Source organism: Triturus cristatus, chromosome 7, assembly GCF_964204655.1.
Source record: "Triturus cristatus chromosome 7, aTriCri1.1, whole genome shotgun sequence".
Taxonomy (NCBI): domain Eukaryota; kingdom Metazoa; phylum Chordata; class Amphibia; order Caudata; family Salamandridae; genus Triturus; species Triturus cristatus.
The window spans coordinates 1568847704-1569096655 of NC_140590.1; the positions used below are offsets into that span (position 1 = coordinate 1568847704).

Sequence of the window (248952 nt, forward strand, 5' to 3'; positions counted from 1 at the left end):
AGGGGAGGCTATTTAGCCTTCCCCCACCCTCCTGGCGACCTCTTTGTTCGCCTAGGACGCCGCATGGCATCCTCTTTGCCCACAAAAGTGACGCGGTTAAGGATCCGCTTGGCGATCCTCCTGGAGTGGCGGGTACCCCAAGAGCGGCAAGCGGTGAGTGTGACGGCGGCCGTGGGGGGGGTTAACTCAGCTCCCGGTGCACGGGCCTGGGGCTTTCTGGCCCGGCGCCTGGTACGCCGCAGCCTGGTCCTGACCCTAGTTGCTCAGCGGGGCTCCCTTGCAGGCCTGGGGGCGTGGGTAATGGAGTAGGCGGGGGAGCAACCTTCGCTGTGCCTGGTCCCTCCCTGTACAGGGGCTGGGGTTTCAAATCCGGGCCAGGGGAGGCGGCCACATGAGACAGGGCAAGCCCTTGAACCGTTGCGGCAGGGGGGGGGGGGGTGTGGAGGGCCTCACGGGGCTCACCCCCCCCCTCACCACCGATTTGTAACCTCGGTTTTCGTTGGGATATCACCAGACCGGGATACTCACCTATCGCCTGCGTGTTCTGGTCTGATCTAAAGTAAATGCGGATTAAACCGCAGGGTGGCCACGCACCGAGGGCTGCTCTCCCACAGCATTGCCTGCTGTCGCCTATATTTCATGGGGAGGGGATGTGGTCCGTCGGCTGCGCTGCCGACTTGGGTGCAGGAAACCAGGGTTCGAGCCTCGAGATCGCGTCCACACCCTGTGATTCTGGGCAAATCACTTAATCTCCCCGTGCCCGAATATGTATGTAAATACGGTGCTCATGTACAGCGCTCCAATACCTTCGGGTCGAGTTTGTGCTGTGACTCTGGGCAAATCACTTAATCTCCCCGTGCCCGAATATGTATGTCAATGCGGTGCTCATGTACAGCGCTCCAATACCTTCGGGTCGAGTTCGCGCTGTGACTCTGGGCAAATCACTTAATCTCCCCGTGCCCGAATATGTATGTAAACACGGTGCTCATGTACAGCGCTCCAATACCTTCGGGTCGAGTTCGCGCTGTGACTCTGGGCAAATCACTTAATCTCCCCGTGCCGAATATGTATGTCAATGCGGTGCTCATGTACAGCGCTCCAATACCTTCGGGTCGAGTTCGCGCTATATAAAAGATAAAGCCCTTCTCCACTTTGCTGATGGCAGCTCACGCTCTTCCCAGCTCGGAGGTCGGCAGCTGTGGCCGTTAGGCCATACCCCCTTTGTCGATGCGGTGAGGGACGGTTGGGGGAAGGGGGTCACTTAAGTTCTCAACACCTAGACAGCAAACGCCGTATGATTACTGCTGCTATCTCGGGCGCCGGTTAAGGAGGTGAAATTTACCTCCCGCTGGGCAGCGGGTTTCATGGGAGCCCTTGTCCCCGCGCACCCGGGGTTCGCCTGCCGGTCAGGCACAGAGGGTTTTGCCCTCATGAGCCACCCCACTTCCCGGCACATATCTATTGCTAGCAGCAGCTCCAACTTCGGTCCGCTGTTGGTCGGGTGCTAATATGCAGCGCCTTGTGGGTTTAAAAGGGGCGGCCATCTTGTTGTATCCCCAGCGAGGGCAGGGGGCACTGGCAGCCGCTACGGGTCATGGTGTGGGGGCGCTGAAGTGATCACCGGGTGCTCGATTAAAGTCTCTGGGCCTCCTGGCTTGTGCGGAGGGGGCAGCTTGCTTGCCTCTGCTTTCCCGTAGTGCTGGGGCGCACCGGGCGCCCTACAAGGGTCCAGGGCTTACTGGTTTTATCCGGATGGGATAGGGTGCCCGCCTTAAACAGTGTGGGGAAGACAAAAAGGCTGGCAGAGTGCCAGCCGTCCAGGCTGTATAACCAGCGGAACTGGTTCGGAGCTGGTCTTCGCCTCCTCCATTCACGAGGGGGAAGGCGTTGGGCCCGATTATTCCCCCCCCCATTTCATCCTGCCCCCGGTCAGGAACCGTACAGTCTGGGGGCACGGGTCAGAGCGAGGGAGAGAGGATGGCATGAACCAGTGTGGCAATTGGTTTTCGGTCGCGTCCTCCTCGGCTGGCATTGTGGAGATCTAGCTCCGATGCCACATCTTTGCCTAGCAAGCGCGACTTTGGTGCAGGAAACCAGGGTTAGAGCCTCGAGGTCGCGTCCTGTGATTTTGGGAAAATCTCTTAATATCCCCGTGCCTGAAAATGTAATGTAAATACAGTCCTCATGTGCAGCCTTCTACTCTGGTGCAGGAAGCCAGGTTTCGAGCGTCGAGGTCGCGTCCTTGATCATGGGCAAATCACTTAATCTCCCCGTGCCTGAATAGGTAATGTGAAAACGGTACTTATGTACAGCGCTCCAATACCTTCGGGTCGACTCCGCGCGCCTTGCTGACTGAATGGCTAATCTAGAATGTGAGCTTCTAGTACACAAGACAGTCACTAGTTCTAGGCTTGCCCATGTTGCAAATGGTATGCCACCGGTTGGCACTGTGGCTATGTTGTACCATCACTAAGCCTGAAAGAAGTGGTATATGGAGGAGATATGATGGAATTAATTTCCGTTGTCGTGTGCTGCACTGTTTGACTAATATTAATCAATAGATGAGCATGTCTATTTAACAACAGTCCCACAGTATCGATGTCAGCACAGTTTACTGCACGTGTTTGAGCAGCTACGACATGAACCATGCTTCGCAGACGCCTTCACACATGCACACAATTTGTTAAAATTCGTTATAGGACCACTCAATGCAAATACAGTTAGGGGTACAGACCAAGTGGGAGTTCTTTCCAATTATGGGGTTGACTGTTGGAGCCATCGAGAGAATTCGAACTATATCGGCAGATTGCATCACAGGTCCAGCTGCCCTAACCTTTTGCTGAAATGTGCATGGGTAGGCTGTTATTGTTGTTGTTTTCTTGACATCCAAACCCCCCATTGCTTAAGGCCTCGCGCTCCCAATTGCATTAGTCCTCGGGCAGGGTGGACCATAGTGGGGATAGTCCTAACGTAGAACGGTCATTGGGCTATGTTAGGAAACAGTTAAACATGGAACGCTGCCTACAGTCTAAAAGAGGTTTGCTATAAGTCCGCAACTCTGCCCCTCCAACATGCTTATATTGGCCTTTATCTGAGCACGGTGTTAAGATGGGATTGACAGGTAAAGGAGCAATTTACAGCTGTGGGGCTACTGTTAGCCAGGCCTATCAGTAACGGTCACCATTGTCCAACTAGTCAGAGCTACGAATTGTATGGCCTAGAGACTACCGTACACGGGTATGTTTGTGTAATTACTGAAATCAATAGGTCTGCTGCATCTGCATGGTTTGGTTTTGCTCGCAAGAAAGTGCCAGTCATAGGCCTTTAACTGTCACTCATAGTTGCACAGATATGGTTAAAATCACACATAGCAAACTGAAACCTAGCCACCCAGGTGGGTGGCTAGCTCTTGGAGGGCAACACAACCGAGATACAATGGTGGTTTATTATCCAATGCAAATGGAAGCATTGATTAAGCCAATAGATGGTTGTAGCTTAGTGCCCCAATCGTATTACATACAGGGATGATTTGACATAGCGGCAAAAGACTAAGTGGTCACTATTTAGCGCCCACTAAGGCCAAAATCACAGCACAAAGTTTACCGGTGGAATTTGACCAAGTTGTTGCGGGTGCGCCGCACGCGAGCGAATTGCAAACTGGCGCTGGGGACAGTTTGCCACAAGTTGGTGCTGTCTGTATATTGTAGAGATGACCCAACAGGCATGGATCAATGCATTTGGCATTAAAATCACTGTTGCCAGCTGAACAAGCAATTCGTATAGTTTTGGAGGGCTTGGAACAGGCGCCAGTATCATGCCTGCGCGAGTATCAAGGTTGGTTGTGGTATTACTATGATGGACAGCACGGCAGGAGCAAGGTGTGGGCATTAGGAAGTGGCCGCCTGCCATGAGTCCTGGCATGTAGTCGCACAATTGTCAGGTGTTCCATAGAACTGCCTTGCAGCAGGAAGCGTGCGCGTATGCCAATTTCCAGTTTTGCGCAATTAGGTTCTCTAGGTACATTTTGCCGTGAATAGCTCTAGGTTGGAGATTGTGTGTCACTCTGCCTACAGTTGGCATTGCGGTACGTCTGCCATGGTGGTAACCGGACAGGGTATTTGTCCCTTGACTTTGAGGAGCGATTCATTCAATGCTTTTCTTCATAGAACTATTCTCACTGTTGTTATTTCAGTGTTTTGGAGGGTACCTCTGTCTCCAACCCGCCATTAGTTCATTGTTAATCCGATGACTTGCTGTCCACCGGTCCTTGTTCAAGGCCGCCTCATGGCGCCCGAGTTAAACATGGACCATGTAGGTTTCAATTGTTCAATACCAGTTCTGTCTGGGCAATCAACCCGATCGGGTCGCAAGTGATCACTCAGCTGGTCATTGTTTCCCAGAACCCCGCCCCAGCATCCGTGCAGGGCAGTGGGAACAAAAGGGGCCTCCAGAAAGGTACACCTCCTCTTCAGTTGTATGGGTTTCTGGGGTTTGCCGTGCAGACGGCCCATGCGCGGGCAAAATTTGCCGACAGCCTCGTTATCATTAGAGGGCCCCCATTCCCAAACTTGGTAGTGTAAGCGGAATCGACCGAACACTAGATTAACCGGAAATCCAAATATCACTGCATGTGAAGAGGGGTCTCGCGGTGAGGAGCAGGGGGCACTGCGTGACTAACTTCTGTCTAGGATGCGGCCGGGAATGTTAGAAGGCACAACATTGCGCAGTGCAGGCTGTAAGCACAGCGCTCTGTGGGGTGTCAGACAGAGAACATTAGCATGGGACTACCTACATGCCACGTTATTTAGTATAACGTTGGTCGCATGGCGACGCAGTGCCCACAGCATAGCCATGGGCGAGCTTGCTATTCACTGAAGGGAGACACCTAAGGCTTATTCAACACAGAAAGGTGACAGTCCCACCATTTCAGAATGGAAGCAATTTTGAAATGCTACGCGGCGAAGCCAGAATTGTGGCTTTGGTCATCTCCTACAACTAACAAGCCTTGTTAAGCCATTGGCACAGGGGTGTTGTAGGTGTAGTGCGGTCTTGTAATATACATTTGGAGGCCATGTGAGCAGCCGCAAAATACCACCCGGCAGCACACTGAGCTTGGCACCAAAATCAAGGGTTACGCCTTTATGAGGAACATCTGCTGGCACCATATAGAAACAGGTCCAGATGTACACGGGGGGGGGCATTCCCCTGCAACCAAAGGCAGGTTTCGGGTTGCTTCAATTAAGACATATCCACCTCAACATTCAGGATAGGGCCGGTATTTGCACCGAAGGTTCCTGCTGGTTCCCACAGACTTGTCTGCCCCCTGGGTTATCCTTCTATGGGTTAGAACTTGAGGGGGCATCTCCTGCCGTGGCGTCCCAAATAGGTCGATAGTCTACGCTGGGGTGGAGGTACCATGAAGGTCCTGACTACTACTGGGTTTCCCCCAAGCGATGGGATCAATCTAGGTGGGACCACAAAGTTTACAGTTCTTTGGAAGCATCCAGCAGTAGGGCAGTTAGCGACAGATAAAGTATCAGCGATTGGGTAACAGACACCAGCTCTCCAGCAACACCGTGCCCTGGGAGCACGCGCGCTGCGCAAACACAGAGCTCCAACCATAAGGGGGCCGAGTAGCAAAAAAAAGTAAATAGGTTTAATAGGCGGGCCTCTGGCCTTACAGCTGTGTGAAATCACTATCATTCAGAGGTAGGCCCAGGTGAGAATGGGGCATTTCTTAATGTCCGGAGGACCATTGCGGTTGGTGGTATCTCCCAGCGGAGCCACTGGCCGTGTACTGCAGTGGCAGGAAACTGGGAACCTGGGATACGGACACCTTTACCGTGCTTAGGGGATCCGGTTAGCCAACATATTGTGCTGCCGTCCCAATAACGGGGGTATCAGCGGGTCAAACACAAGGGGACATTATGTCAATAGAACATTTGTTACGCCCAGGGTGTAACTAAAACTCAACTTCAACGGAGCAGGAATTTGGCACCGCTGGGGATGCTCCGGGTTGGCGGTGGGCACCCCCCCCGGCCACCCTCCTACCTGGGAGCATGCTAGGAGGGGTGAAGTAGGACGTAGCCAATCCTTAATGCTTGAACCATACCACAGACAGTGCGCACTGTTAAGCCAGACAGATTCCCGAAGCTGGGATGCCTAGGGGGTTTCACCACAGAGGGATCTGAAGGGGCATAATTCCCATAAGGAATAAGGGATGCATGGCAAGGGAATGAGGGCCCCTTGCCCATGGTCACGCGCTGTCAGCTATGAACACTCCTGTGCGTCAGGATTTAGCGAATAAAGGGGACTGTCCAAAGGTTAAGTAAAACCCATCTCGCCATAATAGCCGAAGCAGGCAGGCGGGTGGGGTAGTGGTCACCTAGCAAGTGGGCTGCTGTCCCAGAGATGGGCACGCAGGTTCAGGCACACTCGGTGCTAGGAGGACGACAGCTAGGTGAGATCATCAAATTGATGGGGCTTCGTGAGCCAGGGTGCCGGCATCCACCCGCCCAGATTAGTGAAGCGGTGTAACTTTCCCGCATGGGGGTGAATAGTTCTTGGCACAACTTCACAGGCCCAACGGGTCCTTTGTTTTAGCAGACACTATCTGACCCAGGATAGCGTCTAGGGCTTTGGGATATAGATGGGGCCATCTATAACCAGCAGGGATGGTTCTCTTCCATCTAGTTGCAGGAAGCTCTAGACAGGAGAGGTTGCAGGTAGGACTATAGCGGTTTTGGTGGGGGCTCTGGCGGCGACGGTGGCCGCCTCCAGAGCTGTGGCGGAGTTACAGGGCGATCTGGAAGCAGGCCGGTACCAAGGGTACCTCTGCGCGGCACCATAGGGGGTGCCTGAGCCAAATCAGAGGAGCCTCAGGGGAGGGTCCCGGAAGCCGTGTCGGTGCCCCGCTAGTCCTGCGGGCGGTTGTGGGCCTGAACAACCGGGGGTTTGCTATGCGACACTCCGCCCCGAGAGGGGGGCGTGAGTAGAAGTTACCAACAGCACGTGATCCTGGAAAAGAATCACCTGGATGGCAGCAAAGGCGGGGTTTGCCCCAGCGCTGCCCGGCTCATCAGGCGGGCAGGCGGCCCAGTTGGTTGCCTGCCCTTGGATCGCCCGTAAGATAACCCACCCATTACATATTGGAATATGTAATAAACCTGCAGCAAAATTTACCCAACTCAACAGTCTGTGTGTGTGTTATTTGGGTATGCATTCTGGGGGAGGGGGGACTGAAGGGTGCCCATGGCGGTACTAGGTTGTCTACTGAAAAAAGTTTTGACCTAGTTAGGGGGCTCAGGAACAGTTGGAGTGTGACTACAGTAGATACAAGCATTTGCAATGACTTTGAGCTATTGGCGTTGTAAATGACAATGCCTTTTATTTATGTTTTGGTTTTCAAAACATAAATAAAAGCCATTGTCATTTACAATGCCAATAGCTTAAACTCACGTAAATGCGAGACCTATTACATTGCAAATACTTGTTTCCTATTTATTTACATGCTGCGGGTACCACGATTGCTGTAAAAAACTGGCTCTATATATACTGCACCAAAGTGAGGTACAGTGTGTATAAAGTCCAAGAGTCTACAGAGGTAGGCAAAGGTTAAAGTTAGATAGAACCTTACTCTCTAAAGTGGTAGCTTGGTCGAGCAGTAAGGCAGTATCAGAGGACAGTGTTAAGCATTTGATGTACACACTCAGTCAGCAAATGAATTCACACACTCAGAACTGAACTCTAGGCAAATTGTTTTTGTATAAAAAATATATTGTTTATTTTTAGAACCAAGCAAGCCTGGAACAGGTAAGCATTAAATACTTTTCAGTAATAAGTTACTGGATATAGAACTGTTTGAAAATGCAATAGGAATGGTACTTTGTTTGATTTACAGGGGAGCAGTAGTATGCAACACTTAGCAAATACAGTACATTGGAATGAATAGGCTTTTTCAATAAATTGCAGGTAAGTTACTTTTACGTTACTTTTCCTACTGAGAAAATGCGTTTTGGTTATTTGTGCGATTTTTAAAGAATATCCTTAGTTTTCAAAAGTCTACAAACTTTTTGGGAGAAAAAGTGTCAATGTTATCCTATGAGGAAAAGCAGGTTATCGGTTTCGAGGTAAGTACTCGGTCTTTGGAGTTGGGGTTCTGGAGTTAGACTCAGGGGTCTCCCAGGGTCAGTGATGCACTGTTATTGTACCCTCAGAGGCAGTAAGGCGGCCGGGTGCAGAGTATAGAGGCCCAATGTTATCCTATGGAGGATAGGGGGGCTCCGGTTGGTGGCTGCTGGCAAGCAGGCCACGGGGTTGTGGGAGCAAAGCTCCTAGGGTTTAGCTCAGGACAAGTTGGGGACCAAAGTAGCACCCTCAGCGGCACTAGGGCGGCCGGGTGCAGGGTGCTGTTTTGAGATCGGGTGCCCTGTTGATTTCAATGGAGATTCTCCGGGACAAAGAAACACTGCAGGCTCGGGGGCGAGGATCCACCAGGAGCCACCACCACATCGAGGGGTAAGTTGGGATGTTGAGGGTTGGTTAGGCACCGTTGGTTTGGCCACACAAGGCCGTGGGGCGTCGGGTGCAGGGGTGTCTTGGGACGTCGGATTTTCTTACCCGCTCGCGGTAGGGGGGGGGGGGGGTCCTCTGGATTGAGGCTGCAGGCGTCGTCAGGAGGCTTGAGGCAGGTCAGAGGTCGCCGGATCTCGGGTCAGGATCGCCGGGGGGACCTCCTCATGGTGTTTTTCCACTCGAGCTCAGGCCGGGTTCGGCTGGTGCAGAGTGGGCTGGATTCGCGGTTCCTGGCTGGCACCAGGAGCTGCAGTGTAAACACGTCCGGTGTTCACGGGAGAAACAGTCTGGAAAGTGAAGGCAGGCAGGTCCTCCGGGGTTTGTGAGGTTGCTGGCTGCTGAACACGCCAGGATTTCGCAGGAGCAGGTTCGAGGGGAGACCAGCCTGTAGGGCTGGGGCCAAGTCAGTGGGCATCGTCCTCTTGTTAGCTCTGCACAGCTCTTCGTCTTTCTTATCTTCTTTTCTTGATGTAGCTGGATCTGAGGAAGGAAGGTTCAGGATGCCCCTAAATACAAAATTTAGGGGCGTTACAGGTAGGTAAAGAGCAGGGACCAATCTGTCCCTTCCCTGGAGTGGGTACACCCCCTATTCTGCCACTCTCCAGTGCAATTGCATCAAAAGTAAAAAAATAGAAAAGCACTTAAAAAAAATAATCGTATTTTTGAAGCAATCGTGGCACCCATGCCGAGATTGTAACAAAAGTAATGAAAATGAAAGGAAAAAGGGGACGAAAAAATAAATAATAAAAAGCTGCGATCTCCGAACGGTGGTGGGGTGGGTAAAACCGGCAGAAAGGGGGCATGGCTTGCTGAATGTAGCAAAGCACGTCATGCCTGCAAGTAAGAAACTCAATAAAGAAAAGAGTGCTTACAGACTAAAATAAAGCATCCTGTGTAACAAACGAACTAAAGGGACCAGTCGCCATGGGAGGTTACTAATGAAGACAAGGCAGTACTGAGGCGGGACTAACAAACCTATTAACCAATCAGAAGCCTGCATTTACGAAGGACAAAGACACAAGCCAATGACAAACGTGGGCGGGGCTTCTACTCCATACTCCACTACAAGTCTCGCAGAGCATGTGCGCTGACTCTAGGCTCGACCTAAAAACAAGCAACAATATTCCACTAGACATATTTCCACACGCAACCACATATTTTTACACCACACAATTAGACTACACACATATTAAAAGCCACATACATTACACAACACAATCTCACCACCCAACACATATTTTTACACACCACAACTCCTCTATACACCAAATACATTTAAACCACACCACAAAATTAATAATTCAGCCTACTAAATTCAACGAAACAACACATAATTAAACTACACAACACTTCACAACACACAATACCTCTCCACAAAATTCTACTACATAAAACAAATTCACACTACACATAATTGCACTAGACACTCCATACCGTAACATATAATTACATTCTATACACTTCCACTCTGTGCCACAAATTTTCACACCACACAATTCAGCTCAAAACAATGCCATTCTACTCCACATACATTACACAATGCATACTTTCACCTCACAACACATTTTTCCACTGAACACAACATATTTCCACTACACACAACTCCACGCATCACTCTGCCACACAATACCAAATAACACTCCACATAAATCCACTCCATAACATATTACAATCAATATACTTTCTTTCAGTGCTACACATTTTCACACCACACAATTCAGCTCAACACAATTCCTTTCTACACCACATACATTCCACTAAACACAACATAATTCCACTACATATAACTACAATTGCCACTTTTTCTTTCACTGACTTTAACTACCTTTAGTTCCATCGTCCCATGCTTGCAAGCACGTTTTACCACACTTTCCAACTACACCACCTCCGTCTTTACCCCAGCTGATTGTTATTTTGAGAGCCTTACAATATCTCTCTAAGGCAGGGGGGTACCCTGTGTGTTTCACCCCAAAACTGTTTACGTTTCATTCATGAATACACATGCCACAAAAAAAGCTCACATTTCCAGAACAATTTTGTTCTAGTTTCTTACAGAAAAAAGTAGACGAACATTGTACCATCTGCTTGCAGATATTTTTAGGTCTCGCCTGGGCAGCGTACATCTTGCTCTGCAAGGCATGCGGTTTTCGATATGTGCGCTTTAATTCATGCCATCGCTGGCGATTCAGAGTGTCATTCGCAAAAGCTTGACTTTGTTTGGTATATGGCCTTTATTTGTCACACATTTTCAGCTCTCGCTCCTCCCCTAGAGCATTGGCCTATTACGTGTACCCTTTCTTTAAAGGCTTTTTACCTTGGTGGTAGCGCACCATTTTATTTTTGTGCAGACTGCAGCATTTTGCTAAACAAATTATTTTTTGGTCTCATTCCAAGTCCTCTACACAGTGCTGCAGCTGCTTCTCTGGTCCCAGTGGTAATTTCTCATTCTTAGTCCTCTAGACAGTACTGCTAGCTGCTTCTGTGGTCTCATTGGTAATCCACATTCTAAGTGCTCTAAACAGTGCTGCAGCTGCCTCTCTGGTCCCGTTGGCAATTCCCACATTTTAAGTCCTCTAGGCAGTGCTGCTTGCTGCTTATCTGGTCCATTCAGTAATTCCTCATTCTAAGTCCTATAGTAAGTGCTGCTACCTGCTTCTCTCGTCTCATCGGTAATTCCTCATTCTAAGTCCTCTATAGTTACAGTGCTGCAGTTGCTTCTCCAGTCCCAGTGGTAATTCCTCTAAGTCCTCTAGGCAGTGCTGCAACTGTGTCTCTCCACCCAGTGGTAATTCCTCATTCTCAGTTCTCTAGACTCCTCTAATAAAAAACAATGTCATATACTACGCCCGTAGCTCTACCCTTCACAAATGCATGACCGATTGCATTGCAAATGCTTGTTAATCAATAGTTCTTCACACGGGGTCCACCACACTCTTCATTGAATGTTTCAACATTTTTTTCGGATATCCACAATCTTTCAGCATACCAATTAGATTGTTTGCATGAAAAAAGTAATCAAATTCATTGGAAAACTTGCATCTGATATTTAAAATTGGCCAAGCGGCAAATTAGTACAGAGGTGTTGAGTGTGATGACTTGAATATTGTAGAACCGTATTTCTATCAGTTGGGTTAGAATGTAATGTAGTCCTCAGTTGTCCATTTGTTGCACTCACTTCAACGTCCAAAAATGTGATCTTAGAAGAATCATGGTGTAGACTAAACTTAATGTCAGGTGTCCTTTAATTTAGCAAACCGTGAAATTGATTGTGATTCTTCATGTCCTATCAAAACACAAAAAATTTCGATAAATCATACCCATTTGGAAATATGATGAGGTACAATATGGCTAGCTCCGGCGCACAGGGACAAACTATGGGCTGTCCTTTTGCTCCGGAGTTAGCCATGTTGTACATGGCTAAATTTGAAGAACATTTCATCCTTCAGAATAACCCTTTTCGGCATCATATTTCCAAATGGGTACAATTTATCAACGACTTTGGGGTCTTCAAACCACATAGTCTACTGAGCCCTCACCTACCAAACCCCTTTAACGTGCCGATAGTGGAGCTAGCAGCAGATGGCAGCCCCGAGTTTACACCCCGTTTGGAAGGGAAAACCGTCAGGAAAGCTTAGAAAGACTAGGTGTGCCCACCTTTGCCAACCACACCCTCAGGTGGAGGAGGCGAAGTTAGCACTCTTTTCAGTCACCTCCATCTTGGGAGATGAGGGGACTCCTCCAATCAGGGCTAGGACTATGCCCCCTCCCACAATAGGGTGGCATAATTGAGGGTGTAGTCACCCCTCAGTTAAAGATCACCATTAGCTCTACCTGCTACTCCCTTAAAACCCCCCCTAAGACCTTGAAAGCAGTTACCTGCGACCTAAGAGAAAGGTCAAAGAAGACGCAGTGCAGTGAAGCCTGAAGATGACTACTGACTTGGCCCCAGCCCTACCGGCCTGTCTCTAGCTTTCAAAAACCTGCAAAAAAGAGGACACCAGCAACTTCCAGAAAGCAGGAAGACTGCCTGGACATTGACAAAGACCAGAACTACCGAGAACAGCTACTCTGTCCCCAAGAAATAAACTCCAAGGACTCCAGATTCAGCCGGGACTGTGACTCCTGTCCACTCTGCACCCAACTTCTCCGGCCAATGTCCAGGTGGACCACTGATGCGGAACAGGCCCCCCAACGATCCTGACCTCAAGTTGAGCATTGGCTGACCCCTTCTGGACTCCACGACAACACCTGCAGCCTGAATCCAGAGACTCTCCTGACCACGACCAGCTCTGGTAAGAGTACTCGGACGTCTAAAGGTACCCCTGCACCCGAAGCCCCTGGGCCTTGGTGAGCTGTATCGATGGTGGCCCTACCTCTCTATTTACCTCTGCTCTCCCTTCTGCAACCTCCAGTTCGACACCTGCAGCCTGTTTGTTGAAAGCAAATTCTCCAATGAAAAGCATTGGGCGCCCGCCGCTGACATTGCACCTTGCGCCCGGCTTCCCCTGTGCCGCTGGTGGTGTATGAAGGTGCTGCTTTGTGGCCCCCCGTGCTTGACCTATCTCCCAAAGCTTGGCTCCTGCAACAGATTTACCTACCTGAAAGCAGTGTTGCTTCAAGCACCCCCAGTCTCCATTGAAACACATTGGGCTAAACACAGATTTTGACCTCAGCACCCGGCCGCTGGTGGTGCAGTTTTGGTACACACCTTTCCATTGTCCTTTGCTGACCTTTGGTCCTGAAGACTGGAACTGTAAGTTGCTGTAGGAAGCTGCCTCTGTATATACTATACCAAAAAGAGATAGAGTGTGCGCAGAGTTCAATGAATCCCCAAAGGTATGTCAGAGTTTAAGTAGATAATACCTTACTCTCAATTTAGTGGTAGCTGGGCTGAGCAGTTAGGCTTATCAGAGGGTATTGTGAATACTGTTGGTGTACATACTCATACAAGGCAGGAACACATACTGAAAGACTGACTGCAGGGACAATGTTTGTAAAAAAATATATATATATTATTTTAGTTGCTTGTATTTCTAGGAACCAAGTTGAACTCAGTTACAGGTAAGTAGACTGTTATGCAATACTTTCAAATTACTGACTGTAGATTTATATAGTATCAACAACACTGCATGAAATGCTTTTCAATACAGTAAGAGATGCTGTTTTCAGGATCACACGTAGTACAGTGATAGACTAATGCAATCCTATAGGAAAATGACAGGTGAGTAACTTACAGGTAAGTTTTCAAGTGCAGTTTCCGGGGGTTTGAGTCCACACTGGACAAGGGTCTGTCCAAGGTAGGTACTGCATCACCAGTGGATCTGGGGTGGCTGGGTGCAGAGGTCACTAGGCCCAATGTTAACCTACGGGGGCTCAGGGCACCTAAAAGAAGCACCGGTTACAGGTAAATACCTGTGGTTCAAGGACACAGGCCCTGGGGGTTAAGATCAGCACTGGTGGGACCACCAAACAGCACAGAGGTTGAACCACCAGCGTCACAGGGGTGGCCGGGTGAGGAGTGCAAAGAACGCGTCGGGAGCTCTGTTGAAGCCAATGGAGATCCTCGGTCGGGGAATAAGGCTGTAGGCTTGGTTCGGGAGGCTGACTGACGGAATCCCACGACTGGATAGGTCAATTGCATAGCAGGGGGTGCCGGGACACCGTTGGTTGTGCACACCAACGCAGGGTGGCTGCAGGTGCAGGGGTGTCTTTTGGCATCTGGTTTTCTCACCAGCTCCTTCTCGGGCAGAAGGGAAGGTCAATAGGTCACTGGATCCCAGGTCAGGACTGGTGGGGAGACTTCTTTGGGATGGTGGGCCACCTTGACTGGTGGGCATCAGGTGCAGAGTGTTCGAAGGTCACAAATCCGCCTGGATCCGGAGACCTTTGGAGTTCTTTACTGGACAAATTCGGTGTCCACAGGAGACAAGAGTCTTTGTCGGATACAGTACAAGTCCCCGGGGTTCTTGTAGGATGCTGGCTGCGGGCTACACCGGTTTCTTGGAGAAGGGTCACTGGGGGTGGAGGAAGGCCAGTAGGGCTGGAGCCAACTCAGTCGTCATCTTCTACTCCACTGCTGCGTGTCTCTTCGTTCCTTCGTTGTCTTAGGTTGTCAGAAACAAGGTTCAGGGGAGCCCTTAAATGCTAAATTTAAGGGTGTTACTGAGGTCGGGGGGCAGTAGTTAATGGCTACTGTCCCCTAGGGTGACTACACACTTTGGGGTACCCCCTCTCTCTGGGGAGAGGGGCACATCCCTGTTCCTATTGGGCCTAATTCTCCAATTCAAGATGGGAGAATTTTTAAGAGAGGAGTTTACCTCAGCTCCTGATGACCCTAGGGGTGTGCCAGGCTAAGGTGGACACTCCTACTCTGCTTACAAACATTTCCACCTTTCCAGCTGCCAAAAGTTGGGCTTGGACAGGGGGGGCTGCATCTCCACTAGTTGGAGCTGGCCAAGTCAGCACATCAGAAGGGGAGAGCCTTTGAGGCTCATGGCAATGTGTGGCTGTTCCTGACCCCTCGAGAGTACAAAGGGTCTCACCCATTGAAGTCAGAAACCAGTCATCCAATACACTAATGGTTGGTAGTTTTTTCTTAGAGGGCATCTCTAAGATGCCTTCTGAGTGCATTTTATAATACATCCAACACTGGCAACAGTGTGGATTTATGCTGAGAAGTTTGGTCCCAAACGTCCCAGTTTTCAGTAAAGCCATCATGGATCTGTGGGTTTCATAATGACAAACACCTAGCCCATGTACTCAATATGGCTGTGTCTGTGAATGGCACAGACACTGTACAGGCATATTGTTCACGTAGCTATGCCCTCACCTGTGGTATAGTGCACCCTGCCGTAGGACTGTGAGGCCTGCTAGAGGGGTGACTAACCAATGCCACAGGCATTGGTTAGTGGCCATGGTACACAGGGGTGTGTGCCATGTTGACTCTTAGGTTTTGCCTGCACCAAAACATGCAGCCTGGAATGGCAGGGTGTAGGTGAGGGGTCTCGAAGGGTGGCACAATATATGCTGCAGCCCTCGGAGGCCCTTACTGGTCACAAGGCCCTTGGTACCAGGGGTACCTTTTACAAGGGACTTTAATGTGGCCCAGAGGTGTGCCAATTGTGGGAACAAAGGTACAGTTTTGGGGAAAACACAGACCCTGGGAACCTGATTGGCAGGGACCTAGGGCTCACAGTCAAGTTGGCATCAGGTAGTTGACAAAACGTTAGGGGGTAAATATGCAAAAAGGGTCACTTTCCTACAGTCGACTATTTACCTGTATAACTGCATTATTATTTTCCTCAATAGGATAACATTGAACTGTTGCGAAATTGCACTGACTTTTGATAGTGAAAGATATTTTTTATTTAAACACGTACTTACCTTATTGCGAAGATCTGAGTCTTACAATAAAGCACAAACAAAGCTTATTTTTATAAAATTGGTGTGGATATCCTTTTTGAGTCATGTGTCAGTTATTGGTCGTGTGTGCAATAAATGTCTTATACTCCTCTGTGCTAGGCCTAAAGCTGCTCGACCACACTACCACTAATAGAGCATCTTGGATTTGCATTGAGCCCTGTATATCTGGACTCTGTGCACAGTATAACCACCTGGTGTTATACCATATACAGAGCCAGCTTCCTATAATTAAGCTTTAGTTTCACCTGTCCCATTCAAGCATTTATTTGAGTAGATATGTACGGACACACATGGTTTGGTATCCAATACCACATTATTAAAGATAGCACAAAAGATTATAGTGTTTTTATTCCCCCAAGAAGACACTTTTTTTGGTAGATAGTCACCTCATTATTAGGGGAAATGTAGTCCACTTTTGTCCCCGATTTTTCAGAATTTTGTTAGAAATGTGTAACAAATCATCACATCTTGTGTCAAGGAGCAAGTTTGGGTGGGGGGGGGTGCGTCGGGGAGGTCTTTGAAATTCCTAAACTATTCCTAAGACTGGTTATTTGCTTTAGTTAGTTTTGATAAGGAGGAGGAGGAGGGGGAGGATTTGATGGTCTATTGTAATTGTATTTATATAGCGCATACAACCACTGGCGAGGTGGCCAAGCGCTTTTTGACAGGGAGCACGCTACTACGGAAGTGGGGAATTAATATAGGGAAATATGAAATAAATTTGAGCGGTGGACATGTTAGTTTGATTGAAAAGGATAGTGGAGGGATAGAAGAGGGAAGGGTCCAGAAAGTGTTATTTTTTTATTTCGAGCTCATTGCAGTAGGAGGAGGTTTGGGATGAGTAAAGGGGAGGTGGAGGGGGATGAATCAGAGGGAAGGGATTAGAAAGGCTTGTTTGGGAGATCTGAAGAGGAATGGAATTATGCAAGGAGGGAAGAGCCTAGCGAAGGTTATTTTGGGGATCATAGTAGTAGAATGGGGGTATGGATGAGTCAGAGAGTGGAGTAGATTATATATTGAGAGAGGTATAGGGTAAGAAATAGGGTAGTACATTGAGGAGAGTACCTGGAAGGTTTATATGAATAAGGAAGTTTAAGTTTTATGTATGCTCCTGGAGTCTCCAGTGGACAATAAAGCGAGATAGTGATATCTTGCAGTTAATGGATTTTTGGCACTATGTAAGCAAGACATGACATCAGCCTAGCCACAGGGAACCTTATAGGGATGAGAAACAGGAGGAGCCCATCTTTGCAGAACCATTCTATCGGCAACAGTCCACTTTCTTGCAAATGTGTAGACCAAAATGCCCATGCTTCCTCTACACATAACACAGAGGAGGATGTAGGTGGGGCATTTTTTGCTCAGTTGTAATACAGGATTTGTTTCTCCTTTTCCATTTCTCTTAATTCTCTAGCGGGAAACCAAGTTTAAGATACTGAATGCCTTAAGAATACGACTGCCCTTTTATGTAAGAGTCAGACATAGTACCCAGATTTATTAATGGAGTGCAAAAGTAGCCATCTTTTAACTCTTAGCACACTGCTCTCCATGACCCAGATCTAGACTCTCTACAACAAAACAAGGCAGTAAACATAGGCATTCCCGCACCCTCCAAATTTCATCGCCACCTCGCCTTCACAATGGCTTCAAAACCACCGTAGCGATCTTTAATGTCTATAAAAGAAAACACTCCAAACACAGAAACATTCTGCAAAAGTCATTCCATGCAACCACAACCTCATGGATACAAGAGCTGCCCAAGAGGACCATTCTTTCATGTTGCTCTGCACCACGGCCTCTCACTTAATGATTGAAAGCATGTCAGTCTACCATGTGATGACTGATTGATCAGTTTCAGGTATTTTAAATAAATAAATATTAAAGCGTTTAAGTCATCACAGGTCCTATAAAGAATTGTCTGTATACTAGCAGCAACAAGCCAGCAGCAATAGGACCACACCAACCGGCTGCACCTCATGCACAACACTAAACTCTTCCCACACCCGACAAACTGCAAACACTCTTCAACCAGCAGGTGGTACGCCTCCAATCACAGTTTGATGCGATCTTGCCACACTAGCAGGGAAAAGTTGACAAATGATAGATAAAATACCATATTGCACAATATGCATATACACCCCCCTTTAAATAAAAAAATGAATTACTAAACAACGAAACCTAAAATATATGCATCCATCTCACTCTGGGAGACTCTGCAACAACAAAAAAGTGATGGGTAGAAATGCACGAGCCAACTATCCTTAAACACCGACGAATATGCTGGGTAGCATCCTATTACATCATCTTTCCATTCTACCACTGACCTGCTTCACTTAATCTCAGTAAGTCTCTCAAGATATAAAAATCACAGGAGTATTAGGGAGGAAGGAAATTATGAGGGACAATTCTTCAACCCACACTATCACTGGTCAGCTTGAGGCAGCCTCCTACAAAACTAGCATAAGCACTCCTTGTCACCTGACAACAACTCTTTTAAAGACTGGAAGGGATTGTAAGTGTCTACTTTTTCACTGTGCTGCTCAGAGGAGAGTTATTCCCATTCGCACTGCCTATAATAAGCCTAATTTACTCAATCGGCCATCATCTCAACTAGGAGTAGCTGTGAACTTCAGACTGTCTCCTAACAAGCTTGAAAGAAAAAGCAATCTAGTGGAAGGCTTTTTCTTTAAGACCCAACATTTTGACAGAATTTGACCAAAACATAATTGTTCTCATGCATCTTCGACTAAAGAAACTTTACATAACCTGGATGTTTCAAGAGCACTAGACTCTCCATAACTACTAATTATTTGCCCATCAGCTACAGTGGACATACCCCTAGCACCAGGAACATGTGGATAGTTATAAATTCATCAAAATGAATGGGAATTCAATTCCATGGAAACTCATTCAACAAGAGCAAATGTAGCCTTAATGGCATTTAGAAGAGATTTGACATTTACTGATATTTGGTGCACTACCACAGACAACTCTGCATTTTATAATCTCACTAAAGTGGTTCTATAAGGAGGAATTGTTACCATCCACGGTACCACGCCATATAATCAGAACTCACAAAAGGTAACCGGATGGTGTATCTACACTACTCATCAGATATTAACTGTGAAGATATGGGACAGATGCACACATGCGTTCAGGCGAGAACCCTCACTCACCCTACGGGGAGTGAGGGTTCTTGTCTCAACGCAATGCTGTATTTTAATAAGCACAACTCTTTAGATGCATTATCCAAAGGGCATGCTTCTTTGAACACAGCCATGCATGCCACTCCACATATTTGCTTATCCATCAGAATGTGTGCGCTCTCTCTATTCTGTTGCTGGTTCGCTTCAGAATCAAATTTGTAACCACCCTGAAAGGACGGTTGAAGAGCAGGAGGACTCATTTAAGAAAAATTACCTTCACCATGATTTTGGTACTATTAGCCTTGGACTCTCAGTCTCAACACATATCCAGCCTCCCAAGTTATACTTTAGTTATACATGTTAGAAAACATGGGTGCGGATAATGGACTACACAGGAGTAAGAGGCAGGGCATTTCTGCACTAATGTTTAACTGAGCTGGAATCCCACTAGACTTTTAAAATAGCTTTCATTTGGTCCTTCCTTAAGCTACATGAGACCACAGACCAATAGTAAAATGACTAAGAATATTGAAATCACTATGAAACAATGGGATAGCGTACCTGCCACAATGGATCCTTCTTCTCAGGGAATATTAGGAAGTATTTCTGTGACAGCTGCAAAGGTGGCAATGTTTGCAACTTCACATTGGTCCAAGAGTTCAGAAAGTGGATCAAGTGCTTACATGTGTAGAGGCCCAGACGATAAAATCCCATAATTTGACAGGTGGGTCATGAAGATGCTTATCGGATTTATAGGTGTACTTTACAGTTTTTTTGACAGGCCCTTAATTTTGGAATAATTATCAAAGTAGGTGTTTCCGCTCAGTGGTTCTGAGATTTTCTCTTAAACAATTTAATTGATCAAGCTGGCCATCTTAGATCTTTTTGATTTAAATATTGGGGACGCCAGCTTTTCTACACATTTATAGTTTTGATTATTGTTGTGTGGGATTAAAGTGGAGTGCTTGGAGTTGGCTGATATTGGCAAGAATAAAGATTTGAGGGTGGGTCTATCAGTTTGATTAAAGCTCCAGTTTGTTTTCCTACTTTTTAGTTCTTGCATAGACAGTGCATGCGCTGTCACTTTTAGATATTTTGTTTACTGTTAGTGGGCTTGGAGCCCTCCCATTACTTATCATTGGTGGACTTTAAAAGCCACTCTCAATTGCTTGCTTCCTGCTGGTCAGTTCTGCGGTCGGCACTTCCCTCTTCTTGCATGGGACTCTCCCCTAGAACATGGCCCAAGTACTTGTGTCCTTACACTGCTTGCACTTTTGGGACATTTCTTTCTTTTTTTTGAGCCACTCTACAGAGTGCATCTTTCCTAGCTGGCTCTTTCATTTGCTTGTTGTTTTAGGCTGTCCGGCTTGACTTAGTTTCTCCCGTGAGCATTCCTTGTTTACTGTATCGTCCCGAGTACTCGCTATCTGTAAACAGGCCATTAAATCTTGTTCTCATCTTGTCTCATTTGCTGTGTGTTCAATTGTCGAGCTTTATATTTCGAGGGAACTTGGTGTTTACTATTCTTTTGCGGACTTCAAAGTGAGAGAATTTATTTATCTGAGAGTTTTATATGGCGCTAGCTAGACCCGGAGGTATCAGAGCGCTTTACAACAGTAAATGTTCTCATCAAAGATAAGTCTATACAGTGCATCTGACTTAAAGCGCTTTACAACAGATATCGAGAGATCCACCTTCTCCTTTTTTCTTTTTTGTTAAGCACTCTTTGAGAGTGCTTGTCTTTTCTTACACTGTTGTGTGCTACTTGCCCTCACTTAAATCTCACCCTCATTGCTTCCCTACTCCTTGCGGTCCTTCAAATAAAATATTTGCTGACAGGTACTCTGCTACATGAAAAGTCCCTTTACGTTAAATAATTTTGTGTTCAAACAATAAGCTGGAATAATCATTTGCATGTCAGCTGCACACATGGCAACAAAACTCCTTGGTGTTTTGAGACAACAGCATGCATATGAGCATAGAAGACAAAACCGCATCTGCCTTACACAATCAATCAATCAATCAATCAATCATGGAATTTATAGCGCGCACTACTCACCCGGAAGGGTCTCAAGGCGCTTGGGGGAGGGGGTCTGCTACTGCTCGAACAGCCAGGTCTTGAGCTGTTTCCTGAAGGCGAAGTGGTCCTGGGTCAGCCGCAGGTGGACGGGCAGGGAGTTCCATGTCTTGGCCGCTAGGTAGGAGAAGGATCTTCCTCCGGCGGTGGCTCTCTGGATGCGAGGGACGACGGCGAGGGCGAGGTTTGCGGATCGTAGCTGTCGGGTGGGCGTGTAGAAAGTCAGGCGGTCGTTGAGGTACCTTGGGCCCAGGTCGTGGAGGGATTTGTGTGCGTGGGTGAGGAGTCTGAACGTGATCCTCTTGTTGACAGGGAGCCAGTGCAGGTCTCTCAGGTGGCTCGAGATGTGGCTGCGTCGGGGGGCGTCCAGGATGAGACGGGCGGAGGCGTTCTGGATACGCTGAAGTCTTTTCAGAAGCTTGGCTGTTGTGCCGGCGTAGAGGGTGTTTCCGTAGTCTAGTCTGCTGGTGACGAGGGCCTGGGTGACAGTCTTCCTGGTCTCGGTCGGGATCCATCTGAAGATCTTGCGGAGCATGCGGAGGTTGTGGAAGCAAGATGAGGAGACAGCGTTGACTTGTCTGGTCATCGATAGGGAGGAGTCCAGGATGACGCCCAGGTTGCGTGCGTGGTCCGTTGGCTTGGGTGCGGTGCCCAGGGCCGGGGGCCACCAGGAGTCGTCCCATGCGGAGGGCGACGGTCCCAGGATGAGGACTTCTGTCTTGTCCGTGTTCAACTTCAGGCGGCTGATGTTCATCCATTCGGCGACATCTTTCATCCCTTCGTGTAGGTCGGCTTTGGCGGTGTCGGGGTCTCTGGTGAGGGAGAGAATCAGCTGGGTGTCATCGGCGTAGGAAATGATGTTGAGGTTGTGTTGGCGTGCGATGGCAGCGAGGGGTTTCATGTAGATGTTGAAGAGAGTGGGGCTGAGCGACGATCCTTGCGGGACGCCGCAGATGACTTCGGTGGCCTCAGAGCGGAACGGAGGGAGGCGTACTCTCTGTGTTCTGCCGGAGAGGAATGAGATGATCCATTCCAGAGCAGTCCCCTGGATGCCGGTGTCATTGAGGCGTTGGACTAGGGTGCGGTGGCAGACAGTGTCAAATGCTGCGGAGAGGTCAAGGAGGATGAGTGCCGCTGTTTCACCTTTGTCGAGCAGGGCTCGGATGTCGTCGGTGGCTGCGATGAGGGCGGTCTCGGTACTGTGGTTGGCTCTGAATCCGGATTGCGATGGGTCGAGGGATCCGTTCGTCTCGAGGAAGGCGGCCAGCTGCTTGTTGACTACCTTCTCGATGACTTTGGCAGGGAATGGAAGGAGCGAGATTGGGCGGAAGTTCTTGAGGTCGGTCGGGTCCGCTGTTGGTTTTTTCAGTAGTGCGCTGAGCTCGGCGTGCTTCCAGCCGCTTTTTTATTTTTACCCATAAAACCTCATCTTTTACAATTCTCCTGTGCAACGTACACAAGTACATGATGAAAAAAAAATAATAGACTCCAAGTTCAGCTTTATTTCCGGAAAATGGAACATCTTTCCAACAATGTGAAGTGGACTCTGCAGTACAGCAACAGCAGGTGCCTGATTCAAATGTCTGGGGTGTCACCAGAGTCTAGTTCATCACATGCTTAAATATGACAGAAGGTGAAAATATGGCCCAGTCCGTACCATTAGACTGATGCGGAGTCAAATATTCATGCAGACCAGACCACCCGCAGTCTACCTGCTGCTTGGCGACACCCTCTTTCGCTACACTGCCACCTTGAGGTGTGACTCTCATGCACCCTTCCTTGGCACCACAGCCTATTCTTTGATACTGACCCCGATATTGATTAAGTTGTGGTATGTAGGTGTTGTTAAGCCAATTGATTCATACAATAAATCATAAGAAGCTTTTATAAGAGTATTGTAACATCACCACTAAAAGTCTTCTCTCGCAAACGATACCCAGCTCAGACTTACAGGGATACAGTCAAAAGGTGGAAAAAAGTTGGAAACACTTTAATAGGGAAGGACCTAGGAGTTGAAAATGTACAGGCAAAGCTATGACCAAATTATAACACAACTCCACATGGTGGGGACCACATTTATCACAATATCAGAGACCATTAATGAGAAGTAGCACAACAGCAGTAAATTGAAGCAGAATGTTATCATACATAACCATAATGCCAAATTGGCAATTAGCATTCCCATGTAGACTATACAATATTGGCAGAGGCTCTGCCTTCAATGCCATCACCCTTGATTTTCATTGGGGAAATTAACAACTTTGCAAGGCCTGCCTATTCTCTACACTTGGCTACTATACTTTTGAATGTTTCAGATCTTCTGCCCTTTTCATTGCAGCTATACTCCATTTCACTTTTATTCAAGAAAGCATTTTTTCTTACACTGATGGTGCTTTGTGCAACAAGGTTCCTCGAAACTTGAGAACACGTTGGAACTTCCACAAATATCCCATGTCATCAACAAACCACATTAAGGATGATTATACTTAAATCATATGACTGTTCCAAAAAGTGCCAAATGTGGTACGATTAGGCTGCCCAACATTTCTGGATATAAACTCCTATATAAAGCCTTCTACCCAGATTCTTGACTTCTATCACAGCTTTAGCATTGTACAAGGCAAATATTTATTTTTTGTGGGGAATGAATGATGAATTATCAAAGTGACCAACCTTCTCAACGCAAGGAGTAACATGGAGCTAAAACATCAACCTTTGTGCCCACACACTTTCATCCCTTAGCACTGGAGGCTAATGTCTGTAAGATGACTTCAGTCCAGGGAGGGCATAGCAATAATGGGGATCGCTCAAGCAAAGTCTATTTGGTTGTTCGAATTTTAGTTAAAAAGGACATATTCCAAAACAGTAAAGGCTTAGAAAAGAAAGCCACACACGTTCTTTTAATAGTGTCCATTAAATGTCCATAAAAAGAGTCCTCTCCAGTGAGGGAGAATGATTTGAGTGTCCACCATCTGGTTTCTCTGCAATATGCAGGACGTCTGTTTCTTCTTCCCAAGATGGAAGGTCTGAAGGTAGTCCATTTGCTTCTCATGATGCTCATTTCCTGCGGTACCTGGAAGACAGCATGGCACTGAGTGAAGTCCTTTACCAATTACATTTTTGCACATGACAGTTTCTTTCCTTCACCAAAATCGATCACTAAAAATGCAGGGATGAAATCCGCACTTCCACCCAAATACATGAAGTTTGTCTTCATTAACCTTACCAAAGCGTAATTTAGCCGGTCTATTTTCCAGTAGTATTGCTAGCTAACAGATACACGTCATATGCTGCTGTAGGAAATATGCAGGATACTGCTAAATAAGGGTGGTTTACCTCGACTTGGACTTGAAGCCGCCACCTTTCCTGTTCTGAGGAATTCCCAAGCGCTTCCGATCCTCAAAAGATGGACTGTGGGAGAAAAATATTTGCATGTGCTGATTAATGGACGGGTATAGACCAGAGTAAGCACAGCCTGTCCTTAGTATAGCCCACTGAGATCTGGCACCACTAGATCCAGGCAAGAGCAGGGCAGGTAAGCATGGGAAGCCAAAACAACAAGACCGCACTGGCAGCTACGTCAGTCTGAAGACTCCAAACAGTATGAAGAGGGACCTACAGAGCACTGACAGAGACAGCACAAATCCACTATAATAAAGAAAACGTGCCAATCTAACCAAGAAAAAGACTAGAGATAGAACTAAACACAATCAGCAAACGTGACATGTCTAGCTTTACTCAAACCTACAAACAGACTACGTTCTCACCAGAGTTAAAGCAAAAAGAAAAAGTTCCATGTTAAATTAAAAAATGCTATAATCCTGAAAGCGATTATCACAACCCCACCATTCAGAATCATTACCACAATTTTTGAAGCAATATTATCTGTGTAATCATTTCTAAACTAAAATACTGAACACATTCTCAATGACAAAAAATACCCTATGTTTGCTACTTACTATAAAATCCTCTTTACGCCTATTCGTCACACACTTCTGGCTACCGCCTTTGCTCCCTTTATCTATTCTAGGGTAAACTGTGGTGTATGTGCTCCATTCACACCCCCCCCCCCTCATTTCCTGTCACTCCGGTTCTCTACAAGTACAACTATTTTTACACAAAAAATAAAATATGTATGATAAGCATGTTTTCCTATTTTGTTTTTTATATTGCTTATTGTCCTGCATGTACTATATTTTGTATTCAATATTAAGATTAAACGGGTTAACAAACATACCTAATCATTGTTTTAGCATAATAAATCTAATTATGATTTCTGCTGCATTTTATCTATTTTTCCTTCAACCGCAAATCATATTTCCCCATCTTAAAATATTATCTGCCACTTTGTAAATAAGTGGTTACGTATTTTTTTATTTTTTGTGATTATTACTTAATTGGTAGAAAATTCGAGATTTTCTCTCAAAGCCAATAAAAAAGTATTCAAGATACCATGTTAGTATAAACTGAGCAAAATAGAACAGTTGATCACAAGATAATGGATCACAGACACGAATGTACATTTACACCAACCTGGAGATAAAAAACTGCAAGAAAGCGCACTTTCCTGTGACATGCCTAGCGGGGATGTACTCAGCAATAAGTTGAGCGCAAACAGCCATTTCTTTCACAGAATCAAAAATGTTTCCAACTTGCGCTTACCCTGCTCGATACTGCTTCAGAGCCTTGTTGCTGGTGTTTGTTAGTTCCTCGTCAAAAACAGAATTTTTTTTCTTTGACTTATTTATCTGCTTTGTGTCTAAAATATAAAGTAAACAGAAAGAAAAATGAATGAAATATTAAGAAATCAATCCAGTTTAAGTACACTGCGAAGATATTGACAAAAAAAAAAAGTGCGACTCAACCTTAGTCAGAACCCCAAGTAACTCACATTATGCATGGTTGAAAGTGCATGTGGAAATACAGACTGAAAAAATATATATTTAGCAAAAACATACTGCCTCAGAAGTATCTTCCTACAAAACGTCTGACAAGTGTATAATCGCATTATCAAATACTTACCTCCAAACACACTAGGCCTAGGGGGGGAGGGGGGCGGGGGGTTGGATAGCGGGCAGCTCAGAGTCATCTGAAAAGCCAGGCCTTGAGGCTTTTCTTGAATGCTTGCAGTGTGGTGATTCGTCTGATGCGGAGGGCAAGTTCGTTCCAGGTCTTGGCTGCGATGTAGGAGAAGGCTCTTTCTCCCTTTCTGGCTCTCCGGATACGAGTGATTACGGCCAGGGCGAGGTTTCTCTTGGGGGTGTGGAAGGAGATTCTTTCGTTGAGGTATTGGAGTCCGGTGTTATGAGGGATTTGTAGGCATGAGTGAGCAGCTTGAAGGTCACTCTCTTTTAGACGGGGAGCCAGTGGAGGTCTCCTAGGTGCTGGGTGATGTGGTTTTGTCATGGGATGTGGAGGAGGAGTCTGGCTGCTGCGTTATGGACGGTCTGGAGTTTGTGGAGTTGAGATTTGTTAATTCCGGCATAGAGTGCGTTCCCGTAGTCCAGTCTGCTGGTTATGAGTGCATGGGTGAAGGTCTTCTTGGCTACTGGGGGATCCACTTGAACGTCTAGCGAAGTATGCGGAGGGTGTTGAAGCACATGGAAGATACGGCGTTGATCTGTCGGTTCATGGTGAGGGAGGAGTCGAGTATGATGCCGAGGTTGCGGGCATGGTCCGTGGGTGTGGGAGGGTAGCTGAGGGCAAGTGGCCACCAGGTGTCATCCCACGCGGAGGAGGTGGATCTGAGGACTTCTGTCTTCTCTGAGTTGAGCTTCAGGCAGCTGCTGCTCATCCAGGATGCAACGTCCTTCATTCCTTTGTGGAAGCTGTGTCTGGTGATGGCTGGTTCCTTGGTGAGGGAGAGGATGAGCTGCATGTTGATACTATGCTGAGTCCGTGTTTTCTGACAATGGTTGTGAGTGGGGCCATTTAGATGTTGAAGAGCGTGGGTCTGAGTGAGGAACCTTGGGGTACTCCGCGTTTGATCTCTGTGGGTTCGGAGAGGAAGGACAGGAGTCTGATACTTTGAGTTCGGACAACGAAGAAGGAGCAGATCTAGTCTAGGGCAGTTCCCTGTATGCTGGTGTCGTGGAGTCTGGTGCCTAGTATACGGTGGGAGACGGTGTCGAAGGCTGCTGAGAGGTCCATTAGGAAGAGTGCTGCCGTGTGGCCTTGGTTGAGGAAAGTGCGGATGTCATCCGCAGCAGCGTGGAGGGCGGTCTCAGTGCTGCAGTTGCTGCGGAATCCGGATTGAGAAGTGTTGAGGATTCTATGAAGTTAGTGAGCTGGTTGTTGGCGATCTTCTCAGTAACTTTGGCAGCGAAGGGGAAGAGGGAGATGGGTCTGTAGTTCTTGTGGTCCGTCGGGTCTGCGAAGGGATTCTTGAGGAGGGGTTTGACTACTGCGTGTTTCCAGTGATCGGGGAAGGTGCCTGTTTCGAGGGAGCTGTTGATTATACGTCGTAGTTCAGGTGCTATGGTGGAGGCGCCTCTGTGGAAGATGAGCGGCGGGCAGGGGTTGGTAGCGGCTCTTGAGTGTATGCTCCTCATGATCTTTGTGGTGTCTTCTGTGGTGACAGGGGTCCAGGCAGTGATGGTTGACTGGGTGGCTTTGCTGGTGTTGTGTCTGTGCCTTGGTTCTGTTCGTCGAAGTTGTCGTAAAGAGTCCTGATCTTATGATGGAAGAAGGAGCTAAGTTTTGTTGCAGAGATCCACGGAGGGAGGGACATCCGAGGATTCGCTGGGGCGTTTGGCAAATTCTAGTAAGATGCTGAAGAGTTCCTTAGAGTTTCGGGAGTTGGAGCAGATTCGGCCCTGGATGAAGTTAGACTTCGTGGACCTGATGATTTGGTGGTGTTCCGTCATGGCCGTCTTGAAGCGGTGCATGCTTCCGAGGTTTTGCTGTTCCTCCATGCTTTCTCGAGTTTTCGGCACGTGCGCTTGGATTCTTGGAGGTCAGTGTTGAACCAGGTGGCTTTTGAGGTACGTTGTCTGTCAGAGTTCTGGAGGGGGGCGAGCGTGTTTGCGCAGTCGGTGAGCCATCTGTGGAGTTCGTTGGGTGCAGAGTTGGTGTCGGTCGTGGTGGGTGGAGGAGTGCGGCTGAGGGCGGAGTTGAGGTGCTCTTCAGTGATCTTGCTCCAGTTTCTGCGTGGTGTAGGTCTGTGTGCATCCGTTTCGAGGAGAAAAAGTGGTCGCAGTGGTGGTCCGCCCAGAGGGGTTGAGTGGTTTGGGTGAAGTGAATGTTGTTTCCTCCTGCGAAGATGGGGGTCGAGGGTGTGTCCTGCCTTGTGGGTGGGGGCAGTGACGAGATGCTTCAGTCCGATGTTGGCGACGTTGTACAGTAGGGTGGTGGAATTGGGGTCACTGAGGTTTTCGAGGTGGAAATTCAGGTCTCCTAGAGGTGCGTAGTCTGTGGAGGTGAGGGTGTGGGGTGCGATGAGGTCTGCGATGGTAATGGCAGATGGTGCGCGAGGTCCGGGAGGTCTGTAGGCGAGAGTCCGCGTAGTCTCGTTCTGGGGTTGATCTGGAAGTGGAGGTGTTCCATGGGGGTGCAAGGATTTGCTCGAGCTTGCCGTTGAGTCGGAGGGAGTCATTGTGTACGATGGCGAGTCCACCTGCAGGGTTGTTTGGGCGGTCTTTCCTCTGGATCTTGTACCCGTCTGGGATGGTGGTTGCGATGTCTGGTGCGGAGCTGGCGTTGGTCCAGGTCTCTGTGAGGAAGGGAACGTCGGGCCAGAGGGCGTTGAGGAGGTCTCAGATATCTACTGTGTGTCTGTGCAGGGAGCGTACGTTGAGGAGGATGCAGCTCAGGGGTTTGGGCTCGTTGGCATCCGTTGGGTTGGCGGTAGCAGTAAGGGTCTGAAGGTGGGTGAAGGTGTGGCAGCAGGAGAACTGGCCTTGGGTGGTGTTCGGCGCCGACAGCTGGCAGTTGTTGTTTCTTCCGGGGTTGAGTGCATGGAGGGTTGCTGAGTCATAGCAGTGGAGGGTCGGAGGACCAGGGTCCCTGGCAGCGGTTGGGTAGTGGATGGGCGCAGACGGGCTTGCCTTTGGCACGGCAGGCATTTAGAGGGGGTCGGGGGGAAGGAGAACAGCTGGGAGGCGGGAGCGGGAACAGGCGGGGGAGGGGCCGTGGGGGCAGCAGCAACAGGAAAGGGAACAGATGGGCAAAAGCACAAAAACGAGACAACAAGGCACTAGTGACAGAGGCACAAACAGCACAAAACAGTCAGTTAAGCACAGACTGACAAACAGGGCACAGACTGACCAAAGCAGGGAAAACAGTCAGAAAGGCTGGCCAAGTGGACCAGCAGAAGAGCAAGGCTCTCCCCACTGGACCACCAGGGATGAGGGGCAGGCAGGAGTCTGCGGGTGGAGGAGGGTCTCGAACACCTTACCTCGAGACAAGAAGGTGCTGGGGGCAGCGGCTCAATGACAGAGCTGCGCGAGGGCAGAGCAGTTTCCCTGACCAGAGTAAACTGCCATGTTTTGGAATATGTCATTAGAGACTATTATAGATGGATTTAGGAATTAAATACACCAGAATTTTTTTGTACTAAAATATTAAAGTAGAGTCGAGCTTTTGGCAGGCTATGTTTTGGCGGCTACGTTTCCCCAAAATATATTTTTGTACTACGGTTGGAATCAAACAAATCAATCTGTATCACCTTTCCTTACGCTCTTAGTGTCTGTATGAAAAGAATTATAGGTCTTTGCCGGATCATGCCTCCCACCCCACCCTCTTTTTCACTGGATGTATTAAGACAAAAAATTCCAGTACAGGACAAAATGTGAACAGGTTTGTCATAAAACCCTTCTCCTAGTGAAGTCACTTCCACCCAATACTCTTCTGTTCCATTAAGGTCTGAGCAGATCAGAGGCAGTTCACCTCTTCTACAGGGCTAGCTGACAGCATTGGCCAGATTGTCCATACCCACAACTTGGCAGGTGCCTAGAAGTGCCCCTTTTTGACATGGTCACCATTTTTAGGTCTCGCCTGGCAATAGCAGTGCATGCGCTGCTCTCGCCATGCGAGTGCCTTTTGCGATCGATTCTTCCAAAGCTTTACATGCACGCGTAGGGATGGACAAACATGGCTGCTCTCGCCATTCATCCAAAGCAAAACATGCACATGTACGTACGAACAGTGGACAATCCGACGCCATCTTGTGCCAATAGCTTTACATTGTCATGGCAACCAAGCTTCTAATCAGAAGCTTCATCACGCTGCCTTGTTTTACTACCACAGATCTCTTGAATGTGGAAGGGAAATAAAACACACTCCGCGAGGAAATGAGAAAGACGCAGCTGCTGGAGACATTTTATTGCTGAGCCTTGTTGGGTGAAGGATTTTAATGTAAATGTTGTAAGCTTGTAAAGCGCACAGCTGCCCACCAACGGGGGCGTCCCGGCGCTGTGGACCGCTGGGGAACCCGTCCTGGCTATCCCTGTGAGATGGTCCCTTTCTGGGTATCTCCAAGGTGAAACCAGGCATCCCCGGCGTCTGTGGGGGGCCGTTGTAGAGATGAGGCAAGCTTAATGCCCAGAGTTGCCGAGTGTGTTCCTGGTTAGAGTAGGTACAGAGGCGAGAATTATCAAGTCCATTTTGACCCTGGTCCACGACCCTGCCGCATCGGGAATTGAACCCTGGTCCATGGCCGATTCTCTGCTTACGGGTCTGCCGCCTCTACCTAGTGAGCCACACCTCTCCACAATGACTGCTGGCTACACGGGGGAGACTTCAGCATCAAAGAGACACTCACTCTCGCCACTCGCTCAAGCACTATGGATGCGCTGCCGCTGGTTTTTGGACTCGTCTGCCTCTTCACGTGTGGACACAGGGAGGCGGTGCAAGGAGGTAAGAGGCTAAAACTTCTGTTCCAGAGTTACATGGACTCTGTGCCACGATCTGTTTAGAATCTATGCGCCGGCCGGGTGCCGGTGCAGTGCTAACTGTGTTCAGCACCCTCGCTCCTCACTGAGAGGGAACCGAAAGAAAAGCACACACAGTTCAGTACACAGCACCCTCTTTCATCCAATCACAAACTGCATTTTGTCTTTTGAAGCAAAGGCGGTCTCTGGGCTGCGCTCGCCCGTCACATCTGGACTAAATCAAAGGTTTAAAAATACTGCAACGCCATCGCATTACATTATCCTCTCCCTTGATTTCTGTTCCTTTCTCCACTGCGCTCCTGCTCGTGTTTTGAAGCAGAAGGCTCCACACCATCCCCCTCCCAACCCCCACCCCTGTGAGAAGCACCAATCAGGCACATCCCCATGATTGGAATAGGGCTAAGAAACACAATTAATCCCATTTTCCCAGGAAATCTGTTTGTGATCAAAACGTGTATCTAGTGAGAGGAGGTGTTTGAGGTGATTGTTTGAGAGTGTTGTGCAGATCGGGAGTCTACTACATGGCTGTTTTGGAAGGTTTATTCTCTAATCTGAAGCCTGGAAGGGAGGCAATTGGGGATGTTATCAGAAAAGAAAGTATGTGTTCAAAGATGTTTGAGTTTCTTTGTATGTGTGTGCGTGTTTATTGCTGAACACGTCTCTTTCTGTGTGCTAGTGCCCGTTTATGTGAGCACGTTTGTTTCTGCCTATTCGGGTGTTGGTGTCGTATTTCAGTTTGTCATTTACGCTTTTTTGTGTGAACGTGTCTATATTGGCGGGTGCTTTTGTGTGGGTCTAATTCCAGGTGCAAGTTTGTGTGTATGCATCTCTTTAGGTCTCATATACAATATATAAGGGTGGGTGTTTCATAAGCATGTTTGCGTGGCAACTTATGTGGATCGGTTACTCTGCGAGCATGTGTGTTCTGTGTCCGTGTTTCTGTTTCTATGCTTCATTCTGTGTCTGTTTATGCTTGCCTGTTTCTCTGCGTTTTGTTGGCATGCTTGTTTGTGTGGGTTTTGCGCGTTAAGTGTTTTTACTTTCAGTGTGTGCTTCTATAGACCTATTCTTTTTATTTTTGTGTTTGTTTCCGCCTGTCTGTTTCTTTTTGTTCGGTGTGTTTCTGTGCCCGAGAGCTGCATCCCTTGGGAAAGTGAGCCCACGCATATACATTGTAAAAGATAAAATAAACACAGAGCAGCCGCAAACAGGCACGGCTTCCTGTTAAGTGGTGCGGGAATCTTTTCCATGTGGAACTGTTCAGGCGCTGCAAGGGCGCAGGAGAGTGGGTGGGCGGTGCTAAGATAATGGGGGCATAGGGGGCCACATAGAAACCGCTGAGGAGAAGCTGTCCGCTGGCGTTTCTAAAGGACTTTACTGCGACCCTTTACCCCAGAAGCAGCCTGCCCCTTCTCCAAACCAGGTAACACCCCTGGCGAAGGTCCACAACCGGTATTTCCAATGAGTACACTCCCAAGGCCACATCTGAGGGTGCACTGGGGGTGTCCATGGGGTGCTCCTGTCTAAGGGTGCTCAAGAGGTGCTATCGTCTACGGATGCGCGGTGGGGACACCTGCATATGAAGGGTTAGTTTGTGTCTCCTTATGGTGACCTCGGTGTGCCCATTCTAAATACCCGATGGGTGCATACTTGCCTATAAATAACTAATTGCTGCTTGTGTCATATTGGCAAATGCACAATTTGTTTTTTGGGATGCTCAGATACCACAAAGTCGTCTTCAAAATACATTACACGCCAAGGTGTTTGGTTCTTACTTACCCTCCATATTAAAAACAAGCATTGAAAATGCAACAGGTCTCGCCTTTGATTAAGTTAAATCCATTTGCTTTGCTAATGGTATTGTATAGCAAAGCAAATGGCTTTAACTTAATGAAAGGCGAAACCTATTGCATTTTTAATGCTCGTTTGCCTGGTATTTGTAGCAATTTTGACAGAAAGTGCACTGGGTTCCTGCTAAGCAGGTCTCCAGTGCCAGATCTCTTTCGCTAAACTGTGCGATTGTACCCCAATTGGAAATACTTTTAGCACCCTCTATAAGCCCCTAATAAATGGTACCACTGGTACCTAGGGCATGGGGTACTATAGCGGAGTCCCTAAGAGATGCAGCATGAATTGTGCCACCCTAAAGGACCTCTCAGCAAACTCATGCAGACTGTGTGTCTTGTTGCAGACACATTTTAAAACACGACATGGCACACAGTACTGTGTGCCATGCTTGCAGACACTGCATGAAGTATAGGTACGTCACCCCTACAGCAGGCCTTACAGCCCTAACGCAGAATGCACTATACTACGTGTGGACATTTCTACATAAGCAGATATGCACCTGTGCGTGTCAGTTCAATTACTGCCAGTACAAGTGACCAGGGAAGCCATTTAATTACATGTGCTGGACCGTGGTCAAAAACAAGTTCCCCAGCTACAGAATGTCTTCACTGAAATCAAAAATGTTTGCTATCAAACATATTGCATTAACAAACCCACACTGATTCCAGTGATGGATATATTAATACATGGACCCAGAGGGCACCTTAGAGGTGCCCTCTCTGAAAACCTAACAACTACTTGTGTGCTGGCTGACTGGTTCTCACAGGCCAGCCACCACAGATGAGTTTCTGACCCCAGGGGTGAGGGCCTATGCTCTCAGGAGGTCAGGAATAAGGCCTGCTCTGGCAAGAGCCACCCCAATCCAACAGGATGACATATAAATCTTCATTCCAAGGCAAGGAGCTTAAAAGAGGGCACCACCTTTGGTATGCTAATCTGGCTTCTCTCAGAGGTGAGGGGATGCTAACCCCCCTTACCAGGACCGATTTGGTGCTGGACAGGGCTGGCAGTTCCAGCCCGAACTGCCAGGCCAGGTCCCCCCTGAACCAGAAACAAGCATCCTGGGACCATGAACTCCAAAAGAACTGCGAGGACTCTAGACCACCACAAACCAGACACCGGAAAGCACCACTGCACTCTGGCCCAAGTTGAAGTGGGCCAACAGTGCCAGCGTGGTCCCCCGACGCTCCAGCGACAAAGCCCACCTTGGGTTTGCGACCTCTTTGTGCAGGCCCACTCTACAGCGAGCGTCTCTTGTGATGAAAACCAGACACCCCAGAACACCTCTGCACCTGGACAGAGGAGAGAGGACCAAAGGTGTCCCCATGTCCCAGCGCATCGTGAGATCTGAGCCCCCTTCTTAGCTCAGCCTGACTTGTCTCCCAGTTCCAGCGTGCAGCCTCTTTGCAACTGGACCATTCCCCATTAAAGTGAATGGTACACCTGAAGCTGTAACTACATCTCTGCACCCAGATGCCCCAGAGCCTCCCACAGTGACCTGTTGGTGTGGCATTGGACCTTGCCCCTTACTCACCTTAAGTGCAGAAGATTGGTCCTGTAAGTCGCCGTGAAGTGCCCGAATGCAGCACATGTTTTTCCCCTATAGGATAACATCGACACATGATGCTGAAAAGCACCTCTGCACCTGGTTGCTCCAGTGCTGCCTGAATTGACTGTATGTATGCATCAAATGTCTAACACTACTCTTTGATAAGCCTAATGCTGCTCGACCACACTACCCCCTAAGAGAGCACCTTGGGATTGCTAGAGCAAGCCCTGTCCACTAATAAGGGAAACCTGGACTCTTTGCACAGTACACCTCTTTTTGGTATACTATATAAAGAGCAAGCTTCCTACAGTGCCCTTCTAGACATGCGCTACCTTAAAATATTGTGTGATAGGTCAGGAGAAAAGGTAGGCTGTTCATTATGTCCACTGCAGTGGTGGCTTATGCATTAGGGTTTTCGTGTCTCACCCCTTCAACTTGCAAAACTTTAAAATGTACCTGCTCAGTCTTATGAAACAGTAATACAAGTATTTAGCTGTCTCTTCCTCACTATGAGCATGGTCATGCACATGCAACCAGGCTCTGACAGGCAGCCCACTGTGCATGTCTGGGCATACCGTTTTCCCACTCTTAGTTCCAAATCCAAAGGTTATGCAGCTGCAGTGCTCTCCTGCACTTTTTGTGGGGTCAACTCTTGTTTTCAATTTTTTGGGGACTCACATGCAGGTAATCTTGAACTCCAACACTGGGATCCAATGCCCAGTGTAAGTTCTCCGACCCCTAAAACATGTTTCAAATTGGCAGAAAACCTTATTGGCACATTTAACTTCCTGATGAGGCAATAATATATAGTGAGGAGGAACACCCATGGCATAGAAAGGTCGATGCCACTTGTTTGCTGCAGCACCTACTGTACCTTCCACTACAGTGGTAGTTGAAGTATCGCTTCAGGCCTACTCTGTTTAGCCAGACAGCAGAAGCTTGAACCCTGCTGCACAAACCGATCAAAATCACCGCGTTGACAGGTAGGATTATAAATATTAAATACGTCACTCCTAAGCCCATCTAGCTGCCCTAAAAGCAGGGTGAATAACAGGTAAGAGTGGAACATGTGTGACATTATATATAGCAAGAGACTAAACCCAAAACGACAGTCACTGGTCAGGCTGTAACAGGTACATACAAAAAGTCAAAGAATAAACTATACACTTTAATGTATAACTTTTGCCCTGTTCCAGCAACAGATTCAATTCAAATTACTATCTTATGTTCAATAAAAATCCAATCTAATGGCAAAGTCAGCATTTAATTAATATACTGGAAATGCAACTGTTAGAAAGTTATCTTTACCCTGCCTGAAGCTGCTGGAGGCTAATTTGCATTAGCTTCCAACAACTGCAGGCATGCTTTACCTGAATTATAGCTGAAAGAGGTGCGAAAACTGCTCCCAAAGCAGAGACGATATCCTAGGAGTGGGGAGGTAGTTTCCTCCCCTGATAGGAAGACAAGAAGCGCAGGGGTGAGGAGCTTAATTAACTTTAAACGTGGCATCACCAGGAAGAAAACAAGTTACTTACCTGTAACTACAGTTATCCAGTATTGGTATCTTTCATAGATTCACATGCCTGAATCATTCCCCGTCGCCGAGGCGGGAGTCCCCGGTAAATAAAAAAGTAGTGCCAAAATGCTAGTAGCAGTAGTAGGCCCAAAGAAAAGGCCCAAAGCCTGTATCTTAGCAGCCTATCTACCTCATTATGCAAAAAGAACCAAGAATTTGGTAACAACCAATCAGACACCAGCACCCTTCTAGAACCCTCTCAGCAGAGCCAGTTCTCCTCAGATTTTCGTAGCACAAGTGGGAAGTGAACGTCCCAAATTATATAGAACTGACTCTACGGGGAGGAGGGTGGGTGCATGTGAATCTATGAAAGATACCAATACTGGATAACTGTAGTTACAGGTAAGTAACTTGTTTTCTTATCCAGTATTGGGGTATCTTTCATAGATTCACATGCCTGAATCAGAATAGCGAGCAGTATACCAAGTATACAGTCGTTTGCGGATGGCGGGAGACTAGTGCTGATACTCCCTAATTGCATCCACAGCTTGTAACAAGAGGTATAAGAAAAGATCTTAAAATTCAAAATATGCCATCTATAAAGAGAAAAGCATGTTAACATGAAAGCAAATCATCAATGTAACACATTGCATTGTTATATTAAAGATATCAACATCTTACATATTAAAATATGAAAAAAGGGTACCTGAAGGTATCTCAAAGAAACAGATGTCGTAGTACAGCTTGCCCAACTGCTGCATCATCACGATGCGTAGATTGGAGGCAGTAATGTCTGGTAAACGTGTGGACATTTTTCCATGTCGCAGCACGGCAGATATTTTCTAGAGTCACACCAGCAAACAATGCTGTAGACGCTGCTACTGTCCTCGTGGAATGGGCCTTGGGTTTCCTCAACAGAGGCCTGTGAGCCTTGTCATGGCAGAAAAGTATTGTAGATGCTATCCATCTGGCAATGGTGGATTTTGTAACCGCCTTTCCCAGAGTAGTTTGGCCATAAGCCACGAATAATTGATCAGACTTTCTGAGGTTCTTTGTTTTCAGAAGATAGAATTTAAGACATCTCTTGATATCGAGAGAATGTAAGGCTCGTTCCACTGGGGTGGATGGATTAGGAAAGAAAGTCTTTAACGTCACTGGTTCATTAAGATGAAATTGTGAAGGCACCTTAGGTATAAACGTTGGATTAGTTCGGAGGTGCACGTAGTCTTGAGTGAAGCGTAGAAAAGGTTCCTTTACAGTAAACGCCTGAATCTCACTCACTCTTCGAGCTGATGTTAAAGCCAGAAGTAAAGCAACCTTCCATGTAAGGAATTTTAGGTCAGCCTTGTGGATAGGCTCGAATGGATGCTTCATTAACTGTAATAGGACTGTGTTGAGTTTCCATTCCGGTGGCGGAAGTCTGACCGGAGGAAACTCTCGGAATAGTCCTTTCATAAACTGTTTAATTAAAGAGGATGAACAAAGAGAAGGGCCATGAGCACCCCTTCTGAATCTTGAAAGTGCAGCTAAGTGGACCTTGACTGAAGGGAAAGAAAGCCCAGATCTTGCCAGGTGTAACAAGTAAGGAAGGATCTTTTCTGCAGGGTCATCCACCGGGTGCACCTGGTTTGCTTCACACCAGCAGCAAAACCGTTTCCATTTTAGACGGTATGTTTTTATCGTGCTCTGAGCTCGTGATTTTGTTAATATATCCCTACAGTCCTGAGGGATATCCAGGTCCTTAAACTCTAAGAAGTCAGGAGCCATGCGTGTAAATGTAGGGACTGAGGGTCCGGGTGGAGAACCTGACCCTTGTTCCTTGACAGCATTGTGGGCGTCGGGCGAAGACTGATCGGCTGGTCCTGTGATAGCAATAGGAGCTCCTGAAACCAGTATTGGCGTGGCCATCTGGGTGCAATCAAGATGAGACGACAGCCCTCCAACTTCATCTTGCGTATGACCCTCGGTATCAGGGGTATCGGGGGAAAAGCGTAAGCACAAATCCCTGACCATCGCATGGACAGGGCATTCCCCCTTGAGCCCTGTTGAGGGTATCTGCTGGCATAGAAGCGGCATTTCTTGTTCTCCTTCGTGGCGAACAAATCCAGCGGTGGTGTTCCCCAAGCTCTGAATATTCTGAGCACCTGAGCTTGCTCTAGCTCCCATTCGTGGCAATCTGATTGGGATCTGCTGAGCGTGTCCGCTAATGTATTGCAGAGACCTCTGACATGTTCTGCTCTGAGGGTTATGTTGTGGAGTGTGACCCATTCCCACAACTCCTGAGCTTCCGTGGACAAAGTTGCTGATCTTGTTCCTCCTTGTTTGTTCACGTAGAACATGCTGGTAGTATTGTCGGTTCGAATCAGAACCGAAGAACCTGCAATCCTTGGAAGGAAAGCTTGCAGAGACAGAAAAATTGCTCGCAATTCCAGACTGTTGATGTGTTTGTTTTTGTACTCTGGGGACCACTTCCCCTGTATCTGTAAATCTTGGAGATGACCTCCCCATCCTTCCATGGAAGCATCGGTAGTGAGGACAAAGTCTGGAATTTTCTGAATGAAAGTAAGTCCTTCTGATAAGTTGGGAACATGGGACCACCAACGTAGAGCGCTCTTCATGCCTGAAGTGACTCTGATGATGTCGTCGAAGGTGCCCTTCACCTGCTGCCACTGAAGGTGTAACTCCTCCTGCAAGGGTCGCATGCGGAGCCGCGCCAGAGGAACGAGGTGTATTGCAGAGGAGCACATCCCTAGCAGCGACGCGAACATCCGGACAGAAACTGACTTTCTTTTGGAAATTCGGATTGCTAAGTTTTGAAGACGAACCTGCCGTTCGTGAGACAAGAATGCCTTGCAGCGGACGGTATCTAACAGCGCGCCCAAAAAAGGAAGGATCTGCCTTGGTTGTAATTGAGATTTGCTCCTGTTGATCGTAAGCCCCAGAGAATGGAACAGACGAAGAGATGTTGTCACAGCAGTCTTGACTGATCTTTCCGAAGGACCCTTTATTAGCCAGTCGTCTAAATACGGAAAGACTTGGATTCCTTGGGAGCGCAACACTGCTGCCACTGGAGCTAGGCACTTCGTAAAGATCCTTGGGGCAGATTTTAACCCAAACGGGAGCACCTTGAACTGGTAATGGGCGCCAGCCACTGTGAAGCGAAGATACTTGCGATGCTTCGGATGTATTGGGATGTGAAAGTAAGCGTCTTCCATATCTAAGGAAGCTAGAAAATCTCCCTCGTTGAGGCAACCTAGAATTTCCGCCAGAGTGACCATGCGAAATCCCTGCTTCTTGAGGAATCTGTTCAGATTGCGAAGGTCTAAGATTGGGCGCCACTCCCCTGATTTCTTCTTGATGAGAAAAAAGCGGGAATAGAAACCTGTCCCCTTTTGAAGCGCAGGAACCTTCTCGATTGCGTTCTTGAGGAGCATTGTTAAAGCTTCCTTGAATAGTAAGTGAAGACGAGGGGGTCCCTTGGGTGGTTTGTTGGGTGGTTTGGTGACAAACTCTAAGGTATGACCGTTGTGAACCAGGTCCAGAACCCACTGGTCCGACGTAATTTCTTGCCACCTGGTCGCAAAAGTTGAAATTTTTGCACCCACAGGGAGGGGAAAAGGAGTGAAAGGCGCCCTGCAGAAATCATTGCTTCCGTGAGGTGTCTCTTCCCTGATTCTGCGATCTTTTTCGTCCGCCCTGACGAGAGAAACCAGATGTATTGGTCTGTCTGTAGGAAGACTGATATGATTGCCGATACTGAGGCTGGTACCTATTTTGTTGGGTATGATAACTTCCTCTGGAAGAAAATCCACGGCCCCTTGCTCCTCTGAAGGTACCTCTTTTGTATTGTAAGGAGCCCAACGATCTTGCAGTATCGGTATCCGTTTTAATTGCTTGGAGCGCATCATCTATGTGCTTTCCAAACAATGATTCGCCATCATAGGCCATGTCCAATATTTTTGTCTGGACCTCTGGTCTGAACGTGGTAGCTTTCAGCCAACCCTGGCGCCTAAGAACCGCAGCCCCAGCCAACTGGCGAAAGTTAGTATTCGCAATATCCAGTGCGCAGTCGATAGTCTCTGAGGCTGCACGCTCACCCTCCAACAAAATCTTTCGAGCGTCTTGCCTGTTATCCTCTGGGATGAGGTCGATAAAGCTTGCCATTTCTGACCACATCTGGCGGTCATAACGCCCAATTATCGCTAGGGAATTGGCTGCCCTGATGGAAGCAGCTGCCATAGTTGAAAATTTTTTCCCAATTAGATCCAGTCGGCGTCCTTCCCTATCCGGTGGTGTAGTGACCGGTGCTGCCGGATTCTTAGACTTTTGTTGGGCTGCCTGAGATATAACCGAGTCTGGACGCGGTTGACCAGTGAGACAAGAGGGACTGTCGGCTGGAGCACGGTATTTTTTGTCAATCCGTGGAAGCACCGCTGGTACTGATGCCGGGTTTTTCATGATTTTAACCCCTTCTTTCCAAATATAGTCAATGATAGGGATAGCTCTCGTAACCTTCCTTGACTCCTCCTTAAAATCATGCAGAAAACAGTCAGACTGCTCAATGGTAACCGGCAAGTTGAACCTGGTCGCAGCTCGCTGCATAAGGTTATGGAACCCCCCTATATCTTCTGGAGGCGAATCAGATGGTAGAGGGGTAGGTGGCGAAGGCATAGGGATTATATATGAATCCCAAGGGTCTGCTGGGTCTGGCAACTCGCCCTCTTCGTATTCCTCCTCCGAGGTTGTATCCTGATGCGGGTCCTGTGGAGGATCAGGCAGTTGAGGCATTGAGGCTGGACCCTCAGGCAGAGGCAATGGGTCCGGCTGCGGCGCAGTCTGTGGAACCTGTGGAACATTTGGCTGCGGTGGAAAACGCTGCTTATAATCTGCAAGCATGGCCTGTAGGTCTTGTATCAACGTAGGGGGCAGATGTGACATCTCATTCCTACGAGTTTGTGTGTAGCAGGGTCTATGGTGCGGAACGATTATGTCTTCCTGATAGTAATGCCCTTGATAATCCTCATCCTCATCGTCCTCCTGACATTTAATGTGCAGTTCCGAAGGGTGGCGAGCAACCCCAAAGGGCCCTTCGTCCTCGTCATCCACATAATCATCATCTTCAACATAAGTTTCCAGGAGATGCGAGGGAGTAAGCGGTGAAATGTCCTGCCTTTGAAAAGACTTTAGTTGAAAAGTCCTGGTGGAAACTGGAGTAGAAATCATCGTCGACGAGGTCGTCGTCGACGGGGCTGTGGTAGACGGGATCGTCGACGGGATCGTCGACGGTATCGTAGATGGTGCGCTCGTCGTCGACTGGCTCGTCGTCGACGGAGCCGTCGTCGACGGGCTTGACGTCGATGGTATCTTCGTCGACGAGCCCTTCGTCGACGGGCTCGACGTCGACGGGGTCTTCGTCGATGGAATCTTCGTCGACGAGCTCTTCGTCGACGGGCTCGACGTCGACGAGCTCTTCGTCGACGGGATCTTCGTCGACGATGGAATCTTCGTCGACGAGCTCTTCGTCGACGAGCTCGACGTCGACAGGCTTTTTAATGGCGGAATCGTCGACGGCGGTACTGCTGACTTCGTCGACGAGGACTTCGTCGACGACCCCTCGACGGTGGGCTTCTTTGAGAGGATAGTAACCTTCGTAGACATAATAGGTGAGGTAAGCGCCGTCGTCGTGAATGTTTGCGTCAATGAAGAAGCAGACGAGGTGACAGAAACTGAAGATTGAGAATAAGCCAAAGATTTTGAAAGGCTTTTACTCACAGTTTGCTTGACTGTAGATTCCTGAGGAGAGTGCGCATCAGAAGTAGAATGATGCGATTTCTGACGCTTCTTCCCATCGCTGGAAGAGCTGTCCTGCGATCTAGCTCTCTTGCTAGAAGTAGAGGCTTTGTCATCCTCCTCAGCCGAAGAGGATTTAAGCCACAAAAGCACTCTCGCCTCCCTATCCCTGAGAGTTTTTGTAGGGAAGGTGCGGCAAATCTTGCAATCTTTTGCCTCATGTTTAGGGTAGAGGCAGTAGATGCAGTCTACATGTTGATCATCAACATGGACTCTCTTCTTGGTGCAGGTCCTGCAGGACTTAAATAAAGCCTTCTTGTCTGACATGCTGAAGCAAGTTGAAAGAAAACTGAGAGGCACTAAGGGAAACTCCCTTCCACACGACGTGCGGTGAAAATCTGAGGAGAACTGGCTCTGCTGAGAGGGTTCTAGAAGGGTGCTGGTGTCTGATTGGTTGTTACCAAATTCTTGGTTCTTTTTGCATAATGAGGTAGATAGGCTGCTAAGATACAGGCTTTGGGCCTTTTCTTTGGGCCTACTACTGCTACTAGCATTTTGGCACTACTTTTTTATTTACCGGGGACTCCCGCCTCGGCGACGGGGAATGATTCAGGCATGTGAATCTATGAAAGATACCCCAATACTGGATAACCCTTTTACACTTTCTAGACCTGCAAATAATTCCCGAACAGCAGTTTCATGGCGTGAAATTGAATTTCAGATTCGTCCCCCTGAAATATTCCAGCATCTCTGAAAAAATGACCGAGTACCTTTCTATTTTCAAACACAAACTTTTTCAAGCAAAGACCTCAAAAGCTCCAGAGCCCTAGTGGGAACAACCGGAGTAGAGTATCCCACCAGAAATTCCACAGCAGAAGCTGCAATGTCAGATTTGTCCATGGGAAGAGAACAAAAAAAATGGCAGTGCAGCTTTAGATTAGGACTATAAAAAGTTTTCAAATGTTTTTACTTGCAGACTTTCATCACAACCAATCCATGTTGAGTATCCAATCAGGGCTCCATCATTGTCAGCCTCAAATCTTGCCTAGGTCCAGTCAACTGGCTCCATAAACTACTATTGGCATTTTGTGTTTTTTGGTGCTTTTTTCACTTAAATCTTTTTTTAAAAATCATCTCTCTGGTTCCTCTAATTGGATTTTTGTCGTTTTGGTCTTATTTTACCCATTAAAATGTTCTTTATTTTAAAATTGATTGTGGAATTTTATTGTGTTTTGTTTGACATTTTCTACTCTGTATGCACTGCTTAGCTACTTCACCCATTGCCTTTAATTTAAGGCTGCTGATATGTGTCACATTACCAGGGACTTAACACAGTTTTATTTTATTTAATTTGTTTGATATCTAGAATATGGTGGCATTGTCCTTCGAGTGGATATATACTTGCCCACCCCGAATAATAATCCACTTTCCTATACTGTAGTAAGCTGGCTCTGTATATGCTATACCAAAGTAAGGTATAGCGTGCACAGAGTCCATTGGATCCTCAGAGGTTTACAGGGGCTCAAGTAGATAATACCAAAAGCTCTATTTGTGGTAGTAAGGTCGATCAGTTAGGCTTATCAAAGGGCTGTGTTAAGCATTTGTTGTACACACTCACAGAAGAAATGGTTGCACACACTCAAAGACTGAATCCAAGGCCAATTGCTTTGTACAAAAATATTACTTTGTTACTTTTATTTCTAGAACCAAGAGAAACTCAGTTGTAGGTAAGTACCAATGCTATAATAGTAACACTTTTCAGGTACAGTAAATTGTGTTTGCAAAAACAGTAAAAATACTTTACAGTTACTCTGAAAATACTTTGTGATGTCAAATCAACAGTAATAGAACTTAGCAATTGTAACAGATCGAACTTTAGTGCAATAGGAAGCAATGCAATTCAATCCTATGGAAGGAAAATAGTTATGCACATTTATAGGTAAGTACTCGACTTACACATCCGGTCTTTAGGGGTTTAGACCAACACTGGGCAAGGGTCAGATCAAGGTAGGTACTGCACCACCAGCGGCACTGGGACTGCCAGGTACAGAGGTCACTGGACCCACTGTTAGTCAATTGAGACTAGCACCCACAAGAGGTGCTGGTTGCAGGTTAAGTACCCGCGATTTCAGGGCACAGGCCCAGGGGTTAGAGCAAGCACAGGGGGGCCACAAGGCAGCACCAACCATACACCACCAGTGGCACAGGGGCGGCTGGGTGCAAGGTGCAAATCAGCATCGGTGCCCAATGTAAGTAAAGGGGAATCTCTGTCACACAAAGACGCTGCAGGCTTGGACCAGGAGGCTGGACGAAGGTGACCAACTGCTGGGCAGGTAGGCTGAGGAGTTGATGGACGCCTGGGTATCGTCAGTTAAACTCCCCAAAGTCGGGGGGCTGAGGATGCAGGGGTGTCTTTTGGGGTTTCATTACCGGAGCCGATCGTGGCCAGGGGGACGCTCTGTGAATAGGCTGCAGGCATCTTTGTGGAGTCCAGGAGAGCTCAACCACTGATGGAGTCACGGTCTGTATAGCTGGGGAGACTTCACTGAACAGGGGAGTCACTCAGACTCGGGCTGTGGGCGTCGGATGCAGAATATTCAGGAGACGCGTATCCGGCTGGATCTGGAGTCCTTGTAGTTGGATGCTTCTGGACAGAGCCGCTGTCCTCTGGAGATCTGGTCTTTGTTAAAGAGTGGCAGTTTCTAAAAATCGCTGACTACAGAACAGGCGTGGTCTTCTTTGCAGATTCTTTCAGCTGGAGACAGGCCGATAGGGCTAGGGCCAAGTCAGTAGTCATCTTAAGTCTTTCTTGCACAGCGTCTTCATCCTTCTTTGTAGGTTACAGGAATCTGCGGCTCAAGGTTCTGGGGTGCCACTAAATACTGAATTAAGGGGTGTTACAAGTACTGGCAGATAGTAGCCAATGGGGAGAGGGCGTTCCCTAACCTGATTGGATAAAATTCTTTCATCCAACTTGGAGCATTTTCTAAGAAGGGGGTCACTTCAGCTCAGGACACCTTAGGGGTGGTCCTAGCTGAGAGGAGACACACCTCTCCAGTCCCGTCAACCTTGCCGCCAAAAGTGGGACTTGGTCAGGGAGGCAGGCATCTCCACTAGCTGGAGAGGCCCCTGGCACGCATTTAAAAGGACAGAAAGCCTTTGAGGCTCGTCGCCCTGATTGCTGTTCCTGCTTGGGGTAGGTGAGAATCATTTTCCCCCCAAGCAGGCTTAGCTACTGGCCCTCAAGAGCACAAGGGCTCCCACCTCGGGGTTTAGAAAGCCGTCTGTGTGTGGCAGGCTGGTGCAGACCATTCAGCTGCACGCTAGAGAGTTGGTTGTTTTTCCAGGGGGCATCTCTAAGATGCCCTCTGAGTGCATTTTACAATAAATCCAACACTGGCATCAGTGTGGGTTTGTGTTGAGAAGTTTGATACCAAATGTCTTCGTATTCAGTAAAGCCATCATGGAGATGTGGAGTTTGTAATGACAAACTCCAAGACTATGTACTCAATATGGCTTCACTGCATTTACAATGTCTTAAAATGGGCTTCAAGACTGTAGGGGCATATTGCTCATGCAGTTATGACCTCACCTGTGATAGGGCGCAACCCTGCCTTAGGGCTGAGCGGCCTGCTAGAGGGGTTTCATATCTATGCGACAGGCAGTGGTGGTGGGCATGGCACACAGATGTGTGCTATTTCGACTTTTAAGTTTTATCTACACCAAAACACAGTCTGCAACGGCAGTGTGTATGTGTTAGTTGAGGGGTCACTGAGGGTGGCACAATACATGCTGCAGCCCTTAGAGACCCTCTCTCGTCACAAGAATCTTGGTACCTGTGGCACCTTTTACAAGGGACTAACATATGGACCAGAGGTGTGCCAATTGTGGAAATAAAGGTATAGTTTTGAGAATGAGCAAAGGCACTGGAAACCTAATTGGCAGGGACCCAGTGCACATTCAGTCAAAGTGTATCAGATAGCAGGAAAAAGGGGGCAGGAACCATGCAAAAAAGGGTACTTTCCTACACCTATAGTTACTGACTGTAAGGGACAGTCAACAACCTTTCACATCTTTGGCACTACCAGAGCATCTGTAAAAATATTAAAATATATCATTATGAATCGCCTGGAAGGCTGGTTTTCTGAGAACATCACTTTGCTGCCCACATTCCCTTGTGATTCGCAATGTTGATATTGTGATTGGAAAATACATTTCAAACATCCAAGGACACTCTGGTACAATGCATTTATACCAGTTACCAGACAGAGCATAAATGACAAAGAGCAGACCTCTGTTTTAAAGAGCAACTTCCCAACAAGAGTTTTGTACGTAGCATTCTCTGTAAATGCTTCCTTTAGCGAAAGTACAATATTATAGCCTTGCACATTTACCTTTGGGATCATCCTCTGGCATGGCTCTTGCTCTCTTGGGCCTCCGATCACGTTTTGCCACTCGCTCTGAATACATTTGTGCTTTTATAATTTCAAACTGCGATCTTTCCTCCGGCTGGAGAAACAAAATCAGTGGTGAGTTCAATATGTTTGTCAGTTCCTCACACAGGGATGAAGAGTTAGGGGTGATCTTAGGGGTTGAGAAGACACAGCAGAAGCATTATATCAGAGAAAGCAATCCAGTGCAAAAATTATAGAAAGCAGTGCAAGGTTGAATATCAGAACAAGGTGCAAATATTGGTTAATGTTGTAAGAGACACTATCTATATGGAAAATAGAGGGGACAGTGGAAAACCAACCTAGAGAAAACTGGAGCGGGGACAAGGAAACACTCTGGGGCTTAAAAGTACTGGTTAGGAGTGAAAGCGGACAGCGGAAAAGTAAGAATGCATGCTATGTAGAAAAAAGTGAGAGGTGGAGGAAGTTGGCCCAAAGATGAAAATGAAAAAAAAAAAAAAAAAAAAAAAAAAATCAGTGAAGAAAGTACTGGAATTTTTGAGGGGTAACTAGAGGACTGCAACTCCACTGTTCAAGGACACTGATGGTTCCGTTGTTGGATAGGGGAAGGCACAGAAAAGTTTACTGAAGAGGATCCGTGAGAGATGTCAATAACTTATTCACCGTAATGACTTTTGTGTACTAGTTCATCAGTTTCAGCTTCCCTTACTAGGCAGGAGGCCCATGTAATGTGGGAAGCGAAAGGATTCACCTGCCTACGCAAATAAAGTAATCTGGAAGCCCGAACAAAGGTGTGGCAATGCCATTACTTGCCTCTTTTATACTCCTGTTGGCCATTCTCTATTCAGCTCCGTCTCCAATTGTTGAGCAGGCCTGAGAAAGGGGACAGCAGGGACGTCACCTGAGGGCAGTGGATTGATGTGACTAGGAACACAGAAGTCACTGTGGTGCGTAACTTGTAATTGTAGGTCATAAGCCCCCCTTCCCTTTTCACATGGGGAGGACCTCAAACATAATACGCATATAGTGGGTACTGGCAGAAAAGAAAACTGCTAAAACCTCAGTCAACCATGTTTTTTGGCATTCTTCGGCTGAAAAAAAAACTTTTGCCTCAGAGCTTGCATCAAACTAAATAGTATCAGCAAAAGGCGAGTGGAATTGTCAAAGTGGCTGCCTTGAAATAGTCCATGTTTTAAACATGCCTTAGTCCTAGCTGCATATGCAGTAATCCTTCCAGATGTAGGAAGGCCATTTCAGAATAATGAAGCAGATTACCGATGGGCAAGTGATGCTTTTGAAGTCTCCCTCCAGGGGTGAAGCCCATGATCTGTGGCAAAGACTCAATTAGAGGAGTAAAACCATTATTGAAGAGGAACTTCCAGACTATGGAACATGCCTTCATCAACAGAACTCCAACAGGCGCTTCAAGGACCACTTTTTAGGTTGCAGTCTACCAGACAGCAAATCTGTATGGTATGCGAAAGACATTTTGGGGAGATTCAGAAAGTTGACCTGGGAATGCAATCTGCCCAATGCTTACCATTAGCTTTCCAACTCACATTTCTTGCTTTCAATCAATCAATCAATCATGGGTTTGTTCAGAACGACTACTCACCTGTAAGGATCTCAAGGCGCGAGGGGAGGAGGGGAAGTGCAGGTTCCCGTCCATCACGGAGGAGGTCTATCGAAGAGCCATGTTTTGAGGTTTCTCGTGAAGATGGGGAGTGATGTCGTCTGTCAGTGGTGGAGCTGTAGGGCATTCCAGGCTCTGCGCGCGAGGAAGGAGAAGGAGCGGCCTCCCGATCTGGCCTTCCTGGCACGGGGGACCACGGCGTAGGAGAGCAGGGCTGATCATAGGGTCCTTTGGGGTGCGTGGAATTCGAGTCAGCTGTTCAGGTACGCCGGTCCAGTGTTAATGGGCTTTATGTGCGTGGGTGAGAGTCTTGAAGGTGATTCTAGCCTCAATGGGGAGCAAGTGTAGAGTGCTGGGAGATGTGGCAGTGTCTTGGCAGGTTGAGGACCAGTCTTGCGGCGGGGTTCTGGATGTTTTGTAGCTGGCGGGTGAGGTTTTTGTTTATTCCGGTGTAGAGTGCGTTGCGGTAGTCAAATCTGCTGGTGATGAGGGCGTGAGTGATGGTTTTTCTGTGTTCGAGGGGGATCCATTTGAAGGTCTTGCGTAGGAGGCGGAGGGTGAGTAAGCAGGAGGATGCGACAGAGTCGATCTGGCAGTCCATTTTGAGTTCGGAGTCCAGGATGATTCCGAGCTTGGGTCCGTGGGTGGGCTTCCGAGGGCGGGGGCCACCAGGTGTCGTTCTAGGCGTCGGGGTGTTGGCCCATAATGAGTACTTCTGTTTTGTCAGTGTTGAGTTGTAGGCAGCTACTTTTCATCCATTTGGCGACTGCTTCCATGCCTTCTTGAAAGTTGTGTTTGGCTGCGTTGTGTTCGTTGGAAAAGGAGAGGATGAACTGGGTATCGTCTGCATATGAAACAATGTTGAGTCTGTGGGTTCTGACCATGGAGGCGAGAGGAGCCATGTAGACGTTGAACAGCGTGGGGCTGAGGGAGTATCCCTGCGGGACTCCGCAGGTGGTTGATGTAGGGTCCGAGAGGAAAGGAGGGAGTCTGACCTGCTGCATTCTGCCAGAGAGGAAAGAGTGGATCCAGTCGAGGGCCTAGTCCCGGATCCCTGCGTCGTGAAGTCTGCGTGTTAGGGTGCGGTGAGAGACTGTGTCAAAGGCCGCTGAGAGGTCGAGGAGGATGGGGGCTCCTGTCTCTACTCTGTCCAGGAGGGAGCAGATGTTGTATGTTGCTTTCCATTTGCTTGCTTAGGCTCTGCAGGTTATTTGTCCCTCCCGGTGCCAAAACCTTATTTACCAGTATTCTTCCGAGAGCTCCCTTTCAGTAAACAGGCCTGTAATCTTATCCTTATCTCATAATATTTGCTGTGCATTCAAAAACAGAGGTCAAATGTCAAGCTATGTCTTCAAGTGAGCCTGGTCTTTACTTTGTTTTCGGCAGACTTCAAAGTAAAAGCTTTTATAGAAAAGAGGAATGCAGATTGCTCTTCTCATGGAGTAGGTGTGGAACAATTATTTTAATGCCTTTCCCATTAGATAAGAACGTGTAGTCCTGGGCAAATCGCTTTTATCCAGCATGTGGTTTATTTATTATTGTTAATGTTATTCTAGCAAGTCTCGAAGGTTGGTTTTAACAACATTCACTAAAAACAGATTGAGAAAAAACACCTCTGAAACAAAGGAAGCCGCCAGGGTCAAAAAACAGAATTTAGTCAAACAATGTTCTGTATTAGGGGAGTATTTATTTTATATTGATTTACATTTAGCAAAACAGAGCTATATAGCAACAAACAATTTTGCTTTTGAATTTAGTTTCATAAAATGTTGTTGTTAGAAATGGGATTTTTGGTAGGCTAGGGCGTGGGCCAAAGCCAGGCAAAAAACACCACTCTAGTCAGGATAAGGGAGTTACACTTCTGAAATAACCCCTGCTCACCCCCTTTGTAGCTTGGCATGAGCAGCCAGGCTGATCTTAGAGGCAGTGTGTAAAGCATATGCACATAACCAACAGTAATACAGTGTACACACTACAAAAGGACACCACACCAGTTTAGAAAAATATCCAATATTTTTATATAATTAAGACTAGACCAAAAACGATAAAAATTCACACTACTATACTTAAAAGTTCACAGTTTCAAAAGGAATATGCTACTTACCAGTATGCATCTGTTCTTGGCATGTAGAGCTGCAGAGTTGTACACTTAGCATAGATCGCCATCTGGTGTTGGGCCCGGATGTTTGCAGTTTGTTTTTCTTCTTGGACAGTCTTTGGAAGTCACGAGTTTGGTGACTCCTCCTTCGGTCCGTACTGCGCATGGGCTTCGGCTCCATCCTCAGATTGTTTTTCGCCAACAGGGAAATGATGGAGCGTAGTAATAACAGTGAGAAACCCATGTGTTGTATCTAAATAAGATGTACTGGAACGGATACAGGTAGCCGGGGAGGCGGGTGGGCGTGTACAACTCTGCAGCTCTACATGCCAAGAACAGATGCATACTGGTAAGTAGCATATTCCGTTCGAGGCATATGAGCTGCAGATTGTACACTTAGCATAGATTATATAGCAGTACCCAACCTTAGCGGCGACCACCGGTATCCGTTGCAGCTGTTTGAAAAAGTGTCTTTAGTACAGCCTGGCCCACCCTAGCTTGCTGCTTGGAATGCACATCTACACAGTAGTGTTTTGTGAAGGTGTGCGGTGTAGACCATGTGGCTGCTTTGCAGATGTCATCTAAGGGTATATTCCCTAGAAAAGCCATAGAAGCCCCTAACTTTCTTGTAGAGTGGGCTTTAGGAGGAACAGATAATGTTCTCTTTGCCTTTTGATAGCAAATTTGTATGCATTTTACAATCCACCTAGCTATCCCTGATTTAGAAATGGGGTTGCCTTTATGTGGTGGAGAGAAGGAAACGAACAACTGTTTAGTCTTCCTGAAGGGTTGCGTTCTTTGTATGTAGTATAGCAACGCCCTTTTCACATCAAGTGTGTGTAAGGCCCTTTCTGCAACAGATTGGGGTTGCGAAAAGAAGACAGGTAATTCCACTGATTGATTGAGGTGGAAGGGGGAAATGACTTTGGGCAGAAACTTCGGATTTGTGCGAAGTATGACCTTGCTGTGATGCATTTGTATGTAGGGTTCCTGTATGGTGAACGCTTGTATTTCACCAACCCTTCTAAGGGAAGTGATAGCTACAAGGAAAGCTGTTTTCCAGGTGAGAAACTGTAGCTCACATTTGTGCATTGGTTCGAAGGGCGGACCCATTAGTCGTGTAAGAACTAAATTTAGATTCCATACAGGGGAAGGTGGTGCCCTGGGAGGAATTACTCGTTTAAGGCCTTCCATGAAGGCTTTAATAGCGGGCACTCTGAAGAGTGATAAATGCTGTCTGTTTTGTAGATAAGCAGCGATCGCTGCTAGGTGTAGGCGTAAGGATGAATATGCCAGGTTACACCTGTGAAGATGGAGCAGATAGCATATGATGTGCTGTATGGATGCATCTAGAGGGTTGATTGTATTATTACGGCAGTAAATTACAAATCTTTTCCACTTTGCGGCATAGCATGCTCTAGTGGTAGGACGTCTGGCTTCCATGATGATGTTCATGCAATCAGGGGGAAGGTTAAGGTATCCGAATTCTAGGATTTCAGGAGCCAGATCGCCAGGTTGAGCTGAGCTGGGTCCGGGTGCCTGATTTCTCCATGGTTCTGGGTTAGGAGGCATGGGGATAGATGCAGTTTTTGATGTGGTACCACTGACAGTTGTAGTAGCGTGGTGTACCACGGCTGCCTGGCCCACGTCGGAGCTACCAGAATGAGTGTGAGGGAGTGCTGTTGTAGCTTCCTGACCACTAATGGAATTAGTGGGAGAGGTGGAAAGGCGTATGCAAATCTGCCTGACCAGTTCATCCATATCGCATTGCCCTTGGACAATGGGTGTGGGTATCTGGCGGCGAAGCTTGGGCATTTTTTGTTTTCGTGGGTGGCGAAGAGGTCTATCTGAGGATGCCCCCACTGTTGGAAGAATGGGTGAAGAACTTGTGGATGCAGTTCCCATTCGTGTAGTTGTTGCGTTTGTCTGCTGAGCAGATCTGCCATGGTGTTTTGTACGCCTGGAACGTGCTGTGCCAGGAGAAAGATGTTTTGAGGAATTGCCCATCTCCATATGCTCTGGGCTAAGCGGGAGAGCTGGGGAGAGTGTGTCCCCCCCCTGTTTTTGGATATAATACATTGCAGTCATATTGTCTGTGCGAATGAGGACTGCTTTGCCCGAAATCTGTTTTTGGAAAGATTTTAGGGCTAGAAAGATCGCCAAGAGCTCCAGATGGTTGATGTGGAGCGATTTTTGCTGTGGCGTCCATAGACCTTGCATGGTGAGGTGTAGAAGGTGCGCTCCCCAGCCGGAGAGCGATGCGTCCGCTGTTAGTCACCTGAGGAACCGGGTCCAGGAACGGCCGCCCTTTGGAAAGGTTTGTGGTGTTCCACCACTGCAGAGAGTGATGTGTGCGGCCGTCCACCAACACCAGATCCGTCAGCTGCCCCTGGGCCTGGTTCCACTGTTGTGCTAGGCACTCTTGAAGTGGACGCATGTGGAGTCTTGCATGGGGCACTATGAAGATGCAAGACGCCATCATTCCTATAAGCTTCATAAACACTCTTGCTGGAAGAGAGTGTTGAGGAAGGAATGTTTTGCGTAAGGCTTGAATGCTTGTGATTCTGGCTGAGTTTGGATAGGCAATACCTTTGGAGGTGTCTATAGTGGCCCCGAGATATTGCTTTGTGTGAGATGGTATGAGGTGGGACTTTTGGTAGTTCACCGTGAAGCCTAGCTGGTGGAGCAGTTGGATGGTGCTGTTTGTATGTTGCACACATTGGTTGTAGGACGCGGCTTTTATCAGCCAGTCGTCTAGGTAAGGGAAGACGTGAATATGTTGACGTCTGAGGTGTGCTGCTACTACTGCTAGGCATTTGGTAAACACCCGTGGTGCGGTGGTGACCCCGAAGGGGATAACCGTGAATTGGTAATGTTGCCCGTCCACCACGAACCTGAGGTATTTCCTGTGAGAGGGGTGTATTGGAATGTGAAAGTATGCGTCTTTCAGATCCAAGGTTGTGAGGAAGTCTCCCTGGCAGAGGAGTGGGAGGACTTGCTGTAGGGTGACCATGTGAAAATGGTCTGAATGTATGTAGGCATTTAGAGGCCGGAGGTCGAGAATGGGTCTGAGGGTCCCGTCTTTCTTTGGTATTAAGAAATATAGGGAGTAGACCCCTAGATTTTGTTGATTGACGGGGACCTGCTCTATAGCGTGTTTTTGGAGGAGTGAGAGTACCTCTTGTTTGAGCAGTGTGGAATGTTCTTGAGACATTGGACGGTGCCTTGGTGGGATATTGGGTGGGGTAGATGTTAGTTCGAGACAGTACCCTGACCGAATGATTTGGGTTACCCATTTGTCCGATGTTATGGACTCCCATGTGTGGATAAAGTCTTGTAGTCTGCCCCCGACCGGAGTGGGATGGTCTGGGGGGAGCGGAGGGGAGTCATTGTGCGGGTGGGGTGGCAGAACGGGTGTTGTTGGTTTTGCCCCTGCCCTTATTGTTGTTGCCTCTGTAACCGCCCCTTTGATTGCCCTTTGAAAAGGTATTTTGAGGAGGGGACTTGTAGGAGGTAGAGGCGTTATCGGTGGAGGAGCCTCTGCCTGTGCCACGAAAGGACGAGCGTCGAAAGGAACGTTTAGAGGCTTGTGTTTGGAGTGCCCCCATGGACTTTGCTGTGTCTGTGTCCTTTTTCATCTTTTCCAACGCTTCGTCTACCTTTGGCCCAAAGAGAGTTTGCTGGTCAAAGGGGTGATTGAGTATGGACGCCTGGACTTCAGGTTTGAACCCTGAGATCCTGAGCCAGGCATGGCGACGAAGCAGGACACTTGTATTTATGGCTCTAGAAGCAGTGTCGGCTGCATCGAGGGCACACTTAATGGAGGTGTTTGTAATTAGTTTACCCTCCTGTATTAGGTCATGAGCCTTGCGCTTGTGTTTTTCTGGAAGGTGCTGCATAAGATATTTGATATTTGTGGGGTATTTATAGAGCGCAGCGTTCGCTCCGAAGGGAGCATCTTGGCGCTAAAGATCCTATGAGAACCAGTCCAGGAGGATTAGATAGCTGCTTTGGAATATTTGTCTGGGAGAGTGAAAATCGAGGTTTTAAGAAGTTTTCTAAAAAGTTTTTCCTGGGTGAGTTGTCTGAGGGTTTTGGGCAGTTTGTTCCAGGCTTTGGTGGCAAGGAAACTGAGGGTTTTCCCACCTTTAGTTATCAAATTGTATTTGGAAGGAAGGATGAGATTGTCATGGGTAGAGCGAAGGTGTCGACTAGGGGTGTAGTGGGGAAAACGTCTGTTAAGGTATTTAGGGCCTGTTTTATTGTAGGCCCGGAAGGCTATGATCAAAATTTTAAAGAGAATTCTTTTGTGAAGAGGTAGCCAGTGAAGGGATCGAAGCGCTGCGGTGATGGAAGATCTGCGGGGTAGTCCAAGGACTAAACGCGCGGCTGTATGTAGTACGCTCTGTAGTTTCAGAATTGTGCTCTTTTTTGCCCCTGCGAGCAGGCCATTACAATAATCCAGGCGTGAGATTATGAGAGCCACTGTCACCGTTTTTCTGGCGTCGAGAGGGAGAAAGTCGAAGAACTTTCTGAGGGATTTGATCAATCCGATGCATGTGCCTGCGACAGTTCTGGCATGCTGATCAAAAGAGAGATCGGAGTCGAAGATTACGCCAAGATTCCTGGCTGATGACACTGTCAGAGGGGGAGCAACTGAATTGTCTGGCCACCAGAGTGCAGGGCAGAAGGAGATGTTTTTTCCGATCGGAAGGATCTCCGTTTTACTCGAGTTGCATTTTAGGTGGTTGTTGTCCATCCATCGGAAGACTTCGGTCAAGCAGTGTTTAAGGTTGAGTTCTGCTTCAGTAGAATTAGCCTCTAGTGGCACAATGAGTTGTGTATCATCGGCATACGAGGTGACAGGTATGCCGAATGATTCAATCAGGGTCAGAAGGGGGATAAGGTAGATGTTAAAGAGGAGGGGGCTCAGGATGGACCCCTGCGGGACACCAGAGAATACTGGCTTTTCTTTGGAGTGGAAGGGGCCCAGAGCGACAATTTGAGATCGGTCAGAGAGGAAGGATTGTATCCAAGATAGAGCGGAATCGGAGATGCCGATGTCCATGAGTCTACTGATAAGGATGGGGTGGGAGACAGTGTCAAACGCTGCCGTTAGGTCAAGAAGAATGAGAATGGAGTTTTTCCTCTGATCTTGTAAGGCTTTTATGGTGTCTGACAGTTCAATTAGCGCGGTTTCGGTCGAATGTTTAGGCCGAAAGCCCGATTGTTGGGGGTGAAGAATATTGTTATGGTCCAGGTAGCGTTTTAGCTCACTATGCACTAGTTGTTCCGATATTTTTCCCAAGGCCGGAAGCAGCGATATCGGGCGAAGGTTGGTAAGGTCTGTCGGGGGTTTGTTTGCCTTTTTCATCAGGGGTTTGACTATTCCCTTTTTCCAACGGCTGGGTGCTAGGCCTGTGCTGAACGATGTGTTGATTAGGTTGTTAATGGTCGGGTTGACCACGTCAATTAGTTGGTGAAGTATTTTGGGGGGGCAAGGATCAGACGGGGAGCCCGATTTGCAAGCCAGAATGGCTTCTCTAGTTTGGTCTAATGTAACCGGGGAGAAGCTGCTAAAAGGGTTGCCTTGAGGGTCCGGTGGGAGGGGCGCAGGTGGAGTAGCTGGGGGGGGAAAGTTGATTTGAATAGAGGCAATTTTGTCCTCGAAGTAGTCGGAGATTTGGTCGCAGAACTTCTGAGAAGGGGGAATTTCAGGCAAAAGTGCCTTGGGCTGCGTAAATGATTTTACTATCGCGAATAGTGCCTTTTGTTTTTGGCAGGAGTTTTTGATGGCGTTTACGTAGTAGTGTTTTTTGGCCGTTTTGATTTCAGAGAGATAGTTTTTCCTTGTAGCGATATATGAAAGACGATTTATCACCTCATATGTCTTTCGCCATTTACGTTCTGCCTTTTTGCATAACAAATGAGCATTGGCTAGCTCAGGTGTAAACCAAGGGGCATTTGTTTTGGTTTTACACCGGGAGGTGCGGGAGCGTAAAGGTGGGATTCTGGAAGTCATTTCCTGTGTAATCCAGTTGTGGAAGAGGTCGGCGTCGGTGTCGATGTTACCAGATAGAATGGGGGCTTGAGTTTGTATTGGGGGTTTAAGGATGAGGTTATCTTGGACCTTTTTCCAGTTGATGTGGTTGTTAGGGAAGGAATTAGCTTTACTGCAGGCTGACGGATTTGTACTCGTAATGTAGAAAGGGATTAGGGAGTGATCAGACCAGATCTGTGGCGAAGGGGGCGATATGAATAGTGAGGAAGAGTTAGTACAAACTCCATCAAGGGTGTGACCCAGGGAGTGAGTAGGTGAAGTAACAAGTTGCCTAAAATTGAACATATCAAGGGTTTGAGTGAAGTTAATAGTTTGTGCATCTGATTTTGATTCGAGATGTAGATTAAAATCCCCTAGGAGGGTGAAGGATGGGTATCTAAGTGAAAGTAGTCCTAAAGAATCGCACAAGGAGTCGAGGAACTCGGTGGCATTACCGGGTGGGCGGTAGATGAGTCCACCTGAGAAAGAAGTGTGTTCATTCAGTTTAATAGAGAAACCTAGACCTTCTGTCTTTTTTAAGGGCTCCAAGCTGAAGGTATGACAAGGGAGGGTGTCTTTGAGAATAATTGCAACACCTCCGCCTCGGCCCTTAACTCTATCTTGCCTGAAAAGCGAGTAGCCCTGAGGTAGGGCGACAGCAATGTCAGGGTTACTGTCTGCCGTCAGCCAAGTTTCCGTTATCATAAGGCAGTCAAAATTGGACTCCAAGATGAGGTCATGTATGTCTTGATTGTGCTTGCACATTGAGCGTGCGTTGATCAGACCTCCTTTGAAGGAGGGTTGGGAGGCCTGAGGGGATGGTGCCTTGACCGGAGAAAGGGCTGGGTGTTGATCAGTGGTCCAATGGCAGAACTTGCAGCTAAATGGGCCTGGCAACACACCTGGGTCAAGTATGCAAGGGCACTGCTTAGTGACCTGTAGTTGGCGGAGGTCGTAGGGCTGGTAAGAAATGTGGGGGGACGGACGGGCAGAGTTTCCTGCGCCTGTCGCGGTCTTGTCGCGGACGGGCGCAGACGGGCTTGTCTTTGGCGCGTCTTCGGCACGCAGACGGCGCTCCCGCTGCGCTCGTCCGCTGCGCTTCCTCCAGAGACACATATTATAGTGTGGGGAGGCGGGGGGGGGGGGCGTGGCCTCGTTGCACGCCGTGAATGGCGGCGGCCAGAGGGCGTTAGCGCAGAGTGAGAGGGGGCGATGCTAGCAATCAGCAGGCTCCCGGAGAATGCAATTGACACACAAAGTAAGTCTGTAAGATCAAAAGTTACTTTACAAATTGTTTAAAAACAGCTTAAAATAGGAGAGCAAGCTCCCGGCTTATCGCCTCAGGAGTGGGGATCTTTGTGGCAAAAGCGCTCGTATTCAGCGCTTATGTACTCGGCGAGGGGGCGTGGCCAGCGAGGGGGCGTGGCTAGCGAGGGGGCGTGGCCTCGTTGCACGCCGTGAATGGCGGCGGCCAGAGGGCGTTAGCTCAGAGTGAGAGGGGGCGATGCTAGCAATCAGCAGGCTCCCGGAGAATGCAATTGACACACAAAGTAAGTCTGTAAGATCAAAAGTTACTTTACAAATTGTTTAAAAACAGCTTAAAATAGGAGAGCAAGCTCCCGGCTTATCGCCTCAGGAGTGGGGATCTTTGTGGCAAAAGCGCTCGTATTCAGCGCTTATGTACTCGGCGAGGGGGCGTGGCCAGCGAGGGGGCGTGGCTAGCAAGGGGGCGTGGCCTCGTTGCACGCCGTGAATGGCGGCGGCCAGAGGGCGTTAGCTCAGAGTGAGAGGGGGCGATGCTAGCAATCAGCAGGCTCCCGGAGAATGCAATTGACACACAAAGTAAGTCTGTAAGATCAAAAGTTACTTTACAAATTGTTTAAAAACAGCTTAAAATAGGAGAGCAAGCTCCCGGCTTATCGCCTCAGGAGTGGGGATCTTTGTCATAGCCTCTAGTTCGTCATAGTGTGCTCTGTCATATCGCGCAAGCAGTGCTTGTGTGTTTGCAATGCGCCACATGTTTGCAGCTTGGGAGGCGGTGCGTTTACCAGACGCGTCCAGAAGTTTAGATTCCTTGTCTGGCGGTGGGGCTTCTCCTGAGGATTGGGAGTTAGCCCGCTTTCTAGCTGTGGAGACAACTAGGGAATCTAGGGGAGCAGGGCCCTTAATGTATGCAGGGTCTGTGGGTGCCGCTTTGTACTTCTTCTCTATTCTAGGGTTCAGTACTCTGGCCCTGACAGGGTCTTTGAACACCTCTGTAGCGTGCTTGGTGACACCCTTAAGCATGGGTAAAATAGAAGTGGATTTGTCTTGTATGTCAAATGTATCCAGTAGGAAGTCTTCTTCCACTGGTTCACTGTGCATGTCCACCCCATGGTAGTGTGCTGCTCTCTGCACTAAATGATGAAACCCTAAGGAGTCCTCTGGAGGAGACGGCCTGGATGGGTATAGGTCGTCCTGAGGTATGTCTGGTATATCAGGGTTATTGTAATCCTCCCATGGGTCTGGGGTCCCTGGTGGAGTGGGATCCATTGGGGCGTCCGCCGGGTAATTGTCCGGGTCCCCGTCATCCGGATCTGGGGATGGGGCCGGATCGTAGTGAGGTGGAGGTGGCGGAGACCTGGGAGGGGGAGGGGGTGGAGGTGGTGGAGGAGGTAGGGGAGGCGGTAGTGGGAAGGGCACTCTGAGGGGTGAAGTAGCAGAGTCCTTCCTTTTGGGTGGTGGAGGAGGAGCCGGAGTATCAAGGCGTCTTTTCTTGATAATTAAAGTCAATAGTCCAGTCTTTGGATCTTTGGACAGAGTCTTTTGTAGAGGGTCTGGTGTAAACAGAGCCAGTGGCGTCGAATCGTCCGTCGGCACCGGTGATTTCGGAGCCGAGGGCTTCGATGGTTTGTGTGCGCCATGCTTTTTTGGGGCCTCCTGTTTTTTCGGCGTCGAAGGAGTTTTCGGCGTCGGAGCGTCGGTGCCGACAGATTTATGTTTGTGTTTGGTCGGCACCGAGAGTCCAGGCTTCGGCACCGGTGGCTTCGGGGTCGAGCTGGATATTGCTTTCTTCGGTGCCGGATGCTGTTTTTCGGCACCGGGCGTCGGCTGGCTCGATCCCGAGCTGCCGTGAGACTTTGGATGCTTCGACACCGAGCCCGAAGGTGGGGTGATCGAAGCTTTGGTCTTGGTTTTGCCCAGGCCGGCAGGCGAGGGAGTAACCGGAGTCTCTTTGGTTTTGGGCGCGGGGGTGGGAGGGGGCACAGTACTCACGGCCCGCTGCGCCGGTGTGATGTCCTCCACGTCGGAGTCGTCGGCTTCGGACGCGCTGACGACGTCTTCTTCCTGCTCGGTGTGTGTTTGCCCCGAAGCTTCGGCGCCGTCTCCGAAGATGTCCGGTGGAGCTGCAGACGATGAGTGCGCCATGGTGCGTCGAGCTTTTCGATCCCGGATGGTTTTCTTCGATCGAAAAGACTTACAGGCGGGGCAGTCTCTGGCCTCGTGTTCTGGAGAGAGGCAAAGATTACACACCTGATGGAGGTCGGTGTGGGGAAATTTAGACCCACATTTTGGGCACTTTTTGAACGGAGTCCTTTCCATCGGCCGGGACCGGAGTCGAGGAGGGCCCGAAGGCCGGTGCCGATGTACGGGATGGAGAAAAGTGCCGCTTCGAGAGATGAAGATGATGATGAAGAAACTCGAAGATACGAGGATTTTCCGTCGAGGCTGGAACCGTAGAAGTTCGAAGCCGGAGCACGAAGTATCACATCCGAGCCCGATGGCGGAAAAAAACAATCTGAGGATGGAGCCGAAGCCCATGCGCAGTACGGACCGAAGGAGGAGTCACCAAACTCGTGACTTCCAAAGACTGTCCAAGAAGAAAAACAAACTGCAAACATCCGGGCCCAACACCAGATGGCGATCTATGCTAAGTGTACAATCTGCAGCTCATATGCCTCGAACATACAGTTTTGGCTGGTCCCGGGTCAGCTACGGTGTCAGGAAGACCTGCAAAGCAGTACCTGTTAGAAATGCAGGGCGTTCAGGTCCTTGAACTCACTCGCGTGGCGGGTGGAGCTCCTCTCTGGTGTAATTAGGAGCGCTGGCGCCGGCAGGCGTCGGGAGTTGTGGTGAGAGGTGCAGCAGTGCGATGCCTCCAGGTCACGGTGCGAGCAGTGGCTCGGTGGCGGCGTCAGATGACGTCGTCGGTAAGACCAGGGTCGCAGTGCGAGATGAAGGCGGTGCTCGTCACGGTGCTAGCAGGTGACGGTGCAAGCAGCGGCGTCATCGTTGCTGGAGCGCTGTTGTCGGCTGACGAACTGGAGTCAATGGCGCCGGCAGGCCAAGGCTGCGGTGCGGGATGAGGGCGGTGCGTCGTGTGACTCACAAGCGGGGCCCTCGAACCACGGTGCAAGCAGCGGCATCGATTTCGCCGGGAAGAGGCAGCGTCAGGCCGGCCAGTGCGTCCTCGTGAAGCAAGGCGGTGCAGATTGCGGTGGCAGCGTCAACAGGCGATGTCAGTGAGACCAGGGTCGCGGTGCGGAGTTGCGGTGGTGCCCTCTGCGGTGCCAAAGCTTTGGCGTGAAGCGAGGCGGTGCAAGCAGCGGCTCGGTGGCGGCGTCCACAGGCGTCGTCGGTGAAACCAGGGGTGCGGTGCGGCGCTGCCCTCTGTGGTGCCTTCAGGACACGGAGTAGGCAGTGGCATCGTAGACGTCGTCGAGTTGGTGTTCTTCGGGTTGCAGCACACAACACACAGTCCCCAGTGCTGCGGTTCGAAGAACTTGAAGTCTTTGCTGTTCCTGAGACTTCGTGAACAGGGGGCAAGCTCTACCTCAAGCCCTTGGAGAGACTCAGAAATTAGGTTGCTGAAAGTCCAGTCCAGGCCTTCCACTGCCCAAGACAGAAGAAGCCACTGCAGGTCAGCCCAGCAAAGCACCCAGCAAAGCAGTCCTTCCTTTTTGCAGCTTCTCTTCTTCTTGATCCAGATGAGTTCTAAAGTTCAGGGTCTGGGACCCAGTATTTATGTTAAAAAATCCTTTGATCTTTCAGGCAGAGGGTGTCCGTGCCCGGCCAGAACCAGTTGGGCCTTCTCTGGTGTGAATTCCTGGCAGGAGATGGAGACAGCATTTGTCAGAGGCAGACCAGGCCCTTTGAGGTGCAAGTAAATCTCCTCCCCCTTCCCCCATCGCAGCCCAGGTCTATTCCGCCCTTTCCTGACCTACTTAGACTATCTGGAGCCCCTCCGGCCCCCCAGCCTTCTGTCATCCAAAACCCAGACAGGCAATCCACATTCCAGCAGAGACACACGGGATGACTGAGCAAGAAAATACCCACTTTCTAAAAGTGATATTTTCAAATGCAGAATGTAAAAATCACCTTCACTAAAAGATTCTGAGTTCAGGCATACAAAATTGTATTTTCTTACCGAATTCCCTAGGCCAGTTATGTTTAGAAGATTTTATAAACAAACCTCCCATTCTATTGTATGGGGAACTGGTAGCCTTGCAATAGTGAAAAACGAAATTGGCTGTAATTCACTATTAGGACATGCCACACACACCAGGGCACGTCCTACCTTTCACATACATTGCACCCTGCCCACAGAGGTACCTTGGGCCTACCTGAGGGATGTCTGACATGTAAGAAAAGAGAAGGTTGGGGACTGGCAAGTGTGTGCATTGGCCAAGTCAACATGGCAGTTACAAACTGCGCGCAGACTCTGCAATGGCAGGTCTGAGGTACCTTTTCAGGGCTACTCACGTGGGTGGCATAATCAGTGCTGCAGGCCCACGAGTAGCATTTGATTCACAGGCCCAGGCACATTCAGTGCACTTTACTAGGGACTAACAAGTAAATCAAATATCCAAACATGGAAACACCAATCCATAGCACAATTTACACAGAGCACCTGCACTTTACCACTGATCAGCAATGCGACAAGTGCGCAGAAACGTTACGCCAGCAAAAACAGAGTCAAAACCGGGAGGACAGAAAGCAAAAAAGTCAGGGGAAACACGCCAAAAGATGCCAAGTCTAACAGTTGTACAGCGCAACTCAATGTAATTTCAGGCGCCCACAGAGGTAGGTTCTCAAATCATTTGTCATAGGTACTAGTGTACTACTGCTATTTCACGAACAAAGCCAGAACTGTGAGTAAACAAGTTTCAGAGAAGCACAAATGTTCTCAAATGGTAGCAGCCCTTGAGTTATTGGCAGACACTTTGTGTCTGAAGCTTTAGCACTGTGAGCTGTGAAATGCAAATGTCGTAAGACCTACGAGTGGCTGCCATTAGTCTGAAATCCAGACCATTCAGGCAGTAAAGTACCCTCATTTGTTGAGAAACTTCACTAGAGCAGAGGGACATTTTGTTTTAGAAGCCATCACTTGCTTTATAAGGAATCTAACACGTTGCTTCTCAAAACCTTATCAGATAGCAATGCAGTTATTACTAGCATGCAAACCCAATGAATGTGTGTTAATACCTAGCTGGTAATATTCAACTAGCATTCGCTTGAACACTATCAAAATCATTGTTGTGCTTTTTTTATAGCACAAACTGGACTATGTTATGTTAAGTGATTGTGATTTGCACAAAATCACAAGATGTTGAATTGAGGGATTCAAACCTGGTTACCCATGTTTCAAATTTAACAGCCATGCCATCAGGCCATATCTCCTCCCATATGTTCAGAAATGTATAAAACTTTAATATGAATTCAACTACAAATGAACATGCTATTCACAATATGTTTCGGAAAAAAACCAGATGTCTAAACACTATGAACTTAAGGTATTATATTAAACAAAAACTTTTCTACTCTTAATACCATGCAGAAATGCAGTTTTTAATTTTGTATGTTAAATGTCCATAATAATGCATTTCCTTTCTCAATGTCTAATAACAACTTAATACAATTACACACTAAAGTATGTACTACATTGGTCAGCATTCTTCAAAATCTTTTTCACATAAAGTATTGCAAGGTACGAACCATTGGCAAACTCAGCAGCTAGCACTGCACCTGTATATTAAAGGCAAGACTTCCTGGCTTTGCCAATGTTTGTCTTTGTTGTCACTACAGGATATAGCCTCAAAGGTCTTATGAGCCAACTGCAAAAGAGCATCATTCACATCTCAAAACGGACAAGGTCTCAAAACACGGGAAGCAAGTGGAGCAGATCATCAAAACAAAATCATAAAAAATGTAAGCCCGTTATAAAGCTTAACCCAGAGCAGTGGCAATCTCTTTTTCCAGCACCCATTAGCAGAAGTTACCCCCCCGTATGTCTCACAGTGGGATCTGTAGGGTCACTGCCGTACTTAGTTTGGACAGTGTGGGTGACCATAGGTCACAAACTCAAGTTCTAAGAAGCTCATTGAGGGAAGGTATGGATGGAGAATCTGACCTTTTGGTGTAGGTGGTGGGAAGGTGGGAGGCAACAAGTAGGATGGAAACCCGGCAATTTAATAAAATGAAATATGATGACCGACACTGGTTCAGGTACACTGGAGTGAGTTATGACCCAGTGTCACATATGAATCATTTTTGGAATCTTGTAAATGAAACTCATATCGGTCGCTCTCATTCATTGCTAGTGCAGAAGTAAAGCTTTGTCTTTGGGCAGCAATACTATCCCACTCTTGGTGAAGTCCTACCACATTCCCATCTTTACTCAGAAGCAAAGAAGTCTGAAGGAGTCTAATTACTGTAAAAGCTGTTAACTGCCTCCATGTAACAGGATGATTAGCGAAGGAGATGAGGAGTCCGCTCCTATTGGTAGGAGACGGATCATTCTGTCTGTCATCAGGCCCATGGCTTCAGTAAGCACCATGCTGTGGTCGACTTTGAAACAACATGCTATCTCCAGCAGTGTTAGAGTTTTCCAGAGGAAGATATTGCTCTTTATGCCTAGGTTTCTATTTGGCTTCTAAGTTACCTCCCATGGAATGATTAAGAGGATTTTTGCCTGCTTGACCACAAGCCCAATATCTCTCAGAATGATTCTGGAGCAAGGTATACTAGCTTCATTTTGTTTCTTTTAGTCTTACCTTGTGGATATGCACTCGACATAGAATGGTCACTCGCTACTGCTTTCTGTTTGACAGGGAAATATGAGACACATTAAAATCACTACATGTGTGTCTGATCGAAAAGGTCAGACAGAGTGAAGCACTGTGGTCTTTTAGCTGAAGCCTCTAAGAAATGATTGACAAGGACTCTTCAAACAAAACCCTCATTTTTAACAGGGAGCTCAGGGATCTTCTCTGATGGACCACGGGCCAGCCAAGAAGACTTAAGAAATACATGGAGTTCAAGAAAGACGTCTCCCCTAGAGCATTCTCTTTAGCGTCACAGAAAGCACTCTAAATTCTTATGACATCTCCATTTTGAATTTTATCTAATAATTCCCTTATATTTTCTTTTGGAACATATTTGCTCAAAGTTTGCATACACACAGGCACAAAGTGTAGTGAGCCAGTATCTGAAACACTGGCCTGCTGAGGAAAAGGACTATGTTCTGCTGAATGTTTTTGTCAGTATACTTTACATGCCTTTTCCTTATAATGGTTGTTGACACTGAGAAGTGTACACATTTACTATTATGAAGGACTTCAGGCTATAATGCACAACATTCACTATTCAGTGGCCAATGAATTTGACACAATGTAGTCACTCGAAGTCCTTAGAGGAGCACTGAACTTTATTTAGAATTGCACTGAACATGAACTTTTACAAAATCTGTTCAGTGCACAGGGTCCAAATATTTATCAACCGTGCCCTGGTTCTGTTCAAACATTAGACATCAAGGTTAGGCAGCATCTTCTCTGCTGAGGATCTGTGAGAGCACAGAAATAAGCCAGGAAGATCAATTTTGTTTGAATAAACTTCAGTCAACAACTTTGGCTGCGACTGGCAAGATGAGCACCTAATGCAGGAGGATGGATCAACTCACTAGTGCAAGACCCAGAGTGCGAATAATACAAGGACGGAGTGTTTGATCACTTGGTTACATGTATAGGTGCTTTATGAAAGGAGACAATGAATGCTTCAGGGAAGAGTAATTGACATCTTGGTAGAATGTACAAGTGACTTGTGAAAGGAGACAATTGATCCCTCACTGCAGTGGCTAACTGGAACTACCAAACAGAGAGTAGGATACAAAAGCACATCTACACCTTTAAAAAGAAAAAGAGTTGGTCTATACGGGCCTTGGTCTACTGAGGCACTAAATCATCCATGTTCTAAACCAAGCCATCCTTTTAAGCTGCTGCAGCCAAAATATGGAACCAGGACCTATGAACACTACCCTATCCCCGGATCATCAGGAAAAACCTAAAACTCTCCCTTCCCAAAAATACTTTAATGCCTTATCTTGACTGTCACTCATTTCAGATTTATCTGTGTTACTCTTCTTCCCATTTTCTCTTTTTCACTTAGATGCTACTTCTAAAGCCGCATCCACCAAATTGATGTTCTATGCCAAACATTAATGTATGTATATATTGTTTAACATCTTTTTGGTCTGCAGTGCAACATCTTTTTGGTCTGCTGTGCAATATAAAACAAATCAACAAAATAATAAATAATTATGTAAACTGACTATGACTAAGGCGAAATCAGAGAAACAGCTAAACAAACTATTTCTTAATGACATTCATTTCTTAAACCATGATATTTTCAGTTCAGAAATCTCATAATTCCAAGTTACTTCAAAATCCTGCGTACTGTGGTCGCTGTTTCAGGTTGGTAAGTCTGGTACTATCCATCTTTAGTGCAGAAGAAAAAAGACTAGGAGGTAAGACTGAACAGTACATATGTGGTCCAGGTGGAGAGGATGGGGTCATGCATACATCCAGTCTTTTTAAGCAGGTTGTTGTTTCAGGTTTCTTTCCCTACAGGACAGACATCCCATGCATAAAGGAAAGGAGGCTGAGAACAAAGGGTTACTTATACAAGTGATGAACTGAAAGGGGAATGAAGTGAATGAGCGAGCAAGTATTGATAAGAGAGCTAAGAGTGCAGAGGAAAGTGTGATTATCAGTAGGGTGATTAGTTGGGGCATGACAAGTAATACGAAGATAAAAAGTAGAAGGAGTTTCTGTGAAGGTCTTACCGTCATTTGTCCCTTCTTCTTGTTTTCCTCCATAAACGTCTTCCGTTTCTTCTTGCCCCTCAGAGCCAAGTCAAACTCTTGTAGCGCTTTAGAGACTGGGGAAAAGAAAGCAAGTTTAATAGAATTCAGGTGTAATAGAATTCAGGTATTGAATTAGCTGCAACTGTGCTTTATAATCCTTAGTCAAAAGCAGATGGTTTGATGATTCACTGCATGGACACATGGCTTTCATCAATCCCAACTACCTTGTCTGATTAAGTCCCTAGAACACAGTGGGGACATCTTACCCTATACCATCTAATGACCTTCTTGCAGTACAGAGGATACAAGTTTCAATTTTCTTTATATTATGTCACATGATCCTAGCTTCTATTGTGTTTTAGGGAAACACGTCCGTTATGGAGGACTAGACACACTTTGCGAGGAACACCCTAAAACACCTTTATCACAGAACTTTAATTTGCAGCCACCACTGCCAGTCAACCCATTTTTTCATACGAGGGCTGATACTCGGAGTACAAATCCATTCAGCAGAGCTAGGCTCTACTACTGAAAGAGTCATGTTAAAAGGTGGAGCGCCTTCAGTGGGCTTGAAGGTTGTCAAGGTCTGAGGTGGGTTTGGGGAGAGGGTGGAATATGGGAGAAACCCAGGTCTAATAAAAAGAACGTGACAAAATGTATCTTTTCTAAGCCAGCAGGGGATATGAGGAGTAGCACGAAGAAGGTAGCGGAAAGGGCATAGTAAAAGCAGAGAACCGGAAGGCAGCTGGCCATCTCCTCTAGGCAGAAAAGTCACAGTGAGCAGGGCAGCTGAGGAGAAAGATGAGGTTTAGATGCTCCAGTCTAGTATCACTCCACTGCATTCTTTGTCGACTCAAAGAAACGGTTGAGGAATATGCTGTGCTACCCTTGGACCACAAGTGATGCTTGGATGAAATGGAAATGATTTTGTAGGGGGCTTTGCTGGAAGCTGTGTCAACTGGAGAACTCTTTGGCACTGCAGAGGCCCATCTTTGCCAAGCAGAGTATTTCCCAAAATAAGGTGCTAGTAATAGATGGTAATGAGATTCATAGGATATATCTAGCGAATACAGAGAAACCCAAGTACCTCAGTAAGGAAACATAACCAAGCAGAGTAAGCTAGACCACCCTGTCTTTTCCGACCTGGTGATCTTGTTTAGGCTGCCAATGATAAGCATTTTTTGAAGGTTAATAACCACAACTCATTTATTATACAACTGTTTCAGCCTTCTACCATTCCTATGCAGCCCTTTGCCAGTTTCATGCTATTCTAATGCAAAATGATATCTCCCTTCAACTACATCCCACAGACCACTTAAGTCTCGGTTTATTTCAGCACACACACTATGCATCTCAATAACAATCTACTCGATGGATTGCAACTGATGTTCACTCCATACAACTCTAATTGATCTCCTCCCACTCCTCCAACAACCAACGGAGCTCATACTTTTATCCTTCTTCCGCTCTTCCTTTGTCTGGAACCAGCTCCTATCAGGACGAGGAGCAACTTCATCAATATCTGCTCCAGGTTGTAGCTTTCTTTGTGCAACAGAAATCTGCGGGGAAACCAGAAGTAGTAGTCAGTTCCAGCAGTGGGCAAATGATAGACTACTTCTGCCTGGAAATCCTTCCATCATCACTCAATAACAGTTTCTAAGATCAGGCCTCAACAGTTACTCTCACCTTTTGTTTGCCTTACTCTCGTTTTTTATGTTCTCATTTGATGTCCCCCAATTTATCTTTCCTCATAATCAACCCTTCTCTTGTATCCTACTTTGGTGTTCATAAAACACGCTCCATTTCTTGTTTACATGCTTGAAAAATTTGATATCTACTTTCACTGAAATATGTTATTTCTTTAGTCCTCTTCGATTTAACTAGCCCCTTACCAAAATCATTGGTTTCATCGTCTTGAGATTCTCTGGAACAGTTCAGTTAGTGTTTTTATAAATACTTTACTTTCCCGTTTGTCAGTGAATTATTTATTGTTAGAAAGTTTGTTTTGTGAATAAGTGCCATGTCCTAAGCAGGTGGTGCAAGAGTGAAGCATGTGCTGGAAGTGGGGAGATGTGTTGGTTTTCAATGAAAAGCATGGCTAGCAGCATGTGCAGGGGAAATCATGTTTAACATTTTTCAGTGTGTGTGTATTGGTCCATGAAGGAATTTATTGACGTGCTGCTGTGCAGGTACTGAACAGAGATCTGTGGATGGAGAGGACACTATAAACAAAACATTGACTGTGCTGGTGTTACAGTTGAGCCAGCCTCATCACCTGAGTCTCAGATTTCTGCATCTCCCGCTCCTCTTTCTCCAGCTGCATAACAGCATATATGTCCTTCTCCAACTTCTCAATCTTTTCTCTAAATTTTGAGATCACATCTGCATGGAAAATAAGGAAACAGATGATCAAGCTCTATCCTCAGGAACAAGTTACTCACTATTTGGTTCCATTCTACGAAATTGCTATCGTGCAAAAAGTCCAGAAGGGATTAAGAAATAAATCCAGCACTTCTACTCTGCTCCCTTTTCTCACAATGATTCAAGATGTCCTTTGGCTGATGGACCAGGCGGAAACATGACCCATAAAAGTGAAGTGCGATCAGTTGGCAAGGGTAGGTCAGGCTCTATCAAGCACACATCTTCACCAGCAGCACAGTAAATGCTGTTGTACACTTTATTATTTCAACATACTTGTCATAAAGGTTTCGCTAAAAATGACCATGCAACATGTACCGTACAACACTCACACTGCAATGGAAATGTCCAGGCTTTGAACACAGATCTAAAAACACTACCATAAAACTATTCACAGGGTTATTAAAAAACTACCAATACATATATACATATGAATTCTAAAAATAAACAATTTAATAAATTAAGTTTAAATTCATTTAAGTCACCCGTACTCGGGTGACAAAGGGTGCAAAGCTAGCTAAAACCATTGTAGGCTATCAGTTGTCATTCGCCCTCTGTGCTCTTTTCCCGATACCCCACATTTAGCCTAGAAACTGTGATCTGGCATCAGACTTTAAGATTCACACTGCTTCCTTATGGTTTTTAGTTCCCAACTGTTTGTAGATTGGACTCAGCCAGTTAGTTCTGGGTATCACATACATCGGGCAAGCAAACATTACATGGGCTCGGGATTCCTTGGGGGTTTTACAGCCAGGGCAACACCGTTTTGGCACTAAATCACTATTCCATTTGCCTGCAAAGTCATGCAATGGCAAGGTGTCAAATCTGAACTGGATATATAGTTTCCTATCCTTCAGTGTTTCCATGAAGTCTAGGTACCCCTCCAAGGACTAGTCTAATTTGTGGGTCATAAAATCTAGAGTGAGCTTCCCTCTTGATATGCACATTAGTATGGGGAAGATGGGATGGCTAGAGCAGAGGGGCTTGAAGAAAAAAGAAAAAGTTCTAGATGTTCCTAAGATGAGTAACATTCTCATTCTTACATTAAGCCCACTTTCCTTTCTCACAAGTGGTCACGATTCCGAGGCAAAAAAGATATTGGGAGTATGGTGCTGTGGAGCTCGTAATGACTCCCAGCACCATATACTCCTAATGGCATGACTGCACTTACAATGTCTAATAATGGACTTCGACACTGTAGGAGTACAGAGGTCATGCATCTGTACCCTCACCACTGGTATAGTGCACCCAGCTAGAGGGGTGGCTGACCAATGCCAGGGCAATGGGTTGTAGTCATGGCACACAGGGATGTGTACCATTTTGGCTCTTCACTTTGTTCTGCACCAACACAAGCAGCCTGCAAAAAAAAAAAAAAAAAAAAGGTGTGTGTGTGTGTGTATATATATATATATATATATATATATATATATATATATATATATATATATATATAACTTCACCAGGTTGCTCCTACTGACAGCCAGGGGACCCATGGAAGGTGGCACGCACGCCGGCGGAGCACGCCGGAAAATAAATCCAATTTCAGAAAGTTAATGTACGCGCGCTCTCAGTCAGCGGACCACAGGACACAAGAAAGGGCTCCAAGGGTGTATTATATTCCACGAGTCATTTACACTCTATTTGTCACTGAGCACTGTTAGTTTACGTGAGCAAGACTTCTGAGCAAGTCGAAACGCGTCGTAAATAAACACCCTTGGAGCCCTTTCTTGTGTCCTGTGGTCCGCTGACTGAGAGCGCGCGTACATTAACTTTCTGAAATTGGATATATATATATATATATATATATATATATATATATATATATATATATATATATATATATATATATATATATATATATATATATATATATTCACTGAAAAAACCATAGGTTTCACACATGTTATAGTTAGCGGAAATTTTACTGATAAAAAACCAGTGAAATTGCCCCGTTATAGTTAGTGCTGGCAACTATAACTCACGCGACCGCAATCCTCTGCTGATGCTAATACTGTATTTAGACACTTATTTGCCCATGTCTTCTTCCATACATTTTTAGCTATACATATATTACAAATATTTTTTTTTCATAAAGACACATATGTCATCAGCAGAAGATTGCGGTCGCGTGAGTTATAGTTGCCAGCACTAACTATAACGGGGCAATTTCACTGGTTTTTTATCAGTAAAATTTCCGCTAACTATAACATGTGTGAAACCTATGGTTTTTTCAGTGAATTTGCAAGGTTTTTTAAATGCTAATTCCTAACTATAACGTGTGTGAAACCTATGGTTTTTTCAGTGAATTTGTACGGTTTTTTAAATGCTAAGTTACTTTACGCCATTCGAGGCGTGCGCGCCCACTTAACGCAGTTCGTTCCGTGCACGGTTTTTATCAACTTTAATAAGCCCTGTACATTTGGTGGCCTTCGGCCACCAAAAGCACAGGGGGTGGGGTCAATGTGGATAGTGTTTTTTTTATTTCGATTTTATAATTTCATGTTGCCAAAATTTAGTTTTTTTTACCTATTAATAAGCCCTGTACATTTGGTGGCCTACGGCCACCAAAAGCACAGGGGGTGGGGTAAGTGTGGATAGTGTTTTTTTTATTTTTATTTTTTTACCGTACGCTTACGGTAAGCGTACGGTAAGCGTACTCGGCGAAATTGCCGAAAAAAAAATAAAACCGTTTTTGCTCTTGGGGGATGTTTGGGGACTCCCTCAACATGACTATGTGGGAGGGAGTTGTCAAAACAGCCCCGTAACATGTTTTTGGCCATCTTGTTTGATAAACAACACTCAGTGCGAGAGACAAAATGGCGGCCGCCGCTTCCTGGTTTCGGCCGATTCGAATGTTTACTAAGATCTAAGAGCCAATCAGAATCGCGCTCGCGCACGCCACCGTACGCTTACGGTAAGCGTACGGTAAGCGTACCGTAAGCGGGCTCAGATATATATATTGATTTAAAGGCTATTTTCTCAGAATCTACTGAACAGATTTACACCAAACCTACAAAAGGCACTTCCTTGACCTAGGGACTACCTCTCTGCCAAATTTCTAGTAATTCTGTTCAGCCGTTCGGGCTGTAGCTCGTTCTAAAGGTCCTATGGAAAAATGCATGGGAAAAACGCGTTTTGGGACCCCCCTTTTATCTCAGCCCCCGCTTGACGAATCCCCCCGAGACTTTCAGGGTAGGAGCGGAGCGTAGCGCCCCACCTATTTTGAGAAATTCGCGAGGATTCATCGACCGGCGCCAAAGTTATTCAAAATAGAATGTTGAGGTTTTCCTATGGAAAAGGGGTCCTAACTATAACTACCTACTGGCGACCGCCAGTATATATATATATATGATCAAGACCTTTCGGGGCTGAAAACGCATAATGGCTGTGTGTGTCACGTTGGTTGGTGGGGGAAGAGTGCGGTGATACCGAGACACTATGGGCTGCGAAAGTGTAAACATTTGTTTTTATGCATTTTTAATCATTTTTAACCTTCTAGTTACTACCTGTTGTGGAATTACTTTCTCCCGGCATAATACATAGGAGTTGCGGTGCCCGTCCGTGCGAGCGGTCCCGCTTCCTCCTCTCAGGTCAGTGATCTAGTTTCCCCACGCATTTTCTACTTAAACTCGCACGAGCGCGCCTAAGGCAAGCGCGTCTGCGCCCGTCCGTGCCAGGAACGCGCCAACGGCCAAAAGCCCTGGTGGGATGGGGCCTCTACGCTATGTGCGGTTGGCACTATTGGGTCTTCGGCCAGAGCAGTCCAGGGATTGTACCCGTTTCATTTTGGATGATGATGAGGATGAGGCACGAATGTTTTCCTGTTCCTACTGCCATTTCTCTACTGGCAGGTATGCCGGCAGAAGCGGAGGGGTGAAGGGCGGTGTACCCCCCCCAAGCTGGGCTTGGGAAGGGGGACGGCCCTTGGTCCTCTGCTGCCCCCTGTGATAGGGAGATGCAGGCCTCGGCCTCGGAGCCTGCGACGAGTTCAGTGAACAGCATTACGGGCATTCTTCTCAACGCTCGCTCAGTGGCCAAGCACAAGCATGAATTAGAATTGTTTCTAAGTATTCATTCCCCCGACATGGTCTTTATCACCGAAACGTGGACAGGTGCAGCTTCTAGTCCTGACTGGAATACTGCCCTCTGGCTATGCGTTATTTAGCCAGGATAGAATAGATAGTAGAGGTGGTGGCATAGCCATAATATATAGGGAAACACTGAAGGTTCAGGCTAGGGCTGTAGACAACCTACATGCGGAAGCAGTGCAATTCTGTATTAAACAAAAAGACGCAACTGTTTTCCAAGGTCTGCTGGTTTAGTGCCCACCAGGCCCTAGGGCCACCTTTCCACTGGCTCTTCAAATTCCTTCCGGAGTCTTGTACTGACGCTGAATTCTATTCCATTCTTGGTGATTTTAATTACCATTCGGAGCTAATAATAACACAGATACGTCCAGACTTTTAGACTGTCTGGCAGCTTTTGGTTTGCATCAATTGGTTTCGGTCCCCACTCATATTGGTGGTCACACCTTAGACAGCGTGTTCTCCAGCCATCCTGACCTATTATTCTGTAGGGCAGAACCCCTCCCCTGGACTGATCATAGAGCAGTGTTTTTCAAGGTTGGGGTTAAGTCAATGGCAGTGGGTGCTCCCCATAAATCTACTAATATCACGTTCAGGCGATGGAATAAGATTACCTGCACTGACCTTACGGCTGCTCTGGACCACTCTCCCCCTACTTTGAATAGCAACAACGAGCTGGCAGCAACTCAGTTCAATGACTGGGTTCTGGGAGCAATTAATCATGTTGCTCCCCTTCAGGCTGCCACACGTAATAGACGTCCACCAGGTGCCCCCTGGTATGGACCAGAGCTTAAAAAGTTGAAGGTAGAGTGTAGAAGGCGTGAGCGACAATGGAGAGTGGAATATAGTAGGGTTAGTAAGGCAGCATACAATGATGCCCTGAATAAATATAAGCAGTCCATTCTGAGCACAAAAAAAGCCTATTTTACTCGGAGAATTTCGGACGCTGGCAACTCTGCCTAAGAACTTTTTAAATCGGTGTCTTTTTTGGCCAAACCCCAGCAGGCCAATCTGTTCAGTCCCGACCAGGCTTTTTGTGATCAGCTGGCTGCCTTCTTCCAAAACAAGGTGCTGACAATCTATGATGACCTGGCCAATTCATCAAGTTCAATATCTGCGTCTTGTAAGCAGCCGATACCATGCACGGAGGATAATCTGGCGTGCAGTCTTACCTCCTTTGGTCCTTTGTCTAAAGAGGAAGTATTGGATCTGTTAAGATCTATAAAATCAGGCTCAACTACTGATCCCTGTCCTCCGCACATTATGCATCTGGCGGCTGAAAGGATTGTTCCCACCTTCACGCCCCTGATCAATCAGGTACTGGCCGCAGGGACCTATCGAGCTACCTGGAAGACGGCCAGTATTAAGCCTCTTCTTAAAAAAGCTTCTTTGGAGCCGTCAGAGTTTAAAAACTATCGACCTATTTCGGGCCTACCAATGATAGCTAAAGTTACGGGGAGGGTTATAAATTTAAGTCTGACTGACCACCTAGATAAACATGGCCTGCTTGATCGGTCCCAGCATGGCTTCCGGCCTAAACACTCCACTGAATCGGCCCTAATAACGGCAGCGGAGGCTATTCGGGCAGTAGTTGACGGAGGAGGGAGGGCAATTCTTGTCCTCCTTGACCTATCTGCCGCTTTCGATACCGTCAATCACGCGGTATTGGTACAGCGATTAAAAGAGGTAGGGATTACGGAGCGGGCCTTGGCCCTCCTCTCCTCGTTCTTGGTTGATAGAAAGCAAAGCCTAAATTGGGCGGGCCTACACTCAGGCAATTTTACCTTGCCGTGTGGCGTCCCACAAGGTTCTGCTCTCTCCCCGACCCTCTTTAATGTATATATCAGGCCTTGAGCAAGAGTAGTTAGGAAACATGGCTTTACTCTTGTGTCTTACGCTGATGATTCACAATTGGTGATATCAGTAACGGACAATCCTGAGTTAATAGCGGCCAAATTTCATGCATGTCTAACGGATGTGATAGAATGGATGCGCCAGAGCTTCCTAAAAATAAATACTGAGAAAGCAGAAGTCATGGAGTTTGGGAGGGGTCCTCCGTTGTGGAACACTCTGTGGTGGCCACCTGAGGCTGGGCAATGTCCCTTACCGGTCACTAAGGTGAGGAACTTAGGGGTGATTTTTGATGATAAGCTGAATATGTCAGCTCAGGGCAACAGTTTAACCTCCTCATGTTTTCTTCTGCTAAAAACACTACGTAAAATCTTTCCTTTCATCCCTCAGGCGTTGCAGAAGACGGTGATGGCCGCTCTCTTTATGTCCAGACTGGACTATTGTAATGCTATGTTCCTGGGTATTGATAAATACCAGGTTGGCAAGATCCAGTCACTGCAAAACATGGCGGTTCGTGTCATCTTGAATCTGCCTAGGGGACATCCCACTTCCAAGGGAAGAAGATCACTACACTGGCTCCCGGTCCAGCAGAGAATTGAGTTTAAGGCGCTCTGTCTGGTTCACCGGGCACGATATGGCGGGGGTGCAACTGACGGAAGGGATAGGTTTAGGCACTATACTCCCTCTCGTGATCTGCGTTCGGCCAGTCTTGGCCTCATCTGCACCCCCAGATTTAGACTAGCAAGATGGGGCGGTCGCTCATTTGCCAACTGTGCAATTAAACTATGGAACAAGCTACCAGTGGGTATGCGACTCCAACAGAATTTCGCATATTTCACGAAGACCCTGAAGTCTCAGCTGTTTAATATCCATTAGTAACTGTTCCTCCGTCACCGATCACACGCACTTTAGCGCCAAGACGCCGTCTGGCATTCGAGCGCTCTACAAGCTTCTTTATACTTTATACTTATACTTATACTTAGTGGAACAAAAATAAAATAATTATTCAGCGCAAATACCTTGGTCCGTTCTTGCGTCCAGACGGCGGGAGGAGAAAGGAGAATCGTTATATATATTATCTACTGGCGGTCGCCAGTAGATAGTTATAGTTAGGACCGTGTTTCCATAGGAAATCTCAAAATTCTATTTTGAATAACTTTGGCACCGGTTGACGAATCTTCGCGAAATTTTCTAAACTAATGGGGCGCTCTGCTCAGCTCCTACCCTGAAAGTCTCTGGGGGATTCGTCAAGCGGGGGCCAAGAAAAAAGGGGGGTCCCAAAACACGTTTTCCCCATGCATTTTCCCATAGGACCTTTAGTCGAAGGTACAGCCCGAACGGCTGAACAGAATTACTTGAAATTTGGCAGAGAGGTAGTCCTCAGGTCAGGGATGTGCCTTTTGCATATATGGAGTCAATCTGTTCAGTAGTTCCAGAGAAAATTGCAGTAAAAAGCACATACATATCTATAGCCGCGCACCGTGCGCGCACCCTAACGTGCGCGAGCGTAATTCTGATTGGTGGTTACATGTCAGTCAACGTTCGAATCGGTCGAAATCATGAAGTGTCGGCCGCCATTTTGTTTGTTATCAGTGCGAGAGTGGAAAAGGAAGGTGGCGAACGTGAAAAGGGGGCAGGGTAGAGAGTTCCTGACCCCCTAGCCTTTGTCAGGGGGTCCCTGAAGGACCCCGAAGGCAGAAAAAAACATTTAAAAATTGTTTTAAAAAAATTGCGGGGGTGCGCGCACCGTGCGCGCATGGTGAAAAACCATAAAAAAAATAATAATACATACATAACTTAGCATTTAAAAAACCGTACAAATTCACTGAAAAAAACATAGGTTTCACACATGTTATAGTTAGGTGGATATTTCACTCGTAAAAAACCAATGAAATTCCCCCGTTATAGTTACTTCAGATAACTATAACTCACGCAACCGCCACTCTATCACAAGGATGATGTCATCAGTGATGTCAAGAGTGATGCCACTGACCATGTCATGAGTGATGTAATATGTGACGTCATGAGCACAGGATTGCAGGCGCGCGAGTTATAGTTATCTGAAGTAACTATAACGGGGGAATTTCATTGGTTTTTTACGAGTGAAATATCCACATAACTATAACATGTGTGAAACCTATGTTTTTTTAAGTGAAATATATATATATATATATATATATATATATATATATATATATATATATATATCTCTCTCCTCTAAGAGTGGCACAACAAAGTGCTGCAGCCCTTAGAGGTCTTCCCTGGTCACAGTGCCCTGCGAACCCGTGGTACCATTTACCAGGGGCTGACAGGTGGCTAGAGATGCCAACTGGGTTCGTTTTGGGGAAAGAACACAGACCCTGGGAACCTGGTTGGCAGGGACCCAGGGCACATCAAGTCAAAGTGCATCAGTAGTCTGGCAAAAAGTGGGGGGGTTACTGCAACAGAAACCCACTTTCCTACAAAGGGGGATAAACATTTCTAAAGTGGCCAAAATGTGTGTGGAGTACCTTGTGTTCCCTTCTGGAGGTGGCCTCATCTGGCAGTCTGAGATGGACAGTTCCCATAAGGAGCAGGGTCAATACTGTTTTGCCTAAGGGAAGCCCCTCGCTAGAGGTACAGTGAACAAAAATTGAATTGGAATGCTACTCAGAATGACAGCAGTTTAAACCACATCTAACAATGGTCATATACACACACACATGAATCTTTTGTAATCAAATACACAAACAGATAAACAGATCATAATCTAACTTCATAAAACTAGAGCAGCAACCATCAAATAATCAATTAGCATCTTGCAAATATGATTGTATTTAGCCACAGCTCTATTTTACCAGTCACTGTTAGAAGAGAATGGCCCTTTTCAGATGTTTCTTTTCCAGATTCCTACCTTGTGGTAGAATTCTGGCCTTCACGGGAGCTTGAGCCTTCTTCACAATCTCCTTCAGCATTTTTCTTTCCTCTTCCCCCACCAGCGAGACTGAGCGGCCAGCTCGACCTGCTCGTGCTGTACGCCCGACGCGGTGCACATAGTGCTTCACAGTGTTTGGCATCGTGAAGTTAATCACCTGGAGGGAAGAGTCTGATAGGTTAAGTTTTGAATTTTCATGCAGAAATTGGGAAGTAAACAGTACACTCTTGATCTTCCTGTTTTTGGATCCATCTAAAAAAATTTACAACACTACGTAGGCTTCAACTTTATCTCAAGCTTCCTAAAGTATATGAGTACTGCTCTAGGATGTCTAGATTTGATCACGCAGCTCACGCTACAAATGTTTTGCAGTGCGCCAGCAATGCAAATATTAGGTGTTCCTTTTATCAAACTCAATGGTGATTACTTTACCCACTTTGTAAGAAGGAAAAGCGGAGTTTATTTTTTCTTTTACTGGCCATAGAAATAGGTTGCTTCATGCACTACAGAATAGAGGCAGGAATGATCAAAAACAGAATTGGCTGTGTGTAAAGGGAGCACAGCATCCTTTTACTGAAGTGCTGTCTATGTCTGTTGAATGAGGGAGGGCAATAGGCATCCGCTGTGCAACGTAATGAATCTGAAAAGATAGGCCACTGTTATTTCATTGTATTTTTCTTTTGACATCAGTAGCAGACTATTTATTTCCATCCTGCTTCCTTTTATTACTTTCACTTGTGTTTGGACTTTATTTATTTTATTAGAAAGCACATTTATGGTAGGCCTGGAGAAATTTAAATTACATCATGGTAATTTGCCTAAATTCAGGAACTTCGCGTTACTCTTGTTTTTTTTTTTAATAATCAAATTTATTGATTCTTGAAACACATCACAAATTTACATTGGCAGCAAAAACAAGCACGTTATGGAGATTATATACAGCCACACAAGATGAAACAGGGCCTTGGAAATCAAATTTCAGGGTATAATGACATCTATGGGTGACAAGAAGCATGAAACATACAACCCCTCTAGGATAGTCAGTGTGAGTTCCAGCTCCACCCCCGCCCAGAATGCCGACAGGACAGGACACTGCCAAACCATATGGTAGAAGTCTGCAGGGGCGTGGTTGCATCGCGTGCAGGTCGGGGAGGGCCGCAATCGGGCGCTGTAAAGACATGCGGGGGTGAGGTATGCGTATGTAAATAGTAGATTTGGATTAATGTCAACTTGGAGGAGGTCGTCAGTGTTTTGGGGGCCATGAGGGCGTCCCTCCAGTCCGCATCATCTAGGGGGCCCAGCCACCCCTTCCAGCGGGCACGCAGCGAGTCTAAGGATGCGGGACCATTATTCGCTAAGGAGCGATAGATCCGGGACACCCCCCCCCCCCTCTACCCAGGTTACCTTTCTTCACCTGAGTTTCTAGAGGACTAAATTCAGGGAGGGAGGTGGGAGATGGAATGTGCACTTGAAGGGCATGTCTAAGTTGTATATACTTATAAAATTGAGAAGAGTGGAGGGAGTAGCGCTGCTGCAAGTCCGCAAAGGTTCCAACCCAGACGTCCCCAAGGAGCGCGGTCCCAATGCTGTCCCATATGAAAGCCCCGAAGGGACGAGGCCTTCCGCTGCCACGCGCCACACCACAAGGGCGTCTGTCTGGTGAGTTTCCGGTCCCATTTCGTGTGGCGCAGCGCCGTGCGCCAGGCCAAGAGTTGTCCTGGTGACGGGGGGAGGTCCTGTGGTATGGGGGCCCCATACAAGTAGGCCTGGAGTTGCGGGAAGTCCATCGATCGAAGTTCCACCCGGTACGCCGGGTCGGACAGCCGCCCGCGAACCAATCGTGGATCACGTGGCCAGATAGTAAAGGTGGGGTTGGTGACTCCCATGCCCCCATCATAAGGGGGTATGCGGCAGCGTGCCAAAGACATTCGCGGTCTCCCGCCTCCCCATAAAAACCGGGTAAGGATACCATCAATCTCACGGAACCAGCTCCCCGGAAGGTGAAAGGCAACATTTTGTAGAATGTACAAAAAGCGGGGGAGAACCATCATTTTAAAGAGGGCACTCCTGCCAAGGGGGTTGCGAGGGAGGGATTGCCACCTCTTAAGGTCCGCCTTAGTCTTATTGACCATGGGCGTGATATTCAGGGTCCATTCGAGTTCTGAAAGCAGGGCGATCCAGACTCCCAGGTATTTGAAAGACAGCCTGCGCAGGGGAATATTCGTCTGCCAGTCGAAGCAGGCACGGGACGGATGGAGAGGCACCAGAGTGGACTTCGCCGGATTGAGCCGCAGGCCCTACACCCGTTCAAAGGCAGAGAGGACATCCAGGCAGAGCGGGCCGGAGTTCTCGGGGTCCGCCAGAAAAAGGAGGATGTCGTCGGCATAAAGGGCGATCTTGTCGACCTGAAAGGGGTCCCAAGCCCACCCGTGGATGCCGGAGTCTTGGCGTATGAGAGGGGCCAGGGGCTCCATTGCTAGCGCAAATAAGAGTGGTGAGAGTGGGCAGCCCTGAAGAGTGCCCCTCTGAATGAGGAATTTCTCCAAAAGCACCCCGTTAATTAAGACCCGCGCTGTAGGACTGGAATAAAGGACCCGGATGAGGCGCCAGAACGGAAGGCCAAACCCCATCACTTCCAACACATCCTCCAAATAGCTCCAATCAACCGTGTAAAACGCTTTCTCAAAATCAATGAGAAGCAAGGCCAGATACGGGGTGAGGCAGTGGCGATGTGCAAGGGCAAGGTGGAGGCGGCGTATACAGTGCCGAGTGCCCCGGGGGGGCATAAAACCATTCTGGTCTGGGTGAACCAAGACGTGCAAGTGGAGCCGGATACGCTGAGCCAAGACGGTGGCAAAGATTTTCACCTCGGTGTTCATGAGGGAAATGGGGCGGTAGTCCACACATGCAAGGGAGGGCGGCAGTGTCTTTGGGATGACTACAATAGCGGCCACATCCGATTTGCGTTACTCTTGTTACGCAAAATTCCACCATTATACCACTTTGCGTAATTACGCGCCATGTGCAGTAAAAATTTACTATGAACGTGCCATTCTTGGTTAAAATTTAAAGTGAACACACAAAAACAACAAAGCGAGTGGCTGTTGTTCATGGTGCGTTTAGTGTTAGCCCCTTTTTAAGAATGTGAAATGCGCTGTTGCATCAAAAATCGACACACAAAACACATTTTGAGCAAAGATGTAGCAAGAAATAATTCATTTGCATTTTGCCTAACCACATGCCACTTTGTGTAATATGACAGAATTTTGTGCAAAAATGTGAAGGAATTACATGAATTTCACACACTGATTATTTATGGTCATGTCGTATGGTGGCTTATTTTGTAGCTGAAGTGGCTTAATGGATAACAGATGGTTTGGCTGAATGAGAAATACTTTTGTTTTTGAAAAAAGAAGAGACCAGCTGGTGGAAACATAGCGGAGAGTGCATAGGCTCATACAAGTGAACTACAATGTTAAAAATGAGATGGCAATCGATAGAGAAGTGCACACAGAATGCATTTTGAATCACCCACTTGGCTACCCTGGATTTAGGTTTTGAAATATGAATGTGCTTAAGGAAAGTTACGCCTACTGGAATAGCTGTGGGAGAATTTGAGAGGATTGTTCTGCAAGGTTATGTCGCTACATCAAAAAATGCCAGAATTAATCAAAGAATATAGAAGCCGAGAATGCTTTCATGTCGGGTCCAAGTCATCCACCAGTGGGTAAAAGACTTTTACATCAAGATTATGAAAAGCTTATTGGGCCCTGGTGATGGCTTGGAACAGCATAGCAAGTGAACCCGTGGGGAAATGTGAAATGACCACATGGATTAACATACACTGGATACAAACAACCATCACGTCATTGTAAACTAAAGAGTGTAATTAACATACAGAGGTTTGATGGGATTCACAGACTATGATCAAATTGAGTACTTATTAGGAATTCCATTTCCGAAGAAAATGTGTTAAAGCACAACCAACAGGTATTTTTTTTTTTTTAACAATACGTTCTATTCACAGATCACACACAACCCATAAGCAATTGAGAATAATTTAAACCACTACGGAAATCACTCATCCTTTGATTGCGACTATGTTTTAGCTGGCCTAGCTTTAGGGGATTTGAAGAGGAGGGAAAATAGAAGCCAAATGGCGATAACAGCCTTGAAGCACAATATGGGGGTAATCAAAGACAGCACTACGACTTAGGCTGTGGGTTCAACCATTTGGTATTTATTCCGAATATTTCTATACTTCAAACGTAGAATAGCACGTTCAAACAGTAGAGAACTATGCAACCATGACAATGGATCATAGTAACAAATACAGGTGAGAAACGTTGCAGAAACAAGTCAAGTTAGCTTAATGAAGCAGTCATCCTTCGAAGAGAAATATTTAAAGAGATGGGATTAGACAAGGACAAGAGCCAATCTGTTGTGTAGAAGAAGCAAATTCTAGCTGTGAGGTACCAAGCAGGTACAAAAGGCTTGTTTACAAGACCTTTAAACTGTTTGGTGATTTGAAGGTGAATGATAAATCTGGTCCCAGTTCTTGAGCTCCACTGACTGGACAAAGATGCTGTTTACTGTGTCATGCTGTATCTGTTTTTTTCAAGTTCCTGCAATAAGTTTCAAATGCTCACCCACACCACAAAGCAAGTCAAGTATCCAAAGGTTATCCAATGAGTGCGAAAAATAATGGTTCTGTAGGAAGCTGGCTCTTTTATATAGTGGACTAAAAAGGAGGTATACTGTGTAAAGAGTCCAGGCAAACCTCAGTTGGTTTACAGAGGCACAAACCAGAACCTAAATGCTTTCTTTTGTGGTAGTATGGGCGAGCAGTTAGGCTTATCAGAGGGTAATGCTAAACATCTGTTGACACACACATAGGCAATAATGAGACACACACTCCAGAATAAATCTGAGAGCAATTTAGAAAGATAAGTCGTAGTTTTATATACATTTTGATATCAAGAACTTCGTTATCAAGTAAGTACTTCTTTAAATATCGATTTTAGCAGGTAAGTAAAACGTTCACCCTAAATGAGTCTTTACGCACAATGCTTTCCTATGGGAGAAAAGGCATGTATAGCATACAGTTATTCGGTTCCTGGGAATCTCCTTCAGGACTTAGGGCCGTAGGGGGCCAAGGCCCAAAGTACCAGCAGCAATTTCTTGTTGTGTGCCCTGGGGTGTCCAGTTGCAGAGGTTCTGGTCGGTAGCTCGGGGTGGGGATCGTGAAGGGGGGGTGGAGGAATCTGATCTGACCTTCAGGAGCACAGGGTCCTCTTTCTGGGTGCTACTGTGCCGGGCTGGCTGGGGAGCGGCAACACAGTAAACTGGACTTAGCGTTGGGGAGTAGCTCCTCTATTCCAAAGGAGAATGCTTTGCGAAGGCTGGAAGTCTCCCAGCGTTCTTGGAAGCTGGTCAGCTGCAGGACAAGTCGCTGGGTCGCAACTGTCTAGACTTATTATGGCAGGCAGGGTTTGGCGCCAAAAGTCCACAGCAGTCTTCAGTTCTCGCTTTTTCTTGCGGCTCTTGGTGTCCTTCTCTTTTTGATCCATCAAATTCAAGTTACTGGTGTGAGGGATGCCACTTAAATACTCAATTTAGGGGTGTTAAGGGGAGAGACAAGTAGTAGCCAATGGCCTACTTACTTTTAGGGTGTCTACACCCTTTAGACGACCACTTCCTGTGGGAAGTGGGCATAATCCTGACTCAGAGAGCCTAATTCCACCAAAATAAGGATGGTGGGATTCTAAAAGTAGTGTCCACATCAGGTAGACCACCTTAGGGTTAGTACTAGCCTGAGAGGGGGGCACACGCCTCCTAACCAGCTAATTTTCCTGCCGGTCCTGGGGCCAAATGGTCCTGGGGTAGGGGGTGGCATACCCCCTGTCTGGGGAAGCCTTGGAGGGTCATATCAAAGGCGGCAGAGGCCTTTAAAGCCTCCAGCCTTGATATGCTGATCACTTAGCCATCCTGCATGGAGGAGGTGACAACACTTCTGGCTGGAACAGACCTTGTTTCTGCCCTCAGAAAGCGTGGGCTTTCACCTGCAGGGGGTCAGAAACCTGTCTGTGGTTGCAGGCTGGTCTACACCAGTCAGCCAGTAAACTACTAGTTGGTAGGTTTTCATGGGGCACCTCTAAGGTGCCCTCTGAGTACTTGTATTAATAAATCCATCACTGGAATCAGGGCGAGTCTATTAATATGAGATGTTTGATATCAAACAGCTCTAGTTTCACTGAAACCATCATGTAGCTGAGAAACTCGTAAACACCGGTATCCAACACGTTCTTAAAATGGATTCCCTGTTCACTTGTAATATCCAAGAATCGACTTAGATATCACAAGGGTATATCTACTCAGGTAGATAGGTCCACACATGTAGTATAGTGCACCCTGCCTGAGGGCTGTAAAGAACTGCTGTAGGGGTGATGTACCTATACTACATGTAGTATGTAGGCATGGCACATGGGGATGTGCCATGTAGTGTCTTCACTTTTCTCTGCGCTATGGCATGCAGCCTGCAATTGTAGTTTGCATGATGGTGCTGAGGGGTCTCTTATGGTGGCCTGATACATGCTGTATCCCTTAGGGGTTCTCTTTAGCCTCCTTGCCCTAGGCATCAGGTGTACTGTAGGAAGCAGGCTCTTTATATGAGATATCAAAATGAGATATATTAATGTAAAGAGTCCAGGGGTTCCCGTATGAGTGGACAGGGAATTGCTATGGCAATCCCCAAGTGCTCTGCTTGGTGGTAGTGTGGTTGAGCAGCCGTAGGTTTATCTCAGAGGAGTGCAAGACATCTGAAAATATACACAATGATCAATAAATAAGACACACGAAGGAGATCCACAACAATGTATAAAAATAGTAAGCATCTTTATATATGTTTAGGCATCAGAAGAAAATCGTTTAGGTAAGTACGTTTTTAAATATGAATTCTTTTTAGTTAAAAAAATTCAACACATTGCAATTTCTGGAGGCTGCAATGTTATCCTATGGGAGGAAATGTCAATGCAGAATTATTCAGGTCTAGTACAGTGACTTACGGGACCCTTCTCCAGGAGTTAAGGTGTGTGGTGGGCAAGGTCCAAGGCAGCATCAGCAGAACACCACCAGCGGCACTAGGACAGCCGGGTGCCAGGTGCAAAACAGCGTCAGTGTCCAATGTTGGTCTATGGAGAAAGGATGCGATGAAAAGAGGCTGCAGGCTTTCGCGGAGAGGGCACTGGGCTCAACCAACGGGGGCGGGGTGGGAGCTCAGGCCTCACAATGCTCGGGACGAAGGGCCACCTTTGGTCCTCTTCTCCACAGCCAAGGGGAGACAGGTGCAGAGGTTTCTTTAGGCAACGAGCTTTCTCACAGGGAGCAGTCGCGGTAGACGGGGCCTGCGTGCAGAGGCTGCAGTTACATAGGCGAGTCCACGAGGGGTGTGGGAGGGCGGGTTTGATAAACAACCGAGGAGGCTGAATATATATTCCAAAAGTACGTTGTTTATTATCAGGAAGGGGTTTATCAATTTGTGCAGAGTGTATTTCCTCCTGTTCTTCTCCAGATGTACTTTGGGTTGACCTGGACGGGGATTCCGGGGTAGATGTTCCTGGCTCCTCCTTGGTCTTGACCGTGTCTACCCGGAGGCTCATAGAAGAGGGGAGAAAAGGGAGCCGTCAGGTACTCTGTTTAATCAAGTCTTTGGTCTCTACCAGTCACCACACCTGGGAGTGATTTAGAGGTCGAGTGTAAGGGAGTGCCTAGGGACAGCTTTCAACAAAAATAGTGATTTACAGGGGAAAACGGGTCTTAAAGATCCGAAGTTGGACACATGCTGAAAAGGGAAAAAGAAATTGAAAAATAGCGCTCACTGCCGATAGCAGTACATAGAAGTGCCACGTTTTGAGGAATGGAAAATGTTGTGCTACATACAAGAAGTTCTGAAACGAGGTTCTACAATTCGCTACCCGTGCCCTTCCCTAGATACACCTCCATCCTCCCGCTCACCCTCCCCCTTGTCCCCTGAGTTGCTAGGACTCACCGGCATGTGAAGTCACCAGTGGTACAACGGTACGTAAAAAAAAGACAATGCCCTGTTGTGAGAAAGTGGCTCTGTATATACTGTTCCTTAATAGGTACAGGGTGTACAGAGTCCACAGACCCCAAGGGTTTAACAGAGGTTAAAGTTAGATATAACCTTACTCTCCAAAGTGGTAGCCAGGTCGAGCAGTAAGGCAGTATCAGAGGACAGTGTAAAGCATTTGTTATACACACTCAGTCAGCAAATGGTCCCACACACTCAATAACTGAACTCTAGGCCAATGGTTTGTATATAAAAAATATATGCTTGTTTTATTTTAGAACCAACACTTGGAATTAAAATATACTTTCTCGACAGGAGAGGTTTCATAAAAATACTTTTGTATATGCAATAGACTTTTTAGTAAACAGTTACAATTAGTTGCAGTAGGCAACTCTATTTCTAAACACAACAATACATTGAGCTCAATGATAAATTCAAGTTATATGCAAGAGATTACTTTTTAGATTACTTTTGTAATTCCAGGACTGGATCCTAGATTCTTTCCTGGGTCAGTTCTCAGAATCGGTTGATGAAGGTCGACTTTGGTACTGTAATGATTTTTAACTAATATTTATCTATTTTAAAAGTTGACACTTAGAAAATATTTCAGAGCAAACAATCAAGGATTCCCTATGGAAGAAAATTCAGGTTATAGGTACAGTATGTTCTCGTTACTTTTGTAATCCAGTACTGGGTGCCTAGACTCAGTACTGGGACCTTTATCCAAAACAGGTAAGTAATTAAGTTTTCAGATATTATACGATTTTTGAAGAATATTTAAAGATTGTAGAAATCAACACTTAGAAGAAATTTCACAGAAAAACAGTCAATGGTTTCCTATGGAAGAAAAATGAGTTAAAGGTAAGTATAGTAGTGGGTACTTTTCAGAGTCAGTGCTGGGCACCAAGATCCAGCACTGGGAGCTCACCTAAGAGCAGGTGAGTAAATTTGTTTGTGTCACTCGGCTGATTTTTGGTGAATATTTGAAGATTTGAAAAGTCCACACTTAGAAGAAATTTCAGGAAAAAGCCAGTCAATGTTACCCTATGAGGAAAATGGAGTTTGCGGTTTAAGGGTAAGTACTCGACTGGCAGAGTTGAGGTTCTGAGCACAGACTCAGGGGTCTCTCAGGGTCAGGTAGGTACAATTGGTTCACCCTCAGCGACTCTAGGGCGGCCGGGTGCAGAGAGAGTTAGGCCCAATGTTATCCTATGAGGGATAGGGGGGCCTTGTTTGGTGGCTGCTGTCTGGCAAGCCACGCGGCTGTGGGAGCTGGGCTCCTGGTCACTTACTCAGGGCAAGTGGGGAAGTAGGAAAGTGTAGAGTTTTCACTGCCAGGGCCACTCGGGCGGCTGGGTGCAGAGGGCTTTTGAGCCTTCGGGCGCTCAATGGATTTCAATGGGAAATCTCCGGTTTGGAAAAAGACTGCAGGCTCGGGGACGAGGACTGTTCAGGTGCCACCACCACTTCGAGAGGTAAGTTGGGTAGTTGGAGGATAGGTAGGTAAACCGGGATTGGACACAGAGGGCCGTGGGGCGCCGGGGTGCCTTTTGGTGTCGGAAAATCTTACCCTCTGTTGATCGCGGTTGGGGTGGCACACTGTTCTGAGGCTGCAGGCTTCTTCAGGATTGTCGAGGGGGGTCCTTGGGTGCCGGACTCGGGGTCACAGTCGCCGTGGGGTCGTCCTCGTGGGTTTAGTTCACTCCGGCACCGGCCAGGCTTGGCTGGTGCAGAGTGGGCTGGGATCGCGGTTCCGGGCTGCTGCCAGGGGTGAAAGGTAGGTTCTGAGTAGAGCCTCTACTCATGGGAGTCCCAGGGGATCAGAGTTCAAAGGTAGCCAGGTCCTCCGGGGTTTCTGAGGTTGCTGGCTACAAGAGATGCCGGGTTTGGAGCAGGAGCAGGTTCGAGGTCGACAGGCCGGTAGGGCTGGGGCCAAAGCAGTTGGTGTCTCCCTCTCCTTCGCAGCTGCAGGGCAGGTCTTCTTTTCTTCTCGCTCTTCTTGTAATTTCGGAATCTGGAATCTAGGGAAGGAAGGTTCAGGGTGCCCCTAAATACTAGATTTAGGGGCGTTACAGGTGGGTGAAGGGCAGGGACCAATGGGTCCCCGTCCTGGGGTGGGTACACCTCCTATCCTGCCTCTCTCCTGTGGGAGGGGGGCAGTAGACTAGTCCTGATAGGGTAGGGCTCCCCATCTTCAAGATGGCGAGCGCCCGGAGATGTGCTTCACCTCGCCTCCCCCACCTGAGGGGTGGGGTTGGCACATCCCCTGTCCTTATTTGGGGTTTCCGGCCAAAGCTTCCCGCCAGAGTGGGGGTTGCAGGGGCCTGGGGAAGCTCACAGAGGCGGCATGCCTTTGAAGCTTCCCCCTGCCCATCCTGTGGGAGGAGATTTAGCACCTCGCCCAGGATGTGCATTGTTGCAGGACCAGGAGAGCAGGGGCTCTCCTACCCAGGGGTCCAGCAACATGTCTGCTGGGTGGCAGCCTAGGCAGCCTTTAGAGCAGACGTGGATTCGTAGGTTAGGTTTCAGTGGGCACCTCTAAGATGCCTTCTGGGGTGCTGGGTACATTAAATCCCACACTGGCATCAGTGTGGGTTTAATGTGCTGAGAAGTTTGATACCAAACTTCCCAGTCTTTAGTGTTGCCATTATGGTGCTGTGGAGCTCGTGTTTGACGAGCTCTCAGCACCATGTACTCTTAAATGGCAGCACTGCACTTACAGGGCTCAGGAATTGACCTGGGCACTGTAGGGGCACAGGGCTCCTGCTCCTGTGCCCACACCATTGGCATAAGGCACCCAGCTAGAGGGGTGACTGATGTATGCCATGGCAGTGTAGGTGATGGGCATGGCACACAGGGATGTGTGCCATGTCGATTTTGTTTTGGTTTTGCACCCAAACACTCAGCCTGCAAAGGCAGTGTGTGTGTGTGTAAGGGTACAGGGCCTCTAAGGGTGGCACAAGGTGTGCTGCAGCTCTTAGAGGTCTCCCTTGGTCACAAAGCCCTGGGTACTTAGGGTACCATTTACTAGGGCCTGACATGTGGCCAGGGTTTGCCAATTGGGGTTTGGTTTGTTTTAGGGAAGGAATATAGGCCCTGGGCACCTGATTGGCAGGAGTCCAGGGCACACTCAGTCAAAGTACATTCAGCAATTCAGCAAAAAGTGGGGGCATACCACGCAAGAAAGATGGCACTTTCTCACACCTGTATCACTCACTTAACTAACTCAAGAAAAGGCCTCATGCTAGGGAAAGAGATCATTTTAACACAACAACTGGGACTCCTTAATATATGGGAGGCTACAGACCTCACAGAAGTAGAGCAGCAAATGTCCACTCTGGGATACACACTAGAGAAACGCGCAATTGCAATGAAGTGGGGGATGGAAGAGAAACCATCGCCGAAGTATTGGGCTAAGGATTTAGGTAGATGCATGATAGCAGAAAAAGAGATGTTCAAATCCAGAGGTTGTCTTAGGAAATGGGATAAAAAATTGAGTAAATGGAACATGTACCGAGGGAAACTGTGTACCTCACCTACCAAGGAGATGGAGATGAAGAAAAATGCTGGAAATATTCTGGGAGCGAATGACTGATTTACTATTGATTCCTATTAAATGTACCTAGGCTGTAACTGTATCGAAATGTATTTTTTTAAAGAAAAGGCCTCATGCAGGTAGAATACTTTTATGCGCAATGTGGGAAACTATTTTATAAGGAGTATGTGGTACTGAATTGAGACAGGTCCAGTAGAGCCTCTGAGGGCAATTTAAAAACTGTCAAATTTCAGATCCTTGGGCACCCTTTGAATGAGCAATGCCCTCAGTACTGCAGTTCTCAGATTGACTTCAGGAGAGAATAAGCCATTAAATACATTGATGGAACTGACATTAACTGCAGAAGGAACCAACTTTATAAACCGAAATGTGGCCAAAATGTGGGTTCAGGTCTTATGTGGACATAGGTGAGTTATGCTTCTAAACACAGCGGCCCAGATTAATTCCCCTGTTCCCCACTTATATAGGAAATTTCACAGGTTCCGGAGAGTTTATTAGATTGTAGAGTATCAATTCACGTCACAGGCAGAGATCAGTCTGCCATCAATCAACAAAACTTCAGAGTAAACATAAGCTCAAAGAAAAAGCAAGTGGTTACGATGGTTGTAATTCCAACCCAAGTGTGAAATGTGACTCTTGTAGCAACTAACTGGTTTGGACAAAAGCTTATGTATGCTTGGGTATTAAATAGCTACAAAGATAGAGCGATCCAGAACTAGAAAATGTATCTACTGTGGAACTAGGAATACAGAAGAATGTCGGCATATGGCAGATACATCTCTGACTAGTCATTATTCTTAAAGGGTATTTCTTACTACTGCAAAATGCTGGATTGAAAGTTCAATATATTCTTTTCGGAATGAATACAAATTTAAAACATTTTCCAAAGGAAGTTGCAAGGGTATAAGGGCGGGGGATAATTATACATTAATCATAATAGACAAAGTTTTCCCATCAATAAAAAGAGAATGAAAAAGTGATTCACGGAAAAGGGATCACAAACTATTTATGTGATCATTGTAGCAGTTTTCTTTGGACTATCACAACAGTTGTGAAACAAGAGGGCTGAACGCAGGACTACAATTGAATGATGAGACAGAAGAACAAAATTTAAAATGTATACAGAAAAAGAGTTCCAGATGAATCCATCGTTGGGTACTCACCGTTTTGACCCCATGGATATCAAGACCACGAGCAGCAACATCTGTGGCCACCAAAATATCGATTTGCTCATCCTTGAAGCGCCTGCAATAGAGACCAAGATTTACGTTCAGAACCGTAAGGGGTTTATTCCTCAGCCTGATTGAGAAAACATGGAGACAGAGAGAAGGGTGGACAAAGTAGCCAATAACAAAATGACAAGCTCAGCATTGGAGATACTGCTTATGGTTTTGGTGGATGCATCGCCTTCTCAATCACTCTAGTCTTCATGATAGGAACGTCCCACATAGACTATTTGAACAGCAGGTATAATGAACTCCCAAAACGACAGCATTCAAGTCGAGAACTCCGCGGTACCTACAAGGTTTGGTTTGAGCGACCAAATTATGCCTGCCCAGAGAACACTGCATACGCTTCACAATGAAGAAATGATTAAAACAATTCAAGACTTCTAAGGCCTTGTCTCTTGGTGCAGCAAGGGTTTACTGTGAATTATTGTACATGATTGAGAGCAAGAACATTTCATTCTGTATATTTGAGACCATAATGTTTTTTGTGCTACCTGATAAGTACATGTGTTATAGTAGTCTCACCTCAAAGATTCTAGTCGTTGTGTCTGGGAGAGGTTCCCATGCAACTCGCCAACTTTCAGACCCATCAGCCCCAGAAGGATGTGCATGCGGTGAGCCTGTTTCTTTGTTTGTGTGAAAAGCATCACATGGTCGGGGAAAGTGCGAGTCAAAAGTGCTGCAACGGAAGAACAAAACATCTTTATGAGGCCACAGTTAAGTTTACTTACATCTGCAGAAGGCAATTGGAAGTAACTACGTTTCCAGCGTTTTGGCAGACTAGGTGTCTATCACATAACATAGCACAAGAGAACACGTAGAGTGCATGTAGAACAAGTTACTTACCTTTGGTAACGCCTTTTGTAGTAGAGGCTCTCCGCAGATTGCTCGCCTTGTAAATTTTCCCTGGTACCAGACTGGATCCGGAAACTTTCGTAGCAATTCCCTTGCGCATCAACAGATGGCATTGAGCGGCTCCGCAATGGACTTGACGTCAGGAACATTAAATCTGTGCTATGTTCTCTGCGGTGGCAAAAAGATTGAGCCAGGTTTCTCTGCATTGCTAGAAGATGCCCAGTGTCTCCAATGAATGTAACTGTCATTTGTGATCCGCAAGGAAATGTCGGTTCAGTTCGTCCACCCTGGCATTTAAAGATCATGCCAGGTGCTGGGAAGTCAGAGAAATGCCCTGAGTGTTCAGCCACCTACAGAGACATAATGACTCTTGGCACAGAACCCACGACCTCATGTTGCCCTGTTTGTTGCAATAACAAATAGCGGTCATGTTGTCCGTGAGAATCTGCACCCGATCCCCCTTGATGTTTGACAAATAAGCCTTCAGTGTCAAGCCAATCGCTTGCAACAACAACAAGTTGAAGTGGAAGCGGTTTCTGCCAAAGACCAGAGTCCTGTGATCTCCACCTCTCCTAGATTACCTCTCCAACCCATCCACAATGCATCAGTCACAACTGTTAGCTCTGGGTGGGGTAGGGAGATGGGTCTGCCGCCAGTCCAACAGCAGTCAAGCGGCCACCACTGCAGAGCTTTTACAGTGGCCTTCAACACCTGGATGGATCCCACTCAGACTTCAGATCTCACTACAGGGCCATCATGTGCCACCTGGTGGGGTCCATAAGAAGGATGCAGAAGGAAAAAAGCCTAAAAGCCTCCGTACCACTCTTAGTGAGACTCAGGTCAAGGGTTTAAACATTGGATTCATATCCCAAATGTTTAGAGGTAGAGGGATAGTTCAGAACAGTACAGAGTCCAAGATGGCTCTAATGAAGGGAAACCATTGTGAAGGAGTCAAGTGTGACTACGGCATGGGGATGGAATAGCACAATGATTATAACAAGTCAGATGTCGCCTGGAGAAGGCTTATGTCTGTTTGAGGCGAGCCCGCCGTCAGAAGCCAGTCATCGATGTATGGGAAGACTGGTATTTCCAACCTCCGCAGATGGCCGAAACCACCACCATCACCTTTGTGAACACCCAAGGTGTGCTGGTAAGGCCAAGATGAGCATGGGTAGCCCCTACTGATGCCTCGAAAGTGGTGCTGCTGTTGGGGGAGCTGCTGAACTGGAGCAGTTACGTCAACAAGCAGGAAGTGGCCTTACTCTCCTTAAACCTCTCAAGGGCAGGCTCCATCTTTGCTCCAAACAGCCTAGAGCCACCAAAGGGCATGTCTTTAAGAGACATCAGCTGAAAAGTCTGCAGGTGAATCGAGGCGCTACACCTAAATACCATGCTGGTGCCAACTGCCCAGACAAGATTTAATGGAATATTTTGCAACATCTTGTCCATCCAGAATCAGCCTTTGCATGTTTGAAGGGCGTTGTCTGAGACCATTGGCAAGATGTCCACCGCTTCGTCCCATAATGCATGTGAATATTTGCCCAGGAGGCATGTGGTATTCACTGACCTGAGGGCGAGGCTGGCCAAGGAGAACATCTGTTTTGCGAATGCTCCGTCCTTTATGATTCTCTGTGAGGCAGCCTGTAGGGAAAGGATTGGGGTTCAAAAGGATTCTAGATGCCCTGAGGACGAGTCTCTCTGGAATGGGATGTTGTGAGAGGAAGGCCTGGCCTCCCAGGGGCAGGCCTGTGCCATCTCACTACCTGCGGACTGACTCAAGGGCAAGAGCCTGGTTTTGACAAGGTGCCCATCAGAACGTCAGTTAAAAGATTGTTGGAGGGGAGCAGAGCCTACTGAGTGGATTGTGCAGGGCTAACTAAGAGTTGTCTTGACTTATTGTGTTGGCAGAACAAGGTCAAGTGTCTCAGCCATGCTTCACCACTTGCATTCTGGAGATCATCAAAAATAACGCCCACATCAACTAGTTTCTATCATTATCACTATCTTCAAAAGTGCCTTATTCATAATGTGGGGCATAGTCTGGTTCAGAGTAGGCATATTGTCTAGCTCTGGGTGGTGGAGCGTGAGTCTCAGAATCAGGCTATACAATCAGCTCCCCTTCTGGCATGAGTGATGTAAAGATTGGCAACGATAGGCAACCTGGTGGCGTTGGTTGTGGCGCCAAATGTGGAGTCAGGCAAGCCGTCAAATGTGGGACCGTAGATGGCATCAGTCCAGGATTCTGTAGATCCAAAGTTGAAGGCACGATCAGCCTCAAGGCAAGGTCAAGGGGTGCAGTCTGCATCAATGATGGACCCGCTGACGGTAGACAAAATGGAGGCACCCTCAGATCCGTGGGTCCCGAAGGCGCTAAAGAGGGATCAGTTATAGCACAAAAAATGTCCATGGCCCCCTTCAGCTGCTGGAGCTGTTGTGACGTCATTGTCCATTCGAGGTGGGACAGAAGCTGGACTTGCGTCGGATTCAGTTCAGAACGGTGAGGAATTACTTTATGGCCTAGAGGTACCTGGGGCATCTCAAGACTCTGAGTGGTGGGAGTGGCAGTATGAAGGAGACCCGTGTTTTGATTGTTTTTATGCTTCTTGTGGTACTTCCGTGACTTACTTTGATTTCGTGATCTCTATGATGACTGGTCACATGAACTGCCTTAGGAGCAGGAGCGCATCTGCGCCATCAACAGAGACCATTGCGCATTTGAACGCAATTTATTTTTTGACCCCTGAGGTTAGGCAAGGGCAAGTTTGACCTCACGGTCACGGATGGCCTTCCTGTTCACCTTTGTGCAGCACGGATACGCCAAGTCGTGTTTGTAGTCGAGGCACCATAAACAGACGTGGTGGGTATCCATCACCGACATCTGGCGGAGACAGTCATTGCACGTTTTAAACCATGTAGTTTTTTTTAGGGTGACAATGTCTGCAACTTTGAAAAAACATTGAGGGTAGACGCTGGTACAGGAATCAATAAGCTCCCGATCTGTTAGGCTCTGAAAGAAAGAAACCTACGTCACCGCGCAAGGTGGTGCAGATATTCTGGCCCCAATGTTATGTCTGGGGTGGGACTTGATGTGGATCTGCACAATGCCACCTGTTGACACACAAGGGAATTGCTATGAAAGTTTCTCATCTAGTCTGGCGCCTGTGGAAAGTCACAAGAGGAGGAATCGGAAGCTAGAAGGGGCAATTTATAAAAGAGTAACACAAAGAAAGACATTTTTGAACAAGCACTATATTTCCTCAGCCTATGTCAGTAATGTGATGAGTATAATGTTGTAGTTTGATCGCAGGGACTTCATGTAGAAGAGTTTAAAGCTATGTAGGTCGGAAGTAAGTTATTTATTACTTTTTAGGCTACTGCCAACAGCCACAGCATAATTGGCTTCTGGCAGGGCTTCATCCTCCCTCCAACTCCACTGCCAGGCTAGTCCTGGCACAGAGGCCCCAACAGTCTAAGCTGCATCCCTAAATCACAGCTTTCGCAAATGTACATCATCACCTCACTACATGATGCGCTTTCTTTACACACACCAAGCGACATTACAATTCTCTTTCCTTACACAGTAGACGGATGACAAACTAATATATCACTAAGAAATAAGAGAAACTCTCATCCATCTACTCTCTTTTACAACTAACCAAACATACATGGGTCATGTTCGTGCTGTATAAAACTCTGAATAAATACATACATAGAAGGACACCATACTCTCATTCAGTCACACACAAATGCAACTCAGCACTACACCAAGCTCAACAGCTATTTATACTAACTGGCCTAACTAATACGTCTAAGTGCCAGATGAAGGAAAACACCTAAATGAGCACCCAGTGCCTCACTCACTGAAAGCCCCCATTATGAGCAAACTGTAACACAAATTAAGTACAGTAACAAACCACTCCTACCACTTATCCATGTCGGCACACCTGACCAAATCCTTAAAACGCCACTTAACAAATATAGCCTGTGAAGCCACGAGCACATGCCCAGCAGTTCCTTTAATCGGTTTGCAATATCGACAGACTCCAGTACATAAAAGTTCAAACAGACACACACAAAACAAACACCAATGTGCTCAGTCTCCAGTAGCACACCTATCAAATCTTCGCATTTGTGCATACAGACAACTGGAGCCATAAAACATGTAGGTGAAACACCAACAAGCCACTCACAACCAGCAGTCACCCTTACTGCATGGAGCACAAGGATAAACAAATCATCCTAAATTGTGATTTCTAATAACTACATGCTAACAATAGAAAGGAGATCGAGAAATTGCAACCAGGGCATAAGAAAAGAAAGATATAAAAAAAAAATCATAAGAACAAAAGAGGCAAATTTGTGAAAGTAAACGTCTTTGTTCAAGCCAAGCACAGAGCAGCCACAGGAAAACAGGTACATACCAACTAGGTAATAATCTAAAGATCAAATAAGTGAATTGTACCCTGCATAGTCTAATAGATGATAATAATACCAACAAGGTCTGCGAGGACAGAAAGGGAAGACTGCTTCTACGGCTCCAGAGGAAAAAAGTCAGCCTCAGACTCAGGTTCTGAGTGGGAGGAGAAGGCTCATTTCTCCTACAGGAAAAGAAAAGAGGAGATTCGTCCTCTATCCACAGACACACAAGAGATCTAAGACTAATGGAAAGGACACTTCTGAGGAGAAAACATCTATGAAGAACCAGGCTGGCACTTCCACTTCTCTTCAAAGGTCTGGCTCAGCACTTCAGTCTGCTTCTCACACACCCTTCAAGGAGCCGTACTCACTAAAAGAACACCCATCGATGGTACCATCGAGGACTCTGCCGTCTACTGAGAAGACTTTGGTATCAGGAACACCGTTGACTATCAAAATGTCAACAGAGTCGTCAAGCAAGAATGTGACCCTGAATCCGTTGCTGACACGACCATCTCCGACCCCGAAGATTAGCGCGTCGGCTGCTCAGTCGACAAAGACCCTTCAAGCTGCGTCATTGGCGTTATCATCAGCCATGTTGTCGACATCGTTGAAAGATGGAAAAACCATTTTGATGCCGCCATCGAAGCCAGCACTTCAAGACTTTTAAAAAGTCTCTCTTTTGCCTCCAGCTCACCTCCTTGATTTGTTTATTCGGACCCGCCAACAGTCCTTCACAATTGAAGGTAAATGTCAAGAATCAGAGGAGGATGATGATGATGGGGATAACCCATCAGTTTATTTACAGGGTGACTACTCCTTCATGGATAGATATCCTCCGTTCCCTCAGGATGTGGACTCCTTCCAGGAGCATTATCCTTAAGAGGAACAGGGGGAAGAACACCACCAACTACAAGAACCCTCCATTAGTGTCCCTATATCCATAGCCACTGACTTGCGTCACATGATCTAACTATTATAAACTCTTCCAGGATGCCACCTCTGCTCAGTGGCCTCCACCTGAGGTTCCCATCTCTAGCACTGCTCCTCAGAGTAATTTAGGACGTCTTTAAGAGAAAATAATACTATCAGCTATTTCCATTCCTGATGATCCGAATGATAGTGATGATCAGCAGATGGAGATGGAGGGGGTGAGCTGCATGCAGATCCTGATGTTCCAGATGAATGGGTCAATTATGTTGCCGCAATGTCATCGTCTCCTACCCACCACGTGCTGATTCGCCACATGCAGATATTGGAGGTGTTCCCGATCTTTTAGAGCGAGCCTCAAAACTCTTCGACTTTCCTATGCCAGCCAAACAAGCTGAATGCTTTCTTTACGATTTTAAACTTGGCACACAGAGCACCACTCAAGCTATCCTCATTGTGGATTTCTTGAGGCAGGAGGGCCTCAAATTGATGAAAGCGCCAGCATCCATTACTGCAGTCGTACTAAAGCTCGACAGAAAATATATAAGGCCCCTGAAAACTCAGCATCATGCCTTATTGGTCATCCTTGACCAGATTCAGTCATTATGCAGGCTGCATAGAGAAGGGCTAAGAACCTCTTCTCCATGTACAGATCTGCCGGATAACGAAGGGCGCCGCCTTGATAATATTGGGAAGGGATTTTCTGCCCTGGCAACCCCTTCCATTAGAGCCTTCAATGCCTTGGCCATCCTAGGGAGATACGACTGGCAGATGTGGCCCGACATCTCAAAAAAAGAAGAAGGCTAAGGATATTCTTTCAGAAGGTGAAAAGGCTTCTTCTGAACTGATCGATATTGCTGTGGACATTTCGTCCACAGCCTTTAGACAGATGGCTGGAGCGGCCATGGGTGGCTGAAAGCTACTACTTTCCGTCTAGAAGTGCAGGCTAAGGTGTCCGATATTTCATTCGATGGAGAATGTCTTTTCGGAAAGCACATCAACGATGCACTCCAATCCAAGTCCGAAACCGGCACAGCCAAAACGATTGGTACTCTAGAGAGGCGAAGATTTCAACCCTTTAGAGGTCAGTACCTCTCTAGACCACAGTTCCAACAACAGTTCCAGCCATATCAAACCATGCTATTCGGGCCAGGCGTACAGTTTTAATATGATGGTGTCTTATTCAAGGGCATCAGGACACAGACATTCACCATCAGTCGAAAAGTCTCAGGATTCCAACAGGAGACAATGAGAAGTCGCAGGCCCCCCAGTCACTTCAGTCCCACCTTCTCCAAATTCTTCAAACAGTGAAAATCCATAACTTCCGACAAATGGGTGTTAGACATTTTCCAGCATGGTCACACCCTGGAATTTGTTCAGCAGCCTCCAAATTTACCTCCATGGAAGACATCTCATCATCATCTTCCAATTCTCAGAAAAGAAATACGACCGCTCCTCTTCAAACACGCAATAGAAGAGGTACCATTCCATCAGCACAATCTGGGATTCTACTCCCTCTTCTTCCTCATCAAGAAGAAAATAGGAAAATGGAGGCAGACACTGGCCCCAGGTTCTTGAACAAGTTCATCAAAAATCAACCATTCAGGATGCTTTTTCTCCAGGAGATCCTCCTGCTCATAGATACGGGAGACTATCTATCCTCCCTCGATCTACTAGGTGCATATTTCCACATTCCCATACGTCCCAAACATCGAATATTTCTCAATTTGGAGGTAGCAAGGTGCAAATATCAATTCAAGAAGGCACCATTCGGGTTGAAGTCAGCCCCCAGAGTCTTCACCAGGAGCATGGCCCCAGTTAAAGCTTTTCTATGGCGTTCTGTACCGGTACGATTGGTTAATCAAAGCTCCGTCCTTCCAAGCAAGCCAAGAAATCCAAGCAGGTCTGCCAGCAACTGTTTTAGTCTCTAGATCTCTGCTTCAAAAAGGAAAAATCATCTTTCATCCCCTCCAGGTCACTGGTTCTTCTAGGAACGATCTTCGACACAGCTCTCAAAGGCCTTTCCCACAGAAGAAAGGATTTCACGCCTCCAAAAGACAGTAGGTCAGCTGTCTTCAAGAAGGTCAGTTTCTGTAAGGATATACTAATCCATGCTAGGGAGGATGTCTTCCTGCAACCCGTTGATCCTCTATTGCCGCCTTCGCATAACGTCCCTGCAGGAGCAGCTCGTGGTGCAGCCTAATCAATTTCGGGAATCGTTCGACAACATAATTTCCATAACCTCAGAGATGATCTTGGCAATGTCCTGGTTGAAGGTCATGGACAACATCTCTCTGGGTTTCTTCTTCCTCCAGACAACACCACAGGTGGTGATGATTTTGGATGCCCACCTTCAGGATCTAGAGATTCAAAGTAAATGGTCCAAACAGGAAGCTTCGTACCACATAAATCTTTTGGAGTTAAAAGAGGAGTTTCTCGGCCCCCAAGCCTTCTTTCCCAAGGATTCAGGGATCTTCTTTCTAAAGCATGGATCTTAAATAGATTCACATTTTTGCTTAAGGGGTGATGATGCAAAATAGAAACGGGAGCAACAATTCCTAGCTGGAGAACAGAAGGTGAAAGGGGAAACACGATGTAGATAAATTTAAAAAAAGAAAAGAGTAAGAGAAATATAAAAAGGGGAAAGAAGAGTATGGGCTAGATAGGACGAAACTTGTGAGAATAACACTGTGTTATTCTTCCACAGTCACATTGTCTTTGAATCCTTCTCTAGAACACCATTACCAGACTAACATAACCTCCAATCCCCTCTCCCATGAAGACCGAGTAGTCTTACACTACAACACTCCGCTTCAATCCCAAATATTTGTCATATGACACATTCTTGTTCCTAGAGCCACCCCTAGCATACTCTCCATCTGACAGCAGATTTATCACTACTCCAAATGTCTTCAGGAATAACAAGAACGCACCTCCTATGAATCGAAGTCTACCATGCTGTTGCTATGGCCTTGTGAGTCACCACCCCGCCACCCTATTAACTTTTGGATTTTGTTTTGTCTCTATACCAACTTACAGCACTAAAAAGGATGATGTTCAAACATCCTACATGGTCCTTTTGGACTGCCCGTTTACACCACTTCAAGACGAGATGACATACACCATTTCTGACTGACATGGTTCAACAAATAAAATCCACAAAATACTAAAGTGCATGACTTACCTGACACAACAGCCTCTCTGTCTCCCTCCCTATTGGGACGGATCCGGATAAACTCTTGACGCAAAAACGGTGCAACATCCGTGTTACTGTTAACAAAAATACGTACTGGATTCTTCAGGGAAACAGAAGCCAAATCTTTTACCTGTCATATGAACAATCAAAGATCAGAGCTACATCAAAAGTTACTTATTAATGTATAGTCACAGATGAATAACAGTTCTGACATAAATGTGAACAAGAATACATCCTTTGCTGGCAAGTATGTCTTATTAGGGAATCATTCATTAGAGTTCAGATACAGGTCCTGGTCAAGGGTATGTCACATGCAAACTACAAGGCTACCAACAAGACCACAGTGAAGATTTTTTTTACATTGGAGGTAAATTATGAGCTTTAATTAAGGACATCAAAATCAAAGCCAGCAACAAGCCAGATATCAGGATACACGCATAACAGGTATAGATTGAACGTGTAAACCAGATTACAAAGGGTAAGAATAAAACAAGACTGACATTATGATCAACATGTCACTGCGATGTAAATTTCTCAATCAAAACCTAACTAATATTCATAAATACACATGGGTGCAGCATGCCAGAACATGTTAAGTGTTCACACTTTTTAAGACCAACTATTAACTTTTTAAGACCAACTATTAAAAGGATTTTAATACAATGAAAGCTGCAACTAGGTTAATGCCTTTCCTAAACAAGTATTTATAAAGCCAATAGGCTTCCCTATTTTAAAGCAGACAAGGAGCTAGTGGCTTTGCCAATGCTCATTGAGTTTGGAATTATTTGGCTGGCTGTGATTGCACAGGAGTGTGAACCCACGGTGCTTATTGGAATATTTTTTTCAAGGTTGAGAAAAACTTGTAAACAATTTTTCGAGACACTCTTCATATTAGTCATAATTAGCACGATAAAGGTATAAGAGAACTAACATTTAATTTTATGCACACAATATTAACAGTGTGTTGTACATTATTTGGGTTTATTAACCAGCTATGCTAACACACCAAATGTGGAATATTTGTTTTTGAGTTTAGAACAAAAGTTATTCAGGAAAAGCATCCAAGGTCACTGAAGCTGTGAGAGCCTGGGATTTCAGCCAATGTTTTTGAAACTAAAGTATACAATAAAGATACAGTGGGTGGAATGCTTGAATTAATCTCAGCCACTAGTAATCACTCTGGCCACATCCCAGTCCTTTGTTATTTTGCACACCATGCCACCTCAGCTTGGACCCAGCCATATATATGCAAATCAGTCTTGGCCCAGTCCAGCCTGAACTGCCAGGCCTGGTCCTCCGTGAACAGGAACACAAGCAACCCAGGACCGGTGTTGCCCTAGCTAGGGCTCCTCAGCCAGTATAACTTGGTTCCAGTGACACAATGTGCATGGGACCCACATCTTGGAAACCAGTCCCACTACGGGAGGTACACTAAAGTATAGACAAGCATTTGCAATGCAATCGGTCTCACCGTTAGGCCCTTATATGTATTTAGCTATGCAGCAAATTAGCCTGGGTGCTGAAACATCTACTGTTCTTTAACATGGAGGGAAAGTAAGGACCAAACTGCGTGACACGCCAGGTATGGGAACACATAGAGAGAAATATTGCCTTTCAGAGGAAAATGTTATAGTCCAAAGTCCTGTTTTTAATATAAAATCGAGGCCTTCGGTGGTATATTATTGTCTACGGGTGCTCGTGGAAGATCATTTCTATGGACTGGAATCTAGAGTATGCTAAAATGAGTCTGGTATTTTACTGACCTCTGCTGGTCGTTTTCTATCAAGAAAACGAAATAGAGGCAGTTGCCAGAAAAATAAAAAAAATAAAGTCACTCAACAGAAAGCAATTTTGGTATTTTACTGACCTCTAATGGTTGTTTTCTATCAAGACAGTTGAACAGAAAAAAGTCCCTAAGCAGAAGCAGACGGGTGATATCCAGAGCCCACAAAGAACATACACATATAGGTATATACTAAAGTATATACAAGAGGTCTCGAATGCTCGACCTAAAAAGCGTCCAAAGGCCTAGTAAACAATCACCCGGCAGGCTGACAGCAAGGACAGCCTCTCTACTTGCAGTGTCTAATTCCCAGTTCATTCTTTTCTTGAGCTCTGCTTTGCCAATTCCTTGGTTTTACCACTTTCACGTGCATGGGATGAGGCTGGATTTGTATTACATTTTCATGATTATTATTGAAGGTTCATGGCTGGAGGAGGAAAAGTTACTATTAATCCTAGCTCTCCATCAAGGTTTCCTTCAAAGAATTTATGGACACTCGCCTCTCTGGTATAGCCAGTGGAATGGAGACACTGTTGAAGTTTAAGAAAGCATTGGATGCACTAAGCTGTATTTGAACTGGCTTGCAACTATTACTACAATACATTCTGGGAACAAATGGAAGTTTAACTAACTTGATGAGGTTGAGTTGCTTACCTGTCTAGGTATTATATAATATTTAGAGAGAAACAAGCAGGAAAAGACCATTTAAAAATATTCTCAGTCTATAAAGTATTTTTAGATTCTCAATACAAGCACAGATATTCTGTGTTTATGAATTCAACAAAGATAGCCATTATGAAGACCTAGGATTTCCTGAACTCCATTTGGGAAATCACAAACATGGCACAGGACAATTACAAGAGGAGATGTGATGTACAAGTCTGAAATCAGGTGTACAAACGCCATTGTACCAGTTTGTACTCAGGGATACAAATCTCACAGATGGAGTACAAGTATTTAATGAGGCATATGGTGCCCGAATTACAGTACAAGCCTGTAATGAGGGGGTACTGTCTTACTTGTGAGGTTCAAGCTCCAATCAGGGATATGTACAGGCAAGGTACAAGCATGTCATCAGATGCACAGTGCCACAGTAAGGTACACATCACCGATTCAGTTTATGGTGACATATGTGATATGGTAGCCTGTGATTCAGAATGAATCCATCACCAAAGATATTAATCCTGTATCTGTTCCTGAATGTTACATTGCACACAATCTATGAGATTTTGATAGTTGCTTCCGTCGGCTCATCTTTCCTGCCTGGGTGTAGTTTGGAAAAGCCATAGTGCAAGAGAACAAGAAACAAGCACCAGCAGATTACCTCATCAGTCATGGTGGCTGAAAACAGCATGGTTTGGCGCTGGTGGGAACAGAGGCGTATAATTTCCTTCATCTGTTCTTCGAAGTACTCATCCAACATCCTGAAATGAAAGAACTAGATTTAGATGTATAAACCCCAGAGCGAGAGACAGCAGGCAAAAAATATAAATGGTAAAACGAGACAGGAGGCATAAAATATACATACAGATTAAAGGAAGGTAGCTATAGAAACCACAGACAGGGTAATGAAATTTTTTTTTCTCAACATAGTAACTCCTGTACTCATTACGTATGCCTATTTTAGTCGGGACTTCCTTTCCCTTAAAATATGTGTAACAGAGGAACATGCAGAGGAACATGTTTTAGTGCCAAGAACACAATCTAAGCTTGTGGATGGATACCCTTGTGCCCAGGCACTTCCTTTTAAGCGCCAGCTCAGCCTGCACCACTTCCTTTTCTCCAAAGATCTAAAAAGCAGAAACACGGAGCACAGAAGAAAGAAGATACACATAGCTTTATTAAAATAGCCTTTATTGAAAATGGCAACTATCCACCCAAGAAAAGATTGAGATTTGCTGCTGTCTAAGAGCACTGAAATATTTCCGATAGAAAAAGTTCAAAGAGAATCTAATGTTATTTGCTGGCAATGCTCTGTTCTTTTGACAGTCATTTGATTAGCTCAAGTAGTGAATAAGTTGTTTAAGACAGCTAGGGATCCAAGTTTTCCCAGGAAAAAAAATATTTCTTTCAGTGGACTTTGTGAAATTATGCAATGATTCTATTTTTTTAATGAAAATTATCAGATAGGTAATGCTTGGGGGGATGGAGCGGGGTATACATTTCTGTTTCATGCTTAGATGTTGACATAGAAAAGACAAGACAAGTACATGTCAATTAACAGCGTTTATTATTTTTGGTGGAGATTCAAAATTGGCGCGGTGTGCCACGACACTGGATCTTAAGAACAGCAATTGGGCCAAGGACCAGAGAAACTTTTGACACCAAGAGCAAAGTCTTACAGAACACGGGGAAGGAGGTCTAGACCATTTTGTACTCTATACTTTATAGCAACAATTGTCTTTGTGGCTATTAGAGCCATCAAGGCTAGTGAAGAGATCCATAAGCCCTGAAGAATGCCCCAGACCTGCTAGGCTATAATAAATAGGCAGAAACATGTTGGCAGATAGGAGACTGGTTTGAGCCATAATCCTGTGTATACCCGCTCGTTCTTGATTTTAGATATACCCAGGGTCCTCACCAATAAAGGTGAAATACAGAGGAACTCTGAGGTATTTTTAGATAGTCTGGATCCCGCCTTGTCCAGTAATTTTTATCTAAGAACTCCCTCCTTTCTTTAAGTCTACAAGGAGGTTGAGTTTGCCCTGGTGGCACTGACCTACCAGGGTGGGGAGAGGATGGCGATGATGAAGCATGATAATATTAATTATGTGAGGCTTCATAAAGGGCGACTTTCCTCATTAGCACGGCAGAAGTCCTGTGACAACCAAAAACTGTGGATTCAAGATGGTTGTTATACGATTACGAAACAACACATCTTCTGTCTTTCTCTTGTCTTTTCCGGTGCTACCGCATTCAATTTTGTGTTTTCATTGATACTCTGGAAGGACGTATGGTGGCCTACCCTCCACCTCTCTGTGTGTTAAGAAAATCCCTTCAAAGAAGGAAAATACTGGAAAAGTGAACTCCTGATACATCCTTGGCAAAGCCAACTCCCTCACCCCGCCCCAGGGTAAGCACTTAAGAGAATCACGCAGGTTGTCGTTTCAGACAGAGGCCAAACAGCTGGGTCCAGTTCAGGTTCAGCTGCCACTAGTCAGTCGGGCAATTGCAGGAAAAGGCCTCTTGTACCTTGTTGTGTCCATGTGGCTTTAACAGGAGGTCATTCTTAAACCAATTATTTGTCCAGAGTACAATAGGGAGAGTAGGTGCAGCTTTCTAAGCTCTTCTCAGACAGCAGGGTCAGTCCACTTTTGAGCTTCCACTGGTCCAGGAGTGTTCTGAAGTGGGAGCCTAAAGTTTCCACATTTATGCCTGGCACGAGCTAGAGGTGGCAATGGCTTCTGTGCATGCTCTAGCAAATAAGGCACACCTCAAAAAAGCATTAAAATGTTACTAGACAGACAGATAGTAACCTGAAAAATCTACTCAGCCCAACTGTAATGCGCTTGACCCATGAAATGGCTTCAAATTGTGTGATCCTAGGCAACTACTTTATTTTACATAGTCACCTTGTTCTTTATTCTCACATGAGAGCACCTTCATATATGTGACTTCAGCATACCTGCGACACAAAAACTCTTTTGTATGATTTAATAAACTAAACATTTTCTCCAAGCATATTAAGAATCTAGGCCATATATAACATATGCATTACCCCAGACTTGCCTCTTAGTTTGCAAGTAGCATTGTCATAATGGCGGGGGCAGGAACGTTTGTCAGTTCATGTTTAAAAACTCTCATTCTTAATAAATATATTACTAAAGCATGATGTGGCAGCACAATGTCATTTACAGACAGCACATTTTCTATTGAAAACGCTGAAAACATTTCCACCGACATGCAGCTTTAAAGATAAAACCTGGCAACCCTTCCTACTTTAGGCACATTCAAGATAGCAATTTTGTTCGGCCACACTATACCTGGACTCTGAAAGCTGGATGTGTGTGAGGGAGTGTACTGTGGTAATCTTAGTCTCCTCCCACACTTAACAACACATTACAGTTTAAAGCAGGCATGGCAACCCAAATAAATGCAGAAGCAGAAATCTGGTAGAACGAAGCAGGGCTTCCCAGCAACCAGACAGCAGATAAATAAATTGTTTTGCCATCCTGTTTCCCTTTGCAATGCGCTCCGAGTGTTATATGTAAACCTTCCAGATCTGTCAAGCTGCCCTGGACATTCAAGAAGGATTTGAGATTATAAGCTCAAACATGAGGCCCAATTTGCTTGGAGCACGCCTACCTGGGCGGACAGAGGAAGAGCCCTGCACAGGTGTTTTCAGGCTGCTATTTCTACCACTTCTCTGTCTTTCACTGTTCTGGGAGACAGCTCATTTCAAAGTTCTGACCAAAAAAGCACTTCAGTGTAAAACCCTTCACAGGGGATTTTCCCTCACAGCTATTAAGAAAGATTATTTTTGTTCTTTCAGTCATGCAAGTAAATATTTGAGAATGGATCACCAGAGGATACGTAGTCTACAGATACTCTGTGCGTAAATATGTCCTTATCCAAAATAGGCAAACTTGCCTTATGTGCACACTATAATTTTCACTTTAACCTAGGACCAAGTGCTGGTTTAATGGCTGCAAAGTTGTAGATTCTGTGAATTTTTATGTAATTTTTCTTCTGGTTGCTATGACTCCATGACTGGTAAGAATACAAGTTGCCTACAGTCTTGCCCTCTACTAGACTGGTTGATCCACTTCAACTTAGATTATACCACAGAACGCCCCCAAAAATATAAATAAATACAATGTTGCACACAAGGGAGAATTGATGACTTGATAGCAATCATTTTAGAAATCTTTTAAACCATTATGTGCAATGCCACACACAAAAAATTATTAATTTAGGTTTTTTGTGAAGAGTCTAACCACCATAATGTAGCCCCTGATAGGCATGAGGTGTAGGCACATGTAAAGAATGACAGGTTCCAGGATAGTGATAGCACATAACATAACTTGGGGTTCTGAGCCAAGTAATTCGGCAGGTGAACTTGAGGTGTGCGAAAGATGCCTGGCACTGAATACGACAAACAAGATCACAAAGATTTAAATAACAGAGCATTGAAAGCCAAGGGTGAAGAGGCATGCTGTCCAGTGTGACTGGCCAGTACTTTGAGAATCAGCTTTATACAAATGGCAAGGAACACAAAGTTAAGAATTTGCTAAAATTACCAGGTCTATCGTAAGTCTGAGAAAGTGGAGCCCTAAAAATGAAAGGCTTGATTGACTAGCCTCTTACATCTCGATATCAGGCAGTCAAAAGGCATCTGCTAGTAGACTAGTGTATTTTGAAAGGCATGTAAGGGTTGAACAGATTTATGAGATATTTTGGTAGTAGGCAGTAAAGTACTTTATGAAGTAGACAAAGTTTTGAAAAGAGCTAGTGGAGGGCTTTCAGGGCAGGTGTAGAAGGAGTCCACAGTGCATAAAAGAGTTCTATTTAATTGAAAAGTGGTGCAGGTCAACATGCATTACGATGGTAAGCCGTTCTCAGTGCACGTATTTGAAACTCGCTATCATTTTATCATTTCTCCAAATCCAGTGGCAGCACCTTCCAGCAATCTCTGAAATATCATCTCCAAAGGAGTACTTAATCTGTTTAAATCTAATACTGCCACTGTTCTACCCTTACATTTCCACATTATCATTCTCCATCTACTCCTAGAGCCCAAAAGCCCCGACGCATTAGGCAATCCATAAATTCTTCCTTACCTATCCGCTTCATCGAGGATCAGCACCTCAATGCTGCCCAGGTTGAAGGATGGGCAATTATGCAAGTGGTCAATGAGACGACCAGGCGTGGCAATAAGAATGTCCGGGCCACCACGCAGAGCAGCCTCTTGTGACTTTACATCTAACCCTCCTGTAGAAAGAATAAACACAAACCATCAGCAATGCACATCACTCCTACAGCAAACCCGAGATGAGGAAAGCACATTTCAGTGTGAAAGAATGTAGGACAACAAAGGAAAATTGAAAACAACAAAGCGCAGATATGCAGATAGGTTTGTGGGCTGTGGAAACCACAGTCCCTTGTCCGACCAGATCTGAACCCGTTGACCATTTGCACATCCCAGCCTGCAAGTACATTTCAGTGCAACCTCTAAATGTGTGTTCCTGGTGAGATGGTTACGTTTCACACACCTATTCCCTTTACTCTTTGTTGTGCACATTTCTCTGATAATGGGAACAGACGTGGGCTTCACTCGGTAGCCCATACACATAACACCCTGACTAGTCAGGACTTGTCTAAATGGGGGCTCACATATGGAAGCCCATGCAATCTAGGTAGTAAGTGGACAGAATTGTTCCTGGTCCAAAGTGAGTAGCTAAGGTAACCCAATGGCTCAAGTACATGAACAGATCCTAGTAGGAAGCTGGCTCTCTAGGCGATATACCAATAATTGGTTATATTGTTGTAAACAGTTCAGAAATTCCATCGGAAGTGTACAGGGTTAATGTAAACCTATTTGTGGGAGTGTGGTCGAGCAGCCTTAGGCAGCATGAGACATTTGTTATACACACAGTGACTAATGACAAACGACTCAAAAAGGAGATCCACACCAATTTTACAAAAATAAGTTCCTTTCAAGATTTATTTTAAAACCAAGATGTGCGTTAAAAGATAAGTACGTTTTTCAATAAAATACTTTTCACTTTAAAAAGAGGACACTTAGTGCAATTTTTCAGTTCAGCAAGGTTAACCTATGGGAGGGAAACAAGAATGAAGTTTTGTAGGTAAGTACACAACTTACAGATCCAGTCTTCGGGGTTTCAGTCCAACACCAGGCAAGGTTCAAATTAGTTCCAAGAGTGCACCACCAGTGGCACAGGGGCGACCAGGTGCAGAGGTCAAAATCGGGATTGGGTGCCCAATGTTAACCAATGGAGACAGGAGGTGATTGAAGTTGCGATGCTCACGGGTAAGAAAAGCGGTGTCAGGGGTCGATCTCCTGGAGTTAAGGTAAGCACAGTGGGAGCGGGGGCATAAGGCAGCACCAAACTTACACCCTTAGAGGCACAGGGGCAGTCAGGTGCAGAGTGTTAACACAGCGTCGGACGCACAATGAAAATCAATAGGGAGATCGGTTTTGGAAAAAGGGTGTAGGCTCAGGCCAGGAGGCTGAACGAAGAAAACACAACTGCCCAGGAACGTTCTGATGCTAGGGGACGTAGAGACATCATTGGTCAAGCTCTGCATAGCCCAGGGGAGCTGGGGTGTCCTTTTGAGTTGGGAACAGCTTACCGGGCAGGCTGTGGTAAGGGGAGGGGGAGGTGTGGGGGGTGGGGGGTCAGTCTTCGAATTGAGGATGCAGGGGCCGAGGTAGAGTCCGGCAGGGGCCAGCCCATGGTGGACTCTGGCTCAGAATCGCTAGGGGGCCCAAGCAGGACAGGTGGGCCACATGGACCGGGCCATGGGCGTCGGGTGCAGAGGTGGGTCCAGAAGCGGTTTAGCAGTTCTTCAGGGCAGAGCTCTTCGGTTTTAAAGTTGGTTTCTTCTAGGACAGGGCCACTGTCCACGGGAGCTTCTTTATCTTTATAGAAGGCAGGCAGTCCTCCCAAGGTTTGGAGGTTGCTGGGCCTGCAGGACAAGTCGACTTTTGTAGCAAGGGCAAAAGGCAGCAGACAGGCCAGCCGGGCTGGTGCCAAGTCAGTCACTGGTTCTTTTTTCTTGCTGGAGCGGCTCTTCGGCGTCCAGGCTTCGTAGGTCATCAGGAATCTAATTTCAGGGTCTGGGGTGCCACCTAAATGCTAGATTTAGGGACATTACAGGAGAGTGAAAGGTAGGCACCAATGGGTTCCTTACCTGGGGTGTCTACACCCTCATTATGCCACGCTTCTGAGGGAGGCGGGCATAGTCCTAATGCTGATTGGATAAGATCCACCATCTTCACGATGGTAGGCACTGAAAATGTGCTTCACAGCACCTGAGGGGTGGAGTTGGCGAAGGGGGCACACCTCCTATCCTCACCTAGTTTTCCTGCCGATTCTCCAGCCAAAAGTGGGGGTTTGAACCTGGGGCGGCTACCAGCAGAAGCTGGGGGTCGCATTACAAAGTGGGCAAAGCCTTTGAACCTCCCATCTCAAGCACAGAGCCTGCCTGGAGAAGAAGGTGTGACACCTCCGCCCAGGATGAGCTTTGTTTCTGGCCTCAGAGAGCAAGGGCTTTCAACCCAGAAGTCCAGAAACATATCTGGTGGTGGCAGGCTGCCGAAAGCCAGTCAGAGACCACACCAGGGTTGGTAGGTTTTCAGGGGGCACCTCTGAGGTGCCCTCTGAGTACATGTTTTAATAAATCCAACACTGGCATCAGTGTGGGTATATTAAGAGGAGGTGTTAGGTATTAAACACTCCTGGGTTCAGTGAAGCAATCATGGTGCTGGCGAACTAGAGTTAGAGTGTACTCTATGGTTTCCCTGGCACTTACAATATTAAGAATAGACTTAAATATTGTAGGGGCATATCTGCTGAGGCAGATATGCCCACACCCGAGATATAGTGTACCCTGCCTTAGGGCTTGTAAGGCCTGCTAGAGGGGTGACTTACCCATACCTTACGTAGTGCTGCTAGGACATGGCACACAGGCAGTGTGCCATGTCGACTTTTTCATTTTTGTCAGCACCAAGGTATGCAGGCTGCAGTGGCAGTTAGCTTGGCCTTGGTGAGAGGTCCCTTGGAGACCCTCTTCAGTTCCAATGCCCTAGGTACCATATACTAGGGACTTACAGTGGGATCTGAAGTTGTGCCAATCGTGGTACAGTTTTAGGGAAGGAGCCCTGGCACAGGGGACCTGGTTGGCAGGGACCCTGTGCACTTTCAATCAAAACCACATCAGGTTGCAGGCAAAAAGTCGGGGGCTCACCATGTCAAATGAGGCACTTTCTCACAATCATGTTAACAAATAATATAGTGGCAGACTTGACTGCAGTGTAAGATGACATTGGGATACACAGCTTAGTGGGCAGTGACCGAACGAAACTCTGGATGGATGGTGGAGGCAGTTCGGATTCCTTTGTAGGATTCCCACTTCCCCAACCACTGAGGTGACAACTGAAGAGAAGCCACTCAATACAGCAAGATGAGAGGACAGTCCAGGCAGTAGACCAGGGGGATACGCTGGTCTAGATTGGAGCACCACACACGCCAGATGAATAAGCCTAAACATCTTTTAGGAGATAAGGCCCTGGAGTTTGGGTCCATACCAAGACTTCTTGTCCGCTGGAGGTCCTACTGGGAACGGCAATGTGTCCCACTCTAGCAAGCCAAAGTAGTATCCTAGTAGAGAGGTTTCTGGATTCTTCAGGATTGCACAGGAAGAGGAGCTCTTTTATAGAGTCCATTGAAAATGAACCATAGGATAGGTATAGCAAGAAGCCAGAGGTGCAGGGCATTTGCCTCATATAATTCACAAGTGCGGAACTCTTAGCTGGGCATCAGGGCTTAATTTAGACCAAAGGAAGTCTGTCCCCTCTCTCCTACTGACTCATGTAGGACCTCTAGGTCTTGAGAGCTACTGGTCAGTCAGAAGATCAAACCAACAGTAGTGGGGCTTTCCTTTGAGAGGGTGGGAATCAACATAATTCAGTCCCTACACGTTTCCTTTGAACTGTACTATGAATAACAAATTAGTGCCTGACTCACTTTGGTTAAAGAGTATTGGTGGGCAAACCAGAGGTCACTACCATCACCCTGCATAATGTGGTTGACAACTACAGGTGTCGAGCATTAAAATAAGGGCCAACATAGGCACAAGGTGAAAGATTTCCTCCATGACAGTCAAGAAGGAGTAGTTTCTTTTCTGTAACTCCAGTTCTGTAGTAGGGGTATCTCTGTTATAGTCATAATCTAGTGAATAGTCCCGCCCATGTGCGTGGACCCCGGAGCAATAAAAATAATCTCTTAAGTTGTCAAGCCATGCAGACCTGCATCTACACTTAAGAGAGAATTCAAAGACAGATAATGCAGCCTATATCCACAGGCTACACTGTCCCGTACTTCAACTAGAAAATTCCACCAACATCCACAAACAGCACTGCCTGCCCAGCTTTTTCCACAGAGAAAAACCTGCCTCTACCAGCAAAAGCCTCTGGAATGATAGAGAGGAAGGAATGGACAGACACGCCCCATAGGCTGCCATTATGTGGCTCAGAACAGGATACTGTGCCTTTAAGAAAACTTTCCAGAACCTTTCCAGTATCCCAGAATGCACAGCAGGTCCCTTTTACTTTCAGTTCTTTTTGAAGGCGTAACACGCCAGACCTGAGCATTCCTTACATTAACATTTATCTCTCCACCGGGGAGGAGGGCGGGCGCTTATGACTAGAACAGAGATACCCCTAATACAGAACTGGAGTTACAGAAAAGAAACTAATCCTTCTGTATTAGGGGATCTCTGTGTATAGTCATAATCTAGTGAATAGAATGGCAAGCCCATCCCCACACCAAAACGGCGGTGGAGAAGACTACAAAATAATACCACTACTGTGCGAACAAATTTCGCAGCGAAGCCTGCCCAACCTGAGCATCTGCCCTGGCATCCGTGTCCAGACAGTAATGCTCAGCAAAGGTTTGGACCGACCTCCAAGTGGCCGCCTTGCAGATTTCTGCAATCGGAACATTACGCAGCAAAGCAGTCGTGGCTGCTTTGCCCCTGGTGGAATGAGCCTTAGGTTTACCCCCGAAGGACTTATTAGCCTTTGGGTAACACAATTGTATACAGGACACAATCCACCGAGAGATGGACTGTTTGGAGGTAGCAAGACCGGTCCTGACTGATCCATAATTGATAAACAATTGGTCTGACCTACGAATATCCTTGGTCTTATCAAGATAAAACTTCAACACCCTCCTAACGTCCAGGGAATGTAGAGACCTTTCCGCTGGAGAAGAGGGATTCTGAAAAAATGTAGGTAAGGTTATGGTCTGGTTGACATGAAAATCAGATATAACCTTAGGAAGAAATTTAGGGTGAGTACGCATAACAACCGTAGCAGCATGAAATACCATATAAGGTTCTTGGCAACACAACACCTGAAGTTCACTCACCCTGCGGGCCGATGTAATGGCCACTAGGAACGCCGCCTTACAAGACAGGTGCTGCAACTAAGCCTTGTGAATAGGTTCAAAAGGCTCCTTCATCAATCTGGACAGCACCACATTCAATTCCCATGAAGGCGAGGGAAGTCTAACAGGAGGGAACACTTTCTTCAAGCCTTCCAAAAAATCCTTGATCACAGGGATCTGAAAGAAGGAAGTCTGTGAAGGGCATTTCCTGTAAGCAGTCAAAGCAGCGAGATAAACCTTAATGGAGTGGAAATTAAGGCCAGACTGCGCCAAATGCAAAAGTTACGGAAGGATGACATCTTCCTTACATGTCGTCGGGTCAAAGTTCTTGGACTTGCACCAGATGCAGAATCTCTTCCACTTGTAAGCATAGGACGTCCTAGTGGAAGGTCGCTTAGCCTCCTTCAGTATAGCCATACAATCTGATGGTAGATTCAAATGGCCATATTGCACTATCTCAGGAGCCATGCCGCCAAACTCAAAGACGAGAGGTTGGGGTGTACCAACTGCCCCCCGAACTTCGTGAGAAGGTCCGGCCTGCACGGCAGCCGTATGTGAGGAAGGAGAGACCGGTGAGGCAGGTCCGTGAACCACCACTGTCTGGGCCATTCCGGGGCAATCAGGATCATCCGCGCCCCGGACTGGGACAGCTTGATGAGCACCGCCGGAATCAGGGGAATGGGTGGAAAAGCGTACAGAAAGCTGTTCGACCAGTCGAACCATAGCGCATTCCCCAGCGTCCCCCGCTGGTAGTACCTGGATGCGAAGTCTCGGCATTTGCTGTTTTCGGCGGTGGCGAACAGATCTACGTCTGGAGTCCCCCACCTTGCGAAGGTGTCCCCTAGTACCTCGTCGTTTATAACCCATTCGTGGTTTTCCTGAATCAGTCTGCTCAGTGCGTCTGCCTGAACATTCTGCACACCTGGCAGATGCGTGGCCGTAATCGTCAGTCCCCGGGCCAGAAACCAGTGCCAGATCGACTGCGCCTCCTGCGACAGAGTGCGTGATCTCGACCCCCCCCTGCTTGTTGAGGTAATACATCGTGGTTGTATTGTCCGTCTGTACAAGCAGCGAGTTGGTCTGGAAGGACGGATGGAAGGCCTTCAATGCCAAGTGCACGGCTCGGAGTTCCAGGAAATTGATGTGGTACGTCGACTCCAACGGGGACCACTTCCCTTGTATCTGCAAGTCTCCGGAATGCGCTCCCCAGCCTTGGAGAGACGCATCCGTCACTATACTCTTCGTGGGAATGTCCTTGTGGAAGGGAACCCCCCTGAGGGGATTTTCCGCCGAACACCACCACTTCAGCGACTGAAGAGCATGCAGAGTCAGCCGTATCTGGTCGTCCCAAGAACCGGTCCTCTGATCCCACTGATCCTCCAAGCACTCCTGCAGTGGTCTCATGTTCAGCCGTGCGTGAGGAAGATACATGAGGCCATCGATCCCAGCAGCGAAGACACCTTCCTCACTGTCGCCGATGGCGCGGTCATAAGAGCCTGAACCTTTCGAAGAAGTGATAACTGTCTCTCCTCCGAAGGAGACACGCTTGCTGACAGCGTATTGATGGAGGCCCCCAAGTACTGTATGCACTGGACCGGAGTCGGGACAAACTTGGACATGTTGACGTGCAACCCCAGCTTGTTCAAGAGAACGTACGTCTTCTGGAAGTGCGCTTGTGCTTCCGAGAAGGAGAAGGCCTTGATCAACCAATCGTCCAGGTACGGGTAGACAAACACCTTGTTCCTCCGCAGGTGTGCAGCTACCACTGCCATGCACTTCGAGAAGGTCCTGGGCGCAGACTTTAGCCCGAATGGCAGTACTGTGTATTGATAATGATTGGTGCCGACTTGGAATCGCAGGAACTTTCTGTGCAATGGGCACATGGAAGTACGCATCCCGTAGGTCTATGGCACAGAGCCAGTCTCCCCGTTGCAGCTGAGGGTAAATCTGATGCAACGATAGCATGCAGAATTTCTCTCTGCGAATCCATTTGTTTGCTTGCCGCAAATCCAGAATGGGCCTGAACTCGTTCTTGTCCTTCTTGCAAACCAGGAAGAACCGAGAGTACAGACCTCTTCCCCTTTGGGACAGAGGTACGTCTTCCACAACAGGATGTCTGCCTCCGCCTGGAGCTCTCGCAGTTGATACCGTGAGCTTACCGGCGGAATTGCTGGAGGCGGGCTGATGAACCGAAGACTGTATCCATTGCAAACAATATTCAGCACCCACTTGTCCTGAGTAATTTTTCTCCACTCTGCCAGAAAAGATTGAACGCTTCCCCCCACTGGAGTGGGTAACGGTTGCAGGGGAAGTAATCGCTCAGGGCCGAGACCCAGCCGGGCCCTTGGTCGTTGTAGCGGACTGCTGGCCTCCTCTACCCTTCTGGCGCTTCTGGAAGGGTTTCCGGAACTGCTGCTGCTGTTGTTGCTGCTGTCCCGAGGTCTGCCCACGCCCTCTGCCTGCGCCCCGAACCGTCTCTGGAACGGGCGCTTTTTCTTCTCAGGCTTCTCTAACCCGACAGCCGTCAGGGTCTCTGCCTCCGTCTTCATGCGGGCCATTTCGTCATCCGCATGCTGGCCGAACAGGGTTTCCCCCGAGAAAGGCAGGTTGACCACTCTTTGTTGTGCCTCCGGTTTGAGTGAGGTAAGGCGAAGCCAAGCGTGACGCCGTTGGTTGATGCCATGACAATATCCATGTGCCGCTAACAGAGACACATCCGCCGCCGCACTGATAATCTGATTTGACACCAGCATCCCCTCACGCAAAGTCTCTAGAAAGTCCTCCTTCTTGTCGCGAGGCAGCAGCTCCGCGTACTGCTGGAGAGACTCCCATAGGGCACGGTCGTAGCGCCCCAACAGAGCCCCGGCACTTGCCGCCTTCATGGTGGTAGAGGCCGTCCCACAGACCTTTCTGCCCGCCGAGTCTAGCCAACGGCTATCCTTATCAGGCGGCACTGTCGAGGAAGGAGTGGTAGCATGCTGCTTCCTTGCCGCCGTCACAATGACCGAGTCCGGTTTTGGGTCCATCCTCAGAAACGTCGGGTCCGATTCCGGCGCCCGATACTTCTTCAGGAGCCTTGAGGGGGCTGGTTTCGTCACTGCCGGAGTGAGGAACAACTCCGTAGCGGGCTCCACCAATCCCGGCACTAGTGGCAGCAGGGGGCGAGGCAGGTGCTTCTTGTGCAGCGTCTCGAAGATCACGGATGTCGTAAGTGTTGGCACCATCACCGTGATCCCTAGCTTGGCCGCACCCCTCAGTAGCACCTCCTGGAAGGAGACTATATCGTCGACAGGCGATACTCCCGTCCCTGGTGAGTCCGACAGCGTCGGCGAGTAGTCCCTGGCAGACGATAGGGTGCGGGATCTGGCTCTGCGCCTCCTGCGGCGTCGCCCAGATGTCGACGACGACCGTCCACGGCTCCGTGATCTTCCTCTCCGTCCGGAGCGGGAGCGCGATCTGGGCTTAACCTGGAGCCGCGGCCTCGGAGTTCTCTTCGGCGGGGTTGGATACCTAGGCAACGACACCGACCGTGGCGGGGCCACCGGTGGGCCCGACGGTGTGCGAGGCGGAATGGTAGGAGGAGGAGGAGGAGGAGGAGGCGGTGGCGTAGGGATCCGTGGTGAGGGCTCCCGTGGCAAAGGAGGAAAAGGTGGCGACCTTGGCTTAGGAGGTGTATACACCACCGAGTACAACGAGCCCGGTGACTCCGTCCTCTTCCTTTGTGACCCCGAGTGACTCCCGGCGTCAGGACTCGGTGTCGATGAACGCCTCCTCGACGGCGAACGCCTCTTTACCGACGGCGAACGGCGATCTCGCCTCGACGGTGAGTGCCGACGCCGGGACTGTTCTCGACGCCGATGACTCGACGGAGAAGTCGACGGCGTCGACGAAGGTGACGATGTCGTCGCCGGCGGAATGCTCAGCTCCCTCGACGTTGAGTGTCGACGCCATTTCCCCCCAAAGCCCTGGTGAGATGGTGAACAGACTGCAGCCATCCCCCTCAACGCCGTAGTCAACGCCAACGGGGAATGGGGATGTTTGCTGGGCTTCCTGCCCCTGGGGAGCCCCCCAGGGGCCTCAGCATGGGCAGAATCAGCCCGTCCTGACCCACCTTGTGCCCTCAGCCTTCTGTCCTCCAGGCCTAGGAGCCTGATCTTCATCCTTTCTCTCAGGGTCCTGGCTGAGAAAGATTGGCAAAAGTCACACTCATCTGGAACATGGGACTGGGGAAGGCAGACGATGCACACCCTGTGTGGGTCCGACCTGGCCTTCTTTCTCTCGCACTCTGGGCACTTGTGAAACAAGCCAGGCATGTTGACAACACAGAGCACACACAAGAAGGAAGGCAACAAGGTACTAATAAGCACTTGAAAAGTGAACAAACCCAAATAAACCCTTGAAAAGGGAGAGCTCAATGCTCCAGGGTCCTGCTAGCAGGAGCCGGAAAAAAGAACTGAAAGTAAAAGGGACCTGCTGTGCATTCTGGGATACTGGAAAAGTTCTGGAAAGTTTTCTTAAATGCACAGTATCCTGTTCTGAGCCACATACTGGCAGCCTATGGGGCTTGTCTGTCCATTCCTTCCTCTCTATCATTCCAGAGGCTTTTGCTGGTAGAGGCAGGTTTTTCTCTGTGGAAAAAGCTGGGCAGGCAGTGCTGTTTGTGGATGTTGGTGGAATTTTCTAGTTGAAGTACTGGACAGTGTAGCCTGTGGATATAGGCTGCATTATCTGTCTTTGAATTCTCTCTTAAGTGTAGATGCAGGTCTGCATGGCTTGACAACTTAAGAGATTATTTTTATTGCACTGGGGTCCTCGCACATGGGCGGGACTATTCACTAGATTATGACTATACACAGTGATCCCCTACTACAGAACAGATGGAGTAGTATAATCACCCTTTGATCCTCAAGCCATTTTATCCACTATATCTAGAGGAAAGGTTGTGTGACCATAGCGAGTTCTGAAAAAAAGCGAAGTGATGACAACTATTTGGCTGAACTTGGTACAAGCCATAGAACAACTTAGTCCTGTTGAGGAAGTTACTATTTCCCAGCCAACCAAAAGGCAGGGGGTGAAGAAGTGCCAGGACACTTGGTCCACCAGATTTTTCCAACACTTGACAAGAGTATATTTAGAGAAGGTCAGGCCAGGTACCAGGGTGTATTGAGAATCAGGTAGGCAAGATGCTATACCTGGGAGAGATTAAGAGCTCTTGTAGCTTATGGGCCAGCCCAGTGGTGCAGATGCTCAAGTCAGGGACGACCAAACAATGCTTAAAAAAACTAAAATACAAAAAAAAATACCTATCCCTTTCCTCAAGCTGGCAAAATGTGGACAGGTTGGGCGCACCAAAGAACCACAATACTTTTTATATCACCAGTGGCGACAGACAAATCACACTGTGCGTGCAAGCAAACTGAAGATGTCATTCTTGACACTTGAGGGCTTCTACCATTTTCTGGTGATGCAGTTTGGGCTAAAGAATGCCATAGCTACTATTAGGAATCTGAAAAAACAGAAGCTCAATGGTCTAGAGGCATTTTGTTTATCATACATCGCAGATATTGCTGTGTACCTCATTACTTGAGAGGATCATTAAGGACCCATTCAAATGGTGTGCTCTCTAGGAAGGTGCGCCAAACTGACCGCCAAGGGACCAGGATGCCTAGCTGACTTGCCCTCTGTCGTCTGGTAGGGGCTCTTGGTCAGAAGACAAAGTCAAGCTGCCCAGAAATGTGAGGTCCCCACTAACAAGGACCATGTAAAAGCCTTCTTAGGGTTCAATGGGCATTACAAAAACCTTTATGGCTATGGAACCAGAGTTGCCCTTTTGACAATACGAACTATCACAAAACAACCAAAGTTATCTGGACTGCAGAATGACATAAGGCTTTTGATGACCGTAAGTGTGCGCTCTACAATGCGCTATACAAACCCACAGTATTGAAGTGCCTTACTAAGGTCAGTCCTTCATTGTACAGATGGATGCTTCCAACAAGGAAGGGGCACTGCTTGTGCAACCCAGTGAGAAGGGGTGGGGATGGGAGCATCCAGTGATATTTTATCAGCTGCAGCTACTCCACAGTGAGCAGAACTGGGCTGCTACTGAAAAACTGAATGCTTTGCCATAGTGTTGAATTTAAGTCGTTTAGGCCATAATTTTTGTCATAATTGTTAGGAACCAAGTTTATATTTGAGATAGGCCTTAAACCTCTCAAGTGGATGACTACTATGTGGGTGAACCCCGCAAATTGCTCAGGTGGTCTATCACCCACCAAGGGCTGCACTTCAATGTAGCCTAAGGCAGGGATATTGCATCAAAGTCAAGGTACAAAATAGATCAACTGAAGTCACTGATAACTAGCCCTAAAACACCAGGTCTGGTCCAGGCTGAACCTAGGACCTCTATGGGTGCCCATGGGGTAAAATAGGAGATATTAACCTCTAAAGTAAAGGATAGCCTCCGATCAATCTAGTGAGTACCTGTAGGAAAGGGCCCGTTTTTGACATGGTCTCCGGCATTATTTGCCTGGTATTTGGTGTGATTTTGACTGAAAGTGCACTGGGTCCTGGCTAACCAAGTCCCCAGTGCTAGATCTCTTTCCCAAACATGTACAATTGTTTCCCCCAATTGGCAAAACATTTAGCACTTTCTGTAAATTACTAGTAAATGGTACCCCGATAACTAGGGAATGAGGTACTAAAGAAGGGTCTCTAAGGGCTACAGCATGAATTGTGTCCTGAAGAGACCCCTCACCAAACACATGCAAGACTGCCATTGCAGGCTGCATGTTTTGGTGGAGACCAAAGTGAAAACACGACATGGCATTCATCCCTGTGTGCCATGTCCCCTAACACTGCATGTAATATTTGTCAGGCCTTACACCCTTAAGGCAGGGTGCATTATACTATATCGGAGGACAAATCTGCCTGAACAGATATGCCCCTGTGCTGGGCAGTCGCATTACTGCCAGTGCAAGTGAACAGGGTAGCCATTTTAAAACATGTGCTGGACACTGGTGAAAACAAATTCCCCAGCTACATGATGGCTTCACTGAAAATAGGGATGTTTGGTATCAAACATTTCGTATTAATAGTTTCCAGTGTTGGATATATCGATACAGGCACCCAGAGGGCACCGTAGAGGTGCCCCCTGAAAATCTACCAGCCCCTGGTGTTGGCTGACTGGTTTCTGCCAGCCTGCCACCAGAGATGAGTTTCTGAGCCTTTGCTCTCGGGAGGCCAGATATAAAGCCTACTCGGGAAGAGGGTGTTCACATGCCCTTCCACAGGGTCACCTGCTGATTAGCTTTGAGGGCAGGCGAGTTTCAAAGAAGCCACTGCCTGTGAAATGCGAATCTGACTCCCCTCACAGGAGAGGAAGCCAACCCCCTTTGTCTAGAGCCCTTTGGTACCTGGACAGGCAGGAAAATTAGCTAGTTGGGTAGGTGTGTCCACCCCCAGGCTAATACTACCCCATGGCTAATACCACCCCTAAGGTGGCCTAACATGAAGTGGACTCGACTTTTTAGAGTAGGCCATCTTTGTGATGGCAAACCTTGGAACTCTGGGACAGGGTTATGCCCACTTCCCACAGAAAGAGGTCATACATGGGGTGTAGTGACCCCAAGGGTCAGTAGCACATTGGCTACTACCCTTCACTCCCCTAAATTCAGTACTTAGGGGGAACCGCTGGCACTGAAAAAGCAGATTCTGCCGACGCGAAAGAAGAAGATGGACATGAGTGAGTTGCACAGAGCATGAACAGAAGACCCAGCAATTGACTTGGTGCCAACTCTTCCGGCCTGCCTGCTGACTTCGACCATTGCACTAAAAGACGACTTGTCCTGCAGTTGCTGTGTTTTCAAAGCCTGGGAGATCTGTCAGCACTAGACCCAGGAATCGAGTGAAGCAGCAGGCCTGCATCCTTGCATCTTGCAGGCACCGTAAGAGACCTGGAAGGCTCCAAGATACCCAAGGACGCTACTGCACCAGTCACTCCAAGTTCGAGTTTAAGTGGGCCAACGGTGCCAGCATGGTCCTACAGCCCTCCAGAGACGGAGTCCACTGTGGTTTCACCCCTCGTAAATTCAACATCACCTGCAACCTCTGTTCGCAGGCTCCCTCAACCACAACTGCTCCCGGTAAGGAAAGCCCGGTGCCTAAAGACACAGTTGCACTCGTCGCCCCTAGCCTGTGGAGAAAAGGACCAAAGGTGTACCTACGTCCCCGAGCACCGTGAGGCCTAAGACCCCCAGTTGGTTCAGCCTGACTGGCGTCCCAGTCCAAGCCTGCAGCCTCTTCACGCAAACACCAATCCCCTAAGACTTACACTGGGCACCCAATGCTGTTCAACACCCCTGCACCTGGCCGCCCTAGTGCCGCTGGTGGTCTTTTGCTGGTGCTGCCTTGGACCTTGCCCACCACTCAACTCAAGTCCAGAAGATAGGTCCTGTAAGTCGCTGTACTGTACCTGAATGCCGCACTTGCTCTTCCTCCCATAGGATAATGTTGTAGCTTCTGAAAAATGCACTAGGGGCTGATTAGCATGGTGGACGATTGCTCCGGGAAATGGGACCGCCCGCTATGTTAGCGGCGGTCCCGCATGTGCTATTTGGATGCACCCACCACACTGGCGGGCGCATTCCGCATTTTTTGCATTGCGGCGAATGGTGCTGTCAGCAGCACCCGCCGCAATGCAAAAAAGGCACTTGTGCATTTGCATGCACAACGTGGCAGGCACCGCGCGGTGCCTGCCACGTTGTTCAGCAAATGCAGGGCGGTACCATAGGTACCCCCATGTGCCCCCTCCACCCTCCAAACACCCTGGGGGCCTGCAACGGACCCCCAACAGCAAAAACCGCATGCGTTGCCGCCACGGAAAGGATGGTTCCCGCATGTATTTTAATATGGACGGCGGTGTCTATCAGACACCACCACCATATTCAACCCTTTTCCGCCCAGTTGACTCTTTGACCGGGCGGAAAAGCAGCAGATGGTCTTCCCGTCCGCCACGGTACCCCGTGGCATGCGTGCGGAGTTTCATGGCGGGTGCATCGCCACCGCCGTTTGGGCAGTGGCGATCCGCCTGCCATACTAATAGGCCCCTAAGTGTCGACTTTTTAAATGCTAAAGTATTACTATTGAAAAATGTACTTATATGATCATATTGATTCTGGTGCCTAAATATCTGTGTTATTTTTATAAATTGGTGTGGATCTCCTTATTCAGTCGTGTGCATCATTTATTGACTATTGTGTGGGTGAACTTATGTGGACTGTGTCCCTAATCGGACATCGGTGACTTAAGGGGTTTAAAAAAAAAAAATCACCATCACAATCACCAGGTCCAGGAGAAAGTTTGCTGGAAGAGGACCTAGTTTTTTGGGTGATGAGGATTTGGAAGAGGTTTGATTTTAGGGGAAAAACTTTTTATTCTTCTACTATTATTTTTTGGAGGCTGGAGGGGGAATCTTGTTCCACCCATTGACACCAACGCAAGACTCAAGGATCTGAGTTGGGCACAAAGTGCCCCACCTGGATTACATTTGTTAACATTTAAAGCGCTTAGCAACTGTTTGTCTCCTGTTGCGAAGCAGACCTAGAGCACCTTCTAAGAGCCCAGAGACAAACTGAAACAAGCCCTATAGGAGAACACTGACAATAGGGTGAATGATAATATAAATCTAGCGCCAAGCCCTAAAGAGCTGCAATAATGCTTGATGTTATACATAAACCCCTGAAGATGTTTTCATATTTTTTTGGTATACATCCACTTTTTAATTAAACTATTTACTTACCCGCTAAATTAAGGATACTTTATTTTTTTGATTAAGTAAATCACTGACAGGAAACTAATATTATTTTGTGTTATTTACCATATCATATTGAATCTAGCCTTGACTGTCCATCACAACCGTGTGGGAATCATGTACCTCAACAAGGCAACTAGGCCATCTAACTGATGAACGCCAATTATTGTAGCCCTGTGACCCAGAGTTAAACATGAGTATTTGCAAAGGATAATGCCCAGTAACAAACTACGATCTAAGATCCCAATAAAAGGCACCCCAGTTATCAAAATGAATTTCTATTCCTTGAGATAAGTTTGTCCTTCACAGCCATGCAGTTTCTGTCATCAGCACTTCTCCTTTCCATTTTTTTTAAGAGCAGTTCAAACGTGAATGGCAAAATGACCTAGTTTACAAACGTTTTCCACATAATTATGGCTCTGCCATATTTGCCACATAATACATCATCTATTGCATAATCTGACAATTATAACTAAAAAAAAATAATTGTAGCTCAAACAGGTCAAACGTTACTAAAAATGAGACTTGTGTTTCTGTGAAGTGGAGGGCCCTTTGCAAAGGTTGACTGGTCGCCTTTTTTACTGTGGCATTTGTATGATACACTAGTACTAATGAGGCAAGATCTTTGCAGTGACTGTCAATATCGGTAAAAATGTCTCAATGATAAAGTATCAGAAAGTTTGTCCTTCACGATTACTTCTTTCATCTGGAAGGTCAGCTCTAACTTCCATCTAAACCAGACAGCTCATTTACCAGATTTATTTGCAAACCATACAACTACACAGAATGATCCTTGAAAGCTTCAAATACTAAGCAGGCTCCAAAGTATTAACTGCACAAAACTAAAGACAAAGGATTTTTTACACTATGGCTTCCTATACTCCAAGGAGCATAAGAGTGCTTGCATTAAACAACAAACAGATGCACTTTTTGCGTTTGTGTAATTAAAATGCTAAACACCATTTCAAAGAGGATCTAGAATGTGCTGCGCAGGAAGAAAAAAGGTACTACAGCTGTATTATCACACACTCCCATTTACACAGAGGTCACTCCACTATTTCTATCATGACTACAACACAGCCGGATGCCTACATTTATTCTCAGGAAGGCCAGTCTTCCTCAAGAACGATTACCATTAAATCATGGAGTTTTTTCTATTTCCCCTGTCACTTTCTTGCTGCACTGGCTGTCCCATCACAACACTCAGGATACTGATGAAGATGGAGAAGGTTCTTCGTCATGTGTATCTTTAACCATCCTAACTAACTTGTGAGGTCCAAGTAGCTACTGCTGTTATTGTGTTGGCAATCCATCAACAAAAGTCACCAAAATGAAATGACGATATAACTAAGAGACATATGGACTGCCATAAGACGGTGGAGCTCTGTAGAGATGGTAGACAGGTGGATGCATATGAAAGGCTAGCACAAGATACTATGCATCTTACAAAAGCAATCCTAAAGAGTTGCTTTCTGACTTGAGAATCACTGCGCAAAGTAGGTCTCTTGAACGTATGTATTTATGCATCAGTGGGACGATGAAGAGGAAAAGTCTAAAAACATCAACATTTACTTAATTGATGGATCATAAAAACATTTCAAAATATATTTATTATAAAGGGCTCCACATCAACGGTACCAAAATATAAAAGACAATGGCCAAAAGAAGATTAGGTTCGCTCAATTTTGAGGATGCTTCTGATGCTCTGATCATCCTTTACAGAACATATCTTGGTTGACATTATGCATGGGAGTGCTGGAGCCACCCTGAGATATCATGTTGTAGGGAGAATGGCAAGGGATCCCCAAGCTGATCTTGAAGACATTATTCCTCTGAAATATAGTTAGCATTAGTCTATCTATGTAAGATAGTTTTAATTCTTGCACGCTAAGATTACTCATTAGTTAATCCACACTACTCTGTGTGCTATTCTTCTAATACAGGCAAAATGAAGTTCCTGTTTTTCCCAACAGCGCAGCGTTAAGATCATGTGAACATCACAGCATATCTGCAAAATACCTGGGTTTTCATCCATAGCATTGTGGCTCTTTCCAGATGGGTCAAGCTCATGTCCTCTTTCTCTATATCTATGACAATGACACCCAGTTGACTCCTGCTGCTACAGAGGGATTTAGGGGTCATGACATGGAAATTCCAGCTGTGCATGTAATACGTTTGGCACTGGATGGTGCATCACTGGCCCTAGTTATACTTTAATAAAATCCAACAAAATGATCATTTGCAAATGGGCAGTTCTTTAAGATCCACCATTTAGTCTAATGAGATGGAGGGTTGCCATGACACGGTGGGGAGTGATAAAAAAAACTCAATTTCAGATTTGCCCAGTCTTTCTCTGAGAACTCAGGTTCGGATAATTCTGTGATTTGTGTCCATCATCTTCAGTTACTGAGTAACCTTCCATACGATGATGGATGCAGGACCTCGCCATAGTAAAATTTGATTCTGTTGGGATTATGGCAATTATTTCTACTACAGACTTCCCTTGTCATTAATGGCCAAATATCAGTATTCCAGAACTTGGCTCTCCATTTCTGCTACTGGAGAAAACTGTTTTGATAATGCCTCTATCTTACTGATGCAGGTCCACTGCCTTCAAATGAAAAAGAGGGTTAAATTGACAGTGTAGTACATCTTTCTCAACTGGGTGTTTGCTTGTTCCATTACAGTGAAATTAACCTTCCCGTCTCTGTAACTTGCCTCTGATCTATAAAGTTTAAGAGCTTCCAAATCCTGCTACTAATGAGACGACAAATCTATGCTTTGCACAAGTAAATGGTCTGCCCATTTTTGGTGGTTTTGCAGGAAATGGCTCAGACCAATACATTTATCCACAAACATAATAGCCATGCCTCACTTGCATTAGAAATACACGATCCTAACCCCCCCCCCCCCCCCCTTATGGATACTCACCAACAGTCAAGCATGTAGTGATGCCAGTAAACTCAGCCAGGTGTTTTGTGACTGAATGCACCTGAATGCCGAGCTCTCGAGTTGGCACTAGAACTAGGACACGGGTCACAGGAGCCTGGCGTGGTTTGTAGATAAGGCGCTCAAGGACAGGCAAAATAAAAGCAGCGGTTTTACCTACGGACAAGAGAAAAGTTAATGGTTATTTCAAACATAGCCGTCAGCTACAAGTGTTCAGATTGCCTTAAAACATCAATAGCCGAGTTTCTCAGTCCCAGCATCAGGATCACGGCTGTAGAGTAGTGTAGCTACATTTATTTAGTGCTTCATATGTCTGAAGAGTTATGAAAGTCCATTCATGAATGGCTAGCAAGCTACTCTGTGGGAGAACTTGAATGCTAGAGTGGAGGGTCTGTCACATGACCAATATAGATATTTAGTCGTGAGTGAGACCCACAGTTGTGCTGTACTGCATTTCTGTCACCGCACCTTGGTATGTACCGAGATTTAAAAAATGATGCAAGAAGCTTCAGCATTAGGTGTGAGTGTATGAACAGACAGAACATGCCTTGGAATAGTGCAGCCTATGTGGGAAGTGTTTTTGTGTTATATATGATGAATTTGAAAGAGTGTGAGTCTCCCCTCCCTCTCACCCCCGGAAGAGAAGGATAAAAGTGTGAGAATAGACATGGCTGTGTGTGCCGCTACCTACCACATATAGTGAGGTCTATAATATATGACTTAACAAACGTTGAATACAGAACAGAAGAAAACTAATCAGAAATGTGATGTTCTATCCCCAATAGTATGATCACTTCAGTCCACCTAAGAGGAGTAACCCACATAAATGGACATTATGCAAAAAGCCATGCTATACAGGTTGAGGAGCCCTTCAAAAAGAGGCATGGATCAAATATAGGAATGGGCATTATACAAGAAGCCATAGTATATGTTCTGAGTTGTTCAGCTTGAAGCAGCAAAGAAGCAACCTTTATACAACCATATGTGCTTTGAGAAGTCCACAAGAGAGCGGCAGGGCACAATGCCATATAAACCCAGCCTTGGAATATGCACAGAGGCGATGACCCAGTAGTGGCAGTGAACAACCCTCACGAATTGGTGCCATACAACCAGCAAAGGTATATGCTTTACAGACCCGACATTTCCATTTCTTTCAGTTGCCTAAAGGTGGGCTCTCTCTTCCATCTATTGTTAGCTTTTTTATACACATCCGTTTCTTATATCTGCTGTCTCCTATCTCACATATTCTCATTCAAACGTGTAAGCTATACGTACCCTTGAATGTTACAGTTGGTGCACCACCGAAAGCAAGGAACATGGAAGAAAGTTGTTTGGGGAAATGGCCTAAGCTGGAAGTGCTCGCTAAACTTAATAAAACCACGACCCATTTTTTATAACGATAAACTTTCACCATCCACCTAGCTTTAATGGGCATGAGGCGGGGCAATTTTCTTATGTAACAACAGCAACTGTTTGTAAACGTCACAATCTTGACTACACCATTCGATTTCAGAATATTCACCAATATATTAAGCTGCCCATAGAAGTGGTAGAATGCAGACCACACTGCAGGCTGGGGCACTTTCCAGAGAGGTGTGCTGGTCTGTGGCATCTGTTCACTAAAATCGCAAAGCGTCTAAAAAGTATTGGCCATGATAGCAGAGCCTTTAGCAAATTTAAGAAACTTTTTCTGCAGCAGAGTATGGGGGTAAGGCCTCAAATCCATTTTTGTGTTAAAACCAGGTCCAGCTTTGCTTAATTTAAAGTTACATTAATTAAGGGTTCAGCATGGTCTAATTTTAATATAGACAAAGCAGCCAAGAACTAATGGAAGTCCTCTCAGGCATGAGTTTCGAAGTCTGTGTGCGTTTCATTTGAGTAATGCCTCCTTATAAATCATAAGGGATGACCACTGCACTAGTACAGAAGAAGTTTCAGCTGGTCAGATCTTGAATAGGCAACAACAAGCCACAGAAAAAGTCATACACAGAAGCAGGGGCTTCAAGAACCTTGGTGCATTGTACATCGGTCAACTGTCCTTGAATGCATTTGATCGGACTTCTAAATGTGCTAATTTGCTTGGATTGTTAGTTATGACGTAAACGGAGTGGTAGTTAATGAGCCTCCTTTAAGTTGAGTTACCAAACTATGGTAAATCTGTAAATCATTGAGCCATGTTAACAGGAGCACCACATGTAGAGGGTAAAGTACCATCTTCCAGCTTCAACAACACATGCTTGCTAAAATGGCACTGCAGTACATTTGAAGTAGCACTTGTGTGTTTGTGGGTGATTAGGCACTATATCTGTAGATAAGAAGCTGTGTTATGGATGCTCTAGCCTTGGTCAAGACCACTCTGAATTAGTGGTATGGATATTTATTTGATTTCATTTTATTTAATGGGGTATTTATAAAGCAAACCTTACTGCATGAGTAGCACAGCGCTCAACATAAAAGAACAGGTTGCAGGTAACAATCTACTAACGCAGGAACAGTCAGAGGTTGAAGAAGTTACTATAAGCAACTATCATAAGAAAGTAACATACAACAGTCGAAAGAATAGGACAAATAATACCCTGGTTTCAGGTGGAGGCTGAATAGATTCGTTTTTAGAGCCTGGTGAAATGGTAGGAAGTTTAAACGGAGTCGGAGTTCTTCCACATGGCTGATTCAAGCTGAGAGCTCGACAAGAGAACGCTTGGTTGCAGAATCGAATAAGCTAGAGACAGGAATAAGTAATTCAAAGTCCTAAAGACTGAGAGGCATGCACATTGTGCCAGGCTTCATTCACAATTTACTACAGAAACTTCATGGCATCTGGGATTCTAAACCAGTCCAGCCAAATAAGCCTATTATCTCTCACCTGTTCCAGTAGCTGCACACGCACAGATATCCTTTCCCATGAGTCCCACGGGAATGCACGCCTTCTGGATTGGGGTTGGATGTTTGAAGCTCATAGCTGTGATAGCCTGCATTTAGAATACAAAATATGCTCAGAGAAAAAGGTAAAGAACCTACAAAAGCAATGTTCCACTACCACTTTTCAGTCAGAGCTCCTTCATTCTCTTCCTGCCATGAGCTTTCAAACACTATATTAATAATACAACTGTGTCATCAAAAACAAATCTAGGCTCTGCAGGTGGGACGGAAAGTGCAATGTAAATAGCAGTATACAGTTCTAAGCAGCTTGTGCTTCAATCTGTTTGGTGTCCAGCCCTACGCGGTCACCGGTCTACTCCAGTGCAACCCCTGCCATTGTGATCAAGCAATTTCCTACAGTAAGCCGCTCAGTGCCCTGCACAAAGCTTCTGACCCTAAGGATTTTTCCTTAGCAGGTCCTCTACACTATTGATAGTCTTCAATCTGTCCTGCTTGCTTTCCTCAGACCAATCTCAAAATCATGTACCCTGAACGAGATCCTACATTTTCTTGGAAGCCCACAATCTCAGTAATTGAAACCCACTTGCTCTCTCATCAGCTTTTAAGATTTGTTTTCACAAACATCTTCACTCCTCTCCTATCTGTACTGGCACACACCATCACTCCCAGCAGGTAATTGCTCACACTCCCTCCACAACCTTAACGATATTGCATCCTCTCCCCAAAAGACAGTATTTCTAACATTCTGCCATGCAGACTGTGCTCGCTTTCTTACAGTCCACTCAGACTCTCACTCAGACAGCCGTCCAAGAAATCTTGCAGTAAATACCCCCAAAGATCCATGCCCACAGAAAGCGTAACCTCTCCCAATTGCTGCAGTCCCACTTTTTGACGCCATAGTACAACCTTAGTTGCTTTCTTCCAGACAGTTCTCCAACACTCCACATAGACAACCTTCCAACACTCTTGCCAGACACATACAGCTCTCGCTCCTCCATCGGACAGCCAACCCAGCCTCTACAAGCTCACCCATCAAACTGCCGTCCCACAGTCATTTCAGACTCACGCTTCGTCACAACAATGTGCTCTTTTGACCATACACACCTCCTGCACTACTTTCCTACCTTCCACCAGAGACATAATATACACTTTATCTCATTCTGCTGCCATGCACAATACCACAGGCCATGCTTCCACAACCAGAGTGTTTCAACTCCCCACCAGGTAGCACTTCTACACCCATCAGAAAGCTCCCCACACTCTCCACCCAACAGCAATTCCCCACCATCTTCCAGGCAGCCTTCAGATGCCATCGACCAGACCGCACTTTCACACCAACCAGAAAGCTAGCAGCCTCCAATTTACAGCACTCTCAAAATCTTCATCAGACAGTGCTCAATAGCACTTTCCGATGAGTAATACCACCGACCTCCTTACCTTTAGCAGAGGTCTTGAGAGGTTCATGTCCTGGAATGACAGACTGTCATCAAACCCGGATGCATCTTCAAAAAATCCTCCAGGTCCCTAAAGAAAGCAAAGAACGTGATGTTTGCAGACTAAAGTTCATATGCCTCTGCCTCACAAAGTATTTGTAGGACTGACACCTGTAAATTAGTTTTACAACATTCAGATGTCTATGGGATAATCACATCAAAACACAACCTTTACTGGATTAGTCCTAAATAAAAAATAAAATAGACAATTACAACCTCTCATTTATCTACAACTGCTGCAGATAGTTTTGAATGTAGTTGCTTTGCAGTATGCTGTAAAGAGTGACCAAACTATATGACAAGATTGGAAATGTATAAGGTTGTTCTGTGGTTTGTACTTCTGTGTTTACTCCCATTGCTTTGCTTCAGAACAAGACAGATACCAAGCTCATGTTGCACCACACATTACATACACTAGGGAAAGCTGGGCCCTAATTACGGGCTAGTGAGGTGCCATATAAATAGGTATGTGGTGCACTGTGTTTTAGATTCTTATAGTGATAGTCAGTCCTACCTCAAGGAAACATGTAAAAACACCTGCACTGCTATACTACCCTTTAGCTGCTACCAAAAGGCAATCTTTCCACCGTCTACCATGAAGGGGAACAGTCACCACCCACGATGCACGAAGATAGACTTTGAGTGTACCTCAAAGTTCATAACTGAAGGCCACACAACATCATAGAGCCTCCACAGTGACTGTGCGGAGTATCAGGTCCACTGTGCCTGAGGTCGTTGTAAGGCTAGTCAGGAAAAACAAACAGGGCAGTGCAGCTCATCTTTTTAAAGCTGGGTTTAGACTGCTGTCAATGCACAATTGTTTTATATTTTGAGGAACACAGATGTAATAAGGATCAACTGTTTAATATAGAGAGAAGCTGGGCTGAGTGGACAGATGCTAACAACCTTCAAGCATATGATAAGATAACAAAAACAAAGTACTATAATCATTATTAACAAATCAGAAAATGCAATAGGTCAATGAAGGAATGGTCTGTTGTGGTGCAAAATGGCTGCCCATTAAGTGAGCTCCATGCTCGCTAGATCACCACTGAATATATGCACCGTTGTGATAGGAAAGGAATAGTCAAGCCTTGTGTGAACTGAAGCACACTGATTCCAAAAGAGTGACCTACAGCCAGACCAACGACAGGGTGACATGCTTACAATCACACAATGACAGCCTGCAGGACCTACAACATGACCATTTGTCCCCACTTACAATTTAGCAAAGTCATATAGAGAATGGTCACTTTGCAAGTTCTACTCTGTCAGACATACAATGTGTGTGAAAACTGGGGCAGTAAAAAATGTCAGCAATATCCAGACTGGTGTGGCTAAAATATGAGACCGCCAGAGACACAGTAGAAGTGTGAGCGAACTACAGGTTAGCAACCCTGTAGCCAAGGAAAGCAAATGCTAGATTGAGAGTGGGAGACAGACAATGGCCTTCTTTGTTTCAGATGGTGAGAGTGGTGTGTATTTGGTTAAATGTATCTGCGTGCATGTGCACTCATATGTGTGAATTTATGGGTTGTGTGTGTATGGCACTGTGTCCCTCCTCAAATATATGGTCTCTTCTTGGAAGCCATTCTTGATGTCAGGGAACACCAAATGTAACTTATGCCCCCATTCTAAGGAGTTAGTTTCTGGCACAATAATGTCTATTATGTCAAAATGTTGGCACTGGCACACTAAAGGTAAAGTCTGACACATGTTTAGCATTCTTAGACTAATCACAGCAAAATGGCAGCTATCTTTGCAATAGTGTGATATGCTTGGTCCTAGTGTGACCATCTATTTCATAATCATGACCATTTTAAGAATCATGCCCCTGAAAGACATGATGTGGAGGTTCTTAGCATTATGGTGGGCAGCAATGACACAAATGTGGACCTGACATTAAGGTGAGAATCGTTGGCAAACCAAAGGCATATTTCATCGCTGGCTAGTGATTGTGAAACCTGGCAGGTGGGACAGAAACTGTCTATGTGATGCTTTAATACTATGGAAATCACAAGCTGAATTGTAAAGACCATGCATGAAATCTGGTTTCCAAGGCATAAATTGAGTTTTTGTTGAGAAAGACAAGATGACCTGTGAGTGAATTAACTTAAAATGGAAAAAGTATATTTGATATATTTATAACTTTTAGTATTTCCTTTGTGTCAGTGAGCACTTGCTGTTGCAGCGGTTATTTCATTAGTCGAGTGGAGGCATTTTATTATGCTAAAGCTTTTCCCGAGACTGCCAGTAATAAATCAGTCTTATTGGTTGGGGTTTGTGGTGTTCTACTATTTCGGATTTCAAATATCACCCAGACCAAATATTGAACCCAGAATACAGACTGCCACAACATCATTAATCTAAGTATATAGAGGTAAGTATCGTTTTTTTACATTCTTAACTATACATGTATATATATCTTTAAGGTACATCAATGTGGAGTTCAGACTAGTAAATCTATGCTTATGCATATGTGCCGTCATGATACTGTATTAGTCAATATTCTGCATATCACATTTTGGCATCACTCAATATAGTGACATACGTCTTGGTGGTCACTAGCAGTAATTGTGTAAAGGGTGGTCACTATTAGTCTCCGATGATTAGGACTCGACTGGTTTCTCAAAAATTGGGGGCCGTGGAAACCTAGATACATTAAACTGTATTATTAGATCAGAAATTAATTTGAAATTGTTGGGAGTGTTTATTATTTATTTTTGTTTTTAATACTTGCAAATACAGCATTCAAACAAAGATATGTAAATGAGGAACCCTTGAAAAGTTTGATAATGGAGGACCTACTCCCGTCAGCACGTGGTTTAATAATGCAATCTGGTTATCCCTGACCACCTTACTGAACAACTCCCTCAACACTATAACAGGCCATGGGCAAAATGGGAGAGGGCCTGGGTAAATAGGCGACCCTGACTGGTCACAAGCACTTAAGCACCTGAGAGATACAACTTGAGTTCCAAATAGGTCAATTCAAAATATTTTACAGGGAATACCATACTAGAATGCAGGCAAAGTTGTTTGGTAACTCTCCCGAGCAGCATGTCTTAAAAGTTGTGACAAATAAGGCAATTTTATCAAATACATTTTCTTAATTAATTTTAAATAAGGTACAAAAAGGTAAAGCCAAATACAAAGCGGTCATAAATCCGCTGAAAATAGAATACACTTTCAAGGGCTGTCTAACAAAGCAACCCAATTAGCACACCAACATCTCTTCCATCCCCTACTCCCAAAAAACAGGAGCAGGCCCAGTGTGGCAAGAGAAGAGACAAAGACAACAGCAATTCAGCCAACTACTGGGTTAAATCCATTTAGGTATACTATTTTACAAGAACACCGGAGTATGACTGGTTAAAGAGACAATGGAAATAGCAGTCTTCTCTGAATGGTTTGAGGTTATTGTAGTCATAAAAGCGAGAGAGCACTCAGTCTTGAGGTGAAAACACAGGTGCTCTAATTTGGTAAAATACTGTTTTAATGGAGCAGACCCGGTCAAAAAGTACGTTGAGTCTGGGTTACATTAAGCATTAGATGTTACAATGCAAATGTTTGCCACAATATGTTGAACCTAAGGGCAAATGGAGATTTTCTTTATCCTGAACAGAGCAATCAATAGCATCATTGCCTCCAATGTATGAGAGAGCAAAACTCAGTCATACCAGGAGCCCAGAATGACAACTGTGGGGTCTGCAGTAATGTGGAATCCCAAAACAGCATTGCTGTGACTGAGGACTTCCTTCCAAAGCATCTGGACAACAGCAAAGGACCACTGCATATGGAGAAATGTCCTTATGCCTTCCAGGCATTACCAGCACATTTCTGACGCTGTCCGAAAGAGATAATGTAAGCTTCCTGTTGTCATATCCCATTGGTATATCACCTTGTAGGACAATGGCTTGCAGGGAATACTTCTTTGTGCCCTAACATGTCGGACTAAAGCGAAGTCCATACCTCATCAGTGACTGCCCTGTGTAGACTTTTTTACTAGCTATCCTGGTACGACCACTTCTTCATTTAACTACTCGCTTCAAAGTTCTGTACAAGTTGAAAATAAGGTCATTGGAGCCTGATTAGCTTTTAAAAGTGGCTTGATATCTTGGCGCCTCTTTTTGCATTACGGGGATGCAGGACACAGCGTCTGAGCTGGGGTTATTGGAACCTTGTCAGTTTCTTGGATAGCATACTCTGTTTTGCACTGAAGGAAAGATTTAATCCGACCCTGAAGGAATAGGTTTGTAAGAAATATGTAGCCTCATTTTCCCACTGCTGAAAACGGTCTGCTTCCAGAGCTGGGGTGAAGTAGGGGTTGCAATGGATAGGATGTGCGAGGAAGGGAAGAAGGTCAGGCCTCCTTTCTCAGCTGTTTCATCTCATACCTCTAGGATCGTTTTTAAGAGTTTCAAATGTAATGTGCCCTTTTCAGTCAAGCTTAATCGCACAACGTGTATCCCACCACCGTCCAACTTTAGAGCAGCAACTCCAGGTGGGCCTCGGGTCTTTTACTCGGATGGATGCTGTGAGGCACTTATATTCAGAAGAATGCACTCTTTTACTCCTTCTCCTAGTCTGGCTAGGGACAGCCTCAAGAAACCCGAGCTTGCCCAGTGAAATGCTTGCGCCGCATCTCCACTGGCCTCGCTCATTTCCCCCTGTAGAGGTCTGAAGGGCACACATTGCTTTGGTTGTTTCTGAGACCTCCTGAGTCTCAAACATCTCATCGACTGTGGGCTCAAAAGACGCTCCCCATCGGAGGGCACACTGAGTAGATGTTGTTCCACTTCTCACCTGAAGTCAGAAATTCAGAGCCAAGCATGACCCTGCAAGAGGATACTGGTGTTTATATCCTGTGAGGCAGTGCCCGGAGCATCCATTGGACATCCTATATTTGCACCGGAAATTACCTTGCCCGTGGCTGTCAGTTCCTGGTCTCTTTTACTAAGGGCCTCAGGGGGGTGTTTTTTGAGCTCCTCTATTTCCTCCCACTGGGAGGGTAATATTTGGAGAGCAAGCCAACCGAGTTGCCATTTCATCAATGTGTAGAGGAGCTGCCAATCAAATGTCCTAACCCGATGGCGGATGAAAACAATTCGAGGTAGAGTCTTAGTCCTGGTGTGCTAAGGACCGAGGGCAGTCACAACAAGTCTTGGGTCACAAAAACAACTTAGAAGAAAAACAACTTGGAAACATCCAGGCCCAACAGATGACAGGAGTATGCAGAGCATGTGTATCTACAGCTATACATGCTACAAACATTATGGTCCTCACTAGTCTCCTCACTTTTCACGATATAGTCTCTTTTTTATTTATTTTAGTGCACCAACCCAGTGTCGCTCTCAAACACAATGGTAAAGAAATGTGCACTTTCTATTGTCAAACAGGGATATGCAAACATCAGCTTGAATTGTAGTGCGTCATACAGCCAGCGAGTTTCAGACGGAACATCTTCTGTCATCATACTTGCATCCTCCTTACTATTGAACAACTTAAAACTCTATACCTCCCACTGAACCATCTTCTGCCTCCCTAACTTATCTCCCAAACTCGCTTGTACGATTCCCTCATTCCATGCATTTTACTGCACCATCCCTATATCTCGGTTTCACACTATGCCAAGTTTATTCTTACCTCTGGGAGCACATCAGGCACAATCTCACCATCTCTACCCACAATGATCATCCACATTACCATTCCCAAACGCCTCCACCCTCAATGTTTCAAGTATTTCAATTTTGAAGTGATAAGCAACAATTTCGTACTTACCTCTGCGCCTGCCTTCTTCTTCCTCTTCCGCTCCTTTACTTTTAGAGTGTCTGTAACCATAGGAACAAGGAGAAGAAAAAATAAGGGTGGGCTAGTTCAAACTAAAAAGGAAAGCAGAGAAGCAGTGCTAAAGACAGACTCCTTCACATAGAGAAAGGACAGAGAAGAGCTCAAAGGAGAGGTTTATCATTAAAAATGAGAAATAAAGGAGAAGGGAATGCAGTATGTGCCTCAAGAGACAAGTAAGTAATTTGCACAGGCGGAGGTAGGAGAGAAATACACAGAATTGAGGCATTGGAAAAGTTGAAAGAAAAAGAGATAGGAGCTGAATGAGATCATAAAGGTACAGGTGGATAGGCAAAGAAATGCAGAAAGTGGATTTCATAGGCTCAGCGTAAGGCTGCAACAGAACAAGACAGGGGGAAGAGACTTGCTTAGGAGAGAGCCCATGTACTTACTCCAAGTGGAGAGAGATTGGTTGTGATGAGCTGTCAGTCAACAAGGTACCAGAGCGTGTGCAATTTGAGAGGAATGTGGATGTTTCAGCATCACTCATGACACAACCTGGTCATACTGAGCCTCATTTTCTGTCGTTATCTACTACCACACTATCCTGTTTAATTGCATTTTGAACTCTTTAGTTACTTTTGGTCTCATGGTTTCAATGTAATGGAGTCCCCAGACAAAGTATGATGGGCTAACTGGCTGGTAAACTGTGAGGCCAAAGAACCCAGGTAACAGGGTGATTTTTGTGGAGGGGTGAACCGAAGGTCATGTGGAAGCAGGGGACAGTGGAGTGCACATCATTGGGCCACGATCAGATGATCCAGGGAGACAATGATAAAGACGGTGGGGAAAAAACTGCTAAGAGCATCTGGCTAATGACCACAATTTAAGTCATGCGTCATTATCAGTTGATATGGACCACATTTGATCATGCTGACCTTCCATATATTACAGAAACCTGATCTTACTTCAATTTTGACAATGTTGTAGTAGGTCTAGTCCTGTTCCACACTGCCTTCATTACGTTGCAACGAATACCGAAAAAGCATCTTTGAAAAGATGAAAATGTATTCATGCCATTTCACAATAGGATGTGCATTCTATCCACATTAGGGCTGCTGAGATGCAAGATTCTATTTAAGATCTTGGTGGTGTAGTAAATTAAAACAGTACAGTCGAGTAGAGGGATCTCAACACATGGGAGGACGTTCCATGAGTGGTTCACATTCCACATTCTGGAAACCAGAACCCCCAATATTTGTCATACTCGCACCTTACTTCATGGTTATCAGTTTGGGAGATAACTAACTACCCATCCAAAGGCCGGTCATTTTGTGATTCTGATGGAACTCACAGGTCTGCCCCGGCCCTAAAGGCGACTTAAAATTGTGAAATCAACGGAAGAATCTCATACAATCAACCTTGCCCTAACAAGGGCCCCCCAGCGCCCAAAGCAATTGGGACTCCAGACTTGAGAAGATTGGCATAAACAGCTACATAATCAACTATCCGACCAACCTCTCCAAAAACACGACTAAATCTATGAAACATAGACTGCTCAAAGCCGATCCTGAAACCCTTATCTCTGACCCATACTTTTGTCCAAAAAAAAGGAACCATTACTAATGACCTGATCTTCTATAGGAAAAGAAGAGCGCAATGGAGAACGGCATTCCAAGCTTTACTCAGAATCGCGTCGGTTAAGAAAGTTCCTCACAGTATAAGACTCTTAGTTGTGTCATCACCCACTTTCAGTGCTAATGCTACCATATCCCTATACAACAATGGGAATATCCTAATTCAAACTTCTAATCGGAACCTGAGCATATTTGATGACAGATTCTCCTTCATTAAAAAATCACTTGACACTCCAAATCACTCTAGGAACGTCCTTCCTCTAACTTTGCCACAGGACCGTCTTGATCTCTCGCTAAGTTGCCACAACCACCTATTGATCACCCCGACTACACTCAATAACACAAATAGGGCCCCAGCTCCGCCAAATCTGGGCTCCAAAGACTCACCCACTGTCTCCCTAAGACACGGACCTGAACATAGCCACTCCCTTAATGCTGGAGCAAAAGATATCCCGAGCTCCGATCACCACCACTTCATCTCCGCCACTCCTGGCTCTCTCCTACTCAAACCCCCTCCCCACAGCAGCCCCTCCCTCCTGACTCTTCCCCACATAATTTCCTCCCTCCTGACTCTTCCGTACATAATTCCCTCTTTACACAGCAGGCTCGCCCACACTCCTCCCTGACTGCTTCTCCCCTGCAACACCAAAAGACCCCACTCACTCTCTAACCCTCAAACCCTTCGCCCCCCCCCCCAAACCACAGCCTCCTGCCTACTCTAGCGCTACATTACCGTGCTCTCCAGCACAGCAGAGACAGAAATCCTCCGCAAGAGATGCCCCCCCCCCCCCCCTTCATTGTCCCCTTTCCAGGGACCAGTCTACCTCCACCCTAGCGTACAACCCTCCTTCTCTCCTCCACAAGAACTATGAACCACAGTCTGATCTTGCATCTAAGCTCAAAGAAATTAACAAAGAACTTCTAAAACTCAAAGCTGGCATTCAAAATCTTAACATCACCTCAGTCCTGGCCCTTGACCTCGCCTCCAACAAGACTACGCAGGGGTCCCAGCTCATGATCAAGCCTCACCCCTATAGACCATCTCCTTCCCCCAGTGTACCGAGTGACGCAGGGCAGAAACCCCCAAGCCAAGACTGGATATCCACTACCTACGCCAACGCTCAATCTAGACCTGCCAGTTCAAAAATCATTTATCTGAATCAGATATTCTCTCCCTCCTCCAAGCCTACAACTCCTCACTTATAGGCATCTCCGACCCCACTGGAACGGCACAAACCGCCCCTACAATGGCGCCTGGATCAACTAATCCCAAACATGGCAAAACGATGGCTATACAAAGCGTCACCCCCAACCCACATAGAGCTCCCAGCCTCAACGCCAATGCCTTAAACATTAATAACCTCATGCAGAACCCCATCACACAGCCCCCGCTCACTGACCACAAACCACACCTGAAATGCATGTTACTCAACTGTAGATCAGCTGTGAAACATGCCACGGACCTTGCCGATCTCATCCTCGCCCAGGATCTAGACCTCCTTATCCTCACCGAAACTTGGCTCACCGACTCCTCAGGTCCCACCCTTGACATTCTAGTCCCTTCAAGCCACAACACTATCAGACTCGATTGTGTTAAGAAAACGGGTGGTGGCATAGCCTGTATCTACAACAACTCTCTCTCAGCAAAACAGTCCCCTTCGGCTAATCTCTCATCCTGTAAATATTTATCCATAGAGATCACTAGCAAACATAGGCCCTTATGCAGCCTGCACATCTTCTATCACCCTCCAGGTGACAACCTCCCTCTAATTGAACGAACTATGAAAGCCATCTCCTCCAATCAGGGACGACACTGCTCCCAGATCTTCCTTGGTGGCTTCAATCTCCACTGGAATGATCCACATGACAAGGCGGTAAACAGTCTCAAAAACTTCCTAACTAACCTCTGCCTGACTCAATTCTGTGACAAACCCACGCACAATTTAGGATCGACCCTCGATCTAATCGTCTCAAATCCCAACTCCATACAGCTCGAATCTATCCTCCCCTGTGGCTGGTCTAACCATCAGCTGATCACCTTCTGTACCCTAGAAAATTGGAACCCCAAAAGATCTCAACCAGTAAAACAAAAACACTGGAAAAGAACGCTCCAAAATTCAAACGTTAATGAGCTTATAGAGCGCTGCAATATCTCCCTACCGCAGCCTCCAAACATGGCTGACGTGCATGACCTCACGAAGCACTTTAACAACTCCAAGTTGTCCGTCCTGAATGAAACTGCACCCCCTTAAACTAAAAACGAAAGCCATCAAAGACTCCAAACCTTGGTTCAACGACAGCCTTAATGCTGTCAGACGCAGCATGAGACTGGCAGAACGCGCTTGGAGATCCGCTCCATCCATTGATCTACTATAAATCCTAAGACTAAAAAGGAGTAGATCCAACAAACTCATCAGAAAGGTGAAAGCTACCTTCTTCAAATCACAACTGGACAAAGCCAAAAATCGCCCGAAAAGGTTGTTTGAGCTGATTAAGTCACAATCCAATACCACTCCTACTCAATCCCGTCTCATCTCCTGCCCTCAGCCTAACTGCAATGACTTTGCCGACTTCTTCCTGAAAAGGCGAGCAGGATCAAATCAGCTCCAAAGTCTGCCCTGATGGCTCTCTCACCCTCTCTTGACTTCTCCTTACACTCGTCCCCTCCTATTCCGCCCTTTCACTCCACTAAAAACCGTGCATCTTGGAGTCTATTCACACCCATCAACGACACTGCCATCTTCAGCATCCTCTCAACCCTGAAACCGTCAAATCACTTCAATGATCCCCTCCCATCCAACTTCTTTAAAGAAATGATAGGATCACTGGTCCCACTCTGGTCCAAGATCATCAATGCGTCTCTCCTGCAAGGTGTGATCCCTGACTGCCTAAAGGAGGGCCTAGTTCTCCCCATTGTCAAAAAACCCACAGCAGACCCTGAAGACTTGAATAACTATTGGCCAATCACAAACATCCCCAATACCTTGGCAAAACTACTTGAGAAATGTGTACACGAACAACTGCACAAACACATTGAGCAATTTCAACTGCTTGACCAATTCCAATTGGGCTTCCGTCCTGGCCACAGCACTGAAACTGCCATCACTCATATAGTAGATGAGGCGCTCACCCTGCTTGACCAGAACGAGTCTTGCCTACTCATACTACTTGATCTCTCATCAGCATTTGACACTGTCAAACATGACAATCCACTAAGCCTATTGGAATGTAGGATGAGGCTCTCAGGCACTGTTCTAAAATGGTTTGCCTCTTTTCTCAACAATAGAACTCAGAGAATCTAATCTAATCAATCATTTTCCAACTCCAGTCCCTGCTCACTCTGTGCCCCCCAGGGATCCTCGCTCTCCCCCACGCTCTTCAACCTCTTCATGGAACCACTCACTGTTATCCTCAAAGACTCATACATCCAATATCACATATATGCGGACAACACCCATCTGTACATGAAAATCGCCTCCCCTAAAGATATCAAGTCATTCAACGGAACCCTGCACAAAACTCTTAATTGGCTAACATCTAACCACCTCAAACTAAACGCCCTTAAAACAGAATTCCTCCTCATTTCTCCTGCTAAGCAAGCCACGATTGTTGAGAAATATCTTTAAAACCTCTCAACTCTGAACTTGCCACCTCACATCATTGGTTCCATGAAATCACCAGGAATTGTGCTCGATAAGAACCTAAACATGCAGTATCACATCAGAGCATCTACCAAAGGAGCTAACTACCAACTGAGCATCCTAAGAAAACTCAAACCCTACCTTCCCCAAGATGACTTTAAATCTGCGGTGCAAGTACTAGTCATCTCCAGACTAGAATACGGCAGTGCTACTCTATGCGGTTTTCCGAAACTCAGCTTAGCCCCCATTAGTGCATCGCTAAATGCTGCGACTAGACTCATCACTGGCTCTAGGAAAACCAACCACATCTCGCTGGACCTGAAATCGCTCAACTGGCTTCTGTTTGACTCAAGGATCCAGTTAAAAATTGCATGTATGACTCATAGAGCGATACACTACAACACTCCCCTTTACTTGGCAAATAAGCTCGTACTATCGGGATTCTCCCGGCCCTCTAGGAGCACCAGCACACTTCTGCTCAAACCGAAGAAATAAAAAAAAAAAGAAAACCTACAATCGTACATTCTCTGGAATTGCCTCGATAATATGGAACTGCCTACCTGTGGAAACAAGACTGATTCCCTCAACATTTGCCTTCAAATGAGAGGTGAAAGCCTTACTGTTGAACACTGCGCTGAACTACAAATTTCACTCCTCTTGTCTCCCATCTTGTTTTGCTGCTTAATACGCTACGGGGCATATGCTTGATCTCAGTGTGCCTGCCAATATATTATTGTGTTCTTGATATATATTTTTGTGCTTTTTCTCCCATGGCTATTTACCTAGGTCTTCCTCATCTCGTATATGTAAAGCGCTCCGATACCCGCTTGGGTCATGTTCGCACTATACACAACTTTAAAAATAAAATAAGGTTTGGAAGGACTAGTCAAATCATAATCTCCACATGGGCTATTGGTGGAGATGATAAAGATTTTCTATATTTCATGAATTACAGGAAACCTAGAACGCAGAGCCTGTATTAACCCCCAAGGCTGAAAAGAGCATTGTAGGATGAACTCTATACCTGCTTTCGTCAACACGCTCTCATCTGCGGATGAAAATTCAGATTCAGAATCATCGTCCTCGTCATCTGCTGCCTCTTCATCTGCTGCCACTTCTTCCTCCTCATCTTCTTCTTCCATGCCACTTTCAGCCTCCTCTCTTTCTTCTTCTTCTTCTTCCTCCTCCTCACTCTTTACTTCTTGCTCTTCGTCATCACCTCCGCTCTTTACAAGCTTGGCCTCTTTAGATGACTTTTCCTGGAAAAGACCGCAGATATGTAAAATTATAACACCAGGGGGTCAGTGACAAAGCCACATGGTCCCAAACTGGAGGGCATCCATACATGAAGGGATTTCAAATGCTTCAAAGCTCCTTTAACTTGTGCTGCAACATCAAGCGCTTCCCTGCTGACTGAATCTCTAAACTTCTCCTCGATCCACAGACATCCTTATGAAATCTAAGTCCACCTTAAACCGGAGCCACTTGTACTGATAAACAGATGCCTCCATGTACATTCACCCACTATATCTAATAATTCAGCCCCCTTCTTATACCGCAGCAATCCGGTGCCTGGCAATCCCTGATAAAATACAAATTCAGAGCCCCATGCTGCCTTCTGGTTCCTGCACCCATGAAACCCCTGCTTGGACAAACTACCATCATCCTGTGCACCAATGCCCTTTGGTGCATGAGCCCAACTCTTTTATACCACAGTTCAGTGCCAGCTACCCTTTATTGCTGGAATCTCAAATGCTTGCACCAGCTGCTGCTTCCCTGAAGGTACTGAGGGGTCAATACCCTAATGCTTTAATTCAGTGATACTTAATCCAGTGACAATCTATTTCTCGACATTCAGTGACCCCCATATTCTACTACTAAGCAGTGGTACCAAAACACCGGTGGCAGGTCATTGTTGTGAAGCCTCTTGCTACCCTTCAGTGTCATCACATTATTCACTCAAAAACACCACAGTTACCTTTGTCCCTTTAAAGATATCTGGCAGGTACGTTCAGTTTCCTCACCTGATTTTTTCTTTTCTTTCGCACAGTTTCAATTTTTTCATCCAGTGTTGTTGCTGCTGCTCTCTGCATAGGAAAAAATATATATAGTTGAGCTACATATACGACATTCTGCAACTAAGAGGCTGTCTGCTTTAGACAGAATCTTTAGAGTGATAAACGGGAAGTTGTACTCCCACCTAACTCTGTCCCTTCAAGTGCACCGAATGAACAGAATCCACCCGATTCATGGTCTCAGAGAGGCTGGTCAACATGTGTATTGAACCCCATAAAAACCAAAAACATTTACAAAAAACTGAAAGCCTGGACATCTAAATCAGGAGGAATCTTTGCAAGCACACACGAGGAAGCAGTGTATGTGTACCCAGGAATGTCCTAGGCAGCAATACCGGTAAGTTTCATGATGTTAACTTTCTCAAAGTGTTATGTATATAAAACAAAGGCAACCCTACTCACAAGGTACCATGGCAATTAACACACATTAAAGAGACAGCGGTTCATGTGGACAATGTACAGGATACTTAATATTTTTGGTGCACAATGGCAGTTACCATTGGTATACGGATGTCAGAGAAGAAGACCAATCACACAGAATGCAGTACACAGGCCAATAATGTTAGTGCAAATAGTATATTTACATTGTAGTACTGTAGAAACAAAAGTGCTCGGTGTCCCAAGTGAACTAGAAGCTATATTACCAGAGTGACAATTTATAACATATATTAAAGTTTTGCAATCAACAAAAACGACCATTTGTTCAATACATAGTCATTGTTCCTAGCCTTCAACCACATTTGTTTCAATTGGTTCATTTAGATATGTGTCAAAAACCTTTCGACCCAAACTCCAGTAAGGGGTCTCACCAGGACCTACCAGTGAGAAACATCTGAAATTAGATGGATAATAAATTGTCCGAAAGTTGTGCACCCGACTCCTGTAAGTGAAAACAAACAAGGTGAATACTCACATGAGGCCCAGCCGGGCACCCAGTGAGGGGAAGCCTGACCATTTCTACGGCGTGTTTAGCAATTGTACACTGGCAAAAAGTTGATAATTGTAGGAGCACTAATGAAGGCTCCTCTTCACATCACACCAAATGGATACTTTAATGGGTCATCTTTTGCATCAAAGGAAAAGAGCTGCAATTAGTCAGCTTCTTCCTGTAGTAGTGTAAGGCATCTACTATTCACGTCGCTGGGAGGGCCTCAGAGGTCAGCCTCTCATTTGGCCTAACTTAACAAGGCACAGTTACAGACGATATGTTTCTTGGAAAGCGGTGTCAACCATATGATGGGCAGCCAACAGCAAATAACATTGTATTGCTATTATAGAAACAGAAATGATTAAACTTAAGTTGAACCATCAAGGGCAGAGTGAGTAGAGGGAGTGGCCAAAATGTGTAAAAGAGCACCCTCCTCCCTGCTGTTTAAAAAATAAAAGAGGGCTCAAATTGACCATAGTGAACTGTATAGGAGGGTGCAAAAACAAAGAAGGACATGCAGGAACAGTTTGACCCTAGAGAACTGAGACCGATTCATAAATAGACCTGTGCACAATATATACTGAAGTGTAGGCTGAAATAGATCACTAATGCAGTTCCCAAAAGAGTAACTCAACCTCATGAGCAGTTTTTAACCTGGCAGGCCCTTTAGATACCATGTGATCACTGTAAAAAGCTAGTATCAAACAACAATTTTTATTAAAGATATTAAAAGCTGCTGTATTTTCCATTTAACCCATGCTTTCTTTTTAACTGGAAATTCACATAAACAAGCATTTGCAATGCAATAGGTCTCGCAGTTACGCGAGTTTAAGCTATTGGCATTGTAAATAACAATGACTTTTATTTATGTTTTTAAAAAGAAAACAAAAACAAAAGGCATTGTTATTTGCAATGTCAATAGCTCAAACTTGCGCCAATGCGAGACATATTGCATTGCAAATGCTTATTTTTTGGGGGGTGGGTATGCAATCCATGAGAGTGCATGTGTTTTCCAGTGGTCTCCCTCGTGTGAGCAAAACACGGTTAATAAGAAAAAAAAAAAAGCTCTCAATTTTGTAGGCACGCACGCCCGTACAAAATGAAGCCATGACTGCCGCATCATAGCACCTTTTTTGTTTTCTTTAGCATCGGGGATACAGTTCACCATGGCTAAACACCATTGGCAAACCTGCTGGGTCCCAAGGTGAGCCTTATTGCCAGCACTTTGGCAATATTTATAGTAACAAGAATCTAGTAGAAGCCGCGGGACACACAGTTCCCGGACTAGTTAGTTTCCCTCTCCATCTTTGAACAGATGAGGTCTATAAAGCCATCATTTCAACATCGGGGGTCCTGATGGGGTACCAGCTGACCTTTACAAGGCAGACCCCGAAGTCTGGGCCAAGATTTTAACACGTTTTTAATGCCGCATGTGCTTACGGCTCCCCCCCCTCCCCGTCATGGGCAAAGGCAGTCATTGTCCCTATTTTTTTTACAAGCATTTGCAATGCAATCGGTCTCGCATTTACGCGAGTTTAAGCTATTGGCATTGTAAATAACAATCCCTTTTATTTATTTATTTTAAAACCAAAACATAAATATAAGGCATTGTCATTTACAATGCCAATAGCTCAAACTCAAATAAATGCAAGACCTATTGCATTACACACAACCTACTCCTCAGGGACCGACTCCAAAATGTGTTCCAACGGATATCTCACTGCCAAAATACATCAGCAAGTTTCCCGCTCCCTGCTGACATCAGCTGTGATGGTATAGTTTCCCAAATCCAAGGAAAAGTACGGACCCAGAAGAGACAGTGAAATTACGGAAAATGAAAGGACGCAAGCACTGTGTTTTACCGTCCCGCTATGTACCGATTACACACAATCTACTCCTCAGGGACCGACTCCAAAATGTAGAAGGTGCGCGCATGCCGCTAGCCAGTGCGCGTGAAGTGTAAATAGACCCTGAAGCATGTTATATCCAATTTATAAAATTCCCAAACGCACTCACACAAAAAAAAGTACTATCGTTTTTAAAAAAAATAATGTGGTTTTGGTCAATACGTTTTCAATTTTGGTTAAAATAACTTCGAGTTCACCTTTATTTTGTAACTGTGCTGATAGATTATAATCTATTGACATTTGTTTAGGGAAAAAACTCAGACCGAACGTCTGGTTTAGTGTGAAGTGTTAGCATGTGTTTGCAAGTTGGGAAAGGAAACCAGGACAAGCTAATTAAGTGCTTTGAGCCTTGCAGTTAAGATTGTAATCTCTTGGCTCGCAGCATCTGTGAGATGCAACTGAACAACCAGCAGGATGATAAACTCCTAAAAAAAATATAGGTTACTGCTAAAGTAAGGGTTAAAAAGACAACATCCCCATCGCATTCGCATATTTTTAAATGCACGCTAAATGTAATTACCTTTTTAAAGTTGAGAAAAAAGAATACTTCATGTTTTCCCAAATCCAACGAAAAGCACGGACCCAAGAGAGTCCGTGACGCTCATTGCTGACATCAGCTGTGATGGTGTAGTTTCCCAAATCCAACAAAAAGTAGGAACCCAGGAAAGTCCATGAAATAACAGAAAATAAAAGGAAGCAAGCACTGTGCTTTACCGTCACGCTGTTTTGTTCTGTGCCTGCAGAATAAAGTTAAGTATTTGTGACGCCTGCAAAATGAAGTAAGCATTTGGCCACCATAATAATGACTTAGTCTCCCTGTGCCTGAATGTGTTCTTGTGTAACGTAATCCGTGCTCATTTAAAGCACTCCAATACCTACCGCACGAGTTTGAGCTGTATAAACCTGCATTAAAAAAAAAGCACTCAAACAAAACAAAACTGCACACGCATCAAAAACCAGCCGTGTTACATGAAAGCTGCTGGCTGGTGTTTCCCCAAATTCAACAAAAATTACGGACCAGGAGAGTCCGTGAAATAATAGAAAATAAAAGGAGGCAAGCACTATGCTTTACCGTCCCGCTATGTACCGATTACAGTTAGAGGTGTGGTCCCAGGAGAGTCCGTGAAATGAAGGAAAATAAAAGGAAGCAAGCACTGTGCTTTACCGTCCCGCTGTTTTGTTCTTTGCCGCCTGCAAAATAAACGTAAGCATTTGTGCTGCCTGCAAAAAGAAGTTAAGCATTTGGCCACCATAATAATGACTTAATCTCCCCGTGCCTGAATGTGTCTTTGTGTAACGTAATCTGTGCTCATTTAAAGAGCTCCAGTACCTACGGCACGAGTTTGCGCTGTATAAACCTGCATTAAAAACAATCAGGAAGTGGGATAAGGGAGGGGGTGGCAAAGGGTGTGCACTTTCGCGGCCGCTTTGATGTTCTTCGTGGCCGCGCGGCTCACTGAGAACATCAAAGCGGCCGCAAAATGATCACGCAGGCTGCCAAATGGTGCGCGCGCCCGGCGCACATGCACTGTAGTTGGCGGGTGCACATGCACTGTAGTTGGCGGCCTGAAAGTACTGGTTTGCACTTACAAATCCCCCTTTTACAAAAGCTCTCGCGAGAGCAGCGCTAAAGTGCTGGCTCAGGCGAGACCTACAAAGGTCCCCCGTGACGATCTGGCATGTTATAGGCCAATTTCGCTTTTAGATTCTGCGTCTAAAATTATGGGTAAGGTAGTTCTGGATCGCCTCACAGCCTGGCTTTATCACGCAAATGTTATTTCCGATCTCCAATATGGATTCAGGCAGGGGAAAGGGACACTAGATCAATGCATGAATCTCCATTTGGTGATCGGGAAGTACACCGTTGCCAAGGGAGGTGTTCTGCATCTGCCATTCATGGATCTAACCTCAGCTTTTGACCTTGTCAATAGGTCTAAGCTGTGGTTGGTCCTTAGTGATGTAGGGCTAGGTGCAGAACTGATATCCTTCCTGCATACTGCACATGCTAACACCATGGCCGCGGTACGGTTTAATGAGGGCGGCAGCCTGACAGATTCTTGGCTAGTAGGAAGGGGGGTCCGGCAGGGGTGCATTTTGGCTCCCCTGCTATTTACCCTATACATTAATAAATTGGGGGACACCCTAATATCATGCTGCAAGTACATACCTAGGGCTGGCACCAAAATGATCCCCGCATTGCTGTACGCCGACGCTGCAGTCTTACTGTCTAGAACTGCAAGGGGCTTGCAGCAACTTCTATAAAACAATTTAGATTTTATGAATTCACTAGATTTAATCACGAATTTTAAGAAATCCCATGCAATGTCCATAGGCCCTCAAAAGGGTGCCAAGGGCAAATTTTATTGTAATGGGGACGAATTAACTAAGGTACCCACGTTCCCATACTTAGGGGTACTCTTTGATGACCAAGGTACATAGTGTGCGCAAAGAACACTTAAAAAGAACGTTCTAGCTAGAGCGACTGGGGCCCCTCTGGACTTTGCAAAAAGACTAGGGTCAAAACCCCTCCCTGCACTTTTGAAACTCTATAACACAAAATGTATTCCCATGGCTACGTATGGATGTGATATCTGGGGCTACAAGGACGTAAAAAGCATACAAGTGGCAGAGAATAATTTTATGCGCAAACTCCTTGGGGTCCCTGTAGCTACTCCCGTTTGCATGAAGAATTGGGGATGGGGTATATTTCGGACCAGATCGCAGTTGCCCCATTGTTACGATGGCTCAGAATCTGGGCGCAACCTTCCCCAAATTTAAACCAACTTATAATTTCGGATTGTACTGCGCTAGAAAGAGCCCTACACATCCCTTGGCTAAAATACATAAAGGAAGAGACAAAATGTCTTGGTGGTTGTTCTGCTCGATTTTCCCGGCCTTCTTGTGTTGAAAGGTGATTGAATGTGACTTCAGTCTCTTACCATTCAAGTCTAAGGGTTAGAGTAGTGAATGGAGCCTATTTACTAGGCACTTCGACATGATCCTGTGCTCTTCCCCATAGATCAGGGCTTGCACACATAGCCTAGGGGATAGATTCGTTAGTATTAGGGATAACCTGTCCTGTAATGAGGGTATTTCATGGAGCCGTGCTGAATTCAGGCCTGGTAGGCCTCAAACGGGAGAGACTCCATCTTTCTTTCTGCTCCGGCAGCTTGGGATGCTTCTAGGTCAAATGTAATGTTTTAGTTAGGAGGTGTTATTCGCTTGGAGAGAACCGGTTCAGGCCGGCCCTTATCGAAGGATTGTATTTTTCTTCATGCCGAAGACACTACATCAGGCCGGCCGGCTGGGAACGTGTCCTTGGTACGGGGAGGTACAAGAATTTGGTGGGCGGCAGGTTACGGGCCGGAATTTTCCATGAGGAAACGCACCTCTATATTAGTGAAAGTTTGAGGCAGTTACAGGTTCAGTCCGTAGGCGGCATCTAGCCGTTAGCAATAAAGCTACTACTTATTCCAGGGAAGACAGACGCCATCTTGGAGGCGGAGAAAAACCGAGAGACAGATACTCTCCTAGCAGAATAGCCAGAGAGGAGAGAGTAGCCGATAAGGAAGAGGTCCCAGTGACTCGGAGAAGGGTGAAGGGAACAGCGCATAGTGGTGCAGACGTGTATCCGTGAATGCAGAGGTGTGACTTCCAGGCGAGCCGAGGCACAGACGAGACGGGAACCTAGATGACCACTGAGTGCAGGCTACACACTACTAAGGTGATGTCGACCCTTTCTTATTAGAGTGTACAACTTAATCTTTCACTTTTCTTTGCAGGTTATGTGTTATATTGTAATGTTATATGATTGCGTATGTAATGAGTAATAAAGTACCCAGTTTGTAGTGAACCAACATGTGCTGCGTGTTCTTGTATGAGAGGGTAGCCTATTTTTCTAGTCAGCTGCGGCTACATGAACAGATGTTAACCCTGATCAGGTAAGTGGTAACTGAATAAGGGAGAGAGGAGCCCCTCGAACCGGAGAACAGGCTATGCTCGAACTGGCAGTCCTTGTGTGATCTGATGAATAGTGAGACTGATTCCCTTTTTGTATGTTATGGTGATCATAGGATGAACTATCGTATGAACTATCGTCTGGGTAGAGAGGTCTGGATCCGTATGGGATCGCGAGGCCGCCGATTGTGCTGAGACTGCCGTCTGGGTAGAGAGGTCTGGATTCGTATGGGATCGCGAGGCCGCCACTTGTGCTAAGACTGCCGTCTGGGCAGAGAGGTCTGGATTCGTATGGGATCGCGAGGCCGCCACTTGTGCTGAGACTGTCGTATGGGCAGAGAGGTCTGGATTCGTATGGAATCGCAAGGCCGCCATTTGTGCTGAGACTGTCGTATGGGCAGAGAGGTCTGGATTCGTATGGGATCGCGAGGCCGCCACTTGTGCTGAGACTGTCGTATGGGCAGAGAGGTCTGGATCCGTATGGGATCGCGAGGCCGCCGATTATGAGAGGTCTTGGTATGTATGAGTAGGAATTCCCTGTCCTTAGGTGGTAGATATATGTGGTTACCTATTGTAAATAGGCCCTAGGGAGGGGGAGAGGGTAACGTTCTGGCTGGGTTAGTGAGGCTCTGATGAGCGGGTTCTATCTGATCCGAAAACCCAAGCAGAACATTTGGCGTCACGAACCGTTTACGAAACCTGTGTGCGTTGTGGTTGTATCGGGTTTGCTTTCGGCGCGTGCGTGGTTTCGTTTGTATATTATTTGTATATAATTGTGTGTATAGTTTTTTTCTCTTTCTCTTTTTCTTCTCTTTCTTTTCCAAGATGTTTTCTAGAAAGTCGAAATCTACTTTTAAGTTGCCCGTTGATATTCCCGGCTGGGATTCAACGCCTTATGAAGCCTTAGCCCGTGAGTGGGCTGATTCTACTGGTTTGAGTGAGAATTGGAATTCTTTTTTGGAGCTGGCGGAGCCGGCTAATGTGGTTACTTGTTTACAGAAGGCGCCGGTATCTAAGGGTGATGAGCTTCTCGTTTTGGGGCGTAGAGGTTGGATTGTTCTGTCTGCGTACAGCATTCTGCATGAGAGGTTGTTGAAGTTACAAAAATTGCATCAGGATGTGGAAGCGAACTTTGTTGAGATTCGGAATGCTCATACTTTGTTGCGGTGTCAAAATACGTTGCTTGCTGACAAACTTGAGACTTACCAAACTATTGCCGAGAGGGCGGCTGTGCGAATTGCTCGTTATAAATACAAGAATCGGCGTGGTCGGGTTTCGACGCGAAAGGTGCGTCTGGTCGTGGCGAAAGCCGGACTGGATTGGAATCCTGATGAATGGGATGGTAATATCTGGAACTCGAGTGATTCTCGTTCCTCGGGTGAGGAGTCTGCCAAGCGCGAGTCCTCTCGCTCAGGCCGTGATTGTAAGTCTGCTTCTTGCGCCTCTGATGGTGCACCCCGTGATTGCGCTCGTCCTTTGAGTGGGGTCGATGCTTCTTACACTGATTGTTCCTCTACGTGTACTAATCGAGCTCCTTGTGATGCTCGTCCCGCGGTCTCGGTGCATCCAGTTTTTCGGCGGAAGTTACAGCAGGCTCCCGGTGTTCCGAATGGTATTGCTTTAGACTCTCTGGAGGATTTTACTCAACAAGAAATTAGTGATATTTTGCAGCGATTTCGGCAGCGAGCTGGTGAGACCTTACTCACATGGATGGTGCGCCTTTATGAACTGGGCGCTGCTGGCATTATGTTGGATGCTGGCGATTGTTTGAGATTTTGTTCCTTGAGTACGGATTCTACTGTACAGGATCATTTTCTTAACTTTAATGGTGGTGGTCAAATTACTTTGCTTCAATTGGCGACTGAGGGTTGTAATCAAAAATATCCTACTGAGTCTGACTGGCCTGTGAATGACAAACCGTGGTATACTTTGCGCGATGCTGCACAACGTCTCAAAGAGGAGGTGATGAAAACGGCAATTTTTCTGAATACTGCTGACAGGTTGCTTGATGGTTTGTTGACATCTTCTGTGCGGAACCGTATTATTCGTTCTTCCCCTGTTGCTTATAAGCAGGTCATGATGACTTTATTGATTAATCAGACTGGTAACATGTTATCTATGGTGCTGGAATCGGTACGCCAACTCGGTGAGTTGGGTGAGTGGTTTAAACCTGAACGGCAGTCCCGGCCTGACACTCGTACTCCTGGTGACAATAAACTTACTAGACGTGATATATTTTTTGGTCTTGTGGCCGATGGTGTGCGGAAGGAGGACATTGACGGTGAGACTACTCCTCGTTTGTGGGAAATGTTTCGCAAACGTGGCTTGGATCGAAAGGAGGGTGCCCGGCGTGTTCGGACGACTGAATGTGATCGTGGTTTTTCTGACGGTAGCGGTGATGACGACCGCCGTGGGCGCTCTGATCGTCGTGATGATCGACGTTATGTACGTGATTTGTCCCCCCGTCGTGAGAGAGACAGGGAGAGAGAGGGGGAAAGAGAGAGGGGGAGAGATGATTATGTTAACAGCAGACGTAGGGATGATAGGGATCAATCCCCTGAGTTGAGAAGGAGAGAGGATCGACACAGATTGGCCGATCGAAACCCGCAGTACAATGCAGAGGACAGGAATCCATTTCGTAATAGAGATGGATATGAACAGGAGGTATCGATACCTGAGAAACGTGAGAGTCTTTATCCTGATTTATCCTGGCACACAGAACGCAGTAAAAATGACTAGGAAATAGGTCAAGCTCCAGTACACAGATGGGCTCATAGAGATAATAGACCCTATGTAGATATTGATATTTATTGGAGACATCGTAATGTCCAAAGGGCCCGAGCATTGGTAGATACAGGAGCGGAGGCCACTCTTATTCATGGAAAATCAAAGAAGTTTAAAGGTCAGCCTTTTACAATTACCGGATTAGGTGGAAAGGAAACTCCCGCAGTTCAAACTTTACTTGAAATGAGAATAGGTAGAATTCCTAGAAAAGAATACTCTGTATTAGTGGTGCCACTCTTAGAATTCATAATTGGAATTGATATTTTGAAAGGAATGACTTTGCACTTAGATGATGGATGTTACCAATTTGGAACTAAACATTATATATCGTCCAGGCCTGTACGGGTTGGTCGTTTAAGAATGCCTCCCATAAAAGTTCCCCAGGCGACAAAAGTGGTTTGTCAGAAGCAGTATCGTATTCCAGGTGGTCATGAAGAGATTAGTACCACTATTCAGGAGTTGGTGGATGCAGGAGTTATAACCCCAGTTACTTCTGCTTGGAATAATCCTGTTTGGCCTGTACGTAAGAGTGATAATTCTTGGCGCATGACTGTTGATTATCGAGAATTGAATAGACACACACCCTCTTTGACTGTTGCAGTACCGGATGTTATTACCCTAATTGAAAGAATCCAAAAACATCCAGGTACATGGTATGCATCCATTGATATTGCTAATGCTTTCTTTTCGATTCCGATTGCCCCTGAGTGTCAGGAACAATTCAGTTTTACGTGGAACGGGCGTCAGATGACGTTTAGAAGTCTTCCCCAGGGCTATGTGCATAGTCCTACGATCTGTCACCGGCTGGTGGCAGAGCATTTGGCTGAGGTACCGGTTCATCCGCAAATTCAGATATGTCACTATATTGATGATATTTTCATCCAAGGCGAAACACAAGAGGAAGTTCAGACCCAATTGGACAGAGTCATTGAGAGCCTGCGTGAGAAAGGTTGGGAAATCAACCCGGATAAATTACAAGGTCCGTCCCAGGCTGTGAAATTTTTGGGTATTAATTGGCATGAGGGGCACCGAGAAGTGATCCCTCAGGTTAAACAGAAAATTCTTGATTTTGCAGTTCCGAGGAATAGGAAAGAAGCCCAAAGCTTCATTGGATTGTTTGGTTTTTGGCGCCAGCATATTCCTCATTTGAGTCAAATATTGGCCCCTTTGTACCGTGTCACTCGTAAAAAGAATGCATTTGAATGGGATAAACCACAGCAAGATGCGTTCAGTCTGGCAAAAGAAGCAATTCAGCATGCTCTGGATTTATGGCCTGTATGTGATGGTGATGTGGATTTGAATGTGTCTGTACAAGGCCTTTATGCGAATTGGAGTTTGTGGCAGAAACAAGGCAAGAGTAGAGTACCGTTAGGTTTCTGGACCAAAAAGTTACCTGATGCTGGTGAGCGTTATACACCTTTTGAGAAACAGTTACTTGCATGTTATTGGGCTCTGGTGGATACCGAGCAATTGACTTTGGGACATGATATAGTTTTGCGACCTGAAATTCCTATCATGCAGTGGGTTATGAGTTCGCCGAAAACTCACCGAATTGGACACGCTCAAGAGGCGAGTGTGATTAAATGGAAATGGTATATACAAGACAGGGCACGTGTGGGACAAAAAGGAGTTGCATCTTTGCATGAGCAGGTGGCGCGGGCGCCATCGACTGAGACTGAGAGTGAATGTTCCGTACCTTTAGTACAGGAGTCTCCTGTTAAGTGGGGTAGACCTTTTGATGATTTGTCCGCGGAGGACAGAAACCATGTCTGGTTTACGGATGGTTCAGCAAGGTTCATAGGGACGAAACGGCATTGGAAGGCGGTGTCCTATAATCCGATCACACAAAAATTGCTGAGTACAACTGGTGAGGGTAAGAGCAGTCAATTTGCTGAACTCTATGCTGTTTATCAAGTTCTGAAACAAGAGTTACCTGGCACATGTCATATTTTCACCGATTCTTGGTCTACTGCCAATGGACTAGCAGTTTGGTTACCGACTTGGCATTCCCATAGTTGGAAATTGCATTCAAAAGAACTGTGGGGAAAAGAATTATGGCAGGAGATTTGGGAAATGCTCCCACAGAGTACTGTTACAATCTTCCATGTGGATGCTCATACCCCGATAGACTCTCTTGACAAATTCTTTCATAACATTGCAGATGAGAAATCTAAAATCGCTGAGGCAGTGGTGGACAGGCAAGATTCTGATATTGAAGGATTGGCGAAATGGGCCCACCAGAAAGCAGGACACTTTGGAGAGAAAGCCACTAGCAGGTGGGCTGCTGATCGAGGAATTTATATTCCCCTAGATTTAATCAAAAATGTTATTCTACATTGTCCCATTTGTCAGCATATCAGGCAGCGCAAAGTGCCCCAAATTGTTAAAGGTCATTTACATCGCGGGAAATTGCCCGCTCAAATTTGGCAGATTGATTACATCGGTCCACTTCCTATGAGTAGGAATTGTCAATATGTTTGCACTATTGTTGATACATACAGTGGCCTGCTGGTGGCCCTTCCTTGTAAGCAAGCTACCCAATTGAATACTATTAAAACATTGGAATTGATTATGATGTATTATGGTGTGCCATTCCAAATTCAATCTGATAATGCATCCCATTTTCGTGGAAGATTGGTACAGGAATTCTGTGTGGAAAACAATATTGAATGGGTGTTTCATATACCATATTATCCACAGGCCTCGGGTCTTGTGGAGAGGTTGAATGGCCTGCTGAAAGATCAGTTACGTAAATTAACAGATGACAAGTATAAGAATTGGCGAGACTTTTTGCCTCAAGCGCTATTGATTTTGAATAACCGTCCTTTTCTAAATGCTGAATCCCCACTTATGCGTTTGTTTCCTCCGAATGTTGATGCTAAGCCCAATGAAATCAGAGAGACTGTGATGTACTGGGAAATTACTCCCCGAGCTTTGGCTCCATGTAGAGCGACCCCTGGGTCGGCAGGTTTAGACTTGCATGCCATGAATGACACCGTTATAAAAAGTAAGGATCGAGTCATCATTGAAACTGGTGTTGGTGTTCATATACCAACTGGGAATTTCGGATTAATCGCCCCTAGATCGGGGCTGGCCGTAAAAGGCGTTCAGGTGCTTGGAGGAATCATTGACAGTGATTATCAGGGAGAGATTAAGGTGCTCCTGCTGAATAGCAGTGAGGTTGACTTACTGATACATCAAACTGACCGAGTGGCTCAATTGCTAATAATGCCTGTTTTCAGTGGTGAGATCACAAAAGGCACTGCCCCAACGTTGCTAACTGTACGAGGCCAGAAAGGTTTTGGCTCCACAGATAATCCTGGGGCCAGAGTTTGGGTGCAGTCGCCTAAGAATCCCCCTGAACAAGCAGAGGTCATTGCAACCGGTCAAGACAACACCATTTTAGTTATGAGACCAGGGCAAGATAGCTGGGAAGCAGTCCCAGCTGACAAATGTTACTTACGAGAATGAATAATGCCTGTATTTGATTCTCTTTCAGATCATTCTTTGGACTGTTGCTGCAGGATGTGTCGGCGTTGGACTCCTTTTGGGCTGGTACGACGAGAGAGGAGGGATCCCATCAACCCGGGCTGAGTTGAGAACCCGAGTGTCGCGTTCCTTCGCTGCGTGGGATTCGTCGTCGAACTTTTGGGCTACGTTAGCCAAACGAGTGACTAAAGCCCCTCATTTCTGCTTGACACCGATGAGATCGGTGACTGACATTCTAGCGACTTGTTTAGTTGCTGTCCCTGCTTCATTGGAGACTTTGACTCATATTTTCAATATATCGAATGCTCGCCCCAATGTTCTTCTGGGCGATTTTGCTACCCATGAGTATTGCCCCTTGTGTACTGTACTGTCAGACCCGATACCCCCCATCCAGTCCCAAATAGTTACCTATAATATCACACAGGGTGATCTGTGTTTTTTCCTTACTTGTGATCCTAGTGCGATTTCTGAATGTATGCGTTTAAGATTGAAAGGTGCCACTTCATTCACCGCTCATGAACGAACTTTGTGCCTTCAAAGGACACCGAAAACATGTACTTCTGTTCAGAATAACATGACTTGCAAGAGTTTGGTAGTTGCCCCCAGTCATTATCGCACGATGTTACTACCTGCCGGATGGCTCTTCTCATGTGGTAATACTTCCTGGCCATATATCCCCGCGAATATTTCCGGAGGCCCTTGTGCCATTACTAGACTGAGCTTGTTAATGTTTTCATCACATCCGAATGCCAACTCTCGTGTGATTCGAGATACAGTGAGGTTACAGGAGGATTGTGACTCATCTTTGCATTTATATTCCAAGTCTGAATACTTTAGCCTGGCTATTTCAATTGTTGGTGTTCCTGCTTTGGCAGTTTATAATGCCAAATCTATTGGGAAAATGGCCTGCTGGATGGTAAAATCCATCAATCATACTTCTACAGTCCTGTCTGACATGCTATTAGACGCCCAGGGTGAACGTAGAGCTATCTTGCAAAATCGAGCGGCCATTGATTATCTTTTGCTTAAACATGAACATGATTGTTCTGATTTTGAGGGTCTTTGTTGTTTTAACTTGTCTGATCATACAAAATCCATTCGAGCTCACATTGATAAACTACATGACTTGACAGAAGAAGTTAGAAAACACATTGACCAGGGCTGGTTTGACTGGCTCTTTAATTGGTTACCTGATTTGCATATGTTACGTCAGATATTAGGAGGTATTCTGGTTACTATCGGCATTTTGATTTCTATCTGTTGCTGTATTCAGTGTATTCCTTCACTACTTCAATTCTGCACACCTGGTACTAGACATAGATCAGTTAGTTTTGCTTCATATTATTCTTCCACAGATATTGGTTCTGTTTAATGAATGTATAATAGACTGAAGTCAAGGGTGAAATGTTCTGCTCGATTTTCCCGGCCTTCTTGTGTTGAAAGGTGATTGAATGTGACTTCAGTCTCTTACCATTCAAGTCTAAGGGTTAGAGTAGTGAATGGAGCCTATTTACTAGGCACTTCGACATGATCCTGTGCTCTTCCCCATAGATCAGGGCTTGCACACATAGCCTAGGGGATAGATTTGTTAGTATTAGGGATAACCTGTCCTGTAGTGAGGGTATTTCATGGAGCCGTGCTGAATTCAGGCCTGGTAGGCCTCAAACGGGAGAGACTCCATCTTTCTTTCTGCTCCGGCAGCTTGGGATGCTTCTAGGTCAAATGTAATGTTTTAGTTAGGAGGTGTTATTCGCTTGGAGAGAACCGGTTCAGGCCGGCCCTTATCGAAGGATTGTATTTTTCTTCATGCCGAAGACACTACATCAGGCCGGCCGGCTGGGAACGTGTCCTTGGTACGGGGAGGTACAAGAATTTGGTGGGCGGCAGGTTACGGGCCGGAATTTTCCATGAGGAAACGCACCTATATTAGTGAAAGTTTGAGGCAGTTACAGGTTCAGTCCGTAGGCGGCATCTAGCCGTTAGCAATAAAGCTACTACTTATTCCAGGGAAGACAGACGCCATCTTGGAGGCGGAGAAAAACCGAGAGACAGATACTCTCCTAGCAGAATAGCCAGAGAGGAGAGAGTAGCCGATAAGGAAGAGGTCCCAGTGACTCGGAGAAGGGTGAAGGGAACAGCGCATAGTGGTGCAGACGTGTATCCGTGACTGCGGAGGTGTGACTTCCAGGCGAGCCGAGGCACAGACGAGACGGGAACCTAGATGACCACTGAGTGCAGGCTACACACTACTAAGGTGATGTCGACCCTTTCTTATTAGAGTGTACAACTTAATCTTTCACTTTTCTTTGCAGGTTATGTGTTATATTGTAATGTTATATGATTGCGTATGTAATGAGTAATAAAGTACCCAGTTTGTAGTGAACCAACATGTGCTGCGTGTTCTTGTATGAGAGGGTAGCCTATTTTTCTAGTCAGCTGCGGCTACATGAACAGATGTTAACCCTGATCAGGTAAGTGGTAACTGAATAAGGGAGAGAGGAGCCCCTCGAACCGGAGAACAGGCTATGCTCGAACTGGCAGTCCTTGTGTGATCTGATGAATAGTGAGACTGATTCCCTTTTTGTATGTTATGGTGATCATAGGATGAACTATCGTATGAACTATCGTCTGGGTAGAGAGGTCTGGATCCGTATGGGATCGCGAGGCCGCCGATTGTGCTGAGACTGTCGTCTGGGTAGAGAGGTCTGGATTCGTATGGGATCGCGAGGCCGCCACTTGTGCTAAGACTGCCGTCTGGGCAGAGAGGTCTGGATTCGTATGGGATCGCGAGGCCGCCACTTGTGCTGAGACTGTCGTATGGGCAGAGAGGTCTGGATTCGTATGGGATCGCAAGGCCGCCATTTGTGCTGAGACTGTCGTATGGGCAGAGAGGTCTGGATTCGTATGGGATCGCGAGGCCGCCACTTGTGCTGAGACTGCCGTCTGGGCAGAGAGGTCTGGATTCGTATGGGATCGCGAGGCCGCCACTTGTGCTGAGACTGTCGTATGGGCAGAGAGGTCTGGATTCGTATGGGATCGCAAGGCCGCCATTTGTGCTGAGACTGTCGTATGGGCAGAGAGGTCTGGATCCGTATGGGATCGCGAGGCCGCCGATTATGAGAGGTCTTGGTATGTATGAGTAGGAATTCCCTGTCCTTAGGTGGTAGATATATGTGGTTACCTATTGTAAATAGGCCCTAGGGAGGGGGAGAGGGTAACGTTCTGGCTGGGTTAGTGAGGCTCTGATGAGCGGGTTCTATCTGATCCGAAAACCCAAGCAGAACAGTTGTCCAGAATGGTTTTTGACCCCGAGGCCCCTGGGCAAGACCGCGATCATAGACTTTAAACGGCAGTTTGTAGATAGGCAGAAATGCCTCAGGGAGGAGGCGGAGTTAGGTAAATCTTCGGTGAGAAGGTACGTTACATTGAGCCTAGGCCGGCAGCTACAAGCATATATATCTTATGTCAACAAACCATACCATCGCTTTGTTTTGACAAGGTTCCGCTTAAATATGGTTCCCTGGCTGCTGGCGTTCCCGAGAGGATATTTAAAACCTGAATTATTAAAACCTTTCCCTTGTGATAACTTCTCTGAACAGGATACCTTGCACCTAATGTTATTCTGTGCTTACTATGATTCTATGTGCAGGAAGCACATTCTTCCTTTACTTAGAGATTGTCAGTTTTCCCAAGTGAGGACATCCCTGCTCTATCTACAAATGTTAGCCTCACCTATGGTTTGCTTTGGGGTCGCAAGCTTTTTAGTCTCGGGCCATTGGATATAGGACCAGACTATCGCTGTATTAAGCAATCCTGTGTTGCTTGCTGGTTCAAATAGGTCTTCTTTTTTAACCAATACCTTGCATTTTTACATGTGATATTATCTATGGACTTAGTTTACTATTCTAGCCCAGTGCACTTTATATGATATGGTTTTTTAAAGGTTTTTTTTTTAAATATGAATACTGTGATTGTAATGCAGGTCGACTCAATTGTAATGTATTTTGATGGATTGTGTATTTTTATAATATTGTACGCTTTTATGACTCTTGGCTGTTGAATAAAGTACTTTTGACTGACTGACTGGCCTTATTGCCTTTGCCGATGTTTTTTTCTATTTGCATACACTGAGAATGGGTAGTTTTTTACTGAATTAATACCCTGAAGAGTATTGCAGCTTGTAGAGGTCACCAACGTAAGTTACCTTTCTTCTTGCAGCTTATGTGCAGAGAACAATGAGGCATAGGATACACACGTAAGTGCTCTTAGCCCTTTTTCTAACAGAAGACTCGGCTACGCACGTTTTAACGTTATCTTCAAACATATTTGATACATGCTCGGCCATTTTAAGGTACTTTATAACATACTTGTCTGGCCTGCTTCTCTCGTATAAGGGCTTGAAGGTCATTAACCACCTATCGCTATTTAATCCAGGCATGCGAAAAGATCTGCGTTAAACAGATTGAAGTAGGCACCCTGTGTTCTTTATTTTATAATGTGTTATGGGACATGGATGGCCCCAGACTTACTGAGCATATTTCAGAAGGTTTTTCACAGTTCTCTGCTTCTGCTGGGTGTTTGCTTTACTTCTAGAGTTTTGGTCACGTGATACCACTGTAGAGCGGGGGGCAAGGGAGATTGCATTTCTGGCCCTGTGATGATCAATATAGTCTGGATCGGTGATAGGTTACAACGCAAAATAGAACGTGCTCTTATGTTAAGGAGCCACCCTTTTGTGATATTTTCTGGAAATGTGACATCAAATTCCCTGACCATTCTCCCCGCCTGATTAGTTTGTACTCCGGGTTCATAAGATGTAATAATGCTTTATTGGCGTAAGTATAAAATTGCAGTTGTTGCCAAAAGTTTGCATCCGTTTTTTCAAATAAGAATTTTACTAATTAGACAGACAATTTTCAGGTGTTTAATACTTCTAGATTTTTCAGGCCTTTAAACAAATGGTTTACAGTGAAACGTACTTCTTCAGGCAAAGGAAGCTATGTTTTTTCGCAGTGGGAGGGAAAAACGAGTGGTGCGCACGCGCACTTACAGGAATTTAAGGAATGCAGCTGGCACCCGGCCGCGCTGCAGCTCGCTCCCGAGACCCCTAGGCCATGGGAGTCAACGTTTAGAGAGAAGACGGGACATGCACCCACCATTGGCCAATTGCGGGCTTTCAATTTTTGAAAGCCACACGCAATGGCCAATCACTTCAGCTTTTCAGCAAACTCGTGCGTGTGGCTTTTTCTTAGCCACACGCACGAGTTTGCTGAAAAGCTGAAGTGATTTCAAGAGGTCATTTTCTATTACAGTGGAAAAAGCAATGGACTTACCCCGGTCTTCAGATCAGACAGTAACAATAAAAGCACACCTTTTTAGGTCACGACTCGAAGGCTGCGCTTGCGCAGTCTCGGTCCGAGATTTAATGACTTGGAGAAGAGGGGCTTGAACCCGCCCCTCTTCTCCCCTGTTCTTCATTGGCTGGCCTCTTGAATGCTGGCCAGCCATTGGAGAAGAGGTCCGTCACTCCGAACAGGCCCCGTCCTTTTCGGATTCGGGGGCGTGTTTTTTCCAACTTTTCTAATTATCTCCTCCAGCCAATGGCAAGAGGAGAGAAAAGAAAAACACGCCCCCGAACCCGGAAACGCCACTGAGTTTCTCCAAGGCATTTCAGCTTCGCCTCGGAGAAAGGCGGTGGTGTGCTCGTCCTGGTAAGCCTGGTTCATTGTTCGTAGTAGTTAAGTTCTGTGTTTTCTCTTTACAGTGTGCTCAAAAGCTGCGCCGTCCTTGTTGACAGACAAAAGCGCGCATTCCAGACATTCCCGGTCAATGCAGCTCTGAAGTAGTCCCGGCCGCGAGGGCAGGGCGGGTTTATCCACCCTTCCTTACAATCCCACTTTGCCAAGGCCGAGTGGGGCCAGGAGTCTGCCTCAATGGCGGTTTATTGCACTTAACCTGACACAAATAGCCCTGTTATCGTCAGGATACCAAACAGCAAATTAAGTTTAGAACCTGGCGTCAACCCTTTAAGGCCGGCTGATGTTATTACGTTAAAGGCCGGGGTCAGGGAGGAAGAACGCTCCGGAGACAATGCGCGGCACTGCTCCTGTTTATTTATCTTTATTTACTGCGCTGTTTTTCTGAAACCAGTTCAGCCCCTTCATCGGAAGCGGCCGCCACCCTTTAACCTCCACGAGTCTTTCCTCCCTGTTGAAGCTGCTCCCATCTAAAGGGGATTTGATGTTTTGTGTGCTTTCCTTCCTAATTGGTGTTTTATAAATGCAGTTTAAAAGCTCGGACACGCTACTCATGCCCTGGTCGGAACCACCTCCTGGAAACATGGACATCCCAAAGTGTAGAGATTATTAAAAATGCAAAAAGTAAAAGTTTAATTACAAAATGGACTAGAGTGCTCTAGATGCACCTAGTACAACATGAGGGGTGCCTCTGGCATATGACCGTGTGAAACAACTTCGCCCCCAGCAGGACGCAAGTAGATGACAACTGCATCAGAGGAAGGACTGCTTCAAAGACAGGGTGGGATGGAAGCAGCTGGGCCTGAGGCCTCCATGCTTTATCTGAGCACGTATGTCCACAGAGCTGTGCGTCTAACTTGCTTTGTTGATTCCTGTAGAGATCCCTGTAGCTTTGTTTATGTACAGAAGGCCATGCTCTAGGCATAACACGTGTGTCGCACCTCAAATGAGGACGTGTGATCCTAACATCCTATGCCTACAGGAACAAGTGCGTTGCGTGAACATGGTAGCGTATCACAATGCGACACAGCAAATGCCTAACTAAGCACGTGCACAGCGAGACACTTCTCACACCCCAGAAAAGCGTCGTCTTCGCGCATCATGTCCCACGCCTGTCAGCCCCTACTGTGCACCCATTTTCTGGCATCCTGCACAGGATTTGCCAAACCCACGCTGTGCGCGCCGGCAGAGCTCCAGCACAGGGCTCTTGTGCCAACTGCACTGGCAGTGTAGTTTCACTCCACTGCAGCTGCGCCAGCTGATGAGAGGCACCACAGACTTGAAAATCTAACGATGGCGCAGTTCACATCCGCTTGTACAAAATAGCGCCGTTGTTAAGCGCCTACATACGCCCCCATCCATTGATGCTCTTCGCTAATGTACACCTTTTCTCACCAGGCAGCACTCTTATTACCGGCGTCTTCAAAACTAAAGAACGCGACAGAAACGCCAAGGTTGTTCTCTGAAGCCCCGACTCTCAAGCAGAAGCGGCAGGAGTGAAGCAAAGATGGCTTGAGGCCTACTGCAAGCAAGGAAAATAGCCACTCTGATTGCTGTTGGGGTGGTAAATACAGCAATTATCAAGGTCCGAAGGGGCGCTCTGGGGCACGGGGCTACTGCACCTGCTGCACTAATGGTAGCTACGCCCCAGAAACGCTGGACACATACAAAGGGAATCCAGAAATACTCTGTAAACAAAGATCAAAAGACAGTGCCTTATAGCTCAATGAGTTGAGGCTGCTATAGAAATCTGTATTACAGCAACTCATCAAGGTGTGACCTTCGTACTTCGCAGTCGATAAATCGAGTACTCCCGTACAATTCAATGAGTGCTTAACACCGATCATTTAAATACCACGAGACAGCTCCTTTTAATGGTTTTCAACATGCAATCTCAGACTATCTCGCCTGCTCTTTTTTATTTTTTATATAATTGTGCAACCTTTTTATTTTTCAAAATGTGCATTATTTGGCATTTATATGATATTCATAAAAAGTGGGCTGTGATCAAACAGACTCGAATGCAGACTGCATAACAGTGCATTGTTGTGCCAGGCTAGTGATAGCACTGGAGCAAAAATGTGTGAACGCAGTTTACCCACACAAGTTACGTCGTCACTGACTTCAGTGTATGCCAAAGTGTGTACAAGCCAGTAAGATGAAGTGGGCCAAGCGTTCTCGATCAGACAAAAAGTCGCAGTTTATAATCACAGCAGGGCTAGCTCAGTCTTCATTCATTACAGGCAGACAAAAAGAGTACCACTCCATAATCACGCCTGTACTTTTAGTACAGGCTATCTTATATTTATTTACCAAGGCCCGAGCTACCACTAGGAAACAAACACGTATACGGATCCCAGGTGTGCGGTTTTATACACCTTGCTACACTGAGGCATTTTGTTCCACAGCATTGTCATTTTTCAATATCGTGCCCTAGTGTCTCAGCAGGTGTATCTTCAGAAATGGCATTTAGGATAGTTTAGCAACTTTTTTACAACCCTTTTCCCAGAGTTTTGTCCCTAGAGGCCTTAAATATAGAGACTGCAATGTTTTAATTACAAAAATAAATAAGACGTTTTTAAACCACTGAGGGGCAAGATCATCTCTTACTATATGTTTTTTTAAATTTCAAATTCACAAATAGCTTTAAATGAGTTGCTTTAATCTGGGTGGGTGGCGGAAGTACGACTAAAAAGGCTTCTCTGGCTTTACGAAAGGGCATGGCTCTATTTGTGTGTGGGTTGCTCTATGTGAGTGGCTCTCTGTGGGTGGCTCTGTGTGTGCGGGTGGCTCCATTTGTGTGTGTAGCTCTGTGTGTGGGTGCAAATGCAATAGGTCTCGCATTTGGGAGTGATTAAGCTATTGACAGTGTAAATAACAATGCCGTTTCTTTAAATGTTTTAAAAACAAAAACGAAAATAATGTCGTGAACAATGCCAATAGCTCTAACTTTAACAATGCCGAGACCATTGCATTGTAAATGCTTGTTGTAGTATCTCACTAAACTGGACAAGTCACTAAAGAATTGTGGATGGGACTCAATGGTTCTGGATAGGCATTACTACTTTTTTTTTAATGTATTTTGTACTATGAAGATTATTTGGCAAATACAGAAAGTAAAACAGGCCTCTATGGTACTTATGAGAAGGGCTGGTTACAAAGACATCAATACTTGGTAGCCAACTAACTTTACTCACCTGAAAAAAAATTGAAACCTCTAGCAGTAAGTTGGTTAGATATGGGTAAGACCTTACTTATGCTTTGGAAACAGGACACTTTTAACAGCCTCCTTAAAACACATTAGGGTAACTGAGTAGGTAATAAGCAATGGAGGCACATCAGGAGGAAGAGGTTTGAAATAGGAATGCGTACTCAACAATTTTTTCCAATATTCCCATAAAACTCTTACAAAAGGAAATAAAAGACACCAGGGTTTGTAGAAAGCTGGGTTTCTGTTGCAGAAACCCCTCTCCCCACATTCTGCCAGATTTCTGATGCACTTTGACTTGATGTGTCCTCGGTCCTTAGAGATGCCCCCTGAAAAACGACCAGCCTCTAGTGGGTTCCTGACTGGTACACACCAGCCTGCCACCACAAGACATGTTTCTGGACCCCTGGGGTGGGAGCCTTCGCTCCCTGAGCCCAGAAAAAAAACCTTTCCTGGGCAGAGGTGTTCACACCTCCCCATGGTCAGAAAGAGCCATTTGTGGCTGGGGAGCTTAAAAGGGCTCGCCACCTTTGCAACGTGGCCCCCAGCCTCTCATGTAATCAGGAGCAGGCTGCATTCCCGTCTCCCCTCCTTTTCTGCAGGAAGACAGGCAGGAAAAATTAGCACAGCCCAGAAGGTGTGCCCACCTCTGCCAACCCCAACCCTCAGGTGATGGCAGGCACTCGGCAACCAGGATTAGGAATTGTACCCACTCCCCCACGTGGGGTGAGCACGCCAAATGTGTAGTCACCCTAAGGTCAGTAGCCCATTGGCTACTGACCTAAAGACCACTAAAATGCCCCCTAAATACAGTATTTAGGGGACAGCCCTGAACCAAGAAGACAGATTCCCGCAACCTACGAAGAAGACGCCCAGCAGAAGAGACTGCAGAGAAGAACTGACTTGTCCCCAGCCCTACCAGCCGGTCTGCAGTTTCCAGAGATACTGTGCCAAAGGTTGCCTTGTCCTGCAGCTTGATTGAAAAGGTCAAAGTGCCAAAAAGGGATTTTGTTTGAACAAACTAGTTAGTTGTTATATTTCAGCAAATTAATCGGTAGGTGTGTTTAAAAAACATTTTACACCAAAAAGATATCAATCAACTAATACAATCATCAAATATAAAAAGCACACACACAGGAATTCTTTTTTGTGAAATAAACCCAAATCTTTTTATGTATAAATCAAGGAGTACAGGTGAACCATTGGTTTGAGCAATAAATCATGAAAAAAGGGTTACATCAAATCCACATTTCATCAAGAGACATCTATTCCAGTGCAATTTCACAGAGACTAATCTCATTCATGAGAAGATAATCAATTGTATATAGCAGATATTATGAAAATAGATGGAGTCGACGTTTCGGTCTTGGGTGGCGTCAATCCGTCAGACCATCTTCAGGACAGTTATTATTGCATATAAAAGACTCTTCATAAATCATAAAAAAACTCACGATACTTGTTTAAAATCGTGGTATTGGCGTTTCTAGTTGATGCAGATTTTCTTCCAAATCTCTGACAGCAAAAGTATAAACAGGGGAGAATCCTTCCTCGTATGATTTCAAGAATGTCTTGTAAAGAATCGGACGCGCTAAGGTCTATCCAGGTCAGAAAAGCCTAGCAACCTCCAGAACCCCTGGGAGGACTGCTTACCTTCAACAAAGACCAGATCTCCTGTGAACAGCACCTCTGTTCAAAAGAAATTCCCAAGACAGACTCTGAGCCTTCGGAGGACAAAGAAGCCAGACGCCTGGAACCACCACTGCACCTGATGCTTACGGCAAGAGTTTCAATGGCCCACGAGCCTCAGCGAGGTCCCCCAGAACTCCAGAGTCTGAGTCCACCATAGGTTGACCCCTCCAGGACTCCCCGACGTCACCTGCAGCCTCTACTTGGAGACCCCTCCCAACCATGAGTGGCTCGGTAAGGTGAAATCCGACCTCAAAAGACACCCCTGTATCCAGCTGCCCTGCGCCCTGGAGAAGAGAATCCGAGGTGCAGCTACGTCCCAAGCCCTCCAACTTACCTGCCCAGCTGTTGGTTCCTCCTGAAAGACTTCCTGGACCGAGCCTGCAGCTAAAAACCAAAAGCGGCACCTGACGTCAAACCAGCACTGAGCACCTGGCCTCCCCTGTGGGTGCACCTTGTGTGCTAGAAAGGATCCCCCTTTGCCCTGAGCCTAACACCAGGAATTTGCTCCCACAACCCTGTGACCTGCTCGTGAGCAGCCACCAACCGAAGGCCCCCTATCCCCCATTGAAAAACATTGGGCCTCAGCACTCTGTACCCGGCCGCACTAGTACCGCAGAGGGTGCTATGAGAGTGCATCTTCGACCCTGGGCGAACCCTGGTACTAACTCCAGAAACCCAACTCCCCCAACCACGTACTTACCTGTAAACTGATAACTCAATTTTGTCCCAAAGGATTGCATTTACTGCTTTACTTAAAAAAAAATGTAAGTGTGGATTTGGTGTGTATGAAACCTTGAAAAACTGCCAATGTACAAAAACTGAATTACTAACCTTTTCTCTAGGAAATGTCCCAGTGTGATGTCTAGGCATATCACACAGAGTAGAAAAAGTACCTTAATAAGTAATCTCAAAATTAACTGTAAATTATTTTTTATTCCCATTTTCAAACAGAGGTTACATTACATTGCAACAAGCCAGCTCGATATTGACCAATATAGGAGCATATATATATATATATATATATATATATCATAATAGTACACAAATCCTAATAGCAGCATACACTTCATCTACCCTCCACTAGTAGAAGGATTTTCATGCATCAATCATTTATTTATTTGCACGAATCAGCAAGTCTCAGCAACAGAATAGTCATGCATTACAGATCTCTGCGGAGCGGGCATAAAGTGCATTTGTAGATCATTCTTTTAACCACAGATCTAAAATATTATCGCAGGTGAACAGAGTCTAGAGGTAAGTGTAGGGTATTAGCACATCATGCCAGTGGTGCAGTCTGAGTGTCTCCCATGCTTACTACTCCAGTCGATGACTGCTGATCCTGGATCCAAGCTAAAAATGGTTCCCATATGTGACAAGGTCCGGAAGAGGGCGGCATTAGTTCCCAAAATATGGTCAATTGCGTGTGCCCGTATGTAATGTCTCTAACCCACTCTTTAATGGAGGGCACCCGTCTTCTGCCTCAATGGATTGCAACCTGTCTCTTCGCAAACAATAAGAGGAGGGCATGCAACTTACGAAACTTGGGCAGTGTATCTTTAACATACCCTAATAGGCCAAGAACAGGAGATGGGGCTAGTGATGCGCCTAGGATGCTGTTCACTGAATCAAAAACTAGAAGCCAGAATTCGGCTATTTTGTGACAGTCCCATGCAACAACGTGGCTGGGGTGTAGCCACAGCGCCAGCAGTTTTCATTCTCTTGTATACACATGCGATGGAGGCTCACTGGAGTTCTATAATATCGATGCAAATATTTAAAGTCAGCTTGTAGTTCGGGGAGAGTTCTGTGAGTTGCCCACAACAATAGTCCCATTGGGCTTCGGTCAGCGGAGTGTCAAGGTCATCGTTCCAGTGTCTAAATGTGTTAGGAGTCGCCAACGGGGCAGGTATTCTGCATGTGGGTATATAGGCGTGTAATGAGTTTATGAGGAGACGGAGATTTTAGCAAGTTATCTAGTGCAGGCAGGGAACTGTAAATTAATTTTAACTGTTGACTTACCTGTAAACAAACCAATTGCATTCAACTGCATTTCAATTGTATTTCAACTGCAATATATCTGCAAAGTATTATTTCACTTACCTGCATCAGGCCTAGCTTGGTTCTAGAAATAAAAAAACTAAATAATATTTTCAAACAAACAAATTGGTCCGAGTTCAGTGTTTGAGTGTGTGACATCATTTCTTGCCTGTGTGTACACAATAAATGCTTAACGCTACGCTCAGATAAAGCCTTACTGCTAGTCTACACTACCACAAATAAAGAGTAAGGTATTATATACTTTTACCTCTGGGGATCCACTAGACACTATACCTTACTTTGGTATAGTATACAGAGCCAGCTTCCTACAGGGTGTACATGGCATCACATTTAAAAATTCAGAGCAGACGGTTCTCCTATATGTATATAATACACTGATGTTCATCTCTGATGCCAAAATGTAGCGGTCTCATCTAAAACAAAATCCCAGATTCTCCTATTTTCAAAAGTTTTAACTGAAGTAACTTTTAGGGAACTGGACTTTTATTGCTGTTACACCCCCCCCCCCCCCCCACACACACACACTTTTACCCCCGTTTTCGCTGCTAGATGCGGTTTTTCGACTCCGACAGTGAACTGAGGCTTGCTAAACCAGACCTCTGCACCAAAGCTCATTTGCTAAAACAAGGTAAAGCATAATTGTGCTACAATTGGCAACAGACTTTAGCACCCCTGTAAGTCCCTGGTAAATGGTGCTCTAGGTACCATGGGCAGGGGTACTAAAGAGGGTCCCTAAGGCCTGAGGCATATCCTATGCCACCCTAAGAGGCCCACATACAAATTCCAAACAGACTGCCAGTGCAGGCTGCCTGACATGGTGCAGACTATGAGTGGAAACACGACATTGCACATTCTTGTGTCTAAACACCACATTTAATATATGTAAGTCACTCCTACAGCAGGCCTTTGAGTCCAAAGGCAGGGTGCATTATATTTTATGTGAGGACATATATGTCCCTATGAGGCACTAGTTCTATTGCTAGATATTCCAAGTGAGCAAGGAAACCATCTAAAAATATGTACCTGGCACTGGTCAAAACAAGTTCCCCAGCTACATAATGGCTCCACTGAAACATATGGTTTTTGGTATCAAACACCTCGTGTTAATAAATCCATCACTGCAAACAGTGTGGATTTAATAATACATACACTCAGAAAGTACCTTAGAGGTACCCTCTGAAACCTACCAGCACTTTTGTGTGCTAGTCGACTGATTCAGTCCAGCTTGCTGCCACAGACAGGTTTCTTACCCCCCCCCCCCCCCCCTCCAACCCCCAGGAGGTGAGAGTCCAGCTCTCGGAGGACAGTAATAATGCCTGCTCTGGGGAGAGGTGTTATCACCTGCTCCCCCAGGAAAAGCTGGTAAATTAGCAATCCAAGGCAGGGAGCTTCAAAAGAGCCTGCCACATTTGGTATGCTCATCTGGCTTCCCTCAGAGGTGAGGCTGCCTGTCCAGGGCCTATTTGGTGCCAGGACAAGCAGGAAATTAGATATGCGGGATGCGTGTTGAACTGGCAGTTCGGGCTGGACTGTTCCCATGAGGCACAGGGTCACACTGATTTGCATATGGCCATGTCTGAACTGGGGTGGCAGAGTGGCTAAAGAACGGTGATGGATCAAACCCAGATCTGTTGACTAGTTGTGAGTGTTTGATTGGTTCTGATGCTCCGTCCATCACCACCCCCTTTTGTACCGCTTTGTTCGCCATAAGTTGGCAGGGTACGTTCAGACGTGAGTCCCTTGCTCACTTTGCCACTGGATTCAAGCAAGCCTGGCTGAAGACGGCTGAAATGCCAGAAACCGGTCCTAGGAAGCTTGTTTCCGGTCCAGGGAAGGCATGGCTTGGCAGTTCGGGCTGGACTGTTCCCATGAGGCACAGGGTCAGACTGATTTGCATATGGCCATGTCTGAACTGGGGTGGCAGAGTGGGCTAAAGAACGGTGATGGATCAAACCCAGATCTGTTGACTGGTTGTGAGTGTTTGATTGGTTCTGATACTCCGTCCATCACCACCCCCTTTTGTACCGCACTGCCAGGCTAGGCACACTTCTAGGGTGACCAAGTCTGACACAAATACAAATTAAGAAAATTCACCATATTGTGTGTTGTGAAATTAGGAATTCTGGGACAGGAAGTGGTCATATAGGGGGTGCAGTGACTCCAGGTGTAAGTAGCTTATTGGCTACTAGACCTCACTTTCCTTAACACCTCTAAATTGAGTAGTTAGGGGACCCCTTGAAACGGAGACTTCAGATTCCAATGGTTCAAGAGAAGGAGTGGACGACGAAAAGTCCTGTCACAAGACGACTGACGTGGCGCCAACCCTGCCAGCCTGAGTGCTGCCTCCAATAATCATGGAAGAAGCAGACTCATCCTGCCACTGTGCAGTCTCCAAGAAACCTAGAGGGCTGCCAGTGCAATTGCCTTGTAGAAACGTCCTTGGAGTAGCAAGGTGCAGTAAACAGAGTTGCCGTTCCCCGGCCAGCCCACGAAAAAGCTCCTTAGAAAGAGGACCCTGTGCTCCTGAAGGGCAGATCTGTCCTCCCACTGAGTGAGAGGACACAGGGTCCAACCAGAGCCACACAGGACCAATACCAGATGTATTGGACCCCATGCAGCAGCCAAGGCTTGTTGTGTCTAGTACGGACGCAAAGGAAAGTGGACTTGCACGTCGAGGACTTCAGGGACAGCGAGAGCCATATTAAGAGTGGCCCAGCTGTTTGCCCCTCTGCAGAAGAAACCAAGACAAAGAGCAAGTCTGTGACCACCGCCACTCAAAGCCTCAAAGCACCTTTGCACCTGCGCTCCAGAGTCTAAGGGAGGTGACAGTGATAATGGGGTGCACAGCCCCACAAAAGCCAAGCCCATGCTTGGGTTTGTCCAGACTGGACTGCCAGTCACCACCTGCAGCCTGTTTCTGCAGGTCCTCTCCAACCGTGAGAGACTCCTGCACCAGAATCCGACGTCAAAAGACACCACTGCACCGGAGCCTCACAGCCAGAGGAGAAGTGTACTAAAGGGATTCCCATGTGCCAGAAGTTCTCATGGGTTTAGCCCTCCTGTGTGTTCTCCCAGACTGGTCCCCCAGTCCCTACTTGCAGCCTCTTTGTAACCGGACCTTAATCCCATGGAAGTGAATGGAACACTCAACACACTTCTGCACCAAACAGCCCCAGAGCCTCCCAAGGTGACCAGTTGGTGTGGCCTTGGACCTTGCCACATACTTACCTTAAGTCCTGAAGACAATCCTGTAAGCCGCTAACAAGTGTCCAAATGCAATACATGTTTTACCTCCATAGGATAACATAACTGATCTAGAAGTTGCAATGTCTCCATTTTTGAGAACTTTAAAAAAGTATAACTCAAAAGTACTTACCCGATATAAAAGTATGTCTTATTTTTATAATTTGGTGTCGGATTTCTTTATTGAGTGTGTCTCACTCACTGCCTTTATGTGTGTAATACATGCTTAGCACTACCCTCCGATATGCCTCACTGCTCGCCCACACTACCACAAAAGAGAGCATTTGGGGTGTCACTTGTCCCTCTGTAATTCTTTTGGTGTTTGCCTGGACTCTGCACTGCGTACCTCATTTTGGTGCACTATATAGAGCAGAGGTCTTCAAATTTTTGATGCCGAGACCCCCTCCTCAAACGTTTTTAGGTGTAAGGACCCCCTCCTGACAAAATATTCTAGAACCTGTTACTCCGCATCAATAACCATAAATGCCCTTAATTCCTGTGGCAAATCATTTTTACGGTGGGGAAATATTATTAAACAGTGTATTCTGTAAAAATGTTTAGGTTTTTCACTGCCACATAGCTACGTATAAAATAACTGGTAGTTTAAGTGAAAAATACATTTAAAAAGGTGTTACTCAGTGGGAAATGCACAATAGTACATTATGACACCTTTATTGGTTTAATGCACTTCAGAGGTCTATGTGTAACCAGGGACCCACAGAATTAATTATTTAATGGTGCAGTGGAGAATAGTGATGTGTGCATTTTCTGTGCTAGAAGGTTACAGCTTGTTACAGAAAGCACTGTGAATATGTAAGTCATTATTTAAAACTTGCATTTTAGTAATACCCGGATTGTACATATTTTTTACAAAACTGTCCCTTCAACACCTCCTGGGGTAGTAAGCGTTATACAAATTCAATTACAATTGAAAGCACACACTTCACAGCTCAATTGTTCTCTTTGCACTACCACTCAAAAATAATGCATCTGTGTCATCACAAAGCTTTGAATGATTCGATCAATTAAAACCAGTACCTGCCTTCAAGCACCCTTTATTTACCTTTGCACCTAGCACAAGTTTGTATTTCTTTCAGTCAAGCCGCTGCACCCTGGGAGTTAACTATCTGCTTGCTTCCGTTTCACAGCGCATAACACTCCTTGAACGACACTCCAGCTGAAGCATATTAACTATTAGAATAAACCGTCCCAGGTGGGTTGTCTTTTTTCCAAAAAGCAGGGGAACGTCTACTTAAATATATATTTGCGGGTGCTTTCACTGCGGAAACAATCTTCATACATGAAAGGTCGTGCGATTACGCTGTATAAATATAACATTTGGCAGAATTATGCCTCAATGAGAGCAAAGAATAAAAAATTAAGAGTTAATAGAAATAAATCTTACAAATAATCTTCAAACATGTATTTGAAATATAAATATTCTGCAAATACCTTTCCAGTACAGGTTTTTTTATGCGCCACAATAAAACAATCGAAAATCGAAATTATTTGTGTAGACTAGGTAAAACAAGTATTTGCAATGCAATAGGTCTCGCATTTACGCGAGTTTGAGCTATTGGCATTGTAAATGACAATGCCTTTTATTTATGTTTTGGTTTTTAAAACATAAATAAACGGCATTGTCAGTTACAATGCCAATAGCTTAAACTCGTGTAAATGCGAGACCTATTGCATTGCAAATGCTTGTTATGTATGGATCGGCAGTTGCATGCCATTAGGCTGTACTTTTGACGTAGCGCCAAGATGCCCTGAGAGTTAGCAGTGTGCTCCAAAAGTAGTAAATAAATTTATATCAACGTTTTAGGTTTCATTTTTTCCATAGATTGCTTGACATCCCACTAGAGGGCATAAACATGGTTTCTGTTTTTCAGAGTGCAGACAGAATGGAGAAATGAGCGGCCCTAGTCCAACAGTAGCCGCCACATTGGCATTTTGTCATTTTCAGCCAGTTTCTTCTAGTACGAATACTCGGCAACATAACGTAAACGTACCTCACGGTAAAAAAAAATCGAGGACATCCGCCCCACAACCATATATGGATTAGTATCTAAAAAAACGTTTCAAAGTGTAACAGAACAAAAAATACAAAAACCTTTTTTACATTTACTGGAGTTCAATAACTTTCAAAGTTTTGCGAAGGAGAAGCAAAACACCACATAAAAGTTTAACTGTTACGCAACACAAAGGTGTACCTACGGCAGATATACGTATGTCACGTGGGAAATAGGCAAGCATAAACACTTAATTTGCAGAAGATAGATAGCGAGGGAGGAGGATGGCAACTTTCCAAAAACGGTAATGAGTGGCATGCATTTTACGTCATAATATGTACACTATGTGACCCGCTCTAACATGCTGACGTATAGGGTGAACTTAAAGGCAATATGCAAGGAAAGTGTTGAAAAGGTAACGTTGCCGCATTAGGTAAATAAAGCTGTATTGCAGAAAGGAGGGCGGGCAGAGACCGTTGGATGACAATGTTACCCCTTACAAGATTTAAGAGGCCTCAACATCCCGTAGAATGAAAATCAATTTTCATTCACTCACTGACCTAGAAAGAATGAATGTTTTTTACAGCTTGAAGAAGAAACACGGTGGTGACTTGAAGTTGGGCCGTACCAAAGCCATTTTCTTCGATGGGGTAAATCACTCTAGCGCTGCTGCTTTAACAATCTAACCCCAGAAATGCATCACGCTTGAAATCATATAAATGAGTTAACAACTGGGGACTGTGTTTAAATCAAAGAAAGACTCACAAAAGAAAGAGAAAAAGAATGGTGTAAACGCGGGAACGGTGGGAAAGGATAAATTACCTATGAAAAAAGAGACAAAGTAAAATAAAGGAATGTAACAAAAAAGAAGAACAAGACAAGCCTGGAGGAGCGTGGCGCGCGCGCTTGGCGGGGGAGGGGGAGCGCATTCCAGGCGGGGGAGCTGACCCTTTGAAGTGCGATGCCAAACGGATTGCATGGCGGCACGATGCGCGTGATTGTGCGCGTGCTCGCCATGCAATCCGCTTTTCGGAGCACTTTTAAATGCCCCTTACTATAGTCTCACTTTGCGATCGCTTACGCGATAGCAAGGCTAGACCTAAAAAACCAGGAAAAATGACAAATTTCGAAATAGCAGAAAGAAGGTAAGGGAAGTTCGAAGTTGGGTGGTTCTGGCCTCTGATTTCCATCCCATGTTCCCCTCCCTGAGAACGGCCTGCTCCAGCCCCAATAGCACCTTCCTTTGTAGACGCAGTGCATGAACAGGCCCAGCACGATGTCAATTAAGCTAGTACTGGCCTCCTGCAGAGCCTGACTGCCTCCTAATGGTCGTTGTCGCCAAGACCCATCCTCCTTCATCAGCTGGTGAGAAGTGTTCACAATCGGATTACTCTTTAGAGCAGCTCCCAGAGCGAGGCCCTCTCTGGCACAGCGCTTGGCTGGGGAATGTGCGCCCCCCTTCCTGTGACTCCAAGGCCCCCTTGGGGGTCGTGCTCCACAGATTGAAGACCTCTGATATAGAGAAAGCTTCCAACAGACTTCAACAATTGTAATTTCAAAAGGTGGTCACCAACCAAAATAAAGAATCTTGAAAGATTAAGGTCTACACCGTGAACAGTCCTCCTGTAACACGTTTGGAAAGTTTGATGTACAATGTGAAGACAGAATTAGTGGAATAGTCCATCATGCATGAATTTCACGATATTAAACAGATAGGAATCATAGGAAAGAGAGGTCACCGAAGGAGGCATACAAATACATTTTGGAAACAATACCCGGATATGGATGATACTTTATTCTTAAATAGCATTCAATATTGCTCCTGCAACTGCTCATTTTTCATAAAGGTGTTATGTATTTTATAGGTGATGCACGGGAATGCTGTTTCCTCTTGTGAATTTTGCTATATAGTTGCTAAACATCTAATAACTTTGCTCTCATTCCCCAATCAAAAGAAAGTTTACTATGTTCCCTAATCTCAAATTCACACCCAGATCTGATGCTGTAATTTGGTATGCACTATACCACTCTTCCAAATAAATGTGCCCTGATCAGGAGGCAGCCTGAGGGGCATAAGACTAAGCCTGATATGGGGACTTTTGCTATACATGTGTTTGCACGAATATAATCTTACCAGTTCCTCCAGTCACTTAAAAACCAGCACGTTTCCCTCTCACTAAGAAAACATTAAGAGCCACAGCTTGCAGTTCTGTGAAGGAGAACACACTCTGGTATTCATGAACCTGCAAATGTATCTCTCTTGTGGTCTGTACTGCTCGAATCTGGGGCCCCAAAAGAAATAATATTTTTTCTGGCACGAGTATATGAGAAACTATCCTGTAGTGTACGATATGGGCCAACTGGTGAACGAACTCCCTTTTTTGATGTCAGAAGAGGCATTAGGCAGGGGTGTGTTTTGGCCCCGCTTTTATTCTCCCTATTCATCAATCAAATAGCTATGATTTTAAGTCAAATCCCAGCAGACGCACCGATAATAGATAAAAAGGTGGTCCCAATATTATTATATGCTGATGTCGCCGTTTTATTATCCCGTACCCCACTAGGCCTCCAGCAACTCATTAACAATTTTATAGCTTTTATTAAAGGCAGGAAACTCCTAATAAATAAAACCAAAACCTATACTATGACATGTGGCAAAAAGCCGAACTCATCTAGGATTTTCTTTTTAGATGGTTTTAAAATTCAAGCTGCTACCTCCTTTAGTTATTTAGGTATTACCTTTACTGGAAGTGGTAATTGGAATAAGGAGCATGAAAATATCAGATACAATATGACTAGGAATACAAATGGAATATTTAGGTTTGCGGCCAAACTAGGGGACCGGAGGGTAAAGGACATGGTAAATATATATAATGCATGATGTGTCTCCTCAGCCCTTTATGGGGCTGGAATTTGGGGCCATTACCCTGCTGACCGACTTCAATTAGATGAAAACAGTTTTTTAAAACGATTGTTGAGCGCACCTGTCTCAGCCTCTAATGAATTAATTCATATGGAAACCGGTCTTGATTATATTTCTGATTTGGCTGCCCTGCGACCTTTGCTTTTATGGCGTTCTATCTGGTCCAAGAGCGAAACAGTTTACACAATCCATAATTAGGGACTGCTTAAAGTTGGATTTTTGTACTCGTATACCTTGGATAAGATATTAATCACTGGTACAAATTTTTATTTGAATTTAACATCCTTGATGAGTCCAAACATGTTATACACTATCCAAAAAAGAGATAAAAGATTGCTTTTTGTCCTTTAACCTCTTCAGTGCCCATGACGAGATAGTCTCGTCATGGAGCACGGTTGCGCTGTGCCCATGACGAGACTATCTCGTCATGAACCCCACCCACTAGTGCACCGCCCGGCACAGGAGGGGGAAAGGGCGTGGCACTGAAGGGGCTAAGAGGGGGGGGGGGAACGAGAGAATAAATTACTAGAGACCCAAAAAACACTTGTGCTTTACAAGCAACTTGATCTTAAAAGTGGATTCCAACAGTATTTGGAAGATGTGACAAATTCTTCGCATCGATTTGTATTATCCCGTCTCAGGTTAGGTATTGTCCACCATCTTGTAGCCTTTCCGGATATGGGTAAACGTTCCAAAGTTAAATGTCCATGTGACAATATCTCTAGTCAGAGTTGCTGCCATTTTTTACTTTTTTGCAAATTTTATGTATCTCTTGAAAGTCGATAATATTTTTAAAATGTGTTACTATTGCAATTTGCACATAAACATATGGCACTTTAAAGCGGATGTGCACAAATGTATGTACTGTAACAGATGGTTAGAAAATGTAAATTTGCACTTTATAAATTTTTATGAAATGTTCCTCTATTGCGAATTTGCACAGTTTCATGTACTGTAAAAATTCAGTTCATATTGCAATTTTGCACATTTAGCATAGGTCACTTTATAGCGATTTTGCACATTTCGATGTTTTATTGAGAACGTGTATTATAGTAATTATAAAGAAGGAGGAGTACTGATTATACTGTGTTTGTTAATTATATATGAGGGGGATTTAATAAATGTAGAATAAATTGTACAGCTTACATGGTTGTGTTATGCAAACCGAATAAAAGCTTATTGAACTGAACTGAACTGTATATTCAGTTATGGATCAACCTCATTCATCTCAAGCCACCTACCTAACCATTCCCACTTCCAGAGGTAATCAGAGCTCTCATCTTTTGTTGGTGGACTTTCTGGTTACCTTTGGATTCTTTCATGACTTTAGTACTTTCCAACCTCACCTATGTCAGCCTATTATTCATTTTTGTGGTCGTTCTCATTTTCAAATCCTACTGTGTGGCTTCCACTTTTCCAGCCAGTCAAATGCCTTTTGAGGAGAAATGGATTTGGTCAGGTTTCACATTAGCTTTAAAGAGGTACTTCTGGTGCAAGAGAATATTTTTACCCCCTCAAATGATTTCAGTACCCGCTGAACAGTTTTTGTACATTAAAGAAAAATTTCAATGAAAACCTTGTCTAGCCTTATCACAGAGCCCTGCTTCCTATGGTATGATGCTTCTATCAATGCAGTGAGAAATCGTAGTGATCAGACCAGTGGGGAAATCCCTGAGACCTGATCTTTTCATCAGTCAATACTCTACACCTTTCCCACCATGAACAAGGGTGACAGTGTCTCAGAAACAAACTCCACCTACAGCTATCTTTACATGAATTTGACAATATTATTTCCTTCTTATTTTAGCTGGTTCTGAAGAAGGTGAGTGCTGACAGAGAAAGGAGTTTTATAAGGATGTGGGTGATGTGATCATATTTCTTCATGCCCTGTATGATAGATCACAACTAGATGGAAGGAAACGGGTGTGATTCCTGATTAAAGGATGTAGCTAGTATATTCTTCAAGCAGGCACGCTCAGTTTAGCACAAGCACCTGAAGAAAATTGCAAACAAGCTTGGTACGGTATGGCATGGTGGCATGTTTTCATACAGACACAGATCACAAATCTTGGAAAACTTAAGCCTTGATAAATTAACTCATTGTTGTTCAACAGACATATGAGGGGTTGTCTCTAGGACCCCAATAAGAAGGAGGCCGACTCTGGTACTGTTAAAATAACACCACTAGTCCTCTCCTGTAATGCTGTAGTATAGTCTTCAACACTTGAAGGTTCTTCAACTATTTAATAGAAAATTGCTTTAGGCCAGAGACAGACATCTTCAGTTGTGCTGATGAGTTTAGAGCTGAATGTCCACTGCAGCAATGGTCACCCTGACCCTTCTTTGCCTCACATTTGTTTAACATGGTTCCCACAAATTCATTATCTTCAATGCTGAATTTTCTTGGGTAGCTGAAGCAGTCACCTTTTTTTGTGTGTGTAAGAGCCTCTAATGGATTGTCTAAATGGATGTACTGCATTGTTATTACAGCACCTTATCCAAAATCTTTGGAATTATAAGTGTTCAATAAAGCAAAAACATAAAAGTCTACATGAGACTGATGTAAACACCTTAAGCGATGTCCAGTTTGGTTTTAGACTGGCCAAAACTATGAATCAGCTCTGCTGTTGTGGAAGAAGCTAGTTTGGTAGCTGATAAGAACAATGTTATGAAAACTCAATCTTTCGCACATTCATACCTTCACATCACAAACTAGATCCATGTAGGAGGATCCTGTTAAACTGTCTTCTCCTGAAATCTTTGGGGCCAACTGTAAGTTTTTCTTTCTAAATATTGCATTAAGTACAGGTTCACGGTATCCAGTGCACATGGAGAGGATTGTGAATATGGATTTATGACACTGAAGCTGTAGATTGATTGAAACAACAACAAATACGATTCTTTTTAATGATTTGAGATAAAAAAGATAAAAGCCAAATTAATATTATGTGAAGTTTCAATCATGGCGATATGATTTTTCTGTGAACCAAACTATGAATAGAATAAAATGTTTATTTAGAGAATGTCCGCATTAACGTAATTTAGATCTACAATAATCGGTCTACCTCAAAACATTAAAAAAAATATTTTTGTACTTGACTTTATAAGTGACTCTGGAAATGCTGCAGCATATAAAAAAACACTGTAAGCATCTGCTGATTCTCTTCGCCGTGTCCACATGAGAGACTAGAGAATATAGGATCCTTCAGTGTCGATAAGTTTTTGTTCACAAGCATGGGCCAGGTTAGGAGTTCGCCTTGGCTGTGATCGATGTATGCGACTGCGTATGAAAGGCAAGCTGCATGCTCTGTCTGAAGGAAGCTCAGATTTTTGTCAGCAGACTTTGTGGTGTTTGTACTGGTGTTTTTTGCCCTGCAAGCACAAACAGCGAAGGACGAAATACGCAAGCACAAATGGCCCTCAAATTCCAGGCACATACCGCTTGCCCAGTCAGCACATCATCCAAGAAAGAGATTTCTGAAACTATAACCCATTTTTCCCCATACAGTACAATACGGCCCAGATATGGCAGATATTTCCCTTCATCACAAGTTATCGTCTCCTTTCTACATAGTGACCCACGTATCAGCATACCGGTGCGGGAACATCTGAACAGCTTAACAAGCTATGTTCACTAGAGCCAGGATTCTGAAATGGATATACACTTACACAACAGTATGAATTACGTGCCACTCTCCAGCAAGGATCACTGTGTTCTGCATACACTAAGACTTACACTGAGCCTCTGAGACAAAGGGATGCCAAAAAAGCAAACACTGAGGATGATGCCCATGCTATGCAAATAAGGCTAACTATGTAGCATCTAAGCTGTAGTGACTTAGTCCATGAAATAGGTGCAGGATAAGGTCCACTAAAACAATAAGAGACCTCATGCTGACAGTCAGTTTGAGAAAGTGCCTCTTTTGACATGGTTAGCTCCCACTTTTCTGATGATATAGATAAGTCACAACTCTAGCAGGCCTTACCAACCCTAAGGCAGGGTGCACTAGATCACAGGTGTGGGTATATCTGCATGAGCAGATATGCCCTTACCATATTAGGGTCCATTCTTTAATATTGTAAGTGCCAGGGAAGCAATAGAGTACATGGGCTGGAAACTTGACAATTCAAGTTCCAAAGTACCATGCGGCTTCACTAAACATAGGAGTGTTTGGTACCAAACAACACCTTGTAATAAATCCACACTGATGCCAGTGTGAGATTTATTAAACCATGTACGCAAAGGGCACCTCAGAGATGTCAGATGTCAGAGATGTCCCTGAAAGCCTACAGAACCTGGTGCGGTACTGACTGGCTTTAGGCAGCCTGCCACACACAGATATCATTTCTGGGTGGAGAGCCTCCGCTCTCTGAGACCAGAAACAATGCACATCCTGGGCGCTGATGTTACAACTATTCCCCCAAGATGGGCCCAGTGCACGATGGGGAAGCTTCAAAGGCCTGCCACATTTGTAATGTAATGGAGTGTGGCATAACTGAGGGTGTAGTCATCCCAAGTAAGGTGCTCATTGGCCCTACCTGCTACTCCCCTTAAACTACCCTAAATCTATTATTTAGGAGGCTCCCTCAGACCATGAATTTAGATCTGCGACAGCCCTGAAGTCGACCCTGCAGAGAAGCCTGAAGACGATGACCGACTTGGCCCCAGCCAAACCAGCCTGTCCCTAGCTTTGAAGAACCTGCAACAAAAAATGCGACTTGTCTTGCAGCAAGCGACCTCTGAAAACCCTGGGAGGACTGCTACCTTCGATAAAGACTTCAATCTCCCTCGACAGTGGACCTGTCCAAAAGAAATCAACCCAAAGGACTCCTGTGCCATCTGGAACTGCGAGTCCCGATCTCTGCACCCAGCCGCCTCTCTGCCGCTAGTGGTGCAGTGTTGGTACCCAACTGACCCTTGCTGACCTTTAGTCCTAAAGACTGGAATTATAAGTTGCGTACTTACTTGTATAATCGCATTATTGTTTTCCTCAATAGGAGAACATTGGACTGTTCAGAAATTGCAGAGTGTCGACTTTTGAAAGTGATAAGATTTTTTAATTAAAAACGTACTTACCTTATTGCGAAGATCTTAGCCTTAGAATAAAGTACAAACAAAGCTTACTTTTAAAAATTGATGTCGATCTTCTTGAGTCGTGTCCATTATTGGTCAATGTTGTGCAATAATTGTCTTACACTCCTCGGTGTTAGGCCTAGAGCTCCTTGCCCGCACTATCACTAATAGAGCAACTTGGGTTTGCATTGAGCCCTGTACCCTTTTAGGGAACCCCTGGACTCTGTGCACAGTAGAACAGAAGGGCAGAAAGGCAAGCAAAAACTCTATGCTCTCTTTATGGTAATGTGTTCAAGCAACTAGGCATATCGGAGGGTAGTGCTAAGCATTTATTACACACACACACACACACACACACACAAAGGTAGTAAGTAAGACCACACTCAAAGAAATTCAACATCAATTCATAAAAATAACACATACTTTTACATAAATTTAGATACCAAGATCATCGGAATCAGATAAGCATTTTTCGAGTTATTTCGGGTTTTCACTCATGGTTTGCACCATGTCACGCAGCCAGCATGGACAGTCTGTGTGGAATTTGCATGTGGGTCCCTCAAGGTATGCTGCACCCCTTAGGGACCCTATTTAGTCCCCCTGCCCTAGGTACCTGGAGTACCACTGACTTGGAACTTACTGGGTTGCAATAGTCCTTAGCCAAATCGTAGCACAATTAGACTTTACGTTGTTTCAGGGAAGGAGCACTGGCACAGAGGTCTGGTTAGCAGAACTCAGCGCACTGTCAGAGTCAAAAAAGAATCCAGTAGCCAACAAGCATTTGCAATGCAATAGGTCCTGCATTTGTTAGAGTTAGAGCTGTTGGCGTTGAAAATAACAATGTTTTTTACTTTTGTTTTTTTATTTGCAGTGGAGTGATTATATATGCATAGCGCTACTGCCAATGGGATAGAAAAAAACAAAAGTAAAAAACACTGTCATTTTCAATGCCAACAGCCCTAATTTTATGAAATGTGAGACCTATTGCATTGGGAATGCAATCGGTGTCGCATTTGGTAAAGTTGGAGCTATTGGCATTATAAATGTCAATGTTTTTAACCTAGCCATGCTGGGGGGTGGGGTGCAGTACCATTAGTGACCAAAAGAGGTCCCATAGGACCTCTATTGGCCACATGTGGCACTGCACCCTGCAGAAGATATGGTAAATCCACCCTACCCATAATGCATTGCATGCAAGACAGTACCACAAGTACATTCAAATAGCTATGTCCATATATACAATTAGTAGCTTTGAAATTTGACAAAAGAATTATTACAGTAATTCCGGATTAGGTTGTACTCTGTGTGGATCTGATAAAGGGAAATTTATAGAAGGTCTCATATAAATGTGAGATGTGCTAGTGAGTAAAGTAACCACTGCCAAAGATGCATAGAACCAAGTGTGTGTCCTGCCTGAAACCCTTTAAGAAAATAGTGCTCTGAAGCTGTAATTAAAACCTAGCGAGTAACAACACATGTATTATGCAGAGTCCTCATGAGAGGTTACAAGAAGAGACAAGGCAGTACTAAGAAGGGACTACTAAGCCTATTGACCAATGAAAAGCCACCATTTACAAAGGACAGGGACAAGAGCCAATTAAAAAGATGGGTGGAAAGTGGGCAGAGCTTAATGCCCATATCCTGAATACAGCATGTCTCCAGTTGACAGTGCATGCGCTGCCTAAGCGAGACCTAAAAAGGGGGCACAAAGTGTGTTTGTGTGGGAAGGGCGGAAGGGGGACTATAACAAAAGCCCAGTTCCCCAATATTGGTGTGAAACATTCACATTTTTATGTGACTAAATGACTCTTTTATGGAGCCCCATTTCAGCTTTTTTAATGCTAGTTGATGGACCTTGGATGCCATAACCCAGTCCCTCAGTGAATACCCATTGGCTAACCATGAGCGCGTAGTTTCTTACCTTCTTCAGCTGGCGCATAACATCAGCCATCGCCCAGTTATCATCATGCAAACCATCTTTCTCTGTGAAGAAAAAATCCTCATTGAAGTCTGCGCTTCGCTGCTTCTGTTTCTTTCGACCCAAAACAATGGGCTTATCCTAAACAGAAAAACAGAAGTAAATTACTACAAGAAAACATTACAGTAATGTATACAACAGTTCTCACTGCCAAACTCTGGTTTCACTGTCAACCTCCCACTGAATTAGGAGTGTGGTCGCAGATATTCCCGAGATGTCTGAACCTTAAACCTTGGTCTCTTCCCATCATTCCTTTTGCCCTATTACCCCATCTTATACATTTCCAGCCTCAATGCTCCCTTCAGAACGATCACTACGACACTCAAACTATTATTTTGCACCTCTGAAATCCCATAACTACCATATGATCTACCTTTTATTTTCCTCACGTTTCCACCCTTAGTAAATATTATCTCCTTTACCTCCATCTCTAAGCTTCCATTAACTGTCACTACAGTAATCTACCCCATCCTTTCTCGAGCCTCCTTTACCAGTCCACTATGTTGTGATAATAGAAGTCAAAGCACAAATTCTAAAAAATTCTCAAATGTTGATTGAAAAAGTAATAATAGTATAATGTATTGTATTCTTCCGTAAATTGCGTTTTCTTTCAGTTTTATCATCCTACTTTATTTTAAAGTCCACTTGTTTTTCTTATTAGTCACACCTACATGTGTTTTCCCATTGGTTTGTATTTATTCTTATAGGTTTAATCTTCCCATCTGGTGTGAGGCCAATAGTTACATGTGGAATCTTTTGGTAAATAGAACTTTTAGCACAGGTTATTATCGTTTTTTGACAGATTTATTTTTGTTATAACATGCAGTTTTAAATTCTGGTCCCTAAGTGGGGTCTTGTTTATGAAACACACACATAGAGGCACAGAATAGTTGTAAAGGGTACGTGGCCAGCTAGAACAGGTGTGAGGTTGAAAAATTTCCTGCAACAAATTAAACACGTACTTGATGATGAAAGTAGAAATTAACTATGAAGAATGAAAACACTGTATTTCTATTATAACATATTCAATTGATGGATAAGAATTTAATACAGCGGGCGATTTTACTTCCAACATGCTATTGTAAAGCAATAAGAAACTGGAGAAGGAGCCAACTCCAGGGAACAGAAGCAAATCAGACATATATTAACACATAGCAGTGACAACTCAGATAAAAAATAAATGTAAAGGAGGCATGCAACAAATGATCAGTAAAGCCTCTAAATAAAATACCAGTTCCGAACTTGCTTTTCTTTCATCCCGACCTTTAACTATTGTCCTGTCCCTTCCCCTACTCCACCTGTCAATTCCTACCACACAACTCACTCTGAGTAGCACTCTGTTACCCTTGCTGATGACCAACGGGTTAATCGGTGCTTTGGCTGTGTGAAGGAAAAGAGAGGGCGAATTGTGTATATGTTCAGGTTTTGGCATCTTACTGCAGTGACAATCAAAGATTGTGAACGCACAGAGGGATTGAATACAACATCCAGGTTTGTTGCATACATGTTAAAAGTTAGTATGTCAGGAGGAAAGTACTGCTAGCAGTGGAGGTAGTTGCAGGTGAGCAAGGAAAGTATAAGACTTTCGACTTATATGAATGCAGCATGAGGGAACATATGGGAACTTATGGTCATCTAACGGTGAAATGCCGTAAGATGGCCCAAAACACATGATTGGAGAAGAGGTGAGAAAGTTAAGAGAAGAAAATGTCAATATAATTATGTCACCAGGGGCAATGATGTAGAATGAGAAAGGGAGAGGAAACACTGGAGCTCATGGGGGACACTAATAGGTAGTGGAGAAGGAAGTGATCTGTCAGACTGCCAATTACCAGAGAAGGATCCATCTGAGAGGTAGAAGGAAAACATATTCAAGCGGAGCCTGCACTACCCCAGGTCCATGGTGTGCAAAGTAATGTGATCAACAGTGCTGAAAGATGCAGACAGATCAATAAGGGGGATGGATGAGAGAAGATAGTGGTAAGCCTAAGTGATAAAGATAGCAGTGTGTTTTAGGGCTGACAACTGAGAGGACAGCGTGAACGTATGATTAGAACACACTGAGAAGATTGATAGAATTGAGACTGAAATGCACATTATTTGAACACTGGAACGCAGGGTCTCCATTGAAAACAATGGAGTGCTCTGGGCTTCTAATGGCCGGTAGAAGCCCAGACCTCCAACATTCCAATGCTCGTTCACAGCTATAGCTGTGAACAAAAGGCCTCACGGAGCAAAGGCCTCACGGAGACCGAGAGGATTTCAATTCCCTCGGGCTCCAACAGGCCTTTGTTTTAAAAATTAGAACATTCTGTTCACTAGGGATGGAATGTTCTAATAGCCTTAGAGCCCTACGTCTGGTATTATTGAAAGAGAGAGAAAAAAAACCTGGGTGGCACAGTGGAGAGTAGTGACTTGTGTATTTCTAATGCTACGTGGTCTCATCTTTTGACAGCATGCATTGTGAATATTCAAGTCATAATTTTAAACTGGTATTTACACCCAGTATAAGCAAGGCTGCTGCAAAATGAAGTAGTATATGCATGTGCAAAAAGTAATGAGAATGTACCAAGTGTAAACATTTGTATGTGTTCATTAAATGGGCGCACTCCAGAACTCACGTATGACACCCTTACATTACCTCTCAAAAAGATAACATTTTAGTCACCATGAAGCTTTAAGGGAAACCATAAACTAAAGCCTGGTGAGGTGGCTTTTTTTTCCTATCACTCCCTTTTTCTCCCCATTCCCCTTTTTTCTTCTTTCAGGCAGTGTCATCATTAATCATTCTGGAATATTTATTTTTGCGAAAGGTGACAAGCAGGAGGGTTGCAGACAGATGCAGAGCCCTGATTCTCCAGCCCAGGAGCTATGGCCCAGGAAAAGGGGAAAGGAGAGAGATATATGAAAAGAGTCAAAGAGATGGCCCAGAAGAGAGGATGTTATGTGAGAGATAATTGTTTTGTTTACAAATGGGCAGTTTCCTCAGAGCTGCTCATAGGCGAAAAGTGGCATAAGGGGGCTCATACTTTATCTTAGGTCAACTCTGCGGCATGCTGTATTGGAGTATGGAATTGAAGCCCCGCCCACTCTCCGCCCATATTGGTCATTGGCTTGTGTCATTGCCCTTTGTAAATGCTGGCTTTGGATTCGTTAGTAGGCTTGTAAGACCCTCCTTAGTACCGCCTTGTCTTCATTTGTAACCTCCCGTGAGGACTTGCCCTTTTACTTTGGTTGCTACACGGAACGTCTTTTTTAGTCTGTAAGCACTATTTTCTTTAATGGGTTTCTCCTACTGCAGGCACGACATGCTTTCCTGCAACATTTCAGGCACCCTCGGACATAGCTCATCACAGCTGCTATAAGGTAAGCTCATGCACAGGCTCTCTTGCTCCCTCACAGACAGCGGATCGAAGCACTCGCGTCTCACTGTACCTCTCTCCTCATTTCAGGCCTCCCTTCGCTCGATAAGGAGCAACTCGAGAAGCACGCCGGGGATGAGGCATTGATCTCCCCCGCAACCTACCTTCGGTAAGCATCAAACCAAGACCACGGTCCCCGCCACAGTTCCCTGCATCCTAATACTGTTGGCCCTCACGCACTGCTTATGTTTTTTAGCAATTCTTCCGAGCCTGTGCGTTCCCGTGCTGCCACGGGTAGGACATAGTTCCCTTCGCACATACTACCCCGTGGTCCACATCCTCGACCCAAAGTAAGTCCGGCATCCCAACCGTATTGCTTTACTAGTTAGCACAATATAGTTGTCACTTCCTGGATCTGCATGCACGCTTTAAATTCCACTACCAGCATGAATTCACCTCTGCACATTAGTCCAGTCTTAGTTCAGTGGAGCTGACCACTATGAGTCCCCAGCATGAAATGTACCACCTATCATTCCCATATTGCCCATAATATGTTTTTTAACCATGAGACAGGAGAGGACCCATCCTCCAACCCTAACCTCTCTTCTTTTTCCTTCAACCCCTCCCGTTTTTTCCTCCTCCCTCCTTCTACTCTCTAACCCCACCTCCCTGAATTACTAAGGCAACCTCTCAGGCATTCTGATTCACTAGTCCTGATGACGATCCAATAACCGTTGTTGGGGATCGTAACGTCGTCGACAACCACAACTTAACTCCAACCGTTATTCATGATTTATGTGGAGTACAAGATGTTCTTTTAACTGTGACTACTGTAGTTTTTGTATCACCACAAAGTCACCTTGCAGTTATATGCCTGAGGTCAGGAAATCTGCTGATCTCCAGAACCCCGTCACTTCCTGCTCACTTTATGATACTGTATGTTTTTTTGTGTTTATCGAATATGTAAATAAATACAAATACCTTCCATTTGGACAGTAACAGACCCAACCCGGATTATAGTTTTGTGGTAATGATTATGTATTTTTCTTGAAAGGGACCATTGTCTCTAATAACACAATTAACTTTCCAAGCAACCCGGGACAATGGCGGCAGCTTTTTTTTAATAAGTCTCGCATTTACAAGAAGTTGAGCTATAGGCATTGTAAATGACAATGCCTTTTATTTATGTGGTAATTAGCAAAACAGACAAATAAAAATGCATTGTTATTTACAATGCCAATAGCTTAAACTCTCACAAATGGGAGACCTATTGCATTGCAAATGCTTGCTTTTAAGTGTCACCACTACCATCCGAGCAGCAGGTGCAGGGGTTAGAAGTGTGAGTGGCCACTGCATCCCAATTATGGGTGCCTTACTACAACATGAATTGGCAAATCCAATAGGTCTCCCCTATGCAAAAGCTACTGGCTTCGTCAATGTGTTTTAGCCATGCTGTACACCAGCGTGGCTGCTGTTCAGCAAGGCTAAAAGTTAGTGTCATAGAGGAAAAGTGGTGTGAAGTGTCAAAGAGTGGAATGGCAAAGTTTGGAGTAGAGAGTCATAGACTGGAGAGGCATAGAGTGGAGTTGCGTACAGTGGAATAGAGTAGACTTGTGCAGAGTACAGTGTTGCATAGTACAGTGGCGTAGAAAGCACCGTTGCAGAATGCAGTAAGGTAGATTAGAGTGTTGCATCGTAGAGTGCAGTGGCGTAGAGAAGCATACATTGCAGTGGTGCAGAGTGCAGTAATGTAGAGTAGAATGGCCTAGAGTGCAGTGGTGTAGATTAGTGGCATAGAGTGGTGCATAGTAGAGTATAACGCAATGGAGTGCCGAGGCAAAGAATGCAATGATGCAGAGTAGAGTGGCATAAAATGCTGTTGCATAGAGTGCACTGGCATAGAATGCAGTAGTGTAGAGTAGAGTGGGGTAGAGTGCAGTGGTGTAAAGTGGTGTAGAGTGCAGTTGCACAGAGTAGTGTAGAGTGCAGCGTCATTGAGTACAGTGGTGCAGAGTGGCGTGGGCTGGTTTAGAGGGCACTGACGTAGAGTATTGCAGAGTCTAGTGGTGCAGAGTGCAGCGGCATATAATTCAGCGTCAATTAATGCAGTGGGATCAACAATTTTGTAACCCCTTTTACAAATGCACAGGGGATAGGGTTCAACCAAACTTATGCAAAAGTTTTTCCCCTGGACTTACTGTTAAAACCAAACCTTTTGCTATGCGGATACTTCATTATCAACCTAAGAACAACAGATGGCTTGTGTTCCTACTGGACCTTGATTTTAATGAGAAACACTAGGCACCATATTGGTAGCCTGCGAGACCATTCTTGGTTCGAAAATTAACAGACACAATAAACTGTGTGAACCATGTTGAACAGACATGAAATTGAAAATGACGTTTTAAGAAGCAACTTATTGTTCTGCTGAGATCTGCATTATCACAACGGAGGTCTTGCCCGGGGCAGGAAAGGAACAGTAGACTTGCTAAAGTTGGTTTACGCACGTGAAATTTGAGCTGCGTGTTTTAAAATAACGAAGACTTAAATATTAGTTTCTAATCTCATTGGGAAAGAACCAGATTGTGCGTATTACTAGGAGTGAAGGACATTAAAAGCACAGCACCTTCAATATACACGATATAAAACCCTGAAGAGTATCAAGGTTTTAATACAGTTATTGGTCCTGAAGAAGATGGGATAAAGGTCAAGAAGTCACCGAAACACTGAGTCAACACAATAACATGTTTTAGTACTATGATTGTATACAGTTGCTTTTTATGTTATTGGTGGATCAAATGTTTTTAATGATGTATCTGGTTGAATTGATGATAAATTAAATTATAGCAACAAATGTTAATAGTATTTTACGTCCTTTTTATAAAATATTAATTAGATTCTAAATATTGTGGTTGGAGCATAATTGGTTATTGTTTTACATTGAAAAAACCTTTGCACTGGGTAGATTAGAGTGGTGCATAGTGACGTAGAATAAATGGTGCAGAATGGAGTGTGCAGAGTAGAGTGCCATATAGTGCAGTGGCATAGAATAGAGAGGCATGAAGTGGTGCAGAGTGGGGTAGAGTGCAGTGGTGCCAAGTATAGGGGTGTAGAGTGCAGAGGTGCCGAGTGGCGTATAGTGGCAAAGAGTGGAGGGGTACAGAGTTCAGTGGCACTGAGAGCAATAGTGCAGAGTAGAGAGTGGTGTAGAGTTCAGTGTTACAGAGTGTCGTAGAGTGCATTTGTGTACCGTGCGTAAGGTGCATTCGTGTAGAGATCAGTGGCGTAGACTTCAGTAGTGATTAGAGTACACACAATCATTTTTTGTTGTTTTGAAGTGGATATAGTCACCTCACTTTGATACACACGTGCAATCCCAAACATCACACCAGTTTCATCTGTCTCGCTATACACTGTATAGTGAAGTTGCGGCGCATACGTACTTTCTCACCCTAAAGCTCCACACAGCTACATTTTCACCAATATCCTAGTTGATTTTTCAAATAAGCTGCCAATCTGTTTAATGCTGCCAGAGACCACAGTTTAACATGTGCTGCCTATCACTGTTTCCTTCTGCCTCGCCATTTATATAATTTACCACACCACCTCACAATCTATCCATTGACTAAACAGACACAACATCTGCTAACTCCACCAAGGATCTGTATTGCTGATGGATTTTAATCAGGAGTAACTGGAAGTTATGCTCAACATCGGACGAGTTGCCATGTTACCCTTCAATACTTCAAATTCTTCTCTTTCTGACCGTGCCACCCTGTTCCACCCCTCTCACCTCCTCTCCGCCAGAATCGGACTCTGGTTCCTCGGGCACATCCTCCTCCTCCCCAATGGTTCCGATAAGATCCAGATCTGCGAGCCGCGGCATCCTGCAACCACAGTTTCCCCTCTCCTCTCCTCCTGCCACTTCTCTACACCCTGGGTCTCTGCGACACGTGAGACTCTCAACAACGGAACTGAGTGTTACATTGAAAGTGCTCCGACCGGAAGTAGTCGCCCTTGCGAGCTAGGAGGATTAAACCTATTACAGCCATGTTGGGTACTGCCGTGCGCATGCGCATCAGCTGCCCTGCAGATTCTTGCTCTTACCGGCGTAAAGTCTACTCAATTTGTTTTAAGTGTGAGACGCCTATGTAACTAAATAGGTTCGCTTGCTAGTAGTATTCAATTACTACCTCTGACCCTTTCGGTCCTTTCTGCTAAACATTCTAATTTTATTTATTGACGCGCTTACTACATCTTAGTTTTAGAACGATAGACGCTAGATGCAAAGATAACAGCAAAAGTGAATTATCGAGGTGCCAAGTACGTTTCTGTTTTCTCTGTTTGCAACATGTCTCCTCTGCACTCATCAGCAGGCAGAGTTGCTACCATTCCCAGATAAAAATACCGGCCCTCTGTTCACATTTTAAAGAGTCTACAAAGACATTACGATTAAATAGAACTCAAAGCTGAAAAAGTCTGTATTGATTTTTAACTTGACCTTTCTGTCTTTGTTTACTTTAATTATCAGTAAGGAATAACTTGGGTAATGTATTTTCCCGTTGACTTAAGTACACCGAAGTTGAGGAGTCTTTAAGCAGAAGAAAAAAAAAGTCATTGTGGATTAAGAAATCAAGGGCTACACTCCTAAAACAGGGAGTGTTATCATCTATGCATTGAGTAACCGTAACACAAGCAGAGGCTGATAAATCCAGTCCTGTTTTTCATTGTAATCAGGGACATGTAGTTTTCTATTTATAATAAAAGTACTAAATGACAAGTTCCAGAATGTCATTGACCAAGAAATTACTGAATGAACTTCTCTTATGTGGGACAACTGGATAGATTTCAGCTTACTTTATTCTTTGTGTTTTATACTCTTATTTCTTTGGAACAGTAACAATGTGCTTTAAGCCTCGGCACAATTTATATTTTTACAACATGCATTTATTGTGGATTAGATACACCAGTCATTCAGCAGCTGTTTTATATGACTACTTGAAACCTTTAACCATGTATGCCAATAACTAGATGGTTGATTCATACTTTAGAGTTATCAGAGTTTAAAATTGACTTGAGGACTTTGAAGTATCTGGTTTAAGTCATCTAGCAAGCAGGCCAGGATTAGAGACAGTGACAGAGCAGACTTGCATACTTTGTGTACTGAACAGTTTAACTGTATGTCTGCCTAAGTAGAACGCTTTTAGGGTGTTAGAACTGGGGTTTCTGGTTGGCAGAGGTATGCACCCTGTCCAAGAAGGAACCACCCCTCTAGCCAGGGTAAGCTAGACACACACTAAAAGATAGCCTGTGCTCACCCTCTGGTAGCTTGGCACAGAGCAGTCAAACTTATCTAAAGAGGCAATGTGTAAAGTATTTGACAACACACACACACAGTAGCCATGCAAACACCACAAAAATACTCCACACAGGTTTAGAAAAATAAAGAATAGTTTTATGAGTAGAATAAAACCAAAACGACAAAAATACAATTAGTAGAACCAGAGTTATGAATTTTTAAAGAATACATAAAAAAATAGTGCTTAGAAGCAAATAGTTGGCCTAACGGCTAGGGCGAACGACCTCGGAGCTAGGGAACCGGGTACGAGTCTCGCAGGGATGCTCAACATTCTGTGATTCTGGGCAAATCACTTAATCTCCCCGTGCCCAAAAAAAATGAATGTGTCCTTCTGTAACGTAACTGGTGCTCATGTAAAGCGTTCTGATACCGCCGGGTCTAGTTCGCGCTATATAAAACTCCACAAAAAAAAAAGGACGCTCCAGCTACAGAACTCATGCAGAGAGATTCCAGGAGGAGGATATGTACATGTCCCATGGACAAGACAGGATATTTTGTCTTTTCACGAATGATTTCCCTCGACTTCGTGAGAAGCCCGTCGAGTGGTACAGGCAGGTAGACAGATTTGTGAAATTGTCTAAAGTATTATGGATTGATTTGAATAGTCTATTTGACATAATTGTACCAGCAGATTTATGGACAGAGTGCAAGCTCATGATAAATTGGCCAACCCAGGAATATCCTAGGGATCCTAAAACAGGAGCTCCAGACCCCGAGGTAATGAAGAAATATAAGCAGGTTATGGTATTTTTGAAAAACAAAAAAAGGGCCCCCTAAAGAGACAGATTGGGTAAAAATTGATCGAACACACCAAGAAAGTAAGGAGTCAGTACATGCATATTATGAGAGGCCAATACTAGCTTTTAAGCAGTTTAGCGGAGATGAGAATCTGAGTGAAAAGGATTTGAGTCATTTTGTATACAGATTTGTATATGGTTTACGTCCAGAGATTGGTGAAATGGTTAAACAGCATACGGTAGATTGGCAAAACAAGAAAATAGATGAAGTATTGAGACATGCTAAATATTTCAGTGATGAAATTGAAGCGGAAACTAAAAGAGAAGGCAATGTGGGCACAGGTAAAGGTAGCGGAGAGACAAGAAGCACAATTAGTGGAGCAAGCAGGGTCAAAGCCGAAATGTAATCCTGGGAAATATAAAGGGAATATTGAAGAATCTAAAAAGAAATTTCCGTGTCATAATTGCGGTAGGATAGGGCATTGGAAATCCGAGTGTAAGTTCCCCCCGAGTACTAACAATGAAAATCCATCATTGAACCCACAGGTGCAGCATGAGGTGAGTGGTCAACTGCAGCAACAGCAGCACGTTGTTACCCCACAGAATCAGGTGCCAAAACCGCCTTTCCCACAGAGCAGAAACTCACAGAAGTATAGTAGTGAATCGGGATTCTACAATGAAGAACAGGTAAATAAGCTGCCACGCGCAAGCGCTGTCTCGCAGTATTGGCTGCAACGCGATGAGAGTGACTCAGAAGAAAGTTATTGACGGTGCCGAAGGGAGGAAGGAGAGTGCGTACTTGCCGCAACTCTAGAAGTAGAACAGACAGGACCTTTTGTAGATGGGAAGGTTAATGATGAAAATATTACTTTCCTAGTGGATACTGGTGCTACTCGATCAACTGTTAGATCAGCTGATGTTAAGAATCTTCCTCTCTCGGATGAAACGATCCAAGTAGTTGGTGTGTCCAACAGACAGATTAAAACATACCTTACAGAACCAGTGAAAGTTAGCATAGGGAAATTTTCAGAAATTCACCGCTTTGTGGTGTGCAACACCAGTCCTGTGAATTTATTAGGTAGGGACCTGTTGTGCAAAATGAATTGCAATATATTCTGTACTCCGGATGGACTAGCTTTTGAAACACCGGATGATGATGTACTGTATAAGATGACCATAGCTAACAGAGAACATGAAGTTACTGAAACATATGCTGTATTCAACCCTGATGAATTACCTAAAGAATTGAGACAATCTGTAAAAGCAGAAGTTTGGGATTTCACTGGAGAAGATGTAGGGCTAATGAGAAATGTAGATCCAATAAAAATAACAGTAAAGGAAGGAGTAACATATCCAAATGTTCCTCAATATAAATTGACACCCGAAATAATTGAAGGAGTAACTCCTGTAATAAAAAAAATGATCAGGCAAGGAATTTTGAGAGAAATAATGAGTAGTCCATGTAATTCACCGATAATGGGACTGAAAAAGCCTAATGGGAAATTCAGGATAGTGCAAGATATGAGAAAGGTGAATAAAATTGTGGTATCATGTTGTCCCATTGTACCAAATCCATCAGTGATTTTATATCAGATTTCCCATGATGCAGAATGGTATACAGTGATTGATCTGTGTCATGGTTTCTTTTCCATCCCATTGCACCATGATAGTCAGCAAATTTTTGCATTTCGTTTTGGTGAGCGTATTTTGGCATGGTGCCGAATCCCACAGGGGTATACAGAAAGCCCCTCAATATTCAATCAGTTATTAAAGAAGTCTTTGGAGAGTCTAGAAATGCCCGAAAGTTCTGTGTTAGTTCAGTACATTGACGACCTTTTGGTGGCGTCAAAAACACGTGAAGCCTGTGAGGTAGACACGATAGCCTTGCTGAATCATTTGGCAGATGGAGGACTTAAAGTGTCACCATCGAAATTACAGTTTTGTAAGAAGGAAGTACAGTATTTAGGACATAACATTGAGAAAGGACTAAGGAAAATAATCATAGACAGAATCAGAATAATAAAAGGAATGAGAGCTCCCATGACTCAAAGAGAGGTGAGAATGTTTTTGGGAATGGTTGGATACTGTCGTCAGTGGATCAGCAACTTCTCCTTGATCGCAAAACCCTAGGTGCGGTTGACGAGAAGTGATGTGAAAGATCCCATTGAATTGAAAAAGGAGAAATTGGCAGCATTTAGAAAATTGAGAGATGGTTTGTGTGAAGCACCTGCATTAGGTATGCCTGATTATGAGAAAGAATTCGAGTTGTATTGCAGTGAGAGAAATGGATGTGCACTTTCTGTGTTGATCCAGAAGCATGGAAAACTGAGGAGACCAATTGCATATTTTTCATCAATGCTTGATCCAGTAGCTGTGGCTTTACCTGGATGTTTGAAAGCGGTGGCTGCAACATGTCGAAGTTTGGAGCAGAGTGAAGGAATTGTGATGGGATATGCGTTGAAAGTGTTTGTACCTCATGATGTAGCGATCCTCTTAACAAGGAGTCGTACTCAGTATATGACACACAGTCGGCTGACTAAGTATGAAAAGGTCATATTGGGTGCAACTAATGTGAGTCTTGCAAGATGTTTGAATGTGAATCCTGCAACCTTGTTGCCTGATGCTGAGATTGTGGAAGTAAGAGATGAAGTGGATCATGATTGCTTGGATGTACTTGATTTTTGTACAAAACCACGACCAGATATAAAAGATGTACCTTTGCCAGAAAGTGATTTTGTGATGTTCATTGATGGGTCATGTTTGAGAACATATGAAGGAGTGCTGAGTGCAGCGTATGCAGTATGCATAGTCGCAGCAGTAATAGAAGCATCCTATCTGAAAGGAGTGAAATCGGCCCAAGTAGCAGAGCTTGTGGCTTTAACTAGAGCATACAAGATTGGGAAGAGTGTGAGAGTGACTGTGATAACTGACAGCCAATATGGCTTTGGAGTGGTCCACGACTTTGGCCGACTATGGCTACAAAGAGGTTTCCTGACCTCGAGTGGAACTCCTATTAAGAATCCTGAAGTGGTTGGAAAATTGCTTGAGGCGATTCAGTTGCCTAGACAATTGGCTGTTGTAAAATGTGCTGCCCATAGTCAAGGTGGTGATTATATTGCCACAGGAAATCGATACGCCAATGACATGGCACAGTATTGTGCACGTAATCAGAATTCGGTCAATCGGGCTAAGGAAAGAGAAATGTCTTCTTGCTCATTGATGTTTACTAACTTTTTAGGAACTTGGGAAGAGGTAAGACAGTTGCAAGAAGAGGCAGGAGATGAGGAAATGAAACAGTGGGTAAAAGCAGGATGTGCCCCAAAGGAAAAGGATCATGTGTGGGTCTATTGAGATGGAAGACCAGTCATGCCTGATAGTAAGTAAGTAAGTAAAGTAAGTAAATATTTTATTTGTACATGATTAATTAAAATCTTTACAAGTCGAATAAAAAACATTTAAAAGGACAATTAAAAATTGCAAAGAGAATTAACCAAAGGGTATTTAAAAGTTCTCTCTGTCCTGTGCGTTTGCCAAGTTGATTCAGATTAAAGTGTTGCATTGTTAAAATCAACAGTCCTCAAGCTCTCATGTATCTGACTCCGGCCAGATAGCATGATGTCTACCATGGCACGAATGTATCATGGCCAGGGACATATTGGAAGAGATGCCATGATCAGGTCATTTAAGCAGACCTGGTACAATGCAAAATTCAGACTTCTAGCAGAAAGTCTTTGTCAAAGATGCCTAATATGTCAGCAGTACAATCCTGGGAGAAAGACAGTAGGTTGTCTGGGAACGATAGGTCAAGAAGGAGGGCCTTTCACCAGAATGCAAGTAGATTTCATTGAAATGCCTCCCTGTAACAGACTGAGGTATGTTTTGTTTGTGGTCTGCCTATTCTCTAGGTGGGTGGAAGCATTCCCAACAAGGAGAAATGATGGGATGACAGTAGCCAAGCTACTGCTGAGAGAATTCATCCCTAGGTTTGGGTTCCCAGTGACAATTGAATCAGACCGAGGAGGACATTTCCATAATGAGATTGTAGGATTAATTTGTGAAGCATTGATTGTACAACAAAAATTACATTGTGCCTACCGACAGGCTTCTGGTGTGGTTGAACAGATGAATGGTACTATCAAAAATAGAATAGGGAAAATGTGTTTGGCCACAGGTATGAAATGGCCTGATGTCTTGCCTCTGGTACTCATGACTATTAGATCAATTCCAGACAGAACTACAGGATTAAGTCCTCATGAAATAATCATGGGTCGAGCAATGAGACACGTGTTTATACCAGTCAACAAGCTGATGACTATAACTGATGACATGGTGTTGGAATACTGTAAAGGCCTGGCTGACGCAGTTCATTCTGTGTTTCATCAGGTTGGAGCGGATGCCACCACACTTGAAAAGAAGCCAGCCCATGATCTGAGCCCAGGTGACTGGGTGAGGATAAAGGTCCACAGAAGAAGAAATTGTTTGGTTCCAAGCTGGGGACGACCAAGACAAGTCATTCTGACCACGACAACAGCTGTGAAGTGTGCTGGACTGAAAAACTGGATCCATGCAAGTCACACATTGAGAATTCCAAATCCAGTGGACAGCACAGGGAAGGAATATTTTGATGAATCAGAATCAAGTACTGAGTCAGATGAGAAGAGTAGAAGACACGAGAAAACTCTGAAAGGGGGGAAACAGAACCAAGTCTAGCTTTGGTCTCCAGAAGTAGCTCTCTGAGAAGAAGATTGCAGATCTCTGAATCCAGCGATTCCGGAAACGAGCAAGAAGCGCAGGGTTCTAGAAAAGAACACAGAAAGAAAAGAGGAAAAAGTACTGAAGAAATAATAAAAGAAATTCGTGAAAAGGAAGTTCCAGATGAGAGACTGAGAGAAATTCCACCGAAAATAACAAATTTAAGTGAACAAGGGACAGGTACAGAGAGACAGGGACAGACTTCTGCGGAAGACCCCTGTCATGCCCCGCGGTCCGGCCCCTGTGTGCAGTGTGTATTTAAACGACGAAGGGCGTGCAAACGCCGCTTCGCGTTCTAGCACTGAGCCCCAGTTCCGTCTTGAGTGTTGTTGCCTGACTTCCGGTTAAACGTATTTCCTGTTTTCCAGTTCGCAGCCGCGGACGAGTCGAAGCTGACGAGTCCCGGCTCCGGGGTTGTTATCGCTGTTCCCCCTGGTGCAGAGTAGAGGCGCTCCTTCCATCCAAGTGGCCGAGCGTGTTTTCCCAAGTAAGGTCTAAGTGTTCGTTAGCAGTGCGGGGGTCGTCCGTCACTCGTCTCTCCGTATCTCGGAGATAGAGGTTAGCAGACGGTTAGTAAGTCCCAATCGCCTGCACTGCTCCTTTTGCTATCTCTCTCTCCAGAATCAGCTTCTCTGGCGAGAGTTGTGCTGTGTTGTATGTAAGCCTGCTAATTCCATATCCAGCATATCAGGCTTGAGTTGTGTCGTGTTGTATGTGAGCCTGCTAATTCCAGATCCCGCTTAACAGGCTTGAGTTGTGTCGTGTTGTATGTAAGCCTGCTTATTCCAGATTCAGGCTTGTATTGTGTTGTGCTTACGCCTGCTGTTAAGGCGACTCCACGTCTTGTGATTTGGTTGGAGTCATACTTTGTGTTCTTACCCCCGTTCAAGTATCAGTGGCCTCTTTGGCTCATCCACTACTAGTCCCTACCCTATGTTCTCTTGAACACGCTTCAGGCATCCGAGGGTGATTATTGCGAGGACCATTGAGCAGTGGATTAGGTTTACCACCTTCCTACATAAGGATCACGGTACTTGTTCTTCCTACACATCCTATAGGCATATGGGGAATCGTATCCTTCCATCATTTATGAACCCTGTCTCTGTTGTTCACAGCCTGTAAAGTGACTTACACATAGTGAAACTGAGTTCTCCTCTGGGAATCGATCATAGGTGGGTCGTGCAGAGTTATGCCTACTTATTCCTGCAGGCCATAATCCAGGAGGCTGGCGTTAACCTTGGTAGGTGTCTGGGGGAATGAAGTGAAGAAAGCTCCAGGATAGTGATGTATTAATATTCATATACCTACCTTTGTGTTACAGCTGAGGGGCCCTATCATTCCTTCCTGTCAAGAACCATCACCTTCCTGCTATTTCACCTGCCAGAATCATCCGTCAAGACCTGCCTGTTTTCCCCACCTATCCTTGTTTTGTTTCCCTGTTTTCCCCAGCGGGTCCTTCGTACTCTAGAGTTTGATAGAGTCGGAGGAACGAGGGGGACGACTGTGGACATTTCTCCACGTTCCGGACGCTCCTGCAGAACATCCGCGATCATTACAACCCCCGAGGAGGTGTAGGGAACTGCAACATCCATTTAGGTGAAGGGACAAGTAGCCAGCAGGAAGACTGCGTGTCGGAGATCCGAGGAGGGACAGAAGTAGGGAAAACAAAACAAGTGGTGGAAGAAGAAATCGTTGAAAAGACAAAGCAAGTTGAGACAGAGTCTGAAGAGAGTGAAAATGAAATACCTGAAGGTCGAGTTCTAAGAAAGAGAGCTTGGAGGAATGAAAAGAACATCAAAGGAAGTAAAGTAAAAAGAGTTGCAAAAGATGACGTTTGGCCCAATAAAATAAGGAAATTGAGATATCGACTGACACGAGTGAATTCACCAAGAGCTGAACAGGTCAATGAAGTGACAAGTCAAGAAAAATCAAAAGAAGACGAAATAACTGAGGATAAAGAGATTAAAAGAACAAGGAAACCTAACCAGAAGTATAAGTCACCGGAATGGACGTACGTGGCTCTGCCTGAAAAGGGAGAAGAGGCAGATAGTCAAGGAAATCCAGAGGAGGCTGTACTGAAAGTGGTTGAAGAAGAAGTAGAATCGGAAATCCTGAGAGTTCTCTTGTCCGACATTGGAGAAGAAGAAACAGAAGTTCAGGAAATTCTGTATTTGGATGACAAGAGGAAAGTGAAGAATGATGAGATGCCAAACTGAATAAATCAAGGAAGCTGTTGATGAAGAGAACAAGAAAATAAGTCAAAAGATAGATACTGGTAGAACCAAATAGGTGTTAGAGCCTTACGTTAGAAAACTAGTTGTGAAGTGAAAGAGGCTAAGTCAAAAGACACGGTCCATTTTAACAAAGATGGCTAACATAGATAGTAGCAAAGGTAGATGTACATTCATGAAAAGATGGTGTAAAATGTGTTGTTGTTGTACAGGATTATTAATGCTTTTATGGAGCATCCTTGCTCTTGTTATTTCTTTTATGGTCACTATAGATACATTAGAAGGACATAGTGAGAACAAAACTAATATAGGGAAGATTTCAAATGTAGTTCCAACTAGAATAGACAACAATTATTTACATAAAGACAGGTCAATAACAGATTTTTCTAATGCGTTTTCAAAATTATTGTATGAATATATAAAGACAATGGACGTAAGGGACTGCTACGTATGCATGCAGTTACCTGCATCTGTTTCTGAAGGAGTGACTTATCATCACCTTCCAGCAACGTATGGAATAACATGTAGTGTAATAGCTAGTTTATTTTATCAGACAGGGAAATTAGAATATTATTTTTCAGATGTAGATAACATTTTTGCGCAAGTGCCTTCTTTTTTAATAAACTAAACAAAGTAAAACCTGCTAGGGTATTAGGTGAATTTTTCTTAGAAAATAAAGAACTAACATTAGAATATATTTTTTGAAACAATTTGATGTGCAGTTTGAAGAAAGAGGAAAAGACATTCTTAGACATGGTGGAAGAAAGGAGACTGAAAATGCAAAGAAAGGCAGCAGAAGGGAAAGTGGAGAAAACAGTCTGGAATGTAGAAAGAGAAAAACACTTGAAAGGAGAAGCTAGTCCAACTATAGCTTTAGATTGGCATCAGAAAGGGAAATTTTGCATTTGAAGGAATCAAACTGTGTATGATAATTATTTTCTAGGTAATAGTGAGTGCCATGATACATATCGAATCATGGGTGGATGGGGATTTAAAGGTGGGAAAGATCCAGTCTTTCCTGGATTATATTTTATTTGTGGGAACAGGGCATATTATCGTTTGCCAGACCATTGGTATGGCACATGTTATGTAGGCCTGGTCTTTCCGAAAAATTTTCATATGGATAGAGGAGAAAATGGTGTACATAGTTAAAGTAATCATTTAGCGCCTAGTAAGAGAGAATCTTGGGCAGAAATTGTAGGTGACATTTTTGGAGCATTGATACCAGCAGTGGGAATATCTCTGAATGCAAACAAAATTAGAAGACTTTCAACAGTAGTGGATCGCTTGTCAACAAGCACCGCTGGAGAATTCTTATTGGTAGACACTGAAATGGTTGCCATGCGTGCTATGGTAATGCAAAATCGACTTGCCCTTGATATATTATTGGCAAAAGAGGGTGGAGTCTGTGGAATGCTGAAAGTTCAACATTGTTGTACTTACATTCCTGACGAAAGCAAAGATCTGAAAATGTATATTAGGAATATTACTGAATTGCATGATGAAATTGTACCACTGGAGGTTGAAGGTGTTTGGGAAAAGATTGGAAAGAAAATAGCTGCTATTAAAAATTTCTTAGTAAAGCTTGGTAGTACATTTGTAGGCAAAATATTGTTTCCATTAACATGTGTAATTTGCATAATATTAGTGATAAGATTAGGTTGTATTTGTTGTAAAAATGATAAAAACAAGAAAAGAGTAAAATTAAGAATACAAGATAAGAAACAAGAAAGGGAAATTGAGGAGATAGAATTGGAGGAGTGGAAGGAGTGTATGTATGAATCAGCAAAAAGAGAAGATGTAGGTGAAACTGAATTATGATTAAGAGCAAGAAAACATTTTAAAGATTCCGTAAAAACAGAACAAAATGTTTGGGTGGTATGGTGATAAAATCACCAAAGGGGGGATTGCTGGAGCGGGTAATGCAAAAATGTTGTATACCCTCCCCATTTTGCATGTTTATACTAATTAGATTAATGAATTAAATATAATCGAACTAATGCATTGATGTGGAAGTTACTAATCAACCTTATTAATGATTGAAATACAAGTGGGATTGCTTTGCATGATTTTATTAATTCGTAAACTAAATTATGTACACATACTAATGATATACAATTAGAATAATGCATAATATATGTTGTTTTTGTGATGTATTTGTGATTTGTGCTTTATTTTGTAAGTATAAAACCGCTTGAGTGTTGCTTATTGCTAGATAAATACACACACATATGGGTATTAGTGAGGGAATAACAATTATTTAGTCATTTCTATGTATTAATTACGTTTTATGTTTCTTTTGCTTAAGTTGACCATTTGGGCCTGCCGCAAAATGGCTGCCTCTAATACCTAACCCGACTGTTGACGCTGTATGAGGTTTGGGTGAAGGGCGCCTGCACTGACGCCTGTTACAGTGGCCTCGTCATGACCCTAACCAGACTGTACCCATCAAGGTCATCCTGGGAAGCAAGCCAGCTTTTCAGAAAGAACAATAAGACGCCGCTGTATGTTTTGGTTGTGGTCTGCCTATTCTCTAGGTGGGTGGAAGCATTCCCAACAAGGAGAAATGATGGGATGCCAGTAGGCAAGCTACTGCTGAGAGAATTCATCCCTAAGTTTGGGTTCCCAGTGACAATTGAATCAGACCGAGGAGGACATTTCCATAATGAGATTGTAGGATTAATTTGTGAAGCATTGAATGTACAACAAAAATTACATTGTGCCTACCGACGGGCTTCTGGTGTGGTTGAACAGATGAATGGTACTATCAAAAATAGAATAGGGAAAATGTGTTTGGCCACAGGTATGAAATGGCCTGATGTCTTGCCTCTGGTACTCATGACTATTAGATCAATTCCAGACAGAACTACAGGATTAAGTCCTCATGAAATAATCATGGGTCGAGCAATGAGACACGTGTTTATACCAGTCAACAAGCTGATGACAATAACTGATGACATGGTGTTGGAATACTGTAAAGGCCTGGCTGACGCAGTTCATTCTGATAAAATCACCAAAGGGGGGATTGCTGGAGCGGGTAATGCAAAAATGTTGTATACCCTCCCCATTTTGCATGTTTATACTAATTAGATTAACTAATTAAAATAATCGAACTAATGGATTGATGTAGAAGTTACTAATCAACCTTATTAATGATTGAAATACACGTGGGATTGCTTTGCATGATTTTATTAATTCGTAAACTAAATTATGTACACATACTAATGATAGACAGTTAGAATAATGCATGATATATGTTGTTTTTGTGATGTATTTGTGATTTGTGCTTTATTTTTTAAGTATAAAACTGCTTGAGTGTTGCTTATTGCTAGATAAATACACACACATATGGGTATTAGTGAGGGAATAACATTTATTTAGTCATTTCTATGTATTATTTACATTTTATGTTTCTTTTGCTTAAGTTGACCATTTGGGCCTGCCGCAAAATGGCTGCCTCTGATACCTAACCCGACTGTCGACGCTGTATGAGGTTTGGGTGAAGTGCGCCTGCGCTGACGCCAGTTACAGTGGCCTCGTCATGACCCTAACCAGACTGTACCCATCAAGGTCATCCTGGGAAGCAAGCCAGCTTTTCAGAAAGAACAATAAGACACCTCTTAAAACCGGAACAAGCAAGATTGATGACATCAGAGACATTATTTGGTGTGAACCCTGTCAGACGATTTTCGATTGACCAATCAGAGGAACTGAAGACCCGTTTTTTGTTACAATTTGTCAATGATTTTTACTAGAAATTATGGTAGAATAGAGAGGTTGGTGCGGGTTTGTTTCTGGCTTTTCTCGATTTCCTGATGTTATGCTGACGGAGAGGACAGTGACGCTGCAGGACAGCTGTTTCCCTGAATCTTTGACGGACTGAATTAATGCCCAAAGTCCTGATGAACTGAAATTACTAAATTTGATGGGCATAGATTTGCGAGACTACCAGATTTGACATAGAGGACGACAATTAGCCAGAATAGGTAAATATGAATGGCGACTTGAATAAAAGAGTGATTTAATTTGCATTAATTAGATAAAGATTGAATTGAATACCTACAGAATGAGTTGGGTTGTTTATTCATTGAAAATGTATTAATGAGAAGGTAAATTAGAGAATTGGAAGTTAACCTAAACCTGCAACTAACTGATCCATCCCGATTTATGAGAGGAATACTGAAGGTGAAGTTCAGGGCCTAATGAGTATCAGAAGGTTGCGTAGATTTATCGCTCATTAGGGTAAGAAGGGTAATTCCTCTCATGCCAGCGTTTGGAAGAAAATCGCCTCCCAACAAACACAGATTAATGGTGAGTGAATGTTGGTGTTATGGGCCCCACCAGCGAAGGTATGGATAGCGTGTGTTTGTGAGATCTTTGGTCTGTGACGGAGGGAGGGATATTTTGCACTCCACGCTGGAGCATCAGCTCCCCCTCTCTCTTCCTGCCCAGGAAGAGCTATAAGAATGCAGATGAGTTTGCTGTCACACCCCCCTTCCTGTGTTTGTGGCCATCTGTTGGGAATGCACAAAGTGAAGCTGTCACTCACCCAAATGTGTTTTGGAAACAGGTTGAAAGGCCCACAGAGCAGTCGAAGCAGCAAAATGTCCACTTTCTAAAAGTGGCATTTCTAAAATAGCAATGTTAAATGCAACTTTATCAATAAAGAGGATTTGTCATTACGATTCCAAAGATATGAAACATGATGCGGCTACTCCTTGTTGATCAGGAATTACAGCTTAAAAGTGTATTAAGGAGTTTCCAATGCTAGCGTATGAGAGGAGTATGCCTCACGGTAGTGAAAAACAAATTTGGGAGTTTGTCATTACCAGGACATGTAAAATTTAAAAGTATATGTCCTACCTTTTACCTACACAACACCTTGCCCTTAGGGCTACCTAGGACCTCACCCTAGCGGGGACTTGTGTGTAATAAAAGGGGAGTTTAAGGCTTGGCAAGTGGTTTTATATGCCTAGTCGAAGTGGCAGTAAACTGCACACACAGGCCTTGCAACGGCAATCAATCAATCAATCAATCAATCAGTGCATTTGTAAAGCGCACTACTAACCCGTGAGGGTCTGAAGGCCCTGGGGGGGGAGGGGTGCTGCTACTGTCCGAATAGCCAGGTCTTGAGAAGCCTCCTGAAGGTTAGTAAGTCCTGGGTCTGCCATAGGAGGATGGGGAGGGTGTTCCAGGTTTTGGCAGCGAGGTGGGAGAACGATCTGCCGCCGGATGCGAGGGACGGTGGCGAGGGTGAGGTCGGCGGAGCTGTCGGTTCGGTGTGTAAAAGGTGAGTCGTCTGTTGAGGTATGCCAGTCCGGTGTTGTGGAGTGCCTTGTGTGCAGGTCTCTCAGGTGTGGTGTAATGTGGCTGTGGTGTGGGATGTCGAGGATCAGGCGAGCAGAGGCGTTCTGTATGCGTTGTAGTTGTTTCAGGAGTTTGGCCGAGGCTCCTGCGTAGAGGGCGTTTCCGTAGTCCAGCCTGCTTCTGACGAGGGCCTGGGTGACTGTTCTTCTTGTTTCGGTGGGGATCCACCTGTAGATCTTGCGGAGCATGCGGAGGGTATTGAAGCAGGAGGACGAGACGGCGTTGACTTGCTTGGTTATGGAGAGTGTTGAGTCGAGGATGAACCCCAGGTTACGTGCGTGGTCGGTGGGTGTCGGTGCAGCTCGCAGTGTCGTACCAGGCTGAGGGGGTGGAGCTGAGGATGAGGACCTCTGTCTTGTCTGAGTTCAGCTTCATACGGCTGTTCTTCATCCACTCGGCGACGGCTTTCATTCCTTCCTGGAGGTTATTTTTGGTGGTGAGGGGGTCCTTGGTGAGGGAAAGGATAAGCTGGGTGTCGTCAGCATAGGAGATGATGTTGAGGTTGTGCAGTCAGGCGACGTGGGGGAGCAGAGCCATGTAGACGTTGAACAGAGTCGGGCTGAGGGATGATCCTTGGGGTACGCCGCAGATGATCTTGGAGACTTCGAAACGGAAAGGGGGGAGGCGGACGCCATGGGTACTGCTGGAGAGGAAGGAGATGTCCATTCCAGAGCCTTGTCTCGGATCCCTGCATTGTGGAGGCGTGTGCGTAGGGTGCTGTGGCAGACAGTGTTGAAGGCGGCTGATAGGTCCAGGAGGATGAGGGCCGCAGTTTTGCCGCTGTCCAGCAGGCCCCTGATGTCGTCGGTGGCGGCGATGAGGGCAGTCTCGGTACTGTGGTTGCTGCGGAGCCCAGACTGGGACGGGTCCAGGATGTTCTTCTCGAGGTAGTGGGTCAGTTGTCTGTTGACGGTTTTCTCGATGAGCTTCGCCGGGAACGGGAGCAGGGAGATGGGCCGGAAGTTCTTGAGGTCCCTCGGATCCGCCTCGGGTTTCTTCAGTAAGGCGTTGATCTCGGCGTGCTTCCAGCTCTCCAGGAAGGTCGCGGTCTCAAAGGAGATGTTGATGGCCTTGCGGAGATGGGGTGCGATGGTGGCGCTAGCTTTGTTGAAGATGTGGTGTAGGCATGGGTCTGATGGAGAGCTGGAGTGGATGGTGTTCATGATTTTGATGGTGTCGTCGTCGTTTATGTTGGTCCAGGTGACTAGGGGATCGATGTGGAGGGTGGCAGGCGGGTCTGAGGTGTCGGCGGTTGTTGGGGTGGTCAGGTTGTTGATGCTGTTGTTGATGTCTGCGATCTTGCGATGAAAGAAGGTGGCGAGGGAGTCGCACAGGTCTTGCGATGGTGGAATGTCGTTGGCGTTGGAGCTGGGGTTGGAGAGTTCCTTCACGATGTTGAAGAGCTCTTTGCTGTTGTGCGCGTTGTTGTCGAGTCGGTCCTTGAAGGAGGCCCTTTTGGCGGATCTGATGAGGTGATGGTGTCTACGGATGGCATTCTTGTGGGCTGCGTAGCTGTCTGGTGTCTGTTCGCGGTGCCATTTCTTCTCTAGTGTACGGCAGGTTTGCTTGGAGGCCTGGAGGTCTGCGGTGAACCAGCTGGCTTTCTTGTTGGTGTGTCTGTTGGAGGGTTTCTTGATCAGGGCGAGAGTGTTGGCACAGTTGTCGATCCAACGTCTGAGGTTGCGGGCGTCGGTGTCAGCGTCGGTGGGGTCGAGGGGTTGGCTTCGGGTGAGGGTGGTGTTTACCTGGTCTTCGGTGATTTTCCTCCAGCTGCGTCAGGGGATCTGTGCAGTGGTGCGTGGTGGGTTTCCGGAAGGTGAAGTGGATGCAGCGGTGGTCGGTCCAGTGGAGTTCAGTGGTGTGGCTGAAGGGGACGTGGGGGCTAGCGGAGAAGATGGGATCAAGCGTGTGACCGGCGGAGTGGGTGGGCGTTGTGACAGCTGTCTGAGTCCGAGGTTGTCAATCAGGGGGGAGGAGTTGGTGTTGTTGTTGTTCTCGAGGTGGAAGTTCAGGTCTTCGAGGAGGATGTAGTCTGTGGAGGCTAGGGTGTGCGTGCTGACGAAGTTGGCGATGAAGTTGCTGAGCTGAGGCTGGGGTCCGGGGGGATCTGTAGACGAGAGTTCCTCTGAGGGTGGTGTTGGGATCGGTGTGGATCTGGAAGTGCAGGTGTTCGGCGGTGCTGAGGGTGTCGTCGGTGCTGGTCGAGACCCTGAGGGTGTTCTTGTGGATGATGGCGATTTCACCTCCTACTCCGTTGGTGCGGTCCCTGTGGGTGATCTTGTAGCTGTCCGTGATGGCTATGGCGATGTCGGGTACCGAGGAGGTGTTCCTCCAGGTCTCTGTCAGGAAGGTGACATCCAGGGAGGATGTGTCGAGCAGGTCCCAGAGTTCGACGGCGTGTTTGTGTGCGGAGCGGGTGTTCAGTAGTATGCATTTGAGGTGGTTGCGTCCTGTCACGGTGGGCGGTTTGGTGGCTCGGAGGCTGGTGAAGCTGCAGCTCTGGCAGGAGAAGGGTCCTTTGGTGTGCTTCGGGGCGGCCAGGAAGCAGGTGTGCGGTCGACCGGTGTTGAGTGCGTGGAGGGTGTTGGCGTCGTAGCGGCGTCGGGCGTCTTGGCGTTCCCCTGAGACAAGTTTGAAAGACTACTTGCATGGGTGGCACAATCAGTGCCACTAGTAGCATTTAGATTACAGGCCCTGGGTATACAGTATACCACTTTACAAGGGACTTACAAGTAAACTAAATATGTCAATTGGGTATACACTAATGTCACAATGTTGAGGGGAGAGCACTTGCTCTTTATTACTGGTCAGCAGTGGTAAAGTGCTCAGAGTCTCAAGTCCAACAAAAAGAAGGTCATAAAAAGAGGAGGAGGAAGGCAAAAGGTTTGGGGTGACCCTTCAGAGAGGGACATTTTCTAACATAGAAACTTTATTAATCTGATACAGAAACCTATCAGTCTTAGATTCAGTTGGAGATAATTCCACAGGGCAGATCTTTAAAGGGTCCCGCCTCCAAATTTCTGTTAGTGGAAGGTTCGTATGGACAGTAAGTTTTATTTGCAGATCTTAATCTTCTAGATGGAAGAAAAGGGCTTAACAACTTCACCAAGCAGACTGGTGATCGCCCATGTACCACTTTATGAATGAGACACCGAGATTTCTGACATTCATAAGCAGGAGCACATTAAACCCACCCTTAATGTACTCCACAGAATCTCTCTAATCTCTAGGATTCACGTTCATCATCTTGTGCACTGTCCAAAAGGCATACTGTGCAAAGGTTGCGTATAGCTGATAAAAATGAGATCTAAGTAAGCCTCAAACAGAGCCCTTTGGTCGATGAACCTTTAGATGAACTAAAGCGCTTTCAAGAGGATGAAACATAGAGGAACATCAGTGAAAGTTCAATGGTGTAGAATCTGGGATGCCCTGAGACCAAGCCTGAAACCCAAATCCAACTACACCCACATTTGGTTCAGAAAACCTTTGACAACTGACCTATCCTAACCTTGGTGCTAAGTGAGGAAAACACACATCAAGGGTCACAATCAAAGAATTTGGAAGAAGGTTTCAACCATCCATATGGACTCTAACTTTCCCCAGTAATCTTTACTGCTTTATTTGCCACTCATCAGTCAACGGCTCTGATGCAACCAAAGTGAGACATGTAACACTTTAAAAAAACTTAACAAAAATTTGAAGTTAGCTTTTTCTTTCATTGGCAGCCAGTGGAAGAACTTCTGAGCAGGTGTGATATGTTCATACCAATTCAGTACAAATAGGAGTTGAGCAGCAGGATTTTGGACTGTCTGTAGCATAGAGCATAATTTGCTGCGTAGCTCAATGCACCGACATTTGCTATAATTAAGGTGAGCGATAAGCACATCGAAGATTGTAGCGATTTTCTGAGAGAGGAGAACAAGTGGAAGAACCCCTTCTTGGTGGAAAGAAGATTTGGGTACAGCATTTACTTTCACAGTGATGGAAAGCCTAATGTTGAACAGCACATCAAGGTTGCTCACAGGTACCACTGAGTGCGGGGAAAACCCAAGGACTCAGGACAGTAGAAAAGCAGATGAGCTGGATTGATAAGGCAAAAAATCAGGATTTCAGTTTTCTCACCATAAAGGTATAGCTTTTTGTCTGCAACCTTAGGGTAGACAGTATATTGTCCATACCAAAATGACACACTGATACTAGATTTGGGCAACACATAACTTTAGCAAATATTTACGACCATCAGTAAAGACTCTGATTAATGTGTTTCTTCATTGCACTGATGATAAGAGGAAAAGTGTATGTTCCATGATTAATGTGTTTCTTCATTGCACTGATGATAAGAAGTAAAGTGTCTACTCCATGTGCCAAGGTGGCTCACCCACCCCCACTACCAACTGACGCTCTGATGAGTGCACACACTGACAGTTCATTGTTGAATATTACGCAGTGAGTGCATCAACGTGGTAACAATATATCCTCCCCTGCAGCAGCCTTTAAGAAGGATGAGCAGAAATAGACTTTGCTTGAAAGTGGTTTGTGCAAACCATATGTGTAGATTGTGGCATTCACTGATGCCACTTGGCATCTTGGCAAAATCAGCATCAATCATTATGTTAATGGATGCACCTGTGTCTACCAGTAAAGTGATTACATGCCCTGAAGGCCAACGCGCAGCAAGAGTTCTGTAGCATCATCATCCTTAGTCACCACACTATTGTGGATGGAGCACACTCTGGTCCTATGTAGGGTTGCATGTACAAGTGATCCTGGAGATTTGCTTTCAGGCTTTTCTTCTGCTGCATTTTACCCTGCATTATGTTGTGAGGTGTGGTTGTTTTTTCTCTGGCACAGTTGAGCCCTTGGAAACTTCAGGAGAGACTTAAGCCACCAATGAGCCTTTACATTTAAAAGTGGCCCTTTTTTCAGCACTCATTGAAATCATTCATAGATGTGAGGAAGTCACCAACATGTGGAAAGTCAATAACAACAGCTATGACACTCTCTCATTTGGGTTAGGGGCAAGTATCGGTCGATGATGCAGTATATTTCAAGACGTTTTTAGTCAGAGTCTTGGAGACAAGTCATTATCTCCGCCTGAATACTGGCTGTATGCACAGCATACCCCACTACAAAAATGGCTTAAAGCTCTCCAGGTACCTGTAGCAGTTTCTGGGACATTTTTCAGGGGTTAACATATTTCAGGAGAAAGCCCTACAGCCCTCCATAAATGTCAGTGTCTGATACATTGCGCTCAAACACTATGTCCTGTGTGTTGGGACCAGTAGAGTGCAACAAGAGACCCTTTTTGTGTTCATCCTCTCTGATGCCAAAAGCGAGGATGCAGACATTAAATGCCTTAGTCCATTTTCTGACTGAGATCTAAGGCTTCTGGACTCGCGTCAAGATGCGGCAGGTCACCCAACCAGCGCATGGTGTCTTTTGATGCAGCTCCACCTCAATATCCAAAGTAAAATTAATACACCTAGATTGACCAAGAATAAAATAAAATACAAGCAGTAACAATTCACACTTACTTGCCATTCAATTATTAAATCAAATGGACACATTCAGCTTCAATCAGCACAAAGCAATCACATTTACATGGCCTCCTTCACACTCTTGTTGCCACACAGTTATCTAGTTGTTCCATATCTGCTTGTTGCTCCTTACCTGTCAGGCTTTCAGAAGCCTGTTAGAAACATTTGTTGAGCCTGCAGTAAAATCTACTTCTAGGGCTCCTGTCCAAATTTTTACTAGGCACTGACCTTGTAAACCTTTCTTCTGCAGGCCACACCCTTAATAAAGTTATGTTGGTCAAAAAGGCAAAGGACTCTAGTGGATTTCACTATTACCATTTATATTTATGGTTTAAAAATTCATACCTCTTCTGATGTTATGATTTCTGTCACTTGACTGGAGTGCTCAGTGTAAACAGTAGAGACAAACACGCTTGCTATATGGGATGCACATCTTTTTAGGTCTGGCATTAGCCAAGACCTTTTGATTTTACTAACATTATATAATTAATATACTTACTTTTTTTTTTTACGTGTCTTTTGCTCAATATCACAGATGTGTCACATTACATGTTATCCTTCCTGGTCACAAAGTAGTAAAAATGAATTTACAGCTTACCTTACACATCAGGTAAGTGGTACAGGAAATCACTGTGGCCTCACTGTTCACCCATGTGCTCGGCTCCAAGCGACATACCTTGGCATACATTGTTGTGCTGGATGCATAAGACAACACCCACATACACTTACTTATAAGGGATTTCAACCTGCTGTCTTCATCCATTAGTCTGTTGTTGACGACATTCCAATTTTGTTTCCACCCACTACAGCGTAGCGCATGGCTTTGGGTCAGCCCACTTCAGACATTGACTAAACTTCACTATGAGTAACGGCATTCTGATCTTTCACAAGGATTGAGAGCGACACAGACTACTATGAGAATATGTTCTTTTTGAGGGCAAAATTATTTTAGCTTTTAGCTATTGGTTTTCTATATTGCTGAGGTGCCAATAGCTTTGCACCAATAATGTTTTACAAAAACAATGACAATATCAATGTTTACTACATAGCAACCGATGGAAAGTCTTGATGCAACACTATTAATGGTGTTTACTACTCTTAACCAGAAGACCGCAAACCATGATGTTAGAACTCACTCATGAACTATTAACATGGACGACATATATGATGTATGATATATTCACTCCCCATCTGTCACATCCCTCTTCCCCTCATTTCCTCTCCCCCTACCCTCCTTCTCCTACCTGCTACCCCCTTCTTCCCTCCCCCATTACAGTACGAATGTACCTAAAATACCACATCCTACATGACTGTACAATTTTCTGTGCTAACCGCACTGCTATGTTTTTTCCCTGTTACTCAATAAAAATATTACGACACACAAAAAACCATGACAAAACAAAAGAAGCATGGATGATGTGAGAAGTTGGCCTGATGTATGATGTCACTAGTTATAGTGTACACCTTATATCAGTCCAAATACCCTTATGGTGATTGGTTGTAAAGTCAACCTTATAGACCAGCTATCCTAGTGGTAGCATGGACAAGAGCAGTCTTAGGCTAAACTCTGAATGGCATGTGAAGCCAGCTGTGATACCATATATAATCCCTTGAATACCAAATGAAAGGACACCACAACAGATATATATATAAAATAAAGTGTATTTATTCTAAGCAAACCCTCAGCACTCTTTATGAGATTAGAGGTAAGTACAACACAGTCTTATTAATGCATACAGTAAGTCACACAGGTAAGTAATACAGTTAGGCCCTAGGGGCCACGCAAACCATATACTAAGTAAGTGGTATAAGAACCACTGTCACGGAAATAGAATAGGCCTAGGCCTAGGGAATCGCTGGGGCTACACTACACTAGCGTTAGTTAGGAAGTGGGAGGCCCACGGGATTCGTGTGCAGAGTGGAAACACTCACGCGTAATGCGTAAAAGTCAATAGCAATGTTACAGTTTAGAAATAGATAGATTTAGGACACTTCCGGAGTAGCTAGGAAGTTGAGACTTGAAAACTAGACACTAGGATAGTCACTATCCTGATGAGCACCGGAGTACCCAAGTTACCTAGCCCACAGGCTGCGGGTGCATAGGGGTGAAGATGCGTCGTTTTCGTCGTCAACTCCTATGGATGCCTGAAGAAAGATGCTGACAGGCAGTCAGGAGAGAGTGTCCGGTGGATCCCAAGCCTGGGATCAAGAAGAGAAGAAACCTGCAAGCAGAGGGGACAGAGTCAGGGTCACTAGCCAGTGACCACGTGGAACCAGGAAGGAACCAGGCGATGTCGTGAAGAGTTGCAGGGGAAGGTGAAGCTTGTCGCTGCAGCCAGGAGGACCAGGAAGCGTCGAGGACGACCAGGACCAGGAGGCGAGCTGTCCCACGAAGGCTCTTGCTGTCGGCGGCGTCGAAGTTGGACTAGGACTCACCAAGCCTTGGCAAGCGGAACCCACGAAGAACAAGGGACTTGCTTCTGGTGCAGACCAGGAAGGTCTGGGGTGCTTCTTCTTTGCAGAGAAGCGGGAGCCAGTCTGGAGGAGCCAAACCAGCGCAGAAGATTTCAGGGAGCGTCGTCACAAAGGCCACTAGCCAGCGGGCAAGCAACCGGACAGGCGCGGCAAGCAGGAAAATGCTGAAGGGCCCCACGCAGGACTCGTGGAGTGTGGGGGGCTGGTCTTCGGTGCAGATGGTGCTTGGGGTTGGGGCTTCTCAATCCCCGGTGCACAACTTCGAGGGTACCTCAGAAGCTGCGCTGTAAGTTACTAGCCACTTTTCCCAGGTAGCCGGTCCCACGTCGCTCGTCGCCTCCACGGATCTCAGCTCTGCTGCAGATGTGGATGAGGGTCGGAGAAGTCTGGAAATCAAGGCTCTGGTCGGGCTCTGCAGTCGGTTCCTCGTCGAACGTTTCACAAAGCAAAGGGTAGTCACTTGATGGTGCCTGTTTGCACAGGGTAGCCACTCCTTGGCTACAAGGGAGATTCTTCAGTCTTCTTCTTTCGTCGAATGTCGAAGGTCCAGAGTTTCTGTTCAGTTTTGCAGGTTCAGGATAATCTAAAGTCTTGAGGCCCAACTCCCACTCTTATACTAATCTGGGGGGCTGGGATACCTGCTAGGTCACGCCTTATGGGTGGGACCTGGGAGGGGGTGGTTACACCCACTTCCCTTTGTCCAGTTTCGCGCCAGAGCTGGGGCTGGAGTGCCCCAGCACCGGTTTGAACTGGACTATGCAAGGAACACCTTGTGTGCCCCAGGCATGTCTCATTCCTTTCAGCCCACCCTGCCCCAATACACTAAAGGCTGTCTGGGGAGGTGCTAGCACCTCCCCAAGCAGGAAACCTATTGTCCAGGCCTCCCTGGCTGGGATCACTCCCAGCTGCAGGAGGTCAGACTTGTGTCGTGGCAGCAGCATCCATTTTGTGATGCTGAGGCTTTGGTCAGAGGTTACACAGCAAAGTATGATTTTAACATGTCTCTCCCTCTAGAAGGGAGGGATAATATCCTCATCACCAGAAATGGTATGGGGGTATTATTCCAAAGTGTTAGACACCTTACACGACATGTTTTGATACAGCCCAACCATAGTTACCATAACCGTTTAAGATTATAAGGCACTTTAAGAGTATATGGTAGGCTATATCATAGAACAGCTATAAGGACATGGTTCCGAAAGCTGCAGACAGGCTCAGCTCATGCTAGAGCACCATCTCACATGTTACCAAGCACTCTGACTCCAGGATTGTTAAGGCCTGCCATAGGAGTGACTGATAGGTACACATGTGTCTATATATAAGGTAGGTATAGGAATGCTACACCTAAGCAAGGGGTGATTACACGACCTTGCCCCAGCTGAGTGATCAGCCAGTTGTGTCTGATTGGAAGGCCAGACCAGGGGTGGCATAATACATGCTGCAGCCCCTGGGAGGCCTAGGGTACACCTATGCCCTGGGTACCTAGGGTACACTGTACAGGGTCCAATAAGGTGATCCTTACCAATTGGTTATGTACCTAGGGTACATGGAGTCCATTTTACTGAGAGAGCAGACAGCCTGAGACCCTGAATGGCAGGATCTCAGGCCAACTAAGTCGAAAAACCAGCTAGACACTAGGCAAAAAGTTGGGGGTAACCATAGTCAGATATCCACCTTCCTACAGATGAAACCAAAAGGCTAGCAGCCAACGCCTGCCTTATTGACTTTTCCAAAGCTTCTTTTATCATACAGCCTTGGAAGATCTAGTTGATTAACTCAGTTCTAAACAGCAACATATAGCGATACATGCTGAAATCTTTATTGCAGTTTTGGAGAAAATGAAAATAGCATTTGTTTTATGGAATAATACATTTCAGTATTAGAATTAATAGATAGAGAAAACCAATGTGGTGTGGCATGGCACTGCTGTTCAAGTTCCTGCTTGGAGTTTTTAGTTGCATAATAAACGCAGGTTGACCTGTGAATTTAGCTTGAATTTGAATTGGAGCAGGATTTATTAAGCGCAACAAATATCTGAAAGCGTCAAGGCACTATGGTCTCAATAGCCAACTTTAGCCTGAAGAAGAAGATGTAACTCTCTTGATGGAGGGAAGACCTTATAGCACAAAAGCTAGGTCTTTAAGGCTTTCCTAAAAGGAAAATGTGATTTAATGCCAGTCAGATGATTATGCAAGGAGTTCTATAGTCTTGCCGCAGTGACTGAGAAGGCTCTGCCTCCCCATCTCTTTATATGAATTCGAGGCACTGTCACCAGATGAAGGTGAGCTGCTCGAAGATCTCCCCGGGATATACAGATGGAACATTGCCTTAATCCCAGCTTATATTTATCGGGACTATTTCCGTATTCCACAGAAACACTGAAAGATGAATGTGTTTGAAGGAGCCGAACAAGCAATACAACTACAAACAACAAGCATTGGCATATCCAATAGGTCTCGCTTTAGGGACCTTAAGTGTTTATCCTGAAGTTTTGGCTATGTTGTGTAGCATTGTGGCTGAAGTGCATTATGTTTAAAAGTTATTATAAAAAGTGTTAAGCATTTTTGTTAGCTTTATAAAAACCAAGACGACATTATATACAACTGAACAACCAGATTAAAAAAAATATTTTAACATAAAAAATGTCTTCTATTTTTTTTGTACTTATGTGGCACAGTGCTATTATGTGGAGTGTATTTGTTGCATTAGAACGAATGTAATTATGACATGTACTTATGTGGCATTGAGTGGTATTACGTTGAGTGTATTTATGTTGCATTGAGTAGAGTGTAAATATGTGACGTGTAATTATGTGGTACTGAGTGGTATTTTGTGGAGTGTATTTATGTTGCATTAAGTAGAGTGTAATTATGGTGTGTTTAATTCTGTGGCACTGAGTGCTATTATGTAGAGTGTATATATGTTTAATTGAATAGAGTGTAATTATGTGACGTGTAATTATGTGTTATTGACTTTTAAGATGTATAAAATGTAAAGAATATTTTCTTGTTATGTAAATTGTATATATCAATATTAATTTACTTGTATTCGGTGTTAACTCATACAGGATATTCACATGAGATTTAGTGTTCTGCAATGTTGTAAGATTTGAAGAACGTATTTGAAATAAACTTTTATGGCAGATTCAATTGTTATGGTTTATAAGTCAGTAACCTGAACCCGGTCATGTGTTGTGACTTTACAAATCCGCGAGTTTTCATCTGTTCAAAATGTACAATAAAAAGGAGCCAGGGAGATGGTGCCGCTCGTTTTTAATGGTTTATGTTTAAGACATGGTAGAAAGAGGGAGCGGACGTAAGAACCTCTTGCTCAATTGTGCATTTCACACTTTAGGTGAATGGAGGTTGGTCAGGCAGGCGTGGGCCCTGTAGACGGCAGACAGCCCGGCGCCTCCCTCAGTGCGTTCGCCTTCTCTCGGTCCTTGGCTGCTGATATTTCTGTCCACTTTACCGAGAAATCAGGAAAGAAAGGACTGAGATGGCAAAAGATCATTCGTTAAAACTGAAGATATCGCGTTTACAGACCCGCATATGGTGCGTGCAACTGGAAGAGAGGGGCGAGCACAAAACAAAGTAAAAGATTAAACATATACAGAGGCAAACACAGCATGGGAGGGGCAGACAGCAAAAGGCCAAAAGAGGGTAGAGGTGCGGCTTGCGGCGTGGCAAAAGTTCAAAGCCATGTGTGGTAAACAAATTTTGAGCCAGCCGTATTCAAGATTTACGCCGCTAAAAATAAAACAAGGATCAGAGTGTGTACGGAGAAGTTTCCCTTGCGGGAGCGAGCAGAAGCACCATCTGTTTTCAAGATAATTACAAACAGATGGTGCCAAAGCTCGCTCCTGCAAGGGAAACGCCAAACGTTCACGCTTTTTGCCAAAATGCTGATCGATCCCAAAAGGTCCCCTCCTCTGCAGCGCATGCGTGTTGCGTAGGCGAGATCTAAAATTTACTGTGTCCCTGTTCACTTTCCTGAACAATGCAAATGCATGCAGCTTAAGCCGTGCTTACTTTGTAAAAAATAAGGGCCGGGCCCCTCGCCAGAAGCCACTGCAGCTTGCACCATACATTGCTCCTGCCAGTGATGCCAATGATAGTAACAACACAGCTACTAACCATCACACTCCAAGTGTGACAATTTGGACTATTACAGCTCCCCAAAGCTATAAAAATGGCTCGGACAGCAGGTAATATACATTTTAATGTATATTTTTTATTAATAATTGATTGTTGTTGTGGTCATCTCTAAATTAAGCAGACAGCACCACCTTGTGGCAGACTTTCACAAGTGCTGGTGTTGACAATTAAGTGCCGGTACTGAGCACCAGAAACCACCAGTTCAAATTAGGCACTGGTTTAAGCAGGCCACCAAGGCCCCAATGCCATAGTGCAAACCACAGTCATTTCTTTACAGTTTTACTTCTTAAGATTTTGCTTGCTTTTAGAATATGAATTCTCTGGGTAAAAAACACTGTGTCAGTAGTAAATCTGTGTACCTTTTAATTGCCAATGAAGTTGGTAATTCTGTTGGAGGATTTCCATGGGACTTGTAAAAAGGCCCTCAGTATTTAAGCCAAAGTATAACTCAGTTACCATCACTGCCAGGCTTCCCGTGCATGGCCATTAATTTGGCCACTGTCAGTCCAATTAAAACTAGGGCATGCTTTTGTAATTCAAATATATCAGTGACATCTCAACCTGCGGATGTTTTAATAATGAGGACGCCCTCAGTGGCTTATGAAAATACAGTTGGTGATAACAATTAAAGAGTTATTAACTCTGTCACTAATAATGAGAATAACACACGGGTTAGTGATTCAGTCAATATCAGTGTTGGGGAGACTAGTGCACATCACATTAAGCCAGGCACTGCCAGTGCTGTCACTACTAGTACAAGCCTACTCGATTTCCATAAATGCTCAGTAACAACCGGGCAGGCCTTAGTACTAAAATCAGCCCCAGTGCAATCTGTTGTAACCCGGTAATGATCAGCATGAGTGCCACTTACCCAGGGCTTAGTAAGTGAGTTACTTAAAGGGCCAATGTAACCAGTGCAACCATTAGGAAACTGGTCAATATACTGGACAACCCAAAAACCATTGCAAAAGTGAGAAGCAAGTAAATGAGTGATTTGGCTTGTGCAAAATGAGGGTTCTGGATCTGCCTTTAAGTTCTGTTTATTACCCCAATACTTTCCATGCACAAGCTAGGCAAACAAGAGCACCTTTTTTGAAAGTTTTGTGAAAATTCATCAAACAGTGCCAAAGTTATTAGCAAAACAAAAAAGGCATTTCATATGGAAACCAGACCAAGCTATAACTACCCAGTTAGGTTGTGTCCTAAGTGAATCTGGACCTGCTGTCCAATCTCTGAGGGTTTCACTTGTTTTACACAACTTCAAGAACACTGCAGGTTCTTGGCTTCAGCTTGCTACTATCAGTTTCCTTAAAGCGCCGGACCCAGTATAGGACTTTCACCTTAGCCACTATCAGTGCTAGTAAGAGCAATAAATGATCAGTAACTTAGTAGCAAGCAGTGTTACTTCCATCACTGAATGCTTAGAATATGCCATATACCACACCGTAAACCTTAGAGTCCCAGCACAGAAGTGCACAACTTAGTAATTTTATAACTATTAGTGCCAGTTTCTCTAGTGCAAGTCTTAGTAACTCACCCACTAGCAATGTTAGTCCCTGGGGTACAGGCTTTGCAATCTCAGTCTCTGTCAGTGCCTCAATAGTACAATTGAAGCAGTTAGCAATGGAGTCACCATCACTGCCCTAATAACTTTGTGTAAGCCTTAGAAAATCAGTCATCACTAATGGCCAGTACTACTAGTGTACGCCTTAGTAATCCAGGCACCAACAGTACCAATTACACCAGTGCCAGGTTTAGCAACTTCCTATCAGTGCCTGTACTACCAGAGGAGGAATAATAGTAAATACCTTACCACCAGTACCCATTACCACTAGTGAATGCCTTATTAACTGAGTCACCAACAGTGCCAATTCCCCCAGTTCAAGCGCTAATAACTCCCTTAAAATTGATACCAGTGTCACCAGTGAGAGCCTTTAGTATATGAAATCAGTGAATACCCAAATGTATCCCACTCTTTTCTTGACTACCCATGAAATGCTCACCTCTTTTAAAACGTATTTAATAATTGTGGTATTATAAGAAGATAAACAATATACATATAAATAAATAACAGAAATATTCATATTGTATTTAGGTAAATCTACATTTGTTACTCTGTTTTCCAGATCAGTGACACTGTAGGCTTAGCTAACAATATTTAAGGCCTGAGCTTCAAAATAGCTCTATGAAATATAGTTCAGTTGATGGCATATCTGTAACATTGCAGTGCAGTAGACCTGTCACTAGAAAAAGAGTGCAGCTCCTCCCGTCACCCAAGTTAGACTTCAAGTGATGCTCAATTATCTGCCAATATATTGCATATACGCAAAAATATCCAGTTATATATATATTCATTTGGTCTTTCTAACAAACGTCATGGACATGCTCCAGTTGATGTGTGCCCTGGCTTTAGACCTTCAGCTATCTGAAGGGAAATTTCACACTAGGAATTTGATCCCAACATCATATCCTCCTGAAGAAGAGAGAAGAAGAAGCCAAACGTTAAATGTTATGTTATGTTATACTATTTTATAAAGCGCACAGCTGCCCCGGCAAAGGGGCGTCCCATCGCTAATAGCAGAAAATAGGAGTCTACTAACACAAGCAGGGCCTATAGTGGAAGGAAGAGGTGGGTTTTAATATGTAAAGGTGTATTATTCTGAAAGAAGTTTGAGAAGACAATGACTTGTATTTATTACACAGTACTGCCCTCCATTAACAGAGTTTTGTAAGAACGTGTATTTCTAGCATTTATGTGCTTCCTAATACTGCCTTTTAGTCCATCAACAAACACTCTAACATCTAAAAGATATGAGAGTCAAATACAATTCACAAAAAGTTGTACATTTGCACACATAAACTAATCTAAAGAACAGCCGGATATTTAATATGTTTTGGAATAACGATTTACCTGGCTCATTGTCAAATTCATTAATAGTCTTTATCTTTAAAAACAGTAATCGTAATCTTTATCGAAGAGAACTCCATCCTCGACCCCTCTCAATCCGGATTCTGCAGCAACCACAGCACCGAGACCACCCTACTCGCCGCCACAGATGACATCCGCACCCTCCTCGACCTAGGCAACACAGCAGCCTTGATACTACTTGACCTCTCTGCAGCCTTCGACACCGTCTCCCACCGCACTCTCACCGCTAGCCTCCACGACGCCAGCATACAGGGAACCGCCCTCAACTGGCTCCACTCCTTCCTCACCGGCAGAACCGAAAGAATCAGACTTCCCCCCCCTTCCTCTCCGAACCCACAGAGATCAGCTGCGGAGTACCCTAAGGATCATCGCTCAGCTCCACGCTCTTCAACATCTACATGGCTCCCCTCCCCACCATCGTCAGACAGCATGGACTCAACGTAGTATCCTACGCCGACGACACCCAGCTCATCCTCTCCCTCACTAAGGACCCACTCACCACCACACTCAGCTTCCAGGAAGGAATGAAGGACGTCGCATCCTGGATGAGCAACAGCTGCCTGAAGTTCAACTCAGGGAAGACAGAAGTCCTCATCCTCAGACCCTCCCCATCTGTATGGGACGACACCTGGTGGTCCACCACCTTCGGAAGCCCACCCACCCCCACGGACCACGCCCGGAACCTCGGCATCATTCTTTTTTTTTTTTTTTTTTTTTTGAAACCGTTTATTGCAATCTCAAATATATACAAGTATGGGCCTACAACCTTCCGGCCGGCCGCTAAAGTGACAAAAGCAAATGACATACATACAATAAGGCACTTGGCTTTGCATAGACGATAAAGCAGGAGGTATCAACAACGTGGGCCACATAACTCTGAACCCACAATACGGTTTCGTTTTATACAACACAACAACATAAAACCACACCCGCAAGGCAACCCACGATCGAAAATGACGACATGTGCTCCTCAAGTGGGGAACCCCAACCATCCAAAGAAATCCAGAGAGGGGGAGGGAAACTGATCCGGGACTGGGAGAACAGTGTGCCCAGGGCTGAGGGAGGGGGTCAACTATGGGGATGGAGCTGGTGAAGCGGGAGGCAACAACGGCGGCTCGCAAATACCCCCGCGGTAAGCGTTCCAGGGGCCCCATATCTTCACCCATGCCCCAGGCTTACCCCGCGCCACATATACCACCTTTTCTCGGAACATGCACCAATCCATATGTTCTTTCCAAGCCGACACCGCCGGGGGTCTCTGAGATCCCCACAGCTGAGCAATGTCACGTTTAGCTATCATATATCCCAGAGTCACCCATCGCGTCTGCGGAACCGAGTAATCAGTCGGTTCCCACACATTCAGCAGGCATCTCCTCGCTTCAGGCAACAGCGCGACATGCGTAACCGCTCGCAGGACCTCATGCACACCACGCCAGAATCGCTCCACCCTCGGACATTCCCACAGAATGTGTAAAAAAGTCGCCAAAGCACCACACCCACGCTTACACAATCCATCCTCGGCATAGCCCATACGCTGAAGCCTTGGCCCCGTCATATACACCCGGTGGAGTATCTTAAGCTGGACGAAGCGAAGGCGAGCCGGGATGGCCACCTCCTTCGGAGAGGCCACCGCGGAAATCCAGTCCTCGTCGTCCAACTCCAGCCCATCGGCAACCCAAGCCTCGCGGAGGCCAGTCAGTAAGCCCGAGCGGTCATTTATCAATTTCTTATAAATGAGGGAGATCGTGCTGTCCGGAACGTGGCCATCTAGCACTCTATCCTCCAGGGGGGAGGACTCCGGGATGGAGGCCACGTCTGGGAAGACGGAACCCAGTGCGTGACGGACCTGCAGGTAGCGAAAGTATTCACTGCCCTGCAGCTGAAACTCCGCCTGCAGCGTCTCGAATGTCTTGAATCCTCCCCTCGTCCAGAGATCTCCCACTGTACTGATGCCTATCATGTCCCACCTCTCGAAGCCCTTCGAGGTCCACAAAGAGCCAAGCCTCTCCGACGCATACAACGGTGACGCCCGGGTCAAACGGTCCTTCCATCCCATAGCTGCATTAGCCGCGTGCCATACTCGCACCATGACACGCGTGGGTCCCGTCAAGCGGGAATCGGGCACGCTAGAGTAGAGCGCTCGATTGTAATCGCCACCGGGCAGGAGCATTTTGTCCATTTCAAATGCCGGGTTTAGGGCGGGCCCATAGAAGCCGTGATTAATTGCAGCTAATTGGGAGGCCCAGTAATACCGCTTAATATCCGGGAGGGCAATCCCTCCGTCGTACCACGGGAGCGTCAATTTTGCCAGGGCTATACGCGGCCGCCCGTCCCAAAAAAGACGGCGCTGTAAGCTTTCCACCTCACGGAAGTAGCGCGCCGGGACCAAGTCCATAGTGTTCTGGAGAGCGTACAAAAAGCGCGGCAATGACATCATCTTGAACAATGCCGCCCGGCCGAGCGGCGAGAGCGGCAAGCGCCGCCAGCGCGCGACGTCCTCCTTCAAGCGCTGGAGGGGGGGAAGCAAGTTGCGCTCGTAGCGGGCCACCGGGTCCAGCGTAATATAGACCCCCAGGTATCGAAATCCCTGCGAGGCAATCTGGATCGGACAGCCCCGAGGGAGGACAGGAGCCTCCCCGGAAAGCACATAGACACAGGATTTAGCCCAGTTGATAACAAGGCCTGAATTACGGCCAAAGGAGCGCAGAACATCGACCAGGACAATCAGTGATTTGCGCGGGGAGGCTAAGGACAAAAGGATATCGTCAGCGTAGAGGGACACGCGGTCCTCATACTCGGGGGTCCAACGGAGACCTCGGATAGAAGGGTGCCACCGCAGCCACTCCGCCAGGGGTTCCAGGGCCAATGCAAAAAGGAGCGGCGACAGGGGACAACCCTGTCGCGTGCCCCGTCCCAGCACGAATGGGGCCGAGACTCGACCATTCACCACCACCTGTGCCAATGGGTCCGAGTACAACAATTTGACCCAACTGATGAATCCCGGGCCAAATCCGAATTTCGCCAACATTGCCCAGATGTAGGGCCATTCGAGCGTGTCGAACGCCATGGTGGCGTCCAGGGACGCCAAGATGGCCGGCTCCCGCACGAACGGAACACGCGCGAGCACCCCGTGCAAGCGCCGCAGATTAAGGGCCGTATTGCGATGGGGAATGAAGCCGGACTGGTCTTGGTGGACCAAATCGCCCACCACGCCGACCAGCCGGTTAGCGAGCACCTTGGCGAGGATTTTAGGCTCCGCGTTTAAGAGCGAGATAGGCCGGTAGGATGTAACCCGGTCCCGCGGTCTGCCCTCCTTGTGGATAACCACGATGGTAGCCAGACGCTGGTCCGGCGGGAGGGAGCCCCGCGAGTGAGCCGCAAGGAACATAGCGCGGAGGTGGGGTGCCAGTACGTCCGGTCGCAATTTATACAACTCGATAGGAATGCCGTTCGGGCCCATGGCCTTGCCAGAAGCGACCGAGCGGATGGCGAGGGCAATTTCGTCCGAGGTGGGGGCGGCATCCATCAACTCCCTGTCCTCCATTGAGAGGGAGGGCAGCGCGATGTCACGCAGCAGGGCATGGGAATCCTCCTCCGGGCAGGGAGAAACCGGGGAATATACCTCGCGGAAATAATCCGCGAAGCAAGAGACAATGCCTTCCGGCTCAGTGACACGTACACCATCCATTCTTTCAATCAGCGGGACCACACGACTAGCTCTCTCCTTCTTATCCAACCACGCAATCAACTTACCAGCCTTATCGCCCACATCATACAATCGCCCCTGTTGCTCTCTGCTGAGGCCCCTGGCCGCCCCCGTGACGAGGGACCTATAGGCCGCCTGCTTAAGGTGTAGAACGTGCAGCGCAGCGTCAGTCACCCCACTCCCCAGATCACCCTCCAGTTCAGTGATTTCGGCCTCCACCCGGGTCACCTCCTCCTGTGCGCGCCTCCGGGCATAGGAAATAAAGGAGAGGGCCTCCCCTCTAAGCACAGTCTTGAAAGCCTCCCACAGGGAAATGGCAGACGGGACAGACCCCACATTCTCCTCAAAATACCGTTGCAAGGATTTAATCAAATCAGCACGAATAGTGGGGTCGCGCAGGTACCAGGCATTGATTGGAGCTACCCTGCCCTCCCCCCTCGGGAAGACATCAAAGTGCAACAGGAGTGGGGAATGATCTGAAATACCCCGCGCCAGATGGCGCACCTCCCCCACTCTCCCGGCATAGGCCGCAGGGACAAGGACATAATCAAGCCGCGAAAGGCTACCATGGGCCCCCGAATGGAAGGTGTACTGCAGCTGAGCGGGATGCTTTAGACGCCAACAGTCCACCAATCCCAGCGTGTCCAAAAGGCCAGACAGCCACGCTTGTGCCCGGGGGAGGTCCCTAGGGGGATAGCGATCCAGAGTCCCAGAAGCCACCGCATTGAAGTCCCCCCCAACCACCAGAAGCCCCCCCGGAAGGTCAAGCAGGAGGCGTCCCAGGTCCGCAAAGGTGGTGGACTGTAACCCCGGTGGGACGTACACTGAGACAAAGACGACTACCTTGCCCTCCATTCTCCCCACCAAGACAGTGTAGCGTCCCCTCTCATCATGGCGCACCTCGTCTATTTCTAGCGGGAGCGAGGTCTTGACCATAATGCCCACCCCTCGTGAGCCCGATGTGAAGCCCGAGTGGGCCACCAAACGATAACCACGTCGGTTCATGGCACAATAGGAGTTACCAATGAGGTGTGTCTCCTGCAAAAAGACCACATCAGGCGAAATCCGTTTCAGATATTGCAGGACCACACCCCGCTTAATCCTATCACCCAGTCCGTTAACGTTCCAGGACAACAAAGTCAGGTCCCTACCCCCCATCACATACAGAAGCCATCATTTGTCCCCCCGAGAGCATCTCAAAAAATCCAATACAATAAAGGGTTTGCCTTGCGGTAGAAACGAACCACACCCCACCCCAACCCACCCATCCCAACAGAACTCCCCCCACCCTGCACCCCTGCATGAGCCCAAACAGCCCCCCCAAAGTGCAGTGTGCCTGTCGCCCCATGGAAAGAAAACTAACTAGTCCCCCAGAGGAGGAGGGAGATCCCCCAAGAGACCCCACACGACCTCCACAGGAGGGGAACTTACCCTAACAGTCAATGGTGACAATAACACAGTCCAGAGCAAGGCCTACCATTAGTCCCTCAGTCCTGATCCGGCGGGCCCTCCCCACCAACCGCTCCCCCCCCACCCCCCCGGCCCCGATCTCCGGGCAGAGTGTCCAGCCAGTCCCCGGCCGCCTCGGGACGATCAAAAAAGTGCGTGCGGCCATCCACCTCCACCCTCAGCTTAGCCGGAAAAAGCATCGCATATTTGAGATTCAGGTCCCGTAGGCGACGTTTGACACCGAGAAAACTCAGCCGCTGCTTTTGGACCGCCGGAGTAAAGTCAGGATAGAAATTGATATCCATATTGTCAAGTCTGACCGGCCCTTGTAGCCTGGAGGTCTGCAGGATAGCGTCCCTGTCCCGAAAATTGAAAATCCGGGCGATGAGAGGCCTCGGAGGGGCTCCGGCCTTAGGCCTACCCCCGGGGACCCTGTGGGCACGTTCCACTGCAAAGAATTTACTCAGCCCCCGAGGCTGGAGATGGGTGAGGACCAAGTCCTCCACAAACAGATCCGCTGCCTCTGCCTCGCGTCCCTCCGGCACCCCGATAATGCGGACATTATTCCTCCGGGCCCGACCCTCGGAATCGTCCAGTCGACGATGCATCAGGGCGCTCGCCTGGCCAAGCCTGCGCACCACCTGTTGGAGGGCCGCCACGTCGGATGTGAGGCCCGAGGTAGAGTGGGCCAAAGAATCGACCCGGTCATTTGTTTTTGAGAGATCGGCTCTCACGAGGCCCACGTCCACGAGGACCGAGTCGATCTTCTGCGCCAGAGTGTCAAAGCGCTGGTCCACCGAGGCCTTCATCTCGGCGATGGCGCCCATGACGTCTCGGAGGGTCAGGTCCGTGGGCAGAGCAGGAGCGTCAGTCGGGCCCGTAGGGGATCTACGCAGCGCCTCTGGAGATCCCTTCTGGAGGGTGTAGCGGTCCATATTGTTGGATTGATGGGCCGCGCCACGACGGGTCGACTTCACCTTAGCCCGGTCGCCATCTTGTTTTGTGGCCATGGTCGCGGTCCCAAATCGAGCCAATCTCCTCAAAAAGGGGGTAGACAATCCCGTTCAAGGGCTCCGGGGGGGGGCGACCACCGCTCCGCAGGACGGACCGCAGCCGGCGGGCCGGCAGGGCACCCCAACGAGGCCACACCACCGCACACCGCTTCGCGACCCTACCTCGCCTGGCAGCAAGGAGGGCGCAAAAGCGAAAGTGAAAGTGCGGGGTGCGCGAGTCGCCCAGCCTTGCCCGCCGCTGTTATTCACTTTGTCGCCGGATCGCCCCACAACTCCAGTACGGGGGGCCGGCGTGGAGAAGGCCGCAAACCTTAATCGGTGCTCCCGCCGGTGTCCGAGGTCCGAATTGAAAACGGAAAACGGGCGTCACCTCAACTCGGGTTCACAAACACAGTCCCCTCATCTAGGACAGGATTCGGTCAGGATTTATGCAGGAGGTCGCGGAGGTCCTCGGGAGCCTCGCACCTACGCGGCCATCTTGGGTGCGCGCTAGGCTCCTCCTCCTCGGCATCATTCTTGACTCCTCCCTCACCATGACCTGACAGATCAACGCCGTTACCTACACCTACTTCAACACCCTCTGTATCCACGTATCCAAGAGAAACCTCCGATCGCCAACCTCGCCCTCACCGAAACCCCATGCATCCGCAGAGCCAGAACGGGTGGAAGAGCCTTCTCCTACATCACAGCAAAGACCTGGAACAAGCTCCCGATCAACATTAGACGCACCCCCACTCTTCACATCTTCAGGTAGACCCTCAAGACCTGGCTCTCCGACTGACTGGAGCTGCACCCCCAACCCCCCCGTGCCTTGTGACCCCTACGGGTGAGTAACGCGCTTCACAATTCCCTGATTGATTGATTGATTGACAGACCCACAGTGTTACAAGCCTATTTCACTAATATATTCTACTGTAAAAGTATGAGGCAGGGTTATTTTCAAGAGCATCAAGCTTTGGACTAAGGAACAGGGCATACTGAGCACCTGCCAATACAGGTTCAGAGAGGGGCTTTATCGAATGGAGCAATGCTTAAATTTGCATTTCATCATTAGTGAATATACTTTTGCTAGGCGCTGTCCATTGAACCTGGCCTTAATGGACTTCTCAAGTGCTTCCGATCGGGTTAATCTGTCGAAGCTATGGCCGATGTTATTTCACATTGGGGTGGATCAATGTTTGTTAATTTCGTATCTGTGTGACATAACGATCTGACTACCAGAGTTCAGGTTGGACCTTTGGGAGACTATACCAACCCTTTTAGATTGGACTAAGGGGTACGCCAGGGTTATATCTTTGCCTCCATGCCGTTGATATTATACATCAATAATTTAAGCTCAGTATTAGTGGAGCATGGTGTCTATCATAAATTCTGTTGTAACCCCAGCCTTGTGGTATGCTGTTGGCACTGTGATGCTGGCAAGCACTTCAATTAGTCTAAGTTAATTGGTATATACTTTTGATTACTTTGTGTCCGATCTGGACTTAGATATTTCTTACTCTGTGTGCGGACCAAGGTTGGGCTCCTAATCCCCCGCTGTGCAAATCGGGAGGCCGTTCGTGGCAGGGGGTTGCGCAGTGTGGGGGGTTGGGTGAAAGGCCTGGCACACTCAAACACATACAAAGTAAATTAAACATTTTAAGCAGACTATAAATTAAACATTACTAAGGTCTGTGGAAGGAGTACTAATCTTCACAATGTCCCAATCCCCTCATTTCTCCTCTTCACCACAACTTTCTTCTGCAGCCTCTCTGTTAGACACTTACGCCCTTCTCACTTATATCTAAGTCTGGCCTGCGAACTCTGCTCCGCTCGTGGAGTTTGCAGAGATTTCCGCACTCCGCGTTACGCAGAGCTCGCGGAGTTTCGAAAAACTCTACAGAGTGGAGTTTTTTTCCCTCGCTTGTGTTCGTCAAGTTGGCGAGCGTGTGCCGGGAAAATCAGGTGGTCAGATTTCTCATTGCGAATGGTCGCGTATACTTGCTTTGAGAAACTGTCCGCTTGCGTTGAGAAAGCTGCTGCTCGAGTAAAAATCTACTCGAGCGGAAGAAATGAAGCAGTGCCCGTTTGCACTGTGCATGGTTTCGTTCGTGATGATTGCACAGTGCAGGCATGCACCTGGCACTGAAAATCACAATGCACTCCGCTACCTGCGTAGCTCGTCTGAGTTTTTTTTGCACTTCACTTCACGGAGTTCCGCCCAAGCTTACTTATATCACGCTTCATCTGATTACACTTCAGCAACTTATTTTTGCTCTCAACTTGCTTGAATATTTTTCCTCCACCTCTCCACACACAACGCACCCACACACCTACAACCACTGCCTTTTCTTTAACTTTCATCATGTTACATATTTTCACATAGAATCGCATTTACAATTGGCACATGTAACCATTGCTCTATGCGCTCTGCAGAGAGGTCAAGGATTGGATGAGAATTTATTCTGAACCCCATTATTTTTTTTATTCTTTATTTTTAATACATCTGTTTATTGAATTTTCCATGGTGTTGATATTAGAAAGGGTTATACATGCAACATTTTCATATCATTATAGGAAGAATAACAGCATCAGGACATTTCGAAGGTACGTTGTGCAATGCCTGATAGTTGCCACAGCTGTTCCTAAAGTATTGCACCCCCGTAGGCTCACATAGCCTATAATTGAGTCTAAACTGACTCTTGCACTAGTTGGTGATCTGTGACAGATGATTGTTATAACAAAATTTAACAGTAACAATAACAACTTCTGAGCATTTGCCAGTAAAGATTTCTCAGGACCTATTAGGTAGTATCTGTGGTGCACAACTCTCCCCTTGGGTTGCAGGGCTCTATGTCAGCTGGTGGGGCAGTGTATGTGGTGTAGAATATATGATCATCTGGCGGCAAGGTGCTCCTTGGGGGGCGCATGTCACATCATTTTCATTCAGTGTTGTGTGGTCGGCCCAGCAGGTTTCCCGTGCTATATGAGTGCATGCTGGGTGCAAGTGGCGGTCCAGGGCAGCCCCAGCTACCCACTGCAAGGAAGTGTAAGGCTCACTCCCCCTAAGTATGGGGGGGGGGATTGTGAGCCGCGTAAACCCCCCCCCCTACCAAGTGAGATGACTATTCAACCCCTAACTGCCCCCTCTTGGGTTGGCTACTAAGAGCGTCAGGTGAAGCTGCTGCCGACGCCCCTCTGCCGCCTGCCTGCAGCCCCTGGGAATCTTGTGCGATAGCCAGGGGCGTAACACAGGCCCCCGCATCCCCCGTGTACAGTTGTAGGACAGTCTAGTGGTTAGAGGGGCGGAGTAGAGGGGTGGAGAGGAAAGGGAGGAGCTAGACGGGACGCGGGCAGTCAGGGAAGAGACAAGGACGAGGCAAGGTGTGTGAATAAAGACCTTGTACCAAGACCACGGTGTCTGTCGTCATTTGGCCTAGAGAGACACGACAGCTGGCGACGAGGGTGGGATGCGTGTTATGCTCCCCTGAAAAAAAAACGTGGTCTGCACCCTGGCCGAGGCACAAGAAGAGACGCCTGAAAGCGGCCCTGTCCGGAGCGCGACCGGAACCTGTGCTGGATCAAAGGCCCCGAGAGAGCGGGACGAAAGCGAGACCCCAGCCCCCGGGCCTGACCCCTGCTGCGTGGGTCAGAGTGCGGCGTTGATCCGAGGCGACGAGAAATCCACTGTGTGGAAGGTGAGCCCCCAGCGTGAAGCCAGAGCCTCGCGTGTGTGCCAAGGGGAGCGACAGCAACTGCGCATGCTTACCTGTAGTGACGAAGGCCCAGGGAGCGAGCGAGCGAGGCTGCCAGTAGCGCGATCCATGTGGGAAGGAATCTGAGGGACTGTTGAGCCTCGTGGCAAGCACCGCGTGTGGAGCCGGCCCGGCGGCCATCTTTAAACCAGGCGGCCGCCATAGGACAGTGCTCTGGAAAACAAGTAGGCGGCCATCTTGGAGTCAGGCGCCAAACAAACCCAGGCAAAGGCAATAGCAAAATTAAATAAGCACGAGCAAGAGCAAGTGAATAGAAAGAGAAGCATAAGCAACAGCAAGACAGAGACCACATAAGCACGAACCAAGCAAGGAACAAGAAATCAAACCAGGGCAAACTCAAAAGTAGAAGGAAAATAGTCTGGCCCAAACACGAGCAGAAAATAAAGGAGAAAGAATCAAACGCTAGTGCAGCAAGATGTCGAACCAGGGATCGCCTGCACGCCAAGAGGTGAAGCCCGTCGTGATGGGACTGTCTCACTTGCGTCCTCCAGAGCCTCTAGCGCGTGTGGTCGGAAGTAGCATGGGCCCCCGCTGGGAGGAGTGGATTGAAGATTTTGAAGACTACATCAAAGGCTCCGAAGTGCTTGGCGATGAGGACCAACTAATCGCGCTCCGCAACCTAGTGGGAAAGGACATCAGCAAAATGATCAAGGAACTCCTGGCTGCGGATGCAGGGACATACGCCAAGGTACGGGAGGCCCTAGACAAGAAATTCCTTCATAAGAAAAATGTAGACTACGAAAGGTATGTGTTCCAGCGAGCGCGCCAAGAAAAAGATGAGATGATGAATACTTACATAACCCGACTGCGCCGGCTGGCGCGACACTGCAATTTCGAAGCGTTCTCGACGGATGATGCCATACGACTGCGCGTCATTGATGGCTGCCAGTCCGAGACTCTTCGAAGGAAATTGTTGAAGAAAAGTCACACCCTCGACGAGATCGAAGAGATGACGAGGGTGCATGATCAGGCTGAGGAGCAGGCCAAGACCATTGAAGCAGGGCGTACGGAACGCAGAGAACAGATATGCCAGGTGCGAACCAGCCGTCCCCGCCGAGGGTCCCGGGAGCACAGACGTCACACCCGGCCATCATCGCGCCGCCGTCGTTCGGGACATCGACGGCCAGACTCAGGAAGGAGAAGCAAGCGCCATGACCACGTGCGAAAGACACCGGCACGAAGATGCTACAGATGCGGATACGATTTCCCACACACCGGAGCATGTCCAGCCATGGGACAGCAATGTCGCAAGTGTGGTCGAAGCAACCACTTTGAGGCCATGTGCGGAGAGTATCGCCGCGAGAAGGAAAAGGATAGACCCGAGTCGTCGCGGGGCGACTCCCACCGGCACCACGCGCGAGCGGTGCATGACCGCCCAAGGTCCTCGTCAAGGTCTTCGCATTCCAGCAGGGAGTCGCGGACATCGCGATGGTCGAGGAAGTCACCATCTCGGGATTCCAGATCGACATCCGAGGAACGAGACTACTCGGTGGAGTATGCAAACATGATTGCTGACCCAGATCAGCTCAAGAAATATCCCCGACTGGATATCAGTGTCGGTGAACACGACACAAAGTTCGTAATGGACAGTGGGGCATCACTAAACTACCTCCCAGTGACTGAATACAACAAAATGAATCCTCGTCCTCGACTGAGCCCCGCGCACGTCCGTGTCTACACCTGGATGTCCAGGAAGCCACTCCCGTGCCTCGGGAAGTTTTCAACCATATTACAACACCAAACAACATCTGTCCCTGCCGTGATACACGTCATAGAAGGACCGGAGGCCGACTGCCTTCTTAGTCTGCCGACGGCCGAACGGCTCCGGCTGGTGGAAGTCCTATACCGCGTCAGCAATGACAGTGACATTGTCCACAAGTTCCCGAAGCTGTTCATGGGACTGGGGAAAATGAACAGAAGCCAAATACGTCTCCACATCAATGAACAGGTCCAGCCAGTCGCCCAGCACCCCCGGAAGGTGCCATTCCATCTTCAGCAGGCCGTGGAAGATGAACTGCAAGATCTTCTACAAGCCGGCATCATCGAACGTACGGAGGGTCCCACGCCATGGGTGTCACCTGTAGTGATCGTCCCAAAGAAAGGGACCCCGGGGAAGGTACGGCTGTGTGTGGACATGCGGATGCCCAATACCGCTATCGAAAGAGAGCGTCACCCAGGCCCACACTTAAGTGACATGATAGCCGCGCTGAATGGTGCTCGAGTATTCTCCAAGCTGGACCTTAATGAAGGGTACCACCAGTTGGAACTCCACGACAGCTCTCGGTATATTACAACCTTCGCGAGGCACTTGGGGCTATTCAGATACAAGAGGTTGAACTTTGGCATCTCCTCGGCCGCTGAAATATTCCAAGAAGCGATTCGGCAAACCATTCACCATATCCCCAACACACTGAACTACAGTGACGACATCCTGGTGTATGGGGCAAATGTCCAGGACCATGACACGGCCTTAGATCGAGTTTGTCACGCCCTCCTAGAGGCGAACTTAACACTCAACAAAGAGAAATGTGAACTGCATCAATCGAAGCTGAAATTCTTCGGGCACATCTTTTCAGGGGCTGGGATGAAGCCTGACCCGGACAAAGTGAGCACGCTAAACGACACCAAAAGCCCGCGGGACGTCAGCGATGTGAGATCCTTCCTGGGCATGGCGAGCTACTGCTCAAGGTACATCAAAGACTACGCCACACTAAGTCACCCACTCCGAACCCTGACCAAACAAGGGCAGAAATTCGAATGGACTTCCGAGTGCGAGCAAGCCTTCCAAGAGATTAAACAAGCGGTAGGAGCAGCCGAGAGCCTAGCTTATTTCAACCCTGGCCGCAAGACAGAAATCACAGTAGATGCCAGCCCGGTCGGTCTAGGTGCCATCCTAGCCCAATACGACAATGACACTGATCAGCGCCACATAGTGGCCCATGCCAGCCGGAGTCTCTCCGACACGGAAAAAGCTTACTCACAACCCGAAAAAGAAAGTCTCGCGGTTGTATGGGCCTGTGAACACTTCCACGTGTTCATATATGGGAAGCATTTCACCTTAGTGACGGACCACCAAGCGCTAGTCACCATCTTTGGTAATCCACGCTCCAAAATGCCGCCTCGCATTGAACGATGGGGACTTCAGTTGCAGGAGTACACATACACCATTGTACACAAGCCGGGGAAGTCAGCCAACCGTGCCGACTACATGTCGCGACACCCTGAGACATCCCAACTCTCCAGACCGTCGGTTGCTGAGGAATATGTTCACTTTGTGGTGGACCAGGCGCGGCCACCGGCTGTCCCCCTGGATGTCATCCAACAAGCCACCTCGCAAGATGAGACACTGCAGAGGGTGATTCGCAAAGTTCAGGCACACCGATGGCGGCATGAAGAACCCCAGGAAGGGAGTGATCCGGTGTCGCGTCAAGAACTGCAGGCGTTCAAGAATGTGAGCGAGGAGCTGTCTGTCACCTCAGAGGGTCTGCTACTGCGAGACCACCGCATCGTCATTCCCAGTCTACTGCGCCAAGGAGTCATCAACTTGGCGCATGAAAGTCACCGAGGTGTAGTTGCGACCAAGAGAGCCCTTCGTGAGCGCGTCTGGTTCCCCTCTCTTGACAGGATGGTGGAACTCACCCTGAAAGACTGTCCGCAGTGCCAGGTGGTGGGGCAGGGAGACCCTCCGGCCCCACTCCAGATGACGCCACTACCGTCGGGTGTGTGGCGCGAGCTAGCCATGGACTTCTATGGCCCCATGCAATCGGGCAAATATGTTCTAGTGGTGATTGATGAATACTCGCGTTTCCCCATTGCTCAGTTCGTGTCGTCTACCAGCGCAGCTGCGACCATTCCGGTGCTAGATGAAGTCTTTGCAGCCTGGGGTGTGCCTACAAAACTGAAAACAGACAATGGCCCACCTTTCAACAGTCAGGAATTTGGGGAGTTCATGAGGCTCATGGATATTCGACACCGGCGGATAACACCATTATGGCCACAAGCCAACGGCATGGTCGAGAGGTTTAGGGCCACCCTCAAGAAAATGTTCCAACAAGCCACGCTGGACAAAAGAGATCTGCAAACAGCCCTCAATGATGTACTCCGATCGTACCGGACGACGCCTCATGCCACCACAGGCAAGTGTCCTGCGACACTCATGTTAGGACGTCCTGCTCGGACAAGGATACCTACCTGGGAAGGAGCCCTTCGACCAGTATCGCCCAACCGCATACATCAGGAAGTAAGGGTCGCAGACAGAGCCCGCAAAGACAACATGAAGGCGTATGCCGATGGCAGGAGACGAGCACGGTCACTCTCCCTTCGGAAAGGGGACTGTGTGATAGTCAAGCAGGAGCAGAGCAGAAAGACTGACAGCAGGTTTAGAGCGGAACCCCTGACCGTCATCCGACAAAAGGGCACCATGCTGACTGCAGAATCAGACAACAGGCGCATCACTCGAAATGTGTCGCACTTTCACAAATGTAGTCCTGCTCTACAGGAAGCCCTTGGGTCCCGGGCAGTGACGCCGAGAACTGAGCAGACTGAGGAACGAGCCGAGGGTGCCACAAGCCTGGAATGGGGAGAAAGGGGCACCCCCAGAGGTGAGGCGGAAGGCCGGTCTCTCAGACCACGACAAACAATAAAACGGCCCAAAAGGTTAATTGAAGAGATGTAACACAGTGTTTCTTTATTTTGTTAACAAAGGGGGAGATGTACAGTTGTAGGACAGTCTAGTGGTTAGAGGGGCGGAGTAGAGGGGTGGAGAGGAAAGGGAGGAGCTAGACGGGACGCGGGCAGTCAGGGAAGAGACAAGGACGAGGCAAGGTGTGTGAATAAAGACCTTGTACCAAGACCACGGTGTCTGTCGTCATTTGGCCTAGAGAGACACGACACCCCGCGGTGGGGGGGGAAGGGCGAGCTGCAAGGAGCCCCCTCGGCACAGCACTTATGACTGAGCGCTCCGGAATAAATCCGGAGCAGGGCCCCTCCGTGTATATTACAGGGGGGCCCCTTGAACTTTCGTTACGCCACTGGCGATAGCCTCCCACTGCGCAGCAATAGGTTCTTTGCGAAGACCTCTAATGTCTTCAGTATAGGAGTGCTTTGCCCTCTGCTCTGGCCCACGTCTGCAGTGACTGCTGCCATGCCAGTAGCGCAGGGGTTTCGGGTCTCTTCCATCGTTTCATGATCCATTTGCTTGGCAGTCAGCATACCTAAATCAAGGAAGCAAGAGGTGACTTTTATTCTCTTACCTCTAGGGTAGAGATGTAGTATGCACTCCTCACACAGGGCTTTAGCGCTCGTGGCGCCCGGTGCGACAATAACTGTTTGGCGCCCCCACGTCCCATGACCGCCTCCTTAGATTCTCTCGCTACCACCTGCAAAGCGCCCTCGTCTCTCCTATCATAATACATTGCTAAACATAGCGCCCCCTGAGGTCACAGCGCCCCCTCAACAGGTCAGCACCCTGTGTGGCCGCACCCTGTGTGGCCGCACCAGTCGCACTGCCCTAAAGCCGGCCCTGTCCTCACATGTGCATTCCAGTTGACGGTCCATGACCGCCAAGGCCATGCAGGTCTGCTGCATGCATGTGCAACACGTCAGCATCTGATTGCTGACATCTGGGGCACGTTGCATCTGTCCTCCTATAAAACTTATTATTTTTTGCTGGAGTGAGATAGGCCCTATGTATTACATAGAATTGGATGGGCCTTAAGCGCGAGTTACGTGGGATGTATGTGGGGCTCTTTAGTATCTCCATCCACTCCTTATCTGTGAATGGGCGTCCCCTGTCTGCCTCCCACCGCTGCTTAGTTAATTCCATCGCTGTCGCTGTATGGAGTCTCAGCGAGTCTGCAAACCACCTGGTAAGATGCCTACCCCTGACCATCACATGTAGGTATTTTATGGTGAGGTGCGCAGGCTGTTCCACACTCATGTCATCCCATTTACCTCTGAGGGCTGCTAATAAGGAGCGGTATCGTATAAGCTGGCCAGGTGGTAGACCATTTATTTTGGCTAATTCCTCATACTGTAGGAGCACCCCATCCTTGTAAAGATCTCCCAGTGTCTGTACTCCGGCAGCCAGCCAGGGCACCAGGTCCGCCGCAGTCACCGCTCGGCTCCCATGAGGCGTGCCCTGAAGTGGCAAGGCCGGGGCATACAAAGTTGTCGTGCATGTAGTGTACAGACTTCTATGGTAGGCCTAATACGCAAACTCCAGGAGGAGTTGCTCTGGGCGCTTACATTTAGCACTTGGATGGAATATGTGAAGTATATTGGCTAGTGACCGAGGTGGGGCTTGTAAATATACATATAGACATTAATTTATTTAGCCTTCTGTGTAGCCTAGAAATTAACTAGAGAGCAGAATAGTAGCTTTAGCACACTCACTGAGATAACCTGTTCCTAGACATTTCACAGACTTGACACAGTTCTGGCACACCCGAGAGATGGTGTCAGGAATAAGAGATCACATAAAAGATCACAAAAGTGCTAGACTATCTGGATGGATCCTGCTTGATTGTGTTGCCCTCTAAGGCATAAATCAGATGATAAAATATAGTTACTGTGTTTAAGAAGGTAATTTTTCAAATGTCATCTAAACATGGTGGCATCACGTTTTCAAGGGTCCCAAAAGTAGGACAATTGAATAGGTATATGTCCACAGGCATGGGTTTATAATGATCCTCGAGTTAGGATTGAGCAGAACCAAAGAAGTTGCTGTTTCTGTACAGCAGAGTTTATTTGTTGTGTCCGAACATCAAGCATATTTTGAAATCTGGGATAATTTACCATCCAGTTGAACTATTTTCTGCAGTTTCACAGTGAGATCTATTTGTTGGATCAATAATCTGATGCATAATGTCACTTTGTTTAAAATAAAATATATCTGCGTTGACTACCGTCTACGTGTCTCTATGTAATGTGTTTAATTCAGCTTTTACTGTTTTCTGTGATTCTGCAAACAGTTCCACAGACCTTGTGATACATGGTACATCACTCGTCCTTTTAAGGTAATCTTTTTTTGGTTTGTTCTGAGAATCATTTCTGCTGTGTTAGGTTTTTGTATACTAATTGTAATGTTGTGCAAGACAATGCAAATTTGTTTAATATGAGTTCTAACTATATTCGTAGGGTGTGTTTATAAAAACAATATTCTACCTGCGCACAAGGATTACTTATTTTCAGTGACCTGGGGAGGCACCTCTTGGTGGTTCGGGACTCACCCCTGCAGATGCCTGCAGGGTTAAGGTCCAGTGCAGCAGGTCAGCTGTGCAGTTGCAGGGAAGCTTCTTACATCCCTGTAACTCAAAACAGGAGGTCAGCCTACTGACCCATGGAGTCACTCAGGTCAGCCTGGGATGAAAGGAGCAGGTCCAGTCTTCCTTCTCAGAGAGCAGGGCAGGCCTCAAGAACTAGGGCAGTCCCAGTGCTTAATTTGTAAAACAATAAGTGCTGCTGCCCTCGTCAGGAGGCCACTGCAGTTTGGACCACACTTACTCAGCTACTAACCATCACACTGCTACAAAAGTGACAATTCAGAATGTTTGAGGCTGCCAAAGTTTTAAGAATGGCTTTGGTAGCAGGTATTAGTTGTTTTGAATGTATATTGAATTATCAAACACTGTTTTTCTACTATTATTTAAAGTACACAAACAGCCCCACCATTTGGCAGCTGTCATAAGTGCAGGTTTTGGCAATTAAATGCCGGAGCCGAACACCGGAAACCACCTGCTCAAATTAAGCACTGGGCAGTCCTCTAGCAGCAGAGCAGTCCTCTAGCAGCAGGGCAGTCCTCTGGCAGCAGGGTAATCCTTCATCTGTAGCGTCCACAGGTCAAAGAGTGTGCTGAAGAATTGGTCTGACGGTCTAATATTTATACCTGCTGCCAGCTTTGAAGTGGGAGAAACTTCTAGACTTACCCCCACATCTGGATCTGGAATTACCCCCACCCAGGATCCAAGGAGTCTTGGGTGGGGTGACAAAAGACTGGTGTGAAGTTCTTTGTGAGGGTGCTGAGACAGCCCCTTTGAAATGTGAGTGGGGTAGGGAACAGCTGCGCCCCTCCCATCCTCACAGGAAGGCCCATTCTGACAACACCTAGACCTCCTTTGTCTTACTGTCTGGGAGGAATACACAAAGACCAACTGCCAACTACACTTAGTCAGGTGACCCAGGACATGCGCTGCAGGCACCAAATGGTTAGGACAAGAAAATGCCAACTTTCTAAAAGTGTGACTTAAAATCTGCCATTAAAGAGTATTTTAAATGACAATTATTTTGAGTGTAAACATGAGATTCCTACCTGCTCCAACTACAAAGTTATCACTTCCGTGCAGCCAAAGCCTGGAACCCCTCTGTGTCTACCCTTCAAGCCTTACCAACTGATGGCCCTTGTGTCTTGAAACATCCAATAATCTGTATGCGTTAAGAATCTAGCTCAAAGGATTGGACTCTATAGTTTGAAAAACCTTTAGTGTGAAATGTTTAGTGAGAAACATTTCGCTATAAATTATTAACTTTGTTTTTTGCATTTAATTAAGAGCATTAATTTTGAAGAATTTATAATAAAGCTGTTAATACTGCTCTTTTCACAGCCTAGAACTGCCCATCACTTTGACCTTATCATTACATACCTTGCTGTTAAGTCAGCAAGGCAGATTTACTATTCTAATTATAAAATGTAAGCACTAGATCCAAGTCAAAATAATAGTAAATTGTGGCAATGGTCAAAGTTTGAGCTTCAACAAATTTTCATACTAAATGTCCTTACTGTTTTAATTCAAGTTTCGAACTTAATGTTCTTGTAACTAAATGTTTCGACCATGTCCTCACTGGGTTTTTTTAAATTCAAGTTTCGAACGTAATTTTCTTGTAACTAAATGTTTCAAACTTGTATCCTAATAACAATGAAAGTTCAAATGAGATTTGAAGCACTCACTGAGCTCCAGCACTAATGCCCAGAAATAGTTCTTCTGCTAGTGTGTCTAAAGTATGGCAAAGAGCAAACATTTCATTTGTAGGGAGCCTTGCAGAGCCGTACACAGGCCTCCGGCATAGAATGAACATTTGCTCGCGTAGTGTGAGCCTCACAGTGCTCTGCCCAGTGCTCCTCACACATGACCAGTACCCGGCACCACGGATGGCAGAGTTCAGGTGGTGGGTTCAAGGCTGTTAAAAGCCTATTATGTCCTTGAAGCTTCTGATCAGGAGGCCAGCAAACTAGCCTTTGGAGTCACTCTGGGGTTCTGGGTTTAGAGTTACAGGTCCGGCCCTTCTCACTCAGCAAAAGGGAAGGAGGAAGCAGGTCAGCACAGCAAGGCAGGAGTCCTTCAGAGCACCAGCCCAGCAGAGTGACAATCCTTTCAGCAGCATAGCAGTCCATCTTCCTGGCGGAGTAGCCACAGGACGGCAGGAGTGAACGGGCATCAAAACACCTTCATCCCAGTCAACCCTTTCCTGCCACCCACCCCCCAGAGTATTGTTAAAAGTGACATTGGACTCTTCTGCCTGGATATAGGAGCTGGCTCCCCTTGGCATGTTGTAAATCTATAGTCAAATCATTGTGCATGAGGTGGCAGTGTGTCTACAGCTATTTAAAACTGGTGGTAGCAATACTTTTCTTGGAGCTCACCATGTCGGAGAAGTTAGCAGAAGAAGGGATCAATGTAGGAAACAAATCACAGAGCAGAGCCAGTGCCAGCTGGCCTTCTAACACATCAGTCAGTTTGAATACTTCCGCCATTTTGTCTAACTTTGAACTGGCAGCATCCTTTGTTTTTGCACGTGTTATCAGCTGGAACCAGTGGTCCCTGACACACAAACTGCATGCAAACTTTTAAGGGGGGACTGATTTTCAGCCAAAAGAAGCACTGCCTGATCTCCGTTGCGGTTAATTATCCCTGAGCCCCTCTTCCTCATCCCAGTCATTGGTTGTGAGGTCTTCTTCACCTCTCAGGCACAAGAAAGAACAGGCAGTGAAGGCACACACTCCACAACGCAAGAGAGCGCTATAAATCATGGCCTATCCAGGTCACTCCCTGTTTTTTCTCTTGTCTCTTGACGGAGAAGAGGACAGGAAGATGTCCCATTCCAGGCTCAGTCTCCATCATCATGCCTAGGGACTGCTCTGTTTGGGGTACAGCTAGTAGAAGGCTGCGCAGCTCCTGAAGGGACAAATTAGAGGTGGAGCCAGTGAGCCCTGAGCATTCGATTTGAGGTTCTGACTGGGGCTTTTTGTTCACTCTGTAAATAAATAAAGGTAAGGAATTGTCTGGAGCAGACAGTGTTGGCAGGTGGGCATCCATTTGCAGGTGGCAAGAGAGTGTGGTGTCTCCTTTCATTACTATGGAGAACAATAACTATGTAATAAAGTTTAACGCACATGCGTGGCGAGACAGGAGGATCGATCCCATGCTTGTGCAAGCTTACAGGTTCCCCTTTCTTGGCCAACATGTGTATTTAATGATATAACTGTACAACGTTGGTCAGGTTGGTATTTGGTTGCGTTCCCACCATTTATTGTGCACATTCAGGGGGAAAAATACTAAAAAGAGGAATCATATAGGGAATTCGACTTCTTTTCATTCTTCCATTGACACTTCGCCTTCACCTGTGAAGCTTTGTCAGTAAATGTCCGTATTTCTCATCATGACACTTTCAAAGCAATCCTCCTCTATCGCCCTCCCAGGGCTAGAGGTGCCTTTTTAGAGTTGGTTGGAATGCTATTAGAGGATGGACTCTGTGCTAAGTCTTTTACGATCCTAGGAGACTTCAATTTCTATCTTGAGGACCCCATGGACTCTGATAATTTAAAATTACAACAAACTTTAAGTGGGGGGGACGTATTCAACTAGTGCTAGATCCCACCCACATTGCAGGTCATACCCTAGATAGAATATTCTCCAACCATCCCAATATCCACTACCGAGGAGTTCTGCCAGTCCCCTGGTCAGATCATGCGGCCGATTTCTTTGAAATTTCTCTTACCAGGGATCACAAACTAAAACCTGAACCCATACCCAAGGTTGAAACAAGGGCCTGGAAAAATATTAATAGCGAGGAGTTTGATAATCGCTTGAAAACAACTATGGGCGCTTGGTCCTCATCTGTGGAAAAGGCTGCAGCGGTATACACCGAATGGCTAGATTCAGCCTGTAAAACATTAGTCCCTGTTAAAATGTGTACCCCCAAGAGGGCATCCTAAAACTGCTTACAGTTGAATGCAAACGGTTGGAACGTGCTTGCAGGAGAGGGTACACTAATATTACTAAAGAGGCATACAGAGACAGTCTCTCCCGCTACAAAAGAGTGCTTTTTGACATAAAAAAGAAGTATTTCGGAGAACAGATTAGCAATGCTAAATCTTCCACAAAGGAACTTTTTAATACTATTCTAAAACTTACAACTCCCACAGGCGCAAAACCACGGAGTAACCCTGAAATTTGTGAAACCCTAGCCTCCTTCTTTCGGGAAAAAGTGGATATCATTTTCTCGTCTTTCTGTACTCTGCCAAAGGAGGGCATTAAAATGGGAACTTGGGGCCCATCTAAGGACACCAAGGTAATCCCCACTTTGGACAGTTTTGCGACATTGGAGGCCCAAGACGCTACTAAGCTCTTGCTGGCAATCCAATCAGGCTCCTCTCTAGATCCATGCCTAGCATCAGTGGCTAAACTCGTCCCGAATACCATCGGGTGGCTCTTGCCCCAGTTTTTAATACTATCTTTAAGTCAGGTCTGTTTCCCAAGGCCTGGAAAAAAGCTTCAATCCTTCCCCTCCTGAAGAAAGCCAATCTCGACCTTAAGGAGCCAAACAACTATAGACCCATCTCTCGCCTTCCGTTGCCGGCTAAGATGATCGAAAAGGAAATTAACTCTCAACTAAGCTCCTTTATTAAGACCAGTGGTCTATTAGATCCAACACAATTTGGCTTCCGCGCTGAACACAGCACTGGGCTGGCGTTGATTAAATCAACCGAAGAAATCAGAGAGGCATTGGATCAGGGAGGAGCTGCTATCCTGATTATGCTGGACATTTCGGCGGCTTTCGACACGGTCCACCAAAAAAGTGCTGCTGGACCGGCTAGTCGAAAGGGGGGTTACAGGCAAGGCCCTTGCCCTTTTAAAATCTTTTCTCACCGATAGAACCCAAACAGTAGATATGGGTAAAGATCATTCAAGGCCTTTCTCCCTGCCCTGTGGGATTCCACAGGGGTCGGCGCTTAGCCCTACATTGTTTAATATATATGTGTCCCCACTGGCAGTCCTTATACGATCATTTGGTCTCCAGCTGACCTCCTATGCTGATGACACACAAATAGTGTTGTCAATACAGAAGGGCAAAGAGGCTGAGACAGGTCGTGACTGTCACAACTGCAAGCAGGCCATCGCATGCTGGATGTCAGCAAACTGCCTCAAGTTAAATGCAGGGAAAACGGAGGTGATCATCTTCGGTAATTCTTTGAACCTTTGGTCACCCAATTGGTGGCCTGAAATATTGGGCCCACCCCCAGTTCCTACCGTTAAGGCGAAGAACTTGGGGGTGATTGTGGACTCTAAACTATCCTTTGGGGATCAGATTGGCAGAGTTGTTTCTTCCTGTTTCCATCTTCTCAGGATAATGAGGAAAATCAAATTTCTCCTTCCTGTGGACAGCCTCAGGACCGTAATCACTGCGCTCATTTTATCTCGCCTTAATTATTGTAATGCCCTTTATCTTAACATCCAAAAATGACAGCTCAACCGACTACAAGTCGTGCAAAATGCAGCCGCCAGGGTCCTTTTGGGTATCCCTAGGTTTATCTCGGTTAAGAAAGGACTTCGGAACCTCCACTGGCTCCCAGTGAAACAATGCGTGGAATTTAAGGCCCTCTGTACGGTCTTTAAGGCCCTTAAATGATCTGGCCCTGCTTACATGAGACAAGACCTTCAATGGTATATTCCTAGCAGGGCTCTGCGCTCGGCCGAGGCAAAGCAAATAAAAGTTCCACGGGTCAAAACAGCCAGTTGGGGTGGTAGGAGTTTCTTCTGCTGTGCTGCAAAGGCCTGGAATGGCCTTCCCCTTCAGCTTAGAAGTGCAGCCAAGCTCCTTGAGTTTAGAAGGGGCCTGAAAACCTGGCTCTTTTCCTAATTAGGCAAACCTCTTAGTAACCAAGTAGGCAACTTCCAGCACCAGGACACCTCAGGGTAGCAGTGCGCTTTATAAGCTTTATTAACATAACATAACCTAAAAAGAGACATAGGAGGAAGGTGGACTATTGTGAGGCGAAAATCAGAAGAAACATCAAGAGAACTATGTCCTCTTTGAATGCACCTGTTCTGCTTGCCAGCTGTATGGATTACAAAGAAGATAAGGTAAGGATGTGATGGGGGCTTTGCTCATACATTGTTGCTCACTAGTCTTTACTTATACCCTGCTGTTGTTTACTTTATAATTACACCTCATTGAATATCAATGTTTCTCTTTTTTTCCCTTTTTTTCAATGCCTATGATCAGTAGGCACTACTGTGCAAACTTGCTCAAATTTGGCACTATGTTCTTGAATGGTCATGTACATAAGACTACTTATATTGTAGAATACTCATTATTCTTTGTTTAAATGTATCTGTGCAACCATTGTAGTGCATGATTGCTAGTAATGTTTAATGTAATTGTACTTGCTATGTTTAGATTGAGTATAGCATCATTTAAAAAACTAAATAAAAGGCTGAGATGGCGCATATACCCTCAGATCAAAGAGCCAGGATCTTCATAGCATCCTCCTTCTGGTCAGACATTGGAATGGCTTTTCTTCCAACTAGAGAGCAGCAGGACTGAGATCTGTGCTCCACTAATTGCTGGTATTTCATCAAGCTGCTGCTCGTCTGTGGCGAGGGTGCTAGGAAGTATGGCCTCTTGTGTGTTTCTGGTTCCCTGGGCAAGGTTCACCGTAGACATCTTCTGGTTCATCTCCTGAATTACTAGGGTCCAGTTCTGTGAACTTCAAGAAGTAGATCTCCGTCACCCAACAAACAGATAGGTTGAGTGGTTGGTGAATCTGTAATGTCTATGGAAAGGTTTTCCTCTTCATCCTGCCTCACCTAGAGTGGCAGCAGCGGATACAGCGCAAAATGATGGAGTGACTGATGAGCATGTTGATTTAGAACTAATGGGACTTTGAGGAGAGGGGGAACTATTCAAATTGGAAAGAATTGTCAGCAGTGGATCCAACGCTACTCCAATTCCAATCTGCTCTTGTAATTGTAAGTATAATTGTAATTGTATTTATATAGCGCTTACTATCCCTGGCGAGGCATTGAAACGCTTTTCATCAAGTAGCATGCTACTCCAGAACCCAAAAAGTATTAGAATCAGCAGGTATCGATACAGGGCAAACAATCTGATTTCGTTGTTGTACATAGATGGGGTGACAACCCTTGATATAGTCGGCCTGAAGATCAGGAAATGGGCAGAGCAGAATTTCCTATCATTGAAGGTTTTTCCTATGGGGGTGGGAGCAATGTAAAAGAGAACAATCTAAGCAGATTTTTTTGTTACTTTGCATGATCTGTCTATTAAGGTCTTCAGGTCTACATGCATAGGATTCGGGAGGTCCTCCTTAGACCACATTTTTTCACCTTAGCACAATCAAGATCCCCAGGTTCTTCTCTCAGTTTGTTTCTAGCTCCAGGAACGTTTGAAGCCTTTTCCTCACATCACTTGACTTCTAAAGATTCAGGGAGAAGCAGCTGAGGTCAGAGTAATTGTTCCATTCTGATCTTGCAGAACATGGTTCGCTCTAATTTAAACTGTGGCTGTGTCTCCTCCTTGAAGGATTCTACAACCTTCTTTTCCCCTTTGAGCATCAGTGGGTCTTCTTCTTCAGCATGTGTCCCTATTGGTCTGGAAGTTGAATAGGTTGGGTTACATGCCACAGGGGTTCCAGTGCACTCAGCAGTGGCTATTCAAAATTCTAGACATCTATCTACTTTGAGAGCCTACACTAAGAATTTGGAAGAATGTTCAGCATTGGTGTGCTATGAAATCTTTATCATCAATTGAATGCAACAGTTTTTGTGTTCTTCAAGTTTTGTATTGAGAGGTTAGAAAGAACTTGGTTGTAGCCACTCTCGAAGCTTAAGGGTCAGCAATTATAGTTTTTCTTGAAATTTGAGGTCGATTTGGGGATGATGAGCACCTCGGTTTCTCGTTATTACAAGTGGTTTCTAGACCTTGTACATTCTTCTTTACTACAGTGGGATTTGCTGCTAGTTTTTAAATGTCTTCAGGATTCTCCTTTTGAGCCTTTTAATACCTATGAAAGCGGTGTTTCTAGTAGCAATCACATCCCTGTGAAGAACAGTTGAGATTGTGGCATTGTTGTGTAGATCTTCTTGCCTTAGAGTTTTGGAAAAGGGTAAAATAACATAACGTGTGTTTGTAAAGGGCACGTTCACCCAGAAGGGTATCTTGGCACTGAATAACAGATGTCTATTGTTGCCCAACTCAATAGTACTCCTTTTATCGACCTCAGAAGGATGAAAGGTTGAGTGGACCTGCTAGGATTTGAACCTGTGACCATGAGGTCAAACACAGGCCTCTACAGTGGAGGCATTAGTCAGACCCGGCTGGATTCATTTTGAAACCGGACCTTTCTTTATCCCGAAGATAGTTTCTATGTTGCACAGAGATCTGGAAATTTTGCATCCAGAATGTTCATGTCTCCTTCTTGTAAAGAAGAACAGCTACTGCACCTTTTGAATGTAAAAAGAGCACTATTAAAAAGAGCACTATTTATTTACTTAGATTGATCTAAATCTTTCCGGAAGTCTGAGAATTTATTTCTAACACATAGAGGTTCTGGTCAATGAAGGAAGGCTTTACTCATATATATTAAGTGATGGATGTGCTCAACTATTGCAACACTTATTCCTTATTCAATACTGCTGTTCCACAGAATATAGTGGGTGATTGCAGCCTCTTTGACTAAAGTGTAGGTAGTTTTCCTCAAAGAGATTTATGGGCAGCCATTTGAACTTATTCTCACCCTTTGGATAGACACTATCGAACACAGGGATATCTCACGCTTTTGTTAGAAACTATCGAATTTAGGGATTGGTAATTCCTTTTGAATCAGTGTGTAAAATTCTGTTTTCTGTTAAATACATTGGATTATTGAATATTGCACTAATTACATATTGCTGGGCATTGATAGTGTCTTTGTGATCAGTTAACTATGTGGTCCTTATAGAACTGAAGGACTGTATTGCTTTGGTTTTTCACCAAAAGGAATAAATGGGACGAGTATGAGGGATATAGGGATAATGTCGCGGTTACTTACTGGTAATCTTCCTTATTCTTAGTACTACCTGTTCTTGTCATAGACATTGTGGCCACTCAGCTGCCATGAATACCAGCCGTCATTAGGCTCAGAAAACCAGGAAGTGACTGGGGTAAGCTATGATTTATAGCACCCTCATAATAACGCCGTCTTAACAGCGTTATTGGCCCCCAGGCAAAGCAGTGCACTAGGTCCTGCCTACACAACCACTCACAGGAATAAAAATGTTTAATGGAAAATTTGTGTTAAATTCTGGGCCCTATGCTCATGGGCCCCTTAGCAACTGCCCAGCGTGCCCATGAGTTAAGACGGCACTGCTCGCTGTGCCACTGGATTCAAGCTAGCCTGGCTGAAGTGGGGTGAAACCCCGAAACCAGTCCCACGATGCGTGTTTCCGGTCCAAGGAGGGTCTGGCCTGGTAGTTCCGGCTGGACTGTTCCCATGAGGAGCAGGGTCAAGACTGATTTGCATATGGCGGGTCCAAACTGAGGTGGCATAGTGAGCAAAAGAATGATGGATTAAACACAATTCTGTGACTGGGGGCGAGTGGTTGAAACATTTCAGCACTCTGTCCATCATCTTGTTGTGTTTGCTATATTCACCTTAAGTGGCCAAGGGTAGGCCCAAACGTGAGTCCCTCGCTTGCTGTGCCACTGGATTCAAGCCTGCCTGGCTGATGAGGGGTGAAACCACTAAACCGGTCCCAAGATGCTGGTTTCCGGTCTAGGGAGGACCTGGCCTGGCACTTCGGGCTGGACTGTTTCCACGAGGAGCAGGGTCAAGACTGATTTGCATATGGCTGGTTCCAAACTGGGGTGGCAAAGTGAGCAAAAGAATGATGGATTAAACCCAGATCTGTCACTGGGGGGTGAGTGATTGAAAAGTTTCAGCACTCCATCCATCATCTTGTTGTGTTTGCTATGTTCACCCTAAGTGGCCATGGGTATGCCCAGACGTGGGTCCTTTGCTGGCTGTTCCACTGGATTCAAGCTAGCCTGGCTGACGAGGGGTGAAACTCCAAAACCGGTCCCATGAGGCTTGCTTCCGGTTCGGGCTGGACTGTTCCCATGAGGAGTAGGGTTCAGACTGATTTGCATATGGCTGCGTCTAAACTGGGGTGGTATAGTGAGCAAAAGAAAGATAGATTAAACACAGATCTGTGACTGGGGTGAGTGGTTGAAAAGTTTCAGCACTCCGTCCATCACCTTGTTGTGTTTGCTATGTTCACTCTAAGTGGCCATGGGTATGCCCAGACGTGGGTCCCTTGCTGGCTGTGCCACTGGCCATGTCTAAACTGGGGTGGTGTAGTGGGCAAAAGAACGATGGATTTAACCCAGATCTCTTGACTGGGGAGAATGTCTGCATTGTCAGCATTCCGTCCATCAATTGTTTGTTGTAACGCTTTTCGCCCTAAGTGGGATGGGTATTCCCAGACGTGGGACCCGTGCTCACTACGCCACTGGAGTCAAGCTATCCTGGCTGATGACGGCTGATAGCCAGAAACCGGTCCTAGGATGCTTGATTCCGGTCCAGTGAAGACATGGCTTGGCAGTTCGGGCTGGACTGTTCCCATGAGGCACAGGGTCAAGACTGATTTGCATATGGCCATGTCTAAACTGGGGTGGTGTAGTGGGCAAAAGAACGATGGATTTAACCCAGATCTCTTGACTGGGGGAGAATGTCTGCATTGTCAGCATTCCGTCCATCAATTGTTTGTTATAACGCTTTTCGCCCTAAGTGGGATGGGTATTCCCAGACGTGGGACCCGTGCTCACTACGCCACTGAAGTCAAGCTATCCTGGCTGATGACGGCTGATAGCCAGAAACCGGTCCTAGGATGCTTGATTCCGGTCCAGTGAAGACATGGCTTGGCAGTTTGGGCTGGACTGTTCCCATGAGGCACAGGGTCAAGACTGATTTGCATATGGCCATGTCTAAACTGGGGTGGTGT

At 46.0% G+C, this 248952-nt stretch overlaps 1 protein-coding gene across 1 annotated transcript; it reads right to left on the reverse strand.

The window, feature by feature from the left end:
• Nucleotides 1-23193: 23193 nt before the first annotated feature.
• DDX27 (DEAD-box helicase 27) lies at nucleotides 23194-191219 on the reverse strand. Its single transcript, XM_085619398.1, has 21 exons — nucleotides 191004-191219; nucleotides 183792-183929; nucleotides 142792-142854; nucleotides 141792-142026; nucleotides 135484-135533; nucleotides 129647-129733; nucleotides 128193-128298; nucleotides 125312-125485; nucleotides 107218-107368; nucleotides 102762-102861; nucleotides 99643-99784; nucleotides 90783-90936; nucleotides 90192-90273; nucleotides 77363-77540; nucleotides 68391-68497; nucleotides 67566-67674; nucleotides 66095-66189; nucleotides 46207-46321; nucleotides 25882-25978; nucleotides 24556-24630; nucleotides 23194-24292 (listed from the first exon to the last, which is right to left on the reverse strand). Exons 1-21 carry the CDS (start codon nucleotides 191094-191096, stop codon nucleotides 24277-24279), a joined length of 2367 nt encoding a protein of 788 aa, XP_085475524.1. The 5' UTR covers nucleotides 191097-191219; the 3' UTR covers nucleotides 23194-24276.
• Nucleotides 191220-248952: the final 57733 nt, after the last annotated feature.

Excerpts from the sequence above, each read along its gene's own strand:
- DDX27 (XM_085619398.1), bottom strand. The coding sequence starts at position 191,096 with ATGCCGCGGCTCGCAGATCTGGATCTTATCGGAACCATTGGGGAGGAG. Across the intron at positions 99,785-102,761 it reads CAGCCACCATGACTGATGAG|GTAAAAGATTTGGCTTCTGT; the intron begins GTAATCTGCTGG and ends TTCATATGACAG. Across the intron at positions 90,937-99,642 it reads CAGAGAGGCTGTTGTGTCAG|CACTTTTGACTCGCACTTTC; the intron begins GTAAGTCATGCA and ends CTTCCGTTGCAG.